General features: G+C 40.6%; 5 protein-coding genes and 1 non-coding gene across 8 annotated transcripts; 4 read left to right on the top strand and 2 right to left on the bottom strand.

Moving 5' to 3' along the window:
• Nucleotides 1-84,658: 84,658 nt before the first annotated feature.
• On the bottom strand, nt 84,659-219,320 carry LOC132430910 (calcium-independent phospholipase A2-gamma). 3 transcript variants are annotated; one of them, XM_060020232.1, is made up of 10 exons: nt 218,961-219,320; nt 138,011-139,165; nt 137,709-137,858; nt 126,358-126,509; nt 116,945-117,039; nt 113,929-114,100; nt 103,325-103,382; nt 100,834-101,028; nt 92,339-92,534; nt 84,659-86,526 (listed from the first exon to the last, which is right to left on the bottom strand). In XM_060020232.1, the coding sequence occupies exons 2-10, from the start codon at nt 139,073-139,075 to the stop codon at nt 86,252-86,254; spliced, it is 2,358 nt and encodes a 785-aa protein (XP_059876215.1). In that variant the 5' UTR covers nt 139,076-139,165; nt 218,961-219,320; the 3' UTR covers nt 84,659-86,251. The 3 variants fall into 3 exon arrangements, with proteins under 3 accessions (XP_059876215.1, XP_059876217.1, XP_059876216.1); XM_060020234.1 differs by having other exon boundaries at nt 138,011-139,028; nt 218,961-219,317; XM_060020233.1 differs by lacking the exon at nt 218,961-219,320 and adding an exon at nt 146,977-147,120.
• On the top strand, nt 113,068-113,197 carry LOC132431459 (small nucleolar RNA SNORA11). Its single transcript, XR_009520759.1, has one exon. It is a non-coding gene; the product is annotated as a small nucleolar RNA SNORA11 (small nucleolar RNA).
• GPR141 (G protein-coupled receptor 141) lies at nt 170,476-171,831 on the top strand. The gene is given in 4 exon segments (XM_060019844.1): nt 170,476-170,728; nt 170,951-171,069; nt 171,071-171,166; nt 171,168-171,831. Coding segments are annotated over 4 exon segments (750 nt in total). The 5' UTR covers nt 170,476-170,523; the 3' UTR covers nt 171,498-171,831.
• On the top strand, nt 183,932-211,685 carry NME8 (NME/NM23 family member 8). Its single transcript, XM_060020230.1, has 15 exons — nt 183,932-183,964; nt 184,043-184,100; nt 184,299-184,405; nt 187,041-187,112; nt 190,659-190,775; nt 196,898-196,964; nt 198,250-198,323; nt 199,784-199,876; nt 200,971-201,158; nt 204,670-204,842; nt 205,487-205,631; nt 206,313-206,420; nt 209,727-209,878; nt 210,424-210,568; nt 211,317-211,685. Exons 1-15 carry the CDS (start codon nt 183,932-183,934, stop codon nt 211,552-211,554), a joined length of 1,770 nt encoding a protein of 589 aa, XP_059876213.1. The 3' UTR covers nt 211,555-211,685.
• A 2,193-nt stretch (nt 219,321-221,513) lies between the features above and the next one.
• Nucleotides 221,514-231,221, bottom strand: SFRP4 (secreted frizzled related protein 4). The gene is made up of 6 exons (XM_060019842.1): nt 230,468-231,221; nt 229,064-229,144; nt 228,900-228,965; nt 226,780-226,978; nt 224,320-224,383; nt 221,514-222,379 (listed from the first exon to the last, which is right to left on the bottom strand). The coding sequence occupies exons 1-6, from the start codon at nt 230,910-230,912 to the stop codon at nt 222,194-222,196; spliced, it is 1,041 nt and encodes a 346-aa protein (XP_059875825.1). The 5' UTR covers nt 230,913-231,221; the 3' UTR covers nt 221,514-222,193.
• Nucleotides 231,222-234,872: 3,651 nt separating this feature from the next.
• EPDR1 (ependymin related 1) lies at nt 234,873-269,573 on the top strand. The gene is made up of 3 exons (XM_060020229.1): nt 234,873-235,434; nt 266,483-266,691; nt 267,815-269,573. Exons 1-3 carry the CDS (start codon nt 235,130-235,132, stop codon nt 268,006-268,008), a joined length of 708 nt encoding a protein of 235 aa, XP_059876212.1. The 5' UTR covers nt 234,873-235,129; the 3' UTR covers nt 268,009-269,573.
• Nucleotides 269,574-288,358: the final 18,785 nt, after the last annotated feature.

Genomic DNA, 288,358 nt, shown 5'->3' with positions numbered 1-288,358 from the left:
CTTATTGAGTTGTATGAGCTGTTTGTCTACACTCTTTTTTTAAAAAAAGGGCTTCCCTGGTGGCGTAGTGGTTGAGAGTCTGCCTGCCGATGCAGGGGACATGGGTTTGTGCCCCGGTCTGGCAGGATCCCACATGCCGCGGAACGGCTGGGCCCATGAGCTATGGCCGCTGAGCCTGCACGTCTGGAGCCTGTGCTCCGCAATGGGAGAGGCCACAACAGTGAGAGGCCCATGTACTGCAAAAAAAAAAAAAATTAAAAAAAAATTTATTGAAGTATACTCTTCAAATTAGAGATGCCCAGAAGTCTCAGAAATCAGTCCCCATAGGGCCTGCTGTGCTCCTAGGAATTCAGAGGTGGAGGGAGGACCGTGTCAAAGGCAGGAATATACCTGGTACAGTGCTGGGGATGTGTGTGGCCTACAGGAATACTGTGAAGGGCAGGTCAAGTGCCTGGGGCGTCCAGAGGAAGAAAAATGTTCTCCTGGCTGGGATCAGGCAGTAAATACTGACAACCTCATTGAGAAGCTGGCAGTGAAAGAGAGGGAGGAACAGAATGGTACCTCTAGGGAGCAGCAGAGATGAGAAGTGGGTTTTGGCCAGAGGAGATTTGAGGTCATTTATAGGCTGAGGAGAAATGTAATTAGGAGAAACTGAGAGAGAATGAAGCTGCAAGTGGCAAAAGCAGTGGACAGTGCCAAGGCCAAGGGCAGCGTGCAGGGACACGCACTGGGAGGCGGGGACTTGCTATCACACTGCAGCCACTTTACCTCCATCTAAGTGGTGGGTGCACTCATTTCATGTCTCCTCCCTTGTTGGAAAGAACACTCCTCAGGCTGAAGCACCTCGGGAAATGAATTTTCTAGAACCAATGGGACAAGCCCATATGCAGAAACCTGCTAATTTGCATACTGCCCCGCCCTCTTGCTAAACAATAGTTGGAGTCAGTCGAAATGAAAGGAAATGCCCACACGTCTCAACAGTAATACACATGTTTTGCAACCTTGAACTTGAATTTAATAGAACAAATCAAACAAATCTGCTTGAGTGACTGTAAGATGCAACTGAACTCGTTCCAACTTGACCAGGGCTTTATTTATTTTGCTTAACGCCAGTCATTTATGCAAATCGCTTAACAAACATGGAGTGAGTGCCCACCTACGTGGGAACGCACCCCACTTCCAAGCTGGGATGCTAACGGTGTTTATTTTTGCCCCTCATTTTGACTGGATTGTTTTAGACAGGGTTTTATTTTATTTGGGGGGAACTTCTGCAGGTGCTTTTAATAATATGTTTTTCTAATTAAAAATGTCTTTTCATTTTCCAAAATATGAAAAGTTTTAAAATATTAAAACCAAATGTTATCTTCCACCCCAGAAATAAAAAAGTGGCAATGTTTTGGTGTATGTCTTCCAAGTGTTTTATTTTTCCTAATGCATGTGTGCGTGCATACACATTTTTCAAATTAGAAGTGGAATCATACAGGACGCACTGATTTAGTAACCTGTTCTAACTTAATAATACAAAATGAACATATTCTACAAAATCATTTAATGTCTGCATGATATTCTAGCATATAAAGAAATCATTTTCATTTAACCTATTTCCAAATATTGGCCATTACTGCTCTTCCATTTGGTTGACTTTTTTATATCATTTTCTAAAGAGATACTATTTTACCAGCACTGGCTGAAAAACAATCCGTAAAACTCTTACCGTTGATATGTGGAGCATTATTAAAAGTTCCATTTCCTTCAACAGGATTTGTGATCAACTGAACTGAGAGGGTTTCAGGTTGGGTGTGGGCTCAGAGAAGCAGCAGCCCACGTTCCCACCCGGCTCCCACTGTCCCCATCACAGCCCTGCTCTGGCCAGATTTTCGATACACCTGCAGTTTGGCAATGGGTGGTCTGCTCAATTACATATGATCAGAGGCACTGGCTGACTCTTAGGTTATTATTAAAAGCTTGACTTTTCCAATGAACATATCAGAGCAGGAAAGGCGGACACATCGGTCCCCAATCCCTGACTATGTGTGGAGACAGTCCTTCGTGGGATGGAAAGAAATTTTAGGGGAAACACTGTTAATCTGACATAAAAATGATAATGTTTCTTCTTGTCTTCACATGTCAGATTAGGCCTCAAAAAGAGACATATTATGTCTCAAAAGAAACAAAGGGCTAGGTTGTGAACTTATAACTATTTTCATTGGTATTACTATTATTAAATATTAGACGAGAACAGCTATAACAGCTCACGATTCTGAGTCTCATCTGTAGTAGTTCTCCACCCCCCTGGCACTTAGGAATCCACAGATGCTGTGTTCACTACCGTGACTGTGGCTATGGTTTCACACATATGTTAAAACTGATCAGATCGTTCATTGTAAATATGTGCAGTTTGTTGTAGGTGAATTGGACCTCAATAAAGCTGTTAAAAAATTAAGACCCCAGGTACCCCAAACTCACCCCTGAGATGCTGATTTAACTGGTCTTGAGCAGTTCTCCTAATGTGAAGCCAAAAAATCATTGATCTAATATAAAACGAATCTTCCCAGAGCTAATAAGATGCTAAATTGATATAACTGACATGAAATGGCAAGAGAATTTTTTTTTTTTTTTTTTTTTGCAGTACACGGGCCTCTCACTGTTGTGGCCTCTCCCGTTGCAGAGCACAGGCTCCGGACGCGCAGGCTCAGCGGCCATGGCTCACAGGCCCAGCCGCTCCGCGGCATGTGGGATCTTCCCGGACCGGGGCACGAACCCGTGTCCCCCGCATCAGCAGGCGGACTCTCAACCACTGCGCCACCAGGGAAGCCCAAGAGAATACTTTTAAAGAAATGATTCTATCATCTTCAAGTACAAGACTATATATCTGCTTTTTTCAAAGTGTTACCCAGCTAAGAAATTTAGCCTTGCTTTAAGACTTTGTAATAATTAATTAATCAAATTTTAAAGAGCCTACTGCGTACTAGGGACTATTCTAGGCAGATCACAGATCATGTAGAACTGATATTGTTAAGAGGCCAACATTCTTTTAGGTGGATTTAAACTAGATTAAATCCACAAACTAGTTGAAACATTGATTTATCTAGGAAAAACTAAATACACAAGACGTCAAAATGAACCTGTTATGGCCCCAAAGGTCGATCACGGATTCTCTATGACAGCAGTTCAAATCCAGGAGGCTTTGCTCTATTTGCCAAGCCACTGAGCTGGGCACAGGCTTTTTAGCAAGAATGTGGGAAAAGCTGTCCCAGAAAATTGGAAGCTTCCTGCCAGAGGGCACCACCATCCCCTCCGGACAGCAGAGGCTCCATGCCAGGTTCCATCTATAGATCCCAATATAGCTTCACATCCATAATAAAATAGCCAAGCCCTCTTATTATGGAAAATTCATATTCAGTATTCACTCACATATGTCTTTACCCTGTTATTAACGTGAAACTTTGAAGATAATTAGTGTTGGCTCTGAGCGCAGTTTGGAACTGCACCCAGCTGGAAAGGGGCCATGGAGCATAGGGTCTCACTCCTCACCAAGGCTGAGCACGCTCGGAAAGGGATTAGAAGAGAAAGGAATGGAACCAGTCCTCATTCAGAAAGAAACAATCTCCTTCAGCTAACCGGGCTGACTGTGGGTGGTGGTGAAGACAGAGCTGTGGTTGTCACAGGCATGGCCCTTCTCAGTTCCTGGTCACCCCCAGCCTCCATAAGACACAGCAAAATGAAATCAGATAAATGAAGCACCCTGGGTCGGGGAAGGAACGAGAGGCGTGGCACGTCCGGGGAGCTGCTTGTGATGAGGCAGGAACACCTGAGCAGCTGAAAAAGGTGGACGAGGGGCAGCAGACGGTCCCAAGAGAACACGACCCCTTTAGTCAGGGAAAGAATGAATGAACGCCAGGCAGGAATTCTAGAACAAGGCTGAGGAGTGTGCAGAGTACCGACAGAAATGTAAACTGGGAAAAGGTATGAGTGCCAGGCTGCTGACTACTATCACCACTTCAGCTGAAAAGAAGCAATACTGACGTTTTGTACTCAGCAGAAATGGATGAAATATTTTATATCCCTTACAGGAAAAAAAGCAAGAGCAGCTTGTAAATTACCATCAATAACCAGCTCGATCGCCTTTCACAGCTCGCTCCCTGCTAACAGCCTGCTACACTCATACTAAAAACTGGGGCTACGGGGCTTCCCTGGTGGCGCAGTGGTTGAGAGTCCACCTGCCGATGCAGGGGACACGGGTTCGTGCCCCGGTCCGGGAAGATCCCACATGCCGCGGAGTGGCCGGGCCCGTGAGCCACGGCCGCTGAGCCTGCGCGTTCGGAGCCTGTGCTCCGCAACGGGAGAGGCCACAACAGTGAGAGGCCCACGTACCGCAAAAAAACAAAAAACAAACAAACAAAAAAAACTGGGGCTCCTCTTGACACTTCCCCCCCGAAGGTCCCCATCTGTCTGACACCCCCTGTTGGCCTCTGTGCTGAGTCTCTTTAGATCCATGCCTACATCACTCTTCAATTCCCTTTTCACCCCTGACATTTCTCAGGTCACCCCAGACTCCTCCAGGTACCATGCCAGAGGACCAGGTCACTCCATCTTCATCCCAGTGCCCAGCTCAGGGGTCCAGGAACCCAGTTTTATTTTGGGGGGGGTGACATGAAGCCTTAGTCACACCCCCTTCCAATGCTCTGGGTGTTTGAACATCACATTAAGAGGGACCCTCTTTACAGGGTGATGGACCCTCATTACAGTGAGAAATTCGACTTTAACAAAACCTCCCCAGGCAAAAACAAGTCTCACACCCCATAGAAACTGTGAACACAAGGCCATGTTTACTTCAACTTCCTAGATAAATAATAGGCATCGACTTATGGAGGAAATCTGGATTCTAACACGATGCATATCAAAATTTCTAGTTTGCAGTACCAAACTTGAACCCCTCACATTTATATTCTGCTTATTATATCTTTCTTTTTAAAAAGCTATATTTGATTGATTGATTTCCCACTCAATCAAGATAGGTACGTGTCCCACCCTTTGGCTTATTTCTGCCACTATCCTTGGTTGGTTTTTAAATCACAAAATAGAGTCACAGATGTAGAAATCAAACTTACGGTTACCGGAGGGGGAAAGAAAGGAGGGAGGGATAAATTGGGAGATTAGGATTGACATATACACACTACTGTATATAAAATAGATAACTAATAAGCACCTACTGTATAGCACAGGGAACTCTACTCAATACTCTGTAATGGCCTATATGGGAAAAGAATCTAAAAAACGGTGGATATATATGCATACGTATAACTGATTCACTTTGCTGTACACCTGAAACTAACATGATATTATAAATCAATTTTACTCCAATAAAATTTTTTTTAAAAAATCATTACAAAAAGCAGAACACTAAGCCATGAAAAAACAGGCAGACTCAAGAGAACCTGTTCAGCACATAGATTTCTGACTCACGAAACTCTCAAATCCAGATTCTTATGTTGCATTTTAGTCCCACTGCTGCAACTGAGTAGCCCTTGAATTTCAAGTTAGCAAATGTCATTAAAGTATAGATACAAAAACATCAGCCCATGTGTATAAACTAAATAGCCCAGAATCAAATTTTGATCTGTTTCCTTGTAGTATGATTTTTATCATCACACATGTATTTCACCAAATTTCTTAAAAAGAGCAACCCCGTAATAGTGATTTCAGGGTAACTTAATACTCATCATACAGACCCTTAAAACATCACAAGCCATTTCACATGAAGCCTGGAGGATAATTTTGGAGAAGAGATGAAGGTGAAACATGAGAGCGCTCTTTAGTAATCTGACAGGTTTCCAGGAGTAGAGAGGTTGGCAATCCTCACCGCCCACGAAACTCCCAGGGGCACTTGCAGAAATGTGTTGATGCTTGGGCCCCATTCCCAGTGACTTAATTGGTCTAGGGTGGGAACTGGGCTTTGATCAATTTTTGAAGCTCATTCTAATGTATATTACAGTCAAACCTTCCCTGGAGGTAGATGTTACCTCAATAGAAAACTAACAACTTTGTAACAAGCAGAGCTGTCCAAGGAAAGAACAGGTCACCTCATGGGGGAGGAGTCTCCCTGTCATAGCAAGTGTGGATGAAGGGGTTACACATCTGAGCCCCTCTCAGGGACAGTGGAGAAAGGGGACCTAAGATCTCTGAAACTGATTTTTTTCTTCTGTACTAGTTCGACCTAGGGTCATTATTTAAGTGAGAGCAAGAAAAGAAAAATGCCTCATTTGCAACACCATCTTTGGAACAAAAACAGTTTGTCTTAAAATCTTTCATATTGTCCACATAAGACTTGTTAATCTGTACAATAATATCAATTGTATTCTGTTTTAGTATTATTTTAAGGAAATTTCCTTCCACACTGAATTATTATATTCTAATTTTTGATACTTTTTTTCCAACTTTCTACTACTTCAGCCTATAAAAGATCTCTTTTTAATAGTTGGCATTTGTTTTGATTCAATTCATAAAAAAGGATTCCTCATCCTAAATGTTCTGTGAAACATCACTGGTACAGAACTATCTGTGGCTTCTTTTTTTTTCCTTTTTCATTCTTAAGCATTAACATGAAAATTTCCTCTGACCCCTTCTGAGAGATGAACTTTGGTTCTTATTTTACTTGTTTATTTTTAAAAATTTTATTTTTGGCTGCGTTGGGTCTTCGTTGCTATATGCGGGCTTTCTCTAGTTGCGGTGCACGGGCTTCTCATTGCGGTGGCTTCTCTTGTTTTGGAGCACCGGCTCTAGGTGCGTAGGCTTCAGTAGTTGTGTCTCGTGGGCTCTAGAGCACAGGCTCGGCAGCTGTGGCGCATGGGTTTAGCTGCCCCGCGGCATGTGGGGTGTTCCCGAACCAGGATTGAACCCGTGTCCACTGCGTTGGCAGGTGGATTCTTTGTTTTTCTTGGCTGCGTTGGGTCTTTTTTTGTTTTTTTTTATTATTTTTTAAAAATTTTTTTGTACATCTTTATTGGCGTATAATTGCTTTACAATGTGTTAGTTTCTGCTTTATAACAAAGTGAATCAGTTATACATATACATATGTTCCCATTCTCTTCCCTCTTGCATCTCCCTCCGTCCCACCCTCTCTATCCCACCCCTCCAGGCGGTCACAAAGCACCGAGCTGATCTCCCTGTGCTATGCGGCTGCTTCCCACTAGCTATCTACCTTACGTTTGGTAGTGTATATATGTCCACGCCTCTCTCTCGCTTTGTCCCAGCTTACCCTTCCCGCTCCCCATATCCTCAAGTCCATTCTCTAGTAGGTCTGTGTCTTTACTCCTGTCTTACCCCTAGGTTCTTCATGACATTTTTTTTTAATTCCATATATATGTGTTAGCATACGGTACTTGTCTTTCTCTTTCTGACTTACTTCATTCTGTATGACAGACTCTAGGTCTATCCACCTCATTACAAATAGCTCAATTTCGTTTCTTTTTATGGCTGAGTAATACTCCATTGTATATATGTGCCACATCTTCTTTATCCATTCATCCGATGATGCATTGGGTCTTCATTGCTGCTCATGGGCTTTCTCTAGTTGTGGTGAGTGGGAGCTATTCTTTGTTGCAGTGTGTGGGCTTCTCTTCTCATTGCGGTGGCTTCTCTTGTTGTGAAGCATGGGCTCCAGGTGTGTGGGCTTCAGTTGTTGCAGCACGCGGGCTCTAGGGCACACGGGCTTCAGTAGTTGTGGCACACAGGCTCAGCAGTTGTGGCTCGAGGGCTCTAGAGCGCAGGCTCAGTAGTTGTGGCGCACACGCTTAGTTGCTCCACGGCACATGGGATATTCCCAGACGAGGGCTCGAACCCACGTACCCTGCACTGGCAGGCAGATTCTTAACCACTGTGCCACCAGGGAAGTCCTGGCAGGCGGACTCTTAACCACTGTGCCACCAGGGAAGTCCCGGTTCTTATTTTAAAAGATGATACCTTTGAAGTTTTCCCCCCTTAAATTTATTTATATATTTATTTATTTTTTTTAGAGTGAAAGCAGATTTATGTAGGGAGATACACACTCCACAGACAGAGTGTGGGCCATCTCAGAAGGCGAGAGGCCCAGAAATATGGGGTGGTTAGTTTTTATACGCTGGGTAATTTCTTTTTTTTTAATTTTTAATTTAATTTTTATTTCATCCTGGAGTATAGTTGATTTACAATGTTGTATCAGTTTCAGGTGTACAGTCCCCCCTTAAATTTAGACAAGGGAACAGATGCAGAAGCAAACAGAATACAAAAAGGAAGTCCCTTCATGTCCCAATCCTTAGTTGGATTTTTTTTTCAGTTTTGCTCGTATTGTTTCTTAAATCACTGGGATGACAATTATATATGCTCTTTTATAATTTACATTTTCAATGTCTTGAGATCCTTCCATGCCAGTACACAAGGGTCCCATTTTTAACAGCTACATAACACGATGTGCCTTAGGTTGTTTTCCATTTCACTGTTGATAGATATTTAATTTGAAGCCATTTTCACTATTAGAAACAAAACTGCAATGAAGAATCCTGTAAATATATTTATGTCTATATAAATTCCCCTCAAACTGGAATTTCTGGGTTAATAATTTATTTGCCTCTCAAATTTTGATTAAAAAGTATCCCAAAAGGCTGTGATTATAAGAATGTATAAGAAAACTGTTTCTCCACCTCTTTGCCAACACTAGATACCATCAACTTTAATTTTTCCAATCTCAGAGGCAAAACTCCAAAGTTTGGAGTATAAACCAAAGTATAAATAGCAATTTTCTAGATTGGTGTTATATTTTTCTTTTAATTATGAAGCTAAAATATCACAGCAGATATCTAAAATCTACCCCAAAACCTGGAATTGTATTCAAGATTCTAAGATCCCAAAAGACCTTTGCAGACAACATTTTCCTCTTTATCAATCCTTACCATTACAACCTTCAAAAGACTATTCAAAATTCACCTCCTCCAGGAAGCCTCCCTTGATTACTTCCCTGGATCTTACTTTTATTCTTCTACTCTGATCCCTCAACACTTATGTGTTTAGTTTGTGTTGATTCTTAAATCTCCCTTTGTATCTCCCAATAATACCAGTAAAGTAGAAACATAGGAGGCAATTAACCAACAGAAGTGAATGAAGATTTGTTAAATATTTAGTTATTCAGCCAATATCTATTTATGGGGTGCTGCATTGGACCCGGCCTGCCCCTCCCCACACTGTTCCTCTGGCTGCTTGCTCCATATACAGTCCCTGCCCCTGGGGCCATCTTGTCTCCCTACACCACCAGCTGTCTCCGTCTCCCTAGGAGGTGGGCAGGGAGGGATGGCTCTGGCTCAGCCTCTGTCACGAGCACCGTGGCTGGTGCTACAGAAGCTCTGGCACCTTAGTCCACCCTAACTGGCAATGGACTACCAGCTGCCACCACTTCAGGATCCCCAGGAAGCACCATGCTGGGGGGTATAGGGTCTGGCTTCCCCACAGGCTGATCAGAGGGGCTGGGCCATACAACCTGAAAACAGGGACTTAAAACCCAATGGGTGACCTTGGTCAATGAGAGACAGGATAGCAGAAGGAGCTGGAAGATCAATTCCTTGCCCTTCCTTCCCGTGACAGACTGTTGTGAGGTACAGTGGTTCCAAAGACCTGTCTGCAAGACAACGTAAGTCACAGAGCAGCCAGCTGTGCTTTCCTGAGAAGCTACAGGCAGCGTGGTAACAGCTTATTGTGTTTGTGTTTTGCTTCCCCTATCCCCTCACTATTGTTTTTCTGGAATTGCAGCTCCTCCCAAAGCCCTCCCACCTAACTTTCGCCTCACACTCTGTTTTCTAGAGAACTCAAGCTAAGCCAACCCTACTAGCTCCACAAACACTGCACTATACACTAGACTAGCTGGGGAAGGGGTACGAAAGACAGAAAGAAGAAACCAAACCTGCTTGGGGAAGCAAGACATCTCCACAGGTAACAATAAGTGAGAAAGACGAAGTGAAGGAAGGGAATAATCAGAATGAATGAGATAAATGGACAATTTGTGCAGAGGATTAGGAAATGGGAACTACTTGAATACTACGCAGTATTCTTTGTACAGTAAGTCCCCTAAATACGAACCTTCAAGTTGCGAACTTTCAAAGATGCGAACGCATTATAAACCTATTACAGTACAGTTCTATATAGCCGGTTGTGTTAGTTGGGTACCTAGGCTAACTTTGTTGGACTTACGAACACACTCTTGCAACAGAACTCATTCGTATGTAGGGAACTTACTGTATAGTGCATACAATAAATACAGAAAGTATTCACAGAGAAAAGCAACAGCATCAGCTCTCACCTACAGCCAACTGCTCGGGAAGAGGGGGAAGGGGAAGGTGGGAGGGTGACCCCTGGAGAAGATCCCTAGTGAGCTAGGATGGTACAGCTGCAGCAGCGGGTATATGCTGGCGAGAAAGAGGAGAGAATGCTAAGAAGTGTCTCCCTGGAGCCAAGAGCTTGGTGGGGAGAAACAGGACCAGTGCCACATTCAGAGCAGAGGGCTGTGGAACACGGGGCACCGGGAGGGGTTCTGAGGGTGAAGGGCATTCCTCACTCTGCATATTCCCAGAGAAGCAATCAACTATCCACTCCCTTTGTCTGGAAGGTAAAGCATATGTAGAACCTCTCCAGCTTCTCCCTACTCCCTCCTTCACACCTGAGTCATCAGCATGCAGAGTTTGGGAGAAGAAACTGAGTCTTTCTGGCCACTCTTTGGATCCACCACTGTCAACGAGAGTGCCTTTTCTGCTCTACCTCTAGTGGGACCGGGAGGGTGAGAATGTCTAAAGGGGTGCAAGTACCAGGAAGCCCTTTGTGGCCGCATGTCTAACCATTTCTCCAATCAGCTTTCAGTGGAATAAAGCTGGCATCACTCTGTCTCCACCTATCTGGCTTCTGTGTTGTATTTCTCAACGGGTATAAACTCAGGCTGGGAGCAGAGGACAGGAATATTACGACCTCCAGGCTGGGAGCAGAGGACAGGAATATTACGACCTCCTAAAACCTCAAAAGGAGACTCACACCCGAGAAGCATGATGCACACAGAAACCTGACAAAAGAGTAATAAATGCTTCTTAAATTAAGTGGTTTCTGCCCACAGAAAGGAGATAAGAGAGCTCTGTGCCTTCCAGCAGTTTCTCTTATACGCTCTTCTTATCCTCGAGGGTTTTTTTTGCAGGGGACTGCAGTATTTCTGCCATGGAGTTTCTTTTTCCTTTGAGAGACACCACAAACATTTCAGAAACGTTTCATTTGTTTTCTCCACCCCAGAAGAATGACTCTTGCAGCACAGAACGGGGCCAGCAGCGCACGAGAGCCCATCCTCTATACCAGTGTGACCCAGATATTCATCCTCGTCTCACAAGGATGACTGCAGGAGATTTAAACACCGTATTTGCCTTAAACAAAACCGCAGATGCAATTCTAGGAGCAAGACAGAGACACAGAAAAGACATCACATTTCTTTGAGAGAGCACCATCGTGTCTATTTGAATCAGTCTTTTACAGATGTTTTGAGACATTCCAGTAAAACTGACATGGTTGACAACACTAGATGGAATTGCCTCTGGGAGGAAAGAAAGAAAAGATTAAACCTTAAGCATGTGGCAAAGCAACCTGCTTTATCAGATCTGTGCTTCGTTGTCCTGTCTCTGATCAGAGAGATATTTCTATGGCAGCAGGTCACATGTTCTGGCCAGAGGGCAATCATATAGGGATTTTTTTTTTCTTTCATTTTGTATCTAATTGCCTACCCCTTTGGGAAAAAAGCGAGTAATAACCAAAAAAAAAGAAAAATGAAAAAGAAAGTCTTTCTTTACTGGACAGATTAATACCCCAAGGAAAAATCTTGGGTTTGTATAATACGCTTTTCAAGATTTGAATTTCATATCCACTTAGTTGAGGGCCTGGGATCTCCTCCCACAAAGCAGAGGGAAACCAGTTAAAGAGAAAGGAAACTTGAATGAAATTTCAGTCACCGCAGAGCAGTTCACACATCCTGTTAATTACTATCGCCATTCATAATTAAGGGAGTTTCCTTGTGGACCTTACTAGCTCCACTATCAAACAGCACCTCATTTTATGAACTGTGAAAGAGGCTGCGGGTTATGACATCCCCTCCCATTTCAGTACCATGCTGTTAATTTCTCAGCTCAATTAACTGACAACATCACAAACACACATCCTCCAAAGACGATTCCTAGTTTGGGGCCATCCCTTTTCAGGTGTCATTATTTGTTGTCATTGGCCATTTATTCCCATTTCCCATCTTCCCTTAAAGAGTACCTGACTGCTCAGCCATAAAAAGAATGAAATAATGCCACTTGCAGCAACATGGATGGACCTGGAGATTATCATACTAAGTGAAGCAACTCAGAAAGAGAAAGACAAATACCATATGATATCACTTATATGTGGAATCTAAAATATGACACAAACGAACTTATGTACAAAACAGACTCACAGACATAGAGAACAGATGTGTGGTTGCCAAGGGTGGGGGCAGGGATGGACTGGGAGTTTGGGATTAGCAGATGCAAACTATTATACATAGAATGGATAAACAACAAGGTCCTACTGTAGAGCACAGGGAACTACATTCAATATCCTGTGACAAACCATAACAGAAAAGAATATGAAAAGGAATATACATGTATAACTGACTTTGCTGTACAGCAGAAATTAACACATTGTAAATCAGCTATACTTCAATAAAAAATAAAAAAAAAGAGTAACTGACTGAATGCCTCGTGATTCTCTGCTTTGGCCCACGACATGTTTCCCACAATTTGATCAAATAACTCTGGGGGTATTTCTAGGGATACTTTAAGATAACACCCAACTGTAGCCTACTGTAAGCGCTAAGGAGAAAATAAATAATTTTCTGATAACTGGGGTAAATATGCTAGCAATTCAACTGAGAGTTCACAGCACAATCACCTATAAAATTTTTTTCGTTTTACTCAGACATCCAGACATCAACCCCCAAACCTGTGGGCACCAGACAAGTGACTTCTCTTCTTCTTTTACAAGTTGCAGAGGTAACACATCTGCATGTTTCTGGTTAAACACCACGAGCTGAACAGTCACTCATCGCTCATCTTTCTGATATTATGGCAGCCTTGAGCCAAGAATGTGCACAGAAAGACGGGAGCAACCATCAATGTCTCACACCGAACTGCAACCACAGCCTTCTAGCACCGAAAACTGCGTCACTAATGCTGGGCCAGTGGGTTCATGTTGATATCAGGAGAGAAATAAAAGGATGACCCTCTGGAAGCCACATCCATAGAAGCTGTGACACACAGAACAAGAAATAACCTCCAGGTGGCTGGGAGAGGTGCAGTCACCTACTGCCTTGAGAGGGGTGGTATCAAAGATCTGCACTTCCTTGGTCTGCCCCAAAGTTCAAGGCCAGTGCAAGAGGACTTGCTGACATATTTCTGAACTAAAGCTTCGCTCACCAAACAAAAGATTTCTGTGCTTCCATTAAGCACACACCCCCAAAGCATATTTTGAGAAGAAAGACAGGCCCACTCAAAGAATAGATGCAGGGGCTTCCCTGGTGGCGTAGTGGTTGAGAGTCTGCCTGCCGATGCAGGGGACATGGGTTCGTGCCCCGGTCCGGGAAGATCCCACATGCCATGGAGCGGCTGGGCCCGTGAGCCATGGCCGAACCGGTGCGTCCGGAGCCTGTGCTCCACAACGGGAGAGGCCACAACAGTGAGAGGCCCGCGTACAGTCAAAAAAAAAAAAAAATAGATGCAGAAGGGCCTCTGCATTGGGGGCACCAATGGCTGGTGTGATCATAGGAACAGAGGTCTACTGAAGAGTATGGTAATAAGTGGAACAAGGGATGACACTCCATCTTGACGTGTTCCACTCCTCAGCCTGAGCGATAAAACTTGAACTGGTCCAATACATTGGCTGGGAAGGGAGGTTTTCATCTAGTACATATCTGGTATGTACATTCACCCTTGTGAAAACACTCACTAATACCTAAGTACTTAAAAAGTACACCACCGTCTGCATTTTCAAGTCACAGTCAAGGTCAACACTTAATTTCGTTGGTTAAAACATTTAATATAGAGATTGGTTCAAGATCTGGGAGTAGAAGGACGTGCACTCACTCCCTCTGGCGAGAGCACCGCCAGAGTGTTCACAACTACCTGCTGAACAATCAGCAGCAGGAAGACACTGGAACTCACCAAAAAAGACACCCCACGTCCAAAGATAAAGGAGAAGCCACGAGGAGACAGTAGGAGGGGCAAGATCACAATAAAATCAAATCCCATAACTGCTGGGTGGGTGACTCACAGACTGGAGAACACTTATACCACAGAAGTCCACCCACTGGAGTGAACGTTGTGAGCCCCACATCAGGCTTCCCAACCTGGGGGTCCATCAATGGGAGGAAGAATTCCCAGAGAATCAGACTTTGAAGGCTAGTGGGATTTGATTGCAGGACTTCGACAGGACTGGGAGAAACAGAGGCTCCACTCTTGGAGGGCACACACAAAGTAGTGTGTGCACTGGGACCCAGGGGAAGGAGCAGTGACCCCAGGGGACACTGAACCAGACCTACCTGATAGTGTTGGAGAGTCTCCTGCAGAGGCAGGGGGTGGCTGTGTATCACTGTGGGGACAAGGACACAGGCAGCAGAAGTTCTGGAAAGTACTTCTTGGCGTGAGCCCTCCCAGAGTCCACCATTAGCCCCACCAAAGAGCCCGGGTAGGGTGCAGTGTTGGGTTGCCTCAGGCCAAACGACCAACAGGGAGAGAACCCAGGCCCACCCATCAGCAGAAAAGTGGATTAAGGTTTTACTGACCTCTGTCCACCAGAGCAACAGCCAGCTCTACCCACCACCAGTCACTCCCATCAGGAAACTTCCACAAGCCTCTTAGAAAGCCTCATCCACCAGAGGGCAGACAGCAGAAGCAAGAACTACAATCCTGCAGCCTGTGGAACAAAAACCACATTCACAGAAAGACAGACAAGATGAAAAGCCAGAGGGCTATATACAAGATGAAGGAACAAGATAAAACCCCAGAAAAACAACTAAATGAAGTGGAAATAGGCAACTTTCCAGGAAAAGAATTCAGAATGATAGTGAAGATGATCCAGGACCTCGTTAAAAGAATGGAGGCAAAGATCGAGAAGATGCAAGAAATGTTTAACAAAGACCTAGAAAAATTAAAGAACAAACACCTAGAAGAATTAAAAAACAAACAGAGATGAACAATACAATACTGAAATGAAAAATACACTAGAAGGAATCAATAGCAGAATAACTGAGGCAGAAGAACGGATAAGTGACCTGGAAGACAGAATGGTGGAATTCACTGTCTCAGAACACAATAAAGAAAAAAGAATGAAAAGAAATGAAGAGAGCCTAACAGACCTCTGGGACAATTAAACACAACAACATTCACATTATAGGGGTCCCAGAAGGAGAAGAGAGAGAGAAAGGACCCGAGAAAATATTTGAAGAGATTACAGTCGATAACTTCCCTAACAAGGGAAAGAAAATAGCTACCAGGAAGTGCAGAGAGTCCCAGGCAGGAGAAACCCAAGGAGAAACACGCCAAGACACATAGTAATCAAACTGACAAAAATTAAAGACAAAGAAAAATTATTGAAAGCAACAAGGGAAAAACGACAAATAACATACAAGGGAATCCCATGAGATTAGCAGCCAATCTTTCAGCAGAAACTCTGCAAGCCAGAAGGGAGTGGCATGATATACTTAAAGTGATGAAAGGGAAAAACCTACAACCAAGATTACCCTACCCAGTAAAGATCTCATTCAGATTTGACGGAGAAATTAAAACCTTTACAGAAAAGCAAAAGCTAAGAGAATTCAGCACCACAAAACCAGCTTTACAACAAATGCTAAAGGAACTTCTCTAAGTGGGAAACACAAGAGAAGAAAAAGACCTCCAAAAACAAACCCATAACAATTAACAAAATGGTAACAGGAACATACATGTTGATAATTACCTTAAAGGTGAATGGATTAAATGCTCCGACCAAAAGACACAGGCTCGCTGAATGGACACAAAAACAAAACCCATATATATGCTGTCTACAAGAGACCCACTTAAGACCTAGGCACACATACAGACTGAAAGTGAGGGGGATGGAAAAAGATATTCCATGCAAATGGAAACCAAAAGAAAGCTGGAGTAGCTATACTCATATCAGATAAAATAGACTTTAAAATAAAGAATGTTACAAGAGACAAGGAAGGACACTACATAATGATCAAGGGATCAATCCAAGAAGAAGATATAACAATTATAAATATATATGCACCTAACACAGGAGCACCTCAATACATAAGGCAACTGCTAACAGCTATCAAAGAGGAAACTGACAGTAACACAATAATAGTGGGGGACTTGAACACCTCACTTACACCAATGGACAGATCATCCAAACAGAAAATTAATAATGAAACACAAGCTTTAAATGACACAATAGACCAGATAGATTTAATTGTTATTTCTAGGACATTCTATCCAAAAACAACAGATTACACTTTCTTCTCAAGTGTGCACAGAACATTCTCCAGGATAGACCACATCTTGGGTCACAAATCAAGCCTCAGTGAACTTAAGAAAATCGAAATCATATCAAGCATCTTTTCTGACCACAACGCTATGAGATTAGAAATGAATTACAGGGAAAAAAACATAAAAAAAAAACCCCACACACATGGAGGCTAAACAATACGCTACTAAATAACCAAGAAATCACTGAAGAAATCAAAGAGGAAATCAAAAAATACCTAGAGACAAATGACAATAAAAACACGATCATCCAAAACCTATGGGATGTAGCAAAAGAAGTTCTAAGAGGGAGGATTATAGCTATACAAGCTTACCTCAAGAAACAAGAAAAATCTCAAATAAACAATCTAACCTTACACCTAAAGGAACTAGAGAAAGAAGAACAAACAAAACTCAAAGTTAGCAGAAGGAAAGAAATCATAAGGATCAGAGTAGAAATAAATGAAATAGAAACAAAGAAAACAACAGCAAGATCAATAAAACTAAAAGCTTGTTCTTTCAGAAGATAAACAAAATGGAAAAACCATTAGCCAGACTCATCAAGAAAAAGGAGAGGACTCAAATCAATAAATTTAGAAAGGAAAGAGAAGAAGTTACAACAGACACCACAGAAATACAAAGCATCCTAAGAGACTACTACAAGCGGCTCTATGCCAATAAAATGGACAACCTGGAAGAAATGGACAAATTCTTAGAAAGGTATAACCTTCCAAGACTGAACCAGGAAGAAATAGAAAATATGAACAGACCAATCACAAGTAATGAAATTGAAACTATGATTTAAAATCTTCCAACAAACAAAAGTCCAGGACAGGATGGCTTCACAGGTGAATTCTATCAAACATTTAGAGAAGCGCTAACACCCATCCTTTTCAAACTCTTCCAAAATATAGCAGAGGAAGGAACACTCCCAAACTCATTCTATGAGGCCACCATCACCCTGATACCAAAACCAGACAATGGTATGACAAAAAAAGAAAATTACAGACCAAAATCACTGATGAATACAGATGCAAACATCCTCAACAAAATACTAGCAAACAGAATCCAACAGCACATTAAAAGGATCATACACCATGATCAAGTGGGATTTATCCCAGGGATGCAAGGATTCTTCAATATACGCAAATCAATCAATGTGATACACCATATTAACAAACTGAAGAAGAAAAAACCATATGATCATCTCAACAGATGCAGAAAAAGCTTTTGACAAAATTCATCACCCATTTATGATAAAAACTCTCCAGGAAGTGGGCATAGAGAGTACCTACCTCAACGTGATAAAGGTCATATATGGCAAACCCACAGCAAACATCATTCTAAATGGTGAAAAACTGAAAGCATTTCTTCTAAGATCAGGAACAAGAAAAGGATGTCCACTCTCACCACTATTATTCAACGTAGTTTTGGAAGTCCTAGCCACAGCAATCAGAGAAGAAAAAGAAATGAAAAGAATACAAATTGGAAAAGAAGTAGTAAAACCGTCACTATTTGCAGATGACATGATACTATTCACAGAGAATCCTAAAAATGCCACCAGAAAACTACTAGAGCTAATCAATGAATTTGGTAAAGTTGCAGGTTAAAAAATTAATGCACAGAAATCTCTGGCATTCCTATACACTAATGATGAAAAATCAGAAAGAAAAATTAGGAAACATTCCCATTTACCATTGCAACAAAAAGATTAAAACACCTAGGAATAAACCTACCTAGGGAGACAAAAGACCTGTATGCAGAAAACTATAAGAGACTGATGAAAGAAATTAAACATGATACCAACAGATGGAGAGACATACCATGTTCTTGGAAGGAAGAATCAATATTGTGAAAATGACTATACATTTCCCAAGGCAATCTACAGATTCAATGCAATCCCTATCAAATTACCAATGGCATTTTTTACAGAGCTAGAACAAAAAATCTTAAAATTTGTATGGAGACACAAAAGACCCTGAATAGCCAAAGCACTCTTGAGGGAAAAAAAACGGCACTGCAGGAATCAGACTCCCTGACTTCAGACTATACTACAAAGCTACAGTAATCAATACAATATAGTTGATTACAATATAGTTGATTACAATTTTGTGCCACAATACTGGCACAAAAACAGAAACATAGACCAATGGAACAGGATAGAGAGCCCAGAGATAAACCCACACACCTATGGTCAACTAATCTATGAGAAAAGAGGCAAGGATATACAATGGAGAAAAGACAGTCTCTTCAATAAGTGGTGTTGGGAAAACTGGACAGCTACATGTAAAAGAATGAAATTAGAACACTCCCTAACACCACACACAAAAATAAACTCAAAATGGATTAGAGACCTAAATGTAAGACCGGACAGTACAAAACTCTTACAGGAAAACATAGGAAGAACACTCTTTGACATAAATCACAGCAAGATCTTTTCTGTTCCACCTCCTAGAGTAATGGAAATAAAAACAAACAAATGGGACCTAATGAAACTTCAAAGCTTTTGCACAGCAAAGGAAACCATAAACAAGACGAAAAGACAACCCTCAGAATGGGAGAGAATATTTGCAAATGAAGCAACTGACAAAGGATTAATCTCCAAAATATATAAACCACTCATGCAGCTCAATATTAAAAAAACAAACAACCCAATCCAAAAATGGGCAGAAGACCTAAACAGACATTTCTCCAAAGAAGACGTACAGATGGCTAAGAAGCACATGAAAAGCTGCTCAACATCACTAATTACTAGAGAAATGCAAATTAAAGCTACAATGAGGTATCACCTCACACCAGTAAGAATGGGCATCATTAGAAAATCTACAAACAACAAATGCTGGAGAGGGTGTGGAGAAAAGGGAACCCTCTTGTACTGTTGGTTGGAATGTAAATTGATACAACCACTATGGAGAACAGTATGGAGGTTCCTTAAAAAACTAAACATAGAATTACCATATGATCCAGCAATCCCACTACTGGGCATATACCCAGAGAAAACCATAATTCAAAAAGACACATGCACCCCAATGTTCATTGCAGCACTATTTACAATAGCCAGGTCATGGAAGCAACCTAAATACCCATCGACAGACGAATGGATAAAGAAGATGTGGTACATATATACAATGGAATATTACTCAGCCATAAAAAGGAACAAAATTGGGTCATTTGTTCAGATGTGGATGGATCTAGAGACTGTCATACAAAGTGAAGTAAGTCAGAGAAAGAAAAACAAATTTCATATATTAACGCATATATGTGGAACCTAGATAAGTGGTACAGATGAACTGGTTTGCAGGGCAGAAGTTGAGACACAAATGTAGAGAACAAACGTATGGACACCAAGAGGGGAAGTGGCGGGCGGGGGGGGGGGGTAGGGATGGTGGTGGGATGAATTAGGCAATTGGGATTGACATGTATACACTGATGTGTATAAAATTGATGACTAATAAGAACCTGCTGTATAGAAAAATAAATAAAATAAAATTAAAAAATTAAAAAAAAATAAAAGAAAAAAAGATGTAATTGTGACTGATGACGTAATCAGATATCAGAAAGAGTTGAATCTCTCCTCAGAAGACTGGTTTGAGATGACATAGTGCTATAAGCACATGAAATAGCAAATATAAAAGATACGACGTGATGGTCGGTGCAGGAAATAGGTTGATGGACCTTCCTTTTGGTATATTTGACTTTTGTTTCGTTTAAATGACAGGATGTGTTGGGGTTTATTATAACTTTGCTGTTTAACTGTTCACTTTATATGTTATAGAATAAAGCTCACTTCTCTGGAAAAATAAAAAAATAGAAAAAATAAAATTAAAAAAACAGGGCTTCCCTGGTGGCGCAGTGGTTGAGAGTCCGCCTGCCGATGCAGGGGACACGGGTTCGTGCCCCGGTCCAGGAAGATCCCACATGCTGCGGAGCGGCTGGGCCCGTGAGCCACGGCCGCTGAGCCTGCGCGTCCGGAGCCTGTGCTCCGCAACGGGAGAGGCCACAACAGTGAGAGGCCCGCGTACTGCAAAAAAAACAAAACAAAAAAAACAAATGTAACTAAAACCTATAAACTCCAGATCTTCCGAAGATGAACTGAGAAAGAATGTGGAAGCATTCTGTAAATGGAAAATCATTATCACTATTCTTGTTATTTTAGTTATAAAATCACTTGAAGAATAAAAAAAGCAGGACACAAAATTAACATACACTATGACTCCAATTCTTTTTTTTTTTTTAATAAAAGACTTAGGAGTCATTCCCTCTGTACTGCAGATTGGGACCTGAAACTAATCAATTCACAACTCAAAGAAAATCAGTGGGGTAGTAACCACTGACAGAGTAAATCACTCTGCTCTTCAATCACCTTGCTTTCGGACCAGTCTGCACAGCTTATTATGAGAACTGCGTGGCTTTAGTTACTGTTAGCATCTTAGGAGTTCACAGAGCCTTCTGACCTGCCCTATGGAGATTAATGACATTGAATCAATCACATTCCATCCAACAGGAGGAAAACGATCTGACGAAATGACAGCAGTCCCTCCACCGAAAACGGGAGGTAAGTTTAAGACAGGCTGTATCACACAGAGTGGACCATCAGCAAGAACAGGTCTATGGGAAGCAGGGGTTCCAACCTCCTCTGCCGTAACAGGACCTTTTGTAGATAACGCCCCCTCCAGGGCCACTTCACGAGCTCATATGCCTGCAGGGTCAGAGACTGCTTCTCGCTTCTCTTTTCTGAGCTGCAACAGTACCAACACAGCCTTCAAACACTTCCATCCTCAAGTCAGTGCTTCAAATAAATTGTATCTCGACTGTATGTTCTAAGGTCAAAGTCCTATGTCACTATAGTTAACATACATTTATTTAGTGCTATATGCCAGGTCCTGCAATGAGCACTTCACACGCATTGTCTCATTTCAAAGACAGCTTTGAGAGGCAGTACCATCATTATCCCCAGTGGTGCAGCCACTACGGAGAACAGTATTAAAGAACTTCCGTTTTTTAAAAAATAAAAACAGAGCTACCATATGATCCGGCAATCCCACTCCTGGGCATATATCTGGAGAAAACTTTAATTCGAAAAGATACACACACCCCAATGTTCACTGCAGCACTATTTACAATAGCTAAGACATGGAAGCCACGTAAATGTCCACTGACAGAGGAATGGATAAAGAAGATGTGGTATATATATACAATGGAATATTGCTCAGCCATAAAAGGATTGAAATAGTACCATTTGCAGCAACATGGATGGACCTAGAGATTATCATACTAAGTGAAGCCAGAGAGAGAAAGACAAATATCACATGATATCACTTATATGTGGAATCTAAAAAAGAAAAGAAAAAAGATACAAATGAAGTTATTTACAAAACAGAAATAGACCCACAGACATAGAAAACAAACTTATGGTTACCAAAAGGGAAAGAAAGGGGGGAGGGATAAATTAGGAGTTTGGGATTGACATATACACACTACTATACATAAAATAGATAACCAGGAACTATACTCAATATTTTGTAATAACCTATAAGGGAAAAGCATCTGAAAAAGAATAGATATATATATATTTATGTATAACTGAATCACTTGGCTATACACCTGAAACTAACACAACATCGTAAATCAACTATACTTCAAGTAAGAAGAAACCAAGGCTGAGGGAATCTAAGCTGAGCTGGGGTCTAGCCAGGTCTGTATGCCTCTGGCCCAAACTCTTTTGTGTACGTGAAATATTTCACATGTACTGAGAAGCAGAGTATATAATACACATTGCCCAGCTTGACACAAATATACTTAAATGATACAGGTAATCCTTGACATAAAAATACATTTTAAAGTATAATGGAGTTTCTCTATCCAAAAGAAAGGGGCAATAGGGAGATGAAGATGGAAGGGAATCTATAACCCCATAAACAAAGTCCCGTAAGCACAGTGCCATCACCGAGAAGGCGCTTCCTAAAAGTACACTGGACACATAACAACATTTTCTTATTCAAATATGACAGAGAGGTCAGGAAAGATCAACTGATTAAAACAGGACTCTCAGAGGGGGCGTTATTCCGCCATGCTCTGTAGTGAAAGAGCTATCATTCAGCCCCTCCCCCTGAGCCTGGGGAGGTCCTCTCCGTTCAGCTCCCTTGTGCCCCACCCCCAGGCTTCGCCTTCAGCATCCAAGAGAGGATGCTGTTGGAGAGACTGGAGTACCGGGGACAGCATCCTTCCTCCTGCCCGGCAATCTGAATAGGGTGCAAAATAGAACGTAAGACAGTAGTTGGCTATGGACAGGAGTGCGGAGGATGGAGTTGGGACTAGGAATTCAACTAAATTGGTGATGCTCTGCTTCTTAAACTGGGCAGAGAGGACGGTGAGGTTCACTGTATCATCCCTTATCTTTTTATATGTATGAAATAATTATATATACGTAATACACAGGGCAGAGGTAGCGGAAGGGAGAAAAAAGTTTAGGGTGAGTCGAAAAGGGGAGTAAATAATAGCATAAGAAAGATGAAAGTTAAGAAGGAAGAGACTATGAGGGGAAAAAATCGGGGTGGAGTGGGTACAGAGGGAGGCTGAGGCAAGAACACAGCCCTCAGTGGGGATCTTTTTTTTTTTTTTTTTTTTTGCGGTACGCGGGCCTCTCACTGTTGTGGCCTCTCCCGTTGCAGAGCACAGGCTCCGGATGCGCAGGCTCAGCGGCCATGGCTCACGGGCCCAGCCGCTCTGCGGCATGTGGGATCTTCCCAGACCGGGGCACGAACCCGTGTCCCCTGCATCGGCAGGCGGACTCTCAACCACTGCGCCACCAGGGAAGCCCAGTGGGGATCTTTTAACAGAACTAGGAGAAAATCACCAGAGTGAGACAGGAGAAAAGGACATAAAGACATCAAAATGAGAAAATGATGAGCAAATAATGGGATCAAAATAAAAGGGAATTTCTAATGTGACTATATGCTTTGAGCTTGCTTTAAAAGGGAACTTCAGAAGTTCAAACATGAACATTCTGATTGATGAGGCTCCAAACTAAAATCAAAGGGTACCTCAGCCATTGCATGAGTCAATATTCCAGATAACACACTTGTCACTTTAAGCTCTGAACCTCATTTTTGGTGGAAGTCTTGCTAAGACATGCTGGGCTTCATGGTCTTCTTAACAGAATGTAACCTTTGCTTTCTCACTCAGGGTCACCAAAGACATCAGCAATACACTCAGGGGCTACTGCTGTCTACAGCTGGACACTTCTCTCACCAGGCAGGAGTGGGAAATACCAGAGAATAAATACACTTAGTTACAGGGAAGCCATATAACTGAGACATGTCGACATTGGAGTGTAGAAATCGCCCGTCTGGAAGTCAGTCTTCAAGTTTTCTCCTACTAAACGGAGTGACAAGTCTTACATCTAATTAACTGCTGTCACCACATCTTCTCCACATGCTTTTCCCTCCTTTCCAAGCCACCAGACATATCCCAAATGTGCCCCAGGGCAGTTGTTCTGATTACCAATCACATGCCTCTGAAAGCCCAGCAACCTTACATCCGTGCACTCATGTAAAAGACAAGAAGCATCATCCTTCACAGTCACAAATCTGAGGACCCCAATTTAGCCCAGTGTGGACTGACAGTGGTTAAGAGCATGTCATGTTTCCTACCAGGAACGGAGCATCAAACAGAGTGTGGGAGAAGGGAATGAGCTAGAAATTGCCACTTCAGCCCTGCCTGGGCTTCTCTGCAAAGCAGCCAAGATGGCAGCCTTTCTGTCCACTGAGAAAGATGAGGTATTGGGAAAACTGCCTGTTCTGTGGCTTCCTGGAAGCCCCAGAGAGAATGGAGTCAGTCGCATACACAGCTGGCATCTCAGACTGACAATTACAGCGTGTCTACTAATCATCTGAATAAAGGAAGGGTAGCCTGTCAGGCAAGAAAACAAAGACGTGTGGAAGCAGAAGGGGACCCTTTACATAGGACGATGACACACATCATTTTCAAACTTCTTAGCTTTTGTTGGTGGGGTTTACACTACGATTCCAGATTTTTAAAATTGAATGTACGATAGTACTATCTATAGCAAGTGTGCCATGGTTCTCAAAGGTGCCAAGGGTTTTCAATGGTTCTCAAAGCAAACAGTCATTCCAGTGAAACTGATCATGATTTATTCTAACACGAAAATATCAGGGGAAAGGGACATACCGGAAATCGATTCTCCTTTGAGACACATAATTGTTAAATCTCAAACTCATATATTATTTTTAAGCAGTAGGATGACTACAAATGTAGCATATGTACTACATTAGAGTTTTTGTTTTGTTTCACCCACAGCCTTCCTCAGTCAGGGTTCCACTTAATTCTGAGAGAATTAAGTTCTATAAAAAATGATTTGCATGATTATTTTCTCAGTCCTCTGGAGGATGGTACCTAGCTAGGGCATAGATGGTAAGATAATACATTACATTCAAAGACTGCCTTAAGACCTTAGGGTCTGACAAAGTCCACAAACTCCCCCCCAAATTTCATGGAAATATTTTGTAAGCATGTGCACAGGAGCAGTTTTCTGGGGTGAGGGGTCATAGCTCTCACTAGGTTCTAAAAATGATCATGACCCAAAAGGGTAAGACCCAGTATCCTAGAATATTAGCAAGATTATAAGAAAAGGTATGGTAGAAAATAACTCAGCAATGTGAAACATTCGAAGATAAAGTTGCGGGGTTTTTTTTGGGTTTTTTTTTTTACGGTACGCGGGCCTCTCACTGTTGTGGCCTCTCCCGTTGCGGAGCACAGGCTCCGGACGCGCAGGCTCAGCGGCCATGGCTCACGGGCCCAGCTGCTCCGCGGCATGTGGGATCTTCCCGGACCGGGGCATGAACCCGCGTCCCCTGCATCGGCAGGCGGACTCTCAACCACTGCGCCACCAGGGAAGCCCCCAAAGATGACGTTTTATTTTCCAAATGTATATTTCATGTACCTTTCCAAATTCATTTCTCATTAGTTTTTCCCTGTGCATATGGGGCTTGAGACCCCTGCACAACTCTAAAATCCTCTCCTACGACTCAGCAAAATGGGATTCTAACCCTGGATGAGGTGACATGGGCGTGTTTTTTTAAATCAGGGGGATTTACTTGTGGCAGTTCGGGAGGCTTCTGGGTTCAAACTCATAGGGTATTTATTATCCTCACAATTTATGAAGTGAGTCTATCAAGATATGTAAACATATCACAGCCTCAAGTTATTGCCCCAGATTTTACAGTTCTTAGATATATTTAAAGCATACACCCTTCCCCTAATAATCACATCAAAATTCGAGGTTTAAAATAAAATAGAGGTGCTTCCCTCGTGGCGCAGTGGTTGAGAGTCCGCCTGCCGATGCAGGGGACACGGGTTCATGCCCCGGTCTGGGAAGATCCCACATGCCGCGGAGCGGCTGGGCCCGTGAGCCATGGCCGCTGAGCCTGCGCGTCCGGAGCCTGTGCTCCGCAATGGGAAAGGCCACAACAGTGAGAGGCCCGCGTACCGCAAAAAAAAAAAAAAAAGAAAAGAAAATAGTAGCCACACAAAGATGCAGAACTGTCACATCAGCCTGCCCGGTTCCACTGACGCTACTGGCAAAGCATGTGTTGTTCTCATTATCAAGACAAGTTAAATAAACTGTTGATACTGTACTTGTCCAGGCCTATCATGGGCAGAAATGGGTGGAGAGCAGACCAGGCCTCAGAGAGCAATGCAATTCCCAAGGAATGCCTCAATTTCCCTGCAAAACCGAGCAGTGCAAAGCTCTGAGCTTTCCCAGTGTCACTCCTGCCCGTACTTTTCTTTAGGATCTAGATTAGGTGGCTTAACCTGTGGTCTTCTTTATTTACGATGAAAAACTTTAAGCTGTCTACTGCACAAGGATGGCACGACTGCATTAATTATTTTCAAGAGTGAAGTGAAATCTTCAAGGAGGTATGGTGGATGACTCCAATCACGGTGATGATTCTGTGTCTCTCTAGCAAAAAGATATGTACATCTCTGTCATCAGGACTAAACAGGAAGCAGAATGTGTACATTTCTAGTTGTATGTTCCCTTTATGAGCTGAAGCTACACGACTATTTCCCATTTTATATTCTCTTATATCTGTGCACCCATCTCCCCCGAGACTCAAGATGCCACCTGTGGACAAGGTAACATACTTTAGTCACGGTTACACCCTAGACAGAAGGTTTAAACAGAGTGAGCACTTGACACTTTTTCCTTTTCATTTTAATTGTATGAAATATTTAACCAAATGCCCTTACAGTTGATAAAGCTTTCAAGTGCACGGTGCCCATATGGGAAGGCCATTTTACTCTGACCCAATGAAACTGGCACTGTTTTTCTTTCTCTGAGCAGAAGCCTCATTCAGGGTAGGGCTGAAGCCCTCTATCTTCAAAACCAGAAAGCCCACGAAGCGGGCACAATACCAGCTACCTGTTGATCAAAGGAGGACCAGACTTTTTCCCCATCAGCAGATTAAGACCACCTGTCATCTCGTCTAAACAAAAGGTACACAAGCTTGTCTCATTAAGCAATCAAAGCAGGAAATTATTGCCATAACCCAAAATAAATACTTTTGATTATTTGCTGTTTTAAAAACATCTGTAAAACAAGACTGGACTTCAAAACCCAGAAGTATGGATGGCGGGGGGTGCAAAGAATATGCAAAACACTGTAGAATGTTCAAATTATATAGGGATCCTGCTTACACATGGCAGTTTAATATTCCTTAAACTACACTTTTATTGCCTCAGTTATCTAATCAAAGTCTGTTTCCTAGGCATATGATCTGGAGAAAACCATAATTCGAAAGGATGCATGCACCCCGATGTTCACTGCAGCACTATTTACAATTGCCAGGACATGGAAGCAACCTAAGTGTCCGTGGACACGGGAATGGATAATGAAGATGTGGTACATATATACGGTGGAATATTAGCCATAAAAAGGAATGAAATGGGGTCATCTGAAGAGACGTGGATGGACCTAGAGACTGTCATACAGAGTGAAGTAAGTCAGAAAGAGAAAAACAGATATCGTATAATATTGCTTCTATGTGGAATCCAGAAAAATGGTAGAGATGAACTTATTTGCAAAGCAAAAATACAGTCACAGATGTAGAGAACAAACTTATGGTTACCAAGTGAGGGAAGGGAGGGTGGGATGAACTGGGAGATTGGGACTGACATATACACACTACTCTGTATGAAATAGATTACTAATGAGAACCTACTGTATAGCACAGGGAACTCTACTCAGTGCTCTGTGGTGACCTAAATGGGAAGGAAATCCAAAAAAGAGGGGACATATGTACACATATAACTGATTCACTTTGCTGTACAGCAAGAAACTGACACAACATCGTAAAGCAACTATACTCCAATAAAAATTAATTTTAAGAAATCTGTTACTGCTCCCCATTGCCTACTACTATACCAACTTTGGACTAACGAAGTTTATCACAATTCGGTCCCCCCCCCCCCGCCCCCACCTCCAATCTACTAATCCAATCTACTCTATATTCCCGGCACCCAAGCTCTCGTCTACTCAGGTTAACCTTCCTCACTGCTTCCCAAACTTAACCTTCTCCTGGAATTCCCACTCTGCAGCCTCCTCACTCGAAATCCTAGGGCACTTCGAGGCCCAACTACATTTCGTTTTGTTCCAGGAAGCCTTCTCTAACCATTGCCACCTCCCGGGATTACTCCCTTCCCTGAAGACCTCCAGCATCTATAGCTCCGCCCCCATGACCTAGCACTTAATTAGTGAACAGTATAGGCACCTGTAATTGTCTCAGGTGAGCTGGTCCTCTCTCCTCAACTAGATGAGTTCCTAGAAGGCAAACAGTCCCTGTGCCTCCCACAAGGCAGCTCTAGTGGATAAATCATAGATTTATCTATTAAATGTGCCTCAGCCATATTTTTACTGACAAAGAAATATATTATATTGAGGTCCGTGCTTCTCAAACTTGAGTGTATATCAGAATCACCGGGAGTTTGTTGAGCACAGATGGAGTGGCCCCGCCCCCATAGTTTCTGAGTTAGTAAACCTGGGGTGGGACCTGAGAATTTGCATGTCTAACAAGTCCCCACGTGATGCTGATGGTGCGGGTCCTCCAACCACACTTTGAGAACTACTGGTACCGTTCACTCAATGGAGCAGAAGATTCTAAGAGGCAGGAAAGGAAATGCAGCATCAAATCATGGGAAAGGCACAGGATCGGAAGCCCGAAGAACTGGCTTCTTGGCTTGTTCTGTTACTAGCCACTTTCTGGCCTTGCCAAGTTCATGGTTTATACTCTCTCATCTGTAAAGCTGGGATAATGCAGTTGTTACGAGGACCAAATGTGATCAAATGAGAACGATGAGGCTCAAATACATGTGAAGCACATTGTAAAGTAAGTTACTTTACAGATGCACATGGCATATAATAGGAATTCAGTAGATATGTGTTGCCTTTAGTTACTCTTTGGCCCAAGATTTCAATTCTAAATGGAGTTTCTTGAGGTATATTTTGATTTTGTTCTTGAGTACAATTTCACAGGTTGGAGAGAAATTTTTATGAGAATTACTCATTATAAGGACCACGAATTTTACCTTTGAGAGAAATTTACTTATGATTTTCACGCCCTCTTCACTCAAAATACCTAAACTCCTCTATATTTTCTGTATAAATATATATGTATTCAAAAAAGAGATCAGAACAATGGGATCCTTTACTCAACAGCAAGAGATGGCCACTAGTGCAGAAAGTTTGCCAATTCTCTGCCCAGAACGAAAACATTAGCTAGCAATGAAAATGATTATTTTAAAAATAAACAAGCCTGAAAAATCCTATGAAACGTAGTTAATCTGATCTTGCTCTAGACTGATTGTTTTTAACCATTTTACTGCCATATCTCATTTTATTTGAGCAATTAATCATCAATCAAATTTTAAGATGCCCCTGTGGTCTCCCAACCTGCAAATTAGGAAAATGATATGCCTCCTTTACCCTTTTAAGATCCATGACCCTCTTCAGTACGTCTAATAAAAAGGGGTCATGGGTCATTAATGACAAATGGGCTTTGTGATGGGTGGCTATAACCAGAGAAAGGACAAGACAAAGCCAAAAGAAAGACATTCTAAAACTTCATAGAAATAGAAAGTACATAAAATCCATGTATCCTACTAACATTAGTAATTGCTCCATGCTACTACACATATAAAAAAACATTCTACTTTTTCTACACAGAGGAAAAGTGGCTTTGAATATATTTTGGATAATATCACTAGAATTGCAAAAATTAGTTGATTAAATAGCCTGCATCAGTTCTGCCTAAATATATGAATAAAAGTATATAAACACTTGTGCTTTTGATCTCTTTATTTTCTCCATGACACATGCCCTAATGTGTCCTAATAAAGAGGAAAAGCATCTGGACCAACCTGCTGTCCTAACAGGGTAGAGAGCCAGGGCTTTGCACCTGTGACCTCTTGGCTTGGGAAAAGGCTACCCATTCTTGCCAACAAATCTTTCAAAGGCTGCAAATAAAAAGATGCTGAGGTCTTTGGACCAAAGAAAGACAGAGGAGGAGAGAGGGTAAGAGAAATGAAAAAGGAAACAGAATTAAGTAACAAGATCCTTACGCACTGTGAGAGGCTCACCAGACAGGGGTCCCCACCCTGCGGGCAAACGTGCCATACACCAGAAATAATCGCTTTTACAGAAATTGTCCTTGATATCAATGTAAATGATTTTATGTAGTCTTCCGTAAGCACGTTTTTAAAATATACATATTTATTTATTTAGGCTGTGCCAGGTCTTAGTTGCTGCACGTAGGATCTTTTCGGTTGCGGCATGCATGCGGGATCTAGTTCTCCGACCAGGGATCGAACCCGGGTCCCCTGCACTGAGAGCGCTGAGCCTAACCCACTGGGCCACCGGGGAAGTCCCTGTGAGCCTGTTTAAAATAGTATAGAACATCTTACCTTTCAGATTCTGAAATTTTTCATCCTCTTTATTTCTCATCCATCTCACTTCATTTACACCTGTTATTCAGTTCCTTTTTGGTTGGCGGAAGAGAAGAGTACAGAATGGCAGAATACATGCTATCCTTTTTTTCCCTTTTACAATCACTCTTGACAAAGACCAAGAGTAAGAAGGAAAATTAGAATTTCGACATGCCATTCTGACCTAAAATTTTATTTTTCTCTCTCTCTCTTTTTTTTTGGAAAAGGGGTTCTCAGGATTATCAAGCACCTGAGTCCTCCAGACTAAAGAGGAAACTTGGTGGCTCCGCGCCAGCTTTATTTTGTTCAGAGGGCCTAGTGAAACAGTCATCATGTTACAGGTGCTCAACTAACAACATTTAATTTTTTCAATTTTGAACTGCAAAGCAAGACCAGGGAGTCGACGTGAAGGAGGCATCTCTTTTACTCAATATTTATTTTTCTTTTTTAAAAAAAATTAATTTATTTAATTTATTTTTGGCTGCATTGGGTTTCGTTGCTGCACGGGGGCTTTCTCTAGTTGCAGCAAGCGGGGGCTACTCTTCCTTGCGGTGCGTGGGCTTCTCATTGTGGTGGCTTCTCTTGTTGCAGAGCACGGGCTCTAGAGCACAGGCTCAGTAGTTGTGGCACACGGGCTTAGTTGCTCCACGGCATGTGGGATCTTCTCGGACCAGGGCTCGAACCCGTGTCCCCTGCACTGGCAGGCGGATTCTTAACCACTGCGCCACCAGGGAAGTCCTCATTATCTTTATTTTTAGGGGGCATTACTATCATTATTATCATTAAAATATTATTCTACAGCAAGGAGTGGCAAACTACTTCTCACAGGCCAAATCTGGCCCGTGGCTTGTTTTTCACAGGCCATTCTGTAAAAATGGCGGATTCTTAACCACTGTGCCACCAGGGAAACCCTTATTTTTCAAATACACATTGCCCACACAGAAGACCTGAATTCATTTTTACTTCCCCTCATTACAGACCTTTTATGATCCTCTCAACATTGCAAACAATCCAAGAAGGTGCCCATCATGTTTCCTCACATAGAAACCTTCCTCCATGGCATACCCAGTTACTTTTTCATTTATTGTTTCAACCAATATTTACTAGGAACCTAATGTGTACTGGGTACTACGTGCTTGGGATACGAAATCTCTGGTCTTCTGAAGCTTACATTTCTTTTGGGGGGAAAGCAGATTAAATAAGCAAATTATGTAGTATTTAAAAGGTGGTAAGTACTATGGAAAATGAAAAAAACTACAGCAAGTTAAGGGGAATCAGAAGTAAGGGGTGGGAAGTTACAGTTTCAATAGGGTAACCAAGTTAGACTCATTCAAAGAGGATACTTGAGCAAAGATGTTATAGAGATGAGAGGATGGAGGATGGACATGTAAACCCAGGGAAAGATGGTTCTGGACCTAGGACACAGCCAGTGCAAAAGCCTAAAGCAGGAACAATACCTGGAGAATCTTGTGTTTACTCTGAGAGGACTGCGTTGCTATTGGAGATGACACAATCTGACTTTTATTTTATGACTTTTATTTTAAGAGGATCCTATGTTGGCTATGTTGAGAATAAAATGTAGCAGGCAGGGATGGAAATATAGCAGGAGGAGGCTCTTGCAGTAATCCAAACAGTGGCTTGACCCCAGGTAGAACTGGCGGTGGTGGTGAGAAGTGGTTGGATTCTGGATATATTTAGAAGGTAGAACACACAGGATTTCCTGACAGATGAGATGGGGCGTATGGAAGAAAGAAAGGACTCAAGTGTACCTTCAAGGATTTGGTTTAAGCAACTAGAAGGATCACTGGAGATGAAGCAAGCCTGGGGTGGAGAGGAGCAGGACATCAGCTTGGGATGTAGTGGGTTTAAATCACTTATTTTTTTAATCTATCTAGTACCTAGGACACAAGTGAATACAATTACTCCATCATCCAAAACACTCACTTGTAAATCTCTGACAGCACGAAGCTCATCTGCCTTATTCTAGTGCCAAATAGTGGAAAACTAAAAAAATATCTGCTGGGCTTCCCTGGTGGCGCAGTGGTTGGGAGTCTGCCTGCCGATGCAGGGGACGTGGGTTTGTGCCCCGGTCTGGGAAGATCCCACATGCCGCGGAGCGGCTGGGCCCGTGAGCCATGGCTGCTGAGCCTGCACGTCCAGAGCCTGTGCTCCGCAACGGGAGAGGCCACAACAGTGATAGGTCCGCATACCGCAAAAAAAAAAAAAAAAAAAAAAAAATCTGCTGAATGAGTGTAGTAGACTGAATAATGGTCCCCCGAAAGATGTTCCCAGCCTAATCCCTGCACCTGTGACTATGTGGCGTTATGTGGCAAGAGATTTTCTAGATGTGATTAAATTAATGTGATCTTGTAATATGGAGATTATCCTGGATTATCCAGGTGGACCCAACGTAATCACCAGGGTCCTTATAAGAAGAAGGCAGAAGGGTCAGAGTCAGAGAGAGAGAGAGATTGAAGATGCTACACCACTAGCTTTGAAGATGCAGGAAAGGCCGTGGGCCAAGGAATGTAGGCAGCCTCTAGACATAGGAAAAGGCAAAAAAATGATTCTTTGCTTTGCAAAAAAATGGTTCTCCCCTAGAATCTCCAGAAGGAACACGGCCCTGCTACCACCCTGATTTTAGAACTTCTGATCTCCAGAACTGCAAGATAGTATATTTGTGCTGTTTTAAGCCATCACGTTTGTGGTAATTTGTTACAGCAGCGATAGGAAACTAATACAATGAACAAATATCATTTCATTCATTATTGTTTCCCCAGCTCTTAGCAGTCCTAGAGGAGGGTACGTACTCAGTGAATACCTGTGGGTTAATTTTAATTTGATGATGCTCTATGTACAGTCACACCTCTATGCCTTGAACATGCTGGTCCTTCTGCCTAGAATGCCCGTCCTTCTGCCTAGAATGCCCTTTTGCCCCCTTTCAGTTGGGTAAACTTCTCATTTTCCAAGAGGTAGATCAAAACCCACCAGCTCTGGGAGGAATTCACTAACCCCCTTGGCAGAGTTAGCCGGGACCACCTCTGTCCCCTAACAGCATTCCGTAGCTGCTGAAGCTCTAACGCCCAACTACACAGCGCTGTAAGGATGCGCTGTCGGTCCATCTCTCCACTGCCCTGAGGACCCACAGGTCCAGCTCATGGGCCATTTAGGTGTCCCAATGGGGATAACCCGGGCCTGGCACATAAAATGTTTGCTGAATAAATAAAGTACTAATATTAGCCATCGTTTTTCACTTTCCCAAGCCACTCTGACTTATTATCTCATTTTATCTCAATAATAATCCTGAGAAGAGAGGGCAGCATTGCCTCTGTCAATGGAGAAAATGCATAACTCATCCAAAGTCACGTCATCCGTGGCAGACTGAACTCCAGGCAAAGCCTCCTGACTCTTCGCGCAGTGCTCTTTCCACCGGCTTGTGCTGCATCCCCTGCCACGGGGTCTGACTGGACTACCAACGTAAGCACCCCCTTTGTGACGTCCATATTGGGTTGGGGAAACTCAGACCTTGTGTGGCATGGTGGCCAAAGGCTGCAGCCACTCCTCAACAATTGGCTACTGTTTTGAGTTTTGATCCTGACTCATAAGCCCTGTCAAAAGAACAGTGTACGGGAGTAACATGAAATCCACAGGATTGAAAAAAAAAAAAAGAAAAGAAAGCCATCACCAAAATCTGGGCAAGGTAATACTGCCAAACGTTAGCCTTAAAAGTTCTCTTCAGGGCTATCCTAAGCCACGCCAAGAGGTGGAGGTTAAGGTAACTTAGCTTTAGTGAGTCGAGCTGTTTCATATACCTGGCGCTTCTCGGACTAAACCGGCAATTTGGAAGTTGGTTGCTGGCTACAAGTTTTGGCAGATGGTTAGAAAGGGAGGGAAGGAGACAGGCAAGGGGAGGAGCTGCTAAGAAAGGTATTTAGAATCTTAGTGGATGCCCCTGGTCTCAATTGCTACATCTGTTTGGAACACTGTTTTGTGTGTGTTGTCTTTACAGAATGTTTACTGTCTCAAACATTATTGTTTGGTGGGGGGAGGGATAAATTAGGAGGCTGCGATTAACACATACACACTAGTATATAAAAAATATATAACCACCAAGGACCTGCTGTATAGCACAGGGAACTCTACTCAATATTTTTTAATAACCTGTAATGGAAAAGAATCTGAAAAAGGATAGATAGATATGTATATAGATACAGAGATAGATATGTATAACTGAATCACTGTGCTGTACATCTGAAACTAACACATCATTGTAAATCAACGATACTTCAATAAAATTTTTTTAATTAAAAATTTTTTTTAATTAAAAAATTATTCTCTGTCTCATGTCTACTAAGTCAGCTTTTCTACAAATTTTAGAAAAGAATAAGAAACGTACTCTTACCATACAATCTGGCAAACACACTCCTTGATATTTACCCAAAGGAGTTGAAAGCTTATGTCCACACAAAAACCTACAGATAGCTGCTTTATGCTTAATTGCCAACACTTGGAAAGCAACCAAGATGTCCTTCGGTGGCGAATGGATAAATAAACTGAATGGATACATCCGGACAATGGAATATTATTCAGTGCTAAAAGGAAACGAGCTATCAAGTCATGAAGAGACACGGGGGCACCTTAAATGCCTATTACTAAGTGAAAGAAACCAATCTGCAAAGGCTACGTACTGCATGGTTCCACCTATGTAACATTCTGAAAAGGCCCAACTTATGGAGACAATAAAAGGATCAGTGGTTGCTGCAGGTGGAAAGGGTGGGATGGACAGGCAGAGCCCCAAGGGTGTTTAGGGCAGTGAAAATATTCAGTACGGAACCATAATGATGAATACATGTCATTAGACATTTGTCCAAACCCACAGAAAGTACACCACCAAGTGTGAGCCCTAACATAAATAATGGACTTGGGTGACTATGATGTGTCAAGGTAGGTCCATCCTTGGTAAAAAATATACCACTCTGATGACTGTTGTTGATAAAAGGAGAGGCCAAGCACGTATGAGAGCCAGAGGTAAACTGGAAATCTCTGTACCTCCCTCTCAATTTTGCTGTAAACCTAAAACTGCTCTTAAAAAAGTCTTCAAAAAAAAAAAAAAAAAAAGGAGGAGGAGGAATGAAGAAAAGGCCAATGGCATTGATCCTCTAATACGAATTGCTTCCAATGCAACTAATGGCAATCACTGGCTATTTCCACCCAATTTTCAGACAACATAAGAATCCATTAAGTTATGCCAAATGATATGCTGCTTTTTGTTCAAAGAATTGATATAACAAGACCATCAATTTCCACCAAACAGTAAGCATACGATAAGATACATCTTTGCACCGGCACTAAGTGGCCAGCTAGAAAAATGGACGATTCTCAAAGTTGTCAAGAACACAATGAAAGAACCTGCTGAAAATTTGTTGACACACTTCCAGTATTCAGTGTGCACCATGAAAGGAAAATAAAAGTGTTCTCTCAGACTGCAATAACAACATGAAGAAAAAAAGAAAAGGAAAACGGAATCTGTCCATTTAGGTCCAGAGATCAAATAATAAAAATTACAATAGTGAAATAGAATCAGTGAAATAGAATAAAAGGATTTTAACCCAATCTTTCCTGAGGTAGCCACGAGCAGGCCTACTCCTAACCTGGAACAAGAGTTCACATGGGGGGTCCCGTTTCCTCCTACCCTACCTCAGTCCTGCAGCATGCGGGGCCTTATACTCCTGTGTACAACATCCCAGCCTAAAGGTCCAAGCTTTGTCTTCCAATCCCACGCTCCCCGCCGCTCCGTGAACATGCACACAGCTACCTCCTAGCTACCCCTTGGGCCCATGGGTGTGCACACCTAACCAGTCTGTCCTCAGAAACCCCTCCAGGTCTTGCATATGACTCTAGCTCTCCGGACAGGGAATCCTATGGTCCATGGTACCAGGAGAGAGGTCTAGAACCTTGGTACCCAAAGTGTGCCTGGGGGACCAGCAGGGTTCTCATCATCTGGGAGCTTATTAGAAATTCAGAATCTCAGGTGCCACCCTAGACCTACTGAATCTGAAGGATTTGAATAAGATCCCCAGGTGATTCAGGTACACAGTCAAGTTTGAGAAGCAAAGTAGACATCCACTTGGCCTTTGGATCTCTCATCCTTCATGGGACAGCAGACTCAAAGAGCAGAAGAGCAGAGCCCACCAACCACGGGCCAAGGGTAGGACTCCTGGCTGCCTGAGACTAATGGCTGTAAAGCCTGCAGAGGATTTCCCAGGGACATGCACTAGTGGTCTATACATGCCATTTAGGCAGAAGAAATAGAACAGACTGCTCGGGAAGTGGCAGGATGGGTAAATGCCATGTTATTTATTATCTGGGGGAGGGGAGATGGGTAGTACTTGATCCTTGACCTGCTGTTCTAATCCACACTCAATTCAATCCACATTCGAATCCCTTTATCGAGCTGGCGTCGAAGCAACCTCCGTCAGTCACATTTATTGACTGTCTAGTCAGTGTGTCTGAGGCGCTATAATTCTCTCCTAAATTAGACTATCCAGGGAACCAGACAGTCTATTTAGTTTTAATTATCTGAATCCTTTTTGTTCCAACCCAGAGACCCATTCCGGACTGGGAGAAATGCCCAAGGAATGAGAAGGAAGATGCGGGACTGGAGCCGCCTCTCACGGTGGTCAAGTCAGAGCACCGGCCGTGGGCACAGCAGTGGGCACGGCGGTGCTAAGGAGACAAAGTTGTAAAATAGTCCTCGTTACCAGCGTCCCTCCATCCTAGGTGAGCTACAGACCTAATGGCAGAGATGCGTTACTGGTCTCTCTTCTTTGTGTAGGTTCTCTGTTTTTTTTTCCAATCCAATGCTCATCTCATCAGCATTTCTCTACATTTCCTAATTCAGCATCCTTTAATAAGTTTAAGTCTCTCCCTGCTTTCTGTTCTTTTGGTGACTCAGTTCCAATTCCTTTAACCTTCTTCTAAGAGTCTAATTTTCCAATTGTTAAAATATAGGTGCCAGACTCTCGTTCTTTAAAAGAAAAAAAAAATCTATTCCATAAAATTCAGTGTTAATCACTTGCCAACTCTGTACAAGGGGAACTGGCTTTTACCTAAGTACTAAGCCCTATCCTCAGTATTTTTAATTATCTCAATTAATCCTCACAACCACATTAAAAGGTAGGTATTATAATCTCTACTTTACTAAAGGAGAAATTGAGGTTCCTAGGAGTTAAATAAGTTATATAAGTAGTAGAAAGCAGCAGAGATGGGCTTGAACCCATGTCTATCTACATTTAAAGTCCTTTTATCTCTATTCCACATCTCCCATGCCTAGAAAAGTGCATTTTAGAAACAAATCTATCCTTTAAATAACGCGACCATATAAGTGTCTCAGAGTTACTCCTGGGTGCATTAATTCTGATGAAGGAGGCTTCAAAGAACAAACAGACAAGCAGTAATGATGAGGACACTTAGGAGGCTGACAAATTCTCTCCCCCAAAAGCAACTACAAAACTGGACAAAACTGTCAAACAAACCACAACCATTTCAGTGCTCTGGAAACTGACCCAAGGCAGCCAATAATTGGAGCATTTATTCCCGACAACTTACTGAACTCAGGGTCAGGAGAGTGAGTCTGAGGCAGTGTGGTTGCCTGGATCTGCTTCCATCCCATGCCCCCCACTCTCCACACCGGCTCTGACACTGAGGTAGTTCATTTAACCAGGGCAGAAAAGACTGTGAAAACCAGCAGCTTCACGGAACCTTCCAGAGCGGGCTCGATTGGAGCATTCACGGTCAAAGTGGACATTCTTACTGGAAAGTGAAAGGCATACGAACAGTTTGGACAGCCTGAGGTTGAAGTCCTGTTTGGGGCAAAGAACTGGGGGACCAATCATGGATTTAACAGGGACTTCAGTAGGTGAAGCAGACGTTCGGGGGTTAGAAAAAGCCCTTCATATATACTACGAAGTATATATATACCTAGTATATATATACACTAGGCTGGTGAAGGCTGTGCAAATGCAGAGCAGAAACCAGAGGGATCCAAGCCACCCACATACCCATGGCCACTGGCGCTTGTACACCCACATGGTAGACGTAAGGGGATACAGCAGAACGTAAAAGTTAGGGGAAAGTGGCACGAAGTTTGAATGAATTCCCCAGGCACAGATAAATCCATCAGCAGAGAGTGGAAGCCTTATTGGCTGGAAGTGTTTGAGCACAACTTCCAAGCAATCATTGCTGACTACTAAGCTACACAGACACAACAGCAAACACTAGGGGCTTCCCTGGTGGCGCAGTGGTTGAGAGTCCGCCTGCTGATGCAGGGGATACGGGTTCGTGTCCCGGTCCAGGAAGATCCCACGTGCCGCGGAGCGGCTGGGCCCATGAGCCATGGCCACTGGGCCTGTACGTCCGGAGCCTGTGCTCTGCAAGAGGCCACAGCGGTGAGAGGCCTGCATACCGCAAAAAAAAAAAAAAAAAAAAAAAAAGAGCAAACGCTAGGAAGCTGGGCTAAAAAAAAAATGTTTTTAAATAGAGAGAAACTGAGTGGAGACATTAGCAGTTGCACATTGCAGGGGAGACATCCCACAAATTTAATACAAATAAGTTACTGAACAAATAAACAACAGCTACAAATTCCTCAAGGGGAAAAAAGGCAGAATCCCCCATGGCTACTACATATCTAAAATGTGAGTATTCAACACAAACATTGTAAGACATGCAAAGAAAAAGAAAGTATGATCCATATACGTGGGGGGAAATTATCAATAGAAAAATGTCCCTGCACTGTCCTAAAAGTTGGGATCAGCAGACAAAGACTTCAAAGCAGCTAGTATAGATATTCAAAAACTAAAGAAAACAATGTTTAAAATATAAAGGAAAACATGATGACAATTAATCAACTGATAGAGAACCTCAATAAAATAAAAGAAATTATAAAAAAAGAACCAAAGGGGAATTTTGGAGTTGAAAAGTTCAATATCTGTAATGAAAATTTCACTAGAGGCACTCACAGCAAATTGAGAAGATGGAAGAATCAATGAACATTAAAACTAGTCAATAGAAATCATTGGATCTGAAGAACAGAAATAAAGATGACGAAAAATAAGTAGAGTCTCAGAGACATGTGGGACATCAAGCATACCAACATAAGTACAGTGGTAAGTCCCAAAAGGAGAGGAAAGGGGAAAAAATAGAAGAAAAAATATTTGAAGAAATAGTAGCCCAAAACTTTCCAACTTTGATGAAACATATTAATGTGCACAGCTAATAAGTTTAATGAACCATAAATAGGATAAACACAAAGAGATCTATATCTAAGAACATCATGGTCAAACTTTTGAAAATCAAAGGCAAAGAAAAGATCTTGAAAGCAGCAGGAGGGAAAAATGACTCATCGCTTGCAGTGAAACAGCGACTTAAATAATTTATGGCTTCTTATCAGAAACAACAGAGGCCTGAAGGCAGCAGAATGACATAATCAAAGTACTGAAAGAAAAAAAATTGTCAACTGAGAATATCTCCCACAAAGTCGTTTTTCAAAAACAAAGCAAAAAAAAATAGATATTTCTAGATAAACAAAGATTTTATGAAGCAATAATTATACCACTGAATGAAGGATTTATAACACATATTAATGTAATCTAAATGATGATAATAGCACAAAGGAGGGAGGAGGAAAAGGAGATATATTGAAGCAAAATTATATGTTTTACTAGAAGTTATCTTTATTCTGAAATAGGGCATAATATGATGCATGTATCTTATGCATTATGGAAATAATTCAAGAAAAAAGTAAAAGCTTCAATGGAGGAATTAAAATGATACTTTAAAATTACTTAAAATAAAAGAATCAGTAAAGGAAAATCAGTGAAACAAATAGGAAATAAATAGAAAATAAAAAGGAAATAAATATCATACATAAACCCAAACAAATCAATAATATCAAAATTTAAGGAATGCAACTAAAGTGAAAAATGTATGGGCTGCAACTAAAGCAGAAAAAAAGTTGGAGGATTTATACTACCTAATTTCAAAAGTTACTATACGCTACAAACATTAAAACAGGATGGCATTGGCATAAGGATAGATAGATCAATGGAACACAACTAAGAGTCCAGGAATAACTCCTTACGTTTATGGTTAATTCATTTTTAACAAAGTTGCCAAGATACTTCAATGAGAAAAGGATAGTCTTTCAACAAATGATGCTAGGACAACTGGATACCCATATGCAAAATAAAATAAAGAATTTAGACCCTCAACTTATACTATGTACAAGAATTAACACAAAATAGGTCATAAATGTAATGTCTAAAACAATAAAACTCTTAGAAGAAAACATAGGAATAAATCTTTGTGACCCTGGGTTAGTAAATGAATTCTTAGATATGACACCAAGAGTATAACCAACAAAAGAAAAAACAGATACATTGGACTTCATAAAAATAAAAATTTTGTGCTTCAAAGGACACCATCAACGAAGTGAAAAGTCAATCCACAAAATGGGAGAAAATATTTGTAAATCACATACTGATAATAAGGGACTTGTATCCAGAATATATATATTTTAAAACACTTATAAATCAATAAGATAAATGACTCAACTGAAAAAATTGGCAAAACACTTAAATAGACATTTCACCAAAGAAGACATATCAATGGCTAACAAACACATGAGAAGATCCTCAATATTATTAGTCATTAGGGAAACGCAAGTAAAACTACAATGAGATACCTCTACATACCCCCTAGAATGGCCATAATAAATATGTATTGACAGGTAAGGATGTCAGGAAACTGAAACCCTCATACATTGCTGATGGGAAAGTAAAATGATACAGCCATTCTAGAAAAGAGCTTGGCAGTGTCATAAATAGTCAAACATAAATATACCATACAACACAGCAATTCCGCTCCTAAGTACCTCAAAGAAATGAAAACATCTCTACAAAGACTTACATGCTAATGTTCACAGAAGCATTATTCATAATTGCCTCAAACTGGAAACAATCCAAATGTCCATCCACTGCTGAATATATAAACACAATGTGGTATCTCAATACAATGGAATTCCACTGATAACATGCTACCGTATGAAGGAACCTCAAAACATTTATGCTAAATGAAAGCCGCCAGATGAAAAAGATGCCATATTGTATGATTCCATTAATATGAAAAGTCCAGAAAATGCAAATTTGTAGAGCGAGAGAGCAGATCAGTGGTTGCCTTGGGGTGAGAGAAGACTTTGCAAATGGCTTCAAGGAATTGTGGGGGGAAGTGATAAAAATATGCAAAGCTGGATGGTGGTGACAGTTGCTGTATTAGTTTCCTATGCTACATGACAAGGTACCACTAATTTAGAGGCTTAGAACAACACATATTTATTATCTCACAGTTTCTCATAGGTCAGAAGTCTAGGCACAGCTAAGCTGAGTCTATCAAGGTGGGGTCAGTCTGCTTTCTCATCTGGAGTTTAGGGTCCCCTTTCAAACTCACTCAGTTGTTACAGAACCCAGTTCCTTGTGGCTGAAGGACTGCAGTCACTCTTCTCCGTAAGTAATTCACAATATGGATAGAAGCTCCTTTAAGGACAGTGGGAGAGGTTCCCCTTCAGAGGCTTACACCTGATTACATCAGGCCAGCCAAGATCATCTCTCTTTCCATTAACTCATAACTGACTGACTTGGGACCTTGACTACGTCTGCAGAATCCCTTTACCTTAGCCATATACTGTAACCTAATTATGGGAGTGCCATCCCATCATATTCTCAGGTCCCACCCACACTTTCAGGGAGGGTATTTTACAGGGGAAAGAATCTTCGAAGCCAGTTAGAAATCTGCTTACCATAGTTACACAAGTTATACATTTATTTTAAAATTCACGGAATTGTATACTTACTACGGGTAGATTTTATGATATGTGAATTATACCTCAATACAACTGTAAAAAAAAAAATCCCATGAAAACAAAAAGTTGTCCAGAGTACCATAATTCCAATATTTATTTGGGCCACTTTTTTTTTCATTAAATAAACTAAACCTTAGGATTATCTTCTCTAGGAAATGATTCAAGAGAAAAAAGATCTGCATTGATTTATCATGCCCTTTATAATTTGTTACACCAGTTAATTCATAGTAACCACTTCACAGGGACACTGCAGTCAACTTTTCCCCTAGTTGGGTTTTATTCCTCTGTCAGCTTTCTTAGTAATGAATGGAGGCTCACTCAATTCAAAGACTTCAGATTTCCAAAGAGAATAGGGTTACCTCACCACAAGAGTTTCCACTCTCTGATTTCTCCACCAGGGAGTGGTTCCATTTTGAGCTTCCCTCAAACAAAGCAAAGGCAACAATGTTTGGTCACATGAAGGCTCCATTTTGCCAGCTGCATACTTCCTAAAGTTTCATTCACCCAGAGGTCAGGAACTGTGAGTTCTGGAACTCTTCCTGGTGTCCCAGGAACGTCTTTGAAGTTTGGCCGCTCATGGTATTTTGTGTGTGCTGAACCTGCTGCCTAAAACCAAATGTTTCTTAACTTCAGTCTATTCCGAGAACCTTCAGTGTCTAAATAAGAGCTTGCTCTACAAAACACACAGCAAGCCAGTGTAATTCTACTTCAGGTGCTATCTAGAGCCCACGGAGCATTACAAATTCCCCAAGGGATGCCCAACAATGTCACCTGGATGGTTATCTTGTAGGTGTGTTGTTCTTAAGTCCAAACTTAACTGTTACCATGGAAATAAAATACAAAAGGAGCTGTCCATCCTGGAAAACAAAAACTGCTGAGAACTCTCATTCAAGGGCTTTCTATTGAATGTGGAAGGAACTCTTCTACATAATTTGTTGTTTATAAAAATAAAAATCTTTCTTGGGAATGTGCCAGAGTTATCTGCCTATATAACACATGGACCACCAGTGTTTAAGCAAATTTTTAGAAGTAATAATTTACATATTTTTAAAAATTAGGGCAATTTGCCATCTGCAGTCCTATTGATGAAAATGACCACAACATCAGGTCATTTGGAGAATCTTAAAAGCTTTATTCCATTATTCGAAGGCACAGTCCCATGACTTGAATATGCTACAGATTAGACTTTCTACATTTACCTAAATAGCATCTTCAGGACATGAACTGATATCTTCTCTACACAAGGTTTCTAAGGGAAACGAAGGTTTCTCATGGAAGTTTGGGTCATAATCTATAACTCACAATATGCAGAAACTAAAATTCCATTCCTTGTTGTTTCTCAAAGCAGGATAACATAGTAGCTCTTAGGAGGTAAAACTATGGGACAGGGGTCAGACTCCTTGGGTTAGAATCCCAGTTCCACAACTTAACAGCTGTGCTGTTTTGATTCATTACTTAAACTCCCTATGCCTCAGTTTCTTCATCTATACAATGGGTTTAATAACATAAAGCAGGGGGTGGCCAAATCTGGCCCACTGTCTATTTTTCTAAGAAAAGTTTCATAGGAACACGAAAATGCCCACTCATTTACATATCATCTGTGACTGTTTGGGGAGAGACCTCCAAGGTCTAAAATATTTACTGGTAGAGACCTCCAAAGTCTAAAATATTTATTACCTGGCCCTCTCCAGAGAACATTTGCTGGTGTCTGACATAGAATGCTACTGTGAAGATTAAATGAGATCATTCATGTAAGGTGCTCCATATAGATGAGCAGCCAATAAGTGTCAAGGATTACTGTTATTTATAAATGGTAAAAAGTTGTAAAAATCATTGTGCTTTCATTTCCTACAATTCAGGGAGGCATCCTTCTATATACCACCTCAGGAGCAGGCTGCCCGTGAAGCAATGGCTCGGGATGAACGGGCTCAGCCCCTTTCATTGACTGGGGCCGAGGTGCTGTGATGGCAGGATGTGAGCTGCAGCTGTCGTGCAGGGCAGGGAGCCTGTGGGCCACAGACAGCAGCTGCCGCGAGTCATCCGTTTCAAGTAACTGATACGCTGTCCTTCCTTGATGGAGGATCGCTTGGTCACAGGTGTGTGACACATGCATATTCATCACTGGCCCCACTCCCAACTGGAGAGGGGATTGGAGGAGTGGGAAGAGCTGAAATTATGCTTAGATGATGATCAGAGACAGCCCTTTCCATTTTCCCTGGCAGTCACTGCTTTCCCAAGATGCACTGTGCTTGTCCAGAGTTGGAAATAAGGAGCGTAGTCCTGCACATAATATTTTAAACTGTGAGTTTAGTGTAACAAAACAATTCAGAATAATAAAATGGATCTAAGGCTGACAATTTATCCTAGAACTGGCACTGCTAGCCCTGTATTAATACACTTACAAATAAACTTCGGTCGACGTCAAACGTTACAATGGTTCCCATAAATCTTTCAAACCACCTTCACTAAATTGTCTTTCAGGGCAAATATTTAAAAGACCTAAAGAGTTTATACCGAGAGAGTGATTTTCAGAAACAAACCACCGTCTGCCCTCTGCTCCTTCTAGAGCCTTGGACATTTCACTCCATCAATTTGTGCCTCACTGTCCTGCATGGAAAAGAGAAGCTGTAAGAAACTGCAGGACTAAAAACAGCCATGGTTCCAAATTACTTCCTGCTGGATGCTGGTGGGTTTTCATTAGTCTCTCCTAACTCCAGGAGGGAACCACAAATTGGCAAATGGTTTACATATTAAAATGGAATTACGGAATCTCACAAATGCAGACATTTTAAAGTTCTTGGTGCTCATCCCAAGAACCTTCCTACCAAATCATCTCATTGATATGATTTAAAACAACCTGGCCCTTCCATGGATGAGGCAGCTCATTAAATGCTGTACACATGACACTAATAATTAGGGTCACTGCCATGCGGGAACTCACCATCCAAGACAGACAAGGCTGGCGCTGGTGGAAATGAGGAACTCACACCAAGCCGCCAGACGTCATTAAGGACTAGCTAAAATGGCTTCAGAGTTTCCAATTCATTCCAACTAATATTCATGTCGATTAAAAGAGCGTGGCCATCCTGCTGCCTCAACTAGACGGAAGGGCTGCCTGAGTACAGTGAGCTACAGAGTTCTCCGCAGGACCATCCTTCACCCTGTCCCACTGAAGCAGGCTGATGGCTCACCAAGCCTTTGCGTTCCTCAGCAGGAGGAAATATCAGCCCCCATACTGTGTTTTTCAAGTCAAGAGACACCTCCCGACTGGCAAGGCGCAGCCAGGGCACCTGCAGAGACTTCAACAAAATACGCCCGCGGAAGTTCCCAGGTGACGGCAATTCACGCGAGAAAGGCAGCCAAGTAGAAGTCCACTTGATTACAGCCAAAAAGAATCATCGAGGGCTTCCCTGGTGGCGCAGTGGTTGGGAGTCTGCCTGCCGATACAGGGGACGCGGGTTTGTGCCCCGCTCCTGGAAGATCCCACATGCAGCGGGGCGGCTGGGCCCATGAGCCATGGCCGCTGAGCCTGCGCTCCAAAAAAAAAAAAAGAGTAATCGACTGATTAAACTACCAACTTCATACCTTCGTCCAGTTAATCAAATGAATACTCTGCCACCACCACTCCCAATATTTCTGTGCTTTAATTCAAAGTACAGAGCCTTTCTAACTAACTGACTTATATACACATACGCCTTGGTACACGAAGTAGACACTGACAGTTATAGATACAGACATATGAACATAGAGATGTGAAGGGGCTACATTTTCACCCTTTCTTTTTTGTAAGGGATAAACTTTGAAACAGGTGACCTTATTACTGCATTCTGTATTGGTTTCCTAGGGCTGCCGTCACAAAGCCACACACTGCGTGGCTTCAACCACAGACATTTATGGCCTCACAGTTCTGAAGGCTAGAAATTCAAGATCAAGGTGTCAGCAGGGTTGGTTCTTCCTGAGAGCTGTGAGGGAGAGTCTGTTCCATGCTCTTTCCTGGTTTCTGCTGCTTTGCTCGCAATCTCTGGCACTCCTTGGCTTGTAAGGTCTCTGCCTTCATTTCTACAAAGCTTTCTTCAACCATGCCTGCCTCCAAGTTTCCTCTCCTTAGAAAGCCACTACTCAGTGAACTAGGGCCCACTCTAATGACCTCATTTTAACCGTAAAGACCCCATCTCCAAATGAGGTCACATTCTGAGGTACCAAGGGTTAGGGCTTCAACATACGAATCTGATGGGGGACACCCTTTGACCACCTTCCCATTCCTAAAGCTCTGTGTCTACACCCAGGTCAATGATGACTAGTAGTTTTTCAGCTTTACTGAGGTATAATTTGACAATAAAATTGCAAGATATTTAAGTGTGTATCGTGGTGATTTGATACATGTATACATTGTGAAAGGATTCCTCCCATCTTGTTAATTAACACACCTATCACCTCACATATTTCCTTTTTTGTGTGTGAGAACATTTAAATACTACTCTCTCAGATACAATGCCGTATTGCCAACTACAGTCAGCATGTTATACATTAGATCCTCAGACATCTTTTAGCTGAAAGGCTGTTCCCTTTCACCAACCTCTCCTTATTTCCCACACCCCCAGCCCCTGGCAACCACTGTTCTACTATGAGTTTGACTCCTTTTTATTAAATTAAAGATTCTACACGTAAGTCATATCATGCAGTATTTGTCTTTCTCTGTCTGGCTTATTTCACTTAGCATAATGCCCTGCAGGCTCATCCTGTCACAAACGGCAGGATTTCCTCCTTCCGCATGGCTGAATAATATTCCATTGTGTACATATACCACATCTTCTTCATCCATTCGTCTGTTGATGGACAGTTAGGTGGTTTCCATCTCTTGGCTATTATAAATAACTCTGCAATGAACATGGGAGTGCATATATCTCTTCGAGATCCCGTTTTCACTTCCTTTGGATAAATACCCAGAAGTGGGATTGCTGGATCATATGGTGGTGCTAATTTTAATTTTTGAGGAACCTCCATATTGTTTTCCATACTGGCTATGTGGCTGTTATTTTTAAATATCTATTTCTTGTCTGAGGTACAAAGGCACAGAGTAAATACAAACAATGATATACATACAAACGCGCTCAAAAGCCTCATTGTATGTGTCTCTCTTTATATCAAACCTCTAAGCACATGCAGTTTGTGAGCTGGATGAATTTAATATATTAAAATGGTTTCATGCTTTATTGATTTGCGGTATTGATAGTCATGGCTGACAAAAAAAATTACTGACTGTCCTCTTGAAAAATATGAATAGAATACGGCTTGGGTAAAACACGATTAGATTTCAAAGACTATTACGGACATTGACTACAACTGGAAAAAATGTATTTGCTGAATTTACACCTTTTTTATCATATGGACTCAATCTGACTTTCACATATATATTGTTTGTTGAAAGTTAAGAATATAGTTTGTGTTTTGAAAACAGTCCCACCATGAAGCACCAAAAAGGGTACCCATCTCACAGACTGCAGCATGAGACCACTTCATTTATTCAAAATCAAGTAGACATGGTTGTTGCTAAGGATGTATGAAACATACATATCTCTGAAGCAAATCTGGCAAAGTATCATAGTGAACAAAATGGCTACTGTCTACCTAATCAGAACACAGACAGATGTCGTCTTTCAGCACTTTCCTTTTCATCATCATTGGTCCTAGTGACATGCACTCATGAGGTAGGGCTGATGATGAGAAAATTTATGTGGTTTATCTTCATTTTCCAGCTCAAGGAAAAGAAGTACTTAAGCAACTTATCCAAAGCCACACAGTAAAGCAAAGTTTCCTAGTCTATACAGAGTAGCCCAGTACTTTTCAAAATTTAATTAATTACAAATTTCAAGAAAAATTTTCACTCCGGTATCTCTCAAACATGGACCCACTGCTTCAAACCCAATCACTCACTATAATCCACTAACTAGTTGGGAAGGGCCATGCTATAACTCAACTCACATCTTGGAATATAAAGAAAAGTACAGGTAGGAGTACTCAATAAACAACCAAAAAAGGGAGAAAGTTCCATTTTTAAAGCTGCAGACTGAGGTCTCCTGATGTGTTTCCCACACCAGCCTTTTTCCACTTTGCATGTCAGTCCTGTATGCCTCACTTCTGATTTCTTCCCATTCAGATGGTGGAAAGCAATCTCAGAAAGTGCTCCAACTCAATCAGTGTGCACCCACCCAGACACCTCTGGAGGGGAATGAGTGTCAGCTTCGGACTTGAAGGAAAGGAAAGCCTTGTGCAAACCTGGAATCATCAGCTGCCGGCAAAGGTAGAAAATGACAGAGGAGCTCTTTGGCGTCACAAGGATGCCGTTTAGGGCTACACAGTGGCAATTTCAAAAATGGTACCCTTCTGGATGGAGTGATTTCACCTGCCCACTCAAGTGTCTAATTGAGAACCAGGAAGCAAATTATAATCAGAGAGAATCCAGGCATGAAATTATGAATGTTGGATTTTCCACAGTCTAGACTTTGTCTATGTCTTCAAACAGGGCTAGGGACAAAATTCCCCAATGTTGTCCAACCAAAGATCCACTTGATATTTTGCAATATTCATGGATTCAGTCATTCATTCTTTCATCAAACATGGGGACTCGTGCATATACACCACCATGCATGAGAAATGCAGCTGAGGTTTCTAGTGGAACAGTGCGAGGGCTGGGTTTCCACGCCTAGAAGCCTGAGGAAAGCTGACGGAAGTCTCTTATGAGTAAAGCCAAAAACTGCCTATCCTGGGTGACTATTTTGTTAGTGGCTTTCCTTTATTGGCCTCTCAATGTTATCTAGAGCCAATTTAAAATATTTTCATACAACTGGGGCACTTCTCCTCACCTACCACGTGTCCACCTCTTTACTGATTTTTATTTAGCCATATTTGCTTGAGTTTCACTTGGAATCTATCATGCTCTTTATTCGTCTACTTAGACATCCTTGAAAAATCATTCCTGAATTGAACTTTGATGCGTTATAGAAGCTCACTCATCATATCACCCTTATGCAAAGTGAAGAATCCTGTATAACCTGAATAATCACCCCAAAATGTGCGTGGCAAGTTCCCGTTTTCATATATCTAATTTTCTCTACCCAGAGCCATCTGTATATAGAGGAACAAATAGCTGGTGAGAAGAGATGATCTCACTGAGAATTTAACTGTGTTATGCTGAAAGAACTTTACCTTTGACTCCTGGTAAATTCTTGTCAATGCCTTTCTTTTCAACATAAATAATGTACCATCATATTTTGTCTGAGTTATTTCTATTCTCTGATGTCAAGTAACTTCAATGACCTACTGTACCACAATAAAATCTTTAAAAAATATTTAGAAGTGGGGGGGGGGGATAAATTAGGAGTTTGGGATTAAAATATAAGCACTACTATACATTAAATAGATAACCAACAAGGACCTACTACTGTTTAACACTGGGAACCATACTCGGTATCTTGTAATAACCTATAATGTAAAAGAATGTAAAAAAAAGAAAATGTATGTATAACTGCATCACTTCGCTATACACCTTAAACTAACACAACACTGTAAATCAACTATATTTCAAAAAACTTTTTTTGAATATTTAGTATAAGATGCTATGGAGACCAGTCTCCATTACCTGAGCAACTGCCGCAAACATTTTTATCCTCCGCCCATTCTCTTCTTTCAGATTTTGTTATTACTTTTCCAGCACTCTGTTCTTTACTCTCTCCTCATTACTTAAAATGCCTCCCCCTCCTTCTGCCATGGGACACTTCTCCAGGATGTCACAATTCTCATTACCCACCTGAGTCTTCCTTCCATTTGAATCCTTCACTCTCTCTGATCTCCACTCTCCCAACCCCAGTCCAAGCAAATAAATCTGACTCCCTCCCTCCCTACTGTTTACCGAGTCCCCTCAGAGCCCTAGGACAGCAATAAACCCTTGATGTATTTTACCATCCACTATGATTTTGCACCACAGTAACTGTAACTAGAAACAGAGACAGAGCCATGGAGTTTTTAAACCCTATTCCAAGTATGAAAATGCAAGTTACCTTAAAATCTATGAGACACAGCAAGTATCTATCATGATTTATGTAAAATACAACATGTGATGTAAGTTATATAATCAAATCCGAAGTAAAATCACTTCTGTTTTTATTACAGTATTAATTATCTCTAAATTTTTACTTTACTATTTAGTTCGTATTATCGCCCTGTCAATGTTACTGCCCTTACAGTAGAGCTATTCATCTGACTGTATTACATGTATATAAATAAGGCTTTTCACTACCATGCCACTAACCATCAGAACAAAAGATTATGTCATCAAGTCATTTTAATGGTCAAAGATATCAAAGCAAGATTTTTCTAATTGTAGTTTTTATGGAGTACCAGGAAGTGTTTCAAATTACCCCAATGAGTTTGGGATTGACATATACACACTGCTATATTTAAAATAGATAACCAACAAGGACCTACTGTATAGCACAGGGAACTCTGCTCAATACTCTGTAATAACCTATATGGGAAAAGAATTTGAAAAAGAATAGATACATGTATATGTATAACTGAATCACTCTGCTGTACACCTGAAACTCACACATTGTGAATCAACTATAATCCAATAAAGGAGAAAAATTTTAAAAACCCGCAAATTACCCCAAATTATTGCATTTCAATAACCCTGACTTCCCAGTAGCTATCTCATTTATTCTAGTTATACACACAGCCAACTTCTCCTTCGGAAATATTTTAAATCAGATGCTCCCAACCAAATTGAATGGGGAAACCATGTGCCGTGTTAAAAACTTCAGTAGGAAATATAACAGTGATGGTCTACCACGAGAAGCAGAAAGCTGAAATCACGCTGCATAAATACACTCATACAGGAAAAAGCACTGATTAGTCCATATTTAGGACAGATTGATCTTGTCATATACCAAAACAATCAATATCAAGACACTGTAAGGACATTTTGCAAGGGACGTTGATTGGGCATTTCTGTGTTTATTTCACTAAAGACTAGACGGGGAAGCAGCAAAACAGTCAGAAGAGTATTTGCAATGCAATTAGGGGGGGACCAGCACATCTGAGTGTATGCCAGACGCAGGGGCCTCCCCTAATTCACACAGTCCAGCGTCTTAATGGGGCGCACAGCATCGAACTGCACTTCCTACAGTTTGAAAACTTTTGTCAGTTAACTAGATGTTTACCGAGGGCCTCGCTTCGGCACTCAACATCCCGGGTACGCCATCCAGCTCTCTGGACGCACTTCCAACACCATCTGTCACTTAAGCTTCCCCGGATTCAAAAATTTCAATTCAAACTAATCTACTCGGCACTCAAACTGAAGCTATAATTCAAACTTCGACATGAAGCTTGAATTCCTTTTCAGTGTTCTTCAACTTTGACCCAGCTCCCCCCGCCCCGCCTTCGCTGAAAAGGGCCAAGACAACAGCCCAGCAAGTGGGGCAGGCAAAACAGACCTCCTTTGTTCACTTTTGTCCTTTCAGCTCCCTATTGAGGTGAGGGACTGAAAAGCCGCACAAGGCTTTGGAAGGCAGCAGTGCACCAGCTCCAGCCATCCTTCCTCAAAGACCACAAAACTCCAGGACGAAACTCTTGGACGAAACACAGTCCATTTTTACCTTAAGGCATAATGAATGGAAGATTAGTACATTTCCCTTCCCTTTCCCTTGAGAGAGAATCTGTTAAGGGTGTTTAACAGGAGTTTATAATGCTCGTCCAAAACGAACGCTGTAAATCACACCATTCAAAAAGCCAAGGGCATTGGAAAGTGGCATGAAATTAGCTTTAAAGTTGAAATTCGGAGAAAAGATCACTCCGTGCTGAATGCATCTACTGAATTTTTTGAATGCTCTCAGCCCACTTGAGAAAGACAAATCAAATTCATTGCATATTACACAGTAGAAGACCTCCTACAGGATTCCCTCAAATGGCCTTGGGAATATATTTTCCTGGTGGCAGAGGGTTTTGAACCAATACACCACGCACATCAGAAAACTGAAATATACATACGAATATGGATGTATATTCAAAATATTCTTTCCAGCCCTTCCTATCATCATTTAATAAGAAGAATTTTTTGGACTTTTCTGGCGGTCTGGGGGTTGAGACTCCACACTTCCACTGAGGGGGGCTCGGGTTTGATCCCCGGTGAGGGAACTAGGATGCTGCATGCTGCGCGGCACGGCCAAAAAATTTAAAAAAAAAGAATTTTTGAAAGTATCATTTTCCTCTGACAGTAACTGTCATTTTCATTCTCATGTGAATTAAACAATGCCTTAGCATGGGACAATATGGAACAAAATCAGGGAACACCTAAGACAAGATAAGGTTTATTTGTCATTCCTGTTTTTAAACTGAATAAGCCACTTGGACAGTGTGTGCAGCAGATGAGCATTTGTAGATTCCCTTTATCACTGGCATTTCTTATATTCACTAGTTTTTCAGTCACTTGAAGGAAACCCTGTATCAGACTTTTAAAAATTACCTTTTTCTCGTTTGAAATTCCAAACTTGCAGGCCAGTAAAATAGGTCAATGAAGCTGACACCGTATCTTTTTTATTAGCTCAGCTAAGCAATTATAATTGGGTGGTGAGAGTTTATGCTGTCATCTTTGAAGATTCCGTGGCGGGGAACAATGTCCGATGCAGACTTGTAAATGACAACTTGGGCACATCCCTAAATAGTCAATGTACCATATTCCTATCTGTTCCCAGATATGAGGCAAATGTGCTCTTGGTCTGGGTTAAAATAACAATGTCAAATTTTCCAGTAAAATAAAAGCATACTAATATGTAATCTAACCTCCAAGCAAAATCACTTAGCACAAGAGAACTACAGACATACATACTGTAATTCCACTTTTTTTTTTTTTTTTTTTTTTTTGCGGTACGCGGGCCTCTCACTGTTGCGGCCTCTCCCGCTGTGGAGCACAGGCTCCGGACGCGCAGGCTCAGCGGCCATGGCTCACGGGCCCAGCCGCTCCGCGGCATGTGGGATCCTCCCGGACTGGGGCACGAACCCGTATCCCCTGCATCGGCAGGCGGACTTCTCAACCACTGCGCCACCAGAGAAGCCCTAATTCCACATTTTTAAAAATATCACATGAATGTGTGTCACCAAGGCTGGCTTCTCCCGGACTTTGCACAAAGTATGGGGTCAATTAACACTTGTTAGGAACCACACATTTCTTTATTAATAAAAATTAAACCAGTAAATTAGAAAATATTGTGAATGGCTTATTCATAATATACACAGTATATTAATTTATACCTTTTAAAAGTAACAGCTACAGTTCTTTACACCCACAAGGATGGCTATTATCGAGAAAAGAGAAAACAAGTGTTGGTGAAGATGTGGAGATACTGAACCCTTGTGCACTGCTGCCGCAAATGTAAAACAGCACAGCTGCCATGGAAAACAGTATGGTGGTTCTTCAAAAACTTAAAGTGGAATTACTATACGATCCAGCAATCCTACTTCTGGGTATATACCTAAAAGAGTTGAAAGCAGTGATTCAAAAAAGGTATTTGTACACCCACATTCATAGCAGCAAAAAGTGGCAGGTGCCCAACTTGACAGATGAATGAATTATAAAAACATGGTGTGTCCACACAATGGAATATTCTGCAGCTTTAAAAAGGAAAAAAATTCTGACACGTGGATGAGCCTTGAAGACCTTATGCTAAGTGACTTAAGCCAGTCCAAGGACAGATACTGCATGATTCCATTCGTATGAGGTATTCAGGGTAGTCAAATTCATAGAGACAGAAAATAGAAAGGTACTCAGCCGGGGTTGGGGGATGGGGGGAACAGGGAGTTACTGTTTCAATGGGCGCAGAGTTTCAGTTTGGGAAGCTGAGAAAAGTTCTGCAGATGGACAGGGGTGATGGCTGCATAACAATGTGAAGTACTTGATGCCACTAAACTCTACAGCTAAACATGATTACAACAGTAAAGTTGATGTTATATATATTTTGTCACAGCAAAAACAGTAACAGCCCCCAAAAAAAAAATCACATTTTCTACAAATATATTGCATTTGCTTCCCCATTTAGAGACGACCTGATACTAAAGATGTCAGAGCTGCTATAAACCTGGAAGCAGAGCCATTCCCATGTCTTCCTCATGTAGCCCTCTCCTTCACATTTTAAGAGGGAAAATAAACATTCATCAGTTCCTTCTGGCACATTTTCTTATTCTTAGAAACTTCAGCCTCTGATGCCAATAAAGACTCTTTCAAACTAAAGGGGCTTTTCATTTGCCTGGGTGGACAAAGGGTTAAATAAAATAAGCCACTGGATTCTTGCCCCTAGCATCCCTGGAGGCTAGGAGTGTCCTACCTGCTCCTCGGTCCTTACCTGGCAGAAAAATTCTGGGTTCCTTCGGGAGAAGCATGAAACAGAAAAGGGAAAATACATCTAATTGTATTTAGTAATTTCCAATCATTTGCAAATCACTTCCTTTTTAGCAACCATCTCAGCATTTGAAGGCTGACCTAAGGCAGTCTTTGGATGCAGACAGACAAAACTTCCTACAGAAGAATACTTTAGGAGCTCTGTATTCTAGCTACATTTGTTATGGGTTACCACACTTCTCAGATGGGAAACGTTCTTTGCAAATGGGGATGAGACTCCAAAGGCTGCTGGCAGAGGCAGCAAATCTGTACTGCTGTGGACTGAATTGTTTCCCCCCAAATTCATATGTTGAAGCCCTAACCCTCGATGTGACTGCATTTGGAGATAGGGCTTTTAGGAGGTAATTAAGGTTAAATGAGGTCATAAGGGCAGGGTCCTAATCCAACAGCATCAGCGGCCTTCTAAGAAGAGGAAGAGAAGGGAACTCTCCAAAGATACAGGCTGAGGAAAGGGTATATGAGCACACAGGGAGAAGACGGCCATCAGCCAGCCAGGAAGAGAGCTCGCACCAGAACCCAGGCTGATACCCTGATCTCAGACTTCCAGACTCCAGAACTGTAAGAACATAAATGTCTCTTCTTTGAGCTACCCGGTCTATGGTATTTTGTTATGGCAGCCTGAGCTAACTAAGACAAAGACCTTCTGATTTCAAAGTGAGAACATCAGAGAGAAAAAAAGACTGGCATCTCAGTGGTTACCCTTAGGGGAGAGTAATGACTGGTGGAAGCCACAAGAGGGCTTTCTCTGACATTCACAATGTTCTGGTCCTGGATTTGGGCACAGTTACATGGTGTATTCAGTCTGTGCAAATTCATCAAGCTGTACATTTATATGTGGAAAAAAAGAATCTGTGTGTGTAAGTGTGTAGCCATAAATGATAAAACTGGAATTAATCTCCCCGAGGGCAGGAACTCTGCTTTGCTCACCACTGCAACCCCAGTGCTTAGAACAGCAGGCCATGCACTCAGTAAATATCTGTGAATAAATGAACGAATGAATAAAAGTATCTCTATACCAGAAAAGCTTCCTGAGGGGTTCCGTTAAATAGGTCCTTTGTACATACACTACATAATATCTGCAGATTCTAATTATATTCAATCAATTAGGCAAGGAAAACTATCCTACATGAAAGAATTATTTGAAATGAGTCTTAAGGAAATTTCCTACAGCCCAAGTGTACACGTTCTCAGCACGCGCTCCCCCTTCTGAAGCACTCACAGCCAATGTGTTGTCACATCTGCCTCACCGCAAGTACCGTTTCCAAAGATGACTTGCTTTTCATTTACTGTGGCTACTCCAATAACAAAAATGATGTGTATTAAGGAGACTGGCCTACAGTCCAAGCACCTCATCACTACGCTGCATAAGACAGCTGGGTGACCTCTCTGAGCCCCAGTGTATTCATTTTGAAACCCAAAGATTTAGGAACAATGTTTTCTGACAGCTCTAAAATTCCTGGATTATGTGAAATGTTTAGCTCCTTTCCTGTAATGAAGTAGAAAGCAAGCTGAAAGAAGACCATGAGTCAGCAGCATTAAGAAAGCAAAATGAACTCATTTTTCCAACCGGTCAGTCAATTACAATCATTCCAAAAGCTATTCCAGGAAGAGCTGATTTCACTGTCATTCACACTCTTGTTTCTTTTAGTTAACATCTTTATAAATGCGCCCCAGTCATATACTTAGGATAGTTAATGCTTTCCTAAGATTTTATACTAGGGTCTTATTCAAATTCAACGTCCAATTGGAGGAGTAAAGCTGCTGCCGTCAAAAGAATCTACAAAGGAGATTCAGGGCTGGGGACCTGCAACAGAAATGTTTGCCAAATGGAAATATTTGCCTTTTCTTAAAAAATAAAAAAGAAGAAGTTCTCTCAAAAATTATGATGTGCCAGGAACCTCTCAGCCTCTCTGGAATCGCAGGTGGCTCTAGTCACTAAGAAGAGCCCAGTGACTGTGGTTGGATTGTGGGTTAACAGCCAAGTACTTAAAAGCTAGCAGGGATAAAGGAACATGTAAAGGAACTGAAGGGCAATACAGGGCAATCAAAAGGCTATTCCACAATACAATTCGCTGAATTACAATACTGCCTGCTACTGTGAGGTCTGCAGGGGCCACAATTAAAGGGGCTTACAGTATGTCCCTGATTTCTGAGCACTGGGTGGTTTTAGGCTTCCTCTAAACTAATGATACGCCTCCAAAAGGCCACATTTTCACAGCCTTGGATGGCCAAAAAGCTAATCCTTGCTCCCTCACTTCCTAGCTATGTGGCCTTGGGAAAGTTACTCGACGTAAGTCTCCGTCTCCTAATTTTTAACATGGGGTTGCTATGGAAACTGATATGATAGATACATGTAACATGCACAGCGGCCCAGCACCTCTGACGCGCTCAGAAAGTGTTGACTATCATTACCATTAAAGTAGAAAGTATCCAATTGCCTAAATCCACTTCAGTACTTCTGGAAGGTCTCATTTACTTCTGAGGTATTATTACAATATTTTAATAACAGGGCATGGTTAGCATAAAGCAGTGGCAGCCAAAGCAGCCTAGCCTCCTGATGTACGTTTGTATTCAGTGGCTACCTTGTTCCTTTCCGGATAGCCCCAGGGGGAGCTCCTGCCCCAGGAGAGTTGCTTCCTGCCCCATTACACTCTCCTTCGTCTCTGCTTGCTAAAGCCTCGGGCGGGGAAGGGCCCTGCCCCGGATACTGGCACCTCTGCGCCTTAACCAAGCGGGAAGGGGACGAAAAGAACGCTTCGCTCCTAAGACAGAGTGCTCCGCGCCGGATGTAGCCTCTGGCTGGAGCTGCTGGTGCGAAAACGACAGGAGAGAGGCGGGGTGGTAAAGACACGCCACCGCTCGGCGGCCCCCCTTCTCGCCGGCAGCTGCACAGGGACGGCCCCCTAGCGTGCGGGGAACAGAAGATGCTGCCGCGGGCCGGGAGCCGGGCGGGAGGGAGGCGACCCGGAGGGGAGGACAGTGGCCTGCTCACCAGCCCCTCCGGACCCAGGGAACCCTCCGGCGGTGCTTGCTGCCCAGAGTACACGGCTCTGGGAGAAAGAGCGCTCCCGGGCTCCCAAGACCACGGCACCCCGGTTCCCCCTCTGCGCACGGGCAGATGCGGGCGGGGTATGGCTGGGCTGGCTAACCGCCGCGGACCCGCGCGCTGCGGCGCCCACCCGCACGGCGTGCACGGGGCCGGAGGCAGCGCGCGGCGCAGATGGCGCTCGCCGGGAGATGGATGCGCCTGAGCCGGCAGTGACGGGCGGCTCAACACAACATCCCCGGGAGAAGCTGTTGCCAGATCCCACCGTTGGGAGCCTGGGCAGGGAAGGGGCTCTTCTGAGTCAGCCTCAAGCCGCGGCGTGCCAGTCCCAACAAGTCCCAGTCCCGCGAGGCCGGGCGGGGCGCCGGGACCCCGGGGACCCGCACCTGTAGGGCCGACAAACACCCCGGAAAGCCCCCTACCTACTGCTTTCTGGGTCTCTTCCGTCCTCCATCCCTTGTTCCCCGAGTTCTCTCCAGGCCGGAGAGAGTGGAGGTCGGACCGCCCCTGAACTCCGGCGAGCCGCGCAGGTGTGAGCGCATCCGAACAAAGCCCACGCCCAGATACGTCCTCGGGGACCGGAACATGCACACGCCGGAGCGCGCTGCCCAGGCACCTGCGCTACTCGCCCCGCCGGCCCTGCGGCTTGACAGCCCGCGCCTTCCGCCTCCCTGCCCGGGAAGCCGCAGTGCCGGGCCCCAGCAGCCTCTCCAGGCCCAGTTGGCCCCAAAGCCACCTCCAGGCAGGGCTTCCCGGAAAGCGGGGGGCACGGATGCACAAGTTGGCCAAGGGCTGGGGAGGTGAAGGGGGCCCGCCGGCGCCGCTGTATCTCAGCCTGGCCCGCACAGGGCTGCGGTCCCCTCCTCCCGCCCGGAGCCGGAGGGGAAGGGAGTTGGCTGCCAGGTTGCCCCTGCGGCAGGGAGACCTGGAGGGGCGCTGCGAAGCCAGGGTGTCCCGGTGTCCCGGCGACAACACAGCCGCCCCCCGCGCCCTCCTCCGCTCGAGCCGTCGCCCCCGAGCTGGACCGACTGTCACCGCCAGCCGCGCGTGCGGAGCTACTCACGTTCTTACGCCGCGCCCACCACTCGGCCCACGCGCAGCTGCCCGCGACCCCGAGCACCGGTGTAGTCCGTCCCCGACGCAGCTGTGGCCACCAGCAGCCCCGCGCCGTCCCCTGCGCCCGCGCGGCTCAGGCTCCGACTGCGGCGCGCGTCAGCCGTCGACCCGAGCGAAGCAGGGCTGGCCCTGCGCCCGCGCGCGCCCCCGCCGCAGCGCCCTCCCCGCGCGCGCCGCTCTCCCTCCGCCCGCCCCGCCCCTTCCCCTCCGCGCCGCCCCTGCTGCTGCTGCGGCGGCGGCGGCGGCGAATGGGCTCCGAGCGCCCGCGCCTCCGGGGGCTGAGTGGCCCCTCACCTGAGCGGCCGCGCCACCACCAACCACGTCATCCAGCCAGCGCGTGAGGGACGGAGGGCGGGAGCGTGCAGGGAACGAGGGTGGCTGGGGTCTGGAATTTGGCTACAAGAGATGTTCCAGAAAATGGGTGGTTTTGAAATGTCACTCTCGTGGTGCTGGTTTCTGTGTGATGTCTGTGGTCTCCCACCGCTACACCTTCTTTTAAAGCATTTAATTTCGTCGAGACTCACCAGCTGGGATGGTTGAAATTGACGTCTTTTTGTTTTGCTTTTAATTTTTTGGCAACTCTTCTTTCCAGGCAGCCCCCAGAAAGGGAAGCTTCAGCGGTCTATGCGCGGTGGGAGTTGGATCTCTGGTTCCAGAGAACAGGATTAGTTCAGATTTGATTATTTTCAGATTTGGGAGCATTATGGAGAATTATTTGAAATGTAAAAAGAGAGTTAAGATTTTCTAAATGTGTATTTTAGCAAACACACTGGGGCCGCAAGTTTCAGGCTCCGGAGTGAGGTCTGCGCTGTATCCTAGCTGATGTCCAAGATCGTTAGCCTGATAACTCATCCTCAGTCATCTACTCTGGTCTGCAGCCTGACCTTCCAGGGCTTCTTCCCAATCATCAGGCATCACCTGACTTGATCATTTGACCATTTACTGCAGGCTCCAACTCTCCCTCCCCTCTGCTGGAGCCTTGTTTCTTTCCTTTCTCTAGTTTAATTCAGGAAGACTTTTGTGGAGCCCCGCATCCCCTCTCCTCATCCCCAGGCTCCAGGCCCTGTGTTAAGGCGGGGTTCAGGGATAAAAAAGGCACAGGGTCATCCTTCAAGGCGCTGACGACTCCTCTGCTCTGCTCTGACTTCAGTGTGAACTTGCCACTTCAACCCACAGCTCCATGCATGCCGGGGAGCAGCCTTCTTTTCTGGCTCTCGCAGACGCCATCATCCTCTCCTCCCACCAGTTCCTGAAACAGTATTGGGATCTCTGGCTACTGGGTCTTTGCACAAGTTGTTTCCTCAGTCCCATTACTCTTCTGATCCGGGTCCTCAGCCCACCTCCTGGGTACCTCTCACCTCTCAGTTAATTTTCCAAATCCCCCTCTAAATTATTTTTATTAAAAAAAAAAGAAGAATGTGATCATGATACCCTTACTTAAAAGTCTGGTCTGGTTCTCTGTTGCCTATAAAACGAACTCCAGATCTTCTGGCACATTCCCTCACAATCTGCCGGTAACTTACCTGTCCGTCCTCCAGTGAAAAGAATTTTCATAACTCTATTGTCTCTGCATGTGAGATTTCTCCCATCCTGAATATTCCTCCATCTTTTGTTCATCTGGCAAACTCGTGTTCGTCCCTCGGGGCCTCGCTCAGCTGATACCTCCTCTGTGAAGTCTTTACCGAGTCTCTGTTTTTTACTGTAAGAGTACTTGCCACATTTGAATGATGTTTCCATGCCTGACTCCACAAAATTTCACTTTTTTTTTTTTTTTGTTTTTTGCGGTACGCGGGCCTCTCACTGTTGTGGCCTCTCCCGTTGCGGAGCACAGGCTCCGGACGCGCAGGCCTAGCGGCTGTGGCTCACGGGCCCAGCCACTCCGCGGCATGTGGGATCTTCCCGGACCGGGGCACGAACCCGTGTTCCCTGCATCGGCAGGCGGACTCTCAACCACTGCGCCACCAGGGAAGCCCAAAATTTCACTTCTTAATGAGGATCATCTTATTTTTGTGTGACCTCATTTCCCACCAAAAGAAATGGAGCCACGGATAATCATAACTCCATTCTCACCGCCTCATCATTCCCACCTGTGTAAAGGGCTTCAGACCCCTCCAAACCCTTCTTACCTCAGTAACCGCTAAGAGTCCTGGGTTGTCCTGCATGTCCTTCTGGCCGGTAATCGGGGGGATGGGGGTGGGTGTGGGGGGCAGTGCTCAAGGAATGCAGACATGAAGGAATCTCGGGCAAGGGACAACTTCCCCAGGGACAGTTTTCCTTATCTCTACAAGTGTAATAGCAGTACTTAATACTCAGGGTTATCGTTAGGGTCAGTTTAAAGCACTGCACAGTGTCTAGGACATAATAGGTACTCAGCAAATTCTAGTTTGAAAAGCAATTGCGTGATCAGATGTCTGTCAAGTGAATACATACTTGAATAAAAAGAACAAAGAAGAGGAAAAAAGTTCTGGAGGAAACGGGAACCACAGTGACAGCACCACAGATTAAGTAATTTTGATACTGCAAAATACTTCTAACAATATAAAATGATTATATAGTTTCAACTTCCAGTTTATTCAACTGCATTGCAGCTCTGCAGGGAGAACCTAACAGCTGTTACATGAGGAGCTGAAAGGAAGGGAGCAAGAGGGGAAAGAGGAATGATCTGGAAAAGGATGAGAAGGATGCCTGAGTGGGCAACAGGACTCTCCACCTGATCTGCTTGGTGATGCAGGAGGCATTCTGATTCGGCTGATACCCACAGAGATAACGCACAACACACCTCCTTACCTTAACTGCCACCCTTTATTCCATTCCTAAGCCTCACCCTGTCCTGCACCCCAAGCTTCACTCCATCCTCAAACCCAGGTGAGGTCTGAGAATGACGTAGACTGTCTTCCCCACCACTTGCTGATAACAGAAGTCTCCTTGTGCCCTGCGCTACTTAAGCACTGTACATTTATTAAGTTAACCGATTCCACGGCCATCGCATGCAGTGTGTACTATTATCCTCGTTTCAGAAAGAGAGGTTAAAAGTAAATTGCAGAGGTCACACAGCTAGTGGCAGAGCTGGGATTCGAGGGTGGGCATTCTAGCTCCAGAGTCCAGAGTCTAAACGACTGCACTCTGCTTCCTTTCAATGACAGTTACGCTAAAAGTTTGTTTCGATGGATGCATCAGAACGTTTGCACGTTAGAGCAGCTACATGGGCATGTCATGGAGCCCCCCAGTGGTACCTGCGGTGAATAAGCTTTGAGCCTTTCTCCTTCCCCCCTCTTTTGCTGTCCTGTTTCTCTTTTCTCGGAATTCTCCCTCCCCTTTATTCCTCTTCCACTTTTTTTCTCCCCTCACCTTATTTTCTATCCTAGTTTTCTTAATCCCCATCCATGCCTCGGTTCTCCCAGAGGTGGCAGTGCAATTGGCCCTGCCCAAAACCCAACAGTAAGTTCACCAAAACCTAGCGTGGACCCGACCCCAGTCCTGAGCTGTGAGTCCACCAGCAGGTTATTTCCCCTCTCAGTCTGTTTCCACACCTGAAATGAAGGAGTTGGGCTAGGTAAGAACAAAAAAAAATTAACTGTGTCATTTGATGATTCTGGTGGTAACCAAGCGCATTTCTTAGACTCCTATAGGCTGAACTCTAGGTTAAAAAAGAGTGGAACTCTAAAAAAGCGTTCTGTAGTAGTATAACAAGGTTGTTCGCCAAGAGTGGCTTATACCAATGTCATCATTGTCTTAATCTACTCTGGTTGGGCAGCACGCATAAGGTTTCTGACGGGGATGTGGTGAACCAAGTAATTTTAAAGCCCTTCTATTTGAAAGAGTATTATCATCGATTATGGTCAAAAAGCATAGATGTCATGGCGGGAAGCTTCTAAGATGGCTCCCAGTGACCGCTCCTCCTGGTGTGTATGTCCTACTATAATCCCCTCTCCTTCAGGGTAGATGGGACCTAGTGACTCACTTCTAACGAATAATATGGCAAAGGTAGCAGGATGTCACTTTTGCTGTTAGGTTACAAAAAGACCCTGGCTGCTTCTTCCTTGCCATCTTTTTCTTTCCCTTGTTTGCTCAGACGAAAGCCAGCTGCCATGTTGGGGGCTGCCCTACGAGAGGTCCACGTCCAGGGATCTGAGGGAGGCCATCAGTCCAACACCTCAGGAAGACCAGAATCCTGCTTCAGCCATCTGAGTGAGCGTGGGAGCAGCTCATCCCCCAGGAGAGCCTTGAGATGACCCCAGCCCAGGCTGAGCCGTGACTGCAGCCTTGTGAGAGAGTGGCCCAGTTCGTTCATCTGCCCCTGGCTTCTCAACCCCCAGCAGTTGGGAGATAAGCAATGTTTCTAGCTTTAAGCTTCTAAATTCATCCCTGGTACAGTCAGTGAAGTGCATTTTAGAGCTCTGACTTTGCATCTGACCACACACATCTACTTTTGGGGTAGGAGAGGGTCAAATGAATTAAACGGTAGCACATAAGATGTGCACACGGTGCCGGGTAAAGAAGGAACTGTGGAAAACAGATGAGACATCAGTGAGTTCTCTGAGGCTAATCTCAGCAGCTCCGATTTCCACACCCCGGAATCACACCTTGCTCCTACAGCCAAGCCTGAGTTGGCCATCCACGGTGCCCACTCAGACCTGCTCCTTTCTGCTGTTAGACGCCAGCCACAGTCTCAGCTGGACCACATCTCCTGTGCTTCAGAGTGGATGATGATCACCCACCATGAATAATAATAGGATGTGCCTTTATTTCATCGATCACCTGACCAGTGAGCAGTGCTAAGTTTCCACAGATGCGAACACACTGAGCGCTGTCATGGCTCTCCTCACCATCTGCCACACATAACCACAGAACTCTGTGTGCCTGTCTGGTGCCGCTTGGGCATGTGTCAAACAGAACCCAGAAATTTGCAACCTATTCCTTGCCTGGTGCTTAGCAACACAGCATCCCTGCACCTATGTCGAGAATGCAGTGCACAAGCAATGTGAGGAAAATGTGACCTCAGTGGTTGCCATATGTGGATTTCTTCCCTGGAAGCTTGTGAGTCACTAGGGCCTTCTGCTCGGCTCAACCCGCCCCCATTCTTGGGGCACCAAGTCGGGAGAAGGGAGGAACATTTTCAGGGATAATAAGCATGTTTCGTGGCCAACTCCTCCATCTGTTCCTCCGGCTTCTGTCTACAAGAATGTACACAGGTTCTGCCGAATGGATGTGAGACTAGCCAAGGGCAGTGTGCGATCAGCCATTGCAGATGGGGTCATCGGGGACTGGGAACTGTCACTCTGCAAACAGTGATGCTGAGAAGCACTCTTGATACGGACCCTTCATTTCTGGTCTAAGAGGGAACAGATGACAAGTGATGAATTCACTGTGGAGGAAAGAAAGGAAATGGCTTCAGATTCAATACTCTGGGGTCTCAATGAATGGTTGACTCAAAGCCTTTCTCATTTGGTGTTTCATGGGGGTTTTTTTTAGAAGAATAAAGCTGTTAGGTTAATAAACACTGACGCTGTACTTCCGTTAATATCTTCTTTTAAGCCTCAATTTAGATTTTACTGTAAGGTCTTTCAGTGTTTTTAAATGTCAGATATCCATAGGACGTAAGCAAGTCCAGTACCATCCTGCCCTGGGCCTTGCACTTTAGGAAGTCCTGCTCTGGCCTCTGCAGAAGCAGATGTCACCCTGTCCTCCCCCCTGACCTCCTCTGGGTACCCAAGATCCCAGGATCTCCACAGAACCTGCAAAGGCCTCCTTCTCAGGCTCCTAAAAGAAAACTGCTCTGCCGGTATGCAAAACTGGAGGCCTGAAGAGTGTAGATCTTAAAAGTTCTCATCACAAGAAAAAAAATCTGTAATCTGTAATGTGTGGTGATGGATGTTAACGAGACTTATTATACTGATCATTTCACGATATATACAAACATCAAGTCATTATGTTGTACACCTGAAACTAACATAATGTGAGATGTCAATTATACCTCAATGGAAAAGAAAGTACCAATGGGAGGTGATGGATGTGTTAACTAATCTTGTAATCATTTTGCAATATATCAAATCATCTCATTGTACACCTTAAACTTACAGAGGGTTATATGCCAAATATATCTTAATAAAACTGGAAGACAACAACAAAAACAAACAGCTGGAGGTATGGTAAGTGGCTGATGCAGGACTGCACACAGAACTTAGACATGCACTTTGGGGGGTTCACCTAAGTATGCTTGAGCCCTTAAGGTTCAGGGCTAAGCCAAGGGTGGGCCAAGGGCTGGGGTCTGGGGCTGTTCTCCCTACGCCACCGCATCCTGGCACAGAACTTCAAGAATTTTTAAAGTTCAAATGTGGATGTCAAGACTTTTATGAAGGGGCTTCCCTGGTGGCGCAGTGGTTGGGAGTCCGCCTGCCGATGCAGGGGACACAGGTTTGTGGCCCGGTCCGGGAAGATCCCACATGCCGCGGAGCGGCTGGGCCTGTGAGCCATGGCCGCTGAGCCTGCACGTCCAGAGCCTGTGCTCCGCAACGGGAGAGGCCACAACAGTGAGAGGCCCGCGTACTGCAAAAAAAAAAAAAAAAAAAAAAAAAAAGACTTTTATGAAGGTGTTTGTCAAGGTAGGAAGATAGCTTATAACTTTTCAATATTTGGACGTCCAATTGTATTCTTTCCCCACACTGCACACCCCTCGTGAATCTATTTCTTAATGTAATGGATATACTGATGTACTAAAACATTGTTAGAATAATAAGGTTACTTCTGGATTTAAGTAATTTTGGTTTAATGATAATTTATTTTGCACCAAATCTTAATTCTTTTTTTGAGGCAGGGGTTATTGTTACAATAAGATTTTCTTGAAATTGACTAATGTTGCTATAGTACAGAAAGCGCCTTCCTACTATTCTTCCCTAGCTTGAAAAACTCACTGGGATTTCATCCAAAGCCTACATTTGAAGGTAAATGTGTTTCTACCCTTCAATGTTTTGATTAATCAGTTTGCTTGATTGTCCAGGACTATTGTTCGTCTTGTTGTCCTTGTTGTTTTATTTGTTCTAGTTATTTACCAAGAGTTACTTTGAGACAGGAAGAGGAGGCAAAAATCAAATCACTTCACTTCCTGCTTGATTCTACTTGCTAAAATTAGAGGACCTCTGTATTAATAGTTTAACAACTTATGGTGTAACACGTGAAAACATGCTAGAGTTTGAAATGATAATTAAGACTGAAAAATAAGGAAAATATTTATACGTTATATTTTAAGTGAAAATAGTGCAGCACAGAATGGTATGTGCACTATTATTGCAACTCTAAAATGCATACAAGAGAAGGATAATATGCAAATGAAAATAGTTCTAATAACTATTGATGAATGTTCATTGCAGCCCTGTTTACAATAGCCAAGACCTGGAAGCGACCTAAATTTCCACTGGCAGAGGAATGGATAAAGATGTGGTAGATATATATACAATGGAATACTACTCAGCCATAAAAAAATGAAATAATGCCATCTGCAGCAACATAGATGAGCCTAGAGATTATCATACTCAGTGAAGTAAGTCAGAAAGAGAAAGACAAATACCATATGATATCATTTATATGTGGAATATAAAAAAAATTATACTAATGAACTTATAGACAAAACAGAAATAGACCCATAGACACAGAAAACAAACTTACTGTTACCAAAATGGGGAGGGAGGGATAAATTAGGAGGTTGGGATTAACATATAAACACTACTTCATATAAAATAGATAACCAACTAGGACCTACTGTATAGCACAGGCAACTATACTCAATATTTTGTAATAACCTATAAGGGAAAAGAATCTGAAAAAGAATAGATATGTGTATGTATAACTGAATCACTTCACTGTACACCTGAAACTAACACAACATTGTAAATCAACTATCTCTCAATTAAAACAAAAGCTCTGTTAAGATGACAATTATGGAGGATTTAAAAATCACTTGTCTAAAGTTTGACTAGACTTATCTATTCAATAAAACATTTATTTAAAATCTGGGGCTATTTTCTCATTATTTTTTCCTTGGCATCCCTTCTCTACTGTCATGCCCTAGACCAGAGTGGTACCTGGTGGGCTTCTGGACACTGCTTGGCCTTGGCACTGAAACTTGGAGCTAAGGCAGCTAATGTTCTTACTCCAGAGCCCAGGGATAGTGTGTCCCATGAATACAGGACTTGGGGCAAAGGGGCCTCTGCATTCTGGTGATCTTCAAAACGTGGTCCAGAAATAGAATATGCATACTAGTCATTCAACCTTCCAACAAGACAGGCACACGTCAATAAGGCAAAGACTGTACTTGCTTAAAGAACTCCCAGACTTTGGCCCTTTGCTGATTCTCTTTAGAAGTGCATGGTATTCTGAAATAGAAAAACCTGAAGGCAGAAGTAAAAAACAAAAATGCTGAACACTTCGATAGAATTCTGCTCATCACTGCATACTGCTATGTAAATGCATAAAAGGTCTATGCAATACAGAAGGTATTTCTGATTAAAAATTGATATGATTGACTCAATCTTTTAAAATGTCCAGAGAGATTTTTGTCAATGTCACTGATCCCATTTTGGATTAATTTAATAATGATAAATAAATCTTCACAACCGTATGATTTTTCCATTGTTTATCCAGTCTTACAGGTAAAAAACCTAAGCCTTGGAAAGGTTAAATAACTTCCTGAAAGATCATGTACATTGGTTTTGTTCCAGAGTTTACTACAACAGTAGTAGTAAAGAAGTTAATTATATAAAATTAAACATATACATATGTATAACAGAAATTATATATTTTGTATATAACAGAAATCACATGGTTATATACATAAGAGAAATTTTATGTGTGTATGTATGTATACGTGTGTGTGTGTGTGTGTGTATATATATATATATATATATATATATATATATATAAAACTGAAGTTATTAGAATATACACAGTATATATACAAACATACATGTACTGGCTCAGGAATAAAGTTCCAAAAGAGAGATGGGAAAATCATGGATAAAATTGTAAAGCAAGAGGGCAGACAGCAAAAGCAAGAAGAACTACAATACTGCAGCCTGTGAAACAAAAACCACATTCACAGAAAGATAGACAAGATGAAAAGCCAGAGGGGTATGTACCATATGAAGGAACAAGATAAAGTCCCAGAAAAACAACTAAATGGAGTGGAGATATGCAACCTTCCAGAAAAAGAATTCAGAATAATGATAGTGAAGATGATCCAGGACCTTGGAAAAAGAATGGAGGCAAATATTGAGAAGATGCAAGAAATGTTTAACAAAGACCTAGAAGAATTAAAGAACAAACAAACAGAGATGAACAGTACAATAACTGAAAAGAAAACTACACTAGAAGGAATCAATAGCAGAATAACTAAGGCAGAAGAATGGAGAAGTGACCTGGAAGACAGAATCATGGAATTCACTACTGCGGAACAGAATAAAGAAAAAGAATGAAAAGAAATGAAGGCAGCCTAAGGGACCTCTGAGTCAAGAGTAAACGCGACAACATTCACATTATAGGGGTCCCAGAAGGCGAAGAGAGAGAGAAAGGACCCCAGAAAATATTTGAAGAGATTATAGTTGAAAACTTCCCTAACATGGGAAAGGAAATAGCCACCCAAGTCCAGGAAGCACAGAGAGTCCCATACAGGATAAATCCAAGGAGAAACACGCCGAGACACATAGTAATCAAACTGGCAATAGAAAAACTACTGAAAGCAGCAAGGGAAAAACGACAAATAATATACAAGGGAACTCCCATAAGGTTAACAGCTGATTTCTCAGCAGAAACTCTACAAGCCAGAAGAGAGTGGCATGATATACTTAAAGTGATGAAAGGGAAGAAGCTACAACCAAGATTACTCTACCTGGCAAGGATCTCATTCAGATTCAATGGAGAAATCAAAAGCTTTACAGACAAGCAAAAGCTAAGAGAATTCAGCACCACTAAACGAGCTCTACCACAAATGCTAAAGGAACTTCTCTAAGTGGGAAACACAAGAGAAGAAAAGAACCTACAAAAACAAACCCATAACAATTTATAAAATGGTAATAGGAACATACATATCGATAATTACCTTAAACGTGAATGGATTAAATGCTCCAACCAAAAGACACAGGCTTGCTCAATGGATACAAAAACAAGACCCATCTATATGCTGTCTACAAGAGACCCACTTCAGACCTAGGGACACATACAGACTGAAAGTGAGGGGATAGAAAAAGATATTCCATGCAAATGTAAATCAAAAGAAAGCTGGAGTAGCAATACTCATATCAGATAAAACAGACTTTAAAATAAAGAATGTTACAAGAGACATGAAAGGACACTACATAATGATCAAGGGATTAATCCAAGAAGAAGATATAACAATTATAAATATATATGCACCAACATAGGAGCACCTCAATACGTAAGGCAAATGCTAACAGCTATAAAAGAGGAAATCGACGATATAATAATAAAACAATAATAGTGGGGGACTTTAACACCCCACTTATACCAATGGACAGATCATCCAAAATGAAAATAAATAAGGAGACAGAAGCTTTAAGTGACACAATAGACCAGATAGATTTAATGACTATTTATAGGACATTTCATCCAAAAGCAGCAGATTACATATTCTTCTCAAGTGCTCATGGAACATTCTCCAGGATAGATCACATCTTGGGTCATAAATCAAGCCACAGTAAATTTAAGAAAATTGAAATCATATCAAGCATCTTTTTCTGACCACAATGCTATGAGATTAGAAATGAATTACAGGGAAAAAATGTAAAGAACACAAACACATGGAGGCTAAACAATACGTTACTAAATAACCAAGAGATCACTGAAGAAATCAAAGAGGAACTCAAAAAATACCTAGAGACAAATGACAATGAAAACATGACGATCCAAAACCTACGGGATGCAGCAAAAGCACTTCTAAGAGGGAAGTTTATAGCAATACAAGCCTACCTCAAGAAACAAGAAAAATCTCAAATAAACAATCTAACTTTACATCTAAAGGAACTAGAGAAAGAAGAACAAACAAAACCCAAAGTTAGCAGAAGGAAAGAAATCATAAAGATCAGAGCAGAAATAAATGAAATAGAAACAATGAAAACAATAGCAAAGATCAATAAAAGTAAAAGCTGGTTCTTTGAGATGATAAACAAAATTGATAAACCATTAGCCAGACTCATCACGAAAAAGAGGGAGAGGACTCAAATCAATAAAATTAGAAATGAACAAGGAGAAGTTACAACAGACACCTCAGAAATACAAAGCATCCTAAGAGACTACTACAAGCAACTCCATGCCAATAAAATGGACAACCTGGAAGAAATGGACAAATTCTTAGAAAGGTATAACCTTCCAAGACTGAACCAGGAAGAAATAGAAAATATGAGCAGACCAATCACAAGTAATGAAATTGAAACTGTGATTTAAAATCTTCCAACAAACAAAAGTCCAGGACCAGATGGCTTCACGGTGATTTCTATCAAACATTTAGAGAAGAGCTAACACCCAACCTTCTCAAACTCTTCCAAAAAATTGCAGAGGAAGCAACACTCCCAAACTCATTCTATGAGGCCACCATCACCCTGATACCAAAACCAGGCAAAGATACTACAAAAAAAGAAAATTACAGACCAATATCACTGATGAATATAAATACAAAAATCCTCAACAAAATACTAACAAACAGAATCCGACAACACATTAGAAGGATCATAAACCATGATCAAGTGGGATTTATCCCAGGGATGCAAGGAGTCTTCAGTATATATAAATCAATCAATGTGATACACCATATTAACAAATTGAAGAAGAAAAACCATATGATCATCTCAATAGATGCAGAAAAAGCTTTTCACAAAATTCAACACCCATTTATGATAAAAACTCTTCAGGAAGTAGGCACAGAGGGAACATACGTCAACATAATAAAGGCCATCAACAACAAACCCACAGCAAACATCATTCTCAATGGTGAAAAACTGAAAGCATTTCCTGTAAGATCAGGAATGAGACAAGGATGTCCACTCTCACCACTATTATTCAACATAGTTTCGGAAGTCCTAGCCACGGCAATCAGAGACGAAAAAGAAATAAAAGGAATACAAATCGGAAAAGAGGTAAAACTGTCACTGTTTGCAGATGACATGATACTATATATAGAGAATTCTAAAGATGCCACCAGAAAACTACTAGAGCTAATCAATGAATTTGGTAACGTTGCAGGATACAAAATTAATGCACAGAAATCTCTTGCATTCCTATGCACTAATGATGAAAAATCTGAAAAAGAAATTAAGGAAACACTCCCATTTACCATTGCAACAAAAAGAATAAAATACCTAGGAATAAACCTACCTAGGGAGACAAAAAACGTGTATGCAGGAAACTATAAGACAATGATGAAAGAAATTAAAGATGATACCAACAGATGGAGAGATATACCATGTTCTCGGATTGGAAGAATCAATATTGTGATAATGACTATACTACCCAAAACAATCTACTGATTCAATACAATCCCTATCAAATTACCAATGGCATTTTTTACGGAACTAGAACAAAAAAATCTTAAAATTTGTATGGAGACACAAAAGACCCCGAATAGCCAAAGCAGTCTTGAGGGAAAGTAACGGAGCTGGAGGAATCAGACACCCTGACTTCAGACTATACTACAAAGCTACAGTAATCAAGAGAATACGGTACTGGCACAAAAACAGAAACATAGACCAATGGAACAAGATAGGAAGCCCAGAGATAAACCCACGCACGTATGGTCAACTAATCTATGACAAAGGAAGCAAGGATATACAATGGAGAAAAGACAGTCTCTTCAATAAGTGGTGCTGTGAATACTGGACAGCTACATGTAAAAGAATGAAATTAGAACACTCCCTAACACCATACACAAAAATAAACTCAAAATGGATTAGAGACCTAAATGTAAGATGGGACATCATAAAACTTTTAGAGGAAAATATAGGAAGAACAGTCTTTGACATAAATCACAGCAAGATCTTTTTTGATCCACCTCTTAGAGTAATAGAAATAAATACAAAAGTAAACAAATGGGACCTAATGAAACGTCAATGCTTTTGCACAGCAAAGGAAACCATAAACAAGACAAAAAGAGAACCCTCAGAATGGGAGAAAATAATTGCAAACAAATCAATGGACAAAGGATTAATCTCCAAAATATATAAACAGCTCATGCAGCTCAATATTAAAAAAACAAACAACCCAATCCAAAAATGGGCAGAAGACCTAAACAGACATTTCTCCAGAGAAGACATACAGATGGCCAAGAAGCACATGAAAAGCTGCTCAACATCACTAATCATTAGAGAAATGCAAATCAAAACTACAATGAGGTATCACCTCATGCCGGTCAGAATGGCCATCATCAAAAAAACTAGAAACAATAAATACTGGAAAGGGTGTGGTTAAAAGGGAACCCTCCTGCACTGTTCGTGGGCATGTAAATTGATACAGCCACTATGGAGAACAGTATGGAGGTTCCTTAAAAAACTAAAAATAGAATTACCATATGACCCAGCAATCCCACTACTGGGCATATATCCTGAGAAAACCATAATTCAGAAAGAGTCATGTACCACAATATTCATTGCAGCTCTATTCACAATAGCCAGGACATGGAAGCAACCTAAATGCCCATCGACAGACAAATGGGTAAAGAAGATGTGGTACATATATACAATGGAATATTACTCAGCCACAAAAAGGAATGAAATTGGGTCATTTGTAGAGATGTGGATCGATCTAGAAACTGTCACACAGAGTAAAGTAAGTCAGAAAGAGAAAAACAAATATCGCATTTTAACGCATATATGTGGAACCTAGAAAAATGGTACAGATGAACCACTCTGCAGGGCAGAAACAGAGACAGAGGTAGAGAACAAACATACGGACACCAAGGGGGGAAAGTCGTGGGGGTTGGTGGGGGTGGTGTGATGAATTGGGCAGTCCCAATTGATTGGGATTGACATGTATACACTGATGTGTATAAAACTGATGAGTAATAATGACCTGCTGTATAAAAAAAAATTAAAAATGCTAAAAAAAATTGTAAAGCTTCCCAGAGTGACAGCTTTGTTGTTGTTTTTATAATTAATTAGTTAATTAATTTAGGCCCTTGACCAGGGATGTAACCCGTTGCCCCCTGCAGTGGCAGTACGGAATCATAACCACTGGACTGCCAGGGAAGTCCCCAGAGGGACTGCTTTAAAGGCCAAACAACTCTCTTTGGGATGCACAAGGTCTGGTACTTTGGTGTTTCACCACTCTGCCTCACTCTTCTGTCATAATTTCTTAAATATGTCTGGCGCATATTAGGCGTTTAACCAATATTCACTCAATGAATGAATGAAATGTCAGTATAGGGAAGTCATAGGTCTCAGGAACCATGGTGTGTGTATATTAAGAGGAGGGGGACTGTATAATGGGAGGCACCATGAGGATAGTCTATTGAATAACAGTGAGTTTAAAGACACTCTAAGCATAAAGTGCAAAGAACATCTTTCCTCAGCTGCAGAGCAAGATTAAACCCCCAGATCCAGGACAACAAAAATCAATGTATTCTCTGAACACTGTTCTTCCCCTGCCTGCCAAAACTGCTGCCACGTAACCCGGACTAAACTTGAAGTACCTCCCTCTTCTCATCTCTTGATGGGCGTAGTCTCTGTGCGAAGAGAGTAGACTCTGCAGTCAGGGTTTGACGTGGTAAGGACAGTCAGGCCCAGGATACATTTCTTCACAGCTAACTGGTTTCATTTCCAATTGTATGACCTGTACAGTTAGTAGCTTCTGCAACATAAGGGAAATAACAATTTGCTGCACATCTTAAACTATCTTTTTTTAGCATAAATAAAATATGTAAGGTCTACAGTTTCTATGTTCATGCTTGTTTTATTTTTAAATCAATTTTAGAAACAAGGGCATTGAAAACTGTTGAAAACGATTTGGCAGCAAATAACACGGGATGCAATAATTCATGTGCAACAAGATCATTTGACTCCAAGGTCGATAACATTATTTTTACATAAACAAGAGTGGGCATTATACATATCCTCAATTTATAACCCCGAAGTATAATACTGTTAGTAGTGTTTTTAGCAATGCATCATATGGTACAACAGAATAGAGTAATAAAAGATAATGCAGAAAAAAGAAGAGGTCGTATCAAATGAATGCACGATCCTTTCAAGGACTGGAGGGGAGGAATGTTGCACAACGTAATTCTGTGACATTGAGAAACAGAACCCTGTGATTTTAAAGCTATATAACTCAATAAAAATTACTAACTTAATGTACTTTCCCTCGGAATCTTAATCTCCCAGAACACAAAAATAATTGCTATTATTCAGTATATATTGGTGTAATACACATTCGTAGTTAGTGTTATATACATTACAAACATGTAGCTATTGAGCAACTACATACTATATTCCAGGCACTTTAACCTACATTATTCTTAGGGCCCATAACAACTCTGCATTTTTCAGGTAGGGAAACTCTCAGGGCAGTGAACTTGCCTAGGGCCTCACTTTGAGCCCATTCAAGTTTCGACAAAGGCCTTCATCTTAACACAAAACCTATTACCTCCCTGGGGCTATGATCAGGGACTTGAAACTAGACCCAGAACTGGACAACACTGCACTGACCTTGTTCCATCTGCGCACTTCCAAAGTGTGTAGGATATCGCTCACTGTATTGTTTTATTTTTCTGACATCCAGATCTCCAGAGAATCGTTCAAGGACACATTCCTTTAATATACTGAAATCTCATTCAGAGTCAGGTTCACGATACAAATGGGCGTTTAACACATGTCATTTATGATGAAGTATTCCCACTTTAGAAAAATAAAAGCAAATCCCCCAGAAGTGCAAATCTTGTGCAACACTGGGAAAGAATACAAATTCCCACTATGACCAGAACCTGTTTATTGCAGCCAATACTCCCACCGCCAGTGATTCTTTGGAAAGTAGTGCAAAGAGTCCTGGGCTGGGAATTCACTGGCTCAAACCATCATATTAAACAGAGCGAAGTCAGACAAGCCTTTGGGTATTTCAGTGCTATACTTCATACATTCCTTGTGGGATAACAATGCTTGCCTTGCCAAGCCGCGAGACAGCTGTTATAATGAAATGAAGAAATACACTTGAAGGTGTTTTGGAAAGTATATAAATGCTGTAAGCAATTATAAATAAGTGCTGTATACAAATGTATGACTATAGTTTATTGTTCACTGGAGGTACAAAGGTCCCCACCCACAGATTTACTAAAATAAGTTGTGTCTTTAAGGATCTAGGCAACAAGGCAGTTGTGGCTTTAGAATGAGCAGATACGACAGTAAGAGGTAGAAAAAAGTTCACATTTCAAACAGAAGAAACCTTTCTTCTGTGCCCAGAAGGGTTGTATTTGAGTCCCTGTCAAAATATAAGACATGCAAACAGTCTGAACAGTGTTTACCTCGGGCACTAGGTGAGAGAAAATGACAGGCTTTGTAACCTGTGCGATTTTTATTGTCTGGAAAGGGTCCCACTCACACTGAGGAAAATGATCCCAGCCATGATTCTACCCACCAGCACTGGGAACAAGCCTCATTTTCGGATTTTAAAAGTAAACTGTTTCAGAAAGTACCTTTTAAAGCATATTCATTTTCCCCATCTCCTCATAATGGTGTAGGCAGATAGGTCATTTAATTAAGCCCAACTTAAAAACATTTATTAAGGGCCTATAATCTATCTAGCAGGATGCTAGAAGCTGTGAGATAGCCGTGAGAAGCATATGACAAGTTGAGTTGGGAATGCATAATATAATTAGATAAATAAAGCAAGCTACGTTATTGCAATTATTTGTTGACTGAGAATTTTCCTTTCTCTCTCCTGCTTTATAAAGAAGCACATATACTTCTATCTACATGTTTTAAGCTTGTAATCATGACTTCTGAAGATGTTTTCAAATGACTGCAGTGCACATAAGATACTTTTTTTTTTTTTTAAAGTAGCTCTCTGGTGAAAATTACTCTAAAGAAAGTTGGAGTTGAAATATTATTCTGTGAGCTGATGACTGTACTTGTGATGAGATGGATGTAGCACTATTGTTCCACACACTATTGCAGACACCTGGGATACTATATCTGAAGATCAGGACATAGTCACTCACCTATGCTCAAAAAATGATAGTGGTATAAGCCTATATCACAAAATTCTATACCATCTAACCTTCATCATATGCTTTGAAGCATGTATTTCTTTGTTATACACTATACACATATGTAAATATATGTGCATGATATACTAAGCAAACAGTGTAAAGTTCCATCATTTCTACAGTTTCTGAATGTTAGCATTGGGTACTTATCACATAATTCAACAAAGGAACGGAATTCAACACAGAATTCAACATGTTTAGATGTATATGGATTAATTGTATCCTGATACCAAACACGTTCATTCAAACTTAGCAAAATAACAGCACCTGTGATTTACAAGCTGTGGCTTTAATGATTAAGACAGAAAAAAAAATTGTGAATTTTAAATGGCTCTTAATTCAATTAGTAGTATTTTTTTAAAAACATGTTTTTAAGACCAAATCTGAAAGACAGAGAGAGGTGCAAGTTACACTGGTTTTACTTAACTTTTTTAATTTGAGGGACTTTTAAGAATTCTTTAGATTATTCATACCACAAACACAAAAGCACAACGACTATGTTTTTGAAGTGTGGAACGTTTGTTTTTGAAAATGTGGTCCAACTGTACAAAACATAATGAAACATAAGATTTTCTTTTGCAAGATTCCTAGAGTGAATCCTAAGGATTTTTATGCCAAGTGTATTTTGGCATAAAACATTTGATGACTTTTTCTTTTTAATATTCTGTTCTATTTGGCCAAGGTATGGGTTATTTGTAATTGCACTCACAGTTCTTTTAAAATTATTTTGATATGTAATTTAATTAAAACGTACATTAAATACTATTTTAGAGCAAGGAGTGTTGGGAATACAATGTCATATAATTAATATAAGACGACATAGTTTTCCTTTCGTCTCAGGTAACTGGATGGACTTCTGGATTGCTGTTATCACTTTGTCTTCTACAAACACTGTCAGTAGTAGCACATGCTATAAGGAAGAGTGCTACCAAGTCATAATTGTTAACTTACCATTTTATTCTCCTATAAGATGGGTAGTACACTTATCTTGGTGTGATCCTTGAAAACTGTCTAAAAATACAAATCAGGCATCTAAATGTGATGTAGATGAGAAAAAAATATGTGAAAGGATATTAAGGTATTTGTTATTTTAGATCTATAATTTAAGAGAGACAGCTATCCACCCATGTTCACATTACGATCTATTATTTCCCATTGATAATGAATATTTGCTTCTCTTTGGGGAAGGATACAGAGTCTGAATTTAATAGCAGGCAAGAAAAATAAGACTTTTCTCACCATCATCATCAAAACAGTGCTAGTATAAAACAGGGATAATGATAGCACCTTGTTATGAAGATTAAATGGCAATAAATTAGCTACAACTATTACTGGAACTCTCAACCATTTTGGACCATGTAATCTGTTCATATTCAATCAGACTGAAATCTTTAAAATACAACTCAGAATATATATATATTGTCTAGAGGCAAGGAATGAATCTGTGTTAAGTTAAACATTTTCATCAAGAACGTGAGTCAACATTACAATCAATACTTTAACAGACTAAACTAATAATACATATCTGTGGAATGTGATGAATTTCAATTGACTTGTATCAGTTGAATAAAGGTTTATAATGAACAAGGCAATCAGTGTGACCCTTGAGAGACACACATTTATCAAACCCTTGGCCTAGCACATGCAAACCGTTTAGTCCGGGGCCATCTGTACTCTACGAATCTTTTTTTGGATGGTGGATAGCTGTGCCAGGAACAGAACAAACTGTTTTTTAATGTGATCTCCTTCCTTCCTATTTCCTAGTCATGAAAGAATAACTGCCATAGATTTGGTCCAAAAAAGTAAGATTAAGTGAACAGTTCAGTTGTATTTAAACTTGGCCAATAAAAAGATAAACAAGGGACAACTAATGCAAAAAGAATTCCTCTTGAGATGGAATCAAAATGGAATTTTACAAATGGTTTATGCACCCTAACTGTGGGCAAAGTATACCCTCAATTTCTTGTGGAAGAGACTCATCATTTATATTGTGTGGACAGCAGCTCATGCTTCTGAAAGGGAGCAACGTTGGTATTTTGGGTGGGAGAGTTCATTACGAGAGGCTGCTCTGTGCCCTGTGCCATACCTAACATTTACTATCTCTGCCTCCTGGGGTACTAAATGCCAGTAGTTTCCCCAGACAATCTCCCCTCACTCCCCCAGATTTTCAAATCCTTCCAGGGAGAGGGATAATACACTTCTAGTAGAGAACCACTGTGGTAGACAAGGACATAAGAAGTATTCATACAATTTGATGTTGGAATTATACTCCTTCACTGATTAAACCCAAGAGTTTACAGATTCAGTGTAGTAATAAACTGGATCTGAAATCTCTTTACAGCATTTCAGGAAAGGACAGTCAAGGGACGAGGTATAGAAAGAGTCATGGTTTAGAAAATGGATTCATCTACCACGTCCTAGCTGTGACACCTTGGGCAACTTTTTTTTTCTAAGAAAGGGGTAATTATGCTATTCACCTCATAGGCTTACTGGGAGGATTAAATGTGCTATAATACATGTAACCTGCTTAGCTCGGTTCCTGGTACTTAGCAAACACTCAAATGTCATGGCTGTTACGCATAAAGGTAGTAAAGTGGAAGCTTATACATTTAATGGCTGTCATTCACAAGGAGCATGAAGCTGTCAGAATAACATACATTGGAATGAACAAAGGTAAATTACGGCCGCCTCAGAAACAATTAAAAAATAAGACAAGCGGCCAATTTCCACTACTAGAAAGGTCTTATTTCTTGTTCTGCTAACTGGTAAAAGAAAAAGAAGACAGTGCACACTTTCATAAATTCACAAAGCCTGAGATGAGCTTTCATGTTTATCGTTTTGTGCCATAGTTTAAATTCATCACTGACTCCTGTTCTAAATCTATGCATTTCAGGAACTTCTGCACTTGAGAGTTCACAATTGCTCAGCCTATGTCAAAATATTTTTTTTATGAGTTAATATTCAGCACAGGAATCTACAATGAAGAAATATGAAAATAAGGAAAGGAAGCGAATTCCTAAATTCTGAATCTAATGAATGTATTGAGCACCTACCATATTGATCTTATCTAAAATACTAATCTATAATTAATGTTTTTACTGATTGAGGGAATTCCCTGGTGGTCCAGTGATTAGGACGTGGGCTTTCACTGCTGCGGACCTGGGTTTGATCCCTGGCTGGGGAACTAAGATCCCACAAGTCGTGCTGCGCGGCCAAAAAAAAAACAAAAAACCAAACATGTTTATATTTATTGAGACTAAATGCTAACCCAACTCAACATACTTAATCAGAAATAAATTTAAAACATTTTACGTACGAATAACGTAAGACAAAATGTTAAAATGTAATTCAGTAACTCACCAGTTACTGAGCGCCTACAACAATAAAATATCATCTAATCCAGAATCCAGGACCTGATTTTTCTAAATCAATATTATTTCCGGAGATTTAAATACCTTTATGCCAAAATAACACAGTAATGTAAATGCAATATTTAATGTATATACATATTGTTGAACAATTAGATTTGAACACTTAAAATAGGTGTTCACTGCCCAAATATACAAAAACACAGAACTATCATATAGTCACGAATTACCAGTGAGACCATTATATGCTGCAATCATTTTTCACAACCTGTAGCACCCTGTCCATACTTCACAGATTAGGTCATTGCGACATTACTAACTGGTTAATTCATAAGATGGAAAATCATGCTATCACCAGAGTTGCAATCACTGTACATATTGCTCCATACTAGGAACAATCAGAAAATGAAATTAAAAAAAAATTCCATTCACGATTGCATGAAAATTAATAAAAATACTTAGAAATAAATTTCACGAAAGGAGTGTACACTGTGTACACTGAAAACTACAGAACACTGCTTAGAAAAAAAATTTTTTTTAATCTAAATCGAGATAGTCCATGTTCATTGTATGCTTCAAAGAACAGGCACAACTGAAATACTCAATATTGTTACTATGTCAGTTCTCTCAACTTTATACATTCAGTGCATCCCTATCAGAATTCCAGCCAGCTGTGTGTGTGTGTGTGTGTGTGTGTGTGTGTGTGTGCATGCTGACAAGCTGATTCTAAAATTTATGTGGAAATGCAAAGGAACCAGAAAAGCCAAAATAAATTTGAAAAAGCACAAGCTGGAAGAATTATACTGTCTGATTTTAAAAGTTATTATATAGCTATAGTAACCAGGACAGTGTGGTACTGGTATAGGATTAATACATAGATCAATGGAACAGAAAAGAGAGTCCAGAAACCAACTCACGAATATAAAGATAACAAATTTCTGACAAAAGTACAAAGACAATTCAGTGGTGAGAGGACTTTTTTTTAACAAATGATGCTGGGACAACTGGTTATCCTTATGCAAAAAGAGACAGAGAGAGAGAAACTTGACCCTTATTTACACCATAAACAAAATTAACTCAAAAGAATAAATTGACAAACTGACCATCAAAATTAAAAACTCATATGTCTGCTTAAAAGACATTATGGAGAAAATGAAAAGACAATCCACAGACTGGGAGATATATATATAGCTGGCAAAAGACCGGCATCCAGAACATATAAAGAACTCTGGCAACTCGATAAAAAGACAAAGAAACCAATTTAAAAATGGGCAAAAGAGTTGAATGGCTATTTCACTGCAGAAGATGTACAAATAACTAATAAGCACCTAAGAAGATGCTCAACATCAATAGTTATTGGGGGACTGCAAATCAAAACCACACTGTAATACCATTACATACCCCCTAGGATGGCTATAATCAAAAAGACAAACAATACCCAGGGCTGGAGAAGATGTATCGAAAACTGGAACTCTATGGAACTGCTGATGGGGATGTAAAATGGTATAGACACTTTGGAAAACTGGCTGTTTCTTCAAAGTTCAACACACACCTACCATACAACTGTTACAGTCACTCCACTTCCAGATATGTGCTTGAGAGAAATGAAAACATACGTCCTCACAAAGGCCCGTACATGAACCTCACTGCAGCATTATTCATCATAGGTAAATACTAAAAATTCAAACGATCATCAATTTGTGAAAAGATAAAATGTGGTCTATCCATACAGTGGACTACTACTCAGCAATAAAAAGGAGCCAACTACTGATACATGCTGCAAGCTGGATGAATCTCAAAAACATGCTAAGTGAAAAAAGCTAGATGCTTTTTCACAGATTACATACTGTATGATCCCATTTTTAGAAATATCCAGAAATGGTGAATCTATACAGACAAGAAAGTGTATCCGTGGTTGGAGCAGGGAATGGCTACAAATGTGCATAAGAGAACTTTTGCAGATGATGCAATTACTCTAAAACTGGACTGCTGGATGGTTGCACAACTCTATAAATCTACTAAAAAGTACTGAATTGTACATTTACAATGGATGACTTTTTTGGTACGTAAATTACACTTTGCTCAAGCTGTAAAAAAGAAAAAAAGGCACTTCCTCTGAAAGCAGAAACTGATGATCAAATATGGGTGATGCAGGGGGTGCAAGCGGTCCTGGAAGAAAGATGGCGGTCAGTAAACGTCTGCACAATGAATAATGAACTTCTGAACCTGGCTAATTGGGAGAGACAAAAGGAAAAGTTTAAAATGTTTATGACTTTCCTCTTTACTTCATTATTATTTAACTTTCTATAACCTTGGTATTCTTAGCTGAAAACTAGGAAGAATAATAGTACCTCTTTCACAGGGACATAAATAATATAATGAGATAATGAACATAGAGCTCTCAGTATAGTGGTTGGCCTGTAAGTGCTAGATATTAGCTATTAACAATCATAAAAATACTCACGTTTCCTCTACAGACGTGAAAGCACTTCAACACCTTTATGTTCCTCTACTTTCAGAGTTATGAGACTTCCCTTAAAGTAAAAATGGAACAATTTAATAACTTTACCAGTTAGTTGTAATAGAACTATTAACAGTGGATAAATTTTGGTTTTTCAATAATTTTTCAAAATATAGCCACTTGCAAGGCACACACGGCTATATTTTTTAAAAATCAAAATTTTAAAAATTAGATATAACCAGTAGCATGAATGAAAACTTGATTTGAATGAATTTATCAAGAAGCATAAACTGTTTGCCAAAGACATCAGTTAAACCTTATAGAATAAGTGATATGAATGAACAAGGAAGACTAACTATCCTAATTTCTTCTTTGACTGACAGACATTTCTTTTAACTCAGTTGATCACTTTACTTTTATAAATTATCACAGAACTACTGCGTTGGAAATAACCTAATTAGGCCATTTATCTGTCTTTAAAAGATTTTTCTCATAAAGAACTGATCCTACTTTAAAAACAGTCCCACGAAAAATCCATAACCTACTTGGTAGTGAGTCTTCATCTTTCGGAAGAGTATTTTTTTTTTTTAAAGAAGATGCTGGGGGTAGGAGTTTATTAATTAATTAATTTTTGCTGTGTTGGGTCTTCGTTTCTGTGCGAGGGCTTTCTCTAGTTGTGGCAAGCGGGGGCCACTCTTCACCGCGGTGCGCGGGCCTCTCAGTATCGCGGCCTCTCTTGTTGCGGACCACAGGCTCCAGATGCGCAGGCTCAGCAGTTGTGGCTCACGGGCCCAGCTGCTCCATGCGGGATCCTCCCAGACCAGGGCTCGAACCCGTGTCCCCTGCATTAGCAGGCAGACTCCCAACCACTGCGCCACCAGGGAAGCCCCCAGAAGAGTATTCTTTTACTTCTCTTCTTTCCTGAAAAGAAATCCACTCTGCTTTTGGACAAAGGAAAGCACTGGCCTCACTGTTAAGTGAAGGTTATCTCAGGTGAATTACACAGTTCTCCAGATAATCAGTTTCAAGTACAAATGGGGACAAGAATAATTGAAAATGGGTGCACCACCCAACTGGGTGTACCTTTGTTAGAGTGAAAAAAGCTACAGAGACAGGGACAGGGACATGGGAACATAGTTACGTGCCATACTGTGTGGTTTAAGAAAAAAGCTATGGCCAGAGTACACTCGTACCTTGTGCTGTTCAAGAGGGAAATAATCAGCCAAGCAACTGTAAAACAGACGAACTGCATCAGGTTTGGACAAGAACGCAACTTACATACTTGTGATACTTTATTGTACTTGAAATTTGCTTTATTACAATGAATATCCAGAAATATTCTGATTTCCAATTATTTGCATTTTTCTTACACGTACAAGTTGTTCTAGTTGTATATGAATATGCAGTATTTGTGGTCTGAAAGGACTATTTTACACTATCTTTAGAAATCACTGGTACTTTCATAGTTACTTACACTGTGTCTAAAAACTGTAATTTGGATGTTACAAATTGATGTTTTTAGTCACATTACTAGCACTGATACCTGTGAAATATTTAAAACTGTAACTAGAATTATTTCTGGAGTATAGCAGGTTAGGTAATATTTTGAGCATGGAACTTTAGGGGTCCCAGCCCTTCAGTCATTAGCAACCTTACCCTAAGTGAAAAGGGGAGGCAGCTGTCAGCAACTGCTGGGGGGCACCCTATCCCCTCAGACTGCATGCTCACGTTTTGTGACTTCCTTCCTTCTCAGAAGATTCCTTTGACATCTACTTTCTCCTGGATAAAATGTGGTGTGGGAGAGGAAGAGGTAGAGAGTGTAATTACAACCCAGGCCAGGCTCTTTCCACTCCCTAGGAGAAATCCCTAGCAGAAACCCCATCCAGCCAATATGCCTCTAGGGACAACTCTATCTGAGGTACTATTTTTCAAATTCTTTTTTTTTTTTTTTTTTGGCCACGCCACACGGCATGCAGGATCTTAGTTCCCCGACCAGGGATCAAACCTGTGCCCCCCGCAGTGGAAGTGCAGTCTTAACCACTGGACTGCTGGGGAAGTCCCGAGGTGCTTTTTTTTCTTTTAAATACATTTTATTTTATTTATTTATTTTTAATTTTGGCTGTATTGTGTCTTTGTTGCTGCGCGTGGGCTTTCTCTAGTTGTGGCGAGCGGGGGCTGCCGTTCGTCACCGTGAGCGGGCTTCTCATCGCGGTGGCTTCTCTTGTTGCGGAGCACAGGCTCTAGGCGCACAGGCTTCAGTAGCTGTGGTGCTCGGGCTCAGTAGTTGTGGCTCACGGGCTCTAGAGCGCAGGCTCAGTAGTTGTGGCTCATGGGCTTAGTTGCTCCGCAGCATGTGGGATCTTCCCGGACCAGGGCTCGAACCCATGTCCCCTGTGTTGGCAGGTGGATTCTTAACCACTGCACCACCAGGGAAGTCCCGGTGCTATTTTTAATAAACAGTAACATCAGCAGCAAGAACAGAACTGAAATATTACCACCACAGCATTTATTACAGAAATAAGAACTGAAACACCCCAAAAGGACTGAGCTACAAAATAATTTTTATTTTCTATGTTTAAAATAACTGATAAGTTGGATAATTTATTACATTTTCTTTTTAAAACAGACAATTCTTTGCTTCTTTGAAAAGAGCAGATATTTTACCTGTGTAGGACTGAAAATTCATTTTCACACTTCTTCCTATCTTTTGCTTGTACATTTGCAGAATTTACTTTTCAGTTGCCGTTAAGAGGAAATAAAATTTTAGAGGCAGCTCTTCTCATTTTACAAATAAAATATCTGAAGGCCAGAGTGGCTGTCCACCCTCCTCCAGGTCACAAAGAGAAGGGCTCTGCATTGGAGCCCGAGCTGCACCCAGACACTCAGCTCCCCCAGCATCTGTGAACCATGCCTCACTGCCTCTTTGCATCAGTGTTGCAAAGACACAATATGACAATCCCCGTAAGGGGTTTAGCTCTAGTTTACATGTACAAAGCAAAGGACACTCACCTTTTTTCATTTCTCTTCACAAATCTAAACATGGTGAAAGATTTACATGGCAGATAGATAACACAACAAGGATGAATCTGATTAGCATAAACAATGATTCGGGTTGGTGTATATGTTGTTAACCTCTGTGAAGTCCAGATGGTTAAAAGAGTTAAGGTAAAACAAGCCTGACATTTTTTTAAAGCATACTGTTGACAGGTATATTCAAATGCTACAAAGAGAAGAAGGGCTACATTATGAACAATAAATAATTTAAAAATGACATTAGCCTTTTAACATAGATTATTTCAATAGCTTATTTTTGTTAATGATGGGGCATTTTCTCAGTAAATTCAAATAATTACTTTCATAACAGTGAATGCTAAGCTAGAGCTAGAAAAGTTAACATACAGCATTACCTTGAAATTTCAGGGGGAATAAGTGGTTGATTGGAACTTCACCTATCTTTTGGAACCAAACGATGTTGAAATAAACACATTTGGAATAGAAAACTGTATCTAGCTCTTTCATATTTCAAATGTATAAGTCCTCTGATAGAGAGAATCCCATTTTTTCTCTATCTGTTTAGATGATATGACAATAGTAGAAAGCAACATTTGGAATGCAGAATGTAGCTAGTGAAAACCTAAGTGATGTTTAAAGAGATGAATTATTTTAAGAAGAAATTAGCTTTCCACATGAAAGAAAATCAATGATCAAATAAATTTAACTTGAATATGGTGACTAAAGTAAAAATACCAAGTATAATATGACAGCTTTCAGTCCTTGTTTGGCACATATATTAATAAATTTTCAAACATCAAACAATACAACACCAATATGTACTAAAACCAACGGGCACAGTAAGATTCCTAACACGTGGTTAATTATTAACATCATAAAAACCTAATTCCCAGATGAATTCTGTAACCACGCACAACCTCTCTGTACTGTGCAAGCTGGTCCAAACACTGTCTTTTCAGGATTCCCCAGAATTCTAAGCATTTCAAAGGTAGTCATGCTGAACCCCACAATTCCTTATTGAACTCTTCAGTTAGGAGGCTAACTGTGCACACACTCATCACAATTTTGAAAAGAACGGAAGGCCTTCATACATGTCAGTTTTTAGTTTTATCCAATCATTAATTTTCTGCAGAGTTGTTTTTTCTTGACTTAATATTTTTGCAAGTTTTTTCATTTTTTCTTCATTTCTTTCTATGTACTTCAACCCCTCCAACTGCAGCTGATCCAGCTTTTCATTTCGACTTTCATCTAGAGGTATGTTTTCACAAATAACAGGATTAAATCTAAAATAGGTGTCAGGAGGTAACAGACCATCAAGCATTACGTGGACTTCTGTTAAAACAAACAGAGGATAGGGTGAATTAAAAAATCGAGTTATTCTGCAATGATCTAATTTTACGTTATTTACAATTATCCAATTTTAGGCAAATTACAAAGCCTCGCTTACTTCCACACTCCAGCTAAATAACAGCAGGAGTAAAGAATCCATAATATTGAATATAACTATGAAATGAAATTCATCTCCCAAAATACGCCATATAATTCTGATAAATTAGGACCCCTGCTTCAGGACTCTCTTCTCTGTTTTCGGTCATACTGTTAGCCACTGCTGAAATGCCTTTCCAACCTTCCTTTTTTGTTTTTTAATTTCTTTTTTTATAAATAATTTTTATGGGAGTACATGTTTTTTAATTTCTTGAGATCATCTTTATTGAGGTACAATTTACATACAATAAGATTTGCCGATTTTAAGTGTCTAAATTGACGGGTTTTGACAAATACATACACTGTTACCACCGCAACAATCATGACATAGAACATTTTCTGTCATCCCAAAAGCTTCTTCATGCCTTTTTATGGTTGGTCCTCCCTTACCCTTTGCCTTTTCTAGAATTTCATATAAACAGAATCATAAATATATATAGCGCTTCTGGGTCTGGTTAGCTTCTTTTACCCAGCAAAATGCTTCTGAATTACATGTTGCAGCATGGATCAGTAGTTCCTTCCTTTTTATCGCTAAGTAGTAATCCACTGTATGGATATAACACAATTTGTTCTCTCCGGTCTGGTTCTCTTCTGTTTTTAGCTATTAGAAATAATCCTAAATCATTTTGTAGATATATGGTTCCATTTCTTTTGGGTAAATACTCAGAGATGATATTTCTCATTCATATGGTAAAAGTTTATTTATCTTATTAAGAACCACAACACTGTTTTCCAAATGGTTGCACCATTCTGCACGCCAACCACCAGGATATCTTAGTTCCCACTGTTCCACATCTTTGCCAAGACTTAGTACTGTCGGTCTTAATTTTAATCATTTTAGAGGATGTGTACTGGGATCTTGTGGTTTTAATTTTCATTTCCCTAAGGACTAATAATGTTGAAAAGTCTTCCATGTACTTCTTAGTCAACTGTACATCTTCTTCAGTGAAGCGTCTGTTCAAATAAACGCTTGGCCATTTTTTTCCCCACTGAATTTTTGTTTTCATCTCTGTATATTCCTTATATTATACAATGTAAGCATTTTCTATATATATTGCATCTGATTATACATTTGGTTCTGAAGATGGATCAAACATATTTTACTAATATTTTATTTCAGTCTATAGCTTGTCTTCATTTTATTAAAAGTGTCTTTTGAAGAACAAAATTATAACTTGATGAAGTCTAATTTATCTGTTTTTCCTGTTATGTCCACATTTATTGTGTCCTATCAAAGACTCTTTACTTAACCCAAGGTTATTAAGATTTTCTCCAGGGTATTCTAGATGATTTGCAGTTTTAACTCTTGTATTTAGGTCTGTGATCCATTTCCAGTTAGGTTCTGTGTATGATGTGAAGGGTCAAGGTTCAATTTTTAAAATACAGTTATCTAACTGTCGCAGTACTATTTGTTGAAAAGATTATCCTTTCCTCATTGAATTACCTTTGTCAAAAATCTTTTGAGCATACATGTCTGGATCAATTTCTGTACTATTAGGTATCACTGATCTTCTGTCTGTCTTTATGCAAATACCACCATTGCTTACTGTAGTTTTATAGTCTTGAAATCAGGGGGTCTAAGTCCTCCAATTTTTTTTTTTTCAAAATTGTTTTGGTTATTCTAGGTCCTTCCCATATTCATATAGATTTTATAGTCATCTTGTTAATCCCTACTCCAGAAAAAGTCCGTTTTCATTTACATAGCAGTTGCATGAAGTCCATAGATCAATCTGTGGTCTGCCACCATAACAATACCGAGATTTTCAATTCATGAGCACGGTACTGATATATCGATTTATTTAGGCCTTCTTTAATTTCTCTCTGTAGTAGTGTTTTGTAGTTTCTCCTGCTCAGGTCTTGCATATAATTTGTTAAATAGTTTCTTAAGTATTTAATATTTTGATGCTATTATAAATAATATCTGTGTATATATTTAATTTCAATTTCTAATTGTTCATTGCTAGTATGCAGAAATACAATTGATTTTTATTGACCTTATATTCTTCAACTTTGCTAAACTCACTTATTAGTTCTAGTAGATTTTTATAGATTCCTTAGAATTGTCAGCATAGACGACTAGGTTGTCTGTAAATATTTACTTTTCATTTCTAATCTATATGCCTTTTATTTCCTTTTCTTGCCTTACTGCACAGAAAAGGACCTCCGGTACAACACTAGCTGGAAGCGAGGAGAAACATCTTACTCTGCTCCTCATCTTAAGTAGAAAGGATTTGGTCTTTCACCACTAAACACGATGCCACCTCTAGCTTTTTCATAGAGGCCCTTTATCAGACTGAGGAAGTTCCCTCCTGTTCCTAATCTGCTGAAAGTTTTTCTCATGAATAGTTGATGAACTTTACTAAATGCCCTTTCTGCATCTGTTGAGATTATCATAAATTTTTCCTTCTTTTTGTCTGTTCATACAGTGAATTATATTGATTTTTTGGAATGTTAAGCCAAACCCATACTCCTGAGATGTACCCTATTGGATTATGCTGTATTCTCCTTTTTATATACTGCTGAATTCAATTTATTAGTATATTTTAAGGACTTCTGCATATGTATTAACAGGGAATATTGATTGGTATTTTAATATTTTTAATAATGTTTTTGCCAGGTTTAGGTGTCAGGGTAATGCTGGCTTTAGGAAATGAGCTGGTAAGTATTTATTCTTCTCTTTTCTCCATGTTTTTGTACAGAATTGCTATTAATCTTATCAACTGTATTTTTCATTTCACACATTACATTTTTCACTTCTACAGATTTGATTTGGGTCCTTTCTATATCATCCATTTCTCTCCTCATCATGTTCAAATCTTCCTCTATCTCACTGAACATGGAGTATACTTAGAATAGCTGTTGTAACATCCTCTGTCTGCCAATTCTCTCATGTTTCATATCTAGGTCTGTTCTCACTGATCGGATTTTCTCCTGGTTAAATGTACCTTTTCATGCTTCTCTGTATGCCTGGTAATTTTTTAATTGCATGCCAAACATTGTGAATCTTATATTTTTGTGTGCTGGAATTTGTTGCATTCCTTTAAATATTGCTGGCTTTTATTCCAACAGTGGATGCTGTTAACTGGAACTCAGTTTGATCTTTTTGAGAATTGCTTGGAAGCTGTGTTAGGGTGGACCCAGAGCACCCTTCAGTCTAGAACTAATCTGATGTCACTACTGAGACCATACCCTTCTGAGGACTCCACTGCACATCCCACACATTACAAGGTCTTTCTAATTTAGGTGATGGAAATCTGAGCTGCCTGGTCCCGTGTGAGCCCCAAGCGTTGTTCTATTTAATCCTTTCTGGGGTAATCTGCCTTGGGTAGTTTCCTCACATGCTTGCACACAACACAGATCAGTACTCAAGGGGACTCCTCTGCATAGCTCTAGAGCACTCTCTCTATGAAGCTGCCTTCTCTGTAGTATTTTGCCCACAAATTCTAATTTCCTTGGCCTCTTTGCATCCCAAACGCTGTTTTCTGAGAGCCTGGGACTGTCCTGCTTGAGTTCCCCACTCCTCATGCTATCACCTAGAAACAAGCTGGGCAATCATGTGATTACTTCATTTATTTTCCCTCTCTCAGGAATCAGTGGCCTTGCCATCTGTCATCTAATGTCTGAAAACCATTGCTCTGTACAGTTCCCCACTTGAGTTTGAGTTCCCCACTCCTCATGCTATCACCTAGAAACAAGCTGGGCAATCATGTGATTACTTCATTTATTTTCCCTCTCTCAGGAATCAGTGGCCTTGCCATCTGTCATCTAACGTCTGAAAACCATTGCTCTGTACAGTTTTCTAATGATTTAAGGTAGGAGGAAATATATGGCTTCTATTATTCCATCATGGCCAGAATTTGAAGTCTGAATCCTCTTTTCAAATGTCCAGACCCTAACTATCTTTTAAGACCCATATCGAGTCTAATTTGCTTCTTGTAAATTGTCTACAGCAGTCTAGTTTAGTTTTCTCATAGGCTTAACCGTCTACATCTATTCACCATTTATTCGGCAACTGATAATATATTAGACTGAACCAAACGACACTGTTGTTTCTACACATCGATAACCATCTAGTATCAGCAATTACATATGTTTCACTCTTAATTCTTCATTAACTAGAATGCAAGTGAATGAAAGCAGCATTTCATATTTCCTGAAAATTTCAAATGAGCCCATCACATGGTTTGCACAAGGTATACATGTAAGTATTATGAGACTGGGTGATCAAAGCCATTTTTTCCTAAGACTGCTTACAGTAAGAATATTTTATTGATTTGACAAAATTTCAGATAGTGAAAAATCCAGAATGTCACCTTTTCTTGGGTTATCATTTAATAGATAAACATCCTTAGTGGGGAGTTTAAGAGCCTCATGTAGGCTAATGACTCAGTCACTAACATGACAATATAGAAAGAATGAGATTCAGAAGCAAGGGGCTGTTAACTGTGAACAATAACTTTTACAAATTTAATAACAGATTTCACATAGGACTGAAAAATAATATAGTAAAATAAGGAGATCTAGACCTCAAGGCCCAAACTAGAAAGTCAACAAGTACTGACTGCCTACTATGTGCCAGGCATTGCAGTCCACACAGTGAACAGGAGAAGTTCCTGCTTACATCCTGGTGGGCTACAGAGACCATAAGCAATTCAACAAGCAAACATGTAATATATTGGGTTGGCCAAAAAGTTTGTTCGGGTTTTTCGTACCGCCTTACCGGAAAACCCGAATGAACTTTTTGGCTAAACCAATACATCCATAATGAGATAAATGCTCTAAGAAGGAAAAAAAAGAAAGAAAGAAGCAGGATAAGGGGTTACAGTGAGTGAGATGGTGACGGGTTTAGAAAGTGATCAGAAAAGGCTCTCTGGGGAAGTGATACCTCAACAGAGACCTGAATGAAGTGAGGGTGGGAATCAAGCATGTATCTGGGGGAAGGCCTTACAAAGAGAAGACAACAATTCCCTGAGGCAGGAGCCTTCCTAGCAAGTCTGAGAAACAGCAAGAGTTATAGCGTAGCTGGACACACTTTATACAGGAGACACGTCCTGAGAGAGGGGGAAGACGCATTCAAAGGCCAGGTCCTTCCAGGGCCTGGTGAATTTCAGTGAATGAGGCTTTTGGATTTTGTTCTGTGATGGGAAGCGTAGATGGTTTTGAGCCGGGTAAAGATGTGATTTAATTTAGATTTTAAAAGGACCACTTGGGCCTTTATATGAAGACTAGATTACAGAGGCAGCCAGAGTGGAAGTATGGACTTATTCCAGTTTGCCGCCACATTACTAAATAATCGAAATTCCATAAGTACTCTGATTCTCTCCCTGTTACCATGTGTTTATCTAAACCAACCTGACACCTTTCCTTTTCCCTGTTTCTTAAGAGTCTCCAACCAAGCCTTTGTGCTATTCCTGCTTCAGCTACTTCTCCAGCTGTAAGGAGGCCAAGGTAGCTCTAGCTCCCACATGGAGAAATCACTACTGCAGGGTTACTGGGAAGAAATAAGTGACGAGAAAGAGAAACGACAAACACCTGCTCCCATGTGCTTCCTAAGCCTACGACAGAGACATAACAACATACTCTTTGCAGTGAGCATCAGCATATTCTATCAGAAACCGAATTCTAGAAGTACGTTAAGGCAGCAAATAAACAGACTAACCTTCTGTGTCTGTAGCACTGTTGATAACGTTAGACAGTTTGGTTTTCAGGCTCGTGTGTGTCGCGGTGTTTCTCACGTCACTCTCATAACGTCCAGTGCCCAAGGATACTATGCACTCTAATGGGACGTCTGGCCAAAGACATTTACACTCGTGTATTGCTAACGCTGAAGGGTTATTCAGGAGCAAACCTCCATCCTGCAAAACATAAGTCAAGCAAATACAGGACAGAACTCTTCAAAGTGAAATTCTCTTTTACAAATATGAAAACAAATTATATTTTCAACAGTTTGAAATTTACTCACCAGGATAGCTGAACTATGTAATAAACTGAACAAATTATTTAAAAACAAGAGATTCCTTTCAAGTGAATTTATTTTATATACTACAGGTGCAAAAGAAGTCATGTGAAAACTCACTGGCCTCACTGGCTTTACTAAACTTTCCTTTCCTGTTACAAAAGTCTCTGAACTTCTTCTTGGATTGCTCTGTATATTTTGCTCAAAACTACTGAAATGAACTGAATTAGTTTTTTAAGATTTTTATCCTTGTTTAGTGGTTAATACAGATTCTGTATAAAATCTAACAAAAGAATTGTGGTTCTACCAAACAAACAAGACCAGTTCTTTCACAAGTCTAATATAACCAAATTTATTAATTTAAGTTGAAATTTTATTAACAATACAATTTCAAAGTACCAAATTCATTTACTGCAGATACAACCTAAACAAAGCAGGCAACTTTATAGTTCTAAGCATTTATCAATGCTTCAAAATAAGCATTGATTTCGAAGACTCCACAGGGCAGGAAGGGTAAAATATGCTGATAGAGTGCTCTAAGAATGTAGCAGAATAAAAGTATGTAACCAAAGACAAATATCATATGATATTGCTTATATGTGGAATCTTAAAAAAAAAAGATACAAATGAACTTATTGACAAAACAGAAATAGACCCACAGACATAGAAAACAAACTTACAGTTACCAAAGAGGAAAGGGGAGGGGGGAAGAACAAATTAGGAGGTTGGAATTAACATATACACACCACTATATATAAAATAGATAAACAACAAGAACGTACTGTATAGCACAAGGAACTGTACTCAGTATTCTGTAATAACCTATATGGGAAAAGAATCTGAAAAAGAATAGATTTATATAAAAATGTATAACTGAATCACTTTGCTGTATACCTGAAACTAACAAGACATTGTAAATCAACTATACTTCAATTTAAAAAAGTTTCAAAAAAAAAGTATATTAACTAGTCTCACATTCCTGGGATAAACCTCACTTGGTATTAGTATATCCATTCAATTTTGAAAAGCTATAAACTGTTAGAAATTATTCCTTCTAATGAGCCCAAATCTCCCTCCCTGTAACCTGTACCTACTAATTCTAGACTTGTATTTTGAAGCTACATGAAATTCAATATCTTGTAATCCTACGGTCTGGCCATTCATGAATTACTTGCAGTTTTCAGAAGGAGTCACATTCTCTTGCCTTCAGGGTTCTGCACATGCTGTCAACTCAAAATTCTCCTTCCCCAGCCCCCTTCTTTGCTCAGCTCCCACTTATTCTTCAAAACATGGTCCAAGAGTCATTATTCCCCCAAGAACCTAACTGAAATAATCCTAACATACTTAGTAGAAAACAATCCATTTCTACTGGAAGATAAGACAATGCTGAATTCTGTACCAGTACATTAAAAAAGAATTTTGAAAAAACATGCTTTCTGCAAGAATGGGAAGAGAAATACAACCTTAAATTGTCATGCAGTAATGCAGTACATATTTTAAATGAAGACACCTTTATTATAGTAATTCAAAGAGGCCAAAAAGCATGTAGTGACTATAGTTTTGGGGACCACTATCCTTGTGTGTGCTGAGTTTGACAGCAGATGAACTGAGACTATACCTGCTGGAACCGATCACCCGCTTGCCTCAAAGAACAAGTAGGAACTAAATTCACATGTCATTTGAAACTCCACGTGCCTTGCCTCGTTACTGTAATGGCATTTAATTCTCTGAGCTTCCTGGCCACTGACACAGTCCAATACTCCTTCCCCGCATCCTAAACCCTTCCACTGTGCTCTGTGGAATTGTTAAAACTCCCAACGTAGTCTCACCTACTTCTGAAAGTGCTCTCTTCTTCTTTTTTTTTTTTTTTTTGCGGTACACAGGCCTCTCACTTGCTGTGGCCTCTCCCGCTGCGGAGCACGGGCTCCGGATGTGCAGGCTAGCGGCCATGGCCCACGGGCCCAGCCACTCCGCGGCATGGGGGATCCTCCCGGACCGGGGCACAAACCCGCGTCCCCTGCATCGGCAGGCGGACTCCCAACCACTGCGCCACCAGGGAAGCCCCTTTCTTCTTTGACTAAGCAGAAACACAGCTCTTCCCTGACATTATTTCCCAGGAGGTGTTGATTCTTTCATATCTCAGTGGCTAGGAGGAGGGATGATGTCTTACTTGTTTTAGCATCCCTTCCAGACCATTATTAGTCCTAATTCACTTGGGAAATTCATGCTCTTTAAAGGCTCTGCTATTCAGCCAAGCCACCACTTCCGCATCACTGTTGTCACCTAGCAACCTCCCCAGTCAACTAATTAAGTCAGCACCTGGCTCACAGACTTTCTATCTATCCCATGTAGAAAGGGGTGGAAATTCTTTTTACTACCCCATGTGACTTCACATCTTTGTAACACCTTGGACTCTCAGTTCTCAATCTTATCTTCAAAAAATATTCTTTTATCTACTCTCCAAGATCACACATTAGCTCTTGTTATCAAAATAAACGGAATCATGCAGTATGTGGTTTTGGGGTCTGGGTTCTTTCACCTAGAATAATGCTTTGTGAGATCCATCCGTGTCATTGTGTATGTCAGTAATTAACTCCTTTTTACTGCTGAGGAATATTTCATTATTCAGATGTATCACAGTTTGTTTATCCATTCAGCAGTTGAAGGGAACTATTTTTAAATTTAGCTATCTATGTATCTGTTGAAAGTCATGAATTGGCTAGGCATTTGTATTATTCGACTGCAAAAATCTACTTGGACTCATTAAATGTGGATAGTAACAAGTTATTTCCTAAAGGCTTTCCCAAGTACAAATTTTAATTTAATCCTTTCAACTATTTCCTTTGTTCTCAATTAATATGAATGATACCCATCCCATATTTCATTTCTAATTTAGCAAAAAAGTTATTTCTTTATTATATTATTTTTATCTTAAATTCTATACTTACACTCTGTGTAACTTCTAATCATCTGGGTATTTTATTTTCTATTATTTTATTTATTTTTAACATCTTCATTGGAGTGTAACTGCTTTACAATGGTGTGTTAGTTTCTGCTTTATAACAAAGTGAATCAGCTATACATATACATATACATATATCCCCATATCTCTTCCCTCTTGTGTCTTCCTCCCACCCTCCCTATCCCACCCCTCTAGGTGGTCACAAAGCACCGAGCTGCTCTCCCTGTGCTATGCAGCTGCTTCCCACTAGCTATCTATTTTACATTCGGTAGTGTATATACATCCATGCCACTCTCTCACTTCGGCCCAGCTTACCCTTCCCCCTCCCCACGTCCTCAAGTCCATTCTCTACGTCTGCATCATTATTCCTGTCCTGCCCCTAGGTTCTTCAGAACCCTTTTTTTTTAGATTCCATATATATATACACACACACACACACACACACACACACACACACACACACACACACATATATATGTTAGCCTAAGGTATTTGTTTTTCTCTCATCTAGGTATTTTACATGAAACACTTCTTCATTATTATAAAAGCTATAAAGAAGGATTAGAGAAGACAAAAAGGGGAGAAAAGAAGGGGCAAACAAGGCTTACCAAGAATTGATAATAGTAAAATTAATCCCACATCAAAAGTTGCCACGTTTTCAATAGTTTTAATAGCCATGCTTCAAATTAAATCCCTGTTCCTTAAACTTTACTTGCTTTCCATCAAAAAAGTGCAGAAGTTCACATTTTTGGCACTCACTTTAGTCCAGTGGTGAGGCACACCATTCCTTAAGCTCTGTTTAGTTAGCCTACTCTCGTCAAGACGCCTCTGCTGTCAGCAAGTCCTTAGGCTAACGTTATGTCTACGGGATCTCCTGAAGCCTTTCCATTCATTACAGTATTCATACTCACAGTTAGTTACTGTGTACTTGGTGTTTGTCAGCCACTGCTCATGCTAGGTGCTGAGGTAAAACAGACTTGAAAAATACTTATTAAATAAATTGATGCTTATCTTTCAGAAGTACACACACGATTGTATTTTAACTGCAGTACATCAGGCATGTACTTAATAGCCTAATATTTAGATACTTTTTATTGCTTTTAATGTATATTTAATCATTTCAAATCATAAATCAGAATTTATACCAGAAAATAACCACTGGGCAACACGAATGCCTCTTGATCATCTCATCTTATTTTTTAGGGTTTAATATTTTTATTTTATTTTTTAAGAAACTCTTTTTTTTTTTGGCCACGCTGCGCAGCTTGCAGGATCTCAGTTCCCCAACCAGGGACTGAACCTGGACCATGGCGATGAAAGCACCAAATCTTAACCACTAAACCACCGGGGAACTCCCTATAGGGTTTTTAAAAAATTTGTTTTTTATTATGTTAAAATATATATAAAATTGGTCCTTTTAACCTTTTTTAAGGTTACAAGTCAGTGGCATTAATAACATTCAGAATGTTTTACAATTATCACCACTATCTATTTCCAAAACGTTTTTATCACCACAAACAGAATCTGCAACCATTAAGCAATGACTCCCCAACCTCCCCTCCCCATCCTATTTCTATCCTAATCAACTATTCACTCTTTATACATAAACTCAGAAGAAGACTTCTTTGTAGAGCCAATCCTGACAAAATAAATCACATCTTTTACACTACTTCTTAACCCTGTACATATTTTTATTATTGAATTTATCATCTCATTCTGTAACTCTGTTTGTATTCTCCTGGTTTGAGCTATTTGAGGGTAAGATCCAGGAAACACAAACAATATGCTAGCAATTATTAAAAACCTTTATATTTTTTATGGTTAACACAGGGCCTGGCACTGAGTAAGCACTCACTACATTTTTGTCCAGTTATAATGAAAATTATTAGTTGTGGCCTGGCACAGGCATAATTTAGCACAGAAAATGCTAGGCAGGCTCTTTCTGCTAAAAACACTCTTTATCTGGAAAGTTTATATGAAATATCATAATTCGTTTTATGTTAATGTATGCTGAGCTCTGAACGTAACCTTTTAAAATGTAAATAAAGTCTAAAAGAAATAATATATTAGAATCTGCCATCAAAACCTTCAGCGCAAGCTAATTTATCAGGATCTTTCTCCAAAGACAGTGAATAAATGATTTAATTTTGGAGGTTGAGATGGAAAAAGATAAGAGAGAAGGGATATGCATATGACCAAACTCATCAGATTGTATATATCAAGTATGTGTAGTTTTTTTTATCAATTTTACTTCAATAAAGCTGTTAAAAAGAGAGAAGGGATAATGTTGTGTAAAAAGTATTATTTGATAAATATGATGCTACTTGGATGGGGTAGAGAAATAATACATTGGAAGCTACTCAAAAAGAATTCTTCCTACTTTATAATTTCCTAGGACATCTAATAAGCCTTGTAATACTGTAATAACACTCTTCTCTTTACAAAGACAAATGAAATCTACCTATCTACTGACTCATACCTCTTAATTACTTATAGCAGTGCTTTCAATAACTGTTCAAATAGAATATAAATGTATAATTTATACTTTACCTGATAAATGTATAATTTATACTTTACCTGAAAAAGGATACGAACTTTCATTAAAACGTATGTCAGACATGACAGTTAAAGATTTTAAAAATGAGACTGGAAATACTGAATATAATTATTCTAAGAACTAAGGATAAGAGGATTGTAATAAGTAGCGTATTTTAGTTTTAAACTTCTTGGCAACTTTTGAAGGGTTGGAAAGGAACTTTGCTTGAATGTTTTGTTTAAGCAATTAAGATCATTCACACCTTAGAATACTCTAATCAACCTTTCATGGTGTCTTTAAAGGAGAAAAATATCCCTCTTCCTCAAGTATCCTGAAAAGGATACGCAGTAAGAAAAATATTTGCTTAAATAAGGTTTGCTTAGACTCCAGCTTCCTTCTGAATATTCTTAAGTTAGATGTGCCAGTCTTTTTGGAATCAAGTCACTGGTTTACATGAACGTATATTCTCTGTATATGTGGTGACATGCATTATTTTTTAATTTTTTACTTATTTTATTTTAATTTATTTATTTTTACTTTTGGCTGTACCACACATGTGGGATCTTAGTTTCCTGACCAGGGATCGAACCTGCACCTGCTGCAGTGGAAGCATGGAGTCTTAACCACCGGATCACCAGGGAAGTCCACACTTTTTAATTTTTTTAAATTGAAGTATAGTTCATTTACAATATCATGTTAGTTTCAGGTATACAGCACAGCCATTCAGTTTTTTATATATATATATATATTCTCCTTCAGATTCTCTTCCGTTATAGGTTATTACAAAATACTGAGTATGTTTCCGTGTGTAGTTATATGCTTTAAATAAAATTTATGTAAGAAGTTATTTTAATCTGTAGATCAGCCTAAGTTCAAAGATTATAGTCATCAAAATAAAAATTGCTATGAATGGAAAGGAATATCATTAGCTTATCTGAAATGGAAGAAGAACCACTGAATTACTCTGGTTTGTTATTTGTATTCTACAAGACTGAATTAAACCTTAGAACTACTTCCTCTTAGATAAAGAATAATGAGCAAATGAGATAACTTCTTTGGGAGTCTGGGAACATATGGTCCTGAAATGCAGTAACTTAATTGAGACTTTCACTAGTATTTGGCGTAACTGCAATTTTGTAGCATGACAACCATCTTAAAGTCGTAAGTTACAAACCTAAACTATTATATTCCCAAATACAGTGTAATTTCTCCATTTATGACATGGTGAAAATACTATGGAATATGGAGAAACTGTTGTTACAAACAGCAAGATACATATTAAAATAAAATTTTAATTTTGACTAATAAGTCCTGAAATCTATGTCAGAAAGAAACTCTACAGTTAGCACTTTCTGCCCTGAGGGGGTGGGATAAAGCGGACAAAGGCAGGAAGGGGAAGTGCCTTACATAACTCTGCAATGACTGATCTGACCAAGTGGGAAATAGTCTGCATTGACTCCAAAGATGAAAGGAACCCATTTTCATCTCCTAACTACTAAGATTATGACATTACTTCTGGTAAGACAGAAAGAAAATGGGATAGCTGAAAATGGGATAACATTTAAAAATATATCTAAGCTGTTACATAAAATTATAGGAGAAAATAAAACTGATAACCACATTTTAGTTATTATAATATTGACACATGTAAATTAAAATTATATAGTTGATATGTAGTTTATATAGCAGATCTGTGAGCTTTTGAACATCTAAAAATCCTTGGCAAAATATGTTTTCTTCTCAACATATATGTGAATACCAAGTGCATACCAGTGAGTGGAGAGGAGAGTTAAGGTTATTGACTCCGTCAAAGGAGAATGCAGTGGGATAGCATATAAAAAATTAAGCATATGTTAAAAACATATATTTTGGAAGTATCAGCTCAAAAGCTCTGTTGACTTTTATCAGTATAAGTTATGAGTTCAGATTTCCAAAAATAGTGGAAAAACTTGACAAAGAAAAAATTTATGATAAATAAATGAGTCTATGTCAGAGGAAGTATACATCATTCAACATCATAGAAATAATGTTCAACTTAATAGATCATTTAGCCATAAATTTTAAAACAGTGTAATTATAGATAGCATCCTAACTCTGTCACTTAACAGCTGCAACCCTAGTCCAGTTACTTAGCTTTTCTTAAGACTCCAATTTCTCATCTGCAAAATGGAAATCACTCTATCTGCCTCATAAGCAGTGAGGATTGTATGAGGAGATGCACACAAAGGACTACATAGGTGTCTGGCACCTAGCTAACCTAATGAGTGTTTACTATTATTATTTTATTACATCATCTCCTTCCAACTACGTCCACCAAAACTGTCAAACAGACGGCATTCTGCATTTTCAGTGACTGTGTTTCACTTTTAATTTTTATTACATTTGGAAAGCCAAGCATACATACTACTTCATTTTCCTATCATATTAAAATTGTCATAACTGGCCATGAATCACATTACAGAAGATACAAATAAATCTTTCCTAAAATATGCTCTCAAGCCAGAAGGCTTGTTAAGTTAATTTAAGAAAAACAAACAAGAAGTACAACTATCTTGTACCGCACGCACATCTTTTGCCACATGGAGACACGAGGAAAGTCTCCTTGGTTGATCCCTCTGTAAGTTCAGGTGACATTTAATAAGCGCTGACTCTTTTTAATTATGTAAAGTTTTAGAAGATAAACCACATTAGTCAACTTACCTGATGAAGATCATTTCCCAACACATACTCTGCAAAGTAGCCGGGAGCAGCAGATGAGGCTCTAATGGCCTGCCACATTTTATACTGACAGCCTCCCAAATAGTGAGAGTTGACTCCAGGAAAATGTCCATAGTTTCTGAACACAAAGGCTTTTGGCGTTATCCCTCTGTTCACTATGGTACTTACTGCAGCTACCTAGTAAATTAAAAAGTGAACAATACGCACTGTAAGCAGCAATATTTGGGAACTGTAAAAATTAAATATTATTTAGTAGTATGAACAATCTACAACTCCACCCATCAAGATAAATGTATAACATAACTATAATATTAATCAAAGGGAAGCAGATCCTTTCAAATAGGTATTTCTTTACAGGAAAATAGATACACGGGCTGAGACAATTTTGAGAAATGCATTATAAGAGAACAATAATAAAAGATATTTTTTGACTACATGATTTGAATAGTTATTGAAAAAGACACGGAAGAAAGCATAAATTTGCAGACCTTTATATAATAATTGATACTGCAGTAGTAGCAATGAATAAAAACTACTTAAAGATGAATAAGTATACTATTTTCATATCATTTATAAATTAGTCATTGTTTCTGTGCTCTTTGAAAGCATTATGACTTTAGTAACTGAAACTCTGACACTAAACAAACTCTCAAGGCTTTCTGATTGTAGTTAATAAGCGGTAGCTGGACAATTTTTTTTTTTTTTTTTTGCGGTTCGCGGGCCTCTCACTGTTGTGGCCTCTCCCGTTGCGGAGCACAGGCTCCGGACGCACAGGCTCAGCGGCCATGACTCACGGGCCCAGCCGCTCCGTGGCATGTGGAATCTTCCCAGACCGGGGCACGAACCCGTGTCCCCTGCATCGGCAGGCGGACTTTCAACCACTGCGCCACCAGGGAAGCCCGCTGGACAATTTTTTATTGAAAAAAACAATGTTTATCACCCAGGGTCTCAGATTTTCTCAGTGTCAGCTGAATTTATGTAAAATGTGATGTATCCTAATGATCTGCAATATAAACTTAAGAGGCTGAAAGGTAATGGTGAGGGCTAAATTGTTAGGTCTCCATGCCAAGCCGTCAGGGGCCTGTGTGCTTTGCTATTTTATAAACCAAAAGTCACATTCCAAGTTCGTGTGAGTGACCCAAGTGTGTCTCTAGGCCACTGTGGACAAGAGCTGGCCCTACACTAAAATCCAGAGGGTCTTTCCATTAATTGGTATACAGGCAGGCTCGATTAAGAAACGTGTCAATGGCTGCCTCATTTATCACGAGTGAAGTATTTTTTGAGATTTCTGCAGTTCCCCCACACCCACTCTATTCTTTTATTTTTAAGTTGGCAATTCTCACAATTTAAGAACAAATAAACAAGAAGCCCTGAAGATACAAGAGAATAAACAAGAGGTGCAGTGTGTATCTTAGGGTCCTCTCCAATGAGCTAGTGCATTTCATTATCATGGCCTCACGTGGTCTGACGGAGCTACCCCTCCAGCCTCACTGCACACGCTGCCCTAGGATCCTTAGGCTCCAGCCTTCAAGAACTCTTTCAGGGCCTGCATTTCTCCATGGATCCTTCTGTACACACGGTTCCCTTTGCCAGGAACACTCATCAGCCTTCACACTGAGACCGCAAAGCCCACTTCCTTAGAGCAGTCTCCCTCACGTCTCTAAATATATGCTTTCAGAGAACTGTTTTTGTGCTCCATAGCACTTATTTTGGGAAAACTGTATCTCATTTGTGTGATCATTTGATTAATGCTTACTTTGCCCCACTGGACTGTAAACTCCATGTATGCGTTCACTCACTAACGTAGCCAAAGTCCCTAGCATTATGCTGGCACATGGGGTAACATAATTAATATCTAAAGAATGAATAAAAATATGTGTAAGCAAGAGTGAAAGAGCAATAGAGGGAGCTGTATTTGATTTTTTCTGGTTACAGCTTGTCATTCAAGAATAAACACAACCTGCATGGGATTTCTGCGTACATAAACCCTTATTCCTTAATCAAATAATGAATTTTATTAAAGAACACAAAACTCAAGCAATACTCAGATCACTGGGTTTCAAACAAAGTAAATAAAAGGAGAAGCTGAACTGAGACTGATTCTAGTGACATTAACATTTAAAAAACTGGGATTCCATTTGTATATTAATTTAATATTTATCTAAGAGGCACATAAAGTTTCTTTAAAAAAATCTGGGAGGAAATGCCACAATTTTCCTTAAATACCTAGATTTGATTAACCCTATAATAAAATAATTCTTTATCTTTAGTCCCAGTCTTCCATGTTCTTAAACTTTCGTTATACTTTTACTTGATATAGAAAAGGTCCAATGATCACATTCTGTACCTTCACAGAATGAGCCAATATATAAGGAATCAATATAATCTACTAAAAGAGCTTCCTTCATAATAAATCCGTTCACCTGACCTTCAATCCCAATTACGTGTTATATTTAGGAGACTCTAAACTTACCTTAGGGCACATGGGGTTTCTTGCTGTTTCAATCATTAGTGAAGATCCCATTCTATCCCTTTATTAAAGGAGAAGAATTAAAGTATATCAATTTTATTTCCCAACATCAGAGAACATACACTATGCAATTACTGTTGGCTCATGGCTTGTCAAAACCATGCAGGACATAAAAGTAGTATAAGAATCTCCTCTAGGAAGCTTATAATCCAACTAATGCACATAAAACAATATATAGTTATCCATTAACCTCTGATTCAAACTGCAAGTAGGTACAATTCTGAGGGGGGCAATCAATACAGGCTGCAGTATCTGGAAAAGATGCACAGAGGTGTAGCTTAAGAAGGACACCAACCATGGCAAGAAAACACATTAAAAACCAGGACATGTCCAGAGTAAAGGCACAGAGGCAGAACAACTTGATGTTTTCAGGGTCCTCCTGACAGGACAAAGGAGCTGTGTTGAGATAAGCCTGCAGAAGTATGGCAGACTAGTTGCAGAACAGTCTAAAAACCAGGTCAGGATACTCAGACTTCAAACCTGCTTTAGCAATATAGAGCCTATGCCACCCCCCAAAAATGCTTTTTAAATCATCTGAGTTGACATTTGAATTACTGCAACATAATAGAAATTGTCCGTGGGTAGCAATTTTCACAACTCCATTATAAGGTAATTTTATTTCAGTGCAGACTTGTTCCAGACTTAAAAATTATGTATTTTCCCCCTGTACTGAATACAAAGACTATGTTTTTTGACCAACCTGACTCAGTAAGGAAAAACATTTTTCTAATGACATTTTTTCAAGTGACACTCATGTTTCACAAATAGAATATTACTGAATTTCACATAGTTACAAATTAGGTAGTAATCTACCCATTATTATCTTTTATAAATACAATGTAAAATGCTTTCTAAAACAGACAAGATCTTTGTCTTTCCCAACCTGATCTGTGTGTTTCCTTGGAATGAAGATCAACGCAATTTTATTCTCCTAAGGGTCTTTTCACTTTATCTTTTCATAGAAATCTTGCTGTAAAATTGGGACAGAGATACTAGAAGCATGCTGCTTTCACACTTAAAGCAAAGTTCACATTTATTTTTTGTTTAAACCTTGATTTTATAAAAAGCTAAAATGCTTTAGTGAATTGTTATGAATATAAATGGGAAGAGAAAATCACAAACATTAATTGGTCACTTTAGAGAGATGTCAAAATAAAAAAAAAAATTCTCGATATTCCCAGATTCTACTGATGCTATAATTAAAAATAGCATCCCTACTCCCTCTTGTGAGAGCACCGGAATCACAAGTAACTGCTGAACAAGCCTCATCAGGAAGATGCTGGAACTCACCAAAAAAGATACCCCACATCCAAAGACAAAGGAGAAGCTACAATGAGACGGTAGGAGGGGCACAATCACAGTAAAATCAAATCCCATAACCGCTGGGTGGGTGACTCACAGACTGGAGAACACTTATACCACAGAAGTCCACCTACTGGAGTGAAGGTTCTGAGCCCCACGTCAGGTTTCCCAACCAGGGGGTCCAGCAATGGGAGGAGGAATTCCTAGACAATCAGACTTTGAAGGCTAGCAGGATTTGACTGCAGGACTTCGACACGACTGGGGGAAACAGAGACTCCACTCTTGGAGGCACACACAAAGTAGTGTGCTCATCAGGAACCAGGGGAAGGAGCAGTGACCCCAGGGGAGACTGAACCAGACCTACCTGCTAGTGTTGGAGGGTCTCCTGCAGAGGCGGGGGCTGGCTGTGGCTCACCGTGGGGACAAGGACACTGGCAGCAGAAGTTCTGGGAAGTACTCCTTGGAGTGAGCCCTCCCAGAGTCCACCATTAGCCCCACCAAAGAGCCCGGATAGGCTCCAGTGTTGGGTCGCTCCAGGCCAAACAACCAATAGGGAGGGAACCCAGCCCCACCCATCATGAGACAAGCGGATTACAGTTTTACTGAGCTCTGCCCACCAGAGCAACAGCCAGCTCCACCCATCATCAGTCTCTCTCATCACAAAACATGCACAAGCCTCTTAGAAAGCCTCATCCACCAGAGGGCAGACAGCGGAAGCAAGAACTACAGTCCTGCAGCCTGTGGAACAAAAATCACATTCACAGAAAGATAGACAAGATGAAAAGCCAGAGGGCTATGTACCACATGAAGGAACAAGATAAAACCCCAGAAAAGCAACTAAATGAAGTGGAGATAGGCAACCTTCCAGAAAAAGAATTCAGAATAATGATAGTGAAGATGATCCAGGACCTCGGAAAAAGAATGGAGGCAAAGACTGAGAAGATGCAAGAAATGTTTAACAAAGATCTAGAAGAATTAAAGAACAAACAAACAGAGATGAACAATACAATAACTGAAATGAAAAATACACTAGAGGGAATCAATAGCAGAATAACTAAGGCAGAAGAATGGAGAAGTGACCTGAAAGACAGAATCGTGGAATTTACCGCTGCAGAACAAAATAAAGAAAAAGAATGAAAAGAAATGAAGACAGCCTAAGAGACCTCTGGGACAACATGAAATGCAACAACATTCGCATTAAAAGGGTCCCAGAAGGAGAAGAGAGAGAGAAAGGACCAGAGAAAATATTTGAAGAGATTATAGTTGACAACTTCCCTAACATGGGAAAGGAAAGAGCCACCAAAGTCCAGGAAGCGCAGAGAGTCCCATACAGGATAAGCCCAAGGAGAAACATGCTGAAACACACATAGTAATCAAATTGGCAAAAACTAAGGACAAAGAAAAATTACTAAAAGCAGCAAGGGAAAAACGACAAAGAACACACAAGAGAACTCCCATAAGGTTAACAGCTGATTTCTCAGCAGAAACTCTACAAGCCAGAAGGGAGTGGCATGATATATTTAAAGTGATGAAAGAGAAGAACCTACAACCAAGATTACTCTAGCCGGCAAGGGTCTCATTCAGATTCAGTGCAGAAATCAAAAGCTTTACAGACAAGCAAAGGTTAAGAAAATTCAGCACCAACAAACCAGCTCTACAACAAATGCTAAAGGAACTTCTCTAAGTGGGAAACACAAGAGAAGAAAAGGACCTACAAAAACAAACTCAAAACAATTAAGAAAACAGTAATAGGAACATACATATCAATAATTACCTTAAACGTGAATGGATTAAATGCTCCAACCAAAAGACACAGGCTTGCTGAATGGATACAAAAACAAGACCCATCTACATGCTGTCTACAAGAGACCCACTTCAGACCTAGGGACACATACAGACTGAAAGTGAGGGGATAGAAAAAGATATTCCATGCAAATGCAAATGAAAAGAAATTGGAGTAGCAATACTCATATCAGATAAAATAGACTTTAAAATAAAGAATGTTACAAGAGACAAGGAAGGACACTACATAATGATCAAGGGACAATCCAAGAAGAAGATATAACAATTATAAATATATATGCAGCCAACATAGGAGCATTTCAATACATAAGGCAACTGCTAATGGCTATAAAAGAGGAAATCGACAGCAACACAATAATAGTGGGGGACTTTAACACCTCAGTTACACCAATGGACAGATCATCCAAAATGAAAATAAATAAGGAAACAGAAGCTTTAAATGACACAATAGACCAGATAGATTTAATGGATATTTACACGCCATTCCATCCAAAAACAGCAGATTACACTTTCTTCTCAAGTGCATACGGAACAATCTCCAGGACAGATCACATCTTGGGTCACAAATCAAGCCTCAGTAAATGTAAGAAAACTGAAATCATATCAAGTATCTTTTCTGACCACAACACTATGAGATTAGAAATCAATTACAGGGGAAAAATAGTTAAAAACACAAACACATGGAGGGTAAACAATACGTTACTAAATAACCAAGAGATCACTGAAGAAAGCAAAGAGGAAATCAAAAAACACCTAGAGACAAATTACAACGAACACACGACAATCCAAAACCTATGGAATGCAGCAAAAGCACTTCTAAGTGGGAAGTTTAGAGCAATACAAGCCTACCTCAAGAAACAAGAAAAATCTCAAATAAACAATCTAACCTTATACCTAAAGGAACTAGAGAAAGAAGAACAAACAAAACCCAAAGTTAGCAGAAGGAAAGAAATCATAAAGATCAGAGCAGAAGTAAATGAAATAGAAACAAAACAATAGCAAAGGTCAATAAAACTAAAAGCTGGTTCTTTGAGAAGATAAACAAAATTGATAAACCATTAGCCAGACTCATCAAGAAAAAGAGGGAGAGGACTCAAATCAATAAAATGAAAAAGGGGAAGTTACAACAGACACCGCAGAAATACAAAGCATCCTAAGAGACTTCTACAAACAACTCTATGCCAATAAAATGGACAACCTGGAAGAAATGGACAAATTCTTAGAAAGGTATAACCTTCCAATACTGAATCAGGAAAAAACAGAAAATATTAAGAGCAATGACAAGTAATGAAATTGAAACTGTGATTAAAAATATTCCAACAAACAAAAGTCCAGGACCAGATGGCTTCACAGGTGAATTCTATCAAACATTTAGAGAAGAACTAACACCCATCCTTCTCAAACTATTCCAAAAAATTGCTGTGGAGGGAACACTGCCAAACTCATTCTGCAGTCACCATCACCCTGATACCAAAACAGACAAAGATACTACAAAAAAATGGAAATTACAGACCAGTATCACTGATGAATATAGATGCAAAAATCCTGAACAAAATACTAGCAAACAGAATCCAACAACACATTAAAAGGATCATACACCATGATCAAGTGGGATTTATCCCAGGGATGCAAGGATTCTTCAATATACGCAAATCAATCAATGTGATACACCATATTAACAAACTGAAGAATAAAAACCAAATGATCATCTCAACAGATGCAGAAAAAGCTTCTGACAAAATTCAACACCCGTTTACAATAAAAACTCTCCAGAAAATGGGCATTAGGGAACCTACCTCAACATAATAAAGGCCATCAACAACAAACCCACAGCAAACATCATTCTCAATGGTGAAAAACTGAAAGCATTTCCTCTAAGATCACGAACAAGACAAGGATGTCCACTCTCGCCACTATTATTCAACATGGTTTTGGAAGTCCTAGCCACAGCAATCAGAGAAGAAAAAGAAACAAAAGGAATACAAATTGGAAAAGAAGTAACACTGTCACTGTTTGCAGATGACATGATACTATACATAAAGAATCCTAAAGATGCCACCAGAAAACTACTAGAGCTAATCAATGAATTTGGTAACGTTGCAGGATACAAAATTAATGCACAGAAATCTCCTGCATTCCTATACACTAATCACAAAAAGTCTGAAAGAGAAATTGAGGAAACACTCCCATTTACCATTGCAAAAAAAAGAATAAAACACCTAGGAATAAACCTACCTAGGGAGACAAAAGACCTGTATGCAGAAAACTATAAGACACTGATGAAACAAATTAAAGATGATACAAACAGATGGAGAGATATACCATGTTCTTGGATTGGAATAATCAATATTGTGAAAATGACTATACTACCCAAAGCAATCTACAGATTCAATGCAATCCCTATCAAACTACCAATGGCATTTTTTTACAGAACTAGAACAAAAAATCTTAAAATGTGTATGGAGACACAAAAGACCATGAATACACAAAGCGGTCTTGAGGGAAAAAAACGGAGCTGAAGGAATGAGACTCCCTGACTTCAGACTATACTACAAAGCTACAGTGATCAATATTGTACTGGCACAAAAACAGAAATGCAGATCACTGGAATGGGATAGAAAGCCCAGAGATAAACCCACGCACCTATGGTCAACTAATCTATGACAAAGGAAGCAAGGATATACAATGGAGAAAAGACAGTCTCTTTAATAAGCGGTGCTAGGAAAACTGGACAGCTATATGTAAAAGAATGAAATTAGAACACTCCCTAACGCCACACACAAAAATAAACTCAAAATGGATTAGAGACTTAAATGTAAGACTGGACACTATAAAACTCTTAGAGGAAAACATAGGCAGAACACTCTCTGACATAAATCACAGCAGGATCTTTTATGATCCACCTCCTAGAGTAATGGAAATAAAAACAAAAATAAACAAACGGGACCTAATAGAAACTTCAAAGCCTTTGCACAGCAAAGGAAACTGCAAACAAAATGAAAAGACAATCCTCAGAATGGGAGAAAATATTTGCGAACAAATCAACGGACAAAGGATTAATCTCCAAAATATATAAACAGCTCATGCAGCTCAATATTAAAGAAACAAACAACCCAATCCAAAAATGGGCAGAAGACCTAAATAGACATTTCACCAAAGAAGACATACAGATATCCAAGAAGCACATGAAAAGCTGCTCAACATCACTAATTATTAGAGAAATGCAAATCAAAACTACAATGAGATATCACCTCACACCAGTTAGAAATGGGCATCATCAGAAAATCTATAAAAAGAAAATGCTGGAGAGGGTCTGGAGAAAAGGGAACCCTCTTGCACTGTTTTGGGGAATGTAAATTGATACAGCCACTATGGAGAACAGTATGGAGGTTCCTGAAAAACTAAAAATAGAATTACCATATGACCCAGCAATCCCATTAGTGGGCATAAACCCAGAGAAAACCATAATTCAAAAAGGCACATGCACCCGAATGTTCACTGCAGCACTATTTACAATAGCCAGGACACGGAAGCAACCTAAATGCCCATTGACAGACGAATGGATAAAGAAGATGTGGTACATATATATACAATGGAATATTACTCAGCCATAAAAAGGAATGAAGTCTGGTCATTTGTAGAGACATGGATAGACACAGAGACTGTCATACAGAATGAAGTAAGTCATAAAGAGTAAAACAAATATTGTATATTAACGCATATATGTGGAACCTAGAAAAATGGTACAGATGAGCTGGTCTGCAGGGCTGAAATTGAGACACAGATGTAGAGAACAAATGTATGGACACCAAGGGGGGAAAGTGGCAGGGCGGGTGGTGGTGGTGGTGTGATCAATTGGGTGATTGGAATTGACATGTATACACTGATGTGTATAAAATGGATGACTAATAAGAACCTGCTGTCTAAAAAAAATAAATAAAATAAAATTCAAAGAAAAAAAGAATAAAGCTACTATAATCATCAAAAAAACCAGCATCCCTATAATAACACAAAATCATTACCACAGGAAAAAATATAAAAATGTTCTCAATAAACAATGAAAGAAAAAAATGACAATAAAGGCCAGGGAGTGGGCATGGTAAAGCATAACAACAAGGCCCCCACTGAATTACACTTGCTGATTTCCATACCCTTGTATACAGTCCCTTTCCACACAGACCCTGGGTTTGAGTGGCTTTGGTCAATGGGACATCAGCAAATATGCCACTAAACTGAGGCTTGGTTAATTCCTCATGCACTGAGGCTGGCCCTAACTGGAACTCTGAGACCACCATGATGGGATGAAGCCCAGGACAAGAGAGACCAGCTGTCCCAGCCATCTCAGCTGAGCTGCCTGCTGGCTGCCAGTAACCATGAGTGAGTTTATACAAGACCAGAAGAAATGTGCAGTCGAACCACAGAATCATGAGACTTAATCATGACCCAAAAAAAAAAAAAACTTAATTAGGCCTTAGGACTAGAAAATAATATAAAGATTTACCTGATTTCAAGGTAGAAAAGACTTTCTAAATATTAAAGCAAAGTTCAAAATTAAAGGAAAAGATCTGACAAATGAAGACTTCAAACTCCTCCACATTAAAAAAATGTTTTTAACTAAAAAGCACGTTTTCAATATATCAACAAACGGTTAATACATTTCTAATATAGTGAGCAATGCCCTGGTAGGAAAATGAGCAAATATTATGCTCTTGAAATTCACACACAAAAAGGAAATAAATAAAAAAACAAAAAATGTTTAAACTCATCAATAACCAAAGTGATGCAAACTGTAAACACCAGTTTTAAAATCTCTCAAACTGAAAAAGTTCTAAAAATTAAAATGTTTGGTGTTCATAAGTATTTCATGAAATGGAAACACAAACTGATGTTGGTGGGTCAGCTGGGACAACTGTGTGGAAGAACAATTCAGGTATATACATCTATCTATCTATCTAAAAAATAATTTCTTAAAACATGTATACTTTCTGACCCAAAATTTCACTCAAGAAGTTTACCTTAAATATATAACCAGAGACTTAAGTAGAGATGTAAGATATCCACCTAAACTTTACTTTGAATGGGAAAAATATCTGAAATATCCTCTTTTCCCACTAGGGAATTTGTTAAATAAAAAACAGTACATCCATAAAATGGATAGCAAACAACCATTAAAACACATCTCAAGGGACTTCCCTCGTGGTGCAGGGGTTACGACTCTGTGCTCCCAATGCAGGGGGCCCAGGTTTGATCCCTGGTCAGGGAACTAGATCCCACATGCATGCTGCAACTAAGAGTTTGCATGCCACAACTAAGGAGCCCACCTGCTGCAACTAAGGAGCCCACGTGCTGTGAGTAAAGGAGCCAGAGAGCTGCAATTAAGGAGCCTGCCTGCCACAACTAAGGAGCCCGCCTGCCACAACCAAGACCCGGTGCAACCAAAGAAATTAAAAAAAAATTATCTCAAAAAATATTTAAAAACATAGGAAACCAATCACAATAAAATGCTAAGTGAAAATGCAAGATACAAAACTACACGTGCATTATCCCAATTTTGTGAAGGGGATGAATACAAACTCACATTCACAACCTCACATACACATATACTTATTTATCTCCAAGAAATTCCAGAAAACATACAACACCATGTTAATAGTGCTTTTGTTCTTCGTAGGATTATAAGCTATTTTCACTGTTTTATTTATATATTCTCTATTTCCTATATAATGATTATTTTTAAAAGCCATCAACATTGACCTAATAATTATGTTTCTTATAAACTGACCTACTGATACATTCTGAAGTGTGGGCAGAAATGTAAATTTTCCTACCATAGCATTGTTCAGGATCACAAAAAACCAGGAATAACATAAATGTCCCAAATATAAGTGATTAAGAAAATATGGCACTGCAGAATGCAGTGCAGTCTTTTAAAAATTTGTCAAGAAATTTTCATAAAGTTGAAAAAGGGGAAAAGGTAGAAAATTATAACTACAATATAATTTCCACCATATGAAACATATATGAAAATGTACATAGTCTAGGAAAAAAAATTAGAAGAAAACATACTGCAAAGTCTACAGCTCTAAACAAGATTGTGGGTGATTTTAAGTTTCTATTTTATGCTTATATTTTTAGAAAGTGAGTATAACAGCTTTGTAATATTTTGGAAGAAAATGTTTAAAAATTAGTAAATCTTTTAGAAGAATATTTGTTAATGACTTGAGAAAGACTAATACTACTACATCATTTTAAATAAGGCCCTCAAGCACCTGTGGATTTTGGTACTCTCGGAGGTCCTGGCACCAATCCCTCACGGATACCTAGGGCCAAATGTATGTTAAGGAAAAACAACAGGTGCAAACATGTCCTATATACAATATGGTCTCAATTTTTTAAAAGACAATTGCAACTTTTACACGCAAATCTCAAACATGTGAACCCAAGAAAATAGTGAAAAGAATACAATTCACCAAAACAGTAGTTATCTTTAATTAGTGAGATCAATAATTTAGTATTCTTCTTTATATTTTTCTGCATTGTTCAAATATAAATCAAGACATTTTAAAAAAGAATAAGTACATGGGCTGTGCTCAGAGCAGGAGGTATGAAGAAATGGCTTCTTTGTTTACAACACACCCGACAGGAATCTGGGTTCATTGTGACAAAGGGCACAAAACTTGTAGCCTTCCTATGAACAAATACCCAACACGTGTCCCCATGCACTTCACGTGGCTGCTGGGCAGGACCAGTGGGACAGGGCTCAGTACTGGAAGGAAAGCCACAGTATTCAGTGGGGGAGTTTGCCACCTAGAGCCTGTCTGGTCCATGTGTGTGTGACCCATGAGTGGTCTTATAGGCATAAAGGCTTTGAACCCCTCTCTTCAAGGAAAAAAGAAAAACAGATTCCAACTATATGCCATTCTGGAAAAGGCAAAACAATGGAGACAATAAAAAGATCAATGGTTGCCAGGAGTTTGGGGGGAGAGGGGAGATGAATACATATAGTACAGAAGTCTTTATGAGCAGTGAAAATACTTTGTATGACATTATAATGATTTTATGTCATCATACTCATCATATGGTATGACATACTTATGTCATACCATACTTTGGACATACTTTTGTCCAAAGCCATAGAACGTGCAACCCTATTCATTTTATAAAGTGAACCCTAAGATGAACTAGGGACTTTGGTGACTGTGATGTGTCAGTGCAGTTCAGCCTTGGTTAAAAAAAAAAGTCTTGGAATTAACACTCGGGGTAGACACTTTCGGCAAAAGTTTTATTTTTATATATGTATACATATTATATGTGTGCTTGTTGGACTGTGATGTAAAATCTACTTTTTAGATTAAAAAAATTTGCAGGCTACTGTAGTTATACTGGCAAATAAAAGCACAAATTAATCTCAAAAAAATAAAAAAAGAGTAAGTACAACTTACTTAAGAATGTTTTCCCATGTTTGACTGTCATAAAATGCATGGCTCCAACTCATTTTGACTGTTCCAACAATGACATTTTGTGAAAACACATCTGATCCCAGTTTTCGATAAAGTTCCTCACATTCATCCAGAGGCATATGAAACAATCCCAACATGAATGCTAATATAGCACCTGAAAGAAAGAATCCTTAGTTTTTATCAGCCCTGCCATTATAGTACTTATAAGATCTCCTGAGTCACAGACTTGGTTAAAATTCTAGCTTTGATACTTTTTAACTGTGTCACCTGAGACAAACTACTTAACCTCCCAGAGCCCCAATTTTTTTCATCTATAAAATAAGGATAATAACAGTAACTAAAATTTACATGTTTTTATAACACTGGGATAACACACGTAAAAGGCATTACCAGGCCTCAATGAGGATTCAATAAATACTAACCACTGATGATGACGATAATTTAAAAAATATTAAAATGTGTTGTTTTGCATTAAATTAAATTATAACTAAGAATTAATAAATTCCTTAGTTTTAGTCAGAGAATACAGTATATTTGACAACTTACCAATTCATTAAAATGATTACTCCTTCAGGTTGGTCCTGGGAACCAATGTAATAAATAAAGAAATTAGGTCTCTGGGATGTCTTTTTAAACAGCTAACTGCATACCCTAGCCGCACTTGATAGGACACACTGCCACCTAGTGTACCTAACTGGCATAGCCCTGAACTAAGGAGGAAAAGGGGAGAGAAACGCTTTAAGTGACAGGGAGAGGGTGGTAAGGGCGAAGACCTGTAGAGTATCACTGCTTACATTAAGATAACGAACAAAGTAAAAAGCAGGAAATCACTATTATAATGTATTTAAAATATTTTATGTATTTTATTATTCTTAGTCTTACTCTAGTAAAAGACAAGTCAGCTTGTTTTAAAACACATTGTATGGCATAACTATATGATAGAAATTGTTACTTATCAATTTGCAGAAAATGTTTAATTAACACAAGAAATAACTTGCCAAAAAAAAATTAAGTTGCTTTTAAGAAGAGCTACTACAAAGATGAACAGATATTAAAAAACTGAATTTTACTGAATGGTTAAGGACATTACCCTTAAACTAAATATATATTTTTAACTTTATAAAAACTAAATGTGTAGGGACTTCCCTGGTGGTCCAGTGGTTAAGAATCCACCTTCCAACGTGGGGGACGTGTGTTCGATCCCTGGTCAGGGAACAAAGATCCCACATGTTAAGGGACAACTAAGCCTGTGCGCTCTAGAGCCTGTGCGCCACAACTAGAGAGCCTGCACACTGCAGCTACTGAGCCTGCACGCCACAACTAGAGAGAAGCCCGCATGCCACAATGAAGAGCCTACAGGCCGCAACTAAGATCCCATGGGTCGCAACTAAGACCCAACGCAGCCAAAACAAACAAACACTAAATGTGCAAACAAAATTTCTACATTAGAATATACAAAATAGTTAAAAGAAAGGAAAATTATAAGCACTATATTATAAGTTAAGGTTAAAGTAAGCTAGAAGACACAATGGAAAAGATATACTGTGATAAGTGCAAAAACGTACATATTACATAAACAAATACTGTACTCGGTAGATGAATCTCTGGTTTAAAATTCTCTTCATTGAGCACCCACCTACTAACAATGGTGCCAAAGCAAGAAGTTAGCTTGTAGATATGTTTAAAGGTTTAAATTGCTAGGACCATTCCAAAATTTAACAGAAATGGCCAGGGTAACAGCTTCAGGAAAAAATACCAAGAACACTTGCACTGTGAAGGTCTCTCTTAATTTCTATAGTTATATCAATTGGGGATATACATATTATTTTCCTATCCTGAGAGTCACAAGGCATTTTTTAACATGCTAGAAGATCTCAGAAGTCCCTCTGTAAAGAAACCTGCTTTAACTTTCTTTAACCCAACCTTTTCCAAATCTGCTATCATCTTGAGGAATCACTGTTCAGTGGAACATCACAGGAATCACCGATTCCTTATACTTCTGAATTATCCCTACAACTGCTCACATTTAGTTTTCATAATGGAGCATCAATTAACGTGCCCTTTGGGAATATGTCATACTTGACACAGATAACGTAGAGAAATCATTTGATTTTGTTGCTGGTAGTCTTTAGGTCTACTATTATAATTCCGAAGAATGAGAAAAAATAGAAAAGTCTATGAAGATAAACTAATGTAAAGTGAGAAATTATCAGGCCAAATAGTAAAATGTACAGCAGGGATCTGCAATGCTAACAGTCCTTGAGTGTTACCTGTGAGGTAAGCAATAGCTATAGGTACCCTGAGAAGGCTTCATGTACACCCTGGAGGATGGGGGTGATGCATGGGTGAGAGAGTTGATGTAAGAAACGGAAAAACAAAACAAACAGAAAGCAAAACAAAAATTTATCTGTTGGTGAGTCAGTGAAAACTAGAAAATTATTCAGAAGCTATCATATTCTAAGTTGCCAATTTCTTCTATACAAGCATGAAACTAGAATTTTAAATGTACATCAACTAGCAATATTAAAAAGCTTTTAAAAAACATAGATTCTCACATTTATCCGTTTGCTTTCAAACAACCAGATAAAAAAGGATATAAGAAGCAATTTCCTCACAGAGGGATACCTTTCAAAAGAAAGTAAAATCTTATCCATTCTTAATGTTCTGTTTGTTCAAGCACAATTTGAGCACCTATCACTTTCATACTTTCCTTCAGGTGACTATTCCATAAGGTGATAATTCATAATTTATACTTGTCACTGTGGCTTATTTAAACCGTATTAGAAAAGCACGCTAAAATCTACTTCTGAATATTAACTTATTCCCAATAAACATTTTAAAAAGTTCATTAAGCAAATCAAAGGTCTATTCATCATCAAAACATGAAACTAACATCCATCATTTCAGGAAATGACCAGGATCTTAAACTTGAGTGCTTAATGTTATTTTTCTTAATGCACTGCTGGGATGCACACTTCCACACGATAATAACAATCACCTGTGCTTACACCACAAATGTAATCAAAGAGTTGATGAACTGGCTTCTGAGTAAGTTCAACTAATTTTCGTAGGGTCTGAAGAGCAACCACACCCCTGTAGGAAAAATAAAAGGCAAAAATGAGAATTCTTGTTTTAAGCAAAGTTAAACTATTGAATAAAACAATCTTTGGTTTCCTAGCTTATATGCTAACATGAAAACTAACAATATAAATTATCATCAGTTAAAACTGACAAAGGCTTCTGGATCACTTCTGAATATCTATATCTAAATAATGGTATTAAAACCTGTGTCATGGTACCACATTTTGAATTTACACTAGTATCTCTTTAAATAAGACAACAAAGATATGGCAACGTAAAATATTTCATCAAACACTCCAACTGTGGAAATTTCTTCAAACTTCCACTCGCCAGTTTTGGGGTGCCACGTACTGGGTTTCTCCACTTAGCAATGTGGTTGGTTACCTGTGCTTCTATACATTTCATGTATTTTACTAGTCATACTTTTAAGCTTTCTTTTATTTATTCATTTTTAAAAACTTTCAACTACCTCAAAACAAGGCTTTGCACTAAGAATGTATGCATTTATGTGCTGACTTTGTTCATTTCTGGACTCTTGCCAAAGGCAGCAAGTAGCTTCATGATGGAATGTGAAAGATGAAACAGCCTAGGAGGTGCAGGAGGTGCTGGAAAATCCTTAATACTGGGGGATATACAGACATAATGAAAAGTTCTAATCCCAATACAAGGTGTGGAGCAGAGAACACAGTATTAGGCACCACAAAATAAAATTTAGAGTCTCAAATTGTGCTTTGATACTACGAGCACAAAGTTACTAGAAAACATTGTCAAGACGTTTTCATAGAAGATGAAAGATACAGATTTTTTTTTTTAATTGCCAGAAGTAATGTGGATTTGAAGAGCGGTCAGAGAAGAAAAGATGGCTTATGAGGACAATACACTGTGAATTCAATGTATTTTTAATGTGAGACATGAAGAATTAAAGGTCATGCTAGATAAAACATATTTAACAGTGTGCCCTCCATTATCTTATGAAAAGGAAATAAAACATGCACATATATATATTCAAACAGAAAAAAATATTTGAAGAAATAAATCAAAATAGTAAAAATAACCTTGGAATTGTGAGCTATGATTGTTTCATTTGGTTTGTTTTTCTTTATATTTTTCTTTTTTTTTTTTTCCTCCCAAGTTTCACTTGTATAAGCCAGAAGGGAACTATTTTAAAATGCAGTATTTATAAATTAATTCAGGACAAATTTAAAAATAAGTATTATTGCTAGGTTGACTCTACATGCTTAACTCTCTACCAGGCTCTCGTAGACAAAAGAAATGTTAAGATATGGGTTCTTTTCTCACGAGCCTTCTTACCTTACTCCTTTCAGTACCAATTTCCCATTCTGGCTGCTTTCTCACAGTCCCCTAAACTGAGGTTTCCCAACAGCAACGCCACTGGCATTTTGGGCCAGGCAATCTTTTGTTGTAGGGACTGTCCTAGGCATTGGAGGATATTTAGCACAACTGTACTCTCCTCACTAAATGTAAGTAGCAATCCCCCAACTGTCACAACTAAAAATGTCTCCAGACAGACAAATATTCTCTAGAGGGCAAAATCACCTCCAGTGGAGAATCACTGATCTAACCCCACCTTCATCCTAACCAGCCTCTAGATTTTCCCAAATATCTTCACTCTAATTTCCTCCCCATATGACTAATAAAACCCCTATTCTATGAAATCAAGTATTACTTATTGATCACAGATCCCTTTTCACTATATAGCTCCCTCACTCTAAACAGACATTTGAATGTTCTTCCATGTTCTTATTTCAGATCTCTTCTCAACTGTTATTTATTCAAAAACTCATAGCCATGATCACTCTTCAGAGAGTAACAGCACTGTTACTCTCTATCCCTTTACTTTGCTTTATACTTCTTCATAGCACCGATTACTACTCAATAATACATTTTTGTTTTTCTAGCTGTTGTCCTTAAGGGAAGAGCACAGATGGCAGGGAACTGGAACACAAGCTAGAAATTTTAGGGGGAAAGGTTCATGAAATGAAGCCAAAGCATCTGACCAACAAATAAGGAACTAGACAAACTAAGACCAAATAGGAAGCATGGAAGCATTGCGATTAGTAAGAAGGGAGCCTAATGGTGAAATTATCTCCTTCTGAGCTTGGCATCTGTGAGAAGATGTAGGGAGTCAGGAAGCTACTCCCATAGGCTTCTTTTCTAACACTCACTTTATTACTAGTTGACTGATACATGTGGGTAAGATAAATACAATAAAAGAAAACGAATATTGCAGAACTCTGCCAAGATTTTAAGAGAATCACGGTTGATAAACTGTCCTAAACTACCAAAAATGTCTGAAAAGACCAAACTAAAATATAAATACTAGGTCACATTAAAATCAGAGGAAGGGGATTTGCTCATGGCTCCTCATGGTTACAGATCCAGAAATGTAATTCTCTTCTGATCCAGAAGAAACCTATCTCAGCTGGAGAAATAACTGAGAGTCTGCTCGTTTTAGGACAACAGTATCCATGTGACTGACAGGGTCTTGGTGCTCTGGCCGGGTATCAGGTCTGTGCCTCTGAGGTGGGAGAGCCGAGTTCAGGACATTGGTCTGCCGGAGACCTCATAGCTCCATGTAATATCAAACGGCAAAAGCTCTCCCAGAGAGCTCCATCTCAATGCTAAGACCCACCTCCATGTAACAACCAGCAAGCTACAGTGCTGGACACCCTATGCCAAACAACTACAAGACAGGAACACAACACCACCCATTAGCAGAGAGGCTGCCTAAAATCATAAAAAGGTCACAGACACCCCAAAACACACCACTGGACGCAGTCCTGCCCAGGAGAAAGACAAGACCCAGACATATCCAGCAGAACACAGGCACCAGTCCCCTCCACCAGTAAGCCTACACAAGCCACTGAACCAACCTTAGCCACCTGGGTGGGGGAAGACACCAAAAACAACGGGAACTACGAACCTGCAGCCTGCGAAAAGGGGACCACAAACGCAGAGAGTTAAGCAAAATGAAAAGACACAGAAACACACAGCAGATGAAGGAGCAAGGTAAAAACCCACCAGACCTAGCAAATGAAGAGGAAATGAGCAGTCTACCTGAAAAAAAATTCAGAGTAATGATAGTAAAGATGATCCAAAATCTTGGAAATAGAATGGAGAAAATACAAGAAACGTTTAACAAGGACCTAGAAGAACTAAGGAGCAAACAAACAATGATGAACAACACAATAAATGAAACTAAAAATTCTCTAGAAGGGATCAATAGCAGAATAACTGAGGCAGAAGAACGGATAAGTGACTTGTGGAAATAACTACTACAGACCAGAATAAAGAAAAAAGAATGAAAAGAATAGAGGACAATCTCAGAGACCTCTGGGATAACATTAAATGCACCAACATTCAAATTACAAGGGTCCCAGAAGAAGAAGAGAAAAAGAAAGGGACTGAGAAAATATCTGAAGAGAGTTGAAAACTTCCCTAATATGGGAAAGGAAATAGTCAATCAAGTCCAGGAAGCACAGAGAGTCCCATACAGGATAAATCCAAGGAGAAACATGCCAAGACACATATTAATCAAACTAATAAAAATTAAATACAAAGAAAAAATATTAAAAGCAGCAAGCAAAAAACACCAAATAACATACAAAGGAATCCCGATAAGGTTAACAGCCGACTTTCAGCAGAAATTCTGCAAGCCAGAAGGGAGTGGCAGGACATATTTAAAGCGATTAAAGGGAAAAACCTACAACCAAGATTACTCTACCCAGCAAGGATCTCATTCAGATTTGATGGAGAAATTAAAACCTTTACAGACAAGCAAAAGCTAAGAGAATTCAGCACCACCAAACCAGCTTTACAACACACGCTAAAGAAACTTCTGTAGGCAGGAAACACAAGAGAAGGAAAAGACCTACAATAATAAACCCAAAACAATTAACAAAATGGTAACAGGAACATACATATCGATAATTACCTTAAATGTAAATGGATTAAATGCTCCAACCAAAAGACACAGGCTAGCTGAATGGATACAAAAACAAGACCCATATATATGCTGTCTACAAGAGACCCACTTCAGACCTAGGGACAGATACACACTGAGAGTGAGGGATGGAAAAATATATTCCATGCAAATAGAAATCAAAAGAAAGCTGGAGCAGGAACTCTCCTATCAGACAAAATAGACTTTAAAATAAAGACTATAACAAGAGACAAAGAAGAACACTACATAATGATGAAGGGATCACACCAAGAAGAAGATATAACAATGGTAAGTATTTATGCACCAAACATAGGAGCACCTCAATACAGCCATAAAAGGGGAAATTGACAGTAACACAATCATGGTAGGGGACTTTAACAACCCACTTTCACCAATGGACAGATGGTCCAAAATGAAAATAAATAAGGAAACACAAGCTTTAAATGATACATTAAACAAGATGGACTTAATGGATACTTATAGGACATTCCATCCGAAACAACAGAATACACTTTCTTCTCAAGTGTTCACGGAACATTCTCCAGGAGAGATCATATCTTGGGTCACAAATCGAGCCATGGTAAATTTAGGAAAACTGAAATCATATCAAGTATCTTTTCCGACCACAACGCTATGAGACTAGATATCAACTACAGGAAAAAAATCGTAAAAAATACTAACACATGGAAGCTAAAAAATACACTACTAAATAACCAAGAGATCACTGAAGAAATCAAAGAGGAAATCAAAAATACCTAGAAACAAACGACAATGAAAACACGACGACCCAAAACCTATGGGATGCAGCAAGATCAGCTCTAAGAGGGAAGTTTATAGCAATACAATCCCACCTCAGGAAACAAGAATCATCTCAAATAAACAACCTAATCTTACACCTTAAACAATTAGAGAAAGAAGAACAAAAAAACCCCAAAGTTAGCAGAAGGAAAGAAATTATAAAGATCAGAAATAAATGAAAATGAAGGAAACAATACCAAAGATCAATAAAACTAAAAGCTAGTTCTTTTAGAAGATGAACAAAATTGATAAACCATTAGCAAGAGTCATCAAGAAACAAAGGGAGGAGACTCAAATCAATAGAATTAGAAATGAAAGAGGAGAGTAACAATGGACACTACAGAAATACAAAGGATCCTGAGAGATTACTACAAGCAACTATATGCCAATACAACAGACAACCTGGAAGAAATGGACAAATTCTTAGAAAAGCATAACCTTCCAAGACTGAACCAGGAATAGTAAATATAAACAGGCCCTGAAATTGAGACTGTGATTAAAAATCTTCCAACAAACAAAAGACCAGGACCAGATGGCTTCACAGGCGAATTCTATCAAACATTTAGAGAAGAGCTAACACCTATCCTTCTCAAACTCTTCCAAAATATAGCAGAGGGAAGAACACTCCCAAACTCATTCAACGAGGCCACCATCACACTGATACCAAAAGCAGACAAAGATGTCAGAAAGAAAGAAAACTACAGGGCAGTATCACTGATGAACATAGATGCAAAAATCCTCAACAAACAACTAGCAAACAGAATCCAGCAGCAAGCACATTAAAGGGATCATACACCATGATCAAGTGGGGTTTATCCCAGAAATGCAAGGATTCTTCAATATACACAAATCAATCAATGTGATAAACTATATTAACAAACTGAAGAAGAAAAAACATATGGTCATCTCAATAGATGCAGAAAAAGCTTTTGACAAAACTCAACATCCATTTATGATAAAAACCCTCCAGAAAGTAGGCATAGAGGGAACTTACCTCAACATAATAAAGACCATATATGACAAACCCACAGCCAACACCGTTCTCAATGGTGAAAAACTGAAACCATTTCCTCTAAGATCAGAAGCAAGACAAGGTTGTCCACTCTCACCACTATTATTCAACATAGTTTTGGAAGTTTTAGACACAGCAATCAGGGAAGAAAAAGAAATAAAAGGAATACAAATTGGAAAAGAAGAAGTAAAGCTGTCACTGTTTGCAGATGACATGATACTATACATAGAGAATCCTAAAGATGCTACCAGAAAACTACTAGAGCTATTCAACAAATTGGGTAAAGTAGCAGGATACAAAATTAATGCACAGAAATCTCTTGCATTCCTACACACTAATGACGAAAAATCTGACAGAAATTAAGGAAACACTCCCATTTACCACTGCAACAAAAAGAATAAAATACCTAGGAATAAACCTACCTAAAGAGACAAAAGACCTGTACGCAGAAAACTATAAGACACTGATGAAAAAATTAAAGATAATACCAACAGATGGAGAGATATACCATGTCCTTGGATTGGAAGAATCAACATTGTGAAAATGACTCTACTACCCAAAGCAATGTACAGATTCAATGCAATCCCTATCAAACTACCACTGGCATTTTCCACAGAACTAGAACAAAAAATTTCACAGTTTGTATGGAAACAAAAACGACCCCAAAGAACCAAAGCAATATTGAGAAAGAAAAACGGAGCTGGAGGAATCAGGCTCCTGGACTTCAGACTATACTACAAAGCTACAGTAATCATGACAGTATGGTACTCGCACAAAAACAGAAATATAGATCAATGGAACAGGATAGAAAGCCCAGAGATAAACCCACCATAAAAATATGGTCACTTTACTTTTGATAAAGGAGACAAGAATACATAATGGAGAAAAGACAGCCTCTTCAATAAGTGGTGCTGGGAAAACTGGACAGCTACACGTAAAAGAATGAAATTAGAACACTCCCTAACACCATACACAAAAATAAACTCAAAATGGATTAACGACCTAAATGTAAGGCCAGAGACTATCAAACTCTTAGAGGAAAACATAGGCAGAACACTCTATGACATAAATCACAGCAAGATCCTTTTTGACCCACCTCCTAGAGAAATGGAAATAAAAACAAAAATAAACAAATGGGACCTAATGAAACTTAAAAGCTTTTGCACAGAAAAGGAAACCATAAACGAGGAAAAGACAACCCTCAGTATGGGAGAAAATATTTGCAAATGAAGCAACTGACAAAGGATTAAAATTTACAAGCAGCTCATGCAGCTCAATATCAAAATAACAAAAAACCCAATCCAAAGATGGGCAGAAGACCTAAACTGACATTTCTCCAAAGAAGATATACAGATTGCCAACAAACACATGAAAGGATGCTCAACATCACTAATCATTAGAGAACTGCAAATCCAACCTATAATGAGGTATCACCGCACACCAGTCAGAATGGCCATCATCAAAAACTCTACAAACAATAAATGCTGGAGAGGTTGTGGAGGAAAGGGAACCCTCTGGCACTGTTGGTGGGAATGTAAGTAGATACAGCCACTATGGAGAACAGTACTGAGGTTCCTTGACAAACTATAAATAGAACTACCATATGACCCAGCAATCCCACTACTGGGCATATACCCTGAGAAAACCATAATTCAAAGAGTCATATACCACAATGTTCATTACAGCACTACTTACAATAGCCAGGACATGGAAGCAACCTAAGGGCCCATCAACAGATGAATGGATAAAGAAGATGTGGCACATATGTATAATGGAATATTACTCAGCCATAAAAAGAAACGAAATTGAGTTATTTGTAGTGAGGTTGATGGACCTAGAGTCTGTCATACAGAATGAAATAAGTCAGAAAGAGAAAAACAAATACCATATACTAACACATATATATGGAATCTACAAAAAGAGAAAAAGGTTCTGAAGAACCTAGGGGCAGGACGGGAATAAAAACGCAGCCGTAAATAATGGACTTGAGGACACAGGGAGGGGGAAGTGTAAGCTGGGATGAAGTGAGAGAGTGGCATGGACATATATACACTACCACATGTAAAACAGACAGCTAGTGGGAAGCAGCCGCATAGCACAGGGAGATCAGCTTGGTGCTTTGTGACCACCTAGACGGGTGGGATAGGGAGGGTGGCCGGGAGACACAAGAGGGTGGAGATATGGGGATGTATGTATATTTTTAGCTGATTCACTGTTATACAGCAGAAGCTAACACACCATTGTAAAGCAATTATACTCCAATAAAGGTGTTAAGAAAAAAAAAAATCAAAGGAAATTCAGGTATATGTTCAAAATAAGTTCTTAGATTTATAAATTAGTAAATTAAGAAAAATGATTTCATGTTTTATTTCAAAAATTTGACTTTATAATGATATAAATACACTGAATCAGCTTAAAAAATTCCTACAACTGAACTAGATGTATATATTTTTTTGAAGTGTAATTGCCTATGACATTGTGTTAATTTCATGTGTACAACATACGGATTCAACATTTGTATGCATTGCAAAATGATCAGTCCAATAAGCCTATTAACCATCTATCACTATAAGTCATAAAATTTTTTTCCTGTCATGACAACATTCAAGATTTACTTTTTTAAGCAACTTTCAAATTTGCAATACAATATTACTGACTATAGTCCCTATGCTGTACATTACATCTGCATAACTTACTTATTTTATAACTGGAAACTTGTACCTTTTGACCCCCTTCCCCATTCTGCCCACCCTCCAATCCCCCTTCCAACTGAAAACCACCAATCTGCTCTCTGTATCTTTGAGTTTTGTCTTGTTTTGTTTGCTTTGTTTCTTAGATTCTACATATGAGTGAAATCATATGGTATTTGTCTTTCCCTGTCTGACTTACTTCACTTGGCACAGTAACCTCAAGTTCCACGCATGCTGTTGCAAATGGCAAGATTTCATTCTTTTTTATAGCTGAGTATTATTCCTGTGTGTGTAGTACCTATATGTGTGTGTGTATACTTAGCCCTCACATATTCTTTATCCATCACATATTTATCCATGCATCCATCAGTGGACACACATTGTTTCTATATCTCAGTTATTGTAAATAATGCTGCAATACACTAGAGGTACATATATCTTTTCAAATAGTGTTTTGTTTTCTCTGGATAAATACCCAGAAGTGAAATGGTTGGATAATATGGTAGTTCTATTTTTAATATTTAGAATCTATAGTTTTAAAAAATCATTTTTTCTAACAGACTCACAAACATACAGAACAGTCTTGCAGTTGCCAAGGGGGAGGGGGCTGGGGGAGGATGGAGTGGGAGGTTGGGGTTGGCAGATGTAAGCTATTATATATAAAATGGATAAACAACAAGGTCCTACTGTATAGCACAGAGAACTATATTCAATATCTTTGATAAACCATAATGGAAAAGAATATATAAAAAAAGAATATGTGTATAACTGAATCACTTTGCTCTTCAACAGAAATTAACGCAACATTGCAAATCAAGTATACTTCGATAAAAAAAAATTTTTTTAAATCATTTTTCTAGCCTTACCTTGTTCCTCCACCATCAATTGTGAGAATCCGGATTCCTCTTCCTTTCACTGGATCCACATAGCCAATTAAGGCCAAAATTTCTCTAACTGCAGCCTGAAGAGTTTCATCCTTAACTTGTCTCAATCGTAGTAAATATGGAATAATTTTTTCCTATATTGAGAGAAAAAATATTTTGTTGCTTTTGTCAAATCAAGAGTGAAGATGTAAGATTATTTTTAAGCAACACATACAGATCATCACAGGATAATATCTTTATGATCTCAGAACAGGCAAAGATTTCTTAAATAGGACACGAAGTGCTAACCATAAAGGAAAATATTTATAAACTGGACTATATTAAAATTAAGAATATCTACTCATCGGGACTTCCCTGGCAATCCAGTGGTTAAGACTCCGCGCTTCCACTGCAGGGGGCATGGGTTCCATCACTAGTCAGGGAACCAAGATACCACATGCTGTGCAATGCGGCCAGGAAGAAAAAAAAAGGATATCTACTTGTCAAAAATGATTAGAAAGAGTGAAAAGGTAACCTACAGCCTGGGAGAATATATTTATCAGACATGTATATGTATATATATATATATATATATATATGTGTGTGTAATATATACATGTTACAATACATATAAAAAGACTTACATCCATAATACATAAAGAAATTCAACAAATCAGTAAGAAAAAGCTGGTCAACCCAATAGAAAAATGATCAAGACCTGGAATAGGCACTTCATGAGGGCAGTATACAAAAGGCCAGTAAACACTGGAAAGTTGCTGAACTGCATAGTTACCAGAGAAATACAAATGAAAGCCACAATTTAACATCACTAAACATCTAACAAAATGGCTAAAATAAAAAAATAATGATATAAAACATTGGAGAGGAAATAACACAACCAAGAGGCTCATACAGTTCTGGTGAAAGTATCAACTGGTATAAGCACTTTGTAAAAACATTTGGCAGTATGCACTAAAGGTGAGAATAGGCATACTCTATAACCAGGACTACTATTCCTTGGTATATATCCCAAAGAAATGAAGACTTAGGTTTTCCAAAAGATACATTTGAGAAGCACTATTCCTAAATATTCCCAAACTGGAAACTATCCAAATGCCCATCAGTAGTAAAATGGATAAATACATTGCACTATATTCATACAATAGAACACATAACAATGAGAATGAATGTTCCTTAACTACACCCATCAATACAGAAGGTTCTCACAAACATCATGTTGAGTGGGGGGAAAAAATAAGACATAAAAGAGCACAAGTTGTATCGTTCCATTTATATAACACACAGGAAGAGGTATAACTAACGTACACTGCCAGAAAATTGGTCAATCTTTTTAAAGTTAATGACTGGAAGGGGGCATAAAGGGGTTTTTGGAGTGCTTTGGGTAACATTCTGTTTCCCAGTTGGGTGGTTGTTATACAGATGTGTTCAATTTTTGAAAATTCATGGAGCTGTATACTTATAGTATGTATATTTTCTTTTCTTTCAAATTTTTATTTATTTTATTTTGGCTGTGTTGGGTCTTCATTGCTGCACAAGGGTTTTTCTCTGGTTGCAGCGAGCAGGGGCTACTTTTCATTGCGGTGCGTGGGCTTCTCATTGCTATGGCTTCTCTTGTTGTGGAGTGCGGACTTTAGGCGTGCGGGCTTCAGTAGTTGTGGCACGTGGGGTCAGTAGTCGTGGCTCGCGGGCTCTAGAGCGCAGGCTCAGTAGTTGTGGCACACGGGCTTAGTTGCTCTGCAGCATGTGGGATCTACCTGGACCAGGGCTCGAAACCATGTCCCCTGCATTGGCAGGCGATTCTTAACCACTGCGCCACCAGGGAAGCCCTATATTTTCTACATATAATGTTTTTTAAAAAATTTTAAAAGAAACATGAATCAGCTTGAAGGGACTCCTACTAGTCAAAGTTAAGACAAATTCAGCATTTAGAAAAAAGGGAGGTGGGGAAAGATTACAGAAACACAATTTATGAAAAACTATGAGGGCATAATGATAATAAAAAGAAAAAAAGAAAAAAAAATGCCAAAAATTCATCTCACCGTTGAGGCGGGTTTTAAAGCAACTCTTGAAGTTGGAGGCGTGGGAAGATGCAGAGTTTGCATCTCCCCACAACTAGAGCACCTGCCGGACACTGGTGGGGGAATCCAACACCCAGGGAGATGGGAAGAACCCCCAAGCAAACAAGGAGGATGTGGAGGGACTGAGGCGGGAAGAGAAGTGGAGGCCAGGGCAGGCACCCTCAGGGGTGCCTGAGAGGGGGGAGGGGTTCCCACGCCTGGAGGGACCCTCGGGGCCTTGGATCAGGGTGGAGCAAGCCCAGCATTTCTCCTGCCCAAATGGCTGGGGAAGTCTGCCCTCAGAGGTCCTACGCCCTCAGTGGTCCCCTCCGGGCCGGGTTGATCCTGGGGGCACAGGAGGGAGGCCGGGAAAGAACCGGAGAGGCAGGCAGGACGGGCCCTCCAGGACCAGAGGAGAGGGAAAGGAGCAGAGGGTGTTTGCCCCGTCCACTCAAGCTCAGGAAGCCTGCTGGGCTCCCAGGTGGGTCCTTCGCCCTCTGAGACCACAGGCGGGAGGCACACCTAAGCCCCTTCTGTTCTGTTGAGCTTAAGCTCCCCCTATGTCCCCCCACCGCGGGCCTTTTCCAGCCCTGTGGGTCTTAAACATAGGTCTCACACACCACCCAAACCTCGCCCTTGCTTAGGCCCCGCCCTCCACAGCCAAGGCCTTTTCCACCTTTTTACCTCCTCTTTTCTTTCATCTATAGTTTTATTTTTATATTTTTTCTAACATAGCTGTTAGTTTCCTAGTCTAATATTATTGTTTACTTTGTTACTGTTCACCCCTTTTTTTTTTTGCCACCCCGCGCGGCTTGCGGGATCTTGGCTTACGAGCCGGGGGTCAGGGCGAAGCTCTTGTGGTGGGAGCTCTGAGTCCGAACCACTGCACTAAGAACCTCAGACCCCAGGGAATATTCATCGGCGTGAGGTCTCCAAGAGGTCCTCATCTCAGCACCAAGACACAGCTCTACCTTACAGCCTATAAACTCCAGTGCTGCAAGTCTCAGGCCAAACAACCAGTAAGACAGGAACACAATCCCACTTGTACAAAAACTGAAAAGAAAAAAAACGAGACGGCAAAAAACTATGTTACAGATGAAGAAGGTAAAAACCTAGAAGACCAAATAAATGAAGAGGAAATAGGCAATCTACCTGAAAAAGAATTCAGATAATGACAGTAAAGATGATCCAGAATCTCAGAAATAGAATGGAGGCACAGACTGAGAAAATAAAAGAAATGTTTAAGAAAGATCTAGCAGAACTAAAGAACAAACAAACAGAGATGAACAGCACAATAATTGAAATGAAAAATACACTAGAGGAAATCAATAACGGAGGCAGAAAAACGAATAAGTGAGCTGGAAGACAAAATGGTGGAAATAACTGTCAAGGAGCAGAATAAAGAAAAAAGAATGAAAAGAACTGAAGACAATCTCAGAGACCTCTGGGACAACACTAAACGCACCAACATTCGAATTATAGGGGTCCCAGAACAACAGAAAAAGAAAGGGTCTGACACAATATTTGAAGAGATTATACCGGAAAACTTCCCTAACATGGGAAAGGAAATAGTCCAGGAAGCACAGAGGGTCCCATACAGGATAAACCCTAGGAGAAACACACCAAGACACATATTAATCAAACTAGCAAAAATCAAATTCAAAGGAAAAATATTAAAAGCATCAAAGGAAAAACAAAAAACAACATACAAAGGAATCCCCATAAGGTTATCAGCTGATTTTTCACCAGAAACTCTGCAGGCCAGAAGAGTGTCAGGATATATTTAAAGTGATGAAGAAGAAAAACCTATAACCAAGATTATTCTACCCAGCAAGGATCTCATTCAGATTCAACGGGGAAATCAAAAGCTTTTCAGACAAGCAAAAGCTAAGAGAATTCAGAATTCCACCAAACCAGCTTTACAACAAATGCTAAAGAAACTTATCTAGTCAGGATACACAAGAGAAGAAAAAGACCCACAAAAACAAACCCAAAACAATTAAGAAAATGGTAATAGGAACATATATATCAATAATAACTTTGAGTGTACACAGATTAAATTCCCCAACCAAAAGACACAGAGTGGCTAAATGGATAAAAAAACAAGACCCATATATATACTGTCTACAAGAGACCCACTTCAGACCTAGGGACACACACAGACTGAAAGTGAAGGGATGGAAAAAGACATTCCACATAAATGTAAATCAAAAGAAAGCTGGAGTAGCGATACTTGTACCAGGTAAAACAGACTTTAAAATAAAGACTGTTACAAGAAATAAGGAAGGACACTACATAATGATCAAGAGATCAATCCAAGAAGATATAACAATTATAAATGTTCATTCATCCAACAGGGGAGCACCTCAATACATAAGGCAAATGATAACAACCATGAAAGGGAAAACTGACAGCAACACAATAATAGTAGGGGACTTTAACATCCCACTAACACCAATGGACAGATCATCCAAACAGAAAATAAGGAAACAGAGCTTTAAATGACACAATAGACCAGACAGATTTAATTGATATTTATAGAACATTCCACCCAGAAGTGGCAGAATACACTTTTTTCTCAAGTGCACACAGAACATTCTCCAGGATAGATTACATCTTAGGTCACAAATCAAGCCTTGGAAAATTTAAGAAAACTGAAATCATATCAAGCATCTTTTCTGACCACAATGCTATGAGACTGGAAATCAATTACAGGAAAAAAATCTGTAAAAAACACAAATACATGGAGGCTAAACACTGCGATATTAAATAACTAAGAGATCACTGAAGAAATCAAAGAAGACATAAAAAAATACATAGAAACAAATGATAATGAAAACACAACAACCCAAAACCTATGGGACGCAGCAAAACAGTTCTAAGAGGGAAGGTTATAGCAATGCAATCTCACCTTAAGAAACAAGAAAAATCTCAAATAAACAATCTAACCCTACACCTAAAGCACGTAGAGAAAGAAGAACAAAGAAAACCCAAAGTCAGTAGAATGAAAGAAATCATAAAGATCAGAGCAGAAATAAATGAAATAGAAATGAAGAAAACAATAGCAAAGATCAATAAAACGAAGAGTTGGTTCTTTGAGAAGATAAACAAAATTGATAACCCCTTAGCCAGACTCATCAAGAAAAAGGGAGAGGATGCAAATGAATAGAATTAGACATGAAAAAGGAGAAATCACAACTGACACCACAGAAATACAAAGGATTATAAGAGACTACTACAAACAACTATATGCCAATAAAATGGACAACCACAAAGAAATGGATAAATTCTTGGAAAGGTACAATTTTCCAAGACTGAATCAGGAAGAATTAGAAAATATTAACAGACCTGTCACAAGTAATGAAACTGAAACTGTAATTAAAAATTTTCCAACAGGGACTTCCCTGGTAGCGCAGTGGTTAAGAATCCGCCTGCCAATGCAGGGGACACAGGCCTGGCCCGGGAAGATCCCGCATGCTGCGGAGCAACTAAGCCCGTGCGCCACAAATACTGAAGCCTGCTCGCCTAGAGCCCATGAGCCACAACTACTAAAGCCCGTGCCTAGAACCTGTGCTCCACAACAAGAGAAGCCACTGCAACGAGGAGCCTGCACATTGCAAGAAAGAGTAGCCCCCGCTCGCTGCAACCAGAGAAAGCCCGAGCACAGCAACGAAGACCCAACACAGCCAAAAATAAATAAATAAATAGATTAATTAATTAAAAAAGAAATCTTCCAACAAACAAAAGTCCGGGACTAGATGGCTTCACAGGTGAATTCTATAAAACATTTACAGAAGAGCTAACACCCATACTTCTCAAACTCTTCCAAAACATTGCACAGGGAGGAATACTCCCAAATTCATTCTACAAAGCCACCAACACCCTGATACCAAAACCAGACAAAGATACTACCAAAAAAAGAAAATTATAGCCCAATATCACTTATGAACATAGATGCAAAAATCCTCAACAAAATACTAGCAAACAGAATCCAACAACATATTAAAAGGATAACACCTCATGATCAAGTGGATTTATCCCAGGGATACAAGGGTTCTTCAATATACACAAATCAATCAACGTGATACACCATATTAACAAATTAAGGAATAAAAACCATATGATCATCTCAATAGATGCAGAAAAAGCTTTTGACAAAATTCAACATCCATTTATGATAAAAACTCCCCAGAAAATGGGCACAGAGGGAACCTACCTGAACATAATAAAGGCCATATATAGCAAACCCACAGCAAAATCACACTCAGTGGTGAAAAACTGAAACCATTTCCACTAAGATCAGGAATGAGACAAGAGTGTCCTCTCTCACCACTCTTATTCAACATAGTTTTGGAAGCCCTAGCCATGGAAATCAAAGAAGACAAAGAAATAAAAGGAATACAAACTGGAAAAGAAGTAAAACTGTCACTGTTTGCAGATGACATGATACTATACCATAGAAAATGCTAAAGATGCCGTCAGAAAACTACTAGAACTAAGCAATGAATTTGGTAAGGTTGCAGGATAATGCACAGAAATCTACGGCATTCCTATACACTAACAATGAAAAATCAGAAAGAGAAGTTAAGGAAACAACCCCATTTACCATTGCAACCAAAAGAATAAAATACCTAGGAATAAACCTACCTAAGGAGACAAAAGACGTGTACTCAGAAAAGTATAAAACACTGATGAAAGAAATTAAAGATGACATAAACAGATGGAGAACTATACCATGTTCTTGGATTGGAAGAATCAACATTGCGAAAATGACTATACTACCCAAAGCAATATACAGATTCAATGCAATCCCTATCAAACTTCCAATGGCATTCTTCACATAATTAGAACAAAATATTTTACAATTCGTATGGAAACACAAAAGACCCGATTAACCAATCTTGAGAAAGAAAAACAGAGCTGGAAGAATCAGGCTCCCTGACTTCAAACTATACTACAAAGCTACAGTAATCAAGAGAGTACGGTACTGGCACAAAAAGAGAAATACAGATCAATGGTACAGGATAGAAAGCACAGAGATAAACCCATGCACCTATGGTCACCTAATTTACGACAAAGGAGGCAAGAACATATGATGGAGAAAAGACAGCCTCTTCAATACGTGGTGCTGGTAAACTGAACAGCTACATGTAAAAGAATGAAATTAGAACACTCCCTAACACCATACACAAAAATAAACTCCAAACGGATTAAAGACGTAAGACCAGATGCTATAAAACCCTTAGAGGAGGGGCTTCCCTGGTGGCGCAGTGGTTGAGAATCTGCCTGCCGAGGCAGGGGATGCGGGTTCAAGCCCTGGTCTGGGAAGATCCCACATGCCATGGAGCAACTGGGCCCAGGAGCCACAACTACTGAGCCTGCGTGTCTGGAGCTTGTGCTCCACAACAAAAGAGGCCGCGATAGTGAGGCCCACGCACCGCGATGAAGAGTGGCCCCTGCTCGCCACAGCTGGAGAAAGCCCTCGCACAAAAACGAAGACCCTTACACAGCCAAAAATAAATAAATAAAATTTAAAAAACAAAACAAACAAACAAAAAACCTTAGAGGAAAACACAGGAAGAACACTCTTTGACATAAACCACAGCAAGATCTTTTTTTGACTCACCTCCTAGAGTAATGGAAATAAAAACAAAAGTAAACAGATGGGACCTAATTAAACTTCAAAGCTTTTGCACAGCAAAGGAAACCATAAACAAGACAAAAAGACAACCCTGAGAATGGAACAATATATTTGCAAATGAAACAACAGACAAGCGATTCATCTCCAAAATATACAAACAGCTCATGCAGCTCAATATCAAAAAAACAAACAATTAAATTAAAAAATGGGTGGAATGGGCTTCCCTGGTGGCGCAGTGGTTGAGAGTCCACCTGCCGATGCAGGGGACACGGGTTCGTGCCCCGGTCCGGGAGGATCCCACATGCTGCGGAGCGGCCGGGCCCGTGAGCCATGGCCGCTGAGCCTGCGCGTCCGGAGCCTGTGCTCCGCAACAGGAGAGGCCACAACAGTGGGAGGTCCACGTACTGAAAAAAAAAAAAAAAAAAAAAAAAAGGTGGAAGATCTAAATAGACATTTCACCAAAGAAGACATACAGGTGGCCAAGAGGCACATGAAAAGATGCTCAACATCACTAATTATTAGAGAAATGCAAATCAAAACTACAATGAGGTATCACGTCGCACCAGTCAGAATAGCCATTATCAAAAAATCTAGAAACAATAAATGCTGGAAAGGGTGTGGTGCAAAGGGAACTCTCCTGCACTGCTGGTGGGAATGTAAATTGATACAACCACTATGGAGAACAGTATGGAGGTTCCTTAAAAAACTAAAAACAGAACTATCATATAACCCAGCAATCCCACTACTGGGCACATACCCAGAGAAAACCATAATTCAGAAAGAGTCATGTACCACAATGTTCACTGCAGCTCTATTTACAATAGCCAGGACATGGAACCAATCTAAATGTCCACCGACAGATGAATGGATAAAGAAGATGTGGCACATATATACAATGGAATGTTACTCCATAGAAAGAAACGAAATTGAGGTATTTGTAGAGAGGTGGATGGACCTAGAGTTTGTTATACAGAGTGAAGTAAGTCAGAAAGAGAAAAATCAGGTATGTCAACACATATATATGGAATCTTAAAAAAAAAAAATAAGGTACTGATGAACCTAGCGGCAGGGCAAGAATAAAGACACAGACATAGAGAATGGACATGAGGACACGGGGAGGGGAGGGAGAAGCTGGGGTGAAGTGAGAGTAGCATCGACATATATACACTACCAAATGTAAAACAGATAGCTAGTGGGAAGAGGCAGCATAGCACAAGAAGATCAGCTCAGTGCTCTGTGATGACCTAGAGGGGTGGGATAGGGAGGGTGGCAGTGAGGCTCAAGAGGGAGGGGATATGGGGATATATGTATGCATATGGCTGATCCACTTTGTTGTACAACAGAAACTAACACAGTATTGTGAAGCAATTATATTCCAATAAAGATTAAAAAAAAAAAGCAACTCTTTACTTTGAAAACTGGTGACTAAGTAGAAAGAAATTAAGCATTTCTTTTGCTTTTCCTGCAACACTGATCTTTGAGAGTAACCAAATAGCTTTAGTTGGTGAAGTAAGCTCTAGTTTTACAGGAGAATGTCAATTATAATGCAGAAGGAATGAGAGAATTAGAAATTTATCATTCTGCAACCCTAATGAAATGACTAGTTCTAGAAACAATTAGGTTAATGGTTGATGGTTAATGGTTCTAGCCTAACTGTCCAATGCAAAGATCAGACTAATGAAAAGATCTCCCTAATCCAGTGGTCAACCTTAACATTACTAACTGTTGTTCAACCAATTATATGTGTTCTGACACAATGCAATATGAGGTGCATGTCATCTACAATGTGTCCTAACAAGAAAATGCTTAATTCAATCAGGTCTTTATATTTAAATTCCAATGTGCAGGAAATAAAAAGGAAAGAGGAATACATCATATATACCAACGAGGAGGAAGCCAGGTAAATCCAGAAGGTGAGCCATTCTATAGGAAAACACATATCACATTTCTCCTTGGTACTGAAGGGTCCCTAGATTTGGGATCAGTTATATAAAATAAGACTTCTCAAAGTTCCTATTAGCAAAACCAGTCATAACAGACTAAACTGAAAACTACCCAGAAATCCAACAACACTACAATGAAAAAATAAGCTGTGATACATTCACACCACGGAAGACAAAAGCAACAAGAATAAATTATCTACAACTACCCACAACAATGTAAAAGATTCCTACCAGCATGTTGAGTAAAAGAAGCCAATCATAAGAGTTTACGTAATATACAAAAACAGGTAAAACTGATTTGTGATTATTCTGGGGGAGATTGTGACTGAAAGGGGGCCCAAGGGAGGCTTCTGAAGTGCTGACAAATTCTGTTCTTCATCTGGGTGCTGGTTACGTGGATATATGTGAAAACTCACTGAACTCGACACTTAAAACTGCATGTGTATTACACTTCAATAAAACATTTTTTAAAAGTTCTTTAAAGTATGCAATTCTGGGCTTCCCTGGTGGCGCAGTGGTTGAGAGTCCGCCTGTCGATGCAGGGGATGCGGGTTCGTGCCCCGGTCCGGGAGGATCCCACATGCCGTGGAGCGGCTGGGCCTGTAAGCCATGGCCGCTGAGCCTGCGCGTCCGGAGCCTGTGCTCCGCAATGGGAGAGGCCACAGCAGTGAGAGGCCCGCATACCTCAGAAAAAAAAAAAGTATACAATTCCATCTTAGAGTTCTGCTTTCAGTGTATCACCAACATGTTAAATAACCTAAAAGCACATCTATATTTGGAAATTTTATCTTTTAAGTAAGAGATTACATATATATGAAAGATAATCCCAAATTCTATGAACATGAAATTCTAAAGTTTAGCTATTATAATGTATGTATTATACAATATAAAACTACAGAGGATAAATAATTTAAAAACATAACTTTTCAGCAAGATGGTTATCAAAACGTTGAATAAATACGAACTAAGTTAACTTATAATTTTCTGGGTGGCAGGTTAAAAGTAAGCACTAACGGATCTCTAACGAAACGTTAACACTGTCTATTCATTATATGATATTTCCAAATTGTTCATTATGTATTACAAATAACCTTGTAAAGGTGTAAAGAGACTCAGCCGCATCATTCACATTTTATATTATTTCTCTGAAAATGGTCTATTTAAATGGGTCTAAATTATCTCCACTGTTTTATACTTGAAAACACTGAGGCAAAGAAAACCTAATTGTTTTAGTAATAGGATCACAAATTCAATTATCGATAAGATCATGAAAATTTTTAGACTTTCAAGTACAGAAAGATCATGAAATAAAAATTAGCAATGGTTTTACTTACGAATTACGACTCCTGTCTTCAGAGTAGTTACACAGCATAAATACCTACACTGCATTTAAGAAAACCGTGGCAGCTAACAGGCAATTCAACTAATATACTGAGATTTATCCTCTATTTTCAAATGTTTAATCTTAAAGTATAGGTATGAGTACGAAGCATAACATATCACAGAATTAAAGGGAGCATTTAGCATAATGCATATCATAGGGCAATTACTAAATATATAACACATCACATGTATGATAAAACCACAAAAATATTTAAATAGAAAAATGAAATGCGTTGCCTTCTCCATTTTAGAAGGTTTATTAGTATTTTTATTCCAAGATAAAACCAGATTAAAGGTAATCAGAATTACCTTGACAGCCACTCCTTTTCCTTCAGGAAATTCCAGAAGATGGAACGTCAGTTCTTCAACTCTATTAATGCAGAGCCTTGGGTCAGTTGTTCTTCTTAACGCTTGAACTAACGCCCGGGTTCTGTTATCAATACTCACTCTGGCAATAATCTACAAAGACATGTTAAAATATGTATGATTTGAGTATGCAACTGCTCCAGTGATTCTAACAGATGATTAAAGTTTCTTAGGTCCCATTAGGAAACGAAACTTAGAAATCTGACAAAAATTCAAACTTAAAACCACACTGAATAACGACTTGCCTTTTCTCGCTGAAGAGATAACCGCCTTTTCTCCTCTGCATTTTTGTCTTTGCTGATGGCCTGCTCAGCTTTCATTGCCTCTTCCTGCTCTTCTAACTGACTCTTTGAATCATACTTTAGTTTGGGGACAAGTCCACCAATATAACCGCCTACCAAAGCTTGTACACCTTCAGTGGGACGAGAAAGAAAGTTAGCAATACTTTGTTTAGTAGAAATGGGAAGAACCTCAGGCGTCCCACTGGGACTTGCAGCATCGTCCTCAGAATATAAAGAAGCTTCTGAGCCCAGCTTCTTATCAGTCAGGACGCCAGGATCTGGAGAACTGGGTTTCTCGTCGTCTTCAGTCTTTTTAAGCTCAAGTTCTGATTTGTCCTGGAAATGTTTATTTTCCTTTTGTTCAGACATTTTTTCCTCACGCTTGAAGTATGAATTAATATGACTTGATAAAAGGTAGAATGACTCTCCAAATTTCGTGGTTAGATTATTCGTGTAATGAAAAAGGCTTTGCTTACTTGTATCTTCTTTCTCCATAACGTGACTTTCCTTTGCTGCAAAAGAATCCTTTTCTGCTAATTTGTTGCTGTATTTTTTCAGAAATGTGATGGTTTGTTTAATGTTTTTCTGTTTTAACCAGCCACTATCTGACAATTTTCTTAATATTCGAGAACTTGGCTTAAGTTGAGCTAAACGAGAGATCATTTCATTCTGCTTGCCAAAAACAGCCTTCGAAACAGCGTTCAAAGTATTTTTAATACGGGACATACGAAGGCTCGCTTTTGTAAGTCCCTTGGGCGCAGAAGTGCTAAGTTTCAAAATTCCAAAATGTAAACCATGGTTGCTTGGAGAGTAACAGTGCTTACTGCAAGAATGAGCTTCACTTTTGGTCCATTTACATCTTATTTTGCTTGTATGAAAACCTCTCTGCAGACTGCTGTGGCTTATCCTCCAGTAATGTTTAGGCGAGCACAAGAAAGGCAGTTGCTTGCTCCTCTGCTTCCCACAAAGACTTCTCGTATTACTAAGGAGGTAAATATAATATAGACCTACAGTCAAATTAACAGACATAACTTAAAAATCATTTATTTTCTATACGTTATGACTTTCACTTCATTCCTGAATGCTTCATTTAAGAAATGCCATAATTCATGGTCTTACCTGAAATGCAAGAAAAAAAAAATTAGGATTCAAGGTAAATTACTACTTGAACTAAACTCAGCAACTTGTCTCAAAAGAAGACAGGATAATATATTTTCATTATGGCAAAATAGATTTCACTTTAAGCCAACAGAAAATCAGTCATCTTTTACTATGGAAGTCAGTGAAAAAATAGTGAGTAGTAGGATGTTTCATGAAAACTAATTTAGAGAAGCTACCCAATAGGTAAGATTTCCTACAGCACAAAACTGAACATGCAATTGTGAAATAAAATTCATATTTATGGCAAGACAAGAAAACTTTAAACAGAAAAATTCTTCTCTGCCCTTTGGCCTCCCCTCTCCCCACGCTGTGCATGGTGCATCTGTATCACGACTTGACCAGAACTCCCCATCAGCAGGAATACCTGCTCAATCATAAACAGCAACATTCTCCTAGCATCATGAAGACAGAGCATTCCTTCTTGATCCACCACGATGGCACTTAAATCTGGATTATGTAAACTGTCAATATACATCATTTAACATACAGCCTTCTGTCTCAAAAAACTTAAACTGTGTCTTGACTTCTAACTGGCAGAACAGTTCTCAGAGCTTTCTGAGATGCTCTTCCCAGGTTATAATCCTCAAATTTGGCTCAAATAAAATTTTCCAATTCTTTCTTAGATCTACTGATTACTTTTTCGTTGACACAATTTAGATATTATGCTGCTTTTCTTCCTTCCTATGCTATTTAAAGTGTTGACAGTTTATGTGACACTAGACTGTAAGTTCTTGTAAGACAAGAGTCAAGTCTTACACTCCTACTCATTGCACACCGTTTGTAGAATATTTAATCTGAAACTGAGTCCCCCTAAAACCCAGGTCCTATGCTGAGTTTATGATTAACCTCTCTATCCAAAATGTTATTTTCCTTTCCAACAGCTGTTCCACTCAAGACTGAGGCATATCAAAGAAAAGCGGGGCTGAAACTGAGCAGGACCCTCCCAGGCACAAAAGCCTTTGTGTCCCCAGGTTCTTGTTTGTAGGAAAAAGGCTTTCAGCCTCCTAGACCTTCCCTGAGTTCCAAAGGGCAGATTCAAACAGTTACTAATTAAGGGAATGAGGTGATGCAGAAAGAAACAACAGTGCAGAGATGGGGCAGGGTCCTGGTTCCTCCTGGGGGGATGTACAGAACAACCTGGTACATATCTGAGTTCTTCTACAGGAACTCAGGCCCCCACCCAGGTGGAGGATGGTAACTTCAGGCTGAGCACACGCACCAGGACCCCAGACTGGTTGGAACCAGAAGACTGATGGTTGAGATTCCTGGAACACCACCCTGTTACCTCAACCAATCAGAGGAGGGGCACACACCCTGCAGACCTCCCCACAAATTTTGCCTATAAAAGCTATTTCCCGAAACCCATCAGAGTTCAGGTCTTCTGAGCAGGAGTCACCCGTTCTCCTTGCATGACCCCTGCAATAAACCTTTCTCCCACTCCAAACGGGGACATTTCAGTTTGTTTGGCCTCACTGTATGTTGGGCACACGTTCGACGACAACTCTACACTGGACATAGTGCTAGATGCTAAGACCACAAGCAAGATACCAAGAAACTTTCAGACTAGAGCTCGAGATAGCCTTGTAAGGAAGATTTTGCTGTCTAGTACAAAGTGCTTATTTAATCAAAGAAGTCAGACTAGAATAAGCTGTGTGCCACTTCTAACAGACAAGGGGCTCATAACCACAACATAAATGCTGTTTAAAACAGATTATTTTGTTCTTTCAATTGGTAAAATATAAATGATTGATAATATCCGGTACTGATAATACCTGGGGAAATGGGACACAGAGGGCTACCTGACAGTGTCTAATGAAATATCTGATAGTATCTAATGAAATTTTAAATGTTATCTATCAAAATTTTAAAGGCACATATTCTTTGATTAGCAATTCCACTATTAAGAATCTATCCTACAGAAATAACTGCATAGGAGTAAAGGTATATACACACATTCCCTGCCACACTGCTTGAAATAACAAAACACTGAAAAACAACTCTAAGTTTCTTCTAGCAAGGGATGGTTAAATAAATTATGGTACATACATACAATAAACTGAGTTACAATGTAATGTTACACAGCAGTTAAGGAGAATAGATGATCTGCCTATATATCCTTCATATACAGTGCAAAAGGCAAGCTGTGATATCATATATACGATACACACGAGGATACAACGACGTAAACACGAAGATATTATGTAATAGAAGAAAACAAAAACCTATATATGCAGTTTAAATCTGTGGCTACACACACACACACAGATTCTGAAAGGGTAAGTACCTGTTTATTAATTCCTGTGAACTGAGAGGTGGAATCAAAAGAGAATGAGAAGGGCTTTTACTTTTGGACAGACTCAATTACTTACAAAGAGCAGGTATCACTTTTGTACTTAAAAAAAAAAAGCAAACACTTTAATGCACTTTAACAGATGGTGCTATGTGAATGGAAGACACAAGGTAAGGGTAGATACCCAGGTAAGTCTGAAAAAAGAAGCTGAAAACTGAGCAAAAAAGGAATTCATTACATTGTAAAAGATAAGAGGGGAAGGAGAGAATTCTAGATAATGGGAAAAACAAACACAAGGAAACACAAAAAAAGCATTTAAGAAAATATACACAATATAAGTAAAAATTGCAAGTAGTTGTTTTCATTCCAGGACCTGGAGAGAATGATGAGCGAGAGGTATACGGGGATACTTGCAACGGGGATACTGCAAAGACAGGGTGGACCAGGTTACGAAGGGTCTGATAATCTTGCCAAGGAGATTAAAGATCGAACTGTCAATGAAGTATGATAAGCAAAGGAATGACATTAGATCTGCTTCCAGCAGATCGCTGACAGATGGAGTAACGGAACAAGACAGAAACCAAGAACCCATCATGACTCTTCAGAAGGTGACAGTCCAAACTAAAATCTGTCTAAATAGCAATGTAAGCATATTATTTTAAACCACCCAATTTTATAGAGGGAAGGAGAGAAAAGAAGCATACTATCTGCTTTCCTGGCTCTTCTGAACCCCTCAGGACTTGCAGTCAATGTAATAAGCCGAATTAATAAGCCTCACAATCCCCAAGACAGAAACAACATGATAAAATACAACTAAAGTACTCGTGGATAAAAAGCCATACTCAAAACCAATAATGGACTCCTACAACCCAACAACAAAAAAATCAAATAACTCAATTAAAAAGTGGGTAGAAGATTTGAACAGACATTTCTCCAAAGATGACATACAAACAGTGAACAAGCATATGTAAAGATGAATAACATCATTGATCATCAGAGAAATACAAATCAAATCCAAATGAGGTATCACCTCACACTCATCAGGGTGGCTAGTATAAAAAACAAAACAAAGCAAAACAAAAAAACAAAACAGAAAATACCTGAGAAATAAATTCTGTTGTTTAAGCCCCAAAAAGAAAACAAATCACCAGAAAATACCAAGTGATGGCAAAGATGTGGAGAACTTGGAACTCCTGAGCACTGTTACTGGGAGGGTAAAACAGTGTGGCTGCTATGGAAAACAGTATAGCAGTTCCTCAAAGTATTAAAACTAGAACTACCATTTGATCCAGCAATCCTATTTCTAGATATATATTCAAAGGAATTGAAAGCAGGGCCTCAAAAAGATATTTGTACACCTCTATTCATAGCAACATTATTCATAATAGCAGAGGTGGGAACAACCCAAATGTCCACGGACAGTTAAATAAACAAAATGTGGTCTATGCACACAATGGAATATTATGCAGCCTTAAAAAGGAAGGACATCCCGTCACACGCTACAACATGCATGAACCTTGAGGACATGAGCTTAAGTGAAATAAGGCAGACACAAAAGGACAAGTACTGTGTGATTCCACTTACATGAGGTACCTAGAGCAGTCAAATTCAGAGACAGAGAGTAGAATAGTGGTTACAGGGGGCTGGAGGAAGGCGTCAGAGGGGAGCTGTTGTTTAACGGTAGGGTTTCAGTTCTGCAGACTGAAAAAGTGCTGGAGATTTGTTTTTACAACATGAATGCACTGAATGCCACTGAACTATACACTTCAAAATGGTTAAGGTGGTAAATTTTATGATATATTTTTTACCACAATAAAGTTAATAAAACAAAACAAAACAAAACAAAACCAACAGTGGGAAATCCACAGTTGAAGAGGAATCACATGCCTGGATCTGCAGTCCCATTACCTTTATGGTGCAGAAACCCTAAGCAAATGAAAACTAGTCAGAGCTAGTGAACTCCATGGGGCCTCTGCTGAGTCCACTGAAACTACCACGGAAGGACACTTTCAAAGCTCACGGCAAGAGACTCCCACACTCAGCAGCCACCACTGAAGATGAACTCACAGTCAAAGAAGAATCACTTCAAGGGAGTACCAGCAAGTATACCTAACAGGAAAACGTGTAACCAAGATTAGAAATAATAGAAAAAAATTCAGTAGGTTTAAAACATTCAATGATAGAGGGGATAAAAATAAGGAAACAAAAAAAAGAGAACTGTACAAAGAGTGTACAGGAAGAGCAAATTTTAGAAATTAAAACTCCAGCTACATACTAGTTACTAGACACTCCTGTAATATAATGATAAAGAAAGGTTAAAAATAAAGGAATAGGGGAAAATATATACCAGGCCTATATTACCAAAAGAAAGCAAAAAGCCCTTTAAGGCAAATTTAAGGCAAAGGCATGAAATAAGATTAAAAAGGGATACTATTTCATAGTAAAAGGAATAATCCACTTACTTATTAAACCTCAGGTAGTCTCCTAGGTCTTGGAGAAAAAGACTACTTATTAATAAACAAATAACTAATATAATGTATAGCAACAGGTCGAGAAGTGCCATGAAGAAAAATAAAGCTGGGGGTTCGGGAGAAAGGGCACAGAAAGTGCTATTTTAGTTGATGTGGTCGGGAGAAGAATTGAGTTGACATGTTGCTGGAGACCCGAATCAAGCGGTACCTAAATTATTAAAAGTTTCTGGATAAAAAGCATTCAAGGAAGAGGGAGAAGCAACCAAGGCTTTGGAGACAGGAATAAGCTTTGTCTATTCAGGAATAGCAAGAATAAGGTAGTTAAAGGAAAGTTAGAAGTGGGAAAGATGGTAGACATGGGCCTAAGAGTCAAGCAGAGGACAGAGCTACATAGCTTAGAGGTAAGGGATCTGCAATGTTTCTTTCCCTTAAGAGATAATCCCCATGACCAATTATGAATACACCTATCGACTTGGCATTGAAATACAGCATATAAAGCAAATTTGGAAAAGGGAACAATTAAAGGAAAACAAGACGATCTCATGATCATACTATTTTAATACATCTGTCTAGAAACTACAGTTGTCAAGTAAAAATTACTCAACAGAGAGAGCTGTCAACAAAATCAACAAGCTGAATTTAACTGCTCCCAAATCACAACACTAGTAAATGCAGACAAAGGTTTGGAGAGCAAATTCAGCTGGGACAAAAGTTAGATTGCAAACAGATAAAGAAGGTAAACTGGGAAGTGCCATCTCAACTGAGAAAAGAGCAGGGAGGACCAGACTCCCTGTTTACAGGGTAGCACAGATACAACAGAGATATAAACAGAAGAGTGAGGCTTAGACCCCCCACTAGAGGACGGAAGGACGTTTTAACTAGAAGAAATAGGTTAAGAAATAGGTGGAGGCTTCACTGACGATGGAAAGAATGAATGTATGGAGGACTTCGCCGAGTTATTGCAATAATGCAGACATGAAGTGACAAGGGTTTGAATTAAGGTAAAGGTACTATAATGGAAACGAGGGTTACTTTGAGCCACACTTTGAAAGTGGGGTAAACAACAAAACACAGGACTTGGCGACAGGAAAGAATGGGGTAAGGAGAGGGAGGAGTCATGACAACTTAAGTGTTTTTAAACCGAGAAACAGCAAGAGTGCCATTTGTGAATACGAGATAACTGGGAAGGGGGCCAATTTAATAAAAATCTCTTGTGGACTTACAGGATGCAGTTCACAGTGGGATATTCAAATGGAGATGTACTATAGGAACACAGGCTGTAGAATCATGTTTGGAGTTATTACCACAATGACAGCTAAAACCATAAGACTGAATTTACCGAAGAAGGGTGTACAGTAACACTTCTTGAGAATGTGGGGATCCCAGAACTTGATAAAAGCTCCTCTTCTTTGAGAAATGCTTATTTGCATATATACACTTTATTTTCCAAGACATTTCAGGATATTCATGGAACTACTAAAATACTCCTCGGGTTTCAAATTTTAACACTCTGGCGTAGAGAGAACGAGGGTAGAGCCTTGACTGCCATTCAAAGTTAGGAAAAGGTAGTCTTCCAAGAAAACAAAAAAAGCACAGGACAAAACATATCCTGAAAAACTCAGGGCAATGGCACTTCTAAAAAGCAAGGATAATGAATAAAGTAAAATATAAGACATGGGAAAGAAAGGTTAGAACTAAGACATGATAGGAAGATGTTGGACTAAGAGTTCTATGACCTTTACACAAATTAATGTTTCACAAGCAAGACAGTATGTACCCTTTGGCCCAAATCCTGTCATTACTGCTAAGCAAAAAAACAACTCAAGGTACACTGAAACAAGTAAACATACAAGCTAGTGAAAGTGATCTTTTCAGCCGACATCACTTGTTAAAAGGACAATACTTTCAAGGTTTTAATTTAGATCTGATACAGAAACAGAAAAATGAGCAACCCTGAGAAAAAGTTTAATAAAAATCCCGAAATAAGAGCAACTTCTTATGTTCAAAGTACAACTAATTTGCACAAGCCATTTAACACAATAACTGCAATGGGTTTGAAACACCTGCCTCATAAGCGGCATTAAACTCTCGGTTCACAGTGTAATATACTTTTTTTCAACTCCCGGATTTCAAAATTATTAATATTTCACTGTCTTAACAGCAGTTTCTCGATACACTAAAACCTACTTTTGTCATTTTTGAAAGCTCAAGAATTGGGACTGTAGATTGGGATGCAGTCCAACTGGGATGTTACTGGAACTAAAAACTTCACTTTAAATAGGATAATGCGATAGTTCCTCATGCCACGTCCAAGTTTTTCCTAGGTGTCACCACTTTCATTGAAAGTTATTGTATTGGGCGTAGAAACCAGGTTCCTCCCGGCATGATGGCAGACACGACAGCGGGGGAAGCACTCCAACACACTGATCCACACAACTTCACCTTTCAAAAAGCACGCACCTCAATCCGCCTGAAGCAACAGCAGCCAACGGCAGAATTCAACGTGGGTAGGGTTACAAAGAAACTGCTGATAATTAAAAACAAGGAGCAGCCGACAAACCAGGTGCGCCGACAGTGGAGAATGATGTAGAATAAGGACATCGCTTTAACAGGTTCCCGCGAACTACTGGAGAACCTACTACCCAGGGGAAGCCAGGCCGACTCGGAACCTAGGCTGGGAGGCTTGGGGGGTGGGACAGGCAACGCGGGGCGGGACCAGAAAAACCAAAACAGTTTGCGCGTCTGGACCAGCAATGCCCACGGGGTCCGAGGAGGCGGAGAGCGTCGTGCACCCATCAGGCCCGGGACCCGAGGGCTCCTTCCGGTGCCCGGCCGCCTCCGGAGCCCGGATCCGGGGACGTCCTCGGGGCCGGGCGTCTCCCCGCTCTCTCGCCCTGGAAGCACCTTCCGGGGAGAGATAAGACCTGGAATCCCAGACGAGTGCCCGGGCGACCCGGCTGCCCTCTCCCGTAGCCTACCGTCCCGTCGGCCCCCCACGGGCAACTTACCGAGATGCAGGCCTCAACTACTTAGGCGGCAGTGGCGACGCGCCTCTTCCCGGCACGGGCGTCCCCTCGGCCGGCCGGCTGCCATCAGCTGAGCATCCAGCACAAACAGCGGCGCGACAGCCGGGACGCCACCCTCCCCCAACTCCGTCCTTCCCCGACGGAAGTGACGCAGGGCGGCCCCAGTGTACCCGCCCACCGGCGAGGAGCTCCTCAGCCTCGCTGGAACCTCGGCCCACCCATCAGTCGCCGCTCCGCCCCCTTCCCAGACATGCGCAGTAGAGCCCGGCTGAGGGCGGGCCGGAAACGTGCGTGCGTGCACGTGCCTGCGGACACCCGGAGAGGCGCCGCCTGGCGGCCGGCCGAGGGAGTTTGTTTTGCTCTGTGTTTGCGGGACTCCGTCCGACGGTCGGCTGAGCTAAACCTCCATCTCTGCGTCCCTGAAGATGCTGTCCACGCTCTGTCCGGTCCTCGAAGAGGGGACTGCGTCACCAGCCGCTTGGAGGGTGGTGAGCGGCCTGGACCGCGGTCCCTACCACTCTGCTGTCACCATTCCTGGGCTTGGCCACTTGGACTAAAAATCAGTGGAAACTTTTTTCACATATGTTATAGTATTAGAAGTTAGCCTGTGAAGTCCCTCTACGGCACCGCCCCCCGCCAGGTACCACACTTAAGACAGTTTTTGAATCCCGACATTTTATGACTACCAAGTCTGCAAACGACCTACAGCTCATAAGGCAAATGCAGCTCACCGCCTGATTTTGTGCGCCTGTAAGCCAAGAATGGTTTTTACATTTTCAACGGTTAAAAAAATAAAAGTCTGTTTTGGGACACATGACAAGGACATGAAATTCAAATCTCAGTGTCCTTAAAAAAAAGATTTTTTTACAGCATAGCCATGCCCATTCTTTTATTTATCAAGAAGCTTGCATGCTACAACAGCAAATTTGGATGGTTACAATAGCTTCCTTTAAATAAGTTGAGGTTAGAAACAGAAAAGTAGTCTTTACTAGACCTCAACCTCAAAGTGTTCCCAAGACTATTAGTCTCTCTTTCCTCTAGGCTTGCCGGGTCTCACAGGAGTGTTGCTGCTTTAGCCCCCTGTAAGATGACTGTAAAGTGTTTAAGGAAGGAATTGTATGAGCTGCCACATAGTGGGTGTTAGACTGCCACTTTTTTTTTTAATCAAGGGGAGGAAGCCAGCTTGCTAGGTTCTTGGGGCATAAATGGCTGGACTGTGTACAGCATAATGCCTGATAAACCCCTGCAGTGCAAGATCTAGGCATGTTATTTAGCCGTACGCTAGTTAGAAGGTGTATGCACAAACTAAACTTTAGAGGCATATGGAAGTAACTAGTTCCGGAGAGATTTTCCCCATTGTTAAAGAAAAAATTGTATTTGTTAAAACGATAAGGAAGACTTTACTCAAGACTTTTACAGTGGGAGAGAGATTGGGCTCAACTGCAAATACAACAAAGGCAGCTGGAGATGTGCAGCCCAGGAGCAGAGTGAGAGGGGCCAGTGTATGGAAAATTACTAAGAGGGGACACCAAGGGCACGGGTGACTCTTGCTAAACCATTTTCACAGGATTCCTGCTAAAAACTGATGACTGTGATTAGACACTGAGGGTGATCAGATATCAAGGGTGGGAGATTCTCTCTAAACTGACTCAGCAGGATTCTTGCTAAAACTGGACTTGGCAGACCAAAGACAGGGCCCGGGCAGGAAGCCTTGACAGAAAAGGGCTCAGAAAAACCAAGTTAAACTTCTACCAATGAGAAAGTCTTTGTCACCCTCCAACCATCCATCCCCTGCCCTTGTTTTCCTTTATTCCCTAAGTTAGTCAGACTTTATCAAATATCCAGATTTTCTTCCCTTGCCAGAAATTTGTTTAAAACTCTCAAGTTCTCCTTCTCCTTTGCTCTTTCCTCCCCGCCGTGTCCACCCATATACATTTAACCCCCAGACCTTTAACCGCCCTGAAGTCTGACGATCTTACTTGCAGAATCTCCCGCACCTTTCCTTTGCTCTACATCGTTTCCACTGCCTTAGTTTAAATCTTGTCTAAAATGGTTTTCCAGCCTGTAACTGACCTCTGACCCAGAGTTATTCTCTTCTGTGCAGCCAAGACAATCTTTCTAAAGTGCAAATCCAATCATATGATGTCCCTGATTAAAATGTTTATGCTGGGGCTTCCCTGGTGGCGCACTGGTTGAGGGTCTGCCTGCCGATGCAGGGGACACAGGTTCGTGCCCCGGTCCGGGAGGATCCCACGTGCCGCGGAGCGGCTGGGCCCGTGAGCCATGGCCGCTGAGCCTGCGTGTATGGAACCTGTGCTCCGCAACGGGAGAGGCCACAGCAGTGAGAGGCCCACGTACCTTATCAGAGTATAGTTGACTTACAATGTTTTGTTAGTTTAGGTGTATAGCAAAGTGATTCAGTTATCCATATACATATACTTTTTCAGATTGTTTTCTCATATAGGTTATCACAGAATATTGAGTAGAATTCCCTGTTCATTCCATTTTTGAATATTCAAGTTACAAATGTAATATGGCTGTAATAGCAGAAGCTATTAATTAATTCAGATTAATCGGATTAAATAAATGAACAAACGATCAAAAACACTTGAACACCTTGAGAAGAAGAGGAAAAGATCTGTCTAAAAGGAATGGGGGCGACTTCCCTGGTGGTCCAGTGGTTAAGACTTCGCCTTCCAATGCAGGAGGTGCGGGTTGCATTCCTGGTCTGGGAGCTAAGATCCCACATGGCTTGTGGCCAAAAACCAAAACATAAAAAAAACAGAAGCAATATTGTAAAAAATTCAATAAAGGCTTTAAAATGGTCCACATCAAAAAAAATCTTTAAAAATAAAGTAAAAGGAATGGGAAATTAGTTCTCTCTAGGAAAATTAATTACTTAGATATGTGAGTCACAGACTTTAGAGTAGGCAAAGCAAGACTGTATGCAGTTGAAATATTCAGAAACTATGATGCACCTTACGAATCCCCAAAGAGCAGGAAGTGAAATGATTCAAGGGAATCCCAAAGTGTGAGTCAGGAGAGAATCTTAGCTCATCAAGGAAGCACAGATGAAAAAGCTTCCCTCCTTTTTTTTTTCCCCCAGCCAAACACGTACAATGCCAGGAATTAGGCAGCATGAGTGAAGGAAATGCCTAGCTAGCTGGTACGCCAACCACTATAACTCAAATGAATGGTTTTGAGTTAATCAGACTGTAGGGGATAAAAATTCCTAAACGAAAGTAAAATAATCCCCCAAATGTGATGTGGGCAATGGGGAAGAGATGGGGGACATGCTACGCCGATAACACCCCATAACACTAATCACCCGCTGGAAACCACCTAAGGATATTGGTGTTACCTTCCTCTACCTCCTTCAACATTACAGAAGTAATTTTAACTTTAAAATGTACTTGCTGTACAAATAGAAAGAGGAAGTAAAACCTGACTCCAATCTCCTTGAAAAATACTATTTCAAATATCTTCAAACTTATTAAACAATTTTGAAAGTTGCAAAAGGCACATTTTACACCATTTTCTATATTTTAAAAAATGGCTTCTTGACAAACAGGTGGGCTACAGGCACGTGAAAAGATGCTCAACGTTGCTAATTAGAGAAATGCAAATCAAAACTACAATGAGGAATGACCTCACACCGATCAGAATGGCCATCCTTAAAACGTCTACAAATAACAAACGCTGGAAAGGGTGTGGAGAAAAGGAAACCCTCCTACACTGTTGGTGGGAATGTAAGTTGGTGGAGCCACTATGGAAACCAGTATGGAGGTTCCTCAAAAAACTAAAAATAGAGTTGCCATATGATCCAGCAATCCCACTCCTGGGCATATATCCAGACAAAGCTGTAATTCAAAAAGGTACATGCCCCCCTATGCTCACAGCAGCACCATTCACAATAGCCATGATAAAGAAATAACCTAAATGTCCATCAACAGATGAATGGATAAAGAAGACGTGGTACATATATACAATGGAATACTACTCAGCCATAAAAAAGAAGACAATAATGTCATTTGCAGCAACATGGATGGACCTAGAGATTATCATACTAAGTGAAGTCAGTCAGACAGAGAAAGACAAATACCATATGATAACACTTACATATGGGATCTAAAATATGGTAAAAATGAACCTATCTATGAAACAGAAACAGACTCACAGACATAGAGAACAGACTTGTGGTTGCCAAGGGGGAGGGGGTGGAGGAGGGTTGGAGTGGGAGGTTGGGATTAGCTGTAAGCTATTAAATATAGAATGGATAAACAACAAGGTCCTACTATATAGTACAGAGAACTATATTCATTATCCTATGATAAACCATAATGGAAAAGAACATAAAAATTAATGTATATATCTATATATCTATATATCTATATATCTGAATCTCTTTGCTGTACAGCAGAAACTAGCATAACATTATAAATCAACTACAGGTCAGTTAAAAAAAAACAGCTTCTCTAAATAACAAAAGAAAAGACTAGCTGCACTATATAGGTGTGACTATATAGTCTATATAGGTCATTATATTTATAGATTTAAAAAAATCTACACCCAGGGCTTCCCTGGTGGCGCAGTGGTTGAGAGTCCGCCTGCCGATGCAGGGGACACGGGTTCGTGCCCCGGTCCGGGAAGATCCCACATGCCGCTGAGCGGCTGGGCACGTGAGCCATGGCTGCTGAGCCTGTGCGTCCAGAGCCTGTGGTCCGCAACGGGAGAGGCCACAACAGTGAGAGGCCTGCGTACTGCAAAAAAAAAAAAAAAAAAAAAAAAAAAAACTACACCCAAATGTCTTGGCTTTGCTTCATGCGCAGTAGAGAATCGAGATGTATATATCCCATATAACGGATCTTAAATCTAAAGAACTCAAGATATTCTGACTAGAGTGATTGTGTTAGCTTTATGATACTTACACAGGTATCCTAAAATATCTTTTTAAGCATAATAATTTAAAAATAACATTTATTACTGATAAATAAATACAGTAAAGACTGAATCATTTCTCAAAGGCCATCCAATCAACTAGAACTCCTTGGTACAGTTCTAATGTTTGATTAAAAAACAAAGTCTAGGGGATATTGGGATTCTTCATAAACTCAACCAATTCCCACTAATTCCAAAACAATTTGTACAACTAGATGTAAAGCTGGGTTGCCTCTACACATCTCTTCCAACTGATAGTACTGTGGTGCACAAGAGTGCCAAATTGTTTCAGAGTGGGCTTCCTGGGGATGCAAAATACAGTCTTCAAATATGTGTATTTAAGAAACCAGTTTTATAGCTTCAGGTATGATCAGACTTTTAGAAAATGAATTAACTCTAATCAGACTCATAAGAGGTTTTTTTTTCCCCCCAAGTAGCACATCTTAATTACATTTGTCCTTTAACACCTACTGGGCAGCATATCCGCTCACTGATAAAACATGTTCACAGCATAGAAAGTCAGTAGAACCCTTTATTACATGTGTTCTCTCTCCCACCCCAGTTTTATTGAGATATAATTGAAATATTACCTTGTATAAGTTTAAGTTGTAAAACGTGTTGATTTGATACACTTACATATTGCAAAATGATTACCACCATAGTGTTAGCTAACATCTCCATCACCTAATTATCATTTCTTTTTAATGATGAGAAAGATACAGCCTCTTAGCAACTTTCAAATATAGAATACAGTATTATTAACTATAATCACCATGTGGTGTATTATATCCCCAGAACTTAATTCATCTGGAAGTTTGTACCATTTGACCAAATCTTCCCATCCCTCCCCACCCCCTTCCTGGTAACCATTACCGTTCTACTCTTTGTAAGAGATTTTGATTCATGAGAATGCCAATGTATTTTTTTTACAATTGGAGGTAGGTAGCTTTTTCTGGATATATGCTATCTAGAACATTCTCTTTCAAATTAAAAATCAAAGTACCCTAGGCAAAAGAAAAAAAAAAGAAATCAAAGTACCTGGCAAAGAGAGGCTGGCGTAGCAAAGTGATGGGGAGAGAGTGTGGTTACAGAAAACTTGCCAATAGTAAGAGTACGCTTTTCTACAAGAGGTCCCTCCGGGTTCTTCTTTATTTTTACGTCATTTGATGTTATTTAAGGCTTGTGAGTGAACTTAGTTACGGCTTCTATGTGTCCTATAATATCCTCCAGGTGGGGACATAGAGAGTGGCCAAAAGTAACTGGAAAACAGAACATGCTCAGCTGGCCTTGAGAAGAGGGAGTCTAGCAGCTTTAGGAACTTGACCTGGTTGCGTTTCATAGCTGTCGGCCCGGAGAGGCACCACTGTCAGGACAGAGGAGATGGACGAGGGGCGGGATATGCCAGAGCAGGACCCTCACCTTCTCCCCTCTTTCAATGGTGCGTGTTCCGCTTGCAGCAGGACAATGGGACCCCACTGGAAACTGACTAGTCTTCACCCCGCCCCCGCACCCAGGGGTACAAAGTAGCTCTCCCATCTCAGCGGGACGTCCTACCTTAACTTCCAATAGATAATGCCTCACCAAGGCGTGACGGGGCTTGGTGTTTCCAGCAGCATGCTTGTTCATCCACAGCGAGAGTCCGGGCAATGGCTGTTTCTGGTGACTTCTATGCCTGCATGGTGTTGGATGTCTCAGCAGGGGTCCCCAGTCTGGCATATGGGGCAATAGGCCCTAGTGTCGGATCACTCAAATGTAATAAGCCTGGGACAGTACTTTAGTCCACCTGGCCAAAGTGGTTTTACCTATTAGTAATTTCATCTGCTGCTTTACGAGTCCATTCTTTCTTTTTACCAACCCTGCGGTTTGCAGGTTACAGGGGAGGTGGAACCTCCAATCGGTGTCATGGTCTTTTGCTCAGGCTTGCCTATCACGACCTTTGAAATGTGACCACTAATCACTGTCTATTCGATGAGGGCATCCACCCATGGTACTCAGCTCCTCTAACCCCACAATGGAGGTAGCCTGGCTGGCTTGGCGACAGGGAAAAGCTTGTGTTAAGCCACACAAGGTATCCACACAAACTAGGGCACACTTAGAACCCTCATTTAAGAGGGGGGCCCAATATAATCCATTTGCCAATCCCTTACCAGCTGCGGTCTCCGGAGGATGCCCCCAAATTCCTTTGGCACTTGCCTGGGACATTGTTGAGAACACCCAGGACATCTTGTTACATCTTGCTACTGCTTTAACTGAGTCACTGTCTTCCAAGGACAACCCAGCATCCTTAGCAATATGGCATCCCACCAGGGCGCTCCGGTGGCCACTCTTTCTTTGCACTCAATCTGCTGTATTTACTGAAGGATCAGTCGCTAGGGGTCCTACCCAAGCTAGGGCATCCGTTTCCTGATTACCAAGGGGGTGTCACTGCTTTACGAGCTGGGACATGGGAGACAGTGAGGACTCAGGCTCTTGCAGGCAACATCCTGACCCCACAAGGGCTTATTTATATCATCCACCCCTTGGCTCTCCATTGTCCAAGCCATAGGGTTAATCTCTTTAGAACAGCCCAATTGTCAGTTCAGAGGGTTAATGGCCAGGGCTCCTGGGTAATCACCAGCCAAACTGCTCTGAGTTCGGCCCACAGACTTCTGCTGTTCCTGTTTCTATCGAGATGGTGTCAGTGTTGGGCTTAAGAGCTACTGCAGACCCTGTGGACCAATTGCCTCCTTTAGATCCATTTGTATAGCAGGCATCTGGGGAATCTTACTTTTTCCCTTTCTACACGCTGTAGGGACCACCATAAGTATAGGGGCGGAGCATTTATAAGATGTTCTCTTCCAGCTCCAGGAAGGCAAGTGGAGTGTGCATTCCAAGGACAGGGGAGGGAGGGAGGAGCCTTCAGTTGCCTGGGTCCAGGGTCCAGCTCATGGGGCAACCACCAGTGGTCACGTCCTCTTTCTTTTCTTTTTTTTTTTTAATTTTTATTGGAGTATAGTTTCCTTACAATGTTGTGTTAGTTTCTGCTGTACAGCAAAGTGAGTCAGTTTTATGTATACATATATCCACTCTTTTTTAGATTTCCTTCGCATTTCGGTCATCACAGATCATTGAGTAGGGTTCTCCGTGCTACTGAGGGCTCTCATTAGTTATCTATTTCATACATAGTCGTGTATATATGTCAATCCCAATCTCCCAATTCGTCCCACACCTCTCTTCCCCCCTTGGTAACCGTAAGTTTGTTCTCTACATCTGTGACTCGATTTCTGCTTTGCCAATAAGTTCATCTGTACCATTTTTCTAGATTCCACATATAAGCGATATTATACGATATTTGTTTTTCTCTTTCTGAATTACTTCACTCTATGACAATCTCTAGGTCCATCCACATCTCTGCAAATGGCACTATTTCGCTCCTTTTTTATGGTTGAGTAATATTCCATTGTACGTATGTACCACATCTTCTTTATCAATTCCTCTGTCGATGGACATTTAGGTTGCTTCCATGTCCTGGCTATTGTAAACAGTGCTGCAATGAACATTGGGGTGCATGTGTCTTTTCGAATTATGGTTTTCTCCAGATATATGCCTAGCAGTGGGATTGCTGGGTCATATGGTAACTCTATTTTTAGTTTTTTAAGGAACCTCCATACTGTTCTCCATAGTGGCTGCACCAATTTACATTCCCACCCACAGGTAGGAGGGCTCCCTTTTCTCCACACCTTCTCCAGCAGTACTTGTAGATTTTTTGATGATGGCCATTCTGACTGGTGTGAGGCGATACCTCATTGTAGTTTTGATTTGCAATTCTCTAACAAGTAGTCATGTTGAGCATCTTTTCATGTTTGTTGGACATCTGTATGTCTTTTTCTGAGAAAGGTCTATTTAGATCTTCCCCCCATTTTTTGATTGGGTTATTTGTTTTTTTGATATTGAGCTGCATGAGCTGTTTGTATATTTTGGAGATTAATCCCTTGTCAGTTGCTTCATTTGCAAATATTTTCTCCCATTCTGAGAGCTGTCTTTTTGTTTTCTTTATGGTTTCCTATGCTGTGCAAAAGCTTTTAAGTTTAATTAGATCCCATTTCATTATTTTTGTTTTTATTTTCATTACTCTAGGAGGTAGATCAAAAAAGATCTTGCTGTGATTTATGTCAAAGAGTGTTCTGCCTATGTTTTCTTCTAAGAGTTTTATAGTGTCCAGCCTTACATTTAGGTCTCTAATCCATTTTTTTTTTATTTTTGTGTATGGTGTTAGGGAGTGTTCTAATTTCATTCTTCTACATGTAGCTGTCCAGTTTTCCCAGCACCACTTACTGAAGAGGCTGTCTTTTCTGCATTGTATATTCTTGCCTCCTTTGTCACGGATTAGGTGACCATGGGCGCTTGGGTTTATCTCTGGAATTTCTATCCTGTCCCGTTGATCTATATTTCTGTTTGCGTGCCAGTACCATACTGTCTTGATGACTGTAGATCTTTCCTTCCAGCTCTTTACAAGGTCTTTATAAGATCTCCTCTTCCAGCTCCGGGAAGGCAAGTGGAGTGTTCATTCCAAGGACAGGGGAGGGAGGGAGGAGCCTTCTACTGCCTGGGTGCAGTTTGTGGGCCAACCAGTGGTCACATCCTCTTGATTACCTCCTCCAACAGTTTAGATTGTCTTGATATTGAGATCATGTTTCATTTCTTTATTTTAATGTTGGGAAAGGAAATGGAAAGAAGGAATACAAAAATCAACTAAGATATTCTTACCGCATGTATTTATCTTCTTGAAATAGCTTTAAAGCACAAACTAGATGATAAAATTATGAATCATCAGTGGAATCAAGCAGGAAGTCTATGGGTTTCTAAGTTGCATTACTCACAGAACTTATCAGGCAAGACATTTTCATGAGCAGGCAGAAGAACACAACTTCATCTCATTTCAAAAACAGAACCCAGCCTACCTTCCCACAGCACTTTTGAAGAAATGTTTCTTCACTTTCCCTTGAAGGAGGAAGTACATTAGAGTTGCAATATCTGAGATGAGTTTGATTAATATGAAATAAAAAGGAGGTTGGAAGAAGGAATCTTTGTTTTCAAAAATGGAAAGTGAGGGGCTTCCCTGGTGGCGCAGTGGTTGAGAGTCTGCCTGCCGATGCAGGGGACACGAGTTCGTGCCCCGGTCCGGGAGGATCCCACATGCTGCGGAGCGGCTGGGCCCGTGAGCCATGGCCGCTGAGCCTGTGCGTCCGGAGCCTTTGCTCCGCAACGGGAGAGGCCACAGCAGTGAGAGGCCCGCGTACTGCTTAAAAAAAAAAAAAAAAGGAAAGTGAGAAAATGCCCAAGTTAAGAAGTACAACTCTGTGCTTCTCAACACAAAGGTTGAGATGACCCTGAGAGAAGGCTCGCAGGGTCCTGCACAGGAGGGTGTGTGCTGGGAATTTACGTTGTGTCCTAGAGGAGGATGAATGAAGGATTGGCAGTGCTCTGAGTTATGTGCAAAAGCTTAGTTCCTTAACGTGAACTTTACTGCCATCATTTGATAACAGACAGACCATAAGGAGTTCATGCAGTAAACTGTACAGGGACCTTTTCCCAGCATTTAGAATCCTTTAATCATGTTTCTGAGAGGAGTGATGAAGACACCACTGATTGCCTCCTGAGGAGATCTCCCTGCTCCCTCCCGGTACACTGCACCACAATACTTTCAGTACTGGGGGACAGGGAAGGGAGCCCTTTTTCCGGCCACCGGATATAAACCATGGGGGTGTTAAGATGGGTGGAGGGGTCAACAAACAACCCTTTCTGGCCAAAAAGGTGTAAAGATAGGCCTGCTGGAGGGCTTCCAGAAATGTTTTCTTTCCTGATAATGAGTGACTAAGGGGATACAGTTCTTTTTTCTTCCTCTCCACAAGGCTGTGTGAGGACCTGAAAACTGCAGCAACAGCTGCCGTTCTGTAGCCTTGAGAAGAAAGCCATGAGACTCACGGGGCAACCAGCAGAGTTCTGCCAGCTCTGGGTGCTCGAGAGAAACCCACCCTGGATCTCTTGTAACGTGAGAGAAGAAATTTTTCATCTTATTCAAGACACTTGTATTGGTATGGTTACTTCAAAGCAGAAATCACTTAGTTAGAAACACACAGTGAGGCTAATTTAGATGTGGTGTATCCCCACATCCCAGACTTTGATCTGCCTGTAAGCCCTGCCTCTAAGGTCATAGCTCTCAGACCATGATCAGGACAGGAAATGGGGCAGGATGTTTTGCCAATATGTATGCAGTGAGCCTGGCCACCAAGTTAGTTATTTTCTACCTCCCTGTCTGTTGCTTTGCTCCATAAAGCTGTGACTCTGCCTCAGTTTCTTCTCTAGAACTTCAGCTTCCTTCTAGGGATATGGTCCCAAAGAAAACTCCAGCCCTTTCATGTGCTCCCCTGACACCTGGAAGGATGAGGCCCACTCTCACCCTTCTTGGAAGTGGTCCTCTGAAGGACAGCATCGGGATAAATCAGGACGACCTGGCGGCTTGTTGAAAGTGTGGACGCCTGGCCCCATCCACAGGTTGTCAGGAAATGCTGTGTTAATAAGCTGCCCAGTTAACTCTGATGTAGGTGAAAGCTGAAAACTCTGCCTTACCCTCTGACTGTCCTTTCACTGGGCCCATGTGAGAATAAGAACACCACCAGGTTCATTGCCTCTATCTTCCCGGATCTGGGTTACATCTAACCGCCTGGATTTCCTCCTGCCTCTTCGTCCTTCACACCAGGTTGAACCTGCCAGAGTCCGTCACTTCCTCTGGATGGGTCATTGGATTGCCCACCTGCCCTCAGGGGCAAGCCCCTTGGGTGGAGTCCATTTCCTCAGTCCCATCTTTCCTGGCTCCATCTTTCTCCCCAGGGCCCATCATTAAGCCAAAATTAATTAATCATGACAACACTAAGTCCCCACTGAGCCAATGTCCACATGACTGAAATCCACTAGTTAATCATCAGAAACTCAGATTTTTAAAAATTCCTGAAAAGAAAAATCCCAGCCATGAACTTAGAGAACGGCTGCAGCATCAGCTAGGTCAGCACTGCAGAGCTATCTTATGAAATCAAGACGCTTTTTTTTTTTTTTCTTTTTTTGCGGTACGCGGGCCTCTCACTGTTGTGGCCTCTCCCGTTGCGGAGCACAGGCTCCGGACGCGCAGGCTCAGCGGCCATGGCTCACGGGCCCAGCCGCTCCGCGGCATGTGGGATCCTCCCAGACCAGGGCACGAACCCGTGTCCCCAGGATCGGCAGGCAGACTCTCAACCACTGCGCCACCAGGGAAGCCCGAAACTCAGATTTTTAAAAATTCCTGAAAAGAAAAATCCCAGCCATAAACTTAGAGAACGGCTGCAGCATCAGCTAGGTCAGCACTGCAGAGCTATCTTAGGAAATCAAGATGCTTTGGATTTATCTGTCAGTTTTGCATTTCGTTCCTTTAAAAACAGCTTCTTAAGACAGGGAAAAGATTATATGCTGCCTATTTTATTTATTGATTTTTTTTAAAGAAAAGCCAAAAACTTTATTTATGTTTTGGCTGTGCCATGTGGCTTGTGGGATCTTAATTTCCCGACCAGGGATCGAACCCGGGCCGTCAGCAATGAAAGCCCGGAGTCCTAACCACTGGACCGCCAGGGAAATCCCAAGAAAAGCCAAAAACTTTAATTTTCAACATGAGCTACATGGTCATGAAGACTATGCAATGTGACCTGCTCCAACTCGGGGGCCCCAGAAACCCCCCCTCCCTCAAAGCCCGAGGGGTTCCTGCTCCCAGAAGGGGAACTGGGGAAAGGCGAGTGAGTGAAGAGTGGGCCTGAGACCCCAGGATTCAGACCTCCCCTTTGCCCTCACAGAAGCTATCAGTCAAATGGGCACAGTCAATATGCTGCCTATTTTAAAAATAAAGGGATTCAAAGATTCTGTCTTGCCCAAAATGACATGGTGCCCACCTGAGTCCAAACTCCAGTATCCCACAGGTCCCAGGAGTCCAATTCAAGTACCGGGTCAGCCTTCCTGTGCCACCAGGTAACACAATGACACAATGGTCTGTTAGCAATTTGGAGCAATCAGGAAGGCAATATTCTGAGAGTGTCACAGAGGCCCAACACTACTCCTGGAGAGCCAACCCTGTCCATCCTCAAGTGTAACGCATGCCATTCTCCTTGAAAGGGCTTTTCTGCTGTAGTAGCAGGAACATGTAATCAGCTGTGCCCACCACCAAGTTCTATCAGCTTTTGTATTCTTTTTTTAAAATTTACTAATAAGAGGGAAATGAATGTAATTTCTGAAAAGGAGGCTGGGCTGAGCGCCGAATTAAAACTGGTCTTCACACTCTGAACAAGGTGTCAGATTTCGATTGACAACATCCCTTAGGGCTTGGCCTTTCCTTGAAAAGACAGTTTATTTTTAAGGGTCTGGTGAGATTTTGAGTAAAAGGTGATCGGTGAAATTGCTCTTCATCCTAACTGGAGCCCACAAAGAAAGCAAAGAGTTCTGTGATTACTGGTGTAATAAAGACAAAGTTATTATATTTTTCTGCTTAGCAGGAAGGAAATCTGAGGTTTCTTTGAAGGCTTGAGATGTGCTCCTCGGAACTGGAGACTCTGAAATCTCTGATGGCTAATGGTATTTATTTGAGTTCTCTGAATAGTCAAAGCATGAACTAGGTTACCAGAGGGCCCATTTTGACTTGAAAATTCAAAACCAGTATATCCCCATGGCCAGTCTCTCCTTTGTGGTCCAAGACTAGCATTTAAAAATTTTACCATGCAAATAAGCAAAAAGCTTCCATCATTAACAACCCTAGTTTTTTTTTTGTTTTTTTTTTTTGGTACGCGGGCCTCTCACTGTTGCGGCCTCTCCCGTTGTGGAGCACAGGCTCCGGACGCGCAGGCTCAGCGGCCATGGCTCACGGGCCCAGCCGCTCCGCGGCATGTGGGATCGTCCCGGACCGGGGCACGAACCCGTGTCCCCTGCATCGGCAGGCGGACTCTCAACCACTGCGCCACCAGGGAAGCCCAACAACCCTAGTTTAATCCTATATTCCATCAACTACTGCCGCTTCCTCTGCCCATGCTGCCACGGTCGATGGGCACTTTTCAAACCTTAGCTTATTTGTCCTCTTGGCAAAATTGGAGCCTGTTGGCCTCACCCTCCTTGAAATACCTTTATTCTTTGGATGCCGCAACAACTCTTCGCCCTGGTTCTCTTCTGCCCCATCTCCCCCAGCTTCAAACACACCTGCTTATCCAACCAATGCTTGTTATTCTCCCAATAAAAGCTGGCAGCCTACAGCTAGGAAAGAGAGGCGGCAAGATCGTGGCGACTCGGAATTATTTAATACATTGTGTTTTCCTTAGTAAATCTGTTCAATAGAACTTTCGAGCTCTTGAAATGTGACTGAGGAAGTGAACTGTTTTAACTTAAGTTAATTGAAATGGCCACAATGTGGAGAATGGCTACCATATTGGACAGTGTAATGCAGAGTCTTGCAACACCAAGGGTGGTCCATGGTGCATGGTCCATGGCACCAGCAGCTTGTGAAACACCTGGGTACCCGTGAGAAAGTCAGACTCTCAGGTCCTACCCCAGACCTAATGAATCAGAATCTGCATCTTAACCAGATCGCCAAGTGATTCATAAGCACAATAACATTTGAGAAACATTGCTTAGAATGTTTAACTTTAAAGCACTATAGTGACAGACACCTGTTTATATCCTAGTACAGCTTGTGGATATTACTATACCCTGAAGAAGGTTCCTTTGGTGAATTTTTGCCAAGTCCTTCTTGACACATCAATCAGATCCTTTGTTAATCATATCTTGATTGAAGTCCCTCTGGATATCAAAATACTAAGATAATTCTTTTATTTCAGAAAGCAGTTGAGTTTAATCTATTGATCTGAACTACAGCTCATTCTTCCGTCTAGCGTGTAGCATGTGTTAGTAAAACCGCTACTCCCTTTCCTTTGTTCTGAGGAAGTATTATCTTCCTTTCATAAAGGAGTAGAATACAGAAGAGAAAAAAAATTAAACCACATTGTACGGTAACCTCCAAAGAGGTAAACAGCTTGACTGGGAAATCAGATCACTCCCTGAGGTACGTGACAAGATTCATACAAAGCACGTAAAGATCTGAAGCTAAAAAGAAGATCAGAGGAAAAGTTTATGTTGAACAAAATGTTTCCTCATTCTTGATTGAATGTCTCCATGCTCTGGGATGCTTCCAAGTGTTATGAGACTCAATCAGCTAAAAAAGAGACAAGACTCTTTGGAATATGGTAAAGCTTCCAGATGTAGTGGCCTGGGAAATGGTCACTTCGGGCAACAGGGCAGGTCAAGAAAGGAGGGTGGGCCGGGAGTCACAGATGCAGGGCATCTGTGTGGCCTCTACTCAGGCTGCCTCTTTGGCCTCAGTTCCTTCTGTAAAATTTAGCACTTGGGTTCGTTAGACCCTCTTTTAGGTCAATTCCAGCTCTTACGTTCAACCCTAGTCCCTGAAAACTTAAAAGAATGAAGTTAAAATGATTAAGTTGTTATCTCCAAAAGAAGGATTATTCCACAGCCACTTTCAGAAAATCATGTACATTTATACATTCATTCAACAAACATTGAATTCATTCAACAAGTATGCGCTGCACACTGATCTGGGCACTGGGAAGTGACAATGACAGTGCAGTTAGGGTCAGTGAAATCCATCTTAGGAAAGTGGTAAATAAATCGGTAACTGCTAATTCTCAAACCTTGTTTACATGCCCAAGCCACTGACTGAGACTTTGAAATGCCAGGCAGTGTTCTCTGTTTGATCTAAGGTCCAAAAACTAAGTACACAGCATATCCTTATATATGTTAGAGGGGGTATATCTCAGCGGAACAGAAGGCAGGCGATAGACCGATAACGAACAATTAAGAAATTAAAACACCTCATGGAAAATCACATGCAAAGACTTCAACCAGGGCAATGTGGTGGTCCCTGAGCAGTTGCCTAACCCTGTGGCAGTCAGAGAGGGCTTCTCAGAGGTGGTAACACCAACGCTGAGAACAGAATGACAAGAGGCAGCCTGACATGTTGAAGTGATAAAAGCACTCCGGGCAGAGAGACCCACAGATGCAAAATACACAATGTATTTGGGTGGGCTCGAGGAGCAAAAAGAAACCAGAGAGACGGAGCATAGCATAGTGTAAGCTGAGGTCAACAGAGGGCTTCATAGACCAGCATAAATCCCTCTCTGCCTTTATTAGAGTTTTTTCCTTAATGTCTAACCTTAATCTCTCTTGTTTTACTTAAAATCGGTTATCCTTTTATCAGATGTAGGGAACACTGTGTCAGGACAACATACACATTTATACATGTTTAAAGACCAATATCCAGGGCTCTCGACCATCCAAGGCTTTTGGGTGCCAACTCTGGTTTCATTATTTGCGACCATATCTATACTAGAAAATAAATGCCAGAAAATGTTTAATTTAGGAAAAACAGGTTTCCTACAACATGCTTGTTTGATATGCTTCAGTCTGTGTGGCGTCTGAAGATGCAGAGATGCTGCCCTGGGTCACCTTCCTCAGGGGGAGGAGTGGGAGGGACAGAAGGGCCTCCGGGGCCTCCATCTCCCATCTGGGAAATAAGGGGAGGGCTGGAAGGCGCTGTCCGGACTCCTCTCATTTCAAATCTCACTGTCTCCATGAAGGAAAGTTCCATTGTATCTGAGAGAGACCAAGGGAGCTAGACATAATCACAAAGGGAGAGAACTGAAGAGAGGAACTAGAATGCAGGTCCTAGAGTGAGGAGAGGTCCAAGGCCCAGGTGCTGCCTTGAATATCCAGGTCAGCTGAGCCTTTGTGTGTTTTGGATCAGACAGGGCACCAAGCCTGGCATTTCAGTGTCTTGGCTAATGATTTAGGAGTGTAAACAGCTTTGAGAATTAGCAGTTGCAGATTTTATTACCACTTTCCTAAGGACATTTCACAGTAGCAATTTAACAACTCTAGAAAGACAAGCGACCCGCACCCCATTCTTTCAGGAGCAGAGACTGCCCACCAAATGGCCATCTCAAAGGGCACCTCCCATGAAGGGGGAAGATGGGGCAAGATGGTGGCATCTCCAGCAGCATCTGCTTTGGACCTTCTCCTGCAGAGGACAGACGAACTTTTCCTTCTGAAAACCCACTTAGGCTTATCACCAATGCTAATGTCTTACTTTAATGGTTTGTCTGAGGGGCAAGCTATATTTAAAGAAGAATTTTAATTCTCTAGGATTTTAAAATATACTTCTATTTAAAGATTAAGGTCCATTCCAAAAATAAGATTCCAGATATCACAGAGAAGTAGATGGAAAATTAAGCTGTTGATTGTTAATGTGTCTGCAAGAGACAATCTCAAGTTTACCACGCATGCATCATGCAGTGGACATGAAGGCTTGGAATGGGGTATGTATTTTTCATCCTTATCTGCTTTCTAAATAGGCCTGTGACCTTGTGGTAATTTTCTAAACCTCTGAATTGTGGTGGTTTCCTCTGTTAAATTACAGGGTCATAAAGAAGACATACAGATGGCCAAGTGGCACATGAAAAGTTGCTCAACATCACTTGTTATTAGAGAAATGCAGATCAAAACTACAATGAGGCATCACCTCACAGTGGTCAGAATGGCCATCATCAAAAAGTCTACAAACAATAAATGCTGGAGAGGGTGTGGAGAAAAGGAACCCTCGTGCACTGTTGGTGGGAAGGTAAATTGGTACAGCCACTGTGGAAAACAGTATGGAGGTTCCTCAAAACACTAAAAATAGAGCTACCATATGATTCAGCAATCCCACTCCTGGGCATATATCCAAAGAAAACCATAATTTGAAAAAATACACACACCCCAATATTCACTGCAGCACTATTTACAATAGCCAAGACATGGAAGCAACCTCAACCTAAATGTCCATCAACAGATGAATGGATAAAGAAGATGTGGTACACATAACAATGGACTATTACTCAGCCATAAAAAAGAATGAAATAATACCATTTGCAGCAACATGGAAGGACCTAGAGATTGTCATACTAAGTGAAGTAAGTCGTACAGAGAAAGACAAATATCATATGATATCACTTCCATGCAGAATCTAAAAAAAGATACAAATGAACTTATTTACAAAACAGAAACAGACTCAGAGACTTGGAAAACTAACTTATGGTTACCAAAGGGGAAATAATGGAGGGGAAGGATAAATTAGGAGTTTAGGATTAACATATACACACTATTATATACAAAATAATCAACAATGACCAACTGTATAGCACAGGGAACTCTACTCAGTATTCTGTATTAACCTATTTGGGAAAATAATCTGAAAAAGAATAGTTATATGCATATGTGTAACTGACTCACTGTGCTGTATACCTGAAACTAACACAACATTGTAAATCAACTATACTGCAATAAATCATATTTTCTCTAAGAAAAAAAAAGGTTGTACTGTACTGAACTGGGTAATGTCTAAGCTCTCAAACTAAGGTTTTGTTATTTTCTTAAAAATCTTGATACTCCTGAATGAAAAGAACTGAATTCTGAGTGTAGTGAGAAAAACAAAATTAAATACAAGCATTCTTCTAGATGTGTTTTAAACATAATATACACACATTTTAGTACTTTGAATTCCTTATATTGTCAGTGTGAATGCTATCAATTTGTGTGCTGGCTATAGTTCTGAATTATAGCCGATTTTTATTTTTAGGCTCCACTGTTGGTCACATCTATCTTGTTTCCCAGTTAGTCCTTCGTCAGAGAAGCAACCTCTAAATATAGCATGGTTTCTATGGGAACATACTTTATCCCAAAGATTCCAGGAAACACATTTTATCTGAAAAATGAGACCTGCCAGACAATATGTCAAAATCCAGGCCTACAACCCAGATTTCGTATTTTTGAAATAATTTGATTTAAGGCGAGATGTTTAAAATGGGTTGAAAAATTGGTTCCATGAGAAATTTCCCAGCTGAGTTGAATTGGTACAAATTTGCTTTTGACAGTAAGATTTGGAAATCCCATCTTATATTGAGCGTTTTTCTTGAAATAATTAAGCATATGGCTCTATTAGGTTTAGATTCTGTTGTTTTGTATCTCTGTGGCTACAAGCACTTTTGGGTGATCATCTAGCAGATGGCGTAGGAGGAGATGATATTCATTCTTTCTGAAGCAAATGAAAATTTTATCAAGTTGTTACCTATATGTAGTCCATAATGAGTTTGCTTTACAGTTGACAGTTTTGGTCCTTTTGAATTCCTGTAGCTGAACCGTAATATGATTTGGGGCTGAATTTGCCCGCAACTGTTGAAGGCATGTTGGTCTCTTTCATCTTTAGGTGTACTAAACCCAACTTCCTTAAAATTATGCTTTGAGGTCTTAGCACAGCTCAAGGTGACTATGAAGTTAGAACAGGAAGTGAGAAGACTGATGTAAGAAGATTTACTTTTGAGAAAAAACGTGCCGTCTTGTGGAAGTTACATCACCAGACGGTCGAGCTTCAAAAGGAACCATATCTCCAAATGGCAGTTACTGAGAGAAGGGAGTCTTGGAAAGTGAAAGCCAGAGATATAAATATGTTGAGTTTACTGTTGAGAATATAAAAATCTCACAGAAAGTACTCCACTCCGTCATTCTTATACTGAATATGAAACATTTTGGATACAAGTGTGATAAGAAAGAGCATTGGGAAAAAAAATTCTAAGTTTTTCATGTTAATAAGAAAAGTTACTGCAAATAAGTCATTGATAGTGAAAATGAAAGTCTTAGAATACTTTGAATCTGTCTCACCACTAGCTGCTGAGCTACACATCCGTTTGTGGCCCAGATGGTTTATCTGGGTCCTCCATCTTGACTGGTTAACTTTGGAAGACCTCAGTCTAAAGCTTGAGCTCTTTGCCAGTTCATTATTCATCCCATGACCTTTCTTGACTGGAGACTTGATTCTAGCAAACCGTTCTTATTACCTGTTCTGATGTAGATCACCAGCAAATGATCAAAGTGCCTTGTGTCTTCCACCAGCAGCAGATCATAAGAGGAAAACAACAAGTAAGTAGTTTGGGTGTTCATTTAAATGTTTCTGCATAGGAAACAGATCTAGAAATTTCAGTACTTGCTTTTTTTTTTTAATTTATTTTTATTGGAGTATAGTTGCTTTACAATGCTGTGTTAGTTTCTACTGTACAGCAAAGTGAATCAGCTATATGTATACATATATCCCCTCTTTTTTGGATTTCCTTCCCATTTAGGTCACCACAGAGCACTGAGTAGAGTGCTATACAGTAGGTTCTCATTAGTTATCTATTTTATATATAGTATCAATAGTGTACATATGTCAATCCCAATCTCCTAATTCATTCCACCACCCCGCTTCCCCCCTTGGTATCCATACGTTTGATCTCTACATCTGTGTCTCTTTTTCTGCTTTGCAAATAGGATCATCTATACCATTTTTCTAGATTCCGTATATATGTGTTAATATATGATATTTGGTTTTCTCTTTCTGACTTATTTTACTCTGTATGACAGTTTCCAGGTCCATCCACGTCTCTACAAATGACCCAATTTCATTCCTTTTTATGGCTGAGTAATAGTCTCAGTACTTGGTTTTTTAAATTAATCTATTTATTTGTTTGTTGAGTTTTTGAATTTTATTTTTTTATACAGCAGGTTCTTATTAGTTACCCATTTTATACATATTAGTGTATATATGTCAATCCCTATCTCCCAGTTCATCCCACCCCGCTTCCCCCCTTGGTATCCATACATTTGATCTCTACGTCTGTGTCTCTTTTTCTGCTTTGCAAATAGGATCATCTATACCATTTTTCCAGATTCCATATATATGTGTTAATACACGATATTTGTTTTTCTCTTTCTGACTTATTTCACTCTGTATGACAGTTTCCATGTCCATCCACATCTCTACAAATGACCCAATTTCATTCCGTTTTATGGCTGAGTAATAGTCTCAGCGCTTGGTTTTCATGAGCAAAAGTTTCCAGGGGATGGTGGTCGTAATGGTAAGGTCCTGAGAGCAAGGAAAGTGATGATCCAACTCCTCCCTTCCCTATGAGTTTATCTCAATGCATTTAAATACTTATAGCATGATTCTGAGAGGTAACTAAAAAAGGATGGCATTGTATGTTTATGATATATCTTTGTGTACATTATAGAGGTAGAAGTGGCATTGACGCTTTGATGACCTAGTTCCTGTCAGGGAATTTGTTGGGTCTTTAGACATGCAATTTAACTTACTTCTCATAACATCCTTACAAAATAGATCTCATTCCCATATTTGTGACTGAAGAGGCAACTTCAGTGTTAATTATTTGTCCCATTATTAGCCAGCTAATAACCTATTTCCAAACGTCACACTGCCTTGGCAGTTGTGTCCATTTAAACCAGTGGGACCTGATAAATTATTTAAGTTTTCCTTTCTTTAAGGTCATATCAAACTTAAATCTTGTCTGCTTGGACTTGAGGACTACCAAAATTTTAAAACTAAGTCAGTAGTATGGCATTTGTTGTTCATAAGTCACATAAAACTATTTTGTTTCATACAAAAAGTGTACAGGCATTATGCATTTTATATATATATATGTGTGTGTATATATATATATACGTATATATATATATATATATATATATATAGTTTGCTAAAATGCATATTTCAGCACATAAAGCTTAGATTGTTATGCAAATTATAATTGTATTTCTAAGTTACAATAAAATCTTATTTGAGGGTAGTCAATGAATGTGACAGGTCCAATATAATTTTTCATAAATGAAAATTTAGTTATTCTAAGAAGATTCCATAGCAGCAGAAGAAAAATTCTAAGATATTTAGACGTTCACTGTGGAATAACTTCTCCCTCAGATACAAACGCTCAGACTCTGCTTCTGGCCAGGTGGGCAGCAGATACGTGAGGAAAATGGACACAGATCCTTCCAGAGAGAAAAGTCTGATCTGTTGATGCCTGGGTCTAATACCATCTGATCAAAGGTCTGAAAAAGTTTGCTTTTAATTGTAGGATATTTATTAAATGCTTAATAATGCAACAACAATTTTATGTCACATAACTGTGTATCTGCCCTATGTAGACTAAGGAGAAAGTGGTAAATAATGTCTTTTTGCTTTTGTTATTTCGCCTTAAGAATCATAACTTTATGTGGCTTTTTTTTTTTTCAGTTATAAAGCTGTCTCAAATGCACTGGCTCATTTCATTTTCCAGTGACAAAGGCAGTGTGACCCTTTGCATTTCATAGCCAGAGCTCCGTGAGGCCAGGAGACTTATACACACCCTAAGAGCAACCAAATGGCCAAGTGACACTTAGAAGCAGGAAAGCACATTGCCAAGCAGTCTGCCTCTCTGCTATATGATCACTATCCCTTATGCATCCGTACCTGAAAAACTTAAGTGAAAGCTAAACAGAACCGACCCCCGAACCCCAACTTTTTACCAAAATGTAACATACCAGTCCAGGAAAAGTTTCAGAGTTTGGAAGAAGAGTGCAGGTAATATGTATATTATATGCTGCTCTTTGCCCCAAAGCTGTTCACAGGAAAAAAATATATATATATATATATATTTTTTTTTTTTTAATTTTTATTTTATTTTATTTTATTTTTGCGGTACGCAGGCCTCTCACTGTCGTGGCCTCTCCCGTTGCAGAGCACAGGCTCCGGACGCGCAGGCTCAGCGGCCATGGCTCACGGGCCCAGCCGCTCCGCGGCATGTGGGATCCTCCCGGACCGGGGTACGAACCGCGTCTCCTGCATCGGCAGGCGGACTCCCAACCACTGCGCCACCAGGGAAGCCCAGGAAATATTTTAAAGTGTCTGATATACCTTCTTCCAATAATTACATGTGATTTACATGGTCTTCTCTGCAGTATCTCAAACTGGATTTTCTGACAATAGGAGGGACGGCTTTTACAGATCTGAGATGAACGAGTGTTGCGTGTATACGGACCCTGCCTTTATTTAAAATTTATTTTGTTCATCATCAATTTTTTTGCATTAATTTTTTTAAAAATATCGCATTAGACTACTATTTATTTTGATGACCGAGTCTCTAGCCGTTCCTTAAACTTTATGCCAGAGGCTAATATGTCCTATGCTCATCCCCGCCCTGGTATGTGAGTTTAGACATATCTGTGAATAGAATGCCTGAGTGCAGTTACAAGTTTTATGTACAGACAGTCTTATTTTTGTCATTTTGTTTCACTCTCTCTGTCTCTTCAATATCTTTGGGTAATTAAGACGAGTCTCTGACAATACTTATTGGGTACCCAGTTTTAGGCTTGTAAACAGTGGGCTGGGATGGCAAAACAAGACTATTCATGTGCAGTTGCTGTGCAGTTTCAATATATCCACTCTAATTTTGTAAAACTTTTGATTTAGGGGTTTATGGTCTTCTAAGCATTTTGTGGTGAAATATGGAGCCGATCAATACAACCGCCCTGTCAAACGCTTCCAACATAGACCTGGGCCGCTGCGACAGGCACTGCAGGACGATTCTCATAACACTCCACGGCGCGGTTCTGCTGGGAGGTGCTGCAGGAGCTATTACGATGTCTTGTATGACGCCAAGAAGGAACAGCCAATCAGTGATTGCCACCATCGTTCTCAACATCATAGTGCTACACTCCATCCTCCTGGTCAGCCTTCCCTTTCGTCTCAGCTAGTATATATCAGTCGTCTGGGAGTTTGGATTCTTCACCTGCCGATTGGTTAGCAGCATAATATATGGTCATATGTACTTCACCTTAGCTTTCTTTCTTTTTTTTTTTTGCAGTACGCGGGCCTCTCACTGTTGTGGCCTCTCCCATTGCGGAGCACAGGCTCCGGACACGCAGGCTCTGCGGCCATGGCTCACGGGCCCAGCCGCTCTGCGGCATGTGGGATCTTCCCGGACCGGGGCACGAACCTGCGTCCCCTGCATCGGCAGGTGGACTCTCAACCACTGCGCCACCAGGGAAGCCCCCACCTTTGCTTTCAATGTGGCCATCATCATACTCCGATTGCTCATGTATTTTAAGAAACTCCAAATGCAGCAGTTCCAAAAGTACCATGCGGTGGTTTTAAGCATGATTATTTGGATGGTGGGTGGTGTGATTTTTTTTGCCAATATGTTTTTTACAATATGGCACCCATCCAAGTTACTCAGAACAACGACGCTTTGAGTTCTACAGAGACCTCAACCACAGGGAAATGCATTATCTTGAACTACTCTACGATCATCATTATGATGACAACAGTTGCGACCCTCTTTCTGATACAGATGGGGGTTATCGTTCAACTGGTAAAGACTCTTTGGCCAGACATGTGGGCCCATCAAGAATGCAGAGCTCAAATCCAGAGCTTCTTCTTCCTCCTCGTAATAGTGGTCTGTTTTGTACCCCACCATGCCTTCCGGGTACATTTCATTCAACATTATTCAGAGATAGAAAATTCTGAGTTAGTTCTTTATAATGAAATTTTTGTTGCTTTAACTACTGCTTGTTGCCTGGATATGCTGTGTTTCGTAGGGGGTGTTATCCACTAAATACTCCTATGTTACTTGCTTTGTAATCAGTTTTTCGCTATTGTGATAAAATAGTTTTGATTTAGTGGGCGCTTCCATGACTTCGAAATTTTTCAAATTCTTGCTCTTAATCATCATCAAAATTATTTTTCCATGAAAAGGTAATGAAGATTGATTGTTTCCCTCTTCTCGGAGAACTGTTATCAGTTCTTCATTAATGAAGAACATGTTTGATCACCTTAACTCTACACAAGTTGACCCCGACCATCCAGACTCAACCCCTACCTCTTTTTTCTTGCGATGTTTACTTCTGCTAAGCACAGCTATTGCCTTTCCCCATGCACTCTCCAGGCTGTTCTCCTCTTTGCATTTACTCCCACTGAGCTTTGATCGTAGAACGTTGTTTCCCTCTATTGCTAAATTATTCTTCAAAGTCCAGAGAACCTGAAGATAAAGCCTCTACAGAAGCCTTAACTTATTCAACTTATCCTCAACTTCTTGAAAATTTCTGATAGCCAGGAAAGCTATGGCCGCTGGCTGTGGTATGTGTAGGAAAGGATTAGCTCAGATAGTCAAGAGACGTAGAGGAAATTCTTTCAGGACTGACGGGGTACTGATGTGGTTTGATTCTGATTAAGGTAGAGAAGGTAGTCAGGAAGCCGAGGTTACGTCCCAGATCTACCTTCCCAGACATGGATCCGTGAAGCAGGAAAAGAAATAGGAAAAAGTGGAAGCCAGCTGGACTTAGTTTAAGCATGATGACAGACTGTTTTAGAGCCATGCCTTTCAGACTGTGGGACTGTCCTTAAGCTGGTTCAAGGCATCCTATATGACCAAGTAGTTTTATACAATTAAAATCAACACTGGTATCAGTTAAAGTCAATAAAACAACCAAGACAACCAACTCAGAACTCAGATTCTACTTAGCAAGTACAGACATTGATACGCCCTTATGCTTTGCTTTGCGTATAATTACGCTCCATAAAGAGGACTTACCACTTCTTCCAACTCATTCTGGATTTTGGAGAAAACTGAAAAAATGCACCAATAATTACAAAGGTACATGTATCTTGAAATTGGCTTTTGAGTTTCCATTTCCACATGATTTTCTACTGGGTCTATCAGGCAGAAAGTCAAATAGATTACTTGAAAAGGAGGGAAAATGGTACCCCCTGCACCAGGGAGAAATGATGCAGTATCTAAAGTTCACCATACTGTAAGGTCAACTCATAAACCTGTTATATGGCGACAATCTTTTTTTTTTTTCTTTTCTTTTTTGGTTGCGTTGGGTCTTCATTGCTGCGCGCGGGCTTTCTCTAGTTGTGGCAAGCGGGGGCTACTCTTCGTTGTGGTGCGCGGGCTTCTCATTGTGGTGGCTTCTCTTGTTGCGGAGCTCGGGCTCTAGGTGCGTGGGCTTCAGTAGTTGTGGCACACGGCTCAGTAGTTGTGGCTCACGGGATCTAGAGCGCAGGCTCAGTAGTTGTGGTGCACGGGCTTCGTTGCTCTGCGGCATGTGGGATCTTCCCGGACCAGGGCTCGAACCCATGTCCCCTGCATCAGCAGGCAGATTCTTAACCAGTGCGCCACCAGGGAAGCCTGACAATCCTTTTTTTTTAATGCATTTGCTTTTGAGCAGTAGTCTTCAGAGTGTTAGTGGGAAAAATAATTTAGTGGAATGCAGAAATAGTAGTAGAAATTTATTTCTATTTATTTTCTATTAAAATATAGTATGTTGTGCTGATATTCATAAAGGAACTATAGCAATGAATGGGTATAAACTATGAATATTACTTTATGGGGATGTATACAAATTTTTTTAATGATAAGGATGTAAGATCAAAATAACCTGAAATCCACTGTTCCTGAAGACCATTCAAGCAATGACAATATTCTCTCTCAAAAGGTTTTTCTCTTAGGGACAAAACTGCTCTTTGTTTAGTGAAGTATCTTGATGAAATGTAACGAAATGTAACTATCAAGATAATATAGAAAAACAACATATCAGGTATTACTATCAGATACCTGATGCATGTATTTGTACAGACCATCTATTATTGCCCTTGTCAAACTACCTTATAATTATTTGTCTGTAAGTAATTATCTCTTATACTCCCCACACTTCAGACCATGAGATACTTGAGAGCAAGGAACGGGTCTTATCTGATTGTATATATTTAATCCTACCCTACAAATCAAACCACTCTTGAAGCTAGAAAAGGGTGGAATCAGATACTGGGGGCTGGATATTGTGAAATCTGGAATTGTGAATTCTGTCCTCAAGTAGTAATCATCTGTTCATGAGCCCTCTGCCTAGGGTGGAAGCTGCTCACACAACAGATAATAGACCAGTGACCTCAGAAATCTGGTCAGATGGAGGTTTGTGCAAGTGTCTCCCAACCTGGATGATGAAAAGCACTGATATTTCAGAGTGAAAATTATTGAGATGGAGAGTACTCTGGATTTCAGAGATTAACCAGATCAAGGATAGATCTTCTGATTAATTGATTTACTGATAATTTTCTTTTCCTCTCAACCAGTTATTTTGCCCCTTGATAGCAAATAAATCTTCAATAAAACTCTGTGTCTAAAAAGTTACTATTAAGTCCTCCATTTATAAGGAACTACAACAAAGATAAACTCTCTATCTACTTTACTAATACTAAACCCAGAATCTTCAGTCTTAGAAAGGGGCTATCAGCTGGATCAACTCCTCTGAGCTGATCCAGTCAAGGTCCCACGAGGAAATGATGTTCCACACAAATCAGGATAATTTAACGATAACTCAATGATGAGAACTAGTTATAAAGAAGTGGATACAATGCAGGGAAACCAGAAACAATGGTATTCCAGGGATAGTAACCGTAGCGCTGCCACTATCCCTATGCCCAAAATGGTAAACAGGGAGAGTGGTGACCAAAAGCTGGAAATAGGAGTAACATGGAGTGAGCTGCTTTGAAAGAAGCTCTGACCTTAGGCTGACAAATCCATCATCTCAAGGCAAAGCTGCAGAAAATAAACCAGTGGAATAAATACCACCATCTTATTGTTCTCCATCCCTCCAATGTTTTGGTGATGTTCTCTGTTGGCTGAATTCACCAGACGCCAGAAGGCAAGGGAGACTATTGAGGAGGTTCGTACAAGTCGGCTTCTCTGGGCGGACAGCAGGGTAGAGAATCATGGAGAAAAATGGTGACAAACCCCGGGTTTCAAAAATATTCCTTAATGAGGTCATTGCTCCTCAAACAGAAGCAAAAAGCAGAGATCAAACTTGGTAGTAAGATGTGATTTAAAAAAGAAAACAAAGATGATAAAATATAAGCTGGCACATTTCAAGGAATAAGCAACAGAAACATTTCAGAAATGAAGGTTCTATTGAAAAACCTCATAAAAGAGAACTGAACTGTTTAAAACATAGTAAAGAACCTGGAGATCAGGATCAGTAAAAGCAAACATAATTATATGAAAAAATTTTTAAAAATTGAGAAGAATTAGCATGACAATGATGGTTGAGGAACACAGCAAGGGAGTTCTAATATACACATTGGTATCTTCTTATTAGTTGTTATTTCATCTTTTTTTACAAATACACTTTTGCTGGGTATAGAATTCTAGGTTGACAGTTCTTTTCTTCCATTATCTTCTCGCTTAGAGCTTTGGTTTCAGGATAATTCTGTCCTCATAAAATGAGTTTGGAAATAGTCCTCCTCTATTTTCTGGAAGAGTCTGAGAAGGATTGGCATTAAGTCTTCTCTAAATGTTTGCTGGAATTCACTTTTGAAGTCATCTGATCCTGGATTCTTCTTTCTTACAATGTTTTTGATTACTGATTTCATTTCTTTACTTATAGATCTGTTGAGATTGTCCCTTTCATCTTGAATCATTTTATGTAATTTGTATGTTGGTGGGAATTTATACTTCTTCTAAGTTATCCAAGGTATTAGTGAACAATTGTTCATAGTATTCTCTTAAAATCCTTTTTTATTTCTGTAAGCTTGGTAGTAATTTCCCCACTTCCGTATCTGATTTTGTGTATTTGTGTTTTCTCTCTTATTTTCTTTGTCAGCCTAGCTAAAGGTAAGTCAATTTTTGTTATCTTTTCTAAGAATCAACTTTCAGTTTTGTCGATTCTCTCTGTTCTTTATTTTATTTATGTCCACTGTAAATTTCATTATTTCCTGCCCTCTACTAGCATTCATTGTAATTTTACCTGGTTGGATGTTGGATATTTCTGTATTTTTGTAAATATTCTTGAGCTTTCTTCTGGGTTGCAGTTTGATCCTTTAAGGTGTTGTTTTGAAGATCTGTTGGCAGGTCCAGAGCAGTATTCCATCTAGGGCTATTTATTTCACACTATTCAGGCAAGATCTTCTTGAGTACTATACCTAATGTCTCATAAATTATTAAATTCTTCAATCTGTCTGGTGGGAACATGTACTATTTCCAACCCTACGTGAGCAATGGGCACAATTCCCACCAATCCTCTTATATTCTTCCTTCCCTAGACAGATCAGTATTCAGCTGAATACGCAGGAGGGGGTGGTTATATAAATGCCTGAGTTCTCTCTCTGCTTTGCTCTCTCCTTTCTGTTACTCTGCTCTGAAAATTCTAGCTGCCTGGATTCTCAGCTCAGCCTCCTCAACCCAGGAATTCTGCCTGGTTCCACCTGGGTTCTCCCTCCCTGTGTGGCAAGCTAGAAACTGACAAGGCAGTAAACTGTAAACTGAAGCCGTCATAGGGTTCATCTCCTTTATTTCCCATTTCTCACTGATCACTGCCCTTCTTTACCTGATGCCCATCCAATGTCTTAAAAACCACTGTTACACGTATTTTTTCAGTTTTTTTTATTGTTTTTTATTGTTTTATTATTTTTTTTTATTGTTCCAGGTAGTATGTTAAATCTGGTTATTATGCCATCTTGGCCAGAATCACAGGAATTTAATATATGACAACATGTCATAGCTATGCATGACCTTCTTTCTTATTCTGTGGGCTGAGCAATTTGTCTCAGATGATATCATGGTGCTAAGATGACCTACATATAGATGCCGTAATAAAATTTTGTTTCCTTCTTTTATTGATCAATCACTGAATCATCCGTGTAAAAGGATATCAGCATTGATCATCTGAAAACATTTCAGTCATGTAATTCTTTTCCCTTGCCCATGCCCCCTCCTATCTCCCCTGCATTCCTTCTCCACCATCTCCATTCAATTCTTAACAGAGATAGGAATTTTTGTGAAAAGCTACTTTTGCAAGATTTAGGTAGACTGGACTTCCACACAGTTTTGCTAATCAAAATATTTGAGTTATATCTTTGCATGACAAAAGATAACAGTTAATGAATGTTCACCATAAGCTGGAGACTGCTCTAAGCATTTTATATCTTGTAAGTCATTAAATAGGTTCTGTTATTAGCTCCAGTAAAGACTACAGAGAGGTTAAGAAACTTGCTTAAGGTCACAAAGACTACCATATCTAATACTGTTTTATGGGGATTTCATAGAAAAGTGTGTGTGTTGGGCAGAGGGAGGAGGACAAATTAGCTAGAAAAAGGCTTAATGTAATAAGCTTTATTTATTCACAAATTACTGACCACACAGAGCAAGGGTAATCCTGATTGTGCTATTATTCAAACCTAACGCTATTGTGCACAAGGCCGATTACTTGTTTCCTGGGGATTCACCAATTCCGTGGATCACAACGCTGCTCCTGATTGACCTGTCAACAGAGGTAATGAGTCTTCTCTTTCCATCTTGCCATCCTAAAAGCTGAACTCATGATTTTCCCTCCAGGTCTGATCCTCCTTTCACATCCCTCATTCATGTGAAAAACATCATTCACTCGCCCAAACTTGAAACTCAGGAGATTTCTATAATTTCTCCTACCTGCTCCCTACGAAGCATCCCTGAGTCCCATTCATAACTACACGAGTCTGTCTCTTTCACACTGCACTTCTGGTCTCTGCCTTCACTGAGGTCTTTAGCCCTCCTCTCCTGGGTTGCTCCAACAGTCCTCTGTCTATTACCTCCTGGCCCCTCTCCCAACCACATTTGCTTCAACTGCCAGGCTGATGTCGCAGTGGTTTTCCTACTATTGAAAACTTTTTATGTCAACCACGGATTGTAAATCCTCCCACTTCAAACTTTGAGAAGCTTGACACTGTTTTCACATGGAGCCCACATGTACTATCTTGCTTATGGGACCTTCTGTGCTCCAGTCACAGTTGCCCTTTCCAGGCTCATCATGACCCCACGTGGATCCTTGATTTCAGGCAGAGCATCACATTCACAGTTCTATGTGTCCAACTCTTTCATCTCTGTGACGCGGCACAGCCTGTTTTCTCCACCTTGAAGTCACGTTCCTCCCTTGTCCTCCCTTCATCCCAATGGCCTCACTTCTATGGTCCACGCTCAACTCTACCTTACCTTCTGCTCTCGCCTCCAGTCCTTTATGGAGAGCAGAGGGAGTAATTAATTATTTTATATTTCTTTTGCAAAGGCTCATGGACCAGATCCCATGATGCCCCTTCCTTGTTTCCAGACTGAGTTATGAACCTTCTCATTAACTAATTCCCCTATTATCCTATGCAGACCTCTATCATAGTGACTTTCCTCTGGCGTGCTAAGACACGGTGCCACAGACTGAGAGCAGAGAAGAAACTAAATGATATTTCTTCCTATGTCTTACGTTTTCATTATTCTCAGAGCCTTAATTTTGTATTTAGTGGGAAAAGAGAATATTATTATTCAGATGACATTTAAGTTGGTATCAAAATCTGGAATTTTTTATCTAAAGGAGATAGGGAAAATTAACAAAAATGTGCATATATTTCTCCTAGATAGACTAGTTTGTTTCTATCTCTAGTTCAAGTAATGAACTGAAAGTAAATCCCTAAACTATTTCTTTTCTTTATAGCCTAATTACCTGCACCAGATCGCTTGCATTTAAAAATAGGAGTTCTGTGTATCCTCACTAAGGAGTTTATAAATGTGTCAAGAATATCTGCTATTTCCAAATGCACTAATTTGCCAACTAAGTTTTGAGTGTTTATGTGCAAGTGGTGAGGCCAGGTGCCAGAGAGAACCGCAAGAGGAAGAGAGTAAAGTGAAGATAATTCAGCAATTCAGCTACCCAGTTCCTCTCCTCTGGGTTTTCATGTATATTCAGAGATCCAGAGAACCTACAAGTAAAACAGTAAGGTGCTGATAAACCTATGACCCAAGAAAAAAACTGAATACTATAGATAGCGCTGCACAAGGACCAAAAAAAAGGCAGGGCAGGGCAGGAAAGAGCACTTTGAATGAAACTTGAAAGATAATGTCAAATACATACAAGAAGCAAAACAAACTACTAATAGATCCTTCAGGAGTAACCCTCTCAGGGGGTCTTTGGCATTTCTAACTTACACTCTCCTATAATCAAATATAAATATATTTTCTTTTAAACAACATTTTCCGAGTGCACTTGTCCTTGAAGTCCATACTAGGAAGACCCAAATCAAAAGCTCATCAAGTTTCTGTTTCAAAGCCTCAACAGTCAAGCTTTTTGCAATTAGTAGGAATGATGTTTAAAAACTTGGGCTTCCCTGGTGGCGCAGTGGTTGAGAGTCCGCCTGCCGATGCAGGGGACACGGGTTCGAGCCCCAGTCCGGGAAGATCCCACATGCCGCGGAGCGGCTGGGCCCGTGAGCCATGGCCGCTGAGCCTGCGCGTCCGGAGCCTGTGCTCCGCAACGGGAGAGGCCACAACAGTGAGAGGCCCGCGTGCCGCAAAAAAAACCCAAAACCCTCAATTTCACCTATTGCCTTGCATGTCTTGAACACTGGTAAATGTCTGTGATCATTTGAGAACAGATTGAAGCTTCTTTTTGTAGCAGTGATGTTTCTCCTTAAATAGTAAAATCACTATGTGAAGACTTTGAAACATGTGCATGAACAGTTGTGGCACCTACTAACCGCTTCCTGTACGTGCTGCACAATAACTTCTTTTTGGGTTAATACGAGAAATTTCATTAAAAAAAATCTCCAAGTGCTGCACATGGGTTGGAGTACAGGAAGCAACTATAGGGTTAAGAGATGCAATTGACCTTTGTAGACAGGATCCTTATTCCCGTAATGGACCAAGTAGATGAGCAGAATTACCTGCAAGAGGATTTCTGAACAGCACCTTACAATCAAGGATAAATATCAAGGGTACGTATTGTCTCTACACTTCACCTTCTGGTGTTATAGGAGTGGTATATATTTTTGATAACTGCTATTTCACCAGGGTTAGGTTGTCAGTAAATTGACTCTTAGGTTCAACCCAATAGCTGGCACAGAGGAAGAGGTTCCTAAAGAGGAAAGTTCTGGCACCTGTGTTGCTGCCAACGTGAGCCCAAAGGAAAACTTTGGTTCCCCAGAGGTTTATCAGATGGCTTTCTGGGGGAACCTAGGAGAAGAACTGGGATAAAAAAAGCTAAAGCTTGTGAAATGGGCTCCAGAAATTATGTGACTGTTAGCCTAAAATCAAGAAATAGTTACGTTAAAAAAAAACAAACTGCGAATGGAGCAGTGCATGGTGGGAGGTGTGTTCCCAGGCTACTCAGAACCAGGACAGACACGAGCAGGGAATGTTGGTAATCAGAGTTGTATTTGTCTTTCTCCAGCAAACCAGAGAAATAAAAAGTTCGTGAGAAAGATGCCACCTTAGAAGAACAGAGTGACCCATGTGAAACTTGCTTAAAACAGGGAATTAAACTGGAAGTTACACACACGACTTGTACTCCAAGTATAGATATTACTAGTGAGTTCACCCCCATAAAAATGGGTACAAAGTAATTCCCAGGCCAAGTCAGCCACTCACCCTGTCTATTACCCTCCAAGGAGGGGTGATGAGAAAACACTCATCCTGGGGCAACGGGGAAAGGAAGTTAGACCACTGGAAAGGCAGTAGCTAAGGAAGCCTCAGAAGCACCATCTCTAAAAATTATCTGCTGCAGGAAATTAAAGAAAACTTGAGGAAAGTTTGATTTCTAAGCAAAGTTAAGAATCATAAAGTTATATAGGGAAGGCAATAATCACAGGGGAGGCTGTGACGAAAATTCAGCAGGTTAATATCCAGTCAACATGGTTGACTGAGCTGGCGCAGAAAGATGCCCAGTTTAGGTCTAAACAAAATACTGAATAAAATAACTCAATTTTTAAATTTCAGCAACTTTTAATTTAGCTGAAAACAAAGGGAAAGAAATACCTAGGACAGAGAAGCAAAAGAGGAAATGGAAGTCATAGGGGTGAGCTGACTGGAGCAGAAAGATCTCATTGGAGTGTTAGAATGGGAAACAAGCCGTAACAGATGGGGCTGGGATTCTGATATCTACTTCCCTGTAGGTCCACATACTACGGGGTTGAGAGTCCATAATTCACAGTTAGCTCCAACTACTTGTATACTGCTGGAAATAAAGACGGGCTGTCCCATTTCTGAAACGGAACTATAAACATTTGCCCTCCAACTGGTTTAGTGGCAGGAGTGAGGTGCTTGCCATCCATAGGAATTCTATTTGGATAAAAAGTCACTGAGAGAAATCCAAGTCCCAGAATTGTGCTAGTCATAAATATGGATTTGGATTTTCAGCTAAGGGAAATAGGAAATCTAAGCTGAGAAATTAACATACATATATTGTCTGGTGGTCTAAATATTGATGGGCCAGGGAAAGGCACATGGGACATCATTGTGTAGCTATGCTTCCACAGTCCTGTCACAGGGGCTCATACTAAAAGCAATCCCTGCTGGATGCAAACTATTATATATAGACTGGATAAACAACAAGGTCCTGCTGTATAGCACAGGGAACTATATTCAATATCCTGCGATAAACCATAATGGAAAAGAATATGAGGGACTTCTCTGGTGGCGCAATGGTTAAGAATCTGCCTGCCGATGCAGGGACATGGGTTCGAGCCCTGGTCCGGGAAGATCCCACATGCCGCGGAGCAACTAAGCCCGTGCGCCACGACTACTGAGCCTGAGCTCTAGAGCCCGCGAGCCACAACTACTGAGCCTGCGTGCCGCAACTACTGAAGCCCGCACCCTAGAGCCCGTGCTCTGCAACAAGAGAAGCCACTGCAGTGAGAAGCCTGCGCACCGCAACGAAGAGTAGTCCCCGCTCGCCACTAGAGAAAGCCTGCGCGGAGCAGAGAAGACCCAACACTGCCAAAAATAAATAAATAAAATAAATTAAAAACAGAAAAGAATATGAAAAAGAATACATATATATATATATAACTGAATCACTTTGCTATACAGCAGAAATGAACAAAACATTGTAAATCAACTATACTTGAATAAAACTTTTAAAAAAGCAATCCTTGCTAAAAATTAACTCACAAGAAAAGTCACAAACACCAAAAAAACAAAAACAAAAAAATCACCATGAAGAACAGTCAGCTGACCCAATGCATTGGGTAGACTTGTATCCTAAGAGTAAGAGAAAACAAAGTAAGCTGAAAAACGTTAAGGTAAGCATAAATGATAGAATTCACACGGCATGAAAAGGAGAGTATACTTTTTTTAAGTTACTTTAAAAATTTCCTGATATAAATTCTGCAAATGACATAATGAAGTAAAACACACACACACACGCGCACACACACCGAGGTTTTACAAGACGAAGAAAGATGGGCCAGAAGAACTGTCCCAGGTTGGAGAAGTGCGAGGAGAGGACAACTAAATGTCATGTGGGACTCAGGCTGGAATCCCGGACCAGGAAACGTTCATTCTTAGGAAAACGGAAAATATCTGTACGAGGTCTACAGTGTAGTTAACACTTTATCAACGTTAGCTTCCTGGTTTCAATAATTATACCGTAATTATGAAAGATGCCAAGCTAAGGGGAGAGCGTATGGTAGCTCAGGGTACTACTTTTGCAATTTTCTTGTAAGTCTAACTTGATTTCTAAATGATTTTTTTCAAAAGAAGAGCAGAGGTAGGCGCAGGAGAATTTGGAGAGACCGGCTGGCCTGGACCTTGGAGAGCCCTCCGCTCCAGTCCGAGGCACACAGGTTCATTCCTGTACGTGGTGAGCAGCCGTGGCAGAGACACGGCGGAATCTGCGCGAGCGAGCGCACGTTGGAGGCGGAGGGGAGAGGCTGGGGGCGCCCAGTCGGGAGGAGGCAGCAGGGAGGGGACGAACTTCGGCGCCAACTGCTCTGTAACCGCTGCCCAGGTCTGCGCGCTGGAGTCGCTGTCCTCGGGTGGGGGGGACAGGGCTCGCGGGCAGCCGGATGGGTGGAAGGAAACGTTGACGCCCTCCGCTTCCGGGCCCATCCTGGTATCCATCCTCTGCCTGGTCCTTCAGCGGGACCAGCCGGGGCAGAGGCGGCCTGGCAGCCCGGCGCCCCCTCTCCTCTCCCACCCCCCACCCCGGTCCTGCGGGGCGCCCCAGGGACTTGGACTTGGCTGAATTCACCCCGCTGAAACTCAGGCCTCGGTAAGGGAGGTGATTTACATCCCCCTTTAGTTCGTGTTCTTGAAACACCCCAATCTAGCAACCACAGGAGGAACCCACACCCGTTGCTGGATGGAGTCTGCTTGTGGTCACTCCTTTGTTTCACACTAGTGTCCGCTGTCACACACGCAGTCAGATCCGCAGCTAAATGACCCTGACACCCGTGAATGGGGCGTTTGGGCCTCACTGATTTAACAACTGCGGAAAGTTTATGTCTTGGCCCAGAGCACACTAGTGGCCTCGTTCTAAAAATTAAATCTCCTTGGCATGGACCCAAGAAAGATCCATGAGCGTGTTCATAGACAACTAACACGTGTGCACACAGAGAGAACACTCCATTGTACTGCAGGCAAACAAAACTCTAAGAAACTGTGACTCCTAACAGTTCTTTCTTTTTTAGAAGCTAATGCTTTATTGCCGGTTCAGTCCCAGGAAATCTAGAGTGAAGGACAGTGGGTGCATTACCGAGCTGGCCATAGTTTTGCAAAACACGCAACTGGTTGCTCATCTTACGGAACACCTTTTTTAAAAAAATGTTCATTTTTTTATGCAATTTTAAAAGGTTACTTTCTATTTACAGTTATTAAAAAATATTGGCTATATTCCCCGTATTATACAATACATCCTGGAGCCTGTACACCCAATAGTTTGTACCTCCTATTCTGGTAACTACTAGTTTGTTCTCGATATTTGTGAGTCTGCTTCTTTTATGTCTTATTTTGCTTCAGAATTATTGGGAGAGAAAGATACTACGGCTGCTGCAAGCATTTACCACAGTGCCCAGCCTGAAGAGTTCTTCAGAGACCCTGGCTTCTCTCTCTCCAGAAGAGGGGAAAGTGCATAATCCAGTATTGCTGAAGGAAAACTTCTGCAGTGCGTAAGATGCTGCTTGAATGAATAAAGAACATTATTTAAATTTCCTTTGACGTGTTTTCTATTTTTCTTCCCCCTTTCATGTGATAGTGGATACATGGCAAGCAAACAGCGAGAAATCCAGTTACAGGTGGGCATGACACATCAACAAGTCTTTACTGGGTGCGTTGTCCCTTGAAGACCTTTGACAGCACCTTCCTTTTTGCAGGAGACCATCAATAATCAAAGCCTGTGGGAGGAGATGTTGCAGAACAAAGGCCTAACAGGTACTGGGGCTCCGCAGGTGTTCGCCATCCGGAGTTGGATCCAGGGCACCTCCAGGCACCCCAACATGGAGCACCACGCCCCACTTACCAGAATAAAAAGCTGCTCTGTTTTTACCCTGCCCCTGCCCCAAAGATTGGGATAAGCTGCTACTCTAGACTCTTTGACTCTGTTCTTTCACAAATATTATTATCTTCTAGTGATCGATGTTTACCAAGCCTGGTGTGGACCTTGCAAAGCAATGCAAACCTTATTCAGAAAATTGAAAAATGAGCTGAACGAAGATGAAATTCTGCATTTTGCTGTAGTAAGGCTTTCATTTCCATTAAACTATTATTTTCTTGTTACTTTATATAGTCTCTTTAAGGATTATCTTAATTCAAACAATCTGTCAACTCTTCAAAATGGACAGTGTTTAGTTAGCAGTTTTACTCTATATTTAGTTCTACTGGATCTGAGAACGAATGTAATTTTTATCCCATTCCTATAATACTGAGGTTATTTACCATGGTTGTGAACGTTAGAAAAACATAAAAATGGTTATCTGTCTATTGCCTTACTTCTTTTCACTTGACCATATGGTGTGTGTTCAGAATAAGGGCTGTAAATGCCTTTTACTGGAAAGCACTGGGTAGGACTCTGGTCATTTACCCAGTTAATTGTAAAATGGTAGCGATTTTACCCTCCCTTATTTGCCTCCCACATGTGACAACGGATTAAAATATTACAGCCAAACTCATTAGGGTCTCATGAGAGACCCATTGGGGTCTCATGAGTCCCCAATGTATTGATTATTCCGTTTATCCATGTCAAATTATCAACTGCTTAGAGCTTTGTTGTCTAATATAACCACTAGGCATAAATGGCTTTTGAGCACGCGAACTGTGGCTAGTGTAATTGTATTAAATTTATATAAAAAAACAGATACTCCATTCGGTTATTGTAAAACTTTTAAAATTATCTGGGACAACCTGGATATGTGAATCTACCTCTTTGACTGTAAACTTTATGAAATCTAATTAGAGATCAATTATTTATGATTAAAATTTGGCCCACAAATTGAGATGTACTCTAAGGGTAAAATACACACTAGGTTTTGAGGCCTTCATATGAAAAAAGAATGTGAAATGTCCCATTAATTTTTTACATCGATGATATGTTAAAATGATCATTTGGGGATATACTGGATTAGGTAAAGTATATTATTAGATTATTTTCACCTGTTTTTTAGTTTTTAAATGTGGCTACTAGAGAATTTAAAAGTATATATGTGACTCACATTCTAGTTCTATTGGACAGAAACATGTCCAGACCAGTTCATTTCATCACTATGTCTGTATCACTGGGAAGTGCTAGTAAACCCTTTCCAAAATATGTCCTATTCATAATGCTACCGTCTGTTGAAATTAACAACAAAAAATTTTGAGCATTCTCTCTGAATGGTTCCTCTTCTGTGTGAGCATATCCAACTGCAGTATATTCACATAGATCGATACTATTTTTTTGCTATGATCAGCTCATCAACAGTGAAAAAAATTTTTTAAAGTCTCCAAACCTCTGCTGGGCGCAGTGGAGGGGCGCCCTCTGCTGGATACTTTTTTTCCTGCAGTTTATCAGGGAAAGGGATCCTTTCTGAACTTGTAAACTTAAGTCCAAAATTAAAACCTGTGAGGTTCATTACCTACTGAAATCACCCTAAGCTGAATGGTCAGTACCAAATTTTTTCTATTATGTGCCCCTTTTAAAAGACTTGAAGACTTGTCCTAACATTGTGCCTATACATATAAAAATTCAGTAAATGTTTTATATTATAGTTTTTAAGGAATATTACCAAATGCTTTAATTGTTAACACTTTATTATAATATAAAAATTGCAATGATGATGGCTAGACTACTTTTAAATGTAATCTTTGGCTACTGTCTTTTAATATTATAGATTAGTTCCTTTCAATAGAACCTACTTTTTTAAAAAGAAAGAGAGAGAAAGAAAAGAAAGAAAGAAAGAGAAAGGAGAGAAAGAAAAGAGAATGATGTAGAATTCAATATGCCAAAAAAAGATTACAACACAGCCCCTCTGGCTGGCTGACACAGGGCTGAGGGGCCTTGGCTCGGCTCCGCCCTCACCATCCTTGGCCACGGTTGAGGCACCTCTAGAAATCCCAGTTTGAAAACAATTGCCTTAGGTTCCAAAAAACAACTCTTATGTAGAAGACCCTACAACACAACGTATCCTGACAGCTGGCCCAAGGGATGTTACGTTAATATGCGGGAACACACTATTACTTAATATATAGTTGTCGGCAATCAATTTAGGACAACTTGAAATTTGTGAGAAAACTTTAAAATCAAAGACTTTGAAATCTGACCACCAGTTTATTCAAGAAACATTTAGGAAGCTCCTTTTTATGCATGGCCCTCTGACTGATAAGGTGGAGGGTGACATGCGAGGGTGAGCATAAAACATCATCTCTCTGTGCATGCAGCTCTCCAAACAGAGATGAGCTAGGTCCCTATAACGGTAGTACAATATTGAAAGGAACTATAGGTGCCCGGAGAGAAGGGTAGTGAAGTGCTATGTGGAGGGGAGATGATTTGCGGCAGGAGGGTCAAGGCAGAGTTCTTGGAGAACATTCGAGCTGGGTTGGAAAAGGAAGGGCAGGAGCAGGTAACAAGGGGGAAAGTGCAGGTGGTGTAACGCAGACCACAGGAGCTGAGTGTAGCTGCAGGTTGGGTAAAGATGAACAGTGAGAAGTAAGGTTGAAGCCAAATGATGCAGGGTCTGAACTGCCAGAATGTGTAATTTGATTCTAAAGACAGCTATAACATACTCATAAAATGTTGTAGTAAACATAGAAAAAAGTATCTCTGCATTTTTTGAATATAGTACATCAAATGACTTGAGTGTAGCGTCCTTTATTATTATATGAAATAATCTTTTTCAGGCGGAAGCTGACAGCATTGTGACTTTGCAGCCATTTAGAGATAAATGTGAACCTGTTTTTCTCTTTAGTGTTGTAAGTATATTTATCATCTCAAGTGTATTATCAGATTCCAATTTGCAGCTAAAGAGCAAGTAACATTGTACAACTACTGGAACTGTTTTCTGATGACAGTAACTGTAGACTTTTTTTTGCCTTAAATATGCTTGTCAATTAAAATATTTATAACTTGACCTGTAGGAGCTCATAACGGATTGAGAAGATTAGACTACCACACATTTAGTTGATCAGGGAAAAGAAAAATAAAATGGTATTTACCTTTCCTAGGGAAATATCAGAGACTTGTATGATGAATTATTACTTAAAGGAGTGAAAAATTGGAAATGTCTTGGGTACCCAGTGGAAGAGAATTGGTTATAAATATTCATGTATACCAATACGAGGAAATATTTGTATGATCACTATCTTGTATATTGCTTTTATCTCTGTATTTACAAATGCATAGAAAGAAGGCAGGCAGTGTATTCACCAAAAGTTAATAGTAGTTTTCTATGTATGGGGAAAGGATGCATAATTTAAATTTTCTTCTATACTTTTCAATATTTTCCAAATATTCCAAGATAAACACAACTTTAATAATCAGAAAAACCTTATAAGTGCTGTTTCCTAAAAGAAGAATATCTGGGTAAGTACTAACTTGTGTGATACAGAGCATAGCTGCTACACAGCTGAAGAATTGGGATAGTAAGGAAACACCTCCCAGAGAGGGTTTGGACTGCTCTCTTATTGTTGAAAAGGCATTTTTTGATATTATAAATAATTATTAAAAAAACACTTCGCAGATATAATTTTTGCTTTTGTTAAAACAATAATCTTACAGCTATTTCTGGGAGGTGAATGACTGGGTTAATTGAATTTAAAAAATTACACTGTAGATCTTGCTGTCAGTTGGCTAGGAACTGGCTAGGAAGGATTTGATGATTTATGTGAGGGGTCAGCCAGCTTATTTGTAACGGGCCAGAGAGTGTGTGTTTCAGCTTTGCAGAAATACTATCTCTGTACTGGGACATAGTTTGCTGAGCCCTGGCCTAGGTGTCGTTTAGGTAACTGCACGAGGCAGAAGTGGGCTCGGCGGGCTAACTGGACAACGAGAAGGCTTTAGTAGCAGCAGCAGTTGGGAGCCTGGGACTGAGGAGGGGAGGCTGAGCAGGTGGCCACCATGTAGCGTCTGCAGCTCTGGGGCGGCCATCACCTGCTGAGCGAGTCAGATCTGAGCAGCAGACCCCTGCCCACCCTGAAGACTTTGGCATGTGGCCCAAAATCCTCCTTTCAAACCCACGTGCTGCCATCACTCTGGGACTTCAACATCCTGGCCTCTCGATTCTTCACCTCCTGTCAATGAACTCTCCAACGCACCTCCTCCAGTCACGCCTCAGACTTTGTTATCATCCGTTGCTCCCTGTTCAATGTTCTAATTTAAGAATCTCCATGGGAAATTTAGGCAATATTTTGTAATAACTGCAAATGGAAAGTAACCTTGAAACACTGTATAAAAATTAAAAAAAAAAAAGAATCTCAATCTGTGACCACAAAACCACGTTTGCAGTGGGCAGCATTCTTAGCTGACAGCAAATTCATTGCAGAGTCTCAGCAGGAAGGGCTTTTTCAATGGATATTAGAAAGCTCTTGGCGGTTCCTTTTAGTGGGAAATAGTAAATAGAGTGTCAGGTTTCATTCAAACCTTTCTCAACTGGAGCCTTCTTATGGCCTTTGAATGTGATTAAATCTTTCCAATGAAAAGAAATAATACCTCTTTTTGATACCACGTCCCTCTCCAGCTACCATTCGCCTCTATGCTTTACCTCACAGCTAAACTGCTCAGAAGAGTTTCTATATTTATTTCCACTCCATTTCTTCTCATCCCATTAATTCTTCAACCCATTCAATCTAACTTCTGATTATTCCACCAAATTGGCTGTTGCTAATGTATCCAGTGACCAGCCTGTTGCTAAATATAATGAATGCTTTTAGGTACTCATCGTTTTGTACCTCTCAAATGCAGTAAATGTGGTGACCATGCCCTCCTTTTTGGAACATTTTCTTCTTTTGGCTTTTGTGACTTGGTTTTCCTTTTGCTTCCTAGATTCTACTCCCCCTCCCCTTTGCAGGTTCACCTTTGCAGGTTCACCTTTCTTCATGCAGCCATTACATATCAACTTTATCATGCTATATACTCTCCTTAGAAAACTTCTTCGACACACAGTTTCAATCATCGCCTCATATATCAATAACTCAAGTTCATGTCTTCAGCTGAATCCTATACTTTGAGCACGAGACTTGTGTATCCAACTGGGCCCTTGATCTCTCCTCTGGTGTCTCAAGGGCATCTCACAATGAACTGGTCCAACAGCAGACTCCTGGGCTTCCCCATCCCCATTGGAAACGTTATTTTCTAGAGTTGCTTCATTTGGTGAATAACATCTCAACTTACTCAGTTTCTCAAGTCAGAAACAGAAAAGTCATCGTGGTGACTTCTCCTTACCTCACACCCCATGCACACCAGACCTTGGTCCTGTTAATTTAACTACCCAAGTCTTTCTCACACTCGTCTGCTTCTTTCCCTTCTTTCCATCTCCAACAGCACCGCCGTAGACTGAGGAACTGTCTCTTCCATCTTTACCTCTAGAATAGCTTCCGATTTGTATACAAGCAGCTTCTCCTGCTGCACCTCTAACCCTTTCTCCATATGGTAGGTAAGATGATCTTTCCACGGATCTTTAGCAGTTCTAATTGTGGTCCCTGCCTGTGTTTAAACATTCAAAAGGCTGCCCACCGCACTTAGGATAAAGGCAGCATCCTCCCATGACCCAGAAGGCTCTGCACGCTATGGCTCCCCCTAGCCGTTGGGCTTCGTCTCATACCAGGCATCCCCTCACTTTCTCCACTGGCCTTCTTATTTGCCGTATTCCCTTCTAGCCGTAGGACGCTTGTGGCTCTATTCCTTTTGCCTAGAATGCCCTTTCTTCTCCTTTTTATTTCTTAACCTATCCTTCACATTTTAAATTCCTGATATTGACGAAGTACCTTTGCTAATGTTCTTGATCAGAACAAATTCCTATAGATGCTCCCAGCTCTCTGTACCTCTTTTGGTGGTACCTGTCATGGTTGTTATCTCAAATGTGTTTGCGGGGTTGGTTTTTTTTTTTTTGGTAATTTAATTACATTAGGTACCAGGACTATTATTCCATACCATCATGCCTGATACAATGCTAGTAAACTGGTGTTTAGTAAATATGTGTTGAAAGACAGACAAAGGGGAGTAGTATCAAAAATAATTAGGGGGAGTAGTGTTGGGAGGCCTGTACAGAACCATTAAAATTTAATGCAGCGATAGCCTGTCTTTGGTTGTAGGAGGACAGATAAATTAGAGGTAGAACTCAAAGAGCTGGATTTACCAAATGGAAATACTTTTATATCACGAATACTTATTTTAAAATGACTAATTACAGTAGCTAAAAAGGGATTGGTGGGTCAGGGTGGGGTGAGTTAGTCCAGCTGAAGTGTTAATTCTTGACCCATTCTGAAAATGAGTTTCCTTCCCGCTTTTGTTTCCCCTTATAGAATGGCAAAATTGTGGCAAAAATCAAGGGTGCAAATGCACCACTTGTGAGTCAAAAAATTATTACCTTGATCAATGAGGAGAAGAAAATTGCAGCAGGTGAAATGGTTCGACCTCAGGTAATACTTTGGATTCCTGATAATTTTATTTTTAAAAATTAGTTTTAAAAAAAGATGCATTATGTCTTTTTTTGGTTTGTTTTCCTAAAGCATTTCCCCTAGTTTTATAGCTATCTAGGTGTCTAAATGGTGCAACCTTTCTTGGGAAGTATTTTGGCAATATGAATCAAAGGCCTTAAAAAACACATGTATCCTTTGACCGAGCAATTACACTCCAATAATTTTCCTTAAGAAAATAATGAAACAAATATAGAAAACGATGTTTATTTCAGTGTTGTCTATGTTATTAAAAATTTGGAATTAACCTAAATGCCTAGCAACAGTGAATAGATGACATAAATGCCTGTAATTTATGTCATAAATTATACAAATTCATACAGTGGAATATTATTTAGTATCTTCTAGCTCTGTTTATTGATATGGAAAGAGGGCCAAGATAGACTGACAAATGAAAAATAGAGTATTATTTAATAGGATGCTTAGAATAAGATCCTATGGGTGTGAAATGTATTACCTGTGTAATAATAAAATATTTTAAAATTCAGAAATGAACCATAAAGCATGTAGAGATATGAACATAATAGCATAAGAAAGTAAGTCATATAGGAAAGTGATCAGAAATATAGGCAGATAAATAGGAGTGGTTGGTGTTATTTAAACACACACACATGCACACAAAACAACAAACAACAAAAACAAGAAACAAAAAATAGAGACTAGCTGAGAAATACTGAAGAATAGAAATAATGAGAAGGTATAGGCTCAAGCTTGTATTAAGTATTTACTATAAAAAAGCATCAGTTTAAATCAGGAAAGGATAAAAAACTCACAAAACAAACTTAGTAATATTGGGTTAACTATTTGTATAAGAGATTTGTATTATTTCCTCATATACATAAACAAATTTCAGATGAATTAAAGAGCTGAATATGTTGAAACAAAGCATGAAATATTAGAAGAAAATATTGGAAAACATTTATCTTGTCATAGGTTGAGAAAGGCCTCGTAAGTATAGTATAAAGCAGAGATATCAAAAAAGAAAAAATTGATAGATTTGATTATTTAAAAGTTTGAATAAAATCTAAAAGGAAAGCAGCAAACTTGGAGAGAAGCTTGCATTGTGTATCAACGTGCTAATATCCATAGTGTGTACAAAGTACTTTAAAAGTATTAAGGAAAAAAAAATGAACATTTTGATGGAAAACTGACAAATGACAAATATGGGGAATTTACATTTACAATAGTGATTTTTCTCACCCAAGGACATTTTCAGGTTGTTTTTCAGGGAATCTTCACCCTTCCTTTCTCTCCCTTCCTCCCTCCCTCTTCCCACTCCCCCTACTTCTTTTTGAAAATTATAGTAACTAGGAATTATTGTGGACTTACTGTTTGCTAAGATTTTCAGAAAGATATCCTCATTTAATCTTTTACATCCCACTTTTATCGATATCATTGACAACTAACATTTTATTAGTTTAAGGTATACAACATAATGATTTGATATATGTGTATACTGGGAAATGATTACTACACTTAGTTAACATTTCATGTCACATAGTTAATTTTTTCTGAAAAATTTTTTCATGATAAATTTTAAGATCTACTCTTTTAGCAACTTCCAAAATATACAATACACGTTATTACCTATAGTCACCATGCTGTATATTACACCCACAGAACTTATTTATCTTATAACTGGAAGTTGTATCTTTTGACCTCCTTCACCCAATTCCCCTACTCATCACCCTCCGTCTCTGGCAGCTACCATTCTGTTCTCTGTGCCTATGAGTTATTTTTTTCCAGATTCCACATATAAGAGAGATTATGCAGTATTTATCTTTCTCTGACTTATTTCACGTAACATTAATGCCCTCAAGCTCCATCCATGTTGTCACAAGTGGCAAGATTTCCTCCTTTTTTATGGAGGAATAGTATTTCATCATGTATATATATATATATATATTGTATATTTATCCATTCATCCATGAATGGACACTTAGATTGCTTCCATATCTTGGCTACTGTAAATAATGGTGCAGTGATCATGGGAGGGCAGATAACTTTTTGAGAGAGCAATTTCATAGCTGGTCATAATAGTCTCTTAAGATCCTTTGTGTTTCTGTGGTATCAGTTATAATGTCTCCTCTTTCATTTCCAATTTTATTTATTGGAGTTTTCTCAGTTATAATGTCTCCTCTTTCATTTCCAATTTTATTTATTGGAGTCTTCTCTCTCTTTTTTTTTCCTCACAGTCTAGCTAAAGTTCTGTTTTGTTTATTTTTTCAAAAACCAGCTCTTAGTTTCATTGATTTTTTTTCTATTGTCTTTTTAGTCTCTCTTTTATTTATTTCTGCTCTGATCTTTATTTCTTTCATCTGCTGACCTTGGCTTCATTTTTTTTGGTTTGTTTTTTCTAGTGTCTTAAAGTGTAAAGTTAGGTTGTTTATTTGAGATCCTTCTCTTTTCTTAATATAGGCTATGAACTTCACTCTTAGAACACTTTTGTTACATCCCATAAGTTTAGGTATGCTGTAATTCCATTTTCACTCATCTCTAGATTTTTTTTTTTTTTTGGTACGCGGGCCTCTCACTGTCGTGGCCTCTCCCGTTCCGGAGCACAGGCTCCGGACGCGCAGGCCCAGCGGCCATGGCTCACGGGCCCAAACGCTCCGCGGCATGTGGGATCTTCCCAGACCGGGGCACGAACCCGTGTCCCCTGCATCGGCAAGCAGACTCTCAACCACTGCGCCACCAGGGAAGCCCTAGATTTTTTTTTTATGTCTCTTTTGATTTCTAATTTGACCCACTGGTTGCTCAGTAGCATGTTATTTAATCTCCATATTGTGAATTTTCCAGTTGTCTTCTTTTAATTGATTTCTAGTTCCAGACCATTGTGGTTAGAAAAGATGCTTGATATGATTTCAGTCTACTTAAATGTTTTGTGGCCTAACATATGATCTGTCCTGGAGAACGTTCCATGTGTGCTTGAGAAGAATGTGTATTCTGCTGCTTTTGGATAGAATGTTCGGGATATATCTGTTTAATCCATCTAGTCTAACATGTCCAATGTTTCTTTACTGATTTTCTGTCTGGATGGTTTATCCATTGCTGGTTCTACTGAACCCAGGGACACCAGCCCTGCTGGGGGCCAGAGCCGGGCTATCAAGTGCTGTGTCCTTGGAGTAACAGCCACAAAAGCCAGGGTACCAGATGTGCACACAGGCTATCTTCACAAAGACACCAGTGACCTGGAGCGGGGCAGAGGGAGAGCATGAAGATGGCCCCTGCTGGCTTCCCTGGTCTCTGGAAAGGATTGCTGTCAGCCCTAGACCTGTGTTAAATTAGAAGCCTGACCCTCAGGCTATAGCTTATCAGATTTGCAAATAGGCCCCTGCATTGAGCCCTGGGGGGACAGCCACAGGGAGTCCAGCACGAGCCAAGCCTGTTAAGAGCTCAGTTTACTATAGTCTGGATGCAAGCCCCAGGGCTTTTACAGCCAGGCATTTGGGGGCCCCATCTCTCAGTTGGAAGTCTTAAAACTGAGGTCACTAGATGTTGGGTTCAAGCCCTTCAGTCCTCAGGGAGATGCTGGGAGTTGTGAGTTCCCTCTCAATTGTATGTTGCTGTGCCGGAGATGGAGTTTATGGCGAAACCGTGACCCAGCCTCTCCTACCCGATTCGGTAGGTGTTCTTTTCTCATTTGTCTGATATGTAGGAGTCGCTCAGTTGGGAACTGTTCCACAAGCAGCTGTAGGTTTGGTATGTCTGAGGGAGGAAGTGAGTTCAGGAGCCTTCTATGTTGTCATCTCGAATATGAACCTGGAGAAACCTTATGAAGTATTTATGAACGATAAGACAGGCTTAAAAACATTATGTCCTTTCCTTAGAAACAGGCAACTAGTAGGAGGTAAAAGCAGAATTTGAAGTCAGGCAGAACGACTTTTAAACACATTCTTCTAATTGCTATACTGTACCCAGCTTTCTCTACGTGTGCGCTGTACTGTGGCTTTATTGTTGTTCTTGCAGAATGACATCCTGTTTTAATGAATAATAGTGGGTATGTAAGAAATTTATTAATATCTTATGTTTATTTTATATTACTCCATTTTGTTGGACACTTCTATTATTTAGTTTTCTTATCACTTGCCTTGTCTAGCGCAGTAATAGTAATAAAATACAAGCCACGATGTGAGCCACATACGTAATTTATAATATCCTACTAGTCAATTGAAAACAATAAAAAAAGAAACAGGTGAAATTAACTTTTAAAACATCTTTTCTTACATCCAGTATATTAAAAAGATTGCCATTCAAAGATGTACTCAATATAACTTATAAGCTTTTGCACAGCAAAGGAAACCATAAACAAAATGAAAAGACAACCTGTGGACTGGGAGAAAATATTTGCAAATGATGTGACCAGCAAGGGCTTAATTTCCAAAATATACAAACAGCTCCTACAGTTTAATAACAAAAAACAAACAACCCAGTCAAAAAATGGGCAGAAGACCTAAATGGACATGTCTCCAAATAAGACACATAGAGGGCTAGCAGGCACCTGAAAAGATGTTCAGCTTTTGGATTACTAGAGAAATGCAAATCAAAACTACAATAAGATACCACCTCACGCTGGACAGAATGGTGATCATTAAAAAAATCTACAAATAATAAATGCTGTTGAGGGTGTGGAGAAAAGGGAACCCTCCTACACTGTTGGTAGGAATGTAAATTGGTGCAGCCACTGGGGAAAACAGTATGGAGGTTCCTTAAAAAGAGCTACCATATGATCCAGCACTCCCACTCCTGGGCATATACCCAGACACAACTACAATTCAAAAAGATACATGCACCCCTATGTTCACTGCAGCACTATTTACAATAGCCAAGACATGAAAACAACCTAAATGTCCATTGACAGATGAATGAATAAAGAAGACGTGGTACATACATACAGTGGAATACTACTCAGCCATTAAAAAGAATGAATTAATGCCATTTGCAGCAACTAGAGATTTTCATACTAAGTGAAGTAAGTCAGAAAGAGAAAGACTAATAGCATATGGTATCACTTATATGTATAACCTAAAATATGACATAAATAAACATATCTACGAAACAAAAACAGACTCACAGACACAGAGAACAGAGTTGTGGTTGCCAAGGGGTTGGGGGGAGGGAAGGATTGGGAGCTTGGGATTAGCAGATACAAACTATTATATATAGAATGGATACACAACAAGGTCCCACTGAATAGCACAGAGATCTATACTCAATATCCTATGATAAACCATAATGGAAAAGAATATGGTTAGTAGCTGCCCTGTTTGTCAGGGCAGGTCCAATAAATACAAGGCAGGTCACTTTGAAGTTATAGCTGGCATAATTATCTTATTCCTGACTATAATAGGAGTGAATGCTTTCAGTGTATTTATTTCCAAACATTTTTGGGTCTATATTCCATTGAGAATCTGAAATTCTGCAAATCTCTTGCCCCTGAAATGTATATATGTAAATATATAAACCTTTCAGGTTGTTTACAGAACCACAGAAGCACTTTCAGGACTTCTCCAGAAATTAAGAATCCCCCATCCTTCCTAGTGTTTTACTCTATAGTAGGAAATTGGCTATTGTTTTGAGAAAGGCTTTTTTTTTTTTTTCATAAGTTAAGGAAGTATCTTTCTGTTCCTCCCAACCACTGCGCCACCAGGGAAGCCCTCTGTTCCTCATTTACTAAGAGCAATGGTCAGGAATGGATCTTGAAGCGTACAAATGCCCTTTCAATCTTTACCATAATAATTATATGTTTATTGCTTTCTTACTTGTTAATCTCTGCTTCTTTCTTATTTTATTCCTTGTGCTCTTTAAGTTTTAAATATTTTGTTTTTAAGCATTTTCCATACAGCACATATATGCGTTATTTCTCATTGTCTCCCCACTCTGTTTATTCCTAATTTTATTTTAGTGGGAAGGTTGGGGAAAAGTAGTGTTAGATAAATGCAGGCACATTTCCACTTTACTTTCTATCCCTTGGATTATAAATATTGATTAAAAACAAAATTTCTAAAAACTCTTTCACTATCGTATTAAAATGTAACTCTTTTATTTCCATTCCTTTTCCACAGTATCATGAAATTGTGTTTGTAGACTCAGATTCAGAGGATGCTGGGGAAGCAAGCTATGGAAGTGTTGGTAAGTAAATCTACTTTAAAGTAATAGTGAGGGAAATTGTGTACATGGATACTCATTACAGCATCACTTGCAGCACAAAGCTGGTAGTGACACCAGTGTTAATTGATAAAGGACTGGTAGCATCAATGATGATTTGTGCGATACTGGATTCAGCTTAAAAAGCAATCTTGGGCTTCCCTGGTGGCACAGTGGTTGAGAGTCCGCCTGCCGATGCAGGGGACACGGGTTCGTGCCCCGGTCCGGGAAGATCCCACATGCCGCAGAGCGGCTGGGCCCGTGAGCCATGGCCGCTGAGCCTGCGCTCCGCAACGGGAGAGGTCACACAGTGAGAGGCCCACGTACCACAAAAAAAAAAAAAAAAAAAAAGAAGCAATCTCTTTTGCTCCCCTTGCCTTGCCTTTGGTCTCTGTGCCTTGCCTTCAGAGGTTACCCTCGATCAGGGGCTCCTGTGCCCTGTGAGTAATCTGGACAGCAGTTTCCTCTTACTTCATCCTTCATCATCTTCCAGAAACTTGTAAAAATAATTTCTTCCTTGATGACCCACACTCCCGGTTTACTTTAAGATGAACAACTTCCTGCCTTCATTGGATTGTCGGAGTGGGCGTGTTAGTGTGTGTTCATACCCTGGAGGGAGCAGAGGCAAACCGCTTGCTCAGTGAGCTATTCTGCACTAAAAGCTCATCATCAGAATGTGTAGATAAATGTGGATAAATTCATAGATGGTAAAGCCATCGGTTTGTAATGTTTGCTTGCACTGAAACTGTTGTCACTAGTGATACTGAGCTGGATGGATCATGGGTGCGATTCTAACGCACGTGAATTGTATTAAAATAACTAGTGCCGGGAATTCCCTGGCGGTCCAGTGGTTAGTAGGACTCTGTGCTCTCACTGCTGAGGGCCCGGGTTCAATCCCTGGTTGAGGAACTAAGATCCCACAAGCTGTGTGATGCGGCAATAGAATAGAAAAAGTAGAGTAGAGTAGAATAGAATAGAATAGAATAAAATAGAATAAAATAAAATAAAATAAAATAAAATAGTGCCCACCTACTCTTTCTTTTCCGGCCTACTGACTACAAACTCTTGTGAATGTTTCTTCTGCATGCAAATATAGGAACTGTACTTTGATTCTAAGTAGAAACTCTTTGGTAGTTGCAATGCCATAATAACAAAGCTGTTGATGGACAAAAATTCACTGGACATTAGTAGTTTACATTTCTAATTGCCAAATCCTTCATTCTCTAGAGTCTGTGCCAAGAAAATGAAATTCTTCTATTTTTTTTCCTAGACCAACTATACAGCATTGCCATTATCAAACCCAATGCTGTGACTGCTAGAAAAGTTAAAGAAATTAAAGAAAAAGTAAGTGATATTTCCCAAGAATAGTTTAAATTAATTGTAAAATTAATTTTTAAATTAACTGTAAAAAAACAATCCCTTAATTTTCAATTTGGAGACAAGCTTGTTATTTAGAGAAAAACAGAATATAATGAACTTCTGGTTCATTTGAATGAATGCTTTGTCTTCTTTGAATATCTTGTCTTACAAAGGCTAGACCTATTCAACATCCTTATTTAAATAACTCTACTCTACCAGCATCCAATATAGATGATAAAAATTACAGTTCTTGCATTGGATTGTAACAGATTTCTTTGTGTTTAGTTGTTAGCAGTGCAGACTTGTATAAGCTCACATCAGCTTGCTTTATTCCCTGTGTGTTGTCACAAACGTATGGTCCTTTTTAGATACATGATAACATGAGGAAGCATTTAAGGTTTTGCTTTTAGAGCCCAAATAAAAAATTTTTAGAGCAAAATTGCATTCTAAACCAAAGGTCAGCAGACTTTTCCTATAAAGAGCCAGACAGTAACTATTTTCAGGTTTGTGGGTCATGTGATCTCTGTCACAGCAGCTTAACTCTGCCATCATATCGAGAGAGCAGCATTAGACAGTAGATAAACAAATGGGCATGGCTGTGTTCCAGTAAACTTTGTTTCCAAAAACGGTGGCAGGCCAGGTTTTGACTGTGGGCTGTGGTTTGCTGACCCCTGAAGAAAGATGTTGTGTTGAAACAACAAAATTGTATTGAAATTTGTAAGAATGTTGCATGTGCTACAGAGGAGGTCCCATGGGGAACCATGTCAGGATGGGCTGTGTATCTCTTGATGAACTTCCCATCATGCATTCTTTCTTCAGCCAAAGCAGCAACAATTAAACTACTATAAAGCAGATGGTCCATTTTATACATTGCTATACTTGGGTGACATGCACACTGAATTTGTCATTAAATTTAAAAATTTTAAGACAAAGCATGGCTGCATCTTAAATTCTATCCTTCCCTGTAATTTGGATATTTTTGTTGCCATCAGAATAAGATATACTAGATGACGAGTTACAGACTTAACCAAGGAAAGCCTTAAAAGAAGAAACTGAAAACAATTTTGAAAATAGATGGTTAAGAAGTACCTGTAAATGTCTGTCTTTTGAATGATTCAGAAAACTATGATGTCTTTCTTGGAATTCAATTAGATTTTTTTTTCTTTTTTCATCTTGAGACAATTCACTTAAATAATAGAAATATTGTGGAATCTCTGGTTCAAGCCGTGAAAACCTAAATACTAGGGGGCATGAAAAGGACCTTCTTTGTTTACTTATTTTGGGGCCTCTTCCAACCTCGTGTCCCATGGATTGTGCTGAGGCACAACCATGAAATGCATTCAAATCTGGGGGGTTTATTAAGCCTAGGAAACAAATGTCCTTGACTTGTTTTACCTGTGTGGTCCCACGACACACGTGGACCTGACCATGCTCTCTAATTGAAGATTATCGATGCAGAATTTGTCATAGAAGCAGAGGATAAGAAAATGCTCACTGAAGAACAAGTGAGGTACTTCTACAGCCGAATAGCAGACCAGGTAAGAAAGTTAAAAAAGCCATTGTGTTGTCAAATACAGTGGATTCCTATAAGTTTAGGATCCTCATTATAGAAAGACGAATGAGTCTGACCAACCAAGTAAGCTCTAGGTGTCCCTGTTGGTGTCCATATCCTGGTTAATCCAAAGATGGGGACTATGGAGAAATCTCCAGTAGAAATAGAGGCAGCCAGGCAAAAGTGGATGCACTGATTGGGTTTTGTTGGAGCGAAGATCTCTTTATGCTATGTCCTCTAAGACTCCCTGCATCAGCCCTCAGGAAATGAATATCCAGGCCTTTCCTGTAGGTCCTTATCCCAGGTTGAAGGCTGCCTGTGGTAAACTTCACAGGAAAGCTTTAATCCTTTCTCTACCTAAAGGTACATCCTTTCTGTCAAGTTATTTTTTAGATTCTCTTTTGCCTGGGGGCAGTGCTTTGTGTTAGAAAGTGCAATGGCTTGGGGGCGTCAGGAGACGTAGCTTCTAGAAATGCACTGTTCAACATGGTAGCCATTAGATACATGTGGCCATCTGAACTTAAATTCATTAAAATTAAATAAAGTTAAAAATTCGGAGTCTCAGTGGCGGTAGCCACATTTCAGTGCTCAGCAGCTGTGGTTACATATGCTGGAGAGCACAGAACATGCTGGTCGTCACAGAAAGTTCTACCGAACAGCATTTATAAACTAGCCGCACCACTCAGACAATCTCTCTTGGCCCCGGGAAAGGGTTGGACCAGCTACATGAGCATCACCTGGGAACTTTTGAGAACATCCAATTCCTGGGCACCCTAAACCTACTGAATCATAGAGTCTGGGGCTGGACACCAGAAATTTGTGTTTTAGCAAGCCCTCCAGATGATCTGGAAGCATCCGGCAGTTTGAGAGTAGTTATTAGACTATCTTTAAGATCAGTCCCTGCCAGCTGTGAACTTCTGTCCTTCACAGATGTGTTTGTTAACAGGAGGATTGTGTGTAACTTTCTCTTGCCCAGTGATCATGAAGGGGAAGATGTCCTTGACTTGGGTAGGGGCCACCATGGTACTCTATCCATTTTGGGAGCCTAATAATATTATTTTATTTTATTTTATTTTGTAGCCTGACTTTGAAGAGTTTGTTTCTTTTATGACAAGTGGCCTAAGCTATATTCTAGTTGTATCGCAAGCAAAGGAAAAATGGCCTTCCTGGGATGGAAGTGAATCTAATTCTGAGACGGAATCTAAAGAACCATGGGATGACCACGAGAAGACGGCCAAGTCCTCGGGGATGAAGCAGAAGAGGGAAAGGTAGCTCCAGACCAGGAAACGAATTGTTTACAATGTGTTAGTAGGTAATGGAGTGTAATGTCCAAATATCACAAATCTAAAGACAAACATCTTTAGGGACTTCCCTGGTGGTCCATCTGGTTAAGACTCCGTGCTTCCACTGCAGGGGTCACGGGTTTGATCCCTGGTCAGGGAACTAGGATTCCTGCATGCTGTACTGCATGGCCAAAAAGAAAAAAAAGAAAAAAAAAAAAGGACAAACATCTTTATGTCGAAGCTACAACTATTCCTTCCAGTCTAAAATTTTATATATTCAACAAAGCTGGAGTTGCCCTCAAAGTTTATGTCAAGAGGATTACAAAGGGAAGAATTTCCCATTTGTCTTTCTAATGCTGGGCGCACCAGTCTGGCCTCCTGGGGTAGAACGGGACCAGGCCTAGTCCCTCCCAAGCCAGCCCCCTCTCCCGTCTCTCCACATGCCAGTTCTGCCTCTCCGTGTCCTACAGAGACACCAAAGTACTCTGCCCTTTTACTCAAGGCAGTGAGTGAGTGGTGAGACTGCTAACAACTAAACAGTTGCATATTTTTGTTAACGGTTTGTAAATATACGAAAGTGAACGTAAGTCATTTACAGACTGTTGGTTTTATGTGCTTGCCATTTGTGCCTTCTATTCCTCTGAAGATGCAGAAACTCCAGTGCTCACCCCATGAATTAACAGAGCCATGTCTGAAAGGGGGGTGAGCAGGACCAAGTTCAGAGTAGCTGAGTCCTGAGGCTTCGTGATGTGTGTCTCCCCCTTCTGGGTAGCCCACCTCCATTGCATGTTTAGGCTGAGCATCTCTGGAACTTTCCTTGCTGTCTTATTAATAAGTTATAGTGGCTTTTCTTGTGTAGGTCCATCTGCTGGTCCCTAGCGATGTCATAATTTTTAGGTAGCAGGGAGACCCTAATATCATTAATTTCCAGTTTGAAGTGGGATAGAACAACTCACAGGGTAAATCAACTGCTGACAAAGGGCTTTGTAAACAGTAGTAGTTACTCTGTGAGTTTTAAGGGAAAATGATACTTAGTGGTTAGAGAGCAGGTTTGGGTGGGAAGTGTTGGGCTCAAAAAGATACCAGATTTCATACCAGAATTTTGGAGCCATTTTTTAAAAAAATTACTCTGTGAAACACTATTAACACAGCTGGCGTAAGAGGAGTCAGTGCTCCACTGGTGCTGTTATTCAGATAGGTGTCTACTGCATCCAGCTTTTGGAAGCAGTTGTCTCCAGTTTTTCAATATGCACGTAATAAGATGAACAATTTAAGCACTTGGCGGGATTGGGGTGGAATGAGATGTGTTGATGTCATTTTGCAAAGTCTGCAGTATTTTCCTTTTAATGGACGTCCTCTTTTCCTCTGGCCTGTGTTTATCCCGAGCATCGACCCAAGCAGGCAGCACGAAGTGGTAGGGAGCATGTTTTCCTGGGAATCAGTTTTCACAGCTCTTTTTCTGCAGACATGGCCTAACAGGTGCTGTAAACTTCCACCTGCCATTTTTTAAAGTAGAACCAGAACCTAAAGGATCAAGGACATAAACTCTCATGTAGAATAAAGAGTAGATATAAAGATGGAAGGAATATAGTCAGGTATATGGCTGTTATACTAAATACGAGAAGGTTAACTACCCTGTCAAATATAGAGATTACCAGATTAAGGTCAAAAACAAACGAAATTAAAAACCATATAATAATAATTGATGCAGACAAAAATCATCAGTGGGTGCTAAATCCACTGTATGAATAATATATGCATTTTCAAATAGTGTCCTTTCAGATTTCTTATTATTTACAAAGTGGAAATTGTAGCTTTTCAATGGAGAAAACTGGGGGATACCACTCTGGCCATGTTAATATCACCAACAATGGGAAAAACTGACAGTGTGTACCTCCTATTGTGATGTATACTGGTGTGGTATTCCCAAAGTATCATACCCAGAATGTGATAGGAAACTATGGGGCCATTCCATAGTTTGAAACCATCCAAAATGAGGAGCCTATTGTACAAAGCAACTGGCCTGGAGTCTTCAAAATATCAGTATCATAAAAGACAAGACGCAAGAGGGAGGAGATATGATGTATGTATATGTATAGCTGATTCACTTGGTTATCAAGCAGAAACTAACACACCATTGTAAAGCAATTATACTCCAATAAAGATGTTTAAAAAAAAAGAAATTAAAAAGAAAAGACAAGAAAGACTGAGCCATTGTTAGAGGCTGAAGAAGCCTAGGCACTTCAGGCAACTGCATGCAATGTATGATCCAGGATTAGGAAAAATTACTATCGATAGGAGAGTATTATAAAATTGCTGAAATTTGAATATGGACTGTTCATGAGATAATAGTCTTATATCAGTGTAAGCTTTCCTGAGGTATTTAGGAGGGTGAATGGTGAAAATATCTGCAGTCTATTCTTAAATGCTTAAGCCAAAACACACACACAGACACACACACTCTCATTGGGGGATGAGAGAGAAAGAGAAAGAACAAATGTGACAAAATGCTGACAGTTGTTGAATCTAAAGTTCATTATCCTGATCTTGCAATTTTTCTGCCAATTTATATTTTTTCAAAATAAAAAGTTTTAAAAACTGTACTCATCTACATTCTACTTAGAAGAGACAAAGAAAAATAAAAAAAATAAAGGAATGGTAAAAAAATTAGCCAGGAAAAATAAAGTATTAGAATTGAACATTAAAAGTGTTAAACTTGATAAAGAAGGACATGATGTATAAGAGAACATTTATGAAGAAGATAGAGTAGTCAAAAAATGTATGTCCCAAACAACATAGATTACATAAAGATACAAGTACCAGAAAAACAAAGAGAACTGGATAAAAATAACTTTACGGTCAGAGATCTCAATACACAGCAGACAAAAAAGCAAGGGTATATAGGGATGGCAAATACATATTCCATAATTGTGTATAATAAATGATCTATAATATATGAAATATGAATATATAACCTCAAATCCCACAAATAAATTTGCTTTGTTTACAAAGAAAACCTTAACAAATTTTTAAAAATTAAGATCTCACCGCATGCATTTGCTGATTATAATCCAATAAAGTTGGAAATAAATAATAAAATGATCCAAATGTCTTATCTATTTGAAAACATGAAATGTATTCCTAAATAAGCCTTGATTCACAGAGAAAATTAAAAGGAAAAATAGAAACTATCTGGAAAGCTTTACATAGAGGAAAGAAAAAATTTTTTTAACGTATTTCATTTTGGTCTCCTTAAAATCCTCTCATGAAATCAAACATACATGATTTCATGTAACTGATTTTTGGATTGGTTCAATAAAGGTGGAACTAAATACATATTCTTTGATGTGATAGAGAGATATAACTTACCTTTATGTGAAATTCAATATTTATTTGTTTTACTAAACTCTAATTTATTTGTGAACATATTATCAATTTTAATTTTCTGGCATGATTATTAAACTTCAGTTTATAATTATATTTTGGACTTCAACAGTTTCCAAGAATACCTAGAAAGACAACAAATATCTCAGTTTTGTGATGTTGAAGAGAATATAAGTAATACTAAGTTTATTGATGTCTTCATCCCTGATTTTAAAAAAATTAAAGGCATAAAATTAGAAAAGATACTGGCATTACTTCGACCAGCCCTCTTTAACAAAAGGAAAGGTAAGGAATAAAGTATAAATTGTTTAACTACTTTGTACATGGGATTTGAATAAGCTCTAGTATAATTATATTAAAAGATACGAGGGCTTCCCTGGTGGCGCGGTGGTTGAGAGTCCGCCTGCCGATGCAGGGGACACGGGTTCGTGGCCCGGTCCGGGAAGATCCCACATGCCGCAGAGCGGCTGGGCACGTGAGCCATGGCCGCTGAGCCTGCGCGTCTAGAGCCTGTGCTCCGCAACGGGAGAGGCCACAACAGCGAGAGGCCCGCGAACCGCAAAGAAAAAAAAAAAAAAGATATGTACTTAATTATTTTGTTTTCTGAGCCCTAGCACATCTGAGAATGTCATTATATTAACTTTATGTGTGAAATAAAACTTATCTGACTATACAATTTTTTTTTTTTTAATAAATCCCCCATCCCCAAACCTATAGATTTTGGTCCACTGAAAAATTGGAAATGGCATCATAAATTTGATATGTTAAGAATATTATTCACCTTAAATTAAAATCTAATAAGCTATTTTTATAAACTTAAATTTCACATGAGAATGAAATGCATTCTATGTCCTCATGATAATACAGTCTGTATTGTGTGTATAACCAATAATCTAGCACTTTAAAACTTATTATGACTTTTTATTTAGAGGATGTTTTGAATATTATTCAAGATGAAGGCTTTAAAATACTGATGCAGAGACAAATAGTGTTATCAGAAAAAGAAGCAAAAACACTGTGCATGGAACATGAAAATAAAGATTATTTTGGAAATCTTATAGAAAATATGACCAGGTAAAACAGATTGCAGGTTGAGAAAGCACAGTCTGATTTACGTTTGAATCATTTAAACCTCTTAACCCTGCTTTCTGTACAAGTTGCCAAATCTCTCAATGCTGTAAAGATGTGCTGAGTCTACTTCTTTGCCAATCTCCCTCCCATTTTGATTCCCTGCTTAACTGTGTGTCCTCTCTGGTCCTCCTGGAATGTTATTAGAGTAAAGCAAGGTTCTGGGTGAAGCCCCTGGAGTCCAGTTGAGTTGAATGCTGGAAGCCAGAGTGTGCAGCATCCTGAAGTCCAAGTAAGAGAGCTGTGACTGACTCTCAAGGACTTCGGTAATCCTAAAGATCACTAGTCCTAGGAGACGAATGGGATGCTAGAAATCTGTCAGGTTTCTAGAAGAGTAAATGAAACAGCAGCTGGGGCAGAAAGCCAGCAAGGGTATATAAATCAGCAGGAGCATGGGGACGATATAGGGACCACCCTATCAGAACCAAGTCCCTTCTCTTCCCTTCCTTTCTCCGCTTCCATTCTTTTATGAAGATGCTCTCGAGAGTACACCAACAGAAATTAATTTCATACTCTTGATAAAAAGGGTTATTTTACTTTTTTCATCTAACAAACACACTTGTATTATCTACCTATAAATAGCTACAAGCTATCCTTTCATTAACTTTGTTTCTTCTTTTCTAACAGCGGTCCATCTCTAGTCCTTGTTTTAGTAAGAGAAAATGGTTTAGGACACTGGAAACAGTTAATTGGACCAAGCTCTGTGGAAGAAGCCAAAGAATACCTTCCAGACAGGTATGATTCACGTCATGGGTCTCAAACTTTTTTCATGGGAGCCATGGTGATTTTTTGGGGGATATGGGGGTATAGGAACCAGAGCTCTAGTCCAAGGTTCTCTTCTGAGGCTTTGCAAGAGAAGGTTGTGGGCTGCTTGGTTTGAGACTGGTAGGTGGTAGCTACCCAGCCAAAAGGCCATATCTTGGCAGACACATCTGCCCCATGCACTAGTTAGGAGAAGTTCTTTTGAGAAGCGTGTGATAGTTGCTTCAGATCCTTTAATTGATCACAACCATTTCAAGACAAAAAGGGAACCTTCTTGCACTTGTTGGTGGGAATGTAAATTGACACAACCACTATGGAGAACAGTATGGAGGTTCCTTAAAAAACTACAAATAGAACTACCATATGACCCAGCAATCCCACTACTGGGCATATACCCAGAGAAAACCATAATTCAAAAAGACACATGCACCCCAATGTTCATTGCAGCACTATTTACAATAGCCAGGACATGGAAGCAACCTAAGTGTCCATCGACAGATGAATGGATAAAGAAGATGTGGCACATATATACAATGGAATATTACTCAGCCATAAAAAGAAACGAAATTGAGCTATTTGTAGTGAGGTGGATGCACCTAGAGTCTGTCATACAGAGTGAAGTAAGTCAGAAAGAGAAAAACAAATACCGTATGCTAACACATATATATGGAATCTAAGGGAAAAAAATGGTTCTGAAGAACCTAGGGGCAGGACAGGAATAAAAGACGCAGACGTAGAGAATGGACTTGAGGACACGGGGTGGGGGAAGGGTAAGCTGGGATGAAGTGAGAGAGTGGCACTGACATATATACAGTACTGAATGTAAAATAGATAGCTAGTGGGAAGCAGCCGCATAGCACAGGGAGATCAGCTCGGAGCTTTGTGCCCACCTAGAGGGGTGGGATAGGGAGGGTGGGAGGGAGGGGATATGGGGATATATGTATACGTATAGCTGATTCACTTTGTTATACAGCAGAAACTAACCCAACAATGTAAAGCAATTATACTCCAATAAAGATGTTAAAAAAAAAAAAGTTTCAAGACGATGATTAATATGTAGCCTACAATTTGGTAGGAACATTTACTAAGTTAAAGTACTGATGCATCTTAGAACTTTGTAATCAGTTCAACCCTGGCATGTTAGCTGTCACCTAGGCAGCATTTTAAAAATCCTTTTTGATCTTAGCTGTTGGGCTTGGTCTCAGCTAGAGGAGGGAGACAGTACCTCGTGCATTTCCATTCTTGGCATGCAGCTGATGGAAACAAACTGAATTGTAATTCGCTTGAATTCTCTGTGCTGACTTCAGAGTAGGACTGAAGTCAGGGGAAGAAGAGCCCTCCTTTAAGTGAGCAGGAATAAAGATGCTTTATCAGGCACAGCAAACTTGCATACCCACTGCCACAATAAATAACAGGACTAATGAAACATCACGTATATAAAAGTTGCAATGTTTTCTTTTGGGTAGGAGATCATGAATTGCACTTGTCCTGAATGGATATATTTCACCCCTCCTTTTAGCCCTACTCACTTACGTCTTTGCTCCTGTGCCAGACAATTGCTGTAAAGGATAATATGTGTTGGACACTCTTTATGTGGAATGAGCAGGGTGCCACAGAACCTCTTAAATGAAATGTAGCAGAGAATGCGATACATGGCATCAGAGAGAGGAATTCCTATCAATACCTGGCCTATGCATGTAGGCACACTCTTCTAGAAATTGTGGTTCCACGTGTGGAGGCTACGTACCAGCATAGAGACATTTTCTCCAGGTGAAGGAACTCAGTAATTGCCCCTCTCCTCCCCACTATTATAGTGAGAGTTCCCATCCTAAGCCCTTACGACCCCTAATGTTGCCACAAGTTCACAATTACTCTTAACTATTATTTTTGATCGGTCCCCGTTTTCCAGGTTGCTTTAGAAATAACTCCTTCAGCAGAGCTCTGCCCTTTCCTGCCCTTGGGCGTCATAGTCTACACTCCCCATTGCTTAATCTGAAATACAGTCACTTGCATGCAAGAGAAACACAGCAACCCTTCTCTCCCATCCTTACACACACACACACACACACACACACACACTTTTTCCAATAACCACGTCTAACAGCCTAACAGAGGGGCTGCTTGTAGTTCTCTGCATTGAATGGAGTCAGTGCTGATGATGGGTTAGGCTGTTTTTATCATTCATTGTGCAAATCCCCCATCCCTGGCAATCACAGGCTCCAAGCGTCTTAGTCTGCTAATATCTTCAAACCAGAGGTGTGAGAACAGCCAAGGGCTGAGTGGGAGGGTCAAGTTGGATAACGAAAAAAGGAAATCTGAAATGGTCACTGAAACCAGAGAGGCAAGAAGAGGGTCTTTAGGTTGAGGACAGAAAGCCAAGTTTCCAGTGATGTCAGCCTATTAACAAGAATGGAGGTTATTCACTGTGGCTGGATTTTGTGGGTCGCTTGCTTAGGACTGTGTGTGAAGGGCAGAAAATGTAATGAGCGATAAGTATCTCCTCTACTGAAATATAAATAGATGGAGAGACAGAAAGAAAAAGGGGCAACTGAAAAACACTGAGGAACGATAACTGATTTTAGAGGTATGTATTCACCTATCATACAGAAACGGAACCAGAATAAACTGTCTACCCCAACATGGATTGCCCATTACCATCAATGTCACTCCTGCCTCTCTCCACAAAGCCATCCTGTACTCTCCTCTTTTATTGCTTTTGCTCACCTGGAGGGTTCCACTGCAGTGTCTCCTGGATTCAATATTTATAATTTGGTATCTTTGATATAGGGTCAAATGACGTCTCTAGTGCTTGATATTATTTAGTGATGAAAGAAGGGGAAGGAATATTTATTGACAGCTTAATATGTACCATATATTTCAAATACATCATCTGATTACATCCTCAAGACCTCCTTCCAAAACAGGGTTTATTATCATATTTATGTTTGAGACAACTGAAGCAGAGAGAAGGGAACTAATTGCCCAGTATCACACAGCTAACAAGTGATGCCACCAGGGTTCTATAGTCTGTGCTTTTTCACTGCACCAGGGCGTTCATTCCATCTTTCACAGCTGTCAGTCTCCATTATGACGATTACTGAAATGTTCATGTCCTTTCTTCCTAACGACTGTTCCTCCCTGGAAGGAAGTAGCATGCCCCAAGCCACTCTGCAGTTACTTCCGCTTGCACGATGCAAACATGAATAGTTTTACATTGTGTTATGTTGTGTTATATTATATGTCATGTTATAAGTTTTTGACTTGACTTCTTTTTCAAAGTTTATGCGCACAATTTGCAATGGAGGGTTTGCCTATCAACCAGTTGTATGGAAGTGATTCACTAGAAGCTGCCGAAAGGGACATACAGTATTTCTTTCCTCCTGAACACACTGCAGCACTGATTAAACCTCATGTAACACAAGAGCAAAGAGGTAAATATATAAAAATAGAGCCGATGTATACATTTTTCTTCCATTTTGTGAAATTTTGCAAACTGCAGTAAAGTTGAGAGAATAAAGCAATGAGCACCTTCATCGTCACGAGGGAGTGCTCCAAGTTTAGGCTGTTGGTGGAATTTTGACCAGATTGACTTCATTTAGTTCCCGTAGTGGTGCCCTGCCGGTTCAGGGAGAAGAGCTCAGAGAGGCTGGCCCTTTCAATCCACATGCAGCAGGAAGTTCCTTGGCATGTGCAGCACAGGGATGAAAACAAGTGTTCACTTTTTAGCCCAGGAGCAGATTTCCTCCCAGATGGATTCTGGAAAGATGGATCTGAGACTGAACATCCGCGTTAACATACTGAAGTTCTTCCGAACGTCCAACTGGTGCTTTTTCAGTTTAGTTTAGCATAGTTTTGGTTTTTTAAAACCACTGGATTCAAGTAACAGTGTGACCTTCCTTAGTTATTTCAATCCACTTGAATACGGAGCAAAAATAGAGGCAGTCTGCCAAGACTACCAAATATCTGTTTTCCCTAGAGGATATCCTGACGCTTATCAAAGAGGCTGGATTTGATATATCACAGATGAAGGAGACGCTCCTAACTGAAGAGGAAGCGGACAAAATTTATTTTAAAATAAAAGGAAAAGCCTTTTATAAAGATGTATTGGAAGTTTTATCGGAGTAAGTTTCTGATATATAGGTCTTTACATTATAAAAGTGGTAACTGTTCATTGTAGAAACTTTGAAAAATACAAAAATTCATGAAAATATTGCATTTTTAATACAATTCAGGAAAAGACACCCTGGTAGTATTTGGAGTTCTTTTTTGTCTAATTCCTTCTTTCCTTCTCTGTTTTCCTCTCTCTCCTTCCTTCCTTTCTCTGTTTTTTTAGGTTTTCACATTAGATATAGAGGTATCTGATTTGAAATCCCTGCTTTGGCAACATATTTAATCTTTGCCTTAGTTTCCTTATCCATAAAATGGGGATGATAATAGTACCTACCTCACAGGTACGAATGTGAGGGCTAAGTACTTCATATACTGAAAGTAATTTACATTGAAAGTAATTGGAATAGTGCCTGGCACGTATCCCTGCAATTAAACTACAACACTCTTCTGGCACAAAACGCTGTTGCAAGGGAATTCTCAGGCGGTCCAGTGGTTAGGACTCCCAGCTTCCAGTGCAGGGGGCACAGGTTCGATCCCTGGTTGGGGAACTAAGATCCTATAAAACGCACCGTGCAGCCAAAAAAAAAAAAAAAAAAATTAATAAACAAAGAAGAAAAAGAAAGCACAAAATCACACTGACAAGGACAAAGAATAAGGATGAGCTCTCTGGATGGAGCTGTGGCAGTCTGTCTTTAGCTGTGTGTGCAGCCTCTACAGTTGCCAATAGCCCAAGTCTTCTGAAACCATTGTTGTTTGCAGGGGTCCATCTTTGGTCATGATCCTGACCAAGTGGAATGCTATTTCAGACTGGAGACGATTGATGGGTCCCACAGACCCAGAGGAAGCAAGATTTCTGTCCCCAGACTCTATCCGAGCCCAGTTTGGAAGAAGTATGTTGAAAAATGCTGTCCATGGAGCTTCTGATATGCAGGAGGCAGTGGAGGCTGTTAATAGAGTGTTTGAAGACTTTGTTGCTGAGAACCCTGAGAAAAACTGAAGTACAGTACCTCTTTAATTATTACTCTATCCTCTTTTCTTGTTACAGTGGCTGGGCCTAAGACAAGGCTGTTGTGGAAAGACCAGACCTTTTCCCATGTCCCTGTATTAAACCTCACCTGCCAGACACACTCTGCGGTTCCACAGCAGCCTGGGAGCCTCAAAGCCAAGCCTTGTAGATGCCAGGGACCTGGGAGACAGTGGGGCAAGAGAGACACCCGTGGGTTTGCAAGCCTTGGTCTTGAGCTGTCCGTGCCATCTGCCATGACTCAGGCTCATCAGTCTCTCTCCTTGATCTCCCTCCACTTCTTCACTCTGAATGGCCAAAGTCTCATTCAGCAGCCTCAACTCTATTCTCTAAGCATCTGGAAACTTGGAGCCTATTAACTACCGCTGGGTGCTATATGATAAGGGAATAGAATAGAATATTAGAAAGTGTAGAGTAAAAGGCAATCATTTCTATTCCTTGACAAAGAGGTGCTTACTGGGGACAAGTAGCAACATAATACGTATGTGGATTGAGTCTGCTCAGTTGTTGATGGAAAACTTAAAAACTTTTCTGTCCTGGGCAATGTGGGAGACAGAGTGTAAGACAGATGATTTTTCCCATCAAACCTGCTTTCCTTCTTTACTTTCAAAGAGCAGGCTCACGAATGTACACCTATACGACGCTGGCTGCTGACATGAACATGACTCTACAGCTTCTTCACGTGTGGAGTGGAGTGCCCACCTGGATGAGTCAAATGGAGACTCAGCCTCCGGAGCATAATAAGGAAGCAAAGTGAAGGGGAGCGAGCCCTCCACACCCAGCAGGTTCCTCAGGGACAGACGAGCAAGCACGCTGTTTCCTGGTATTACCATTTAGGCTATGATTCCTCCAGGTATAAGGAGACTGTATCAAAATATTAGATGCATGAAATAAATTCTGGTATAGTGCAGCTCGTTCCATTTGTCTGACTCAACTATAAACCAAAGCATGATGTCACAACCCTTGAACATTTATGTTGGGAAAATATGTATTGTATGTCCGCTTGAACTGTGGGTTCTTGGTTAATACACCATCATGAAGGCTGTTACCTTCAGGGAAATGCAAATATAATGGGGAGATAAAACTCACAGAAACAATACCTAATTATAACTATCATCAGACAGTACATTATTAAGCATGTCAATGATGAATGACTGGGGGGTGGTGGTGAGTAGAACTACATTCTGTTTATAGCATCTATTAGAAATATGGTGTAGATCTAACGTCAACATATCCCTCCCTTTTGTGATGAGGGGAACATTATGAATAATACAGGGGATTTTGAATTAGTGTATATTTCAGGGCTGAATTGATGGGTGTATGTCTGATGGGTAGGAGCTGGAGAAGGTAAGGGATGAAATAGATCTTGAAAAATGGGTAGGATTTTCAAAATCAGACACAGACGTAGAGAACAAATGTATGGATACCAAGGGGGAAGGTGGGGGGAGGAATTGGGAGATTGGGATTGACACATATACACTATTGATACTATATATAAAACTAATGACAACATGCTGTATAGCATGGGGAACTCTACTTAATGCACTATGGTGACCTAAATGGAAAGGAAATCCAAAAAAAGAGGGGATATATGTATATGTATAGTTGATTCATTTTGCTGCACAGCAGAAACTAACATAACATTGTAAAGCGACTATACTCCAATAAAAATTAATTAAAAAAAAATTCAATTTACTACAGCATCAAAAGAGTAAAATACTTAGGAGTAAACTTAATCCATGTACGAGTGCAAGACTTTTACACTGAAACTTATAAAACAATGATGAAACTAAAGAAGACACTAATAAGTAGAAAGATATCCTATGTTCATGGACTGGAAAACTTAATACTGTTAAGATGACAATGCTACCCAAATTAATATAGAGATTCAATGCAATCTCTATAAAAATCCCAACAGTATTTTTTGCAGGAATGGAAAAACCCATACTAAAATTCATTATCAAATTTCAAGGGACTCAGGATAGCTAAATAATCTTGAAAAAGAACAAAGTTGGAGTACTCTCACTTCTTGATTTCAAAACGTATTACAAAGTGACACTGGTCAAAACAGTGTGGTAGTGGCATAAGGAAAGACACATAAACAAATGGAATAGAACTGAGAACCTATAAATAAACTTTTACATCCATGGTCAGTTGGTGTTTGACAAAGGTGCCAAGGTCATTCAGTGAGAAGAGAACAGTCTCTTCAGTAAATAGTACTGGGAAAACTAGCTATCCTTTAAAATAATGAACTTGGACCACTGACCTTACACTATATACAAAAAAATAATTCAGAATGGATTAAAGACCTACATTTAAGAGCTAAAACTCTTACAAGAAAAAAACAGGGGAAAATCTGCAAGACCTTGGATTAGGCAATAGTTTCTTAAATATGACCCCAAAAGCACAGGCAACAAAGGAAAAAGATTAACTGGTCTTCATAAGAATTAAAACCTTCAGGGAAACAGGTTCCTTTCTTTTGGAGTGAGCTGACCTTGGCAGGGCACTATGGCCCCTAGGTACCCATGCCTGTGACCCTGCCTCTGCCTACACAGTCCAGACACAGGGGTGGGGATCTGGGCTCCTTGGGTGCTGAGAGTTGCATGGTGTGGGCAGCGCAGTTTGCAACCCGGTACCTGGCCGCGCGCATCCATGCCCTCTAGGCCTGTGTGGCCAGGTCCTACCCCTCCCCACCAAGGCAACTGCCTGGACAAGCAGGTCCTCACACTGTGCCTCTGATGGGGAGGCTGCAGAGGTTGTTCGAGCCAGAGCCCATATGGCCCTCCTGCCCATGTGGGATGCGGGGCCTCTCTCCAGACCTCTGCTTTTTCATCTGCTCTCTCTGCACTGGGCGCAAGAGGGACCTCTGATGTTTGACATCCTAAGCTGCCATCTCTGTTCTCGCCAGGTTGTTAGGCTGCAGTGGGTCCATCCAACTCCAAGGCTGACAAGACAGAAGTTAATCCTCTGGGATCCCTCTCAGGAAAGCTGGAGCGCCGGACACGTGAACGAACTCCTTCCCTCCCCTGGAGTTAGGGGTCTCTTTCTGGTTGTGTGGCACTCCTAAGGGTGCCTTAAGCCTGAGGTGGGAGGGTCTGCTTTCATGGCCACCTACAGTGCAGGGGCTTTTCACTTAGTTTCTGGATTTCTCACAAGGGAATCTGTCCATGAATATTTGCTGACCTGGTGAGTTTGGGGGGAAGGATGGTCTAGGGATTCCTACTCTGCCACCATCTTGCTGACATCACCTCTTGATCATTTGGTATTTATAAAATATTACTCACTCCCAAACTCTAGTATTCCAGCACGGTTTTGAAAAGCACACCTGTGAATACCCATCTGTATTGGTAACTTATACAAAATCTAATTGCATGTGAATTATCCATAAGTATAGTTCTCATTTTTTCCCTTTAGAATACATTTTTTTTCAAACTAGGGTAAATTAATTATTGGGTTTCTTTGGATTATGCAGAGAAATAAATAGAGTAAAAACCTTCACCTTCCTCACCCCTTCAAATTGAATACACTTATCTGATGCTTGACACGCCTGGTAGTATCGGGCATTCGTAATATGACTGTGTTAAGTGACACACTGTCATTGCCTCAGGAGTGGTCCAGGACTTCAAAAGCATGAAAGCCAAAAACTCTTAATAACCAGCAGATGGCATGATTCACTCAGTTGTCTATGTGTACGCAGCTGTACGAAGATTTTAAAAGCAAGACGTAGGGAAAAGCTATTTCTTTCAGATTGTAGAATTAGCTTTCAGTAGTCAGAAAACTAACAATCAATGTCCAAAGAGATATTCAATTAAACTTTAGTTTGTGCCAGCGTTGGTCTTGAGGCAGCATGAGGCAGGCATTTGGGGGAGCCGGGGTTGGTGGTATCTGGGAATATCTTCTTGCCCCAGAGGAAGAAAGGTTAGAAAAGACTAGAAAGGTATCAAGGCTCCAGCTCAGTGATGTGATCTTGAATCTTAGCTGGACTTTAGGCAGAACACACATATCCTTGGCCACTGTGGCTGAGGCAGTTGAGGACTGCAAAATTGGTGGGCGTGCCTTGAAGCACTGCGCTGAGATTTGTAACCATGATGAGAAGCGCATGATGGTGGGGATATGGGTCCAAATACACGGACTGGCTCAGAAGGTAGGCAATGGTGTGCCTGTGCGGGAAGGAAGCACCACTATCCCAACAGCCAGAAAGAGCTGGGGATGAGTCTGCTCTTCATGAACTGTACCATACACAACAGTCTCCATCCTTCAGCACTGGCTCAGTCATGCACCTTGACCCTGAAGCCAGAGCTTCTCTGATTGCCCTACTTGGCCCCTCTAGCCCCCTTCCAAGACAGGAGACCTGAAGCATTCTGGATTAGAGCCTAATACCTTCCAGGATCCCCTCCCTGGATCCTGTTCCCTGTAAGCAGATGCTCTGCAGAAAATGGACAGATTTCCTAAAATACGCTATGCTCTATTTTATGGCCCTCTTCCTGGAGTCTCTTGGCGCCCTTTCTTTTCACTGGAGTTAATCTGCTGCTATTGGGGACTTCCCTGGTGGTGCAGTGGTTAAGAATCTGCCTGCCAATGCAGGGGACACGGGTTCGATCCCTGGTCCGGGGATATCCCACATGCCACGGAGCAACTAAGCCCGTGCACCACAACTACTGAGCCCGCAAGCTTCAACTACTGAAGCCTGCGCACTCTAGGGCCTGTGCTCCGCAACGAGAAGCCAGCGCAATGAGAAGCCCGTGCACCGCAACGAAGAGTAGCCTCCGCTCACCGCAACTAGAGAAAGCCCGCGCGCAGCAACGAAGACCCAATGCAACCAAAAAAAAAACAATCTGCTGCTACTGATGCTTGCCTGTACTGTCCGAACTTGCTCACCCCTTGGAAGCTACTTTGGATGACCTCCAAAGCCAGTTTTTTTAAATGCTTTTCAGAAAGGAAGAAAGTTTACTAAGCAATGGTTCACGTGATTTTCAGCTGCTGAAATATCTCAATGACAATAAATATCTGAAGCCATTAGATGACTAAAAATGTTAATAAATTTTAAACACCCATCTGTTTGATTCAACAACAGCGTCTTAGATATCGCTTGATACCATAATGGAACTTTATTCATAGTACCATTTTTTGCTTTTGCTTTTAGACCTCATCCTATTATTCATGTTATTACAACTTTCTGAGACTTGGGATCAGCACTCTCGTTCTGAGTCTTCCCTCTCATCTAAATTTAATTGCTAATCAAGTATGTTCTTTTTCCCTCTAAAATATATCACTAATGTGATCCAAACTTGCCATTACAAAGTGGTTCTCATCTAGATATTACAGCTACAGGTTTTAGAATTATCTAGTTATAAAACTACTCTCATATAAATATTGCTACTAGATATATTAGACTTATGCATATACTGCCTGAAATTGTAAAGGCAAAATTACACACCACAGAGTTTCTTTCAAAACTTGCCTTTCAAAAAAGGTTTCCTTACATTCTAGTAGAAAGAGACCTCTCTTAGGTATAATAGTAAATATTGTTAAGATCTGTAGGATAGGAAGGCAGAGCTGTCCCTGGAGACTAGGGACTCCCTGATGGCTGGCTTGGGTCCACGTTCCCCAGTAGCCTTGCCAAACCTTCCTTAGACGTTGAGGCAGTCTGGAGGGCTTCCTCCCCAGCTTTCCGTCCCTCTTCCCTCTCTGTCATGGTTCTCCCAGCCCTGTTCACCTCCTGCCTCACTCTCTCTCACAGGTGTTTCCTCTAATAGGGTCCACATTTCATTTAATTCCATTTTGGTGCCTGCTTCTCTGAGCACCCAGACTAACACACATGTAAGCAATAAAACAGTTTTCACGTCTGCGTGTCTACCTGGCTTAAATCCATACTATTGATACATTCAATCTCTCTCTCTCTCTCTCTTTCATAATGTTTGTAGTATCTTCTAATTATAAAAGCAACACATGTTCATTAGACAAAATACAACACAGCATTTATGGCTTGTATTCTTTTGTGCCTCATTTTTCTTCCTGATCCTGAGAACCCAATAACAGTGGAAAATTATTTGGGTCATAAAAATCTGTCCTCCCCTGGCATGCCTTGGGAGCCACATTCGAAAGTCCATCCTCACACGTTATTGACAAAATAAACTAGTCATTCATTCCCCAGCTGCCTGGAGTGTGGAGAATGTTGCCAGCAGAGGGCTCATAGATGAAGAGAGACATCTAGTTCCCAGCTAAAATTTACAAAAGTTACGAGAAGGAGAAGATAATTTTAGTAAGGAGCTGGAAAATCAGCACTTTGATACACCTATGGGCCAAGCATCCTGGAGGCTTACTGACAATAGGATCAAGAACTTTCCTTGCTGGGCATACTCCTTGGCCCAGCCGTGCCACTTAAATGAACTTATCCCCCAGAACTAATTAAGGATGTACACAGATATTAGCTACCAAGCTGTTTATTCAGTTATTCAGTACATTCAGTTAAGAAACAACCTAAATCCCTAATTACATGAGGGTCTGTTGAGTAATGCTCACCACGGAATACCTCGTGGCCATTATAATAAATAAGCTGGCCTGGGCTTTATTGACATGAGAGCTACTTCATATAAAGGGCCGACTGACGGTTATGAAACAGTATGTATAATAGGCTTCTAATTTTTTTTTTTTATCATTATATAAACGCATAGAGGGAGATGGTGGACTGCGAGAGGAGTGACCGTCAGGAAGAGGGGAATTTGGACACAGACACCCGGACGAGCGCCACGTGACCGCTGAGGCACAGATGGGCGTTACCCTGCCTGAAGCCGAGGAATGCCCGGCATTGCTAGCAACCAGCAGAAGCCAGGGGGAAAGTATTTGGTAACCAAACTGATGGAATTTGAAAGAACTGGGAGTTTTCTGAAGAAGGTGTCTTCATCAAGAGGACAGGGTGGTGGAATCGAAATACCGTGGGCTCGCCCCCTCTCACGAGCCACCCGAATCGCAACTAACTGCCGAACAATCATTGACAGCAAAGATTGGAACCTACCAAAAATGATATGCTACAACCAAAGACACAAAGAAGAAACCCAACGAGATGGCAGGAGGGGCGCACTCGCGATATAATCAAATCCCATACCCCCAGGTGGGCGACCCACAAACTGGAGAACAATTATATCGCAGAAGCTCTCCCACAGGAGTGAGAGCTCTGAGCCCCATGCCAGGCTGCCCAGCCTGGGGGTCTGGCCTCGGGAGGAGGCGCCCCCAGAGCATTTGGCTTTCAAGGCCAGCGGGGCTTGAGTGCAGGAGCCACGCAGGGCCGGGGGGAACAGACTCCTCCACTCGCGGAGGGCGCACACAAGGTTTCACGTGCACCGGGACCCAGGGCAAAGCAAAGCCTGGGCCAGACCTACCTGCGGGTCCTGGAGGGTCTCCGGGTGAGGCGGGGGTCGGCTGTGGCTCACTGTGGGAGCGAGGGCACTGGAGACGCAGGTCCTGGGGGAATAGTCCTCCGCGTGAGCGCTCCTGGAGGCGGCCATTTTGGTTTGGGTTTTTTTTTTTTTTTTTTTTTTTGGCCCTGCCGTGCTGCATGTGGGATCTTAGTTCCCTGACCAGGACCCGCACCCCCTGCGTTGGAAGAGCAGAGTCTGAATCACTGGACTACCAGGGAAGTCCCTGGAGGATACCATGGGGGCACCAAGAGCCGGCCCTGGCAGGTTCCAGGGCTAGGGCGCCTCAGGCCAAACAAGCAACAGGGCGGGAACGCAGCCCCACCCATCAGTGGACAGGCTGAGCCCACACCCACCTCTAGGCATGGCCCTGCCCACCAGAGGGCAAAGACCCACCGGTGGGCAGGCACCGCCCCACCCACCAGGAAGTCTGCGCAAGCCACTTAGACTAGCAGGCGGCAGACACCAGAAGCGAAGAAGCCACGATCCAGCAGCCTGCGGAATCGAGTCTGAAAACGCAGATCGGAACCTACCCTGGGACCAGCTGGTCCGTGAACCTTGGGCGACAAGAGGGGAGTGTACTTGCTGGGACACATAGGACGTCCCCGACAGAGGGCCACTTCTCCAAGGTCAAGAAACGTAACTAACCTTCCACATATATAAAAATATAAATAGAAATTTAGACAAAATGAGAGGAATATGTTCCAAAGGAACAAGATAAAACCCCAGAAGAACAACTAAGTGACGTGGAGATAGGCAATCTACCCGAGAAAGAGTTCAGAGTAACAATCGTAAAGATGATACAAGAGGGAAGAGATATGGGAACATATGTATGTATATAACTGATTCATTTTGTTGTAAAGCAGAAACTAACACCATTGTAAAGCAATTATACTCCAATAAAGATGTTAAAAAATAAAAAAAAAAGATGATACAAGAACTCGGGAAAAGAATGGACGTACAGAGCGAGTATTTATATAAATGCAGAGGAAACACCTGGAAAATTATATACCAAAATACTAACAGTGATTATCTCTGCAGAGTGGTGAGTGGGATTAGGTAGGATTTTAATTCCATTATTTTATGTATTTATTGAATGCTTTATAGAAAATACATATTTACTGTATCATTGAAAGACCAACAAAAGTATTTTTAAAAATAAATGCCTCTAGTTGTCCTCAATTATGAAACTTGTTGATGAACATATTGCAAAATTGTTATTTTTTTCTGATTAAAGTAACCCAACTCTCGAATAATACCTATTTCGGAGATAGTACCACAGCCTTCCTCTCCATATATTTATATTTACCTCTCATATGTATCTAGGTGGAGAAAATATTTTAAGGGAGAAAAATAAATTCGTGGCTCTCACACAAAAGCCACTTCCACACTTGTTATATTACCTTCAGTGTGGGCTGCTGTTCATTTTCAACTTTTTTATAATAAATATCCAAACAGTGGCCTCGATCCTTTATCAATTAATCAAACTAATAAATGTGTCTAATTACGTTTTTGTGTGATATGCAGTATATGATTTCAGTTAAATATTCAAAGGAAACAGTGTTTAAGTTTGTAAAGTCATCTCCAAACTCTTATTATGTCGTTTTGCACTTTAAAAAAAAAGTTTTACAGAAGCGTTTTTTCTTCATTTCCACTGAGAGTTGTAACTCGCCTCCCCGCGCCCCCCTCCCCAGACTCCTACTATGCTAAGGAGGTAAGCTAGGGTACCAATGCCTTTTCATGGCCTTTCCTAGGTTTCTTTAATTTAGATGCTATGCCAAACACCTGTCTGGCTTTCCTTAAGGGCCAAAGCGGAGTATTTTATTGATACCCCTGTGTGGGTGGATCTATTGGATTCCTTCAATTCTGCTGCCCTGGGGTAGCGATGCAGGTGAAGTTACACTTTCAGGAGGAGATGGGTGCCCTTGCCAGCATCCTCATTAACGCTATTTCTCCATTTTCCCCTGGCTTACCCACACACCTCACTTCTGTGTCCTAATGGTTACAGAGATGAAATTAAAAAATCATGTGTGAATGCAACCTGTAACTTACCCCTTCTCTGAGAAGCAGGGACAATGGTACATCTAAAGGAGATTTTACTCTTAAGCTTTCAGATTGCTCCTCTACATTCTTGAATGCTGGATGAACAAGTGATTACAGTTGCTTTTTCCAAGTGCAGAGCTGGCGTGTGGCAAGGCTGCCATAGCAGGCTGGGGACCAGGCGCTTTGGACTCCGACCCTGCCACCTCAGACCCAAGGCACCCTTGGGAGCACCAGCAATCAGCAGAGAGACTGGGCATCAAGATACCTGGGACGTCCTGGGAAGAGATGAGCACCACACCCACGTGTGTGAGATGCTTGGGGTTGACTGATTGGTACCTAAATCATAAGAGGAGAAACAAACAGTTTCTGGTGCTACTTAAAGGGAACTGATAAACATTGTGCATATAAAATCAGAGCATCTCCACCATGGCATGGTAACTAGAAAACAAGGATCCAGACTTTGTCTGTCTGCCTTTCCCTTTTATTTATTTAACAATACTATTGTTTTCGTTTTTAGAGCTTCTAGCTAAAAACAGAGCAGAAAGGCTTCTTCGTAAAAACAAAAAACCAAAAACCAAACTCATTACAATTTTCCATATCCTACTTTTCTAGATTGTTCAAAAATCCCCTTTCATCACAAAAATTCTTCTGCAAACAGTAAACACATAAGATCTTTTAGACATTCATTCCTCTTGATTTCCTCCTTAGAAGCATTACATTTTCAATCACATTTTTAAAAATCGCTAACATCCTAACAACCAACTGAAATAAAACATATCGTTAAAAAAAATTGGGTGTTTTGTTTGTAGTACGGCATTTACTGTACAATGCACATATTAGGTCAAATTGTAAGAACAAAAGCATCTTTCCCCACGTGGAGCTCCCACAGAGTATGCACATGGTTTATTCTCAACTCAATAAGCTCTTTCGACCAGCTTTCATATACCTTCCATACCAAAAGGCATACCTACCACTATGGCTTGGAGTGACTTAAAAAGAAAAGTTGAAGCATATCATTAAGAAAAATGCTGCAAGATGTGTCTATGAAAAGGACTGCAGTTGTTAAGGCAAGGGGTGTACGGCCTTCTACAGGCTGCGTGGGTAATGCCTGGCCTCACCCGGAGAGGAAGTCCCCATTTTGGAAAGCAGTTAGCTCACACTCGTTTTGGGTTTGTTCTCTTTGGAGCACTCCTAGCTTTAATGTTCTTCTTGGGGCTGGCTGGTTTGGGGGCAGGCGGCTTCCCCTTGGGTTTCGGGGCATTACTGCGGCTGGTGCGCCCCGCTGTGCGCTTCTTGTCCTGGATTGTCCTCTGTTGTTCCTGCAGCCTCTCTTCCCACTGCTGGGAGGCAACGTGTACACATGACTGTCAAGTACATCTCACCCCTTTATGCTCTTAAACTAATATCCAAAATAATGCAGACTTTCACTGTAATATATTCATCAAGACATCCAAGATTATAATAGCTACTCTACCCTACGATGGTGAGCATGTATCCTGTACCAGATGCTTTGGAAAGCGCTGAGTATATGGTGACATCTTGACAAGCAATCATTTCATTGAAACAACAGCCCTTCTAGGTGGACACCATTGTCGTGACCCGGAAACAAGCACAGTGATATTATTTGCAGAAAGTCACACAGCCGACAAATGTCAGAGCTGGAATTCAAATTCACCAGTCTGACTCCAGAGCCCAAGGCCCTAGCTCATGCAACTTTTCCCATAGGCCCTCTCATGCAACTTTCCTATACAGCAAAGCCTTCTAAAAAACGTTTTACCAAGGCTAAAATCAGAAATTTTTCCAGCTACACTAGAAAGTCAGGGTTTCTTATCACACTTATGGGTTCACCTAACTCTCTTACATCCAAAGGAAGTTAGAAGCTCCACCCACAACCAGTAATCCACTCAAGTGTTAGCTACCCAGAGCCAATGAGAAATGAGTCATTCTAGACAGTCAAGTCTCCTGGATAGAAAAGGATTTACTCTTTAAATATGAAAATGTGTAAGAAAAAAATGAAAAAGCGAGTCCACTTGAATAGACATTACTTTTCATTATAACACATAAGTCCCTACTTTGTTAGAGTATATTTCAATTAGCAAAATATTTGAACATGACCATAGGCCAGGCAGTGGAAATACAGTGAAATGAAAAACACTGTCCCCCCCCTCCTAGGGCACAACTCTAGTCTGTTCTAAAATAATAAACTCATTACTGTATGTTGTTATGAGTATATTTTCATATTCTTAAGTTGGAGTATTTGCTGTCAACGTGAATGACCCAAACAGCTATGATTCTTGAAAGCTTTCTTTCCTCTCAACAATGTCAGGTTTTTATGGTAGCCTTGCTTTCTAGATCAAGTCATCTAATCTACTGCAGTTTTGGGAACCAGATAACCAATCTTGCTAGAATTTTCTGTCCAGTAAGACCAAGCGTGCTCCTGAGCAGCTCATGAATGTTTAGCTCAGATGCAAGAGCAGTGTTTGGGTCTGTTATTCAGAAATGCACTCAGTAGGAGAGGCTGTGTTGAAACTACCTTCTCCAAAAATCAGTATTAATATACACTCTCCCCTTGCCCAGGACTTTTTATTCCTGCAAAGTAAGAGAACACAGGCAGTAGCAGTATCTTTTGTGAATGTGGAAACACAAATTCTCCTGCATATATCTAAATATATTTTCAGGAGAAGGGATGCTTTAAAAATTCCATCCCAATGACCTGATTTATTTAGCTCTGGAATGATTTCACATGTCTGGGCAAAAAATTATTCTAACTCCTCTGAGTTGCCAATATTTCTATGATGTTGCTACTAAAATTATGGCCACAAAAGTATTACTCTGTGTATATGATTTATTTTGACAAAAGTCTTAAAATTATTTTAAATACAGGGAAAGATTCTGCTTTATAGAGTGATAGGGTGATTTTTAAAACTAGGTATTCACACCCCTACATGTATATGTCTGTATTAATCCCACTGGATATTAATTCTGTTCAAGTATTTGACTGTTTGCTAAAACAACCAAAAAACGAATTTAATCTGGAAATAACCAGTAGATCAGTATTGAATGCAACCGAATCACCTTTGAAGCTAAAGAGAAATTTATGGTAGACACTCCAAGTGAGAAAAATTATTCTCTCAACTACCTATTCAAAAGACAAATACTGCTGCTATTGTCGGCTCCTATGATAGCCTGGAGCTGAAAGAATGTGAAGAATTCCCCAATTCTATAGAATTTCTTTACATGCATTCAAATCCATATTCCTAGTATTGCTAATTATACTTACTATGGATCTTTTACTAAGTTGATCTCTCCATTTTTCAACTAAACAATTTTCAAGAAGCATCATCCTGAAAAAAAGTAATTTATCTTAATAAGCAATACTTATTATGAAAGTAGGAAGTTCAAAAATACAAAAAATTGTAAAAAACAAAATTCTTCACTAACTGTTAACCCCACAATTCCCCATTTATATTTTATTGATATTTCATTTCATTCTTCCTTGTACCTATATATATTTTTAGATCACACTGTATATTTAGATCACACTGTGTATTTCCTTTTAGCATTGTATGCATTTTCTGATATAATTGAATAATTCAAAAAATATAACTTTCATAACCATATAAATTATAACTATGGATAGCCATAATATATTTAACTATTTCTCCACTGTCGAACCTCCTCTTTTGCTTAGCTATTATTATTAGCATTGCATTGAATATCGCTAGTGTGCACTGGCTAGTTATATCCTTAAGATAGATTTCCGAATGTAGAAATCTGGGTCAGAGTATGTATTTTTTTCTTAAGGTTTTCAATGCATAGTGCTAAGTTATTTTCAAAATGGCTGAACTTTCATTTAATTCACCAACACTAAGACTAGGTAAAAATGGAATCTTGTTTTTATTTGGGCTGCAGAATTAGGAGATAAATATTTTAATGTTTATTTACTACTTGTACTTCTGCAACTTTGTATAGATTTACAGATGTACACGTATTTCTATATTGTAGTCTTAATGTTTTAAATATTCATTTATATGAACTTTTTATAGAGTAAGATTACTATTCTTTTGTCATACCTGTTGCAAGTACTTTTTGTCTTTCTCTTTTTGATTTTTATGTACACAATAGTGTCATCAAATATGTGCATTGACATTTTCCCTCGTAATTTCTTACACTACTTTTATGTTTACAAACCACTTTGCTTTTCAGATAGCATACATTTATTTACCGACCTTTATCCTTTTTGATTAGGTTTTTAAACTAGTTACCTCTTTAACCATTTGAAATTTATTTTAGAGTACAAAGTGAAAATGCATACTATTTTTCCAAGTAAAGCTATTTGCAACATTTAGTAAATAATAGTTTCATTTCTATTGATTTGCCATATTTCCTTCATGATACAAGTTCTTGTATGAATTATAATCTGTTGCAAGACTTTTTCCTCTGCTCTATTTATCTACACATCTACTGTTGCTCCGCATGGTTTGAACTAGCTTTATCCTACTCTTGTTGTCTCATAAGGCACATTTCCTCTCATCCCTCTTATTTTCAGAACCTCCTTTACATGCCCTTACCAGTTTATTCTTCCAAATGATCATTAGCATTATTTGTGAAGACATAAATCTCAATCATCCAGAAAATTTTTACTAGGATTTTGATCAGAATTACACTGTCTATAAATTAATGGGAAAATGACACGAAGGCTGTTATTTAACTCATGTATAATCCATTCACCTGTGCAGAGACCCGGCACATCCCCAGAACTGCTTCTAGTACTGGAGCGGATGCAAAAGTCATACAAGAGACCAGCCCAGAAATATTCATTCAACATTCATTCACTCAATGTCTTTAGAAAGACAAGATATAAGCCGCAAAACAGCTTTAAAACCAAGAACGCAAGGAATTTTGAAGAGGGTACTAAGTACTGATAGACTCCAGAACAAGAAAGCATTCAAGTGAAGTCAGTTTCAAAAGGTGTTTTTTTTGTTTTTGTTTTTTTCAGAAATAGAATCTTGAGCTGTATCCAGAAGAAACAGGTGAGCATTATTAATGGCAGAGAATCAAAGGGAAGACTTTTTATATAAAGATTAGTAGTTCTGCTGGAGAAATAGATTGCAGCAAGTTATGGGACTCAGTCTGGAACCTGCACTGAAGTGTTTGATTTTTATATTTTAAGGACTTGTTATATTATAAGGATAAATAAAAAGATGCTAAGGAAAGATGTGTGGGGAGACACCTTCAGCTAGAGATACGCGTATAATAGATGTGTGTGAGTGTGCACGTGTGTGTACGTGTGTGTGTATGTAACACTCCAACCAACAAATGTTGTAAATTCAGTGTAAAGAAAATGTGTGGAAGTATAGTCTCAAATGGCCATTTTCCTTTGATTTGTAAGTTATTAAAGAGACCTTAAGAAAATTCAGTATTTGCCACACTAAGATTGATTTGAAAAGAATTGGTTTTACTCAAAGTAATATATTTGTCTATAAGTTTTTAAAATCAGGTAATGAATTCTGAAATTGATTTTTAAAGAGTCCACTCAAATATATTTCCATTTTTCCTTAATTCTATGAAGAATTAATCGATATTTAGGAGATACGATATCCTAACCAAGGCATCTATTCAAACTGATTTTTCAAAAAGCTAGAGCCGTTTTTTTTTCTTCCTTTTTAAACCACGATTAAGTGGAATTTTATGTTTTTCCTAGGCAGTGTGTAATTTTTTTCTGCCCGTCTGTGCCTACCGTGAGCGCCACTCATAACACATGATGAGAACATCTTGGTGGGGCAGGATGTGAGGACACTGGCAGGATGAATTCGTAATGAGCGGGACTTGAGTTCGAGGGATGGGTGATGAGGACTTGAAGATCTCTTTCACATCCACTACTGTAGTTACTTCATTACAGCCACTCCTCTGCACAGCTTTTATTTTGGCATGAATGACTGCAATTGAAAAATCGATGTGTTATTGAAGCTTTGCAGAAAAATATGGATGGTTTATTCCTGCCAACTCCTGAGTCTCTCTTAAAGAATCACTCCTGTAATTATGGTCATGTCCAAGCTGCCCGAACGCAGGCAAAAAAGCCCACACAATCGTGTGCTAAATGTAAGGCCTCGCATATTGTCAACAATGTCTTAAAAGTTCTGAATCATGCTGCAAGACGGAAAAGTAAATTCACAAGCAGGCTTAGTGTGGGATCTGTCTTTGGGTCAGTGACTGCTCCACAATGGACCACAGATAGGGTTTGAATAGAGAATCCCATGGATCCTTCTCAGCCCTAAAATTCTATAATTCTATGATTAGGGGTTTTGGGGGGGCCAGAAACATATCAGGAAATTTAGTTACATAGAATGTCGATAAAATTTTATAGAAACAATACTTGCTTCTACTCTGTCACGTAATGATTTGAAGTGAGAATCATATATTCTCAGATTCAGAAGCCACCTGAAAGTTTGTATGGTTCAATCACCCATCTGCTGCTTGAACTCGCTCTGCTCCAGAGGAAGTTATTACAGTCATAACATTTTTGCACCGGAAGGAGTCTCTGAAGACTACTGTTCTCAATCCTTTAATTTCCCAAACTGCCCAAGCAGGGTCCATGGTGGGTAGAGGTAGAACTGTTATTACAGATGGCTGGTAATATCACTGTCTCTGATCCTGCTTTCAATTCTGACTCTTTTGGTCCCTTGCTATTACTGCCTGCAGTGGAGTTGTAATCAGCCGAGGGTGGCTCTGTCTTGGATTCCATCCTAGGAAGGTGGTTTATGAAGGAGCTAAAGAATGTAAATAGAAAATAGTTTCATTATCAAAGTGGTTCTGAAGCAATGATTCCCCAGAGAACAGCATGACAGTGAAACTCAGACTGGACAACTTAAGTAACTAAGGCTGGATAGTGTCAGATGAGGGACTTTGTGGATCAGATTACGATGATATCTACATAGGACAGGTTTAAAATAACAACAACAAAAAGCTACTAGAAAAGATAGTGTACTTTTTTTTTGGTTGAATTATGCACTTCGGCTATGTGTGATTTGAAAATCCGACAACCTAAATAAGAGGTTATTTTTTCAGACTTTTATAGTGCCATGGTCTTCCTGCTTTTATGTGGGTTGTATAATATAAAGGTTCTTATGATATAAAATTTCAGTTTGAAATATGGAAAGCTGAGTTAGCAAATAAAATGAACAGTTTTCCCCAGTTTCTGTTATTTCAGTAGAAATAATTTAAGAAATGCAAAAAAAAAAAAAAAACCCAGAAAATAGCCCAAAAAGATATTTTAAAGGAACACATTTTTAATTAAATTTACTTTCAAATGATGATAGCAGAATTAAATTTGCTGAAAACATTCAAAGTAGCATGATTGACTTATTCTCTGAAGAAAGTGCTGTCTGAGTCTTTCTAATAAGAGAAGAGGGCATTTAAGCTATGCCGATACTTACAGCCACAGGGTCTTGTGATTAACATATTCCCACAATTTCTTTAAGGTGTTTAATATTTGTAGCTGTTTATAGGTAAAAAGATACATGTGCAGATCTTAATTCCTGGGTCTCTGGGCCTCAGGTCAAATCCGTGGATCGTCACCCATCCTTCCTGCAGCAGTGAAATCCTGAGAAAAGTGAGGTGCTCTCCCGGCTGACAGCACTTCTCACCAGGACGTGTAGGATGAGGAATCACACTAATTCACACCACCGTTCTCACCTGGGTGCTTTACCCAGAAAAGCAAGACGTTTTCACAGTTGTTATTGTGCCACCTAGAGCCCACATGATTAACTAGAAAAATCCCTCTTCGTCACTTCATGACTAGCAGACCTGGCTTTGTCATGTGCCAAGTCCCCAACCCAATGGTTTCAGCAGATGATTTACCGTAACTGTAGTTTTTGCTCAGGTACGTCGCCAGGGTCGGCTTCACCTTTTTGCACTTGCACCGGTCTAAAGAAGACAAAAGAGAGACCAAAAATTGAAAAAAAAGATTCAGAAATCACTCTGGGGGGAAGAAAGAGAGGGAGCCTTGAGGACAAAGAACTCACCAGGGCTTAGGCGTTTACAGTCAATGTCAAGAGGCCTTTCCTGTACCATCATGTCTGGAGTGATGTCTATCCACTTAACGTCTGAAACACACACAGGGCCACATGGGTGTGGTCAGTGATTTGGTCTGTTCACCCAGCTGGAATAAGGAATCATCTGGAGACACTGACAACACAGCAGTGCGCGCACACACACACACACACACACACACACACACACACACACACATCCTAAATGGTAAAAATTGTATGTGATTGTCAACTACTTCTTTCATATAGACTCTCTGGGCTTAGGAAAGAAGACTTTTGTCTGGGACTGCTTATCCAGAACAAATTGATGTGAAGGCACGTCCATTTAAACTGGCTGATAACGTACAGTCAACCTGGATAAATTACATCCTTCCGCCCCAAACCTATTTTAAAATGTTGATTTTTCAAGTTGACAGTTTACACTAATCAGAATAACCCAAATATTTCCAAATCCCCACCTCACATTTTGCAGAAACAGTCCATAGGTACCCCAAACAAGCATAGCCCTGTATCATTTCTATAATTTAAGCAATGAATATGTTTTTTCTAAAACTCTGAATTAGAGAGGAGTTTCGATTTTTCCTCTTCATTTTACTTCTTCTCCTCCACGTTTTGGGCAATGCTCTGAGGTATAACTTCAGAAACTACACTAAAGCAACACCATAGTTTCTTTAAATGTGCAGCAACCTGGGTTAGGCATAAAAGGAGGCAAAAATATACTTAGGTTTTATTTCAAGAAGTGGATTTAAACCTGCTCCTTCTTCCTAGAAAAGCAGGAAAAAAGACCAAAGAGAAAAGAAGGAAGTGGTGGTTGAGCTCGAGTTGACTAAGATGCCACAGAGGTTGGCCCTGGGTCAAAGACTATGAAACAGATGTCACAGTTTTCCAGGGCAACTAAATTTACAAACTGCACTCCTGGTGGGGAGTGAGAACTAGTACTGTTTTTTCAGAAGAGCTTTCAAGAGCTAACATTAAATGAAGAATCCTGGTGGGAATATTTTAATAATTAAATGATAACACGTGAAGTACTTAAAGCTGGCTCAGATCCACCTTAAACCCTATACGCTTGTTTGCTACTGCTACTATCTTATTTTATTACTATAAAGGAAAATGTCCCCAATGGTCCCCTATCTAAGCAAAATCGCCCGCCCCTCCTTATGGGACATGGTGCTCCTTAGCTCCCAAAACTCCAGTAGAGAAAGCAGACTTTTCCCGAAATCAAGTCACAGCCCTTCCCACCTCCTCCAGCTCTCCTAAGTAGAATGGGGGGCTGCTCGACCACCCGTTGGCAGCTGTAGGTGTGGCCGTCGGGTTCTCACGTGGCAGCGACAGCCCAGGGTGCCTCGTCACCCCCCTCGGTCCTTCCCCGGGCCTCACCCTCCGGGAGGTCAGTGACGATGGCCTCGGGCGAGATGCACACGCCCCGGTCGTAGACAGGCAGCTCGTCGCAGGCCAGGCTCTCGGGCCAGCTGTGGTTGTACATCTTCATGAGGGGCTCGCAGTCGTCACGCGCGCGCTGGCACACCGACTTGCACGGCTTGATGGGGTCGTGCAGGAACTCCAAGGTGCAGATGGGCGCGTACATGGCGCAGAGGAAGAAGCGCAGCACGGCGCTGCAGTTCACGTCCACCAGCTCCTCGTACTGCTCGATGGCCAGGATGGCGTTCTCCTGCGTGCTGTGGTGCAGGTGGTTGGGCATCCGCGTGATGTTCCAGGGCATGTGCCGGCACATGGGGATGCGCACCGCCTCGCACGGCGCGCCGCGCACGCCCAGCGCCAGGCGCAGCCACAGGCAGAGCGCGGTCAGGATGGAGAGGAGCATGGCACTGCTCTCCCGCGCCGCCACCCCGACAGGCAGAACGGGCCCTTCTCTCCCCGTCCCCCTAGGCTTTCTCTCTCCCTTCCCGAAGGAGGAAGTCCTTTAGGGCACAGGGGATGTGCTCGTCCCAAACTCCCGTGGGCAGCAACGCTGGGCCGCGGGGGCCGGCTGGGAGTATACGCCGTCCGACGCGCACAGCACGAGTAGCACCAGCCCTCAGCCTCCGGGGCGTGAACCCGCCCTGGTAGCTCCAGCCCCCGGCCCGGCAGCTCCGAGCGCAGCCAGTCCCGGCCATTGCGGGACCTATTTATCCCGACACCTCCCCTGACGTGGGCTCGGGAACGCTCCCTTGGCAGCTGCAGGCGCGGCGCGGGCTCCCCCTCGGCCGCCCCACCCTCGGCCCTCTCTTGCAGAAGTGGTGACATCATCTCCTCCGGGCCGCAGCCCAGGGCTGGAATCCTGCATTCCCCCAAAGTCCGTCCTTTTTAGTCTGGCCAGTCCTTTTTCTCCAGACCAAGAAAAAGAGCCTCTGGCAGTCGTTTTGGACACCGGATCCAAGAAGGTGCAAGAGAGGATTTCAAGAGAGGGAGGGACCGCCTTTCCAGTCAAAGCTGAACTTTGCGCCCTCTGCCTTATGGGTTCCCCAACTGTAGAGTTGGAGGGAAATGGGAACTTCTGCTGCTCTTTAACTCGGAAACATACTTGCCTTCTCCAGTAGGGGGCATGAGAAGCGCTGAGCGGTGAGACTACTGTGCGGGACGGGGAGAGTGCAGCTGCAAAGGGAAGGACGCCCCCCTCCCAGCCGCGAGTTGTATGGAATTTGTTTTTGTTGTTACTACTGTGGCTAGTACACGTTACTTTGGGCTCAGGTTTTTCCAGAATGGCCTCTGATCTGTACCTGCTCCAGGAACAGAACTGCCTGAAGGTGTAACAGCATCTTCCAGTTTGAGAACGTCTTCCATCCACCAACATCCCCTTTTCCTTCTCCTGACTCCCTATTCTTCTTTCCAACGTGAATGAAAGCAGAAAACATAGAAGACTTTGGATACCACAATTTGAAAGATTTTTTTTCCCCTCCTTCATGCCAAGTGATTTCCAACCCAGCAGTCTAACATCTTGATTTTTGATTTGCTTGGAAACTGTTATTTAAATGAAGTAAGAAGCTGTGTACCATGGAGAACAATGATGTATGTTTTGTTTTCTCTTTTATTTTTATTAGAAAGAGGTAGTAGAATCCACTGCTGGCTCAGCTATCCACAGAAAAGGGAGGCTTTATTGTTCCAAGTGTACATCAATCTTCAGGCAGTAAGATTTCTGGTATATGATATTTTCTTAGGGCATTAGAATATGAAAGCATGTTATCTGAATGTTAATCTTTAAAAACATGATTTAACTGGAAATCTGAACTTGAGGCAGACAGATTTTTTTGTCTCTAAAGCTTAGATCCACAAAGTTAGTTTAGTTTTGACCCTGATCAGGACTGAGGATTAAAATAGCCCAGGAAAGGAAAAGCACAACTGACATTTACTGAGCATGTACAATGGGCTCCGGGTAGTGCTAAGTGCTTTAAATGCATGATCTTATTTTTTTCCCCCAGGAACGTGAATCAAACACGGTAGGCTGAAAGGGTAAATGAGACAAATACATTTCAGGATTCACCCAAGGAGTCCAATTCTATTTTGTGGGAAGGCCGGGGTGACCAAATACAGGCAGGCCAATCTAGAGAGGTATTCCAGTTTTCTGTAGAACAGATCTCAAGCTTCAAAAATGCCAACTCAGGCTAGTGAAATATCAAGCGATGGGGATAGCCCAGAGGAGATCTCAGGCCATTTTCAGCAGTAAACTCCAGTAGGTATAAATGCCTGGCTTAGTGAAAAAGATTTTCAGCCCAAGTTCCTACCAGGGAAGAAGATACAGTTTTGAGAGAGCTGGACTCCCTGTCCTTTTCCTGGAGTTAGTTGAGGAGGGCAAACCTGGGGAGGACTCAAACTTCTGCAGCCAGTTTGAACCTGCTGCATTAGTTTAGTTATGCAAGTACCAAATCGCGACATTTCAGGTGCTTCCCTCATGTTCGCAGATGGCATGTCCTTTACGAAAGGGAGAGGAGAAGTTAAGAACCCTTCTCCATAAAGCTCTTTGCTTATCCCATTAGGTCTGTTGGTAGTCTGGCCTTAGCGTTTCTAGGAGAGGGTGGCAGTGTTGAGGGATTCATCCGGAGAGTCTGTCAACCAGTCTCCATCTTCTTGCCCGGCTTTAGCACTCAATCCATTACCTCATACTTGACATTGATTTGCCAAAAGCTCACGTAACTGGGGAAGTTCCCCTGGTCAGTGGCTTCTCTCTGGTAGCTCCTTTTCAGTCTCCTCCAGGGACTGTTTCTCTGCCCATCCTTTCAATGTCTGGAGTTCTCTAGGGTTCCATCCTCAGCCTTCTTCTTACTCTCTACACTCCCTGCTGCTCCAGGTTGGCTCAACCTCGGCACTGCTGACAGTGGGGCTGGATAATTCTTTACTGGGTGAGTGGTGGTGGTACTGGGGGCTGTCCTGCACATTGTGCAGTAGTATCTCTGGTCTCCTCCCACTAGATGCCAGGGGCAGCTTACCCCCTACCCCACTGTGATAATCAATAAGGTCTCTAGATATTGTCAACTGCCCCCTGGGGGACAAAGTTGCCCTGGGTGGAAAACCACTGTGCTACTCTCCTCTCTGGCTTCGGGGACCACCTAGATGTCAGTGGCTTCCAAATCCAGACCTCTAGGCCTGCTGGTCTCTGGAATTGTTTATCCAACTGTCCCCTGGGAACTTCCACCTGTATATCCCACAGTCATCTCAAAATCAGCCAACCCTAAACTGAATTTATCTTCTCTCACTCCAGGCTGAACTCCCAGTGGTCCAAACCAGAAACCTCTTCCTCCGAGTCTAAATCCTTCTCTCTTGTTCCCAACTCTTCCACCCTCTGCATTTCTACAACCATGGCCTTAGCTCAGACAGCAGCTCTCGTCTGGATTGCAACAGTATCTTCCTCCTTCTCCCTGCCCTCTGCCTTGCCCTGCCATCCTCCACACTGACCTGGGGGAGCTTCCTAAGGCATATCCCTGATGATGCTCTCCCTAGCTTTACATTTATGGATGGCTCCAACAGCCCCGGTATTAATAACTAATCCTTAAAATGGTTTTCAAGGCCTTGAGTGATCTGGCTCCGGACTATCTTCTGCTTCATACTTGAACCCGAATATCACACTCATTTTCTCTCGTCGCCGCGCTGACTCTCATACAGGAACGCTCTCTCCCACTTTCACCTGCCTCATGCTTCTTCATCCCTGAAAGGCAGATCTAGTGAAAAGACTCTATAAACTTGGAAAGCAAGGCTTTGTTTTTGGTTTTTAAACAGTTGTTTTCTTTCTTCTTGATTCCATACTCTAGATCCTAACATTACACCAACATAAACCCAATTAACTTTCTTCTTGATGATCCTAAACTCCCAGACACATAAACCTCTAGGCTTGTGGTATTGTCAAGTGATGAGTGAGGGGAGCAGTCTCACCGCAAATGTGGCCTCCAGGCATGTCCTTGAGTCCTCAGCCCAAGAGCAAGGGCCTATTTTCTAGTCCGCCAGGCTCTATACGGGGAGTGGGGGGCTGCCAAACGGCCATGATAAATGACTGGTGTCATTTCTTCAGGAAGGAACCCTTTTTTCCATTTTTAATTTGGAGTTAGCAGGTGGCAATTTTGATAAAGGGACAGGTTACCTGCGGCACAGCAAGTGCTGAGGCCCTGCTTTCCCGACCTTGACCTCGAGCTCGTCCCCCAGAGTTGGTTACCCGTTGAATACTCAAGTTAGCAGAGAAACATTTCCCTTCTCATCGCTCCCCCCCCCCGCCCCCCTTTAAAACACGGATGCCCTTCAGGATGCTAGTGGCACCGCTGCCACTGCATTTCCTGTTGGCAGCAGAGAGCAAGTGAAAACAGAAGCTGCAGCGGGCAGCGGCCCGGGCACAAATAGCTCCCGCACGATTCACCGGAGCTTCCCCAGGGCCCAGGGCCCGGAGCCCAGGCCTGATCCCCAGAGCCGTAGAGGCCGCCGCCGGGACCGGCAGCAACTTGGCCCAGACCGCACTCGGGCACAGTGCGAGAGAGCTCCGCGCTGCGCTTCTCTTGGGCTGCTCAGCGCCCCCTCGGGCTCGGGCTGGGCCTCGGGGGGCGGCGGGCGCGGCGGACGGCGATGCCGGGACGCGCTCTCCTCCGTGTGGCCCGCAGGGCCCTGGGCGCCTGGCTGCTGGGCGGCCTCTGGGTCTGGGCGCTGGGCGGCCTCTGCGGCCTGGGGTCGGCGGCGGCGGCCCCGGGGCCCGGGGCCGGGGACTCCCCGGGGTCTCAGCGCCCGTGCCAGGCGCCGCAGCAGTGGGAGGGGCGTCAGGTGCTGTACCGGCAGAGCACCGGGCGCTACAGCCGCGCCCTGCTCTCCTACGACGGGCTCAACCAACGCGTGCGGGTGCTGGACGAGAGGAAGGCGCTGATCCCCTGCAAGAGGTACGCGGGGCGCCAGGGCGTGGAGCGTGGGGTCGCGAGGCCCGGGGAGGGCGAGGTCGCGGGGTTTCCACAGCCGCTCGCGGCGCTTCCCTCCTCTCCAAGACAAACTTCGCCGAGAGGATCGCTTGGGGACAACACAGTCGGGGGCTGGGTGGCGGCTGGGCCCACCGGGGGCGGCCTGCTAGCGTGCACTCAGTGAGACCCCGCGGGGCGGTGGCCGGTGAAGAAATGACCTGCCGGGCGCTCCAGGCCCAGGTTCGCCCACGCTCAAAGCCTGCTGAGTCAGCCTCCTGGCTCCTGGTGCCCCCTTCAGCCTAGGGCGTGTCTTCTGCACTATCTCAGCTCTTCCAGGAGCCATCTGCGAGGACGACAGGCAGATTTTTTTTTTCACATTTTAAAGGAATGTGACAACACTGCAAAAGGTGTGTGGAATCAGTTAAAAAAAAATAAACTCATCACTGTGTCATAACCATTAAAATTTCGGTCTACTCCCTTACATTTTCTTTTAAGCAAGTTTTACATTCTGTAATCAAAAATCCTATGTCTATATTTTTTATATAACACGATCTCTTATGTGTTCTTATTTACCATTTTATTAGTTGGCCCCTACCTATTTTTTTTTAAATATTTATTTATTTATTTGGTTGCGCTGGGCCTTAGTTGCAGCATGTGGGCTCTAGTTCCCTGAGCAGGGATCAAACCCGGGCCCCCTGTATCGGGAGCGAGGAGTCTTAACCACTGCGCCACCAGGGAAGTCCCCGTCCCTACCTATTTTTAATGGCTGCACAATATTCCACAGAGGGGTTATGCTACAATGTTTTTTAACCACTGGTCTGATCATTCACCTTTCTGAATCTCATGTGACAAAGGACACTCTCTTTCTGAGACCTCAGCTTGCTTCTGACCTCTTTAAGACCTGATTTCTATTTTGGGATCACCACCTGTCCATTGCCCCCCGTTCCTGTTTCTCTGTGTGTGTTCTTCCCAGGGTTATGCTGGCCTCTTCGTATGGCATTCGCATCATTAGGAGGTGCTATGTGAATGTCCATAGTTTAAGGCTCCAGTGGGCAGTAAGATGTGGGGCAAATTCGATATCATTTTACCTAAAAGCATTTGCCCAAGTATTAGGCATCTTGAAGACAGTATGGAAGTGCCAGAACCCTTCAAAGGAGTATGTTCGAGAATGAAAACAGTGCATGATGACTGTAAACCATGAATGCTGAGGAGGCCTGGGGCAGCCGAGTCATCGTGGTGCACTGGGGGTATCTGTTCTCTTTCAAGAACATGACTGTTTTCTGTCAAGTGCCGAAGGTCTTTGTAATAATAATAGCAACAACCAACATTTGGGTACTTGTTATGTACCAGGCTTGGTGCTGAAGACGTTCCACATACCATATGATTTAGTTTAAATCTCACAACAAGTTGACAATGCAGGTTTTATGATCTCCAGTTTACAGACAGAGAATCTGGGGTTGAGGGAGATTAGACAGCTTTCTCAAGACCAAGAGCTGGGACTTGAGGAAACTGAGTGGATTCTGACATCTATGATGTAACAGGCTCTTGTCCGTTCATTCATTCTTTCACCGTGCATTTTTTCGTGTCAGGCATTTTGTATTCAGAGTGAGTCCTGGGCTTCAGGGAGGTCACGGTCTGGGGGTGGAGTCACGTCAGTAAGAATTCCCATACAGTGGGGTGAAGGATGAGCTGGGCACGAGAGCACCTCAGACAGGCACCTAACCCAGGCTTCCTGGAGGAGGTGGGACAGGAGCGAGTCCCAAAACCCCTGGACGAGCTGACCATTAGAGGGAACGAGGCATGGAGGGGAGACTGGTCCAGGGGGATGTGGGTGTATTCCAGGACATCCTGCCACAGGCAGGGCTGAGAATATTCCAAGAACTGCAGGCCAGTCACTATTAAGACTGAAGCATGGAGTATGGCGGGAGGTTGGGGACCCAGGGAAGGATATTTAAGCAGTGGAGTGCCGTGATTGGATTTTATAAAGAAAACTGGTTGTATGGTCGAGAATAAAGAAAAACAAGAGAAGAAGCCGAAACATGACCTAGGAGATGTCTGTAGAGAGAGCCAGGTGAAAGACGGGGAGTGGCAATGGTGATGGTGAGAAGTGGACGCATTAGGGAAGTCTTGAGGATATTGAAGAGGCTTATTGAAGGAGGTGCAAATGACTAGACGCTATGCTGCAGGGTGATGAGGGGGAGGGAATAGTCATTTTTGGCTTCTGAAGCTTACAGTACTGATGGCATGAGTAGATGGGGATGCTGTTCGCTGAGATGGGGTTTGGTTTTCTGCACTTGTGATAAAGGGTCAAGCGCTACTCTTTGTGTTCGTTGTTGTGAAGCCTTTTATGATAGTGGCGTATTGATGAGTAGTCATGTTGAAGGTGGGCTGAGATGGCCCAAAGCACACTGCTGACACAGAGGAGTTTGGCCAGGACAAGGATAGGGTTCATGGCTGCCCCCGCTCCCACGCCCCAAGGTAGTATTTTCACAACGTAAGGGATTAGGCTCTAGAGTCAGATAAATCTGCCTCTGAATTCAGATTCCTAGTGTGGGTCTTTGGGTAAGTTACTAGATGGGAATACTACTAATGCCTAATGTATTGCTTTGTTGTGGGGATGAAATGAGTTCAAGTGTGAATAGCACATAGTGCACTGGTCTGACACATAGTACAAAAGGCGCTCCGCGTGCGGCCGCAGCTATCCCCGTGGCCACCGCCATCATCGCCATCCTGGTGAATGTACCACGGCCCAGAGACTCCCTGCCAGCCCTGTGGGCTCAGACAGTTGATCCGGCAGCACACTCAAGGGCCCTTCCTTTGGGAGCAGACTAGGAGCAAACAAGCTCAAATGTTACACTGGATATTTCAGTGAGTGCTGCGGCTGGCATGGGGGCCAGCATTCTCAAATCTGACTAGCTCATTCTCTCCCTGTAGGCAGACCTATGTGGAGAGCCAAATTCTAATCAGGAAGTTGTGAGCAAAGAGTTGGAGCAAATTCATGGAGTCTAATGACTGCCTGCTCTAGGCTAGGCCGTGTGCTCAATGTTGAGCTTTCCATCATGCATAAGACAGGCCAGCCCAGCGTAATCAGGCTAAGATAAAGTGACGCATCATTTTCGCCAGAGTGGTGCTTGTCGCTGATTCTATGCTACCCCAATGCTGCTGGTTCAGACTCCCTCCGCTCTGCACGGGGCCTTGGAGGGTACTGCTCCAGTTGTCTTAGCAATCCTTCTTCTATGACTCCATGATCAATTAATATAGTCTTCAGATATGTGTATTATATCTTTAGTGGGGTCACAGCCAAACCTTGCTGGCCTAGAAGCTTTTTTGTCCCCATGTGGTGATTTGTTTCTTTCTTTCTTTAACTCAAGTATAGTTGATTTACAATGTTGTGTTAGTTTCTTGTGTACAGCAAAGTGATTCCGTTATACATACATATATCCATGCTCTTTTTCATATTCTTTCCCGTTATGGTTTATTACAGGACACTGAATATAGTTCCCTCTGTCCATGTGGTGATTTCTCATTTCTTTGCCCTGATCCGTCAAGTGTTGATTTCACAGTTTAGCTTTTAGAAGGCCATTTTATTCCCCATCTTTCCAATTTCTTGGCAAGGTTCTGTCTCACAGTCCCATCTCTGGCCCTAAGTCAGACGTAGAAAAGAATGTTTAGTGCATAAATGCGTTTTTAAGCTCTTTAAATGTAGATTTGTTGGAACAAGCTCAGAAACTTTTTCAGGTATTAGCAGTCTGGCCAAGAAACCAGATGTTATTTGAAGAAAATATGGATGGGTTGTCTCTTCATATTTATTTATAAGTTGAGAAGTAGTTTTAGAATTGGATCAACTTCTTAAGATTTTTATTTTGCATCCAGTTAGTTATGGAAAGTCCCACTGATAGTTACTGTGGAATGACTAGGATTTTCCAGGCTTTCTTCTCCCTGAGATGATGGAAAAGATTAAATAACCTTACAAGCTTCAGATAAGACAAGCCTTAGCAGAGAATGGGAAATATTAGTAATTGATACTATTTCATTTTCTGGTTCCAACTGTCTTTCCTATAAACTCACAAGTATTACATTTGGAAGACTGAAGGAAAAGCAAGATTACTTTGTATTTCAGTAACATAGTGAACTTTATGGGAGAAGCAATGTAGATGCTGAATGAATTTTGTTAGGTTACCAGTAACTTACTGCTCCCATTTACAAGATGGTGGATTGGGAGGTGGAATTAATGAAGCAGAGCGAGCAGAGAAGCATTAAGAGGACATGCATTGGTAAATTAGGAATATGTCTTAGAAGACTGTTCAACTACCAATCCTACATGTTTGGGGATTTTTTCTTTTTTGGTAAAAGACTAAAAAAATATGTCTTAAATAGAGTGACAAGTGGGTTCTTATTCAAATACTGATTAGTTCACCTCTGTCTCAATTTTTCCAGACCATTCTGTTTCTTGGAGAACAGAATATAATTTCTCTATTCTTAGAGAAAACCACCTAGTGTAGTGGAGAGAGCATGGACATCCATTTAGACAGTCGTGGGATGCCAAACATGGCTTCTAATCCTGGCTTCACCTCCACAAGGTCCTTTGCTTCTCAGAACGTCAATGTTTTTCATCTTTTAATTTGATTTTAATGATATCTACAATGTTTTGTTTTGTTTTGTTTTGCGGTACACGGGCCTCTCACTGTCGTGGCCTCTCCCGTTGCAGAGCACAGGCTCCGGACGCGCAGGCTCAGCGGCCATGGCTCACGGGCCCGGCCACTCCGCAGCATGTGGGATCTTCCCGGACCGGGGCACGAACCCGTGTCCCCTGCATCGGCAGGCGGACTCTCAACCACTGCGCCACCAGGGAAGCCCTACAACGTTTATACTAAATAATGTTTAGGACTTCTTCCTTAAAAGCTAGGTACAGATAAGATTAAATGATACCATGAGAGCACTCCTTGTACTTTTATTATATTAGGCTGATTCCTGTTTCTACCAAGATGCAATGAACTTGACATAAATTCTAAATGTTTTCTCAACTTGTCCCCTTGTGTAGACAATTCAGAGTTCTTTTTCTTCCTTCTTTTCACCTGAGCTTGTGTTCATGGGTAGAGAAGAGCAAGGCTGTCTTTAAACGCTTTGGCTCCAAACTCAGAAGGCTGTCCTCTCCATGGAGCCTCCCTACACTAAGGGGTTGAATAGGACTGCTTACAGAAGTGCCCCTCCAAGGATCTGCTGTGGAAGATTAATTCCAAGGGGTGTTATCACACCAAGCAACTTCGACAATCATATGTGTTTGAGAATCAGGATTAGGGTTTTTTTCCTCCAAATATACAATTTTATTTTGAAACTATCTCCCACTTACAGAAAAGTTGCAATTCTGGTCCATACCCATTTTTTCCCCTGAATCATTTGAGAGTGAGTTGCCAACTTGATATCCCCACGACCCCCAATACTTCAGTGTATATTTCTTACAAACAGGGCCATTGACCTGCATAACTGCAACACAACCATACAAATCAGGAAATTAACATGCATTCATTTCTACCATCTGAAATTCAGGTCTCATTCAAATTTTTCCACTTGTGCTTTTTATGTTCTTACAGCAGAAGGACCCAGTTTATATTCAAGTATTGCATGTAAATGTTGTGTCTTTTTAGTCTCTTTCTGTCTGGAACAGTTCCTCATTCTTTCTTGCACTTCAATACAGGCCAGTTATTTGGTAGAATGTTCCTTGATTTGGGTTTGTCTGATGTTTCCTCATAATTAGATTCAAGTTATTCACTTACGGTAGGAACGGTAGGACTGTCACATCTGGATGTTTACTTTGATGACTTGATTACTGATGTCTGCATGGTTTCTTCAGTGCGAAGTAACACTTTTATACTTTGTAATTCATAAGTGTTTTATAGGGAGAGATTTTAGGACCATGTACATATCCCATTCTTCACTGAAGTTTCAAGTTATTCATTTGTTTTTATCAGCATGGACGCTAGGATTCTCATTGAATTGCATTTGCTCTCATTGTTTATTTGATGTTCAAATTGTCCCAGATTGGGCCAGTGGGAACCTCTTCAAGTTGGCTTCTATGTTCTTTTGACAGGTCTCCCTTATTCTTTGAGCACTTCCTTGCTTTCTGGCAAGATATTCCAAGATCATCTGTACTTTCCCTGCCAGAGTCTTGGAATAAGCCATTTCTCAAGAAGCTCTGGTTACTTTCACTGGAGAATAATATTTGGAAGCCTAGGTCCTGGTCTAGTTGTGCTCATGGCTCTTGGATGGCACTGCTTCCAGGCCCCTTCACTGGACAAAGCAAGATGATGTAGGTTTGAATGCATACATACGTATGCACATACACACACAGAGTCACTAACACATACATACAAACATTTGTATCTACATTTATTTCTGAGCTTCCAATTCTAATACATAGAGATATTTATACCGATATCTCTAATTCTGATCCACACCACATGGATCATTCTAGTGTACTCCTGTTCATTTTTCGTACCTCCCTTTTTAGGGTGTGAGAAAACTGGGTGCCTTTATTCAACTGCAGTAGGTAACCAGTCAGGCATTGCTATGGTACCCCCCTCCCTACATGGATGCCTTCCTCTTGGGCTCTGCACCCCAGGCCAGGCCATGCAGACACCTACCTTGCTTGGCCCTGTCTAATGGCTTTAGACTAAACTGTTTAATAAGGGGAAGGGAGGGTCAGGTTACATTTTTTTATATGTTTTTCTTTTGGATTTCTCGGGGCAACATCATCGTAAATCCTCAGGGAGATGAATTAGTATGAAATGTTCAACCAATTTGTTTGATCCTGAGCCCTGCTTTGCATGGATTGGGCTCCCATTTGAAGAAATCCTGACTTTCAGAATTTCGGAAAAATGACTCCTTTGCCCTTACTCCCTCCTCTTGGTCTCTGATAACTGGAGCCAGTATTTTCTTTTATTGGCTCAGGAAGTCTGACTGCTTGTGGCCTTCTGATCCTCGAAAAATAAACCATGCTGATTTGCAATACTGAGTTTTTCTTCAAGAAAGAGATTTTATTGGAAGTGCATAAAGTTTTCTTTAAGAGTCTTAATTCTGTGGGTCTACTGACCCTGGATTTCAGAGGGTTGATGCTGGGATGTGGAAAAAGTGGGCAGTGAGGAAAAAGAAGTTCCAAGGAAGATAAGCCCAGGAGAGTAAAGGGACTGGTGGGATAGGAGACTAACTTATAAAAAGAAGCCAGAGGTGGTCACCATACTGCTTTGAAAACATCTTTATTTCTCTCCATTAACCTTGAATTGTTTCTTCCTGATTCTGACCTCAAAGATGGTGGTCAGGGGCAAAGTGCCCAAAGATCTGAAAATATTCCACCAATTAGTGGTTTGTTTTTCCTGGAATAAATGTGATAGGCTTATATTTCCCCAATTCCAGTAAAAATCTTCTATTTTCCCCCTTTATAATTTATTTTATTTTACCCAGCTTTCAAGAAAAAAAAATCTTCTCTTGATCTTACTAACTGAAACCCCATTCTCCCCTTCTATTTAAAGCAAATCTCATGCTAACTCCAATTTCTGTCCTCCCATGCTCTCTTGGACCCCCCTCCAATCAAACATTGATCATCACAGCTCTACTGAAGCGGTTCTGGTCAAGGGCAGTACACTCCACATTAGTAATCAAGTGATCTTTTATCTGGTCTCATTTTACTGTCGGTCATTTCCTCCATCTAGAAGTATTTTCTTCATGTAGCTTTCAGGACACTGTGCTTTTCTAGTTCCTCTCCTTCCACCTCATTTTCTTACCTTCTCAGCCTCCATTGCTCTTTCTCCTCTTCTCTTGGATCATTAATAGTGGAATATTCCAGGGCGCAGGCTTCCCATCCCTTTGCTTTTCTGTCTCTACCCCTTTTTTGGTGATCACATCTAGATCAGGGAGTCAAATGCCATCCTTACCTGAAGGACTCGCACATGTGCATGTCCAGCCTAGAGCTCTCTCCTGAACTCTGTGTTCATATATCCAGCTGCTTGGTTGAGTTCTTCTTTTGGATCTCTAATAACTACTCAAACTCAGCATGTCCAAAATTAATGCCTCCCCTGCAAACAAACAAACAAACAAAAGTTATTCCCCTTGCAGTTTTCTTTACCTCAGCTAATAACAACTCCAGTTGCTCAGGATCAACCCTTAGAGTCATCCTTGATTTCTTTTTCTCCCACTTGCCACAAGTAATCCAGAAGCAGACTCTATTGACTCTAATTTTGATATAGACCCAGACTTGTAGACCAGAATCTGACCACACCTTTGCTGTCATCCTGGTCCAAACCTTCATCATTCTTGCAATAGCCTCCTAACGGGTCCCTACTTCTGCCCTTGCTCCCTTTGGTCTGTTCTCAACATAGCAGCCCGAGTGATTCTGCTAAAAATTGTTGTATCATGTCTCATGTCTGCTCAAAAACCCTCCTGTGCCTTTCTGTGTCTCAGAGTAAATGTTTTTGCATGGACTTGACCACCCTGTGGGATCTGCTTCCCGACCCCCTCCACACCTTGTCTTTGACCTCTTCACTCCATCGTCCATCCATCATCACCTCATTGCCAGCTCACTCACTCCAGCCCGTGGCCTCAGCATTCTCACTCCTTTGGCACTTGTGTTGTTGATTCCTCTGCCTAGAAAGCCTTTTCCCTAAAAAGCTGTACGGCCCACCCCCAAATTAGACTGTCCCTTCTCTCCACATTTTCATACATCCCACCTCACTGCCTTTTATGTTCAAGATATTTACCTACTATTTAATATTTTTATTAATATTTTATTAGCATACTATTTAATTTAATTAAAAACTTTAAAGTCTGTTCCCTCATATCCAAAGTAAAGCTCCATAAGGTCCAGGATTTTTCTCTGGTTGTTGCTGTATTTCCAGCACCATAGAACAGGCCTGACTAAATTGTTTTGAATGAGGGAATGAGTAACAATGATACATAGTCATTGTAAACGGATATCTAAAATACAGATAAGCAGAGAGAGAAAAGTAAAAATTACCCATAACTGCCAAAGTGATAACGACTACTAGTAACATCTTCTAAATACCCTAAGAGATTTTTCGATGCGAAGTCTACATACCGTAGCCCATACTGTTTTCTAATAGGCTGTTTTCCCTTTAATAATATTGTGCGAGCTCATCCATACTGACTCGTCTGCTTGTATCATCTTTGAACTCCCGCTTCTCTTCATTCAGGTCTTAGCCCATCCCCTTCTCAGAGGGGCCTTCTGTGACTGTCCAACAAAGCCCTCCCCACCAGCCACTCTCCATCACATCTCGTTCTGTTTCCCTTAGGACACTATCACTGAGTGACATTGCCTTGTGTCTCTCTTCCCTGGAGTGAGAGGAGAACTTGATCTGTCTGGTTGACTACCAAAAGCCCAGCACCTAGAAGTGCTTGGCACATAGTAAGTCTCAGTAAATGTGTGTTGAATGAATAAATACCATTTTTATGACTTTGGGATTTCTAGCATTATACATGTTCATGGTGGAAAATCTAGATAACAGAGAAGAGCAAAATAGAGTAAAGAGAGTCCTGTTGTCCAGGATTAACAACCCTTATATATGTGCTTCTGGATTTTTAATTTCTATTTCTGTATATACAATTCTAAAATTACAGTGGAAACATGCTTTGTGATTTTTTAAATTTAACAAAACATTGTACATATTTCTCATGCCACTAGGTAATCTTTAACAGAATCATTTTTAATGACTGCATGGTATTCTGGCTAATGGATGGAACAGAGTTTCTGTGAACAGTCCCTTATAGGGGACAGTTATGTTTCTTTTTCTCTTTATTTATTTGGTTGCACCGGGTCTTAGTTGTGGCAGGCAGGCTCCTTAGTTGTGGCAGGCGGGCTCCTTAGTTGTGGCTCACCAGCTCCTTAGTTGAGGCGTGAAAACTCTTAGTTGCGGCATGCATGCGGGATCTAATTCCCTGATCAGGGATCGAACCCGGGCCCTCTGCATTGGGGGTGTGGAATCTTAACCACTGTGCCACCAGAGAAGTCCCCAGTTATATTTCTTTCCCCTCTATTTTTCACTAGTATAAACAACTACATGTATGACCTTGTATTTGTGTGCAGTTATATGTGTACCACTTTAAAAATATTTTGGATAGATTCTTCGATAAGAAAATGATTGAAAAGGGATTGCACATTTATAAATTTTTGACAACTTTGCTCTTCAGGAAGGTTGTTCCAGCTGATATTTCAACTGGCAGAATATGAATGTTCATGTTTCCCACACTCACACCTATAAGGAGCCTAATTATTTTTAGTGATTTCAAATATGATAAACAAGAAACTGAAAGGCAAAATGACATACCTGCAGTGATGTCACACTCCCTTGTCATGAGTCTCACTCTAAAGTGAATGCCTGTAATTTGTCACACTTAAGCCTCCTACTGGCCGCTGGTTCAACAAAGATACACTATCACGTTCAGTAAATATTCTTCTGACCTATATTATAAAGAATTCATTCTAATCAGAATGAATCTTAAACTTCCCCAACCTAGTGACTTGTACTAATAGATTGCCTGACATTAAACCATCTTTGCATTTCTAAAATAAATTCCAATTTATTATTGTGCATTATTCTTTAAATAGTCTGCTTGATTTGATTTGCTAGTATTTAATATTTGTTTTTAATCTATAGCCATAATTTAGCTTGATCTATAGTTTATATTTTTGTGTTTTCTATATTTTAATGTCAGGGTTTTCACAGCTTTGTAAAAGAATTGGCAAGCTTTCTGTATTTCTCTATGCTCTATAGTCTTGAGGTTGGACAAAACTGACATGAAACCATGTGGACCCAACTCCTTTTGAAGAAGTAACTCTTTGATCTCTTTTTAAGATCGAACATCTAAAATGCCACTAGGCTATTGTAAGGATTTTTTTTTCTGGTTATTGACCTGCTTACCTTTCTGCTTAAGTCTTAGTTCTGGTTGTTTATATTTTCCTAGAAAAGCTTTTATTTCATCAAGATTCTATTTGTCATCATAACACATTTGTACATAATATTTCTCTTTTTTTAAATGTCTTTATTGGAGTATAATTGCTTTACAATGGTGTGTTAGTTTCTGCTTTATAACAAAGGGAATCAGCTATACATATACACATATCCCCGTATCTCCTCCCTCTTGCGTCTCCCTCCCACCCTCCCTATCCCAACCCTCTAGGTGGTCACAAAGCACCGAGCTGCTCTCCCTGTGCTATGCGGCTGCTTCCCACTAGCTATCTATTTTACATTTGGTAGTGTATATATGTCCATGCCACTCTCTCACTTCGTAACAGCTCACCCTTCCCACTCCCCTTGTCCTCAAGTCCGTTCATAATATTCTGTTAACTTAAAAATCTTCACCTTATCTATCAATATTCCCTTTTCTTCCCAATATTCTATATTTGTATTTTCTATCTTTTTCCTCAGAATTACATTTTAACAATAAACTAATGGATACGTGTGATGGTTTTATGGTTTATCATTCCCTTATATTTTACATCTTATATCTTCTTTGTTAAGGACAATTTTTGAGAATTAAATTACAGTGCCTACCCATATTTTGAAAAGTTTTAAAGCAGGGTTATAGTGGAGCATACACTCCACTACAGGTAGGAGGGCATGCCATGACCAATGGATCACCCAGGTTCCTTTCATGCATGAGCTACTCTCAGCTCTTCTCTCATCAAACACTGCCTTCAGTGTTTCTCCTGCTCCTCAATCTCAGGTTTGGAGAATTTCCCCCAATATGGGCATTGGAAGTTTCCCCAGCACCAGTGGTTTTCTTCAGAAGCAGTGCATCTTGAACCAAGAGGCCATCTGAAGAATCAGACCCTAGCAGGGTGACTACGTTGCCCTCAGACCTTGCAAAGAAAGGAGAAACTCTTGGGATAGATGGCCCCCAAACAGAAGAAGCAGCTGCTCCTGGACAAAAAGGCTGCAGTGCCTTGGATGACCCCTGCCCCTTCACAGAAGGCTGCTCTTACTGTGGCTTAAAGTTAGGTCTACTGGGAAAGGTCCAGAGTGTGAGCTCTGCCAGTGAGTGAGGACCGTCTTCTGGGTTTCAGACTTCTCATTGTATCTTCACATGGTGGAAGGGGCCAGCTAGCTCTCTGGGGACTCTTTTATAAAGGCACTAATCCCATTCATGTAGGCTCCACCCTCAGGACCTAATCACCTCCCAAAAGTCTCACTCCTAATACTCATCTTGGGCTTTAGGTTTTCAACATGAATTTTGGGGGAGGTAAAAACATTCAGATCATAGAACCCAGAGAATCTGCTGCTCTGGAGCACCTCAGAAGTTGCCAAGGAAAATGCTGGCAGATGGAGAGATGGTGGCACAGGGCCAAGGGGCATAACAGTTCCTAGGTCCGATGTAGCCTTGTCAGCTACAGGTGACGTATAACTTATGAGGACTATATCTGATGTCATGAACCACCAGACTAGTTAGTGTGGCATCCAGGAGCAGCCATGATGAATGCAAGGGCTCTGAGGTTGCTTGAAAATACTTTCAGGGAAGACTGTGGTGAGCAGAACCATCTGCATCGACTCCAAAGCTACTAAAACATTGCCCCCAAGTCCCTTACTGAGATACCTCTTATATCCTCTGGAATTGTAAGGCCTACTGCCCAGAGTGTCTCACCGAGAAGCCGATGACCCAGGATTCCAGGCTGGGAATGGAAGACGTTCCTCTGAGGAAGATGCTTGGGCCACCATGGAGCTATCTGAGCTGGTTGAACTCAAGCGGAGACAGCACCTGCTTCAGAATCCCCAGGGCAACTCTTGGCAGAGGGGCCCTGGTGTAACTGGGGAGGCAGAGGCAGTAAAGTAGAGAAAGCCTGGGGAACAGAAGCTCTCACTTCAGGAGAAACAGGCAGCGGACCAGTGGAAATTCTACCAGCCTACACTCTTGGGAGCAAAGGACACTGGGGAGAGAATCCACCTCATATTTAATATCCATTGAGATGCCACGTCACATGCTGTGTTCTGGTGTAGCTTATGTGTTTCCTCTGGATGTGGGAGTTCTCTCTCTCATACGAGCCCTTTGTTGCAGACTCTGTATTTTGCACAGTGATTCTTCTTGTAGCCCAGCACCAGGTATTGTCTGGCTCACCCCTGGGACCCCAGAGGAGCCACCCTCCTGAGGACTCGGTCCTCCTTGGGATTCACTTTTAAGGTGCCAGAACAGTTTCTTTTGTAAAGGATGAGTATTTATTTAGGTCCCAGTCGGTATGTGGAAAATAATTTAAAGTGTTTGGATGGTTTCTCATCTTTCCTTCTTTCGCCACGCTGAGTCAAGCCTTTAAAAGGTCAACTCCTTCACTTGTTAAAACACAGAGGAATTTTTAGTGTGTGTTTGTACAAACTGCTAAGTAGCTTTGCTACAAGGCCTCTGTTAAAAGAGAAACATAAATTATTTTACTCCTTTTATTATTCACTGCAATTTCTTTTATATTTATATTCACATTCACCTGACTCCTTGATTTTGATTCATGTTTCGGTCAGCTAGAGAATATACTCAATTCATTCTCTTCAGACAGGGTACTGCTGTGGTGGTGTAATTTCAGAAATTTTCAATGTCAGAGAAATTTCACTTATTTTTTTTACATAATGATAATTTGGGGGTGTATACAATTCATTGGGTAATAATAGTATTTTTGCTTAAATTTTTTATGCCATTTAGACCTCTGTAAGAGAAGTCTGATACCAAAGTAATTTTGGTTTAGTTTTAACAATTTTTTTTTCTGCCCAAATCTCTGTAGGTTGTTTTCATTATCCTTGAACATTTAAAAGAGAAAAAATTTTTTTTATGGAAGTATAGTTGATTTACAATGATTTCGGGTATACAGCAAAGTGGCTCATTTATACATACTCAGTTATATATATATATATATATATATATATATATATATATATATATATATATAAATAAAATACACAATACATAAACATATTCTTTTTCAGATTCTTTTCCATTATACGTTATTATAAAATATTCTATATAGTTCCCTGTGCTATACAATAGGTCTTTTCGTTTATCTATTTTATATATAGTAGTGTGAATATATTAATCTTTGAACTTTATTAACGTCTCCTGGTTAATGCCCAGCTCTAGGGAAATTTCTGGAGGCTTGATACTCTGTCTTCTCTCTTTGTTCCTTGTAGAATATCTCTCTACTTAACATGTACTGGTTCTCTTACACCTGCCCCCCACATTTCTTATCTTTTCATTAGCCTTTTCATCACTTTTTATGTGTTTTTACTTGAGTTCTGAAATAATACCTTTTCATTCACTGCTTCTGTTTTTTGGTTTTTGGGTTTTTTCCCCCATATCCAGTCTGCTCCACGCTGCCTTCACTGCATTTTCTATTTTGATAATCATGTTTTTCATTGGAAAGCTATTCTTGTAGCCACACATTATTCCTTTTGTTCTTAAATTCAGTATCATCCCAAATCACAGTGAAAGTGAAAAATAAGATTTATATTTTTGTTCTGTTAACTGTTAGCTGGAAAGGTCTGTGTGTGTTTATAGTTCAACATGGTGAGACCTGATATTTTTCTGCTGAAAAGCATAGTGCTGACTGTATGAACCTGACTATCCTTATACCCTCCCAACCTCCTTAATACCCCTGATACGAAGTTCTAGAAGTCACTGTGTACCATGGCAACATGGGTATCTCAGTACTAAAGAGGCTGTTTCTTTTAGTGGTGGTGAAAAAAAAGCCAGCTTGAACTATTGCCTCATGAGAAGGTTTTTTTATTATATTCCATCAGATGAAAGACTATATGCCTACACTTTGCCAATATTCATCCCGATACATTTTTGAAACATAAAACTCTTCAATTTCTTGAGCACCCTTTTCTTCTTTTGAACTAGAATCCAAGCAGCGGAGGCCCATCACCTTAAAGCCTCTTAAATGGCACACGTAATTATTCTTTGACTTTACTTTTCCTAGGGCTGCATTCTCAAGTAATTTAATTTTCCTTTTGTTATATGTGGTTGGCATCAGCCTGCACGATGAGTTGGTGTCTAACACAACAATTTTGAAATAGTGTTTTTCTTTTATGTCTCATGATTACTGTAGGGTGTAACTCGATCTTGGTATACACCAGAATGTCAAGTGGCCACAGCTCAATTCTTCCTGTGGAGAGTCAGAAAGCCAGCATGCATTACTAATCTATTATATTGCATATTAAACAAATCCAAAATTTGTCCAGTTTCTTCCATAAAAGCCAGAGTACTTTTGTAATCACAATATAATATTTGTCCACTCCCTTCTCTGTAATTTAGTATATCTTGGATGGCCAAGTACTCCTACATGGATGGTAAGAATCACTCCTTTCCCCTGTGAAAGGAGGCAAAGAATGTGGTATCAGTGAATTAGAATGAGTCTGGTTGGAGATCACATCTTGGGTTTGATTCTGGCACCAGTATTTACTACTAAATTATGCTCTGAGCCTTATATTTTCTCATCTGTTTTTTAAAAAAAGAAAAAAGCTAATAACATGTCAGCCAGCTGAATTTGTCAGTCTGTAACTTCTGCCTTAGACTTTTTTTTTCCTGACTAACCCAATTCAGGACAGAAAAACAGTTGCTCCTTGGCTGTGAAGGCAGTAGCTATTCGGGTTCATTTATGCCCAGGCCAGGATCTGGTATTTTGCATTCTAGGATTAACCAAATCCTTGGGCCCTGCTCATTCTGGAAGGGAAGGCTTTCACAGGCTTGTTATAAGGAATCCAATAGGTAATACCTGTAAAGTATTGGTTTTTACTTATTTCATGTAAGGTGCTTTTGGCTGCAGAAAATTTCACTGTCAGAGGCTTAAATTATAAGGAATTTTTTGTTTACCTCAGAATTCTGGTGATACGTGTCTGTAGGTTTGACTCAACAGTTTCACCAGGGCCCCTGGTTGGTTCTTCTCCATGCATCCACTCTGCCATTCTTGGAATGTTGGCCCATAGTTGCAAGAGGGCATGCTGACTTGTTGCCTCATGGCTTCAAGATGGCTGCCTCCACTCCAAGCATTAAGTTCTCACCCAACTACGTTCAGAGACAGAAAATGAAGGAAGTGGAGTGCAACAGAGACTCTCCTCTTCTTTCTTTGTGAGAAAAGAAGTTTCCAGAGGATTCCCTCTCCCCATAGACTTCCCTTTATGTCTCCAAGGCCAGAACGAGTAATACTCCTAGCTTGTAGGAAGGCTAAGAAAATGAGTACATGAGTATACTTTCTTAGCTTCTATAGTGAGAAGCAGGTCAGGGAGAATGGGTGAGAATGCCTGCTAGGTCTTCCACAAAGGGATCTGTTATGCCCTCAGGAGTGTTCTCTCCTTCATCTCTCCATCGCATCTGAATGAATTAACCCTTCTTTGTTACATAGCAGACCACATCTTAATGTGTACAAGTTAAATGAGCAGTTTACTTGTTAAACATTAACTGATTATAGTAAACACAACTGTAATCAGACTTTCCTACAAAACTCTATATATCCTTTCATTTACATAACAATTTCATATCCATTATCTCAAATCATCTTCATAATAATGCTGTGAGATCAAAATTTTAATTTCTCTTTATATATGGGAAACATGGAGATTAAAATTATGATCATACAGCTCACCAGTGGTAGACAGGGAGCCTTAATTCCTTGACCAAAGCTACTTTACAGTGCTTTTCATGCTGTTTGTAAACCATATCCTGAGGTAGGAAAATTAGACAGAAAGGATATCTCCTGTTTTCTCACAGTAGGGTAAACTTCTGGTACCTTTTCTAATGGGAAGAAAATAATGAAGCTTTACATCCAGTTAAAACCTCCACTGTTCCTTTTTGGGAAACAGTAGTACCTCATAAAATATAAAATGGGAATTTCCCTTGATCCAACAATCCCAGGCTATAAATTTTAAATAGGGATATAGAAACAGAAAGGCAAAAGGGCTTATCTCCAATTTGTATTTAGCATTGTTAATACTAACGAACTGTGGAAATAATCTAAGTGGTCATGAGTAGGGAACTACTGAAGCAAATTATGGTATATGTGTACAAGAGAACCACGCATCTGGTAATTATTGTAAAGCAATGTCATTTATGAAAATTGATGCAATCACTGATTAAAAATTCCCAAATAGCAGACTGAGTCCAATAGCACATTAAAAAAAAAGAATACATTATGATCAAATGAGGTTTATTCCAGGAATGTAAGGATGATTCAATTTTAGGGAATCTGTAAACATCTGTGAAAGGCAGATGATAAAATTCAATAAACATTCTTGATACAAAGCATTCAAAAGAACTGATTGATGCTTCCTTAATATGATGAAATCTGTAGCGTTCTTAATCTGCTTAATATTGAAACCATAGCCCCTTTCCCACTAAACTCAGGAAGAAGGCAAAGCTGGCCATTTTCTCCACTTTATTTAATATTGTGTTGGATTTACTGGCCAATATAATCATAGAGATAAAATATTTAAAGACACGAGAATTAGAAAAGAAGAGATAAAAACTATCTCTACCAGTGATATGGGTGCAGTATACCTGGAAAACATAAAAGTCCTAAAAAATAGAACTAATTGAAACTGATTCAAACTAAGAGAGTTCAGTAAGGTATCTGTATATAAAATTAGCCTGAAAAGTCAATAGCTTTAATATATACAAACAATAGTCTGCTAGAAAATAACAATGGAAGATCTCATTTAAAACAGCAACATCAAAAACAACAAAAGACAAACCACTTAGGAATAAACTCAAAGGAAATCTGCAAAATCTGTACAGGAAAACTTTCAAACACTCCTGAAAGATGCAAAAACACAAAATGAGATTTGAAAAAATGTAAAGACTTTTTTTTTTTTGCAGGGGAATAGGATGACAACATCATACAGATATCCATTCTTCCCCCTCCGAATGCCAAAAGGGTGGTTTTTGTTGGAGCTAAATAAGTTAATTCTAAATTTCATATGGAAAAATTAAAAAACCCAAATATCTAGGAAAATCCTGGAAAAGGAGGACACAATAGGAGGTCTGGCAAATTCTACGAGATTATGAAACAACACACTATTAGGTCTCTGTAATTAAAGCAGTGTGACAAAGGTGCATGAATAGATAGACAACCCAATGGAATAAAGTAGAGTCCTGAAGCAGACTGACATAGATCTGCAGTTGGTATATGATAAGGGTGGCATCTCAGATAACTGGGAAAAAGATAGACTTTTAAATGGATGATGTTAGAACAACTGGGAAAAGATAAAATTGTACCCATACTTTATACCATACACAAGGATAAATTCCAAATGAGATAAAGATCTAAATGTTAACAAAATAAAACCATACAGAGATAATAGAAATCATGGGTGAATTTTTTTATAACCTGAAAGTAGGGAAAGGTTTTCTAAATATGACACAATGCAAGAGCAATAAAAGGAATTTGACTTCAAAAATGTACAATCCTGGGCTTCCCTGGTGGCGCAGTGGTTGAGAGTCCGCCTGCCGATGCAGGGGACACGGGTTCGTGCTCTGGTCTGGGAAGATCCCACATGCCGCAGAGTGGCTGAGACCGTGAGCCATGGCCGCTGAGCCTGCGTGTCCGGAGCCTGTGCTCCGCAACGGGAGAGGCCACAACAGTGAGAGGCCCGCGTACTGCAAAAAAAAAAAAAAAAAAAAAGTACAATCTTTTGCATTGTAGAAAAAAATGTAAATAATGTCAACAGACAAATGGCAGAGAAAAAATATCTGCAACTTATATCAGACACAAAAGGTTAAATCACTAGCTATTGAAAATGTAGAAAGTATATGGTAATTAAACATATGGAAAGATATTCAACCGACTATAATGAGTGAAGGCAAATTAAAACTACACTATTGAAGGAGCTGAAAGGAGCGGGAATGAAAAAGAAAGGAGCTGGAATGAAAAAGACACTGAAGGAGACCTTCAAGATGGCCGAGGAGTAAGACGTGGAGATCACCTTCCTCCCCACAAATACATCAGAAACACATCTACATGTGGAACAACTCCTGCAGAACACCTACTGAACGCTGGCAGAAGACCTCACACTTCCCAAAAGCATCAGGAGTAGCAGATTAAATCTCCACAGTCAACTTGATGTACCCTGCATCTGTGGAATGCCTGAATAGACAGCAAATCATCCCCAAATTGAGGCAGTGGACTTTGGGAACAACTGTAGACTTGGGCCGTGTGGCTCACAGGGTTTTGGTGCTCCGGCTGGGTGTCAGGCCTGTGCCTCTGAGGTGCAAGAGCCGAGTTCAGGACATTGGCCCACCCGAGACCTCGTGGCTCCACATAATATCAAATGGCGAAAGCTCTCCCAGAGATCTCCATCTCAATGCTAAGACCCAGCTCCATTCAATGACCAGCAAGCTACACTGCTAGACACCCTACGTCAAACAACTAGCAGACAAGAATGTGATGCCACCCATTAGCAGAGAGGCTGCCTAAAATCATAATAAGGTCACAGACACCCTAAAACACACCACCAGATGTGGTCCTGCCCACCCGAAAGACAAGATCCAGCCTCGTCCACCAGAACACAGGCACTAGTCTCCTCCACCAGGAAGCCTACACAACCCACTGCGTCAACAGTAGCCACTGGGGGAAGACAATAAAAACAACAGGAACTACGAACCTGCAGCCTGCGAAAAGGAGAACTCAAACACAGTAAGTTAAGCAAAATGAGAAAACAGGGAAATATGCAGCAGGTGAAGGAGCAAGGTAAAAACCCACCAGACCAAACAAAAGAAGAGGAAATAGGCAGCCTACCTGAAAAAGAATTCAGAGTAATGATAGTAAAAATGACACAAAATCTTGGAAATAGATGCAGAAAATACAAGAAACATTTAAGAAGGACCTAGAAGAACTAAAGAGCAAACAAACAATGATGAACAACACAATAAATGAAATTAAAAATTCTTTCGAAGGAATCAGTAGCAGTATAACTGAGGCAGAAGAACGGATAAGTGACCTGGAAGATAAAATAGTGGAAATAACTACTGCAGAGCAGAATAAAAAAAAAAAAAAGAATGAAAACAATTGAGGACAGTCTTAGAGACCTCTGGGACAACATTAAATGCACCAACATTGGAATTATAGAGATCCCAGATGAAGAAGAGAAAAAGAAAGGGACTGAGAACATATTTGAAGAGATTATTCTTGAAATCTTCCATAATATGGGAAAGGAAATAGTCAATCAATCCAGGAAACACAGAGAGTCCAAGGAGACTCAAATCCAAGGAGAAACATGCCAAGACACATATTAATCAAACTATCAAAAATTAAATACAAAAAAAAATATTAAAGGCAGCAAGGGAAAAACAACAAATAACACACAAGGGAATCCCCATAAGGTTAACAGCTGATCTTTCAGCAGAAGCCCTGCAAGCCAGAAGGGAGTGACAAGACATATTTAAAGTGATGAAAGGGAAAAACCTACAACCAAGTAACCAAGATTACTCTACCCATCAAGGATCTCATACAGATTCGATGGAGAAGTTAAAACCTTTACAGAAAAGCAAAAGTTAAGAGAATTCAGCACACCAAACCAGTTTTACAACAAATGCTAAAGGAACTTCTCTAGGCAGGAAACACAAGAGAAGAAGACCTACAATAACAAACCCAAAACAATTAAGAAAATGGTAATAGGAACATACATATCGATAATTACGTTAAATGTAAATGGATTAAATGCTCCAACCAAAAGACATAGACTGGCTGAATGGATACAAAAACAAGACCCGTATATACACTGTCTACAAGAGACCCACTTCAGACCTAGAGACACATACAGACTGAAAGTGAGGGGATGGAAAAAGATATTCCATGCAAATGGAAATCAAAAGAAAGCTGGAGTAGCAATTCTCATATCAGACAAAATAGACTTTAAAGTAAAAACTATTACAAGAGACAAAGAAGGACACTACATAATGATCAAGGGATCAATCCAAGAAGAAGATATAACAGTTGTAAATGTTTATGCACCCAACATAGGAGCACCGCAATACATAAGGCAAAGCTAACAGCCATAAAAGGGGAAATCGACAGTAACACAATCATAGTAGGGGACTTTAACACCCCACTTTCACCAATGGATAGATCAGCCAAAATGAAAATAAATAAGGAAACACAAGCCTTAAATGATACATTAAACAAGATGGACTTAATTGATATTTATAGGACATTCCATCCAAAAACAACAGAATACACTTTCTTCACAAGTGCTCATGGAACATTCTGCAGGATAGATCATATCTTGGGTCACAAATCAAGCCTTGGTAAATTTAAGAAAATTGAAATCGTATCAAGTATCTTTCCCGACCACAACACTATGAGACTAGATATCAATTACAGGAAAAAATCTGTAAAAAATACAAACACATGGAGGCTAAACAATACACTATTTAATAACCAAGAGATCACTGAAGAAATCAAAGAGGAAATCAAAAAATACCTAGAAACAAATGACAATGAAAACACAACAACCCAAACCTATGGGATGCAACAAAAGCAGTTCTAAGAGGGAAGTTTAGAGCAATACAATCCTACCTCCAGAAACAAGAAATATCTCAAATAAACAACCTAACCTTACACCTAAAGCAATTAGAGAAAGAAGAATTAAAAAAACCCCAAAGTTAGCAGAAGGAAAGAAATCATAAAGATCAGATCAGAAATAAATGAAAAAGAAATGAAGTAAACAATAGCAAAGATCAATAAAACTAACAGCATTTTCTTTGAGAAGATAAACAAAATTGATAAACCATTAGCCAGACTCATCAAGAATAAAAGGGAGAAGACTCAAATCAATAGAATTGGAAATGAAAAACGAGAAGTAACAACTGACACTGCAGAAATACAAAGGATCAGGAGAGAACACTACAAGCAACTCTATGCCAATAAAATGGACAACCTGGAAGAAATGCACAATTTCTTAGAAAAGCACAACCTTCCGAGACTGAACAAGGAAGAAATAGAAAATATAAGCAGACCAATTACAAGCACTGAAATTGAGGCTGTGATTAAAAATCTTCCAACAAACAAAAGCCCAGGACCAGATGGCTTAACAGGCGAATTCTATTAAACATTTAGAGAAGAGATAACACCTATCCTTCTCAAACTCTTCCAAAATATAGCAGAGGGGGCAATCACCCTGATAAAACCAGACAACGACGTCACAAAGAAAGAAAACTACAGGCCAATATCACTGATGAACATAGATGTAAAAATCCTCAACAAAATACTAGCAAACAGAATCCAGCAGCACATTAAAAGGATCATACACCATGATCAAGTGGGGTTTATCCCAGGAATGCAAGGATTCTTCAATATACGCAAATCAATCAATGGGACACACCATATTAACAAACTGAAGAAGAAAAACCATATGATCATCTTAATAGATGCAGAAAAAGCTTTTGACAAAATTCAACACCCATTTACGATAAAAACCCTACAGGAAGTAGGCATAGAGGGAACATACCTCAACATAATAAAGGCCATATATGACAAACCCACAGGCAACATCATTCTCAACGGTGAGAAACTGAAACCATTTCCTCTAAGATCAGGAACAAGACAGGTTGTCCACTCTCACCACTATTATTCAACATAGTTTTGGAAGTTTTAGCCACAGCGATCAGAGAAGAAAAAGAAATAAAAGGAATCCAAATCAGAAAAGAAGAAGTAAAGCTGTCACTGTTTGCAGATGACATGATACTATACATAGAGGATCCTAAAGATGCTACCAGAAAACTACTAGAGCTAATCAATGAATTTGGTAAAGTAGCAGGATACAAAATTAATGCACAGAAATCTCTTGCATTCCTATACACTAGTGATGACAAATCTGAAGGAGAAATTAAGGAAACACTCCTATTTACCACTGCAACAAAAAACAATAAAATACCTAGGAATAAACCTACTAAGGAGACAAAAGACCTGTATGCAGAAAACTATAAACCACTGATGAAAGAAATTAAAGACGACACAAACAGATGGAGAGATATACCACGTTCTTGGATTGGAAGAATCAACATTGTGAAAATGACTATACTACCCAAAGCAATCTACAGATTCAATGCTATCCCTGTCAAACTACCAGTGGCATTTTTCACAGAACTAGAACAAGAAAATTCACAATTTGTAAGGAAACACAAAAGACCCCGAATAGCCAAAGCAATCTTGAGAAAGGAAAACGGAGCTGGAGGAATCAGGCTCCTGGACTTCAGACTATACTACAAAGCTACAGTAATCAGGACAGTACGGTGCTGACACAAAAACAGAAATATACATCAATGTAACAGGATAGAAAGCCCAGAGATAAACCCATGCACATATGGTCACCTTATTTTTGATAAAGGAGTCAAGTATATACAATGGAGAAAAGAGAGCATCTTCAAAAGTGGTGCTGGGAAAACTGGACAGCTACATGTAGAAGACAGAAATTAGAACACTCCCTAACACCATAGACAAAAATAAACTCAAAATGGATTAAAGACCTAAATGTAAGGCCAGACACTAGAAAACTCTTAGAGGAAAACATAGGCAGAACACTCTTTGACATAAATCACAGCAAGATCCTTTTTGACCCACCTCCTAGAGAAATGGAAATAAAAAGAAAAATAAACACATGGGACCTAATGAAACTTAAAAGCTTTTGCAGAGCAAAGGAAACCATAAACAAGATGAAAATATAACCCTCAGAATGGGAGAAAATATTTGCAAATGAAACAACTGACAAAGGATTAATCTCCAAAATGTACAAGCAGCTCATGCAGCTCAATATCAAATAAACAAACAACCCAATCCAAAAATGGGCAGAAGACCTAAATTGACATTTCTCCAAAGAAGACATACAGATGGCCAACAAAGACATGAAAGGATGCTCAACATCACTAATCACTAGAGAAATGTAATTCAAAACTACAGTGAGGTATCACCTCACACCAGTCAGAATGGCTGTCCTCAAAAATTCTACAAACAATAAATGCTGGAGAGGGTGTGGAGAAAAGGGAACCCTCTTGCACTGTTGGTGGGAATGTAAATTGATACAGCCACTATGGAGAACAGTATGGAGGTTCCTTAAGAAAATAAAAATAGAACTACCATCCCACCCAGCAATCCCACTACTGGTCATATACCCTGAGAAAACCATAATTCAAAAAGAGTCATGTACTACAATATTCATTGCAGCTCTGTTTACAATAGCCAGGACATGGAAGCAACCTAAGTGTCCATTGACAGATGAATGGATAAAGAAGATGTGGCACATATATACAATGGAATATTACTCAGCCATAAAAAGGAATGAAATTGAGTTATTCATAATGAGGTGGATGGACCTAGAGTCTGTCATACAGAGTGAAGTAAGTCAGAATGTGAAAAACAAATACCGTATGCTAACACATATATATGGAATCTAAAAAAAAAATGGTTCTGAAGAACCTAGGGGCAGGACAGGAATAAAGATGCAGACGTAGAGAATGGACTTGAGGACATGGGGAGTGGGAAGGGTAAGCTGGGACGACGTGAGAGAGTGGCATGTACTTATATACACTATCAAATATAAAATAGATAGCTAGTGGGAAGCAGCTGCATAGCACAGGGAGATCAGCTCGGTGCTTTGTGACCACCTAGAGGGTTGGGATAGGGAGGGTGGGAGGGAGACGCAAGAGGGAGGATTTATGGGGATATATGTATACGTATAGCTTATACACTTTGTTATTAAGCAGAAACTAACACACCATTGTAAAGCAATTATACTCCAAGAAAGATGTAAAAAAAAAAAACAGACAAAAAACCTGCACTATCCCTTGTGGAAGGGAAGTGGCTGGGAGGGGCTGGGGAAGGCTTCTGGTGTGCCATAACTGGATCTGGGTGGGGGCTTCCTAATTCTTCACTTTGTAAAATTTCTCAAGCTCTACACTTTAGATGTATGCAGTCCATTGTATGTTCATTACGCTTACCAAAAAAGGAAAAAGTTCTTAAAAAAAAATTCTGACAGATAACATTTCTTACTTATCAGATGGGCACAAATCCAAGTTTGACAACATGATCTGTTGGCAAGACTATAAAGGAAACAGGTGCTCTCATATATTACTGATAGAAGTGCAAAACTGCACAACTCTTTGAAAAGAAATCTGATAATATTAACAAAATACCCTTTGCCCTAGTAGTTTCATATCAGTAATTTATCCTAAATATATAACTCCAAAATAGCACAAGGTTATTCAGTGTTTCGTTTTGGGCAATATAATAAGAATGGAAACAAGCCAATGTTCATTAGCAGGAGACTGACTAAATAACCAATGGTACTTACACACAATAAACTATTATATGGCCATAGAAAAGAATAATGACGACCTCTGTGTATTAATAGAGACAGGAAAAAGCAAGGTGTAGAAAAGTGTATACAGAATTCTACCCTTTCTGGAAAGAAGAGAGAGAAATAAGAGTGCACACATGTGTTTGCGTAGTTTGGTCAAAAGAAATGAAGGAAAATAACATGGAAGCCAATGAAAGGTGCTATCCATTGGGAGAATGAGGGATGGGGCAGGGATTGGGATGGGAGTGAGACTTCTCTTTTTAAATTTTTTTTTTATTTTTTGGCTGCGCCACATGGCATGTGGGATCTTAGCTCCACAAGCAGGGATCGAACCCGTGCCGCCTGCAGTGGAAGTGCAGAGCCCTAACCACTGGACAGCCAGGGAATTCCTAAACAAGTTTTTAAAATTTTTTTTTCTAATTTTGAGTGAGACTTCCCTGAATGTGTTTTTTTGTATTGTTCTGAGTTCTGAAAGATGAAAAACTTTACATATTTAAATAATATAATTAAATCAAAGGGGAAGAGTGTGAAGTCCCCGAATTGAGAACAAACAAATGAACCTAATGATATATCAATCTGGAAACATAGCCACCCAGGGAACAGGGTTAATCCAAGTGAAGAATTTTTAATGCAGTATTGAGTTGTATTCTAAGGACAAAAAGAACTGCAATAAAATCTTAAACTTCACCGGGCAGTTGTATTTTTTGATAACACTTTTTTTTTTGATAACACTTTTAAAAGTATTATTTCAAAGCTATTGTAGGATAAAGCAAATAAGTAAATTTGCTAATGTTTTTGGGAAGCATGACTTTTATTTGAAGAGAAAATACATGTAAACATAAAAACAAAAATGATAGGGGAGAACCTATAATGTCAAATTTAGATTGGAAATATCAGTATGAATTCATGTTTTTGGTTTTTTTTTTCAATGTAAGAAGTTCTGACCACTGAAAGGTCCTTAAAACAATGACATCCCAATGACAATGAGCACATCTAGGGCCCAGATGTTGGTTTCTAAGTTGTTTCTCAGTAAGTTCCAGGTTTCCTTAGAGGAATGACTGATTTTAGATATGGTGCAAGGGAAGTCTAAGATGAGCCTGGGACACTTGTGTCACAGAAACCCAGGAATCACTCAAAGACTAATGGAATCATGTTATAAGTCACAAATATCAGGTGGAAGGAGTTCCCACTGACTGAACTTGGGATAATTTGAACGTCAAATGGAATAATGACTTTAATTATTTGCCGTATGTTGAATAAATAAAAACCCGAGTGCAGAGTGATACTAGATAGACAGATGGATAGGTACCATTTGCTGTACCATTGGTAGCATCATATCAACCTCCAGTGAAATAATTTATTCAAGAAATTGTTTTACCTAAAATGATTAGGTGACAGTTATGGGGTAACAGGATATTCTCAGCATCACTAAGTATTACCCACCAATTACTTGGTAATTGCAAAAGGAAATGCCTTTATGATGGAGACATCTAGAGTAACCACGTGGCTTGGTGATGAAAGTTGGTAGCATTAATAGCGGAATGGGACATCACTTGTCTTCTGATGTGATGGGACATGAAGTACAGAGTCTTGTTTGTAAGAGATATTTAGGAAATAGATAAAGCAAATATGGCAAAATGTAACAATGGTTGAATCTAAATGGTAGATACGAAGGTGATCATTGTATTAGACCTTCAACTCTTCTGCATTTTTAAAATTTTCATAATAAATTAGGGAAAAATGATTCCATTGATATGTACTTTATGGAAATACTTGGGAGACTACCAAGGACAAATTGTTGAATTTTAAATGCAGGTTAGAAAATATAGAAATCATTATTTATTTTTGTAAAATGTGTATAGTACACTAAAAATTAATACATTTGCACACCTATGTTCATAGCAGCACTATTTAAAATAGCCAAAAGGTGGAAACAACCCAAGTGTCCATCCTTGAATGAATGAATAAGCAAAATGTGATATATACACTCAATGGAATATTAGTTAGCCTTACAAAGGAAATTCTGATACATGCTACACTATGGATGAACCTTGAGGACATTATGCCAAGTGAAATAGCCCAGTCACAAAAAGAGAAATACTGTATGATGCCACTTATGCGAAGTACCTAGAGTAGTCAAGTTCATAAAGACAGAAAGTAGAATGGTGGTGGCCAGGAGCTGGGGGAGGGAGAAATGTGGAGCTGTTTAATGGGTACAGAGTTTCAGTTTTGCAAGGTAAAAAGAGTTGTGGAGGTTGGTTGCACAACAATGTGAACATACTCAACACTCCTGAACTGTACACTTAAAAATGGTTAAGATGGTAGATTTTATGTGATGTGTATTTTACCACAATTAAAATTAAAAAATCAGTAGACACGTATGCAGAGAGTTGTTATTTCTCTAAGTTAGTTTCAATTTTTAGGAAAATGGATTTTTCAGGAAACAATAGAAATTGTCCACACAGCCTGAGAATTTTGTCAGAAGACACAAAAATCCTTTGTCCCATGAGGTGAGAGGCCAAGTGGCCCGCCGGGCACCTCCTCTGCATTTGGGTTGCCATGAAAAGCTTGGCCTGCTGACCTCTTGACTGGGCGGGGAGAACCTGAGACCCAGCGGCAGGGCCCTTCCAGGAACAATGCTTTGCTTGGTGTCTGGCCAGTGAGGAGGCGAAGTTTGCAGGCTGTTGTTGACCCAGTGCTGGCCCGCCTGCCTCGTCCTTCACACCCATTCCAGCCCCTCACCTTGCCTGACTGCACCCTGGGGTGACTCCTGCCCTCACAGCTTCCTCCACTTCAGAGCCAGGCTTTGATCTCACCTCCCAGGATCCAGTTTCTGTTGAAGTCCATCACTGCTTCAGATCTACGGGTTATTACCCGCACAGCATCCCAAGCAGATGATTCATTTCAACCCTGGCTGATCTCTACATTTTGACCTTCTGGCTCTATCGGGTTCCAGGCCCTTTATCCTAGCTGTGATGGAGAACCTACATCTTGACTATGAAGACGTTCATATAAACATACAAGCCATGAAAATCTTCTTTTCCAAAACTTTCAGTGTAGCAGTACTAGCATTTATAGCCACATGGGATTTTGAAAAAAATGACTTATACAGTTCTATTTTGTTTCCCATTAAATTAATATTTTCTGTTTTACTTAAGGCACTGTCAACATAACCTCAGTATCATACTGTGCCCTCTTTTTTTCAAATATTTTGAAAACTTAGAAAAGTACAGAGAACATCATAACAAACACCTGTGTTCAGACTCCCCAGGATTAACCAATGTTAACATTTTGTAGTGATTGTTTCAAGTCTAGAATTTTCATTTTACTTCTGTATATGGACAGAGCTGGCCTCGGGAAAACAGTGAAGTTAGCAGAGTTCCTTTCCTGCTGCCCCCTTCCCTGGCAGTTGACTGACCAGGCATCCACGGCCCTTGGTTCTTCAGTGGCCCGTGTGGTGCCTCTCCCAGAACAGCTGTGCTGGCGGCTGTTCCAGGGCTCTAGATGGAACAGTGGAGTCCTCAACTGTATTAGAAACGAGTCCTGGTTATGAGTCACACAAAAAGTTCCAAGCAGAAAAAGGAAAGTTATTAGAACAAAGGAAACTTATTATCATAACTCTGCACGTGGATCTGTAGGCACCAGGCCTCAGAGAGGAAATGCATCCAGGAAATGAACAGCTGTTGGAATCCCAGCTTGCAGCTGCTTCTCTGTGCTTCACTCTTTATTCTTATCCAGTTCACCTGTTGGAACTTAGCCTCCCATGGCTCCTGTGTTTACATACGACATGACCAGCCACACGAAGAGACTGCCTAGCAGACCTTCAGTGGCAGTTCCACATGTCCGAGCAGGAGCATCTGATTGTCCCACCCTGGGTCAGATGTCCCCCTCTGAGGAGGGTGGCCAGGTCATGTACACAAACATGGCCGCCAGGCTCCCACTTCTGTGCTTCTGTGGATTCGGGGGCTGAGTTTCAAGAAGGAAACCCCCCTCTCCTGCACATGGGTGCAAAGCTTTCAGGGGACAATCACTGCACGCAACTGGAGTATCAGCCAAAGCTAGGCCTGACTCTCTAGCCTAAACACCTTGAACTTGGGAAAGCACAAGGAGATGGGGAGGATGAAGATAGCCAGGCCTGACAGCACACGGTACAGGGGCTTCGTGGGCGGCCTCTCTCCCTGAGAGGATCGTGGGTCAGGATCTGTGTATGGACCAAGAATCCCATATTATGGCTGGAGTATGCTCTATAGTTGATGCTAATGTTTCTATATTCCTTCCATGAATGTTTAGACTCTGATGCGCCAGGGACTTAACCGTGAGTGAGGAAGCAGTGACAGTCCAACTCCAAACTTCTCCAAAGGGCTTGCACTTTGATGTGAGCCCTGCATGTATAGTCTAGGAGGTTGGCTCCATGTTTGAGCCGTAGCGCATAACGTGAACACTTCCTTTTCCTTCTCCATTCACTCCCACTTCTCAAGGTCTGTGCTTGGGTTTTACCCTTGTAAGTCATTTCAAACATTTTCTAGAGTAAGCAGGGTCGATATTTCTAAATACGTAAAATGAGGTTATGTTTATATTTTTATGCTAGCTCATAGAAAATGAAATATAATCCTAATAATGGTACTATTTTGACCATATGGACAGTTATCATTTATAATATTTTTTCTGAAGAAATCTCAAACCCTGACTTGGGATGGAGAACAGGCATCCTCGCTGGAGGCTGTGGAGTGGGGTGAGCCTTACATATCACAGATAGTCTGCTGGCTATTATTTGCTCACGAAAAGCTACTTCTCTGGGCTCTTCTGCCCTCAGGTGTTGCAAATTTCACTTTTGGATCAGGGCTGCAACCTTACTCCACTTGATCAATAGCAGTGCCCTGAGTTTTAGATTGACAGTTGAATGCATGGAAACTCACCGAGCTTCACCCAACACCAAGATGGCTTAGCTTTAGGAAAGACACGGGGCTGGTGACCACACAGCGTGCAAGGTGACGGCGGGCAGTCTGTGGGCTCGGGCACAGGCTGGGAATACTTCCGGCTTGCTCTGCACGTAGGGTGTGCACTGGGTATGAGGGACGAGGCTGAGAACACGCAGACAAATTCAGTTCAGCGAAGCCATTCGCTTGGGGTCCCCTCAGCTTTTGTCCTTCCCTGTCTCAGCCCATTCCCAGCACAGCTGCACCTCACCAAAGCCCATTCCTATGATGACAGTTGAGACAGTGGGGCACAGGCGTCTGGTGCGTCCTCAGCAGGCTCTTGGCATCCTGCATTCAGCATACCCCTGTGGTCCCTTGACTCAGGGCTACAAGGACTCAACAACTAAGGCAAGAGTCAAATCCTCCTGTGTCTCTGAGGCTAAAGGGTCACAAACCAGCTGCTAACCCAGGGCCTCACCTTCCTCATGTTTGTATCTCAAGCACAGGGTCTGTCATACAATAAGTACTTGATAAGGTAATAGGTAATTGATAGGTATGATAGGTAACAGTCTCATGAATATTCGGTTTAGATCCCTGAACTTTAATTATTTTATATTCAAGTTGTTCATGCACCTAGTGTTTATAAGTAAGTAAATGATTGCCTAGCAGCAAAACTATTTTTTTCTATTTTAAGAATAACTTGTATCAAAGGTCTTTGGCTTTTATGCTGATAAAAGACATGGTGATTGTAACATAAAGTCCTGAACTGTTCTCTTTCAATCTGTCTTCCAGATTATTTGAATATATTTTGCTCTATAAGGATGGAGTGATGTTTCAGATTGAACAAGCCACCAAGCAGTGCTCCAAGATCACCCTGACAGACCCCTGGGACCCTCTAGACATCCCTCAGAACTCCACCTTTGAGGACCAGTACTCCATTGGGGGACCTCAGGAGCAGATCACCGTCCAGGAGTGGTCGGACAGAAAGTCAGCCAGATCGTGTAAGGGTTCAACAAAGTATTCAAGTATTGCATCTCAGGAAGCAGGATGGGAAATAATGTTTAAGTCCATTAAGGAAATTTAGAAGCTTAATCAAATTGTTTAACTCCATTTGCAGTCCCCAAATGTACTCTGCTAGTTGTGTAGTGCCGGGATCTAAGCAAGGCATTTGAACAAACACCTCAGCCTTCTAAGGCCCCCTGTAACTTTCTGCCACTTTGACTATTATGGGCTTGGCCTTGGCTCTGATGTTTCATGATGCCCTGGAGGTCTGTGACATGGAAGGTGTTTGTCTAAGTCACACATTAGATTTGGGTGCCTCCTTTTCCTTTCCCCCAAACACTAACTAAAGTTGCAGCGACCAGACCTACTGCCATTGTTATATCTGCTTTTATACATACATGTGAAGCTCTTCTCTGCAATGCTGCCAACACACCTTCCCCAAGGCTGTTTCAAAAACACAGGCCTTTGTGCTGTGGAAAACAGTATGATGGTTCCCTCCAAAGTGAAGCACAGAATTACCGGATGACCCAGCAATATAGGGCATATACCCTAAAGAACTGAAAGCAAGGACTCAAACAGATATTTGGACATCCATGTTCATAGCAGCATTATTCATCAAGGCCAGAGGTGCAAACAACCCAAGCGTCCATCAGCAGACAAATGGGTACACAAAGCTGGTGTATACATACAGTGGAAAATCACTGAAGCTTAAAAAGGAAGGAAATTCTGACACATGGTACAACATGGATGAACCTTGAGGACATTATGCTAAGTGAAAGAAGCCAGTCACTAAGGGATAAATACTGTATAATTTCACTTATATGAGGTACCTAGAATAGTCAAAATCATAGAGACAGAAAGTAGAATGGTGGTTTCCAGGGACTGGGGGGAGGGAGGAATGGGGAGTTAGTGTTTAATGGACAGTTTCAACTGGGGGATATGGGAAATTTCTGGAGATGGATGGTGGTGACGCTTTCATAACAATGTGAATGTACTTAGTGCCACCAAACTGTACTTAAAAATGGTTAAAATGGTCTATTTTATGTATATTTTGCATAATTAAAAATACACACATTTTGCCTGTCTTGTACATTAAAAACTCAACTTGCCTTCCTCCTATAGATGAAACCTGGATTGGCATTTATACACTCAAGGATTGTTATCCTGTCCAGGAAACCTTCACCAAAAATTACAGTGTGCTATTGTCCACACGGTTTTTCGACATACAGCTGGGCATTAAAGACCCGTCGGTGTTTACCCCGCCAAGCACATGCCAGACAGCCCAGCCGGAGAGGATGAGCGAGGACTGCTCCTGATAAGCGTGTGAACACGGAAGGGACAGCATCAGACATCAGATGCCAGCCGCCCCAGCTCGAACCAGATTTGAGACTTGAGAGATGAGACTCTCATTAGAGATAAATATCATAATTCTAGGAAGATAAACTTCGATGTGTGTTTTGTTTTGTTTTGTATGTGTGGTTGTGACTACTTGGGCTAGGTTTACAAAAAGGAATGGAATGGAGAGTATGTGATAATATATGAAGAGATGGCTAACACGGGGACCTCAGATGTTTCCGAAGCCTGTCTGAGAGCTGCGCTTTCTGTGTGCAGGTGTATGGGAAGTGCGGTGGCATACACGGGGCGAGGGGAGGGCCAGCAGGGGTGAATGTGTTGTTATCGACCTTACTGGGAATTGCTAGATGGCTGGCACATGGTGATAAAAAGAGCAGAACGACTTGGGTCAGTTTTGGTATTAATGCCCCAGCTCTCTACAGACAATGACCCGCTTGTTGCCTGCGCCAGGGTAGTGGCTGAGCCCACTGCTGCATGCCTCCAGCACCTCCTTTTCCCCCACCCTGTGCTCCCTTGGCTGCTGACGGTGTGATGCCTTAAAATCCCTTCCGGCCTTAAGAGCTTTATGGCGTGACCCAATGGATGTAAACATTTGGGGAGGAAATGAAAGGCTGTAACACAAAGTAATGATTCCTCTAAAGATATATTTTAAACAGGAGGGTTTGGAAAATCTTAATGTCTATTTCTGGGTAAGCATGAGCCATATATGCTTCCTTTTTTTCTATGCAAGAGTATTGATATATGTGCTGAATCATCACATACTTGTCAAGAGACCTGTAGAGACAGGTAGCATTCTAACATTAGCACTGAACTGGGAGTCAGGGGACTATTGTTTCTGAAATCCAGGACAAGAATTACCTTGTACTGGAACTCCTTTGATTCACTAGACATATTATGCTTCCCCTCACCTCTGCATCCCTGGGGCAGCGTTTCACAGCCTCTTTGTCTATCTGACTTCTGCTCAGCCTTCCCAGGTCAGCTCATGCATGGCCTTTGGAGGCTGCTCCCAAGCCTGGACTGGGTACACCTCGCAGCTTGAACATGCTAGTCTGACAATGCTCACTAGGCTGTGTCTAAATTTCCTGCTTCCTGGATGCTCTCACTCACTAACCTGGCTATGAGCGCCGTGAGTACGGGTACCATGTTCTGTTTACTTTTATATGCCCAGCACCAAGTGCCTGGCACGTGGTCAGTGCCCTAAACATATGTAGAGTGGAGAATGCTAGCCTCTCTGGTCCTTACTTCCTCATCTGTTAAATGGGATTGGGTTTGCTGATCTCTAGGGAGATATCTAGTAATAAAATTTATCATTCTAGATTCCTTCTACTATTGTGTTTTATCTGGCCATCTATCCATCATCTGTTACCAGGAGAAATGTGCGATGCTTATATTACGCTGAAAACAATCTGTATTACTCACAGTTTATCTATATTGTTTCAATAAACAAATTTAATTGCATTTCTAAGTGTTTTTTGATATATTTGTTTTTGTAATAAATATGGGTTATCTTGGCTATAAGGGAGTTAAAATGCTTCTCTAATGAATAAAGTGCTTCCTGTGATCTACACCAAATTCATTTTCCTTTCTCAAAAGCCTGCTCTTCCTCTTAAAGTCCAGTTGCCTGGGTCAGAAGCCTCAGAGTCATTCTTGACCTATATTTTCTCCTTCAGTCCTCATAGGCAGTTAGTGTCCCGAGTCCCATCAGAGTAAAGCTACTGCCTCTTGTCCATCCCCTCAGCAGGCACCACCAAGGTCCAGGCTCTTAGCACTGCTGGCCTTTGCAAGATCTCTATACACTCTGTCCTTGTCCTCGTTCTAGAAGCCAACCTCTGTTTGTTCGTTTGTTCATTCATTCATTCATAAGCCAGTCCTGAATCCCTGTTGTCTCCAGTGCCCATGCGGGTTCCTAGAGTCACAGAGTAGCGTGCAGCCCAGTCAAGGTCGGAATCTGGAATGACACCTGGGGAAACTTTCACAGCTGCCTTCGAGGCGGTCCAACCTGATCAAGCCTTTGTGACAGCATTTCCCCCACTTTCTCTCTCTCCACCCAAAAGATAGCCCCGCTCCATTCCAAACTGCACACCCCTCTTAGTTAGCCTCGGATCTTCGCATCTGCCCACCCCAGTCCACAGCCCCACTCAAAGCAGAAAGGAAGGGAACTCATTCTATCCAGGACACGTGAAGTGGGTGCTTTTCGTTTTTCAGTTTGCCCGTTCTGGTCGTTAAACCCCTTCGCAGTTAAGCCAAGTCTTCCTTCCAGAAGGATTTTATATCTGGTGGGACCTCAATACACACCTGATGGTTGCCCTGCCCCTGTGGTTCTCCACTGCCTACAGGTAAAGCTGAGGCTCTATAGCCTGGTGTCCAAGGCCCTTTTGATCAGGCCCTGACTCCCTCTCCAGCCTCGGTCCTTGGCACTGTTCTCTCTTTCCCAATGGCCACAAGAGCCTGAGAAGTGAAGCTTGGGTTACCTCTGACTATAGGGGGTTTTCTCAGTCACCAATCTTGTGTAAAACTCGCTAGTGGCCATCATAGTAAAAACTAACAGTGCTCTTGAATAGGGCAGGAACTGGTTCGTATTAGTGAAGAGGAGCATCTGATGCCTCACTTATCTGCAGACAGGGATGCCATTCCTGACGTGGGCCTGCACCAGGCTTGGGTCCCACTTTGCGGACCCCCTGGCTCATGTGTTGCTGATCCTTTATGCTATGTCGGAGCAACTTCCTTGCACCCCTCCCAAGGCAAACTGCCAGGATCCATGCGAGCCCCGTGGTCTTCTCTACCTTCTGCCTTCAACTCTAAAGGCCCAGCCCTGGGAAAGAGCCATCCCTCCCTCTCCCACTGGCCCATGTGGAGTGAAACAGGCCTGGCCCTTCTGGCCCCAATTGTTCTAATTATCAGGGTGACTTTCTTACAAGAAGCTTTGCTAATTGAGATAATGCTGCATTTCCTAAGATTAGGATACAGTATTCAAAATATGAAAGCATTTAAATATTTTTAAAAGGCCAGAAAGTTTAGATCTCTGAGGAAATTTCCTGTGAAGTACTAAATTTCCCACCAAGCTAAATTCCACACCATTTGAAAACTCAATACTCACCCCTTGCTGGATTTTCTTTACTAACTCCACCCTCTCAATTTTCCCTCTGTTTTAAACTGGTGTATTCACCTGTGCCACACGGTGGTGGTTTTCAGTTTTTCCAAGCATGTGGATTGTGTTTTCCTCCATCTACTGAAGGCACCTCAGATGCAGGAACAGCGTCCTTGCTGTTCTGCTGACTTCAGTTGGAGGAGAGAATGAGCCTCCTCAGCTGAAGTCTTGTGAGTAATGTATGAGATTTAAAGGCCTTGTGGGTGGCCATCTTTTTAAAATGATAAACTTAACTTCATATATGGATATTCTAGCATCAATAATCTTTTAAGAACTCTGCTAGGATAATTACAACTGAAATGTACTTTTGTTTTAAAGCAGAATTATTATTTCAGCAACGTGCAGAAAAAACATTGAGCTATAATTTATTGTATATTTTATTCAGGGAGAATGACACTTTTGTATCCCTACTTTAAAATTCATATTGTTTTCATTAGGGCAAATATTAACACATAGTTACCATATCTATTTCCTAATTAAGATGGAAAGGGTAATGTAGCTTCAGCAATCAGGAAGTGGGATGTAGTTATCCTATAATTTAGGAATAATTTGCAGTGGATACAACATTCATGGTATTCGGGTAATCTGAGTATACATGTGTGTGTTCTGTGCTGCAGCTACACCTATAACATTCCCAGTGGTACAGTGTATATTTATTTTAAAGTACATTTGTTCGAATTGGATAACTAAGTGCTCTTTTCCTTCATCAGTGTACTTTTTGATGACAAAATAAGTACTCTTCTTATTAAAATACGTCTGCTATCATTGCAATTTCACTTGAGCTCTATAATATCAATAAAGAAAACTATCAAAAAACACAATAAATTAAAGGTTATCTTGTGAAATCGTTTCTCAAACCTAAGGTACATTTTTAACTAACCTCTCAGCCTAGTTGATTAGTTCTCTCAGCCTGGAGAAAGGTTGGGAAAACACTGGTGTTAGTTTCCCAACCAGGAGGTACCAACCTAAACTTCTGAAAAATTCCCAGTTAACTAAATACACAAACTTGTTTGATAAACAGTATAGTCTCGGGCTAGAGTGGGTGGTTATATGAAATAGATATTTAGGGTCTCTTGATTTTGTTTCACTCCTCGTGGCAGAAGTGGTACCTTTGTTGTAGAGTCATGGTACAGCTGTCCTATCTTATGGAATAAGAACATCTTAGCAAAGCCAAGTTTTCCATTAAATTCTATTGGACTGGCCCAAATCCCAAAAGAACTTTTTGGCCAACCCAGTACTATAAAATGCAGAATTCTCTTCCAGGAAAAACAAAGTTGTATAAAAGCTAAATTGAAAACTTTTTTTTTCTTTTTTAAATTTTCTTGTATTTATTTTTTTTAACATCTTTATTGGAGTATTACTGCTTTACAATGGTGTGTTAGTTTCTGCTGTATAACAAAGTGCATCAGCTATACATATACATATATCCCTGTATCCCCTCTCTCTTGCGTCTCCCTCCCACCCTCCCTATCCCACCCCTCTAGGTGGTCACAAAGCACCAAGCTGCTCTCCCTGTGCTATGTGGCTGCTTCCCACTAGCTATCTATTTTACCTTTGGTAGTGTATATATGTCCATGCCACTCTCTCACTTCAGCCCAGCTTACCCTTCCCCCTCCCCGTGTCCTCAAATCCATTCTCTACGTCTGCGTCTTTATTCTTGTCCTGCCCCTAGGTTCATCAGAACCATTTTTATTTTTAGATTCCATATATATGTGTTAGCATACGGTATTTATTTTTCTCTTTCTGACTTACTTCACTCTGTATGACAGACTCTAGGTCCATCCACCTCACTACGAATAACTCAATTTTGTTTCTTTTTATGGCTCAGTAACGTTCCATTGTGTATATGTGCCACATCTTCTTTATCCATTCATCTGTCAATGGACACTTAGGTTGCTTCCATGTCCTGGCTATTGTAAATAGAGCTGCAATGAACATTGTGGTACATGACTCTTTTGAATTATGGTTTTCTCAGGGTATATGACCAGTAGTGGGATTGCTGGGTTGGATAGTAGTTCTATTTCTAGGAACCTCCATACTGTTCTCCATAGTGGCTGTATCAATTTACATTCCCACCAACAGTGCAAGAGGGTTCCCTTTTCTCCACACCCTCTCCAGTATTTACTGTTTGTAGACTTTTTGATGATGGCCATTCTGACTGGTGTAAGGTGATACCTCATTGTAGTTTTGATTTGCATTTCTCTAATGATTAGTGATGTTGAGCATTCTTTCATGTGTTTGTTGGCAGTCTGTATATCTTCTTTGAAGAAATGTCTATAGGTCTTCTGCCCATTTTTGGATTGGGTTGTTTGTTTTTTTGATATTGAGCTGCATGAGCTGTTTGTAAAATTTGGAAATTAATCCTTTGTCAGTTGCTTCATTTGCAAATATTTTCTCCCATTCTGAGGGGTGTCTTTTCGTCTTTTTTATGGTTTCCTTTGCTGTGAAAAAGCTTTTAAGTTTCATTAGGTCCCATGTGTTTATTTTTCTTTTTATTTCCATTTCTCTAGGATGTGGGTCAAAAAGGGTCTTGCCGTGATTTATGTTATGGAGTGTTCTGCCTATGTTTTTCTCTAACAGTTTTCTAGTGTCTGGCCTTACATTTAGGTCTTTAATCCATTTTGAGTTTATTTTTGTGTATGGTGTTAGGGAGTGTTCTAATTTCATTCTTTTCCATGTAGTTGTCCGGTTTTCCCAGCACCACTTATTGAAGAGGCAGTCTTTTCTCCATTGTTTATTCTTGCCTCCTTTATCAAAAATAAGGTGACCATATGTGCATGGGTTTATCTCTGGGCTTTCTATCCTGTTCCATTGATGTATATTTCTGTTTTTGTGCCAGTACCATACTGTCTTGATTACTGTAGCTTTGTAGTAAAGTCTGAAGTCCAGGAGCCTGATTCCTCCAGCTCCGTTTTTCTTTCTCAAGATTGCTTTGGCTACTCAGGGTCTTTTGTGTTTCCATACAAATCATAAAATTTCTTGTTCTAGTTCTGTGAAAAATGCCACTGGTAGTTTGATAGGGATAGCATTGAATCTGTAGATTGCTTTGGGTAGTAGAGTCATTTTCACAACGTTGATTCTTCCAATCCAAGAACATGGTATATCTCTCCATCTGTTTGTATCATCTTTAATTTCTTTCATCATTGTCATAGTTTTCTGCATACAGGTCTTTTGTCTCCTTAGTAGGTTTATTCCTAGGTATTTTATTCTTTCTGTTGCAATGGTAAATGGGAGTGTTTCCTTAATTTCTCTTTCAGATTTTTCATCATTAGTGTATAGGAATGCAAGAGATTTCTGTGCATTAATTTTGTATCCTGCTACTTTACCAAATTCATTGATTAGCTCTAGTAGTTTTCTGGTAGCATCTTTAGGATTCTCTATGTATAGTATCATCATCTACAAACAGTGACAGTTTTGCTTCTTCTTTTCTGATTTGGATTCCTTTTATTTCTTTTTCTTCTCTGATTGCTGTGGTGAAAACTTCCAAAATGATGTTGAATAATAGTGGTGAGTGTGGGCAACCTTGTCTTATTCCTGATCTTAGAGGAAATAATTTCAGTTTTTCACCATTGAGAATGATGTTGGCTGTGGTTTTGTCATATATGGCCTTTATTATGTTGAGGTAAGTTCCCTCTATGCCTACTTTCTGGAGGGTTTTTTTTTTATCATAGATGGGTGTTGAATTTTGTCAGAAGCTTTTTCTGCATCTATTGAGATTATCATATGGTATTTATCCTTCAGCTGGTTAATATGGTGTATCACATTGATTGATTTGCTTATATTGAAGAATCCTTGCATTTCTCGGATAAACCCCACATGATCATGGTGTATGATCCTTTTAATGTTCTGTTGGATTCTGTTTGTTAGTGTTTTGTTAGTGTTTTGCGCCTATGTTCATCAGTGATATTGGCCTGTAGTTTTCTTTCTTTCTGACATCTTTGTCAAGTTTTGGTATCAGGGTCATGATGGCCACGTACAATGAGTTTGGGAATGTTCCTCCCTCTGCTATTTTGGAAGAGTTTGAGAAGGATAGGTGTTAGCTCTTCTCTAAATGCTTGATAGAATTTGCCTGTGAAGCCATCTGGTCCTGGGCTTTTTTTTTGTTGGACGATTTTTAATCACAGTCTCAATTTCATTGCTTGTGATTGGTCTGTTTATATATTCTGTTTCTTCCTGGTTCAGTCTCAGAAGGTTGTGCACATCTAAGAATTTGTCCATTTCTTCCAGGTTGTCTATTTTATTGGCATAGAGTTGCTTGTAGTAATCTCTCATGATCCTTTGTATTTCTGCAGTGTCAGTTGTTACTTCTCCTTTTTCATTTCTAATTCTATTGATTTGAGTCTTCTCCATTTCTTTCCTGATGAGTCTGGCTAATGGTTTATCAATTTTGTTTATCTTCTCAAAGAACCTGCTGTTAGTTTTATTGATCTTTGCTATTGTTTACTTCATTTCTTTTTCATTTATTTCTGATCTGATCTTTATGATTTCTTTCCTTCTGCTAATTTTGGGTTTTTTTGGTTCTTCTTTCTCTAATTGCTTTAGGTGTAAGTTTAGGTTGTTTATTTGAGATGTTTCTTGCTTCTTGAGGTAGGATTGTATTGCTCTAAACTTCCCTCTTAGAACTGCTTTTGCTGCATCTCATAGGTTTTGGGCTGTCGTGTTTTCATTGTCATTTGTTTCTAGGTAGTTTTTGATTTCCTCTTTGATTTCTTTAGTGAGCTCTGGGGTATTCAGTAGCATATTGTTTAGGCTCCATGTGTTTGTATTTTTTACAGTTTTTTTCCCTGTAATTGCTATCTAATCTCATAGCATTGTGGTTGCAAAATATACTTGATACAATTTCAGTTTTCTTAAATTTACCAAGGCTTGATTTGTAACCCAAGATATGATCTGTCCTGGAGAATGTCTCAGAAGCACTTGAGAAGAAAGTGCATCCTGCTGTTTTTAATGGAATGTCCTATAAATATTAATTAAGTCCATCTTGTCTAATGTGTCATTTAAAGCTTGTGTTTCCTTATTTATTTTCATTTTGGCTGATCTGTCCATTGGTGAAAGTGGGGGATTAAATTCCCCTACTATGACAATGTTACTGTTGATTTTCCCTTTTATGGCTGTTAGCATTTGCCTTATGCATTGAGGTGCTCCTATGCTAGGTGCATAAGTATTTCCAATTGTTATATCTTCTTCTTGAGTTAATCCCTTGATCATTATGTAGTATCCTTCTTTGTCTCTTGTAATAGTCTTTATTTTAAAGTTTATTTTGCCTGATATGAGAATTGTTACTCCAGCTTTCTTTTGATTTCCATTTGCATGGATTATCTTTTTCCATCCTCTCACTTTTAGTCTGTGTGTGTTCCTAGGTCTGAAGTGGGTCTCTTGTAGACAGCATATATATGGGTCTTGTTTTTGTATCCATTCAGCCAGTCTATGTCTTTTGGTTGGAGCATTTAATCCATTTACATTTAAGGTTATTATCGATATGTATGTTCCTATTACCATTTTGTTAATTGTTTTGGGTTTGTTATTGTAGGTCTTCTCCTTCTCTTGTGTTTCTTGCCTAGAGAAGTTCCTTTAGCATTTGTTGTAAAGCTGGTTTGGTAGTGCTGCATTCTCTTAGCTTTTGCTTGTCTGTAAATGTTTTAACTTCTCCATCGAATCTGAATGAGATCCTTGGTGGGTAGAGTAATCTTGGTTGTACGTTTTTCCCTTTCATCACTTTAAATATATCCTGCCACTCTCTTCTGGCTTGCAGGGTTTCTGCTGAAAGATCAGCTGTTAACCTTATGGGAATTCCCTTGTATTTATTTGTTATTTTTCCCTTGCTGCTTTTAATATTTTTTCTTTGATTTAATTTTTGATAGTTTGATTAATATGTGCCTTTTATGTTTCTCCTTGAATTTATCCTGTATGGGACTCTCTGTGCTTCTTGAACTTGATTGACTATTTCCTTTCCCTTTTTGGGGAAATTTTTAACTATAATCTCTTCAAAATTTTCTCAGACCCTTTCTTTTTCTCTTCTTCTTCTGGGACCCCTATAATTCGAATGTTGGTGCATTTAATGTTGTCCCAGTGGTCTCTAAGACTGTCCTCAATTATTTTCATTCTTTTTTCTTTATTCTGCTCTGTGATAGTTATTTTCATTGTTTTGTCTTCCAGGTCAGTTATCCGTTCTTCTGCGTCAGTTATTCTGCTATTGATCCTTTCTAGAGAATTTTAAATTTCATTTATTGTGTTGTTCATCATTGTTTGTTTGCTCTTTACTTCTTCTAGGTCCTTGTTAAACGTTTCTGTGTTTCCCCCATTCTATTTCCAAGATTTTGTATCATCTTTACTATCATTATTCTGAATTCTTTTTCAGGTAGACTGCCTATTTCCTCTTCATTTGTTTGGTCCGGTTTGTTTTTACCTTGCTCCGTCACCTGCTGCATATTTCTCTGTCTTCTCATTTTGTTTAACTTACTGTGTTTAAGATCTCCTTTTCGCAGGCTACAAGCTCGGAGTTCCTGTCGTTTTTGGTGTCTGCCCCCAGTGGGTGAGGTTGGTTCAGTGGCTTGTGTAGGTTCCTGGTAGCAGGGACTGGTGCCTGTGTTCTGATGCGTGGGGCTGGATCTTGTCTTTCTGGTGGGCAGGGCCGCATCCAGTGATGTGTCTGGGGTGTCTTTGATCTTAGTATGATTTTAGGCAGCCTCTCTGCTAATAGGTGGGGTTGTGTTCCTATCTTGCCAGTTGTTTGACATGGGGCATCCAGCACTGGAGCTTGCTGGCCATTGGGTGGAGCCGGGTCTTAGTGTTGAGATGGAGATCTCTGGGACAGCTCTCACCGATTGATATTATGTGGGGCCAGGAGGTTTCTGGTGGTCCAATGTCCTGAACTTGGCTCTCCCACCTCAGAGGCTCAGGCCTGACACCAGGCCAGAGCACCAAGACCCTGTCAGCCACACGGCCAGGTATGTGGGGATTTTCTTGCCTTTTGGGAAGTCTGAGGTCTTCTGCCAGCATTCAGCAGGTGTTCTGTAGGAGTTGTTCCACATGCAGATGTATTTTTGATGTATTTGTGGGGAGGAAGGTGATCTCCACGTCTTACTCCTCTGCCATCTTGAAGGTCTCTCTCCAGCACCTTAGAGATTTTCAGTTCAAATATCTCCCTTTGAAGTCACCCTAATAAAGAGTATTTCCAAACTGAATGTTCTTCCCTAAGCCACTAACCATTGGCCCCTTCTATCAGAAATTCAGAATTATCTCCATGCCTATGGATCTATGCCCCTTATAGTGGACATTGCCATTTAATGAGAAAGGAAAATAGCCTGAATGAGAAGGCCTACTGGTTTGGGAAATACTGTCTCAGCTTTTTCAGTTCAATCAATTTAAAATGACTTTTATTTTGTCCACTCAGAACAATTAAAGTACAGTATTATGATGTGTTCAAGTGTGTAGCAATTGAACTTTGGAGGACACTTTTTAGTTTAGCTTTGTATGGAAATTATATTATGTAGATAGTCCTTGTTTGATAACGGGTTATCATACAATTGTGAAAACTCATGAGTCTACTTTACTCTTCCTAAACCCCTTACCTTCCCAGTCAGTCATGAGAACTTTGTATTTCCTGGGTCAAAGGTTAGAAAGAGGGGAAAACAATTTTTCTTCATGTTCAGATAGTTCAGATAATACAACAATGACAATTTTTTAAAATGGTATTTGAAGTGGGTGCTCCTGCAATGCAGATAAAGTTTTCCCCAGACTCTTGCCATATATAATCATTCAGTATGACCAGTCAGTTCAAAAATAAACTGTTTAATAATTTTTCTATTAAGATAAATCCATATGTCTCTAGAAGAGTGATAGTAGCAAATTTACTTAATGAAGTTAGATATAAATGGGCTAAACTTAATTGCTTCCAAACTTGGATATAATGGTAAGCTCTGTGATTGAAAATATAAGACCAATAAATACATAATGAATGGATAAAGGAGTTATTTCGAGATTTAAGCCATGGAAAGAGAAGGTCTGCATATTCAGGACTGAAAAACTGGAGAATTCATGAAGTTCTATTAAAGCAAGATTGCCATTGGAATGCTATCTCAGCAAGATGCTGTTGGAATGGGGCTGATGTGAGAGAACACTCAAATGTTCTCATTTTGTTTGAAGACAAAGCGGTTTCGCAGAAGGAAATTGGTTTATGTGGAATTTAGTTAGGGAATCTAAGACCAAGGATTTGGCGCTGTTTATCTAACTGTGTGCAGGAGAGAAAATTATGGAATCTGGCAGATATCTGGAGAATGTTGGGGACAATTTTGAGATTAAAGTTATGTGTTGTTACTTTGGGCAAGATCCAGGAATACCCAGATTTTACTTCCCTCTTCCTGTCTAGGATCCATAGAGGAGCACACTCAGAAGACAGAGCCAAGCAAACCAGCACCATTATTTAGCTGGAACTTTGGCTCCCAAGCACTTCTGTAGAACTCTGGTGAACTAGGCAAGATCAAGTGGAGGTAGTAGAGGCCAAAGAAGCCACAAATCAAAGCAGGGTAAATTACTAGCTTGGTCCACTCTACTACAAATCCCAACTCAAGTAGATCTTATCACTCTCAGGTCAGCAAAAGGGCACACAGAGCAGACCCTCTGGCACCAGAGGAAAGGAACAAGGACACAGGAGATAAGTATTTGCCTCATTGTCCAACACTGCCTTCCCTAGACCTTGGCTGTTCAGAGCAATGAATAGAAACACCCAAACCCGAGAGAAATATTTAACAAGGCCTACGGGACAGACAGAATTCGATAAACTCTGTGGCTTAGAAGAATTATTCCTCCAGACTAGGTGGATTCCCCTCTGATTAGAAATTTTACTTCTCAAATAATTTGTTACCACAGGTAAATGTCCTAAATGGCAGATTTAAGTATTCCACTCGCTGCAAAGATTCAAAGCACCATTGTAGAATAATGCATTGTCATTCTGGTTTATATGCCAGTCTCTTAACAAAGTTAAGTTGCTTAATATTTGTCAGTTTCTGAGGGAGACTATGGGATATAACAGAAAGGACAAGGGCTTGAAATCATATGTACTTGAGTGACTGACTAGGTCACTTATCACTGTGGACAAATTATTGGAGCTCTCTATGAGCCTAAGTTTTCTCCTCTTCCTTCTAAAGGGTTTGTTAGGATTAAATGAAACAGCATTTATAAAGTATGTAGTGACTTTGCAAGTAATAGGCACTCAAAATGTTAGATACTTCCTACCTTTGGTTTCTTTCCCCTGAGAGTTTGACCAACCCTTCATGGACCAACAATATCAATCCTTCATGACTGTGTAAATCTGCTAAGGATCTTATCTAGGTTATGGTGACCCACGAAGGCAGTGCCTTCTATGTGCTCATAGATCCGTTAGCTGGCCATCCCTCTGGGATACCTCTGTCTGTTCTCCATTGCTTCACACCCATTGGCAGTAGTGTACCCACCCTTAGCCATACTCAGGTACCATCAGGGTTAATATAAGCTTGATTTAAAAAATAACAGTGACTTTCTCTTAATCAACGTGGCTCTCATGGTTCTTGCCATTTTGCACAGAATACATTAAGGATAGAGAAAATTAAAATAGTATCAACCCCAATCTTAGACGATAGAAACCAGTACTTACTCTGTGTCAGGGTCTCTATTCAGAGTTTTATACTGATTTCCTCATTTAATCTCTACAACAACTTTTGAGCTAGAAATTATTATTGTTGTTGTTGTTATTATTATTATTACCACCTCATAAATGAGAACACTGAGGTTCATTTCAAATGTGCTTGACTTGAGAAGATAACTGATAACAATTTTCAGTTGCTATTTTACCTCCTAGGTATATGCTACTAGCATATTATGAAGGGAACAAAGACACAGACCTACTAGAGAATGGACTTGAGGATATGGGGAGGGGGAAGGGTAAGCTGTGACAAAGCGAGAGAGTGGCATGGACATATATACACTACCAAATGTAAAATAGATAGCTAGTGGGAAGCAGCCGCATAGCACAGGGAGATCAGCTCAGTGCTTTGTGACCACCTAGAGGGGTGGGATAGGGAGGGTGCGAGGCAGGGAGACGCAAGAGGGAAGAGATATGGGAACATATGTATATGTATAACTGATTCACTTTGTTATAAAGCAGAAACTAACACATCATTGTAAAGCAATTATACTCCAATAAAGATGTTAAAAAAAAGTCATGCTTATTAAATGAGGAAAAGACTGAATGGGTACATTAAAACACAGTTCTCTACAACCAATTTTGAATATAAGCTACATGTAAGACCGTGAACATCACGTCTGTTTGGTTGACAGCAGTGCATGTGGACTTCTGGGTTGTGGCAGCACCTTTTTATCTTTCCCCAGACTTCATGGCCAAATGTCCACTTAAACAAGCAAACAAAGATATAAAGCCACAACAGTGCTGGAAACAAGAAGTATCCATCAGCAGTTTACCAACCTGCAAGAATGATCACTAACTAGCCATCAGAGGGCTCAGCTGAGCAAGGGCCTTGACCATTCCGCTCCTAAGCTTTTTTTTTTTTTTTTTGCGATACGCGGGCCTCTCACTGTTGTGGCCTCTCCCGCTGTGGAGCACAGGCTCCGGACGCGCAGGCTCAGCGGCCATGACTCACGGGCCCAGCCGCTCTGCGGCATGTGGGATCCTCCCGGACTGGGGCACGAACCCGTGTCCCCTGCATCGGCAGGCGGACTCTCAGCCACTGCGCCACCAGGGAAGCCCCGCTCCTAAGCTTTGAAAAGCAACAGGCAAGCAGGAATAAGGTAGGAAAATGTTCTCACCCACTATTACTACTTCTGCCAAAAGCCTGGTCTGATCAGTCAGGACGCCAGCAGGTATCTCCCCTAGTGGGAGAATATTTTGAGGACAGCCAAAGTCATTCCTTCATCCTCTATTTTCATGCCACTACTCAATAGCATCACTTTCCTGAATTAACTCCAGGTAATACTCTTTCTAGCCGCAGCCAAGAGTGAAATAGGACAGCCAGTGGGCCATTGTTAACAGTATGTGAAGTCCCCCAAAGAGAGAAAAGGGTCCTGGGATTGTGGTTTTTCAGGCTGAAGAAGCATCACCTGTCCAAATTCTCAGGAACCCATTTAATCACTAAGCTTTACTGAGTTGCTACTGTGTGTAAGACTCTTCTAGGCACTGGGATACAGTGAAGGACAAGATAGGCCAGGTCCTATCCTCAGGGAGCTTCCATTCTGGTGTTGGTGGGTGAGCAGGGAACCACTGAAAAAGCCAGAGTGTAACAAGAACTGTATAGAGAAAAAAGAGGGTGATGAAGTAGAGTGAATAAATAGCCACTTCAGATGGAGATGGTCAAGGAAGGCCTCTCTGAGGAGGTGCCCTTTAACTAGAGAGCTCAACGTCAAGAAGCAGGTAGTTATGAAAAGATCGAGAGCCAGTATGCAGTGAGTTCATCTTGTGTGAGGAAAGATACAGGCAGGGACTGTGAAGAGGAAGTGCACAGCTTCTGAAAAGAGGCTCACCTTCCCCTGCCCACAACACCTGTAAACTGAATGTGTCTGCCCGTTGGAGAGGCTGGCCTCTTGTTACTCAGTTGAACATCTGTTTAGCAGAAGATATTTTCAAGGTAAATATTTTAAAAATCAATAGTTTAAAAAATTCTAGACATAATCAGAAATAAAATGAAGGCAAAAATTATAATCTCACTAGCATCAGGAAAACAAAGACTCCTGGAAATAACCCTTACAAGAATTTGTGGAACCTGTATGTTAAAAAACATACATAAACTTCATAAATGTACAGCAGTATATAATAATTTTTAATCACTTCCTGAGATTACCTACTAAGTAGTCTACAGAGAAAATTTTTTCCACTTAAAATAAGGGTTAAAAAAATCGAATTCCAACCCCAAAGTGGTTTCCTTTGTAAGTTGACAAAGTAATTTTAAATTTTACCTTGGAAAAATAAATAACTGGGACTACAGAAGAAAACAAAGCACAGCTGTGGACTCTCCCTGTGAGATGCTAGTTATAAAATGAAGTGTTAGATAAAAAGTTGGACAGACTTTAAAATTCACAGATAAATCATTGGGCACAATAGTCTTGAAAGAGATACACAAATTTAACATCTTAAAATGAAGCATCATAAGCCCATGGGAGGGATGGATTTTCTTACAAAAAAGTATTGGGAAAATCATTCTTTTTTTTTTTAAGAAACAAAATCTAGTTGTAGTTTTACCCATACCCATGCACTGAAATAAACAGTAGTGTATTAAAGAGGTGGATGTTAAAACAGTAGAATACCACTCCAGGATTTTTAAAAGGATACTAAAATAAAATACAAGAAAACATAGCCTGATGTCGATGTCAGATTGAAAAAATTTAAGCAAAGAGAGAGAGAGAAACAGACTGACTATATAAGGTTGTCTATATAAAAAAATTATATAAATATATACAATATTACATATGTGGTTTATATAATATATAATAGATTATAATATTACATGTATCATAAATAATATAATATCATAAAGGAGATTAAAAGACAATTGACAACTGGAGGAAAACATTTTACCATGTACTTCCTACATAATACGACATTTTACTAATCAATTAATATTTATTGTTCATTAGGAAATAAGCAAAGGACACAAGTAGATCATTTATAAAGGAAGAAAGACAAATGGCTAATAAACAGTTTAAAATGTCCTACTTCAGTAGCAATTGAAGACAGGCAAGTTAAACAATATAACGCCATTTTCACCTTCTTTGACTTGTAAGTATTAAAAAGTTTATAATTCCCAGTGATGTCTGAGGGTTGATGATGGAATAAGGACTCTCATACACAGCAGCTAACCTGCACTTTGGTGAATTTCTAGAAAGTGTTTTGTGATATGGAATTGAGAGCCTTACAAAATTCTTATGCCATCCTCCCTCCACTCTCACCCCCAAATTATTGAGATGAGCATTTAGCATTGCCAACTGTAAACATATTTCCAACTAAGTTCCTGCAGTCCGGCTGTGGTTATAGAACTTTCAGGTTTTAATGAACAATTTGACCGTTCTTGGCATAGGGCTCCACGTTGTTTTTTAAGGAGAACACTGGCATTCCCTTGATTCACCTTTGAGAGTTGGGGCAATCTTCTTCTACCATCAGTTTATCTTTTATCAAAGGTATTAATTCAACTTGATGGGCTGTTAAAATCTTGGAGTCTTCCCTTTACTGGCAATGGAATTGTTGGGTCCTCTTTTCTCCAAGACACACATATTCAGGCAAAAACACGTGTCCTTCACAGGACTTTAGCCCAATTTGGGGTGGATGAGTAGAGTGGTAGTTCTCAAATTGTAGCATGAACTGGAATCACTGGAAAGAGTTGATAAAACAGATTGCTGGTCTCCACCCCCAGAGTTTCAGTTTCAATAGATCGGAGGTTGGGCATGAGAATTTGCATTTCTAACATGCTCCCAGGTGATGCTGATGCTGTCGGAGAACCACTGGCCTAGAGGAAATCATTCCTAAGGTGAGCAGGACAGTCATTTGATTCTTTTTAGGAGGGAGGGGTGGCAAAAATGTGAGTGAAAAAGTGAAATTATGATGGGATGGTTTCAATCACATTTCAGCCAGTGTATGAGAGATATCTTGGTGCCGTCCTAATACCCCAGCCAGACTCTGACAGTCACATACTAGTTTTAATATGAGACCAGTTTGTGGTTTCCCAGCTAGACTTTATTTTCCTTAAGAGCAAGTCCCCATCTTCAGCTTTTCTTGAATTCCCCATAGTTATTTGCGCAGGTAACTGATCAATATAGATTTGCTAATTGAATGAAATTCATAGAACAACAAACTCTGAGAAGAGCCTATAGCAAGTTCTGGGCCCATAACCACAGCTACAATTTAGGATTTAGTGCTTAGGCCCATTAAGGAATGTCAAAAAATCGTTATCTTTCCATTATCCCAGTTGTAGCTGAGGATAAGCCGAATAAACTTTGAGGCTGAAGATTTTAATGACTGTAAACCTCCTCTAAATTCCTCTGTATGGGCTCTACTTCAGGATGCCAATAGTAATGGTAGATAATCATGTGACTAAGATGGTATTATTCAGTTCATCCAGATCCTTAATGAAGCTGCGGGGAAGTGAGAGGGGGTGTGAGAGACGCAAATACAGGAATTAGCTCTTATGGGAAGACAATTTTTAAAAACCAACATTTCTCATGTATCTGCTTTGGACGTTTCTTTTTTTTTTTTTTAAGGGAAGATTTCTTGGAATGAGCTGTTGAGGTTGCGTATTGAATGTTCTTTGTCTTGTTCTTTTTAAAATGTATTTATTTGGTTTTATATATATATATATACTTTTAGCCCAGAATCCTTGGGCAATATCCTATTTTGCTCTCATGATGATGGGACTTTGTTCTCTTTCCAGTTATAGTAATAGTAATGGCTAACTTGTTTATAGCACTTACTAATCATCAGGTACTGTCCTAAGTATTTCACAGGTACTAATTCATTTAACTCAGTGCAGTTCTATTAGATGAATATTTTTATTACCTATCTTATAGTTAAGGAATTGGAAACACAGCAAGATTAAGTAGCTCGTCCAAGGTCACAGAGCCAGGTAGTGGTAGAGCTGGGCTTCACACATGTCAGGCTCTAACTGCAATGGGGTACAGGGAGCCTGTTGACTTTTGAGTGAAAATACCCATGTGAAATTGTGGTCCAATCTATAGACCTTTCTGGGCTGCATTTTCCATAGCTGCAGAAAATGAGAATCATAATAATTACTTCATGGCTTTAGTAGAGTAAAAGATAATGTATGAGCCAAAAGCTACAATAGGTCCCTGAGCATAGTGGGTACGCAACATATATGAGAGTCTATCTTTAATGAGAAGAAATTTTCAGAACAAAGAGATTCTCCTTTCTCTGGTACCCATGTATCTAGGGGTTCTGTCCTCATCTTCAGAGGCCCCATGTCAGGAGATGAGAACAGCATGAATGTGATTTTAACTCTCATGTCCCACAGCCTGCATGTTTGGAAGAGCTGTCACTCACACCCACATGTATTTTGACCAAGTCTCTAAAATTGCACATGAAGGAGACAAGAGGGAAGCCCTCAAGTGAACTGAATTTCCTGGGATTTTTCTATGGTGATGAAGCAGGGTGATATTTTTAAGTATTACCACCCACAGGCCTCACAAAAGCTTGTAGGCTTTTTCAAAGCTGCAAAACAAAGAAGTATACATGCATACTTCTGGGGTGAGTCTCTGCCATCTCACAGCAATCCCCTAACGAGATAAGCCTTGGTGGGCTCCAAGCTGAGATGGAGGGTGGGCCTGCCAGGGCCATTGGCCAGCAGTCCGCTGCTGAGTGCCCAGTGCCCTGGACTCTGCCTGCCACCCTCCCTGATGTAGGGTAGGGATGTTGTTTGTTTGTTTGTTTTTTGCATGTTCGTTTGCTGATTTATTAGATAACAAAATAATAGGTTCATAGTATATTATAGTGTATGGAAGTCATCTGACTTCTCAAAGGAAGCCAAGGACAGCCTTCTTTCCACAGACCTGGAGACTTGCAGATCTTGTCTGAGGATGGTAGGAGGAAAAAACATTGCTCTCTGACCAAGGTGGAATAGGACAAACCTGTTGGAAACCTGTGTACGATCCAGGGCGCTATGGGCAGAGCATCACTACAGCACTTGCCTCTGAGGAGTTCTCTGGAGACGTGTGGAAGGAAAGGCATGGTGTTTGGAACACTGCACCTGACAGTTACAGGGCTCCACCAGTCTGGCCCGTATTACTGTTATGATATAAGAACTGATGCTTCCTGGGGCACTATTCTAAGAGTATTACATGACATGATTCATTTAGTCTTCACAATGGCCCATATTATCTCTTACCATGAGGCAACAGAGACTCAAAGAGACTGGCTGGATTCCCACAGCCAGCAGCCCTCTCTCCTGTACCTCCTTCCTCTATTGCCAATGGTTATTGACCTCCTCCTACTCTCTGGGGGAAACCCAGTCTCCATCCCACAGCTGCTGACAAGGCCCTTCATGACCTAGCTCCCACACAGCCCTCTGGTGTCATTATTTTCTCCCCCTTCCCATTCCACACTCAGGTTGTGATGAATTGGGCTCAGGTCTTCAAATGTGTTATATTTTCTGTTGCCTCAGGACCTTTGCACATGTTTCCTCTGCCTGAAACCACCTCTCTCTTACTCCCTAAGGTAGGATAATCACTACTCAGACTTTGAGGTAAACTTAGACCCAGTGGTTACCCCTCCTATTTGCTATATAGTTCACTCTTCTTTGCTTATCACACACATTTTACTTTACTGTATTGACTGATATAACTGTTGATTTCCCCCTCGAGATTCAAGGCTCCATGTGGCCAGAGTTTGTCCACAGAACATGGAGCCTTCTGTCGAGTGGGTCATCAAAAAATGTTTTTTGATGAATGAGAGATTGACTTTCCTTTGCTTTGCTGTTTCAGCCACACTACTCTTCTACCCCTAAAAATCCTATTTTAAAACGCCTGTTGATAATTATTACCATCAGTTTGACTTAATTAATCCTTTGTTGTCTCTATGCTTGCCAAGCAAAGGCAAAAATCCTTCTATGCCAAAATCCTTAGTTCAAAAGAAGTTATAATGCCAAACAATGAAGGAAAGCAGTTAAAAGAAACGTCCTTTAACTTTTTTTTCTTATAGCTATTCTCCTGTTTCCCTTGAAGCCACTGACACATGCATAACCCCGGTCTCTCTGTAACCTCACAGCCCCGGAAACCACACATCATGTGCTTTGGATCTCACATATCACTCATGCTCAGAGGCAGGATAAGTACGGAAAAAGCTTTGGTTTTAGGGTAAAACAAACTCAGGTCATATTCCCAGCACAACCACTCTCTAGATATGTGAATTTGTGCACAAAGTTAAATCTCTCAGGGTCTCGATTTCGTCTTTTTTGAAATGGGGATGCTAACATCTACTTCATGGAGTGATTATGAGGATTCAGGGAAATAATAAATGTCAAGTGTCTAGTGAAGGGCCAACCTTGTAGCAAACAGTAGCTGATGCCAATTTTCTTCTATTCTTTTTCTACCTTATCCCACGGGATTTTGGCCCAGGAATTTTATAACGTCTGTGCAGGAATTATTAACGGGGCTTTGGTGGATCTGTGAACACACAC

Source organism: Delphinus delphis, chromosome 9 (genome assembly GCF_949987515.2).
Source record: "Delphinus delphis chromosome 9, mDelDel1.2, whole genome shotgun sequence".
Lineage (NCBI taxonomy): Eukaryota > Metazoa > Chordata > Mammalia > Artiodactyla > Delphinidae > Delphinus > Delphinus delphis.
The sequence above is the reverse complement of the archived record's forward strand: the minus strand, read 5'-3'. Positions and strand labels throughout refer to the sequence as shown.

Coding starts and splice junctions, on each gene's coding strand:
- LOC132430910 (XM_060020232.1), bottom strand. CDS start 139,075: ATGTCTGTTAATTTGACTGTAGGTCTATATTATATTTACCTCCTTAGT. Junction 137,859..138,010: donor TATCTCTTCAGCGAGAAAAG/GCAAGTCGTTAT, acceptor ATGTCTTTGTAG/ATTATTGCCAGAGTGAGTAT. Junction 86,527..92,338: donor CAGTGCTACAGACACAGAAG/GTTAGTCTGTTT, acceptor TTGTTTTAACAG/AAGTCCACGTAATGCTTGAT.
- NME8 (XM_060020230.1), top strand. CDS start 183,932: ATGGCAAGCAAACAGCGAGAAATCCAGTTACAG. Junction 199,877..200,970: donor ACAGCCGAATAGCAGACCAG/GTAAGAAAGTTA, acceptor TTTATTTTGTAG/CCTGACTTTGAAGAGTTTGT. Junction 206,421..209,726: donor AAAGAATACCTTCCAGACAG/GTATGATTCACG, acceptor TCTTTTTCAAAG/TTTATGCGCACAATTTGCAA.
- SFRP4 (XM_060019842.1), bottom strand. CDS start 230,912: ATGCTCCTCTCCATCCTGACCGCGCTCTGCCTGTGGCTGCGCCTGGCG. Junction 229,145..230,467: donor CGTCACTGACCTCCCGGAGG/GTGAGGCCCGGG, acceptor TGTGTGTTTCAG/ACGTTAAGTGGATAGACATC. Junction 228,966..229,063: donor CTGTAAACGCCTAAGCCCTG/GTGAGTTCTTTG, acceptor TGTCTTCTTTAG/ACCGGTGCAAGTGCAAAAAG.
- EPDR1 (XM_060020229.1), top strand. CDS start 235,130: ATGCCGGGACGCGCTCTCCTCCGTGTGGCCCGCAGGGCCCTGGGCGCC. Junction 235,435..266,482: donor GCGCTGATCCCCTGCAAGAG/GTACGCGGGGCG, acceptor TCTGTCTTCCAG/ATTATTTGAATATATTTTGC. Junction 266,692..267,814: donor CAGAAAGTCAGCCAGATCGT/GTAAGGGTTCAA, acceptor TTCCTCCTATAG/ATGAAACCTGGATTGGCATT.